Below are 288,358 nucleotides of genomic sequence, written 5' to 3'. Positions count from 1 at the left end.
GGGGGTAAAACAGAGATTTGTGTTGGAGGCAAGAATCATGATCTGACCAGCTAAACCACAGGAATGGCTGGCGGGGACAGAGACTTGCCAACCAGGTTGTACATGCAGGTGACACCCATATAGCCACTTCTCTTTCTTAGGAATATAGGTGTTTCACTTTTTTAGGAGAGCAGAAAAAGGCACAGTGATCCCCCCAGGATCCCTCCATTGATGCAAGTACCCGTGCAGGCATATAATATGAAAAAAGAGCAGCTCTGAAGAGGAATTTCCAGATGAGAGTTGCTAGACATTAGATCCCTTACTGAGGAACCACTACAAAATGCAGTTATTTAATCTACATTTGCCCTCCTACTCCCACAGAAAACAAGCCCCACACTCCTTTCTCAGGGCAGGACCACTTCCTGACAGAAGTTTAACTCCTTTTTATAAACCTCCACAGATCTCATTTAACTGCTCATTCCAATATTTCTCTACACTCAGAGCAGATTAGACCTTTTCTAATGTCCAATCTGAATATCCTGGGAACAATTTAAGGCTAGTCTTTTTGTCTGATTATTCACAAAAAGAAAATAGATTTTTGGACAGTTTTAAATGAGACAGATTCTTTTATTCTTTGCAGGATTCTTTGCCATATTTGGGATAGACATCCCCTTTGACATGGCTTGCCAGGCCAATGATGATAGAAGCACAATCAAAAGGACTTGGCATTACTGGTGGACCGAAAATTGGATATGAGCTGACAATGTGCACTTGGAACCCAGAAAGTCAATCATATTCTGGGCTGCATAAAAGGAAACATGGCCATCATGCTGAGGGAGGTGATTCTTTACTCAGTCCTTGTTAAAGCCTACTTAGAGTACTGCATACGGCTTTATAGCGAGCAGCACAAAAAAAAGACATGGACCTGTTAGAGTGGGTCCAAAGTAGGGCCACAAAGATGATCAAAGGGCTGGAGCACCTATGAAGAAAGGCTGAGAGAGCTGGGGTTGTTCAGCTGGGAGAATTTTCCAGAGATACATTATTTCTTTCAATATATGAAATGTCAATAATTAAAGGGGGCTAATAAGAAAGATGGAGAAAGACATTCTTTTGTAACAAAAGAGTAACAGTTCTAAACTGAAAGAGGTTAGATTTAGATTGGATATAAGGAAAAAAATGATGGTGAGACAGTGGTACAGGTTGCCCATAGAAGTGGATGCCCCACCAATGGTTCAAAGTCAAGTTGGATGGGGTGCTCAGCAACCTGACCTAGTGAAAGACATCTGTGTCCATGGGATCTTTAAAGATCCCTTCCATCCCATACCATATTATGATTCTATGAAAACAATTTATATGTAGCTATTTTGGAGAAAAGGAGAAAGAAAGAGAAAGCTATACTAAGAATACATCAGGAAGACTGTGTTGTATCTAAATAGACAATCTTCTGTTCTTTATTCACATTGAATGCTCATCCTCTAGATATTTCAAGAGCAGAGACAATTTACCAAGTCCAACAGAGGGACTGTGTACAAAACTGCAAAGACTTGTTTGTGGTAAGGCAAAAAATGTGGTAAACTTTATGTTAATACAAGCCAATCAGCTGTGACATAAATGTCCAGCTTCATTGGGCAATTGGTGATCAGACTGCTGAGAATATAGAGATGGAAGAAACACAGCCACCAAAATAGCTCCAGAGGAAGCAGTGACCTTCAGGAACCGAAAATGCCCAACTTTATGTGTAGCAGTAAATGTTACCACATTAGCACCTGCATTTGGGAGTTAGCACTTGGTCAGATAAACCTGGTGAAATGTAAGATCATGCTTTGTGGCAGCAAAGGTGGCAGACGCTGACTTTCTAATTGACTAGTGAATAAACTATGGATTGCTGATTCAATCAAAATTCAAGCTGGCTGACCCACAGGCTTGGGAAATTCATCACAACCAGCCAATACTTCACAGAGGCTTCAAAGACAAGGAAATGGGTGTTTTGAGTCAATGAACTCCGTCTTGTTTTAGAAGCTGGTTGTTTCCATCACAGAAAACCCTTTCTGGGAAGGGCAGAGGGAGAGAGAGAGAGAGAGAACCAATGTCCCAAAAATGTGATGCAGAAGTGAGATGCAGCTGCCTAAGCAACGCATAGAAGATGAATTAGCATCTGATAAATTCCATTGATAAATTCTTCAGGCATATCATTAAAGATAAGAGAGTTTTTACATATCATTAATGGTGGTCAAAATTTCAAATCAGGGGCTGGCTTCATCAAAGGTATAACAGGTAGATAGATTTCCATATAATGAATGCATTTCTATTCATTAAATTCTGCAAGCAGAGAAATAATGAGTAGTGGAAGTGCTCATTATCAGATACTGATATTTATAGAAAACCACCACATTGTGGGAAAATAATATAGCCCAAATCAATATTTATGAAGGACTATTTTCCTATAAATAGAGCAAAAAACTTTGCTTTTTTATCATGAGTTCTTTGTTTAATTATCCAGTTTTGCATTTTAATCAACAAAAATGCACTGTTTGTTAACAACCAAGTAACAAAAGTGCGCTACTCATTATTCCCTTGAGGAATGCACTCCCTTGCTGGATAAATGCAGTTCCCAGTACAGCACATATACATTCTGTCTTGTATTTACTCTTTACTTTTGTGTTCATAAAAACGCTTTTTATTTCTTAAAAAAAAAAAAAAAAGTAGTGACATTAATAAATGGAGCCTAGATAAAAAATAATTTCAGGCAGAAAAAAAAAAAAAAAGGCTTTAACCAGATCAGCCTTGAATATTTTACAATTCTTTTCCTGGAAAAAAAAAAAAAAAAGTGTTTGAAAGTGACCTTTAGGCGGCTAACATCATCCAAAGTGAAAAAAAGATTATTCAATTAATACTGTACATAGTACAAAAATGTTGGGCCATGTCATGGGATTTAAAACCTTATATTCAATACACACAGATTTAACATTCATGCAAGTAAATCCTGTGGGTGCAGAGTAAAACACAAACCATAGTATTTAATGAGATTCCCTATCTGAAAAATGTGGTTATGGCTAAACCCCCTCTCCTTTACAAGAAATCTAATATTTGATTTAGGTTAATGATGTCTCTTCTCAAATTAATCTTGTGTCTTTAATTATTCAAATCTTCAGCATTACTGATACCATTCTAATTATTCCCATTGCTCAGTGGTATTAGCAAAAATTATGCTTAAATTTAAAATCACTTTAATGGGGGCTATATTATTCTCACGTTCATTTGACTATTTAAGATTTCACCTCTGAGACAAAAAAGTTGACTGCAGCCAACATCTCTTTTATTAAAATCATCATCTTTGCATTTTTACCAGAAACTTAATAAGAAGCAAAGTAGACCACTCTTATTAGATTCTGCCCCCACCTTTCAACTAGAAAATCCCACCCTTCATATTATCTCCTCATTTATGCTTTTTAACGTTTTATGATACTAATATTCTTTTATGATCTGTTAGGTTTATCACTGGCAAGATTTTATGTACCTTTTCTGATGAATCGCCATTGAGAAATGAAGACTGTTGTTTACTTCAGGTAAATAAAATAGCATGTAGGACTGCAATATTGGATGATATTTGTTTCCACTGTTATTTGAAGTCAGAATATACTGTGCAAATATAGATTCTAAATGCAGTAGAAGGAGCCTTAGAAAAAGAAGAGAGGAACATATTTTAGAAAAGCTCCTATTGCTTTATATTTAATGTATTCATTTTTACCATATGAAGAGTGCTCAGATTTTAATGCATGGAAACTCCTTTCAGCATGTTTTATTTTATTTAGCATTTTCTTCTCATTTAGATTAGTGTACTGTTTTCAAAAGTCAGAAATATCCTTCTGAAAAGTCAGAAATTCCTTTTCCTTTATATTTTGGAAGTTACAGCTAAGAACTCCCAGTACTCAGTCATCCAAAACTTGCTTCTAATCACAGTCAGGCTGAAGACGTTCCTATGCAGAAGAAATCAGTCATCTCTGTGGTACTGTTATGGCACTCCAGTATAGACATCTATACCCCTAGGACATATTTGCTCAGATGAGGACAGACTAGCCTGTTTATAGGTGAAATATGAGTATTTAGTAGTATATTTACTAGTATAATACTACTTCGTACATGTATAATGCACAGTATAATGTATATGTATAATACATGTATACATGTAATATATATTATACTTGTATATAATACATGTGCAATGTACTAGTATAATACTACTTTGTACATGTGAATTATTCTTAGGAAATACTAGAAATACTAGTACAATCAAAAACAAAGCAGCTTCTCCGTGAGAGGTGAGAGGGGAGGACTCCATACTCTTGACCAGTACAGAGCCTATGGCTTTCAGTCTCTGTGACAGACTCAAAAGCCAAGCAGGTTTACTGTGGCTAGCCTGGGCTTGCCAACACAGGTGATAGAGCTTACACACTGACGGTCTTTATGAAGACATGATATACTGTTATGGATTGTTTTAAATATGAGTGTGCATGCCTGACACTACAGGAAAACAGATACCATCATGTTGGGTAGATGTGAGTTAATGTCTATTCACAACCTGCAAAGAAAGCAGTGGGAAAAGATTATGTCTCTGGGTTGGCCATTACCCAGACAGAGACTCCTCCTGACTTTCTTTCTTTCCCATTTCCTCAGTGACAGCTCCTTTGACAACATCCACTCTTCAGTCTTAACTCACATTTTGAGACAGGTCAATGAACCCATTTCAGTCCCTCTAATCATGTGCCCTGTTAGTGTCAAGCTGAAGGAAGATGAACAGAAGGAACATGGAGTTTTCCTTCCCCTGGGTTGAATCCCTAGAGAGGAGCCCTAGTGGGAGTATCTGTTGGCATCATTATGATTTAATTTTCAGTAATTGCATCATTATGTGCATTTCCACAGAATCTGGTGTTCTGCAAATGAATTAGAAACACAACAGGGTTCAACAAAAGGAGCAATACTCTCCTATACTTGCCTCATCATAGACTCTTTCTTAAATAGATCAAATCAAGATAATAACTTTCTGGGGGAGCACTGCCTAGAATAATCAGATTTCTCAGGGGAAGATAGTGATAATTATCAAGGCTGGACCTCTATCTGACCTTCACAAATACCAGTTCTGTAGCTGAAATCTAGTGGAATCAGTATAATTCAGGAGGTTTCTCTCCCACATCAATTCATTTAAAAAAAATATTTCATTTGGCCGGAGCTTTGCTGGAAGTCTGCTTTGGTTTGTAGTATTTGCTTGTTTGTTTTGATGATAAAACATACCTTGCTGACAAGAAAAAGATGCCAGGTCTGAATTCATTTATTAACTGCATATTAAACATTGTCTGGTATTTGAGAGCTTAGAAAACATGCAGTACTGCTGCAAATGAAGAGTAGTGTACAGAGCCCACTTGGGGCTGTCAAAAAATATCATCAGTACAGACAAAATAGCAGTACTGCCATAATGTTAGTAATATAATCTGACAGTTGGTCCCAAAGTGCTCGGAAGAACACAGAAGATCAGAACCCGTTCCTGGATAGTCACCTAGGTATAGGCTACAACCTATATTGATCCCTGGATCTCTTACAACATGGTCACACCTGCTCTGACACACATTTAAAACTACCTTTCATACACTTCTTAAATGTGGATTATTGATTTCATAGACTATAAAAACAACCCTCCCTGTCTTGTCAATGCATATATATAGGCTCTTTAGAGAATTATTGATCCTTTAAACTCTAATAGATCTTGCATGCTTATGAACTCTTTCAAATGTACACTATTGACCTATATGTCTGTACTTTGTACATGTGAATTATTCTTAGGAAACCTTTAAAACATAAATTATCAACAACTAAGTACATCACAGTAAAACCTCGGGAGATCTCAGCCTCTTCTGTCAGAACAGCTGCCTTTAATGCACACCTACAGACTCTCATTTAGGTGTCATGTTTCAATTTTTCAGTAGAAATCTCAAGTACAGGTCATCTTCTGATATGTTCCTAAAACATTTTTCTCAGTGTTTTAACACGGTGTCACGTAAAAGTGTTTGGTGGAGTTCAGCATGCCAGAAGTAACTCAGACATGATCACAGGGAATCATACACTGCCAGATTTTACTTTCCATGCTAGTAACTGATTTAGCTCACAGATCCCCCTCCCCCAAATAGTCTAAACCAGGTCTTATATCAGTAGGAAATCATATGAAAATTATCTACAATCATGGACTAAGAGTTTATTCAAACCTACAGTCATGTTCCTCTAAGAAGGAATCCCTGCTTAGCAGGGATTATTCCTTTAGAGTCCCAGGTGGACTGGGCTGTATAAACTGCCTAGGTTGTTTATCCCCACAGCTGGGCCAGCATAAGCAAAAACTCCAGAAGTATATGTTTTGGTGCAGGTTAAAAAAGAAGAGTTTTCTAAAAAGAAATCAAGAAAATCACTGTTATTTTACAGACTAGAAACATTATGTCTTTTTGCCTCTGGTGCTTTCCAGACTTTTTTGGTCCAAATTTTCTTCAAGTGAATATTACTGGAGTCAGCCAATTTCAGCAGCAGCTCACAAAGCAGTTCTTTACAAATTATTTCTTACGTATCCAAATTCAATGGCAGGTTCAAAAAGATTCAGTAGTTCACACAAAGCCACGAGCATTAGTTTCCATTTGAATTCCCTTGTCAATATGGAATATCAGTGAAGGGAAAAAAAAAAAAAAACTTTACTGAAATTGGCACGTTTTGAAAAAATGTCAATCCTGACAACACTTTGTTTAAGGAAAAAACAAAGCAAAACCTTTTAATAATATCTACATTAGTTAAATTAAATGTTTCATTTCATTTTTTCAAAATCATTTTGGGGCAATTAAATGGCTTTTACGTTAAATAAATAAATAAATAAATAAATAAATAGAGATGCTGTAGGAACTACTTCTGAATGAAATTTTCAATTTTTCTGAAATTTGTTGTGTCAAGCTTAAAAAAATGCAATCTTATTTCATGGGAAAATTCAAATTTGTTTTGTTCTGCTTTTGGACATTTTTCCTCTCTACAATGTAACACAAATGTTAGCTCTTGCTCACATCAGTTTTAGAACAGAGCAAATTTTGTTACCAATGTTCAGAATGCCTTTCATCCAATGAAGCAGAAGGGGTATAGCAGAAAGGGTTAGTCTCTATTTTTGCCTCTCAGCCCCACATCCACAAATGGGTGTAATGACCAAGAATAAGGCCTTCTCCATCCAGCTTCATGAATGGGAAGAATTAGTCACATCAGAACAGGGTCCATGAAGTCAGCAGGCTGAACAGGGAGTGCATTTTGTGAACTACCTATCTGAGAGAACATGTCCTTTACTCAGCCATGCCGGCAGAAAATTCCCTGGACATGTACACCCTGTCCTGAACTCCCACTTGAGATTGTAAGACAACACTCTTTCTTTCAAAACTTTAATATTGTGAAAAGCACAGGGCAGAAGGAAGCAAAGATCTCTTTGCATTAAGCTGTTGTCAGTGCCCACGCTCAGAACATGACAGCCCTGCAGCCGGTTGTTGCCCTCCCTTTTTGCCTGAAGAATTTCAAAATCTCTGAGGAAAATGTCTTAAACACCGTGTCAGCACCACACCAGTCCTTCCTAAGGGAAGGTTCTGCTCACTTGCAATTTCCCTAGGAGCTCTTCACCTTTCGTTGCCCTCAGAGATTCAGTGAGTAAGCTGTGGTAAGCTGTCTCCTTTGGGAAGACTTACACCTTTACTCTAATGCTTTTATTTACTGATTATTTGCTGTAAACTGAGTAAAAAACAAAAAATAAAAAATAAAAATTCCCCCTGGATTAGGGACTGAGTACAGATCTCCCCAGTTCCACATGACATTCCTATCACTTAGCATGCTTCAGGAGCTTCACATTCTGGTGCAGTGAGCTTCTAGATAACCCAATTCCCTGCAAGTGGACAGACAGACTAAAGTGGTCATTTGATCAGTCAGTCATCCTAATCTGCTGGTTAGCGCACATGCTGGAGAAGGTTACATCCCTTTAGAAGGAGGAAGAATTGCCCCATTTCTCCCAGAACCTCTTTGATGTTAGGGAACCCATTTAATATTTTATAAACCACAGTAGATCTGCATGTATGTGTGTGTATATATATACATATATATATATACACATACTTACATACAACACATGTATGTATGTACATATATATATATATGTATATATAAAGGTCTTGTTTTAAAGGAAAGAAGTAGCTGCATTTCCTGTAGGTTTGAATCTATGAAGTGCATCTAGAAAACAAAAGCAAGTTGAGTCCTCCGTATGGCACACACAGGAGATCTTGATGTCATGCCACATACAGGTAAAAGTGCCAGACTCAAAAAATAAAACATATAAGCATCCTCATAGTAAAGCTACATTCAAGCAGAAAACTTAGGATTTCTGTTTTAGAGATATCTAAATCGTACCCATATCATACTAAAATTGTTCATATATTTTGGTGTGTCTTTGCTCTCGGAGAAAAAGTCCGCATAAGAGACAAGTGACATAAATGTCTGTATTCACTCCTTTCACTGAGAATTCAAGCCAGAGCTTAATTGTATTCTCTCTTTTGAGACTGGTAGATCCTGCTGCATTTACAAATAATTTAGCAGTTCTTCCTTCCTGTCTAAGGACTTTTAGATATGTTTCATTGAAAACAAATCTTATCCTTTTTATCCCTTATTAAATCTGGGAAAGCTGAGGCATTCTAGATCTTCCCAGCAAATATAACCCATTTTGGTCATATGCCAAAATGGTATTATTTAAGAATTTGTTATGGCATCTTAGATATGCACAACATTTTACAGAGAGTAAAGAAATAGCATCTGCTCCAAACAGTGTGAAATCCCGGAATGTCCCTTCCTCAGTGTGCTCTATCCAGCTGTCCTGTCATGTGTGCTCCCACGTGAATAAACCTTATAGGGATCAAAACTCAAATCATCCTCAAGGATGAACAGAAAAGTAACTGCACAAAATAAAGATACCTTGAGCTGAGAAGCTCTTTTTTCTTTTTTTTTTTTTATTTTTAAGATTTTCCAGTGTGGGAATGAATTTCCTCCTGTGCACTTTAGGCAGGGAAAAGGACAGACACCTGGAATCCTCCCCAATCCAGAGAACCAAATGAAGGAACTTGCACTGAAAACTTTCCCCAGGAATCGTCCAACTTCCCATCTCCCATGCAATTGGCAGCGCAGCTGAGATATGCTCCAGAGGTCCTTTCCCACTGCAGTACCCAAAGCTTAGGAACATGTGAATGAATTACTACCTGTTCCTGTTTTCTGTGCCAGGCAGCAAATGGCCAGCAAGGCATCATACACTTCCTGCAGGGCCTGCAGAAGCTGCCACAGTAAATTTCTGTGCAAGATGGTGTTTCAAAAGCGATAGAGAGATGAATGACAGTCTGTGTTAAAGCTTTTCATTTGTAGCCTAAAATATCAAACCTTTTGTGGAGGGATATTGTTATTCCCACATACAGAAAAAAATATATGGGAGAGAGATGTCCCGGGGAAACAGAACCAAGGGGTATAGTTCATGCGCAGTCACTGGCCATGCAGCTACACCTTCAGTAGAATGACAGGTCCATGCCAGTATCGGCACTGAGGGTCCTGTGTACAAGTCTATTCCAGTATACCAGGGCCTTAGAGAGTCCTGGGGGGAAAGGAGCTGTGGTTTTTCTAGACTTCCTCACAGCAAACGGTATCCTGAAAGTGATGGGAAAGAGCATGAAGCAAAGGGGAAAAAAGCTGAAGGTGAAGAGAGCTTGTAGGAGACTCCTGCAGCATGTTCACAAAGCTCTGGGCAGACAGTTACATGCCTTTGTACATGGACTCCCCAGTCACTACTATAGCTGACTTACATTTCTGCTCAAATGCCTCTGAACTCTTACCTCTTTCCCTGTTATTTTTCAGCAGACAGCAGCGTACTGTAAATCCCTAATTGTATATGTAAGTATTAACAATCTCTCTGTAGGGCATTTCCCAGGGATTAATGACCAGATGGGAGGAATCTGATGGCCAGAGGTGCAGCCAGAGGCTATTAAACATGCTCAATCCTTTAACCACTTGCATGCTGCTGAGCTTGCGGTGTTCACTGGGTAGGACGCATTATTGGATGCCTCCCTCTGTACCAGACAAATCACTCTGAGTCAACAAAGAGCTGCGGCTGGTACTTTAAAGAAATGTTTCTGCGTCTCCCACAGCAGCACTGAAGCTGCGACAGAGCACAATAAAGACCCTCTGAATATGCCCTGTGACACACTCATTATTGTTGGTATAAAATTAAAATGCTGGGTCAGGGAATAAGTACAGTAGGCAACAGTTACAATGCAGTAAATAGGGAATAACACCATTAAAGACAACACCATCTTGCTGCTCTGAGATCAAAATCACTTGTTGTCAATTTGCTTGTTTGATACTCTATTTTTGCAGTTCATAGTATATGTGTGCCTAGCTGCCACAGTCATGGGTGCTGCTGTTCTGGGATTTTTGCACAGAATAAAAGCACAGTCCTTGCCCCAGAGAGTTTACAGTGCAGTTTTAACAATCCTTTGCTTGAACATCTCTAAATAATTAATTCAGTGTAATCTACATTAGCCATTTCAGTTTACCTGAATTATCTTACAGCACTCTACCTAGCTGATAATCATTATCTTTCAGAGTAAAATACAACCAGCAGTAAGTTTGCTTCATGGAGCTTTGAATAGTTTGAATGCTAAAGAGCTTATTAAAGAACGAATTTCCAACAGAAAATTATATTCCTCACTATCGCTCATCTTAGGGAAAAAAAATGATGAAATGGCAAAGTATAAAAAAGGGGAGATTTATTTTCCTAATGTCTGAGTTTAGGAAAAAAAAAAAAAAAAAAGAAAGATATAATTAAACTTTTAATATTTCTACTGTAATATTTAGATCTGAAGCTAGAACCAAAGACAACAAGCTAGATTCTGATCCCAGCTGACATAATTTTAAATCCTCATCATCTCCACTGAACTTAGTGTAATCACTGTGGATTTGCACAGGTGGTAATTGGGCCATAATCTGGTCCCTATATACATCGGTTTCCTACATGACATTTCAGAAAAGTTAGGAAAGCCTTTTCACAGATAGATTAAAGACCCCAGGGGTACCTCTATTTCACAAGTCAAATCCCAAATTGTTACAGAGCTGAGAACTTGTATGACATAAATTCAGCCTTGGAACAAATATCTGTAGCTATGGTATGAAACGTTGTAAATGGCAGGGAGGTTAAGGGTGGATAGTGTTGTCATTGCAGACAAGGAGAAGGGAAACTATGGTCTTTGCTATGGAATGATTTTAATCATTCTTTCAAAAGGACAGTGCTTTAAACCCATTAATTCATTAGCTTTTTCAAATTCCATTGAATTTTAACATCTTAATGTCACAGACATTCTTGCAAACAATGAATATTAGTCAGAAGTGGTTTTGTTATATTTGAGGCTCAGTTGAATTATTATCAATTTTAGGGTCAGCTCTGCCATAACAACTTAATTTTATGTTCATACAGCCAGAGGTAAAGTTCCTACTGAGTGCAGTGGTGCACCCATGGATCTTTGTTCCTTTGATTTCAGATAGCAATCAAACTCATAACTGTGAGGGGTTCCTTGTGTCTGTAGGGTTTTTAGTCATATAAAGAGTTTCAGCTCAGGCCTGTGACTGTCGAAATGCATGAAAAGGTCAGAGGGGAAGAAAAGATGTTTTCATTCCATCATGATCTACTTGTGCAGGGACCTGTCAGTTCCTTGTTTCTACATCCACACACTGGACCATGTCCACTGGGCCATGATGTAGATAAGCCCATCTCTCCCCTCATCACCTGCCTCAAGCGAATGCTGCTCTCTCTCCTGAAGATGTTGAAAGCGCTGCCATTCAGCATACTTCTTAGGATGCTCTGTTACATCAGGTGCCTTTGCAGTCAGGCAGACAGACTATGCTGTGTCCTCAATACAAGCGATTCCTGGTCTGTCACAATAAATGCATCTATTTTCTCAGCGTGAGGACCATGAATGTCCCTATAACCTATTTTTTTTCAGGGCTTTTTATACCTTTGAGGACATGTAATAATGTCAGTGAATTATTTAATTTATTTCAAGAGGATCAATTTTATATGTTTAAAGCTGAATTATATTTTGGGTAAGCAGCTGCTACTAAGAGGTCAACACTTTAACTTTCTGACCTGGTGTTTAAATACTGAAGAAGCTGTTAGAGATTTGTAGTCCCAGTCTCTCCTAGAGATTTTATGCTATAGTATGTCAAACAGTTACTGTTAAAGCTTACAAAATTGCAGTTACTGCAATGGAACTTAATGAGTTAGTAGACTGGAAAATGGAGGGCAACAATCTAACCCAAAAAAGAATGAAATATATTGTATAGTTTCATTTTAGTAGTTTGTTTTTTGTTTGGTTGTTGTTGTTGTTGTTTTGTTGTTTTTTTTCTAATTTTCCTAATGAACCTACGCCAGCTGTCTGAATACTACAGAGGCTCAAAGAAAATTGTAATTTCACAACTATATACTGACCTGATACTGTGTTTTAAGTCTAGTCAGTGTGGGAAATGCTAATTGAAATCACCATAAATTAATTGCTCTGTTTTCAGGCTGTACAGAGAAAAATTAGTATTGGGTATAACAGAATGCAGAACAACTCACGAAAAAAGGTGCAGGTATGCTTACTAAGTGACCCTTATCTTTCTCTTTTATCAAGAGAATTATTCATTAGCCAAGAAAATTTGCATTTATAAATCAGTGCTCATGGCTGTATTGTGCTTCAGCAGCTGTCTTAGATATAAACCCTGATCCCACACATACTTACACATATGCTTAATTTTATTCATGGAAATGGTCCCAAGTAACTTTAATGGGGCCACTGCAGGAATATGCGTTTTTGTAAGAGTACACAATAATGTATCAGAGCTTGCCAGATTGGGCCCATATTTGTACTTGGTGATTTTGATTTACTAAAGCAGAGAAGACAGATTCAACCTATTTCACCTTACCTAGAAAAGACCCTATCTCCTCCCTCTCCCCTCAAAAGGATACCTAAATGAGGAAATCTGATGGTGTTTCCATTGTTATCCTCCACATAAAACATAACAAACTTAAACTCTGCTGAAGGCACTCATGAAGAGTATTTTTGTGGATATGCTGACCCACCATGCAAACTTCAGGGTCTGTGCTTGCCATCTGTAACCTCTGCCCACCTTGCCCAATGCCTTCCTGGAAGAAAGATGTGGCTGTTTCACTCTTGCAACATGTGCCTGGATTCTGCCTGGAATCTGCCCTGCAGTCTTGGAGATCTGCCCTGTGATTTCCTCCAACAAAAGACAGTAGAAATACAAGGTGAATTCACACACAGAAGTAAGCTACTTGCATAAATTAACTTGATTCATCATAATAAGTGTGACAGAGAACTGCTAAAATTGGCCTCCTCAAAAGAGCAATTAAAGATTTATTCAGTGCGCAAACACACTTATTAAAGTATTATGTAAAATATCCACATTTTACTGATTATCATGATAGATTACAATACAAAGTTTAGGCTAAAATACCCACCACAGACAAAAAGACTGGATTAGTCAATCATATTGTCAGACTTGTATAGATTGATCTCCTGCAATGGTTTTATATTGAAATGTAAAGCTAAATTTCCATTTCAAATCTTTAATTTTCCTAAGTACAACAATTAGCTGTGAAATACGGAGTACAATCATACCTGTCACTTTTCCTTTGCCGTGTCTTTTTTACAGGAAAAAAAAAAAGTTATCCGTTCATCAAGTCAGGAGAAATGTGTAACCTTTAATGAAAAATATTAAGTAGGTTAAAATAAGTTTTAATCAGATGAGAACTGAAGCATGATACTAGAGGTCAAAGGGATATTTTGAATAAATAAATGTTTGAATACATTTTAATAACAGAGAGGAAGATGAAGGAAGAAATGAAATAAGCGAGAAAAAGAAGAAGTAATAAAGATACTTCTAGCCATGACTTCACCATCATGTAGTACCACTGTCTCCTACCCAGGGTGAATGGGTAGGATGACCCTGGTCATTTTTTTTGTTGGCTTCCCTTTCTGGGATGGAAGGTTTTACAGGTAAGGAGAATGTTGGAGGAGCCTGGGGTTGTTACTCATTCACTGTTGCTCTCACAAACTATCCCCATAACATGGGGTGTGTGTCAGTACTGCAGGAATATATATCACCATATATATATCAGGGCTGGGCATTTGAAGAATATGTTTATATGTTAGGTCATCCTCAGCTGCTTCTGCTGTTCGGGATGCATGGGAGAAAGCACATCCAGGGGAGCAGCTCTTACTCCTTGGGGCAGCTGTAGAGTCACAGCACCCTCCTGGGGCTCTCCATGCAGGATGAGGCCTCAAACACTACATATGGAAAGAACAAAGTAAAAACAAAAACAAAAACCCAACAAAAAAACACAAACAAAAACCCCTCAGGCTTAATTATGTGATCTCAATGCAAAAGTAGTCAAGATCTCATTAGTCTGTGCAGAAATATTTATATATTTATGTTCATCTGCGTAACATCCAGAGAGTCTTGGATCTTGGAGTAAATGGTGTTTTCTTAGCTTGTAGCAAACTAATGTATTGTGGTATTTCCTCTCAAGTGCTAACAGTTAACACCCGGTATTTTTTTTCCTTTGGCTAGCACTTCTGAATCTGTGAAATAAATGAAACACGAGCCATGAATACAGTCAATAAAACAAAAATGTGTGCTATTTGTGGTTGTATTTAGCACTCTGATCACTTATTAGGATTTAACACAACTTATTAGGATTTAACACAACTGATCTCAGGTTGCTTTCCTTACGAGAGTAGCTTCTACACCACAGCCTGCAAGCAGTTTTCTGATAACACTCCTTCCTTAAGACAAACTGTACAAATGGAGCAGAGAAAGTACATCAAATCTATTATTTTAGACTAAACTGTTTCTCCTTTGGTATATATATATATTCCTTAGTGTTTCTTTTACAATCACTACTTTCAGGAAAAATAGAGTTATCAAATTTGAGTTCTGTTTGCTTATTTGTTTTTTAACCTATCTCTAATAGATCATCATTCTCTTCCTGGACAGAAAAAAAGATGGAGAGGTTAGGAGGTACAATTCTGCAGCTTGCAGGTGTGAGTCATCCTAGTTTTAAAGCAGTGTGAATTATATGAGAGGTAAACACATAAAAAGATAAGACAAGGCTTTTTTTCCTTTTTTCAGAAAAAGTTACATCCATGTATGTACCAAATAAAGCAGTAGATTTACAGAAAAGAACACGCTGGATGCAAGTTTCTTCTGAGAACTGTGCCGGAGAAAATTGCCACAAAGGTTTCTGGAGCTGATTTTAGACTTTTGTTTGTTAATGCTGCTTTTATTTCATTTCCTGCTAATTAAAAAAATGTATTATATATTGGATTTGTACTAGCAGCACATGAAAACATAATAAAAAGTAACTGAATCTCATCAAGGAAATAAATGAAAACTTCTACTCTGGATCATATCATAACTTCAAAATTTGCTTTGTATAGATCAGGGAAAGTGTTGTAGGCTTGGATTTTGGAATGGTTGTAGTGTGTTTTTGTTTGTTTTTTTTTTAATCAGAACAGTTAATTTTGCATTTAAATGGAAACTGCTTTGAACTACAAAACTTTTCACTGTAAGCTGAATCACCTTTTGAACAGCATTTCATACACCTCTTATTCTGAGAAGTTATTTGAGAGGTTTGTATTCTGGCATTGCACCTAAAGCCAGCCATCAACAGATGCAGTGCAAAAACACAATGGAGTCATGAGAAAATGCAAGATCTGAGTCTGTTTGCCTGCTTGATTTGCTGCCAGATGAATTTACTCTATGTACACGCTAACCTGGCTTATTACAAGTCAGGTCTACCCCAAAAGCAGAATGCCTGCATTAGGAGCATGCCCTCCTCAAACTAATGTGCTCTGTCATGGATCTATGGCCTCAGCAGAAAATGACAGCCAGGTCTGTTGGCATCTGGTGGTAGATGTAGATGAATGATGTTACTAAAATTCAGTAATCTATTAGAAAAGTGAAATGGGAATAATTCATAGTGCTGTTCAATCTTCATACCTTAATCTGTTTGGTATTTTAGCTTTAAAAAATGCCTATTGAAGGAAAAGATTAGGGAAACAGTGAATCATTTCACTGGTACGGTCTTTGAAAAGAGAAGTATCATTGGCTGTGCCTTAATAAAGCAAGAGTGAAATAATTTTCAATCTTTCCAAAGCTATTAAGAATACATGTTGGTACTTATTTTTATTACTTAGATTTAACACTGTAGTAGCACCTTAAAGCGCATTAAAGGTCAGAATCCCAAAGTGCTCTGCATTGTAGCAAACAAGCTGTAGGAGAGAGCACTTTTCTCGAGTGGCAGTCTAGGTAGTCTGGATCAAATAAATAAAAAAAAAAAGTATAAGAGGAAAACAGCAATTGAAGTGACCAAGCTCAGAAAAGCAGAAAAGTTAGGATGCTTATGGCAGAACCAAGCATCTTTCAGGTCTCCAGACCCTGAATGTTGTACCTTTTTAAAATTCTTCAAATACTATTTGATATATTCTTTATAGCCTTTTGGCTTTGCCTTGAGCTTTATAGAAAAAGCCCTGAAAGTAACAGGGTTAAAGTTGCCAGAGCCCTATACGCATGGCTCCATCAGCTCCTACTGTTTCCATGGACACACTAGCTAACCCCTTGACTTTTTCTTGATGCTGTCCTATTAGAAAGTTATTTTGGAGGAAACTGGAACAGGAGTGGGAGTGGAGAGTTGGTGCTAGAGAAGCATGGGTTCTGTGAAATCCAGTGAAGACTACTGATTCATATGGGGTATTTATGCCTCCAAGAAATAGGTAGGATTTCTTTTATCTGTTCTAAATATTTTCCTCATTTACCTTTCATCTTTATTTTATTCTGCCAAAGTATTTGATATGAGCGTTTGAGCTCTCAATCAGCTATGCAAAATGAGAGATTATCTTGTCATCTCATTTTTCATCTCTTTTGATTCTGTAAATTGCAAAGGCAAAAGAAGTAGTACCTGAAGTAAGCTCCTGGCAGTGTCTGCAGCCTTTTATCGTCCATGTTCACAGCTATACCCAGTCTCTGATTTCTTCACTGTCATCATTTACAGCATCAAAGGGACAGTTATCTCTCTTTTGCTGTTAAAAAAATTAAAGCAAGTTCATTAAATTATATATACATGTACTTGACAGGTTGTTTTAGATGTCTTGCTTTAATACTCAGTGGAAAGTAGCTTGCTTTGGTACAATTAGTGCCTAACATGTTCCAAAAAATAAAAAGGATGTGTTTTTATAAAGTTATTTTTTGCATCTCAGTCTGAAATGTTATCTTGTTCCCCAAATGGGGAAAATGTGAGTTCTTTTCATTACATTGCAAAATAAATAAAATCTCACTAATACCTATTCCATTTCTATACAGCAAGAGATGCTTTATGAGACTTTCAATCAATAGCCTTCCAGAACTCACAGCTCATTACTCTACTTTGAAGAGCCTTTGGGAGCAAAGGGAAAGTGGAAGTACTTGAAGGGTTTCCATGGTCAAAAATAAATGGGTGTGCATCTGCTGAAAACAAAACAATGCTAGAAGCTCTTGCTGAGCTTTTAGTAAAGCACGCTAAAGCAAAAAATCTCACTCAGACAAACCAAACTGCAGCCCTGCTTGCCTAAGGTCTCATGTGAATATGGACTTTGAAATGAAAACACAACTCAGGATGTAAATGTCAAATATGATTTTTACAAAAGTAGATTGAACCACCACCATAGATCTGGTCATCTGAACTCAGGTACTCTGACTGTATATCATTTTAAAGGGGTTTCTTTTTATTAAATGACATATATATTTTATTCTGGCTAATATAAGCATCCATATCTGATTTAAACTTTTTCTGAAAAGGAATAATTTTCTATTAAATATTATAACAGGAATATTTCGGGTCCTATTGCCTCACTCCTGTAAAGAAATAATTCATGTCCAGTTCTTGTAGTGGCATCATAAAACTCTAACATTTTGCCATCTAGTTTCAAATTTAAAATGACACCTCAAAATGATTCATCTCTCAGATGAAAAGTTCCTTTTCTTCAAGAAGAAAAATACACGCATAGAGGTCAGCCCCTAAAATAATTGTATTTGCACATTAAGATCAAAGACTGAGATTTTAGGTATATTTATAGGGCAAGAATACCACAACAATGACAGCTGGATTATTTTATGTATCCTAATTATTTTTTGTCACAGAATCTTTGTTCCTTCATTCACTTTCAGCTACCTACCTCTTGCTTGTAGTGTTTGCTGCTCATGGCAGCATGAGAAAACCATCTTAGGGATCCAGCTTGACCAAGGCCAGGTTTGGCAGCTTTCAGGAAGAGAAAATAAATGGACAGAGGTTAGGAACTGAATACATATCTAAGAATCAGGATAACTCAGAAATCTGAGGTCACTGTGATTTTTATACACCTCATCCAGGAGCAAAAGGAAAAAGTGCGGTAGAAAGGCTAAACCCAATGCATGGGAGAAAAGCTCTAGGAATAAATGACAGGGAACTTTTTATGTCATAAATACAGATTGCAGGAGCTGAAGTATTGCAGGTGATATTAACTATTTTTTTGACAACCAATTTTCTAAGTAATTGAAAATCTACATTCTGATTTACCCTATTTTCAGAAATGCTGTACTGAGTCTGAAAGATGGTAAAGATACTAAGCTAAAAGACTTAATTCTGAAAAGGTCTTAGGCCAGTTTGTTGAGACATTTACTCAAAAGTCTAGAAAAAGTGTGAATCTGATGATGTTGAATGATGAGATAAGGAAGTCCTGAACAGCTTCTATGGGCTGCACTCTTTCCCGAAGACACCTTCTGTCTGCTGACAATTTTACCAAAACAAGGAATGATGAGAACATGAAAACTTCATTTCACCTGTCAAAACAAGCAGTGCTTTATGTGCTGCACAATGTCTATTTAAACAGTGAATAACAGTGCTTAGTACTCCAGCAGCACATCAATGCCTGCCTGTATTTAAACAGAAAAAAAAAACAAACACAGAAAGTACAGAGAAAATCTGCAGTCTTGCACCACAGGTGAACCCATATCCAATATCAGCCATTTCACATTATACCTCTGAATAGTTCAATGCATTGAATGGTGTACAAAGAACTGGGAGACCATGTCCTCATTAAGCAGTGAAGACCAGCAGATGACACCTGACCTGTATGCTACCATTCAAGCCACTTTATACGGACGTGCTATTAGCAGAAATCATCCCTCTACTCTTTGGACTCCTTCAGAATATTGTATATTTTCTCTCTGCCCTGTCTTCTCCTCAGCTGTGTCTCCATAGGTGGAGCAGGCTAGTTGCTGTTCTCCATGAATAATTCAGGATAGAAAACTGTTTTTTATATCACTTTGTGAGCAGCAATGAGTTGTTGCAAGCAATTTTGTCATCAGCCAGGGGAGCAGGGAGACAGGAGAGGTATTGATGAAGGTGTCACCTGACTGTGTATATTGGTACTCAGAGACTTATACTAAATATCTGACATGCCGGGATAGCTCCGTAAGTGCTGGAAGGTGCACCTTCTCCTCAGCCTTACCTTCAATTCAACACAAACTTAAAGCAATGAATTCCCCCTCTGTTTAGGGGTACAGACTGAGGATCCACAGCAGTGAGCACCCCAGAGCCATCACCTTGCAAGCACCCAGTGGTAAGGAAGCTCACATACTAGCTTTCTTGGGAATCTCACCTATTGAGAAAGGAAAGTCTAGATGCTGAAATGAGAGAGATTGAGTCAACAAAGAGGCACAAAGTCACATTACGTCAGCCATAGATTTAGCACCCTCCTTCCTCACAAACACAATATTGCACCTAAATAGCTCTCTGGTTAAAATAACAGTGGTTTAATGGGATAGCATTTACAGGAAACTGAAATCTCCCTTAATAGGCTGGTTATATGTGCTCTAGGGACCTTGGATAATTAGAATTTCCTAAGAAAGCAAGGCAGCAGGATAACTGTGTGACTCTTAGTGGAACATTGGCCAAGAAGAATTGACCTTGACTATTTTCCAATACTCTTTCAGTTAGAGCTAGAAACAATTTCTCAGTGAACTTTGGAAGTGAAACCGAGTCTATTTGTTTTGACAATGAATATTTGTCAAAGCATTTTAGCACAGGTTTACAGCTGTATTTCATCTCTTACATATGTTTTTCCCTTCATCTCAAACACAGAACTAAAAATACGAATGGAGACATGTTAAGAGCTTTTGTCTTTTAGTAAATCAGGCTGTTTATACTCCTTATATTTTACTATTGGAACTCGTTAACAGCAAGACTATTGTCATTTAACAGTGTTGTTTTCAAATAACAATGAAAACAGATCTTACAAAAAGATTTTTTTTTCTGCTGCTCCAATGCCTACAACTGCATAGTTTTTGCACACAATCAATATTGACCAGTTAAGCAAGATTTATTGCATGATAAATTAACATCCTTATTACAGTAACTGTATTTTGCCTATTTCCAAAATGCCTGAATTAATTCATGTCTTTGGGAAACAACATTTTTTAAATTTACTGTACCTGTTGATTACAAATCAATAAACATTTCAGTAATGTATATGATTGGTGATTCTGACTGATATCATTTTAACCACTATGATAAATATGAAATACAGTCACCATAAGAATAATGAAAATGTAATGAAAGGAAGGCAGACTTGCAATAAAGGAATGATTGTAAATGCCAGAAGAGTATTCCTATTAGATGTCAAAAATAGTGTCATATAAAAGAGACAAAGTTAAATTCATTAGCATTACTGTAATTTCAATTCAGAAAATGAAATGAGTTTGCTAACAGCAGCTACTGCTGGAGGGGAGAAGACGGTTAATTAATTTAACCTAGCTAACACTGATCTCATAAGTTCACCTGGGATCCAGTCTTGTTCCCACTGAAGCCAGTGACAGCAAAAGCAAGCTTTGATGAGGTTCCTGATATCAGAGTGATGTTTGCTCAGTTCTAAGAAAGCAAATTATCAAAGTCATAAGAAATTTTGTCTGTCTCCAAACCCTGTGTTTTGCTTATAGCTAGCCATAGTATAGGAATTATTCACATTACTGCTTTGTTAATTACTACTATGTAAAAAACATTTTCATCAAAACTATATTGTTGTTGTAAATTGGATTTTTGACTAATTAAATTTCCTCAAATACCAGTGTTTCCATGGAAATGCATTACTTTTAACAATAACAACAACTAAAAATTCTAAAAGCAGCAAAGCTCTCTCAGACATCCCTGCATGTCCCACTTCTCCACCAGCCACAGTTTTCATAAGGCACAATGCAGTTTACCAGTAAGAGACAGTGCTGCCCATCCTGAGAGAACAATGAGAAAACTGGGCACTTAAGCCACTGCAACCCATGCTTGCTGGAGACCGTGTGGTGGGTCTCACAGACAAAACAAAATCAGTTTTTCAGTACTGTTCCAGTAGTTCTCAGAGAAGAAAAACAATTCTATAATTCTAGCTGCAGTATTCCAGTCCCTTTTAGTAGGGTATTTACCTAATTCCACAGTGCTGGGAAAGATTTTCAGCCATTGATCTGGGATACATGCTATCTCAGGGACTCAGCAAGAAATCCCTCAGAGTTTGATGAAGAACATTATTCGAAATGGTTACTATTAATCTTCTTTTGGAAGACTGTCCACAAAGTCATTGCTCTGAATGTTAGAATACTTAGACTACTTTCATTTTCAACTTGCCTCTATTTAAGATCATTCATTCCTGTTTTTAAACAACTCTTTCCCTTCCTTCCTGTTTGCCTCAATCCGGAAGTAGAAAGAGTTCATGGGTTTGGGTGGGTTTTATGTTTTTGTTTTTGCTTATTGGATTAAGCAGACGAAGATCTTTTAGTCTCCTCTGCAAAGGTTTCTACATTCTTTCACCATTCTCATTCCAGTAGTTCTTCTCTGCATTTGTTCCAGTCTGAATGTATGTATTTCTTTGTACACATTTCCCAAGTGGGACAATGCCCAAACTGCTATCTGTTATGAACTCAAATTTACCTCGAGATCAGCTATTTCCTTTTGCTTCTTCCTGTCCAAACTTTATTTCCAATTCACAAGCTCTCTGCTTACTGCACAAGTCATCTCCACCTTAGCAAATAAATAAATAAATAAATTTTAGCATGTCTTGGTATCATTTCATTTCTATTAAACTGTATCTCAGAGTCATTAAGCTTTTGTTATGTGAGATCTCTCTCCTCTGTATGAAAGACATTTCTGAACTTCACACCATCAACAAATTTCATCAGCACTCTGACACTTCTGGTGGCAAGGGCATTTCTAAAATATTTAAACTTAATTTGACAAAGAACATTTGAATTTCTCCACTGGTAATCTCTTACAAATCTGACAGTTTTTTTTCTGTCAATGCAACTTGTTCTCATCTTCTTTTAGCCAGTTCATTTAATGCATTACAGTTCTCCTAGTAACCCCCATCTTAACCCTCTTAACTTATAATTTCCTATGTGTCGCTATGTCAAATGCTTTTCTGAAGTCCAAGAAAAAAGATGCGATCTACTGCATGTTATGTGTCAAAAACTAGCTTTCATCAAAGAAATTTCTCAAGAAAATCTGGCACATACTTTCTTTGGTAAACATCAATTACTTTTTTTTACCATTTACTACAGTGTATACAATTCATACCATTTCTTCCCTTTTCCTGAACATGACTGCCTACATTTTTTATTCCCTAGTCACATATTCTATCTGCCCTTACTGAAGAGGTTTGCTAAATATATTTGATAGCAAATCTGTGAGTTGATACATTTTTATTTTTAAAAAATATATTGACTATTTTTTTACAAATAGAGCTATTTTTTCTTCTTTTACTGTTGAGTGCTTGGGTAAGAATAGACTAACTCCATTAATACCCGTACAGTCAAAGTTTTTCCTTATCCAATGGCTCAACCTTTCTTTACTATTTTATTACGTCCTAGCAAAAGAGTGGTTGTTAAAGGACTGTGCTAGACTAATTTAAAAAAATCAGATCATATTAACTTTTTCTGCCTTGGGATCTAGAAAAGAAGTTTAGAATTGTGGCTGAGGCTTGAGACTACTTTAGATAAAATTGAGTGACTTACAAATTCAAGTGGGGAAAAAAGTGAAAAGCCACTGTCATTTTTCAGAAGGCCTGCCACTTTGAGATTGCAGTGCCTGAAAATATTCCCTGCTTAGTGGCATGCCCTTAACCTTGGAGATGACTTCTCTTTACCTCCTTTCACAGAATATCTGGTTTAGAATAAGACAAGCAAATGTTTTGAGTAGTAACTTAATGCTGGTGTTTGGTGATTTCTATCATATGAAATCATTTTGAGTCCTGACAGATCTGAAAGGTCCCAGGTGCCCTGAACAGCTCTCATCTTCTTTGCTCCCTCAGAGACTTATTCTTATTTAGTGCTCCCACCTGTGTTGAGCACCTGAACTCAAGTCTGGCCTCTATATTTGTTGGAGTAGGACTAACAGCAGTAAAGCTGTTCTATAAATGTTGACGATTTTAGCTGGATAACCATGCGTACTTCAGCTGGGAAATACTGATTCTTAGCTTTCTGGAAAGCAAAATTGAAAACTGCACTACATGCAGCTCTGCAATTGAAAAGCTGAAAGGCTTTTTTATTGAATATATTTTGCCTGAGATGTGCATGGCTTTTCTTGTCTCAAATACTCTCCTTTTGCAGATCAGTCTGTAGATCCAAACACATGATGGCTTTTTTACTTTGTGGTAACTTTTTTTATCATCCACATGAAAGTTCATAATTCTGAACAGAGAACAGAAGATGATCTTTGAAGGGAACATCTCTTCAAAGAAACAGATTGAATATCTGCTTGGGGAACACTTTCAAAATTCTCCATTCGGAAATTCTATAGTAATATTCTGAACAATTCTAACAGAAATCACTAATTCTGATTCTTTTCAGAGTCATTTGCTTTGGGATCCAGTAGATCTTTGTATGGTATTAGTATAGTATATATTAGTATACTAGTTCCTGTTTCTACAGCATTACATGACAGCTGGGAATTGAGTGCACCCTCAGTAAATTTGCAGACAACACCAAGTTCGGGTGCAGTGTTGATCTGCCAGAGGGTAGGAAGGCCCTGCAGAGGGACCTGGACAGGATGGATCAATGGGCAGAAGCAAATGGGATGATGTTCAACATGGCTAAATGCCGGGTCCTGCACTTTGGCCACAACAACCCCATGCAACACTACAGGCTGGGGGCAGAGTGGCTTGAAATCTGTGCAGAGGAAAAGGATCTGGCGGTGTTGGTCAACACTTACCTGAACATAAGCCAGCAGTGTGCCTAGGTGGCCAAGAAGGCCAACAGCATCCTGATTTTATTAGGAATAGTGTAGCCAGCAGGATCACAGAGGTGATTGTCCTCCTGTACTCAGCTCTGGCAGTCACCCCTCAAGTACTGTGTTCAGTTTTGGGCCCCTCACTACAAGAAAAACATCGAGGCCCTGGAGCGTGTCTAGAGAAGGGCTATGAAGCTGGTGAAGGGTCTGGAACACAAGCCCTATGAGGAGCAGCTGAGGGAACTGAGTTTGTTTAGTCTGGAGAAGAGGAGGCTCAGGGGAGACCTTATTGCTCTCTACAACTTCCTGAAAGGAAGGTGTGGGGAGCTGAGGGTCAGCCTTTTCTCACAGATAACTAGTTATAAGACTAGAGGGAATGGCCTCAAGTTGCACCAGGGGAGGTTCAGTTGGAAATCTGGAGAAATTTCTTCTCAGAAAGAGCAGTCAGACATTGGAACCGGTTGCCCAGGGAAGTGGTGGAGTCACTGTCCCTGGGGGTGTTCAAGGAAAGGTTGGATGTGGTACTTAGGGAAATGGTTTAGTGGATGATATTGGTGGTAGGAGGATGGTTGGACCAGATGATCTTCGAGTTCTTTTCCAACCTTAATGATTCTATGATTTAATGACACAATACTCTACAAGTAGTTTCTTGCTAACAACTGTTTTCTTGATTTCCCCAGCATAAACTTTTTTCCTCTTACGTCATAGGACATTTTTCTAATGGATATATAATTTTTCTAGGGCCTCCTGAAAAATAAAATAAATTCTTTCATACTTTATAAGTTCTGTTTTCTATATTATGTTTGCAGTCTAGCTCCTTCACTTTATTTCATTTTATTTATTCACAATAAGTGAAAAGGGTTGTAACAAACCCTCAAATAAAAGGGTTTGTTACATTCCTTTAGAATTTGAATAGCGTGTGAATTCAGATAATTTCATTTTTGACTGTTGAAGTAAGAAAATCAATAAAATGTTTATCAAGTGTATGCTAAGAGGGGACAAAGAGAAATTACAAGGGAATGCCCTTGTCATTTCTCCTCTGCTTTTACCTCAGAAATAGTGACTGAGCAATCTGCATGTGCAAAGTTCTGCTCTCAGCCAGATGTATGAAATTCCCTTTGAAATTAATGAGAGTTCCTCATGCATATATTAGACCAGGATTCTGGCCACAGAGTTTGAAAATGAAAATGACATATTTATTTATCTAATCCAGGTTTTCTTCAGACAAATTTAAGGAATTAATATTTTGCCATTGTTACAGACTTGAATTGCTGTCCAGCAGTGTGTTTATACTTTTCAAAGATATATAAATAGTCACAACTATTCTACTGTGGACAGCAACTTATATTACAGAAAAAAAAAATAAAAAAAAATAAAAAAAATTTAAAAACCTTTATTTCTATAAAATTTCACTGCATATATTGTACGTAGTTATAATAAGGAAAGTATCTAAGTTTAAGAGGAAAAAGTCATCACCTCAACTAAGTAAATTTGATGATAAAAACTTACGTTTAAACCAGGGTTACAACAATGAATTTCACACCAATTTCACAGAAGTGTGTAAACTCAATATTGAACCTGTTATATAGCTTATTCAGGATAAGGTCCTAGACATCTGCGTTATCAGATGCTGAGCTGAATAGACATTGTGTATACAAGAAGAGGTAAGAAATTTTGGACCAAACGTTTGTGTGATTGAAGAAATGTATTTTTTTTAATCCTCAAACTTTATTTTTCATAAAATATTTTTAAAGATGAGATCTAAAGTACTGGATAGGCCTAGTGATTAGCAATACTGTTCAAAGGTCATATTCTCTACTGTGTACTGATGCTGGTGAAATTTCACCAACCCAAAATCCACTGTTGATTCCTGAACACCATTCCTAAGCATTCTTTCAAAGTTCATAATGACTAAACACAGCACTTCAGAGTTAGATCAGCATCTTCTTTATCTCCACATCAGCTATCTAATGCTTACAGTAAAACGATCCATTCCAAGCCAAGTAGAAATGTGGTGATTTGTACATGCTCCTAGCAGAAAGGCGTTCATTCTACATTCCACAGAAACGCATTAATTAGCATTCCTATAGAGTGTCGCAACACAGAAATAAAGGGATAATATATATAAAAGTGAGAAAAAGATTTATCAGTACTTTGAACCTCTTTGCACAAATGACTGCCAAAAAGTAAAGACAATGGTCCTGTAGCATACCAGAAGGGATACGCAGTATATTAGTCCTACATTTTTTTCTGATCTTGAGGGGAAGTATTTGGCATTTCTAAAAGTTAATTAATTCATTACAGAAAGGAAGTTTTGAATCAAAATTTTAAGCAAGTCTACAACCAATCTTAGAAATTTGAATATACTAAAAGAGGAAAGAAGGTTATTCTGAAATCACATCAAAGAAAAATAGGTCAGTACTATTTCAAAAACCCTGAGGTCACATTGATTTTAGATAGCTCCACTTTGGTCATACTTGAAAAGGGCAAATAAATATTTAAGGAAAAATATTTCAGATGTACTCTACAGAGTGCTGCTACTTGATTCAAATGAGGAAAATAAAATCAAGAAGGCAGCCACCCTCACTGGCATGTTCAGAGGGAGAGATGAATCACAACGAACACCCTGAAGATCAATGACTCTTAGCTGTGTCAGAATGATGTTCAGGAAAGCTCTTTGGGTTCCTGAGCTTCCATCTTTTTCACTTTGAGATCATAGATTGCCAGTTCAAATGCTTTTATCGATCAAGCTATCAGGTAAGAAGACAAGTCCCCAGTTATTTAGTACTTCACAAGTCAAAAACACTGTAATCAAGAAAATGTATAGCTTTAAACATTGAGATTATCACAAAATAAGCTAAGGCCAAGGATGTTCTATTTTCAGTGTTACTGAAAAATATATATATAAACCAAATATATATATATAAACCAAATGGAAGTGGAAAGAATATGATGTACAGATCCAGTTCAATAAGCCAGTGATGACACTGATTTCACAATTTCTGCATGGCATTCCTCATGAATTACTACTAATTCTCTTCAAACCTTGCCTTACCTTTGCATCATATGGAGTCTAAAAGAACTATTGGAAGATTTTGCCATAAATCTTAAAGAATGACAAAAAACTGCACACTAGCTGGGAAATAAGTGTGTGACCATGGTAGAAACTACCAACTGTCTGCAAGTTGCAGAAGGTATATGCTAGAGTATTTTACTGAACAATATCTCAATACACAGACTCACTTGCAATATAGATTCTGATAAAGAGTGGACATTAAACAAAATATCAAAATTAGGCATATGCAAAACAGCACCCCAAAAAAAAATAGTTTTTATTTGTTTGTTTGTTTTATAAATTCACTCATCCGTATTATTGACCACATCCTAGGGAAGGCAGACCAGAAGACCTAGGTAAGACCCAGGCAGACCTAGGGAAGTCATTCCAGAAGCCATATGCAACAACAATACTCAGATAGAAGAATATATATGCATATATGTATGTATATAAAAGTTTACATTTCATTTACCAGCTCACCGTGTGCACATTACAAGAGTGCAGCTCTCATGTATGTAAAAGGTCAACAGGAACTGTACAAAGTTAAATTAAAAAGCTCACAAATGAATTCTGCATGAGGCTGTTTCATAAACACAGTGATAACTACATATTCTGGCAGGGTTTCTGTTCTTATCAAGATTTCGAATGGGTTAACTTTGCATTAAAACCTTGCAGTTGTTCTCACCTTTCCACCAGGGAGCTAATCAGCCTGGTTCTTCAAAACATGCTAAAAATATTCCATAAATTTGTCCTCTTTGTGATCCTTAGCAGTGGACACAATAACACATGTAGAGTGTTCCACCAGAAGCCCTATATGTATTTTTACGAATATCTCACAAATGACTGTGCTAATCCCATGATAAGAAGCGGCACATCCTCAGTCAGTTTTGTATATCATTACTGGACTTTTTAAAAGCAAAATGACCATAACTAAAGACAAGCTACAAGGTCCAGCTACTACACGGTGAAGAAAAACCTGGCAAACACGAAATACTGAAATGCTCTTTTTCACAACAACAACAACAACTAGAAAAAAATGTGCAAAATTATTCTGTAACATTGTATGACATCCACATTTTTGTGCAAGACTCTCAGGTCATCTGGGTATCAGCTTCCAAAATACACATTTTTCTTCTTTCTTTGGGAAGGAAAGAAGACACATGAAGTGTGCCTCTGACTTATGTACATTTTGCTTGTTTTTTTAGTTTTATTAAATGACAAGAGTAGATAAAGAAGGGAAATATTGTCATGTGAAATTTTTAGTTTAGTCAGAAATTAAAATTTTCAAAAAGCAAAGCAATCTCCCAAAATGCTAACTCACAAACAAATTTCTGTATTGGAAAGCTTGCAGCTGACTTTATTTCAGCAGGGTTTATACATTCCAGAGTCAAACATTTTCTAAACATTCTGGGGAAAAAGAATTAATGTTATTATTATTAATTTATTATTGCCAGGGAAAAGTAGCTCGTTGTGCTACATGACCATAGGAAGCATGTAGTTTTGTATCTGTTTTTTTTATGACCTCAAACATTCAAAAATTATTTTGCATTTTCCTAGTTTGATTGTTGTTTATTTGTTTTCCTTTGGCAGCAAAATTACAGGAAACACTTTCAAAAATCATGTACGGAACAGACTTGATATTTTGAAAAACACTTTATTATTGCTGTTGATGATCAAAAGACTTTCAAATATGAAAAAAGTTATATACAAAAATATATGAGGATGAGGAAATGAGAAAATAGGAAGGGCGAAGTTCGAGAAAAAATAGAAAATAATGCAGTAAAAGTGTTGAAAGAAAATATGATTTAGCAGTTGTTTGTGATTACCTTTGCCTATTTACATTAAATTGTAAATTCACTATTTTCCTACTACTATAAGCCAGACAGGATCTATTGATTAGGAATATTAATTATGCATTTACAAACCTTTAGTCACAGATAGTTTGTATATTTCTATTGTACAGCTCTTTGCGATAGATTTTCTATATTAAATAGTCTATTGGTCATGAACCAAATAAAAACTAAAAAATCAATGTCTTCCCTATGTATTCATTCTGCCTTGTAATTGTTATTCACAAGCTAATGATTATTCTCTTACAGTCCCCAAAAATATAATGGAAAACATTAGATGTTTCATAATTTGAATGCACCGCTCCTCTCCACTGTGTTCTTCTCTAGTGCAGAATTTAGCAGTCTGAGCTGATGATTCAGGTTGTTTGCCACTATATTTTTTCATGGTCTTCAGTCACAAAAACTTTTTAATGTTTTATTTTCCTGTTTAAACAAATACTTTTTCCAGCTTGTACCTGAATTTCACCAAACTTTTGCTGCTGCACCTAATTTTAAGGACAAGCTTCGATTATGTGTTTTCAAGAAAATATTACAACATAGGCTAATGTATTCCAACAGTGAATAATGAGTAGCTAATGTAAGTTTTAAAAAAGAATTATGTCAAAAAATGTGTTTTCGCTATCATCTAAAGATCACACCATCTTCCCTTCCTCTGTTACATAGCAGACTGTAGCCAACAGCAAAACCTGAAAATACAATCTTTAGACAAAGAGATTCTACTGTCGGTTTCATCTCTTTAAGACAAAAAATATATATATATTCTAATGAGTACTAAAGGTTTCTTTCATTTATTTCAGTTTCAAATAATCAAATGTATTTGTGACTGAAAATAATTTAATCTATATTTGTATTGAGAAGGGAAAAGATTCTGATTCTTAAATGAACTTTTATTTTATATATATGTATTCCTATATTCCAAGCATCTAAAACTTTTGAAGACTGGGGAAAGCAAGAAATTGTCCCCAGAATCACAGACGTGAGCATCTGTAACTACAGAGAATGCTTCTTTCTTCTTCTTCTTAAGGACACTACCTCTAAAGGAAATTTTAACTGAATCTTTGTATACCTCCTTTTGGGATGCTGCTGCCCACATATCTTTGCCCACATCTCTGAGACCATTTTCTTGGGAATAAACTCAGGTTTCCGTGCCTACAGAGAGCTTCAAGAGCATAATTTGTATCACAGTGAAAAAGCCTGTGTAAGCCAGCATGTAGCAGAACTGATGTCATCATGTTTACTTACGGGCTCAAAAAGCAGTGGTATGCTATAGGGAGTGTTTTCAGCCTGTCAGAAACCACACTGGATTCATCTCACAGTCTAGCACTGAGCATTCATCTCTACTGATATTTCTTAAATGTATCTGTTAATCTACTAACAGTACAACTCCTTTTTATTTAGAAAATGACAGTTAAGGGACTACATTTGGATGTATGCTTTATACCATACCACTGTAGTTAGAGCATCTACTGAAACTGAGAGGGACCTGGGCTAATTTCTTTCCATCATCTGATGGGAGAAAAATCTATTTCTCCAAAAGATTAAATTTTCATTGGAATACCAGCTATTCTGGGGGAGATGCCATTGATCCATTTTGCATGGTGAATATAAAGATTTATTCAGTCAAAGATGCACACAAAAAGCAAGCTCTCACTCACTCTGCTCATGGACCCTGGCAGCAGGTTTGCACCTTCTTCCAGGTGTGCTCCTCCACCACCTCTGGACTAAGCTCCCCCAGATTCATTCTGGGTTGGAACCACGCCACCATGGGACCAACTCTGTCTGTAACCAACTCACACGCCCTGGTACAATGCCACAGCTCAGGATTTCTTTGCCACTTGATACAGTAAAGGAAACATATTACTACTAGCAATACTAAAACTAGCAACTATTTCTTTCCACTTTTCTTGTATTTTATATCTATGAGTTTACATAAAATCTTATCAATAATTAATATCAGAGACAAAATAACAGAAGTAACATTAATAAATATTTATATTCCATACCTTTGAACAATTTCAGATATAGTTATTATTCTAATAAAGCTATGAAGTTCTTTAAAACTCTGCTAAAAGCAACGAAAAAGAGTACTGTATAAGAACTTCAGATTAAGGTCATGCTTTTCAGCTCAACCAAAGCATTTTAAAAATGTCACCCATAACTATAATGTATTTCAGTGGTTCCACCATAAGAGACATCTCAGATTGGACAAAGTAGCTTTGAAAATGTACTGTAACTTAGCATTACCACTTAGAATAAGGATCTGAAAGAAAGCGTTATCTACATCTATAGCTGCAGGATAGAAAATTGATGAAAATTTTGCAAATTAAAGTTGAATGACAACCACAATCTCTACATGGTGGTTAAGACCCCCTTGAGCAAGTTTTGGAGTAGGATCAAATGTTAGCAGAAATCTAGAGGCACTAGTTTGGTAGGTGGATTGAATTTAAAACCTGTAAAAGACAGTGAAAATACAGAGGCAATGGGACCCTTGGTGAACTCAATGCTGCCAGGGATAGATCTTTAACTAGAGATCTGAGGGTAACTCTGATATATACTTGAGAAGTTGAATCAGATCTCTACTATGATCAGACCAGTTTCTTTCAGACTTTCTTCCCCCAAGGACAGCACCATATAGAGTACACTATCTCCCTTCACATGTGCTGAAGCCATGGGCTTAAACTAGGCTCTATAAAAAGATTTAGAACCAAGGCCTGTGAACCCTTCTCTATGAAACTTATACATGTAAAAAATGATGTGGGAATTCTATTTTTACATGATTGCAAAGATTATCTAACAGATGATCACAGGCTCTTTCCTCCTCATGTATTTTCATACACCAGGAAAATTATTATACCTCCCATCATTACTATTGCTCCTGAAGCCTCAGCATATTGCAATTTAGAGATGGGTAGCCTATAATTCCTTGCACTCACCTCTGAAAAATTTGGAGCTTCTGAAGCATCAGGAAAATATTCCTGATCAATTCTGATGCAGTTTTCAAATCTGAGGGAAGCATTTCTCCTACTGAACCTCCAAGTCTGCAGAGGAGCTTCCTCAGGAGCAAAGATCACCACCCTTTCTCACTTGTCAATTCTGGTAAGACCAGAACATAAGAGAAGAAAATAAGGAAGTCTTCTGAAGATTATCGTTAACTGTCATATAAAAATAGAAGTTGTTGAGGCTAATAAGTTCCAAAAATCATTTGTTGATCTGGAGGTGTTTGAGCATGCATGAAAACTTTGACATTTGTAACTTGAAATTTTTCAGAGCAGTATCGCTCAAGAAATACTAAATGGGTGTATGTATAATTTAAGTTAGAACTTCAAAGCTTTTATATCAGCAGAAATCACTTCAGAACAGGAGTATTTATGAGACATTTGAATTATTCCTGCTGTGCAAATCATCACTCTATATGTCTGTGGTAGCTTGGCATGATCCTCATCTTCAAATTGAAACAGGGACTGTGTATACTATATTCATTTACTGGACATCAAAATAGCAGCTCTAGAAACCACATCGGTACAGATAATTCATGGTTGACTAATTAGAGATATGGTTAATAAGATTCTCTGCAAAACAGAGCTGTAAACATCCTTTGTATGGATAGAGAATATGATCTGTTTTTCAATGGTGGCAGACAAAGTAAGAAGAAGAGTTGCAAGTTAACAGCAATTCAAATGAAAAGGTCAAAATAGGCGGATTTTCTGCTCTCTGCCTCAAAAAGGAGAAACTAGAGCTGAGAAAACAGTGTAGAAAATACAGCTCTTTATTTAAACTTGTTTCAAGTTAGTTCACACTGAACATTTTGCAGAAGACAAAATCTCTCCTGTCAAAAAATCCTAAAAAAGAACAAAAATTAGAGTGTTATGAGAGTCAGGTAATGAAGGGAAATGGTCAAAGGAAACCCATTTTCACTCCTATGACCACCGGAATGCAGATATTCAGTAACCAATAATTACCTGGAAATAACTGATGGGTAGAAAATGTGTTCTGAGTATCCAACACGCTGGATAAGTCAAGGAAAAAAAAACTTTTTTTTTTTTTTTACTATCCAAAGCTGTATAGACTGCTTAGTCCAATGAAATAAATGTCTTTTTGTCTTGCACTTACAGAATATGAGCCTTAATTACAAATAGCGTTGCAAACTGCAGCTTATACAACAGCTAGCAAAAAGCCCTGATTTTTATATAAACACAGAATATGTTTTTTGGTTTTTGTTTTCTAGCCTTCACTGTATGACAGCAACATTTGAACTGTTACCAATTCATTTGCTTTAGCAAGAATATAAAGAATCTTCATCTTCTGCTGCACCATGGGACAGAACCATTCCCAGTCACCACTTCTGTAGGACCACGAGGGAAAGATGTACCTTTACCTAGCGGTTTTATAAAATTATAGGATACATGGAGAGAGCAACATGTTCCCTTGTTCCTTTCCACACCATTTGTATGGAGAAGACCATCACAGAGGAAATATTAGCAACCAGTAGAGGTGTTTGGAAAGACTCTTTCCACACTGCAGAAATTTTCGTGATTTTAATATTTTTTCTGTTTCACATCACAATTACAATAACCATAGCTAAAAACCTGCTTTCACGTATGAGTCTGTTATCATCAGTCCAGGCAAAAGGGAGTTGCCTAACATGGAAGTCTCAGTCACGGAACAAAAATCTTTCCTAGCAAATGTGTCAGTAAAAGCAGTCCATGCTCCCAGGAGTTTAGGTTTCTATGGGCAGTATATTTAATTCTCAGCCAGCTCTAGTGGACCAATAGTCATTCTGTGCCAGTACAATAACTTGCTGGAGATTATTAAAGCACTGAGCCAGTACTTTATACAGTTGTGTTTGAAAACATAAAAAAAAAAAAAAAAAAAAAAAAAGTTTTTTGCCAGTATAGTTTATTTTATAGGAAGAAATGATATAAATTATAGCACACTTCCCTTTCCTGGCACAAGCTGTCTACACAAAAAGCATTTGCCACAAGAACTAAAGCACCTTAACTACATCAACAAACCTGCTGTAATATATAAAATTCCTGAGACAGGCACAATCACTCTAAGAGCTGCTTCAGGTGCAAAAGTGGACTTCATGTCCTTGACCCTAAATATATTCCTAACTTAATTGCAATCCAGCCTTTATAAAGCATTATAATATGTGGTACCATCACAATAGGCAAAATATGCTGAAAATAAAGCAATCATTGTTATAGAAAAAAAAAAAAGGGGGGGGGGAATATAAAGGCAAGAACAGGTGAATAAAGTGAGCAATCCAGAAGAAATGCTTCAAGAAATGCTTCATTCCTGTTGAAGTTACTGTCAATACTTGTTATTGCATTGCTGGCCTTTGCACAAGATTTGGCCTCTGGGCTCTTTTAGTGGAAAAGTGGATGGAAGAGAATGAAAAAAAAAATCCTAGAAAAGGCAACTGAGAATGTAACTTAGAAGACAATATCACAAGATTTTCCCCTTTTCTTTACCCCTTTAAGTTTAACAATTTAGTGTGCCTTCAGATTATAAGGAATTAGATTTTTCTCTTCTTTTCCTTTGTTTCTTTTCATAAACAAATACTGCAAGGTCTAAAGGAGATGAATAATAGAAACATAGAGACTCAGGTATATTCATAACCAAATAGCTTGTCTTGAGTTCATTGGAAAATGTGATATGAGTGTCATGCAGATCGTTAAGAAGTCTCTGGTATATGACCAGATATATTTTTCATGTTTCCATGGAAATGTTTTCAAACACTGAAAGAAAACAGAGGTATTCATTGCTGCCTATTGAATCTTCTGTATTTAAAAAGCTATCAGCCAGTGAGTGGAAACAAAACCAACCAGACTGAGTTGACTAATCGTGAACCATGATTAATGAGTAGTTAAAATGAACTGTGGCACTCCTGTGAAAGCAACCTGTGTCACTTTTGAGTGGTTAAGAATTATGGCCCATAAGAAGATGCTTTGTTCTCAAAATCCTGAGGCTGTTGAGGGTCAGGGTGTTTCTGAAGTGTAAGACAAAGCAGTCAGTTTTAGTTCAGAATGTTCCTTGGCTGAATATATGTAAACAATTAGAGCCAGATCTAATCTGCTTCAATCAAGACTTGTTTACTGAAACACATTTTCATAAGGCTCTGCAGAAGGACTAGAACCGTTTAAGTCTTCAAAACATCCCTTGTTGACCATTTATGTCCACAAATGCCTATGCTGAAATTTGTGATTCAAATTCCATTCTAATTTTGTTCAGTCTTGAAATGCTTTTAGAAAAGATCTAAGGCACTATGGCCTCCTGTCAGCTCCTACATTGTAACTTTTACTGGCTACCCATTCTCAGAAGTGTTAGACTATCTTGGATATGATAAATATAGGGTCAAAACAGCAGCAATCCTTTTTTCTCATCCAAACTGATATGCTAGTCACATGCTTCACAGAAATTCTTTTAAAATGGAAATAGCTTTCTTTTGTGAGATAAACCATCATTTTTTACTGTGTTGTACCATAAAGTGTATGCAAGTGAGACTTTCAAGGTTTTAACTAGAACCAGCAGCTTCTTAAGTAGGAAATTATTTTTGTTTAAAAATTCTCTCTTTTTCTACTTTGAGAGAGAGTCAGAGCTTCCCTACAAGCAAGTTAAAAATGCTTCTCTTTACAACACAGAGTCTCTACACTCTAATTTGCTGTATTTCAAAGGCTTTACAGAGATGCCCACCAGCTTACACTGATACTTTTGCACACTGAAGAGACAATTAATGTTTTACAGCAGGAAGAGTCTAAGAACTTCCATTATTCAAGGCTAAAACAAACATACACACAGACAAAAAAAGAAAAAAATCCTTAGAGTTCTTGAGGTATATGAGTCTAGAGAGGACAATGTCTCTTCTGTTTTTTTCTTTTTGACATATAAGAAAATAGAAAATGTGATTGCAAAGGAGATTAAATAATTAATCTAATCTGAAAACTAAATTGGTAAATAGGTATGGGCCAAACAGGTCTTTTTCTTGAAAAATATTGCCTTCTAGCTTATGAAAGAAAAATTCTGAAACTCTTTTGTCTATTATTCTGTAAAAATAAGAGACGACGGAGTCATGTAGCAGCTGGGAGGCATTAGAACATTATGGTCACATAATAAGCTTGCAACATGCTGCTCCACCTTTAAAGCTCAGACATGCCATCTTTTCTTGTCATCTTTTGGAAAAAGGAGCGTGTGTGAATAATAGTCAAGACCTAGGAAAGAACAACCATATGAAGCTGGATCAACCAACCACCTGTATTAGAATCTGTGTCACCAAAAAAAGCACAAAGGGGCAATGAAGCATCCATTTGCCATGCAAACACAATCACATAATTTTTCTACAGAGGTTTTCTGCCTGCCAGGGGCCCACATTTGTGAAATAACAAAGAGTCTACCAAGCTTGGTAAAGCCAGAGGACTACCACCCATTCTTACTCTTTCATGTTGGGTGAAATGAGTGTGCAACAAGGGGACTCCAAAATATCAAAAGGGACTTTATGCCCCATAGAAAGATTTTGAAGGGTTCAGGAGCACAGTTAGTGATCTCCTCTATCCTCCCAGTTGGAGAAGGGACCCAAGAAGAAGGAGACGAATGGATCAGATGAATGATCGGTTGTGTGGCTGGTGCCACGCTCAGGGTTTGGGGTTCTATGATCTCGGACACACCTTCGAGAGACACCAGACATGCTGACACTGGATGGGGTGCACCTGACCTGGTGAGGCAAGAGCCTTCTGGGCAGCAAGCTGGCTGGGCTTATTAGTAGAGCTTTAAACTACATTCATCAGGGGAAGGGGTTGTACCACTGAGTGACAGTATAGAACCTGTGAACACTGACACTAGGAAGCAACAGGGAAATACCTGTGAATTGTCCTAAAAGAATTATGGAGGGCTTCTCCAAAAAGGTGATGGGGCCGATAGTCCAGCTGAAGTGCCTCTGCACCGATGCATGCAGCATGGGAAACAAGCAGGAGGAGTTGGTAACCGCGGTGCAATTAGAAAACTACAACCTGATTGCTATCACAGAAACGTGGTGGGGAGAGTCACACAACTGGAACACTGCAACCGAGGGCTACAAGCTTTTCAGAAGAGAGAGGCAGGAAGGGGGTGGGGGGCGGGGGGGAGGTGTTGCCATCTATGTTAAGGAATGGACAGTTTGGAAGGAGCTGCCACTGAGAAACAGCTACAGACACGTGGAGAACTTGTGGGTAAAAACTGAGGACCAGACCAGTAAAGAACAGCTTGTAGTTGGGGCCTACTACAGGCTGCCTGATCAAGGGGTGTCGGCAGCCAAGATCCTCCTGCTTCAAGTACAAGAAGCATCACACTCACAGGCTCTCATCCTGATGGGGGACTTCAACAACCTGGGTGTCTGCTGGGAATGCAACAAAGGGGGCTGTAAGCAATCCAGGAGACTCTTGGAGCATGTCAAGGATAAGTTCCTGGTCCAGATCTTAGACAAACCAACCACAGGAGAATCATTACTGGACCTGACGCTCACCAGTGCAGATGACCTCATTAAATAGGTAAAGACTGGGGGCAGTATGGGCTGCAGTGACCACACCCTGGCTGAGCTTGTGATCTTGAGGAATTTTTGCTAAGAGCAAAGTCAGGACTCTGAACTTCCAAAAAACAAACTTCTGTTGGTTTTACCCAGCTGGGCAGCTCAACTCCACCACAACCACTCTCTCACTTCCCCTCCTCAAAGGAAAAGGGGAAGAAAGGGTCTCAAGGGTTGACATAAGGACAGGGAGATCACTCATTAGTTATCACAGGCAAACCAGACTCAGCATAGGGAAATTAATTTAATTTAATTAATTAATTAATTAATATTTAATTTAATTTAATTAATTTAATTTAATTTATCACCTATTACTAACAAGCTACAGCAATAAGAACAAAAACAAACTAAAAACGCCTTCCTCCCCATCCACCTTCTTTTACCTCCTCCCCCTGAGCAGCACAGGGGAACAGGGGAAAGGGGTCTGTGGTCAGTCTATGGCGTTTGTCTCCGCTGCTCCTTCAAGATCACTCTCTGCCCCTGCTCCCCGTGGGGTCCCTCCCACGGGATGCCGTCCTTCCTGAACTGAGCCTGCGGGGGCTGCCCACAGGCAGCAGCTCTTAAGAACTGCTCCCACACGGCTCCGTACCACGGGGTCCATCCCCCAGGAGCAAACTGCTCCAGCACGGGTCCCCCACGGGCGGCAGCTCCCCCCAGACCCCTGCTCCTGCGTGGGCTCCTCTCCACGGGCTGCAGCTCCGGCCCGGGGCCTGCTCCTGCGGGGGCTCTCCATGGGCCGCAGCCTCCTCCAGGCCACATCCACCTGCTCCACCGGGGGCTCCTCCACGGGCTGCAGCGTGGAGATCTGCTCCGTGTGGGACCCATGGGCTGCAGGGGGACAGCCTGCTCCACCAGGGGCCTCTCCACAGGCCACAGGGGAACTGCTGCTGCGTGCCTGCAGCACCTCCTGCCCTCCTGCTGCACTCACCAGGGGGTCTGTGGGGCTGGTTCTCACTCCTCACTCTCCCAGCTCCTGTTTCACAGCTTTTTTTTTTTTTCCCCTCACTGAAACCTGCGCTCACAGAGGTACAAACAACATCACTTATTGGCTTGGCTCTGGCCAGCAGCAGGGCCCTCTGGAGCCAGCTGAAACTGGCCCTTATCTAACATGGGGCAGCTGCTGGACTCTTCTCACAAAGGCTAGCCCTGCAGCCCCTTGGTACCAAAATCTTGTCACATAAACCCAATACAACTTCCAGCTGTTTAAAGAATTAGTAGATGAGATCCCCTGAGACTCTGTCATTAGGGACAGAGGAACTGATCAGAGCTGGCAACTCTTTAAAGACACTTTTCTTAGAGCATAAGAACTCTCCATCCCCCTGTGTAAGAAATCAGGCAGGGAAGGCAGGAAACTGATGTGGCTGAGAAAGAACCTGCTGTTAAAGCTGAGTTGCAAGAAGGATATACACAGGCAGTGGAAGAAGGGACAGGTGGCCTGGGAAGAATACAGGGATACTGTCCAGATGTGCAGGGATGGAATCAGGAATGCCAAGGCAGAGATGGAACTGAGCTTGGCAAGGGATGCAAAGAATAACAAGAAGGGATTCTGTAGGTACATTGGCCAGAAAAGAAAGGCCAAGGAGAGTGATAAACGAGAAGAGAGAACTAGTAACAAGAAACATGGAGAAGACTGAGGTACCCAACAATATCTTTGTCTCAGCCTTCACTGCCACTCAGGCTTCACTTGTCTTTCATTTCCCTGAACCTGAAGATGAGGGCTGGGGGAGCAAAGTCCCTCCCACTGTTAGCAAAGAGCAAGTTTGAGACCAACTGATGAAACTGAACAGATACAAGTCTATGGGGCTCAATGTCATGCATCCCAGGGTCCTGAGGAACTGTCTGATGTAGTTGCCAAGCCACTCTATCATATTTGAAAAGTCATGGCAGTCAGGCAAAGTCCTCAGTGACTGAAAAAAAAAAAAAAAATTGCTCCCATTCTTAAAAAAAAAAAAAAGACCCAGGGAACTACAGACTGGTGAGCCTCAACTCTGCGCCTGGGAAGATCATGGAACAGATCCTCCTGGAAACAATATGTACATGCAAGACAAGGAGGTTGTCTGAGACAGCCAGCACAGCTTCATCAAGGCCAAATCATGCCTGACCAATCTGGTGGCCTTCTATGATGAAGACTGACTGATGGCATCTACCTAGGATTCTGTAAGTTCTTTGACACAGTTCCAAACTTCTTTATCTCTAAATTGGAGAGAGATGGATTTGAAGAGTGGACTACTTGGTGGATAAGGAATTGCCTGGCTGCATCCAGATAGTTGTGCTCAGTGGCTCTATGTCCAGGTAGAGGCTGGTGACAAGTGGTGTCCCTCAAAGATCTCTCTTGGGATCAGTGTTGTTTAATATCTTATAAACGATATAGACGATGGGATTGAGTACACCCTCAGCAAGTTTGCAGACAACACCAAGCTGAGTGGTGCATTTGATACCACAGAAGGGAGGGATGCCATACAAAGGGACCTGGACAAGCTCAGGAAATGGGCCCACCATGAGGTTCAACAAGTCCAATTGCAAGGTGCTGCACCTGAGTTGGGGCAATCCCAAACATGAGTACAGGCTGGGAGAGGAACTCATTGAGAGCAGTCCTGCAGAGAGGGACTTGAGGGTTTTGGGGGATGAAAAGATTGACATGAGCAAGCAATGCGTGCTTGCAGCCCAGAAGGCCAACTGCATCGTGGGCTGCACCAACAGAGTAGTGGCCAGCAGGTTGAGGGAGGGGATTGTCCCCCTCTACTCTGCCCTTGTGAGGCACCACTTGGAGTAATGCAACAGGTCTGGGGCCCCCAGCATAAGAAGGATGTTGATCTTTTAAAGCAGATCCAGAAGAGGGCCACAAAGATGATTAGAGGGCTGGAGCAACTCTCCTATGAAGAAAGACTGAGAGAGCTGCGGATGTTGAGCCTTGAGAAGGCTCCAAGGAGACCTCCTTGTGGCTTCTCAGTACTTAAAGGGAGCTTATAAAAACGATGGAGAGACAGTGATAGGACAAGGGGGAATGGCTTTAAACTAAAAGAGAGATTTAGATTAGATGTTAGGAAGAAATCTTCACTCAGCGGGTGGTGAGGCGCTGGAAGAGGTTGCCCAGAGAAGCTGTGGATGCTCCATCCCTGGAAGTGTTCAAGGCCAGGTTAGATGGGGCCCTGGCTAACCTGATCTAGTGGGTGGCATCCCTGCCCGTGGCAGTGGGGTTGGAACTAGCTGATCTTTAAGGGTCCCTTCCAACCCAAGCCATTCTATGTTTATATGATTCTATTATTCATTTAATGTAATAAGAGGACTGGGTTGTTATTTTATAACGAGGGGAGCAGAAAAGTTACTTTATTTTTCTAAATGCAGTTTTTTTAATTGTCTGCTAAATTATTACGCTTTGTTCATTTTAAACACTTTACAATGCAGCACATGAGATGTCAGGTACTTGAAACCTCCAGTGTCTGCTGAAACCAGCAATTGTAACTTATTCATCAGAGCTCTGGCTATGCTAGAAGCTTGAAAAAGTCTACTAAAATAGACAGATTTCTTTTTTATTTTTTTAAACATACTTTATCCATGGTCAAATTTGAACATACACCTACAAAGCAAGGGGTGACTAGTAATAAAACAGTGCATACATGTGTGGTAAGAGTTTTATGTAAAGGATACTAAAATATGTGGAAAACGTTTAGAAAAGAACTATAGAGTTGATCTCAGGTCTGGAATAAAAATACCTCACACTGACAGATTTAGAGCATACAATTTGTTGAGTCTGACAAAAGAAACAGGAGCTGGAACTTGATTATAGCATGGAACTGCCTTGACAGGAAGAAAATAAGTACCAACCACCTTTACAATCCATAGGAACAGCACACCAAGAAACAACTGTGGGGGCTGGAGGTAAACAAATTAACATTTTAAAATTCAGCATGTATTTTTCATTTGGCTTTCAAAGAGGGAACTGTGTTGTGTCTGTTTTGTCCATCTGTCCATCTAGACCTGCTCATTCTTGAGCCTTTTGATAAATCACCACCATGTTTGCCACAGAAGTAGATTTATTATCTCAGAAAGGCTGTCTCAGAAATAACTAAATCTCCACAAGTTGCCAGAAAATAAGCAACCAGAGGAGAAAGACTGCATAGATTCTCCCCAGCAAGGGAAAGACACATTCAGCTCCCATAAGGCAGCAGAGAATCCATACTGGAAAATCTGTTATCCATGCTTTAACTATAAGAAAAGTTTCCATTCCATCTTACATGCTGCTAGATACTGGAGAATCTGACTGCAAGACATAAAGCCACGGGAATACAAGATGTTACTTCTACTACTCACAAAACTAAGGGCTAAAATGAAGGTGATTAAACTCTGGAATAACATAAGAATGGAAGAAAATCTCCACCTTAATATATTGCTATTTCCAATAAGATCAGGTCACATCAGTCTTTGTATGTCATAAGAGAGTTTTTCTCCTGGACAGTCTCACATCTACACAGAACAGAGTATCAAAGGGTAGAGGAACAAAACAAAGAAGCATCAGAATTGCAGAATCATTATGTAATCAAAAAAGGTGTGAGCTTTTTTTCTTGGAAGGTGGCCAGGAAAATGGGACAATGGGCTATTTCCCATCTCAGTGAGAAAGAACACAGCCTGAAAGCTACAACTGCTGTGTTGGTCATGCACACCTCAAGATTTTGGTTAAGGTAGAGTTCAAGTACTACCCTCACCATTTTTCTTGTATGCAGTATATACATGCTCGGTGTGACCCACCCAGAAACAGGCAGCCTCTGAACAGCAAAAGTGTGGCAAAAAAAAAAAAAAAGATTTGTTGTACTCATTTGAATGTGCTCGTGGTTTAACTAGAGGTGGAGTCATAAGGGAACAAAAACCTACTTCATGTAACCAATAGGTCAACCAGAAGAGCACTCACCTGGAAGGTGAAGGAAATATTTTCAAAGCTCTGTTGCTCCTGGTTTAGATTAAGGGTCTACACCTGGCTTTTTGTATCTCAACCAACTGTCTTAGCCAGTAGGCTTTAAAGGCAGGTCCACCTTTTTCCTCTCCTTTCTTAGTCCAAAGCATTATTGAACTATTTCATGCAATGACAATAGAGTTATCCAAGAAAATTGCACTTATGCAAGGTCTAATCCAGCTCTAAGGATGCTTGCTAAATAAGGCCTTGCTCATGACAAGTCAGAGAATGTCTGATTTCAGGATTTTACCATGACTTGCAGATGTGGGTTTGACTGTGTGACCATGAGCAAACCACTATCAGAGATGGTACTTCACATTCCAGGTTAACCAACAGTGAGACAATTATTTTCAGTAGTACAGTGGTGTCTAAATTTTGGACATGAGCCAGGAGGACCACAGAGGCTGAGAAAGTTATGAGTCATGAGGCTTCTCCTTACTTTACACATCTCAGGTCGCTCTCCATTTGCATCACCTAAAATTTCACATCGAATTTGTTCTCCACTGGAATACTACCATTGTTTCTAACACATGGCTTTCCAGGAGGGATTCTTCTTATCTGTGCAGATGCTCTGCATTAACAGTTGTGAGATATTTAAAATAGTATTCAACTACACATCACATATGAATGAGCCAAATTTACTATATAACCTAACTTACCCTGGGGACACACTTAATACTCATCATTATCTGCCTATAACATCTCATCTATATATTTTATCAACTCTGATCATAAACACATTTCAAGATCATTGAAGATAATAACGAACAACAACCAGCCTCATCTAAATCCCATCAACACCCCTCGAAAACCCTTCAGTAAATGATTGCTTCTGACAGTTGTTTTTGGGGGATTTGCTAGTTAGTGAATTCTTAATCTATTTAATGTGCTTGAGTGACAATGCACAGTGACAATATTTAATCAAAATATCATACAATACTAAGTTAAAGGCCTTATGAAATTCTAGTAAACTGAGCTATTATTTACCTCTATCAAACAAAATTGCATTTTCTCACAGAGTGAACTCATCATCATCATATTCCTAGACCTTTCAGGGGTTTGCTTTACACATATATAATGCTTTACACATTATAACAATGATGAATTGTTAAAAAATATTTTCAGCTTGAATATTTTCAAGGTGAATTGATCTGAAATACGTTACTTGGCTACTAGTCTTCATTCCAAACCTCAACTGATGGTAAAGCAAAAGAAATTTCATACCTGCTAACCTGTGAAACCAATGTTTTCTTTACAGCCCACTTTGTTTATCAATGTGGTTCACTTACAGTTTAACAGGTCTCACTCACTGACTAATACCTAGGAACTATAATTATGGGAGAACTATATAATAATGGAGTAAAAACAAACAAACAAAAACAAAAAACACCTCTGCCGCTATGAAAAAAAACATCTGGGCATTTTAAAGCCTAAAGTGTTTTCTGTTTTGAAGTAGAGACTATTTAACATCAATCTCTGGTCATTTCCTTTTGCCTGCTAATATTTTAACAAGCTTTTCTTACAAATCAGTAAGCTACCAGATACTATGCCTAAGTTTTCAGTCCATACTGAAATGTTTAAAGTTAAGAGAACAAACAAAATATCAATTTGATATATCAGGTGGACTTGAAAGAGAGCATGGTAGAAGAAGCAAAGAAGAAAGAGGAAGGTTATAAATATGAATTCTTGAGTTTTGCTAGTCCAGGGCACTAGTGGTGCCTCAAGCAAAACTTGTTCCATCCAATGGCAGAGATGCCTGAACACGTTATAGGGTATAGTGTTAACTAGATCATCTCTAAAGGGTTTTATTTTAACAACATATGGTGGAGATCACTATTAAAAATTGAAAGCAACACAAAGAAGAAAACATGAAAATGAAAAGTCATGGTTAGCTTTTTTTTTTTTTTTAAAGAGTGCAATTTTTTTTCCAGAAGTTTGCTGAAATTAACCAGCTTGGTCCACTACAGCAAATTTTTCAAAAGCATCAACTGGCATTAAAATGTCAGCACTGCCTCTTCTCTGTTCCGAAAGGTGTCTAACAAACAGTTTGCCAGTATTTCCACAGCCGCTAACAACAGCCCAAAGATTCTTGGTGAAGCTTTAATGTTTTCACTGAAAAGAGATTAGAAACCATTGTGCATCACACAGCAGAGGCTGATTGGAAACTTCCGATGAGCGTTAGTAAAGGTTAGATCTGGTCCAACTTGCCATTGTGGTGTAATCTAACTCCTATCTCAAAGTTCTGTCACAGCCCTTTATATGAATGACAGCAACAATCTATTTCTACACAGATCTGTGGCAAGATTACAACCAAAAGACCAGAGCATGTGGGGCTTTCTTCTTCCTCTGACTGGGAGGCAGCAGTTTGCTTCACAGACTATTGATTTCTCTGCAACAGTAGTTCCATTAATACCTGTCTCTTGTTAAAAGGTTGCACCCTCCCCAGCCAAGAATAAAATCAAACACTAAAGGAAATAACACTGAAGATCTGTCTATATGAATATGGGCAGTAAATGGTGAAAAGTACATTCAAAGATTCATTTAATATTTCTCATTTCACTCCTCTCCAATAGTGGGTTCACAATTATTTACAACAGTCCTAAGCAATACACACAAATACTCACAGAAAAAGCTTTAGTTACAAAAATGTTCAAAGAAAGGAGAGTGCTGGTAAATGACAATGTGCATCAGGCCTTCCTGCTTTCTGGTGCATAAACATAGGATGGAGTTACAGAAAACAAGACAGAAAGACAAAGAAAATACTTGTATAGGGAAAATGAGATGTTGTGAGTTTTGTTCTCTGAATGTAAATAAATTCTCTAATCTCACTTTCATGATTCTTTATTGCCCTTGTAAATTATCTTCAGTGATATAAATGAGGTAACACCAGACTTGTGCCAGAAGTAAGGTAGCTTTGACGTTGAATTGGAAGCCAGTGGAGAATTTCTCTTTGTATGTTTACATAGGAACATTTTCTCAGGAAGCGTTCACAAATTGGTCTTGAAAGCTATTTGTGGATTTGCGAATCACTCAGTGAGGAAACAGAAATGTCTCACTGCTGTTTTCTATTCTTAGAGCATGGCAATATTGCAAAAGCTCAAACATTATTGACAAAAGCTACTAAATGCCAATACTCCCATGAATGCACATCTCCCTCTTTCACACAGAAATTGTGAGCTATTTCTGTGGCTGCTCTTGTCTCCAGGGTTCCTCAAAAAGCAGAGCCAGAGTACATAGGAAAAGGACAGACCTGGAGTCACACAAAAATGCTACTATCTAGTTCTGATACAAATTTTCCAGTGATATGACTTGTGCTGTGTATTCCAGATATGACGAAAAGCAAAGACCTTGGAAATTTTGATCCTGTAAGTGGCCTGAACATGGCTGGAGACCAGGCTGGTGCTGAGCAGCATCTCTACCTTTGCATCTCAGTGATGAACCTGGAAATATGCCACATTTCTTGGCCACAGAAGAATCCCACAAATAGTGACTCCTCTTCCTATGAGTTAGTATGAATAGCAATAAAGAAAACTCAGCACTGACTATGTGAAAATGCCATAATGTGACAGTAAGAGACTTTTGCACTCTTTACAGGCAATGGCAGAAGGTGTAAGGCAAAGAAGACTCGAGGCCATTAAATTTAGTGTGGTCCATTTAGGCAAGACTTCTGCCCACTTGAACCTCCTTATGAGGCTAGATTTGTGGCAGATTTCATTTCTCTACTTCAGTCCAATATTGTCCATTATCACCACTGACATAAGTGTTAACATAATTTTGTAAATTTTTCAAATAACATCTTTGTCAATACTTGCTGGCTTAAAAGTTTTCAAAAAAAGAGATGAGTTTTTTCAAACTTATTTTCCCTTTCCTCTTCTCCCTCTACATGAAAACATTCTCAGACATTTTCCTTTTAGTAAATTTTCAATTAACCTGTGAAGTAGCATTAGAATGCTTTATGGAAAAGTCTTGCTTGGTTAGTTATATTGTGGCTAAATGTCTCTCCTATGTGATTAAAAAATAAATATTCAGCCATCTTATTCCTAAGATATGCAACTATATTATTAATAGTTCTTGTTTGGTACCTGACCTTATTAAAAAAATAGTTGATTTTCTTACTCCAAATGAGTATAAATAATTCAAGATGTGTTTTTCTAAGCAGGTTGTTACCTATAAAGATGTAGCTTTTAAGACAGCCTTTAGTATAAAATATATATAACTACTACATATATTATTAACAGGCACACAAAATTGTTAGCACAGTACCTTATTATGAGAAAAAACAAATGAGGATTCTGGTACAGACTTCTGTATCAAAAGAGATGTGTGAAAACAGACTGTTCTTTTCTTAAATATATCTACTTTCCCTTCATGGGAATTTAAAAAGAAAAAAATCAATGTAAGAGCTTCATGATGTTTTGTCTCATTATTGTAAGTTCAGAGATAGCAGAGCTTGTCTCACTGAAAGGGAAAATAAAAGCATGTCTCACTGGGAGGGAAAATAAACATATTTGCCATCGAGAGGACAATCTGCTATTTCATTCCTTTGCTGCAGTTCATATTATGATGGTCACAATGTCGGGATTAATTAGACCAGAGGGTGGTGTAAATGCCAAAAGAAAAAGTTGCCGTACATCTGTTCTAATTTATCTCATGGATGTTCCTTCACTGAGTAAGTGAAGAATGTGGCTTGGACCATCTGTGACCCAGATAGAGAGAGCAGGATGTCATGTTGCCTTGCGGGTGCCAGGACAGGAGTTGTGACAAGAAGGTCAAAGGATGGACTGAAGAGTGCTGGGGAATTTCCATTTGTTGTGTGCTAACCTCTGATTGGAGAGAGGTAGGAGAGACTCTCAGGTGGCTTCTGTGACCTTGAAAGGGAAATTAAAGGCTGGATCCACTCTAGGATAATCTAGTGTTAGCAAAGGAATAGACGTAGCAGATAATTGCCCATATATAAATGCAGAGGTAGTGACAGGAATAAAAACAGTCAGAAAACTAGTGGGAAGAAGAAAAAAGTCTCCTCTAAAACCAGTTTCAAATAGGACTTAAGATAATCTGTAGGAAAGAAATAAAACTGGCAGAAATTTACTCTTTTTTTTTTTAAGATTCAATACAAGTTTTACATTGACCTTTACTTTCAATATAAGTTTTTTATAAAATAATATGGAGGTGCCTTTCAACAAGATATAACGAACAACGAGCAAAAGCTGTGTGTGTTCAATCAGTTCAATAAATTCAAAAGAAAAGAGCAGCCAAGATGTGCCAGCAGAAATGCCACGTGCAGTTTTCAAATATTGGGTCATACAGAATATGAGGAATGTTAGTTAAGAAAACCATAAAATCATAGTCAACCTGAATGCATTTTTCACAAGCAGCTGCCTGACAAGTACCAAAATTCAGTTAAACTGGGTCAGCAAGAATCTGTGTATTTATCTGGTCAACACAACAGATGTTTGGAAAGCAATGAGTTTTAAAAAAAATGGAAAAAAAACATTATTTGAAAGCTGAGAACGTTCTCTGTAAACAGCCAACTGGAGATGAGTTTATAATAAGAAATAATGGTCATTAGAAAGTCAGTGCAATTTTGTTTTGCATAAGCTAAGGGATCACGTACTGGGGTTTTAGCTTTCCTCCACGTGCTAGGAAAGAATTTAGAGAGGTGTAATTAACAATCATGCTTCTACAGGGATTAGCTGAAGAGAAAAAAATGGTACAAGGAGTGAAATTAGCTAGCAGTGCTGTAACACCAATAGGAGAAAGCACAGTATGCAGTTTTGTTGAGAGAGAAAGAGAGAAAGAGAGAGAGGGAGAGAGATAGAGAGAGAAAGAGAAAGGAAAGAAAGGAAGAAAGGAAGAAACGAAGAAAGGAAGAAGGGAAGAAAGGAAGTCGGCAGTCAGCAGTCCTGGCTATCAGGGGAGGTCCCAGTCGACTGGTGGCTAGCAAACGTGATGCACATCTACAAGAAGGGCCGGAGGATAGACCCGGGGAACTATAGGCCTGTTAGTTTGACCTTAGTGCCAGGGAAGCTCATGGAGCAGATTATCTTGAGTGTCATCACGCAGCACTTACAGGGCAACCAGGCGATCAGGCCCAGTCAGCATGGGTTTATGAAGGGCAGGTCCTGCTTGACGAACCTGATCTCCTTCTATGACAAAATGACATGCTTAGTGGATGAGGGAAAGGCTGTGGATGTGGTCTACCTTGACTTCAGTAAGGCTTTTGATACCGTTTCCCACAACATTCTCCTCAAGAAACTGGCTGCTCGTGGCTTGGACTGGCGTACACTTCATTGGGTTAAAAACTGGCTGGATAGCCGGGCCCAAAGAGTTGTGGTGAATGGAGTCAAATCCAGTTGGAGGCCGGTCACTAGTGGCGTCCCCCAGGGCTCAGTACTGGGGCCGGTCCTCTAATATCTTTATCGATGATCTGGATGAGGGGATGGAGTGCACCCTCAGTAAGTTTGCAGATGACACCAAGTTAGGTGCGTGTGTCAATCTGCTCGAGGGTAGGAAGGCTCTGCAGGAGGATCTGGATAGGCTGGACCGATGGGCTGAGGCCAACTGCATGAAGTTCAACAAGGCCAAGTGCCGGGTCCTGCACCTGGGGCGCAACAACCCCAAGCAGAGCTACAGGCTGGGAGGTGAGTGGTTGGAAAGCTGCCTGGCAGAGAAGGACCTTGGAGTATTGGTTGATAGTCGGCTGAATATGAGCCAGCCGTGTGCTCAGGTGGCCAAGAAGGCCAGCAGCATCCTGGCTTGTATAAGAAACAGTGTGGCCAGCAGGTCTAGGGAAGTGATTGTCCCCCTGTACTCGGCTCTGGTGAGGCCGCACCTCGAGTACTGTGTTCAGTTTTGGGCCCCTCGCTACAAGAAGGACATCGAGGTGCTCAAGAGAGTCCAGAGAAGGGCGATGAAGCTGGTGAAGGGTCTGGAGAAGACTGTTCAGCCTGGAGAAGAGGAGGCTCAGGGGCAACCTTATCGCTCTCTATAGGTACCTTAAAGGAGGCTGTAGCGAGGTAGGGGTTGGTCTATTCTCCCACGTGCCTGTTGACAGGACGAGGGGGAATGGGCTAAAGTTGCATCAGGGGAGGTTTAGTTTGGATATTAGGAAGAACTTCTTTACTGAAAGGGTTGTTAGGCATTGGAATGGGCTGCCCAGGGAAGTGGTTAAGTCACCATCCCTGGAGGTCTTTAAGAGGTGTTTAGATGTTGAACTTAGTGATATGGTTTAGTGGAGGACTTGTTAGTGTTAGGTCAGAGGTTGGACTAGGTGATCTTGGAGGTCTCTTCCAACCTAGACAATTCTGTGATCCTGTGATTCTGTGAAAAAGGAAGGAAGGAAGGAAGGAAGGAAGGAAGGAAGGAAGGAAGGAAGGAAGGAAGGAAGGAAGGAAGGAAGGAAGGAAGGAAGAAGAGAAAGAAGAAAGAAGAAGGAAAGAAAGAAATAAAGAAAGAAAGAAAGAAAGAAAGAAAGAAAGAAAGAAAGAAAGAAAGAAAGAAAGAAAGAAAGAAAGAAAGAAAGAAAGAAAAAGAAAAAAAAAAGAAAGAAAGAAAAGTTTTAATAAGGCATCCACATGAATAGGTATAACTATGAAGGAAAAAGATTCAAAAACCTCAAGGATATGAATAAGGGTGGGAAAGAGGAGAAATTATATGAAGCAGCAGGAAATTTCAGGATGAGTGTTGTGAGACAGTGTCCTGCAAATGGAGCCTATGAAAGTGAAGAACAGCCTCTTCAGGAGCTGCTGAACCATATGTCTATAAAAAGCTCCCAAGAAAGCATTAAAAAGACAGTCAGATGGAGTTAACAAGCTTTCATTACAGGTAGCTAAGCTAAATAATAAATGCCTAGAGGTCATTTCCACAACTAGTTTTCTACAGAACTACACTTAAATTAATTAATGAAAAGTTTGAACTTTCATTCAAAAGTGCATTGAAACAGGTTTAAAATTGTTCCAGGAAGGTTTTGCTTAACTATTAATTTGCTTTACTAGTACTATTCTGAGCAAAAGGATTACCAAAAGATCCTACTCAAAGAAAGAATTGGGAATAACCTCTGGGATCTTTCCACAGGCTCAGAGGTACAAAATAATCCTGACTTTATTTTTCATGAAGCTTCCCCATTCACTCAAACACCAGCAGTTCTGAATTACTGTGTTATTGTTTTCTTCCTAATGTCTGCTATGCATCAGTGGTTATAATGGAGAAAGATTGATAGAAAGCTGAGATTTAGTAGCAACTTAGCAATTAAATTGAGCAACTAGTCTTTGTTCTACTGTTCCCTGGTGGATGCAATCCTGTTCATTAATCTACTTGTTGATTATAGCCCTTCCATGATATTGATCTGTGTTTCACAATCCTGTGGTTGCAAGAACATGCAGTTTCCACGGGCAGCTACAGCACTGCACACACTCTGAATTAATGCCGAAATATTTAAAGCCAAAAAAATAAAAAATAAAACCACAACCTCTAGTTGTCTGTAAACTGATTTGAGCTAATATACTTTTACCATGGCAATGTTTTATTTTTCCCTCCAGTCACTGTTAATACAAACACAAATTTAGACAAAAGAAAAACACCTTAAAAGTTGTTTGTCTCAGTGAATCTCACAAATTATATTCTGTAATTGCTGAATCAAGGTTAGGTCTTTACCACAACTTCTTCCCCTGGTTTCGGTACATTTGTGTAGACAGGTACAAGAAAACCTAATATTTGTCATTTATTCTCCAAGACATAATAAATGTATTTCTTCTCCTTGACTCCTCAGTCCATATCCTGAATCTGCTTTATCATTATTTGGATTTGTACTAATTTAACAAGTGTTTGGTTTATTATTTGTTTATTTAAAGAACGCATGCTCATATGGAATAGTCCATCTGTGGATTCATCCATGCTTGAATTGGGTAATTATCCTGCCGGCTGCCTTCTCTGTGCATTCATACCACCAGATCCAAGATCGGAGGGAGAAGCTCCAGGCTGGAAGAGGCCTTCACATCCCACCTGGAAGAGTCATGTAGGGCAACAGTCTAAAGGAGAGACATTATATATGTATACATATCACCACACAAAGAGACAGAAGAGGTGTTATAGGAGATATGCAGGAAAGGGGAAGACAAACCTTAACACCAAGGCTGCCTGGAAAAAGTATGTAACATAAGAGCAGAAGAAAAGCAGGCCTGGTGGAATGTGTGCACCTCAGGAGCCCAGCCCCGTGCCTTTGAGGGAAGGACCACTGTGTCAGCGACTTTCCTCCAGGGAGGCAGAGAAAACACTCCTGAACTATTTTTCTTCCACGTATCTCTTGTGATGAAAAGGGTGTCACTGGAAAGAAGAAAGAAATGTTGCTGAAAGGAGAACAGAAGGAAGAAAAATGACTGGATAGAAGAAAGGGACTAATGGGGAAAAAAAAGAGAAATGTGAAATGAATAGAAGCAGCAAAGTACAAAAAGTAAAAGGAGGGAAAGTAATATTAACCAGAAGATGGAAAGATTTTCTGCAATATCTATCTTGAAGAATAAAGACAAAAATGGATGCATGAAACTACAAGGTCAGTTTGATTATCAGTAGGAAGGCTGTCTATAATAAGATACTAGCCCAACGACGATGAGACACTGATGCATTCATATGCTGAGGATTTTTCTTTTTAAACATTTTTTTCCTCTCCTGCATCTAGAAGAACCTGAGAACTCACCTTTTTTTTTTTTTTACTTTTTTTTTTTCCAAATCACCAATGATACTGGTACAAAGAATAAACACAAAGTTACAGTCCAGGTGGGTTCTTAGTTTTACTGGTTTGGTGCAGGATGAGATACTCACCTGAGCCTCTTTTAAACTATTTCAGACTACTTATAAAGATTACTCAGTATCTTCTTCTGGTGCTATTCCATTTAATATGGATTTAAATTATTTAAAATATTCACTGGGTCAAGAACTATGTGAAAGCTCTGTCTCGCTTGCAATGAAGCTAATAACCAAGGTGGTTTACGACCATCTTAATCACTGTTTAGCTCAACACTTCATCAGGGATTACAAATCAGGCTTGATTAAAGTGAATCCATATGTTGGCCACTGGAGTTCATAGCCTGACATCTTAATACAAACCCACCTTTACCAGGGGGGTTACATGAATATGCTGGACTGTGAAATGAAGCATAAGTACGTATTTGCTTTGCATTCTTTCTTGCCAGCAGCCTTTGGCAGTGAGACAGAGCAGGCAACCAAGGGCAACATCATCTTAAACTGGAGCTGGATCCATCAGAAGTCTTCTGTCTGAGCATTAGTTCTTGATGCAGTGGTAACAGTATCCACCTGAGAAGTGACAAGGCCAATTCACATCAATTCCAGTTAAGCAGAACAGGTATTTACCCCTTGTATTGCTTAGAGAAATTTCTTACGTCTTACAGTATCCAGTTCTGTTTTTTTCACCAGCAGTTTCTGTGGATCATTGAAAATGTTCCCAAAAACAGTTTGTCAAAACAGATCAAAATCCATGGTGTGTTTACACTTTACTGAAGCAGTATGGCTTGTTTTCTGCTTTCTGCCCAGTTCCTAAAGCATACAGACACCTTGAGCAGAACAACAGACAGCTCTAAATGAGCCAGACACTTTCTCTGATAATATTTTTGCTATCAAATGTCTGGCTGTACTTATTTTTCACTCCCTGACTGCTTGATTCATTGCCAGTGGTTCTCTGCCTGTGGAAGCATCCACCCAAGTGGATGGTTAACAGCAGGATAGCTTTAAACATTGGCCAGATTTCACATTGCTCATCCAGCAGGAACTGCCTGGAAAATGCATGTTGCCGGCACATCTCCTGGACAGCTGGGTGCAGAGAGGTCCATGGCTGAGACCATCATGGCCCCCAGGCCCTGCGTGGGCTCCATGGCACCAGGAGCTGCTGGGGCTCCCACCCTCTACTAATCAGCTTCTTAAACTGTGGTGGTTTCACACTGATAGACAGCTCAGCTCCACCACGATGCTCTCTCACTCCCCCTCCTCAAATAAACAGGGGGAGAAAATATAATGAAAAACAGCTCATGGTTTGAGATAAGGACAGGAAGATCACTCACCAGTTACTGTCACAGGCAAAACAGACTCATCATAGGAAGATTAATATAATTTATTACCCATTGCTAGCAGACTAGAGCAGTGAGAACTCAAAGCAAACTAAAAACACTGCCGCTCTGCCATGGTTTCCATGGGCTGTAGGGGAACTTCTACTCCATGCCTGGAGCATCTCCTGCCCTCCTTCTGCATTGACCCGGGTGTCTTCAGGGCTGCTTCTCTCTCATTTTCTCACTCTTCTCTCCCAGTTGCTGTTGTGCAGCAGGTGTTTTCCTTTCCTTAACTGTGCTCTCCCAGAGGCCCAACCAGCGTTGCTCACTGGCTCAGCTCTGGCCAGCGGTGGGTCCCTTTGGAGCTGTCTGGAGCTGGCTCTGATCTGACAAGGGGCAGCTGCTGGGCTCTTCTCACAGAGGCCACCCCTGCAGCCCTCCACCACCAAAACCTTGCCATGTAAGCCCCACATACCTAGTTTTACTTCTCTTTCACTAATGTGTTTGCCTCTTTTTCTAGATATGGACATTTCCATGCCTGTTTTATTTCACATCTTCACCACATTTTCCTCTGAGGTCATTTCTTCCTGACGTTTTATTTTCAGGCATTCTGATTTGCTGGCCTAATATTTGTTAGATGATTCTCCACTTCTTTTTTTGATTTTTTGCTGTTGTCTCTCTCATATGGCCCTGCTCATTTTGTCTGTTACTGCCTTTGCCATTAGCCTGACTCTGGGCTGCTGCTCTCAGCCTCTAGAGCAACACTTTCTCCTGGCTTTGATCCTAAATTACCTCTTTTATGTGAGGCTTATTCAAAAGGCCTTTGGAATTCTGATTTCCTGAGCTTGGTATCACCAGGTCCAGGGCAGTTCTTGAGAAAACGAAAGCCACCTGAATTTCATTAAAGCCACAAGGCTTGGGCAAGCTTGCTGCAAGTTGCCTGTTCCTGCACAGATCAGCCATGCATTGCCATCCCTGCTTCCCCAGGATGGCACAAGACACCCTGCAGTATCGGGGCAGTTGGCAGAGTCTGGGCCTCTGTGAGGATGAGCCTGTGATGTTTTACCTTGGCCCTTTCCTTGCTCATAACAGATGTATCATCCACCCTTTTACATTTAGTCTTAGCTGTGCTCTGTGCTTCATATGTGCTCATGAAGTCTGTGCTGAGGCACTGTATCCTGCCTTTTATTTATGTTTAAATCCTTTGCAAAAAGTCTAGCCAGCCTTACACCCAGAAGGTTGATTCACCATCTGTTTAAAGTGGAAAACATCAGGGTAAATAAAATTTGGGTAAGGAGGTTCAGCGTAAACAAGCCAGATCTTTCCAAAATATTGGAGGTGACAACACATCTTAATCATCCAGTTCTCAGCGTATTGAGTGCAGCCATTTGCTTTGAAAGTTTTGTCAGTCCTTAATTTTGTACCCTTTCTTTTCTTTCATCATAGGCTACAGCAAATGAGAGACATGGCTGAGAGACAGGAGGACTCAGGGTGGAGAGTTAACAAGTTGAGGGCAGGGGCTTTACATAAAAGCTAGCGTTACATATTTTTCCACATCAAAACACAGAGAATGGGCACTGAAATGACCTAAATATCTTTTTACAAATAGGTGCCTTAGGGCTAGTGGATTTTAATCTCAGATGCACAATGCACATGGTTGTCTATCTCAGAAAATCTGATGCTCATAATGTTTGCAGATCTAAGGGGCTAAAATTTATGCATTTTTCTGGGGTAAAAAAGTGCCTAGAGTTTTGAAATTAGACTGTAATTTGCAGGCTAAAGAAAACAAATCCTTCTTTACCCAGAATTGCCTTTCGCTTGTTTACATTTTACGGGATGTTTCAGCCCCAGAATTTAGAGGATTAAGTTCCTCCCTTAATTATTGCAGGTGACCAGGAATTTATCTTCCAGTCTCTAACATATTGAGAATTATGCAATTTACTTGAGAATTTTAGAAAAGAAATCAATATGTTCCCATGATAAACATACTGTCTATTCTTCCTCACATTAGGGAAGCCAGTCAGGGGAAGTTAATTGCCTGGACCCGCCAGTGCAGAGAATAGCATTAATAAATGGGGTGTACTGACTTGTATAAAGGACAGATGTGAGTTTTCTGCTCCACTGTACGATGAATTAATTCTCTCTCTTTTCCACTTTTTCTCAATTTATATATTGTGGTGACCACTGAAGAGCTGTGTTTACAGCCACTTTGTCAAAGTGTTCCCAGAGCCAAATGCTAACCACATCTTGCGCTGCATGGCTGTATCTTTATTCTTCAGCCATCATCCCAAATCAAATCAACCTGGGAAAATACTTGAGTCTTGGGTGTGAGTGAAGTCTTATTTGAAGATGGCAATGGGTGAGCTTAAGGATCAAAGATATTTGCCAGTTGACACGCGCCTCATCTCACCTGTAACTTCTCTCCCTCTCTCTTCCTTCTGTGTGACTTCTTGTCTCTGGGGACTACAGTTCCAGAACTCTGTTACAGCCCTCACTGCAAATATTTCAGTTGGAAAGGTAAAAACCATAAAACAGTCAAAATGGGTTTGGCAAGACTGATGATGCTTCAGGCAAGACCAGCTTCTGGCAAAGTCTGCATAACCATCATCTGTGTGCTCGGACAGAGCCCTGCAGCACTCCCAGCTTTCTGCTTGGCTGAGGAAGGATGAGATGGTACACGTGGCTCTCTGACTCCCCTGGATCCTGCCCACCAGAGCTTGTGAGCTTGCTGATGTGGTTGAAAGATTAGGGCAACCGAGCTAGTCCAGGGGGAAGGAAGCAGCTGGCATCCCTAGCAGATTTGCAAGGCTACTGTGGCAAGAAGAACAAACTGACAACAGTACCGGCAGGGATAGCTCCTGCTTCCTAAACCACTCCAGATAGCTCTCATCCTTGTAGACACACTGCAGGCCAAGAAAGATGCATGTTACTGTGAATAGGAAAGGTGTTAACTGGCAGCATGCTTGTTATTCATGTGGTTATTGTACTGTAGCTATGAGCACACTGCACTTTGACCCCCAAGATTACCCCAAAGTAGACTCTTTTGTGCCCAAAGCCAGTTATTATCAGTTTTGTTATCATTTTAGTGTTTATATTTATTTTAGGGCTTTTTTATCATTTTAAGAGGGATGACTATGAAATATTGCCCTTTCCCTGCTTGTATCACTAATCTGTGCTTCACAGCTTCCATGGGGAAGTACCCAGAGACTACTTAAAAGTATGTAGTTTCATTAAAATATACTTTTGTCAGCAAAAGGCTTTTTCTAAAATTATAGAGACCTCATTTCAGTCTGATGTGCAGAGGATTTGTGCAGGTTTGGGAGTTAAATAAACATAAATCACATATCATCAGAGTGAAATATATATATATATATATATATGAAAATATACTCCATAGTATTTTTAAGTCACCTTTTTAAACATCTCCTTTCAAAGTTTCTGTTTGCTGGGGACAAGGTGCACCATTCAGCTAATAATTCACAATGATTTATTCATTCTGTTGCTCCAGCCTGCAGCTCCTCACACACATGCCATGGTGAGTCTGTGTGATCCTGCGGTACTTCTGCAGGCTAGATAAGCTGTACAGAATGTGGATTGAGGCATTGACACTACAGTGTCTTACAAGTCCATTCAGAATCTAAAGTGAAGTCCAGCAAAATCAGTAAGACTCTTGAGTATGATTTTAATAGGGTGGATCAGGCAATATGTACGAATACACTTCAGAAACCGCATTTGCAAAGAAATTGCAGAAGACATCCCTAATAGTCTTTTGAGCACAGGGAGTGAAAATATTGAAAAGGTATCGGGTATATGTTTGGCCTCACATTTTCTTGTTTGTTTGTTTTTCAAAAGAGAGAGAGAAAGAGAGAGAGATTTGGAGTGCTTTGTCTTGCACGCAAATGATAGGCCAGAAATAAAGACAGTGTACAAATTTATTTTTAGAATGAAAGTTTTAGCAAAGAACGTAACCCTATCTATTGATATACTGGGCAACTGAAACAGAATACTATAGCAAACATAACATTTTCAATAGGTGTTAAAGTTTGGGTCAAAAACTTATGGAAACCTTCTAAAATTGACATTGGACTTTCCCATCAGGTCTACCTTTTCTAATGCAACATGCATTATTTCATTAAAATTAAACACATAGCCCACCTTTTGCTGCCTCATCTCTTCCTCTTCACTGCCACCACCATATCGATATTGGAATTTCCTGGTGTAAGAGGTCTTAAACTCACACCTCCCAAGAGTATCGAATTAAACTGCTGCAGTCACAATTCCTCATTCTACAAGGAAATCATGATCATATCTCAACAAGCATTCATCTTATCCTCTCATTAACACATAAATACGTAATCACACTAATTAAATTACAAACACTGGCTAATCTGTAGTGCTTCCTTCCCCTTTTGCATGTCCTTTGAGAAAGCTACTATCTCATTCCATATATTCTTAAATCGAGTGTTATTTTCTTTTCCATTTACAATGAGATTGATTTCATCTTTTGCGTAAACATTTTATGTCCAGTATTTTCTCTCTTTGGAAGTTATATTAATTCTCAACTCTAGCTGATTAGCCCTTACACACTGTAGAGTACCTTCTTGACACAAACATGCACACACTTACACACAAGGAGAGGAACAAAAGCTTTGCTACATATTGGTAGAAAAGGAGTAAATATTGACATTACAGCAAATCCTAAAGCCTTCACTGAGGACTGACAAGCTGTTGTAACTTGCACTGTACAGAAACGAAAATGTAAATTCATCACACAGAAAAGAAACAATAGTTATCTTCCATCCCTAGACAATATGTGTACTATAGCTGGGCAAATGCCTTAGTGGGTTCTTTCATGTTCAATGGTGCAATTACATCCCATATTCTCAGAATGCAAACAATTATGGAGCATATAATCCACAGTACTGTGCATAGACCATGCTTATAAATATATATATATATATACATGTGAGACTAAACAGCATATCTTGACAAAACCCACAGGATATTGTCTGTAGCATGACACTCTTTTCTAAATTAAGTAGATGGAGTCTTTAAAAAGTAATTTTGCATAACACTACTATAATGGAAAACACCCTGCCTTCTTGCCATGCTGTCCTTCTGAAAAACAAAGCAAAAGCTGACCCCATTTATTTTATTCTGATGATATGTAGCCTGTCATTACATTTGTAACACTCTGTTTTATTTCTGAACTATCCATTTTGATTGCTACCATAATTATCAGCCTTTTATGCAATTTTTTTGCCCTGCAAAAAATCTCAGGGCTGTTCTGCACAGCTTTTGCAGTGGATGAGCCTGTGCTGCCAGACAGTGTAGCTCCCTGTTTCATTCCCAGGCCCTGCTCCCCTGATCTTATACAAACTGCACCTAATTGCCCTGGGTCACTCATCAGCTCTCTTTTGAAGTGAAGCAACGCATGGACAGAAGCCAAGCTGGTATACAGCCCACATTGCACAAGCACGACCAGTCAGCTTCAGATACCCTCAAACACTAGTCCAAAAGGCTTTGCACACCTCAAATTCCTTTGGGCTTCTCCTGTTGTGCCTTAGGGCATACAGCACATACCAACAGCACCGTGACAGAAAAGAAAAAGGAGAACAGCCTGGTAGGCTATAACAGAGGCCTCGCATTATTCCAGGTGCTTTCTTTGAACTGAAGAAAATATGCAAAGAAAGCAAGCAATTATTTCCTAGGGCCATCAGCGTGTTACACAGAGCCGAAAGAAGACACAAACCCAGAGCAAGAGCGCAGGGTGACTAACCTTGAGCAACGTGAATGAATACAAAAGCATGTTACGATTTGGTCTGGGAACCAGACATCCCTGGAGCAGATGCCTTTTAGCAATGTGGACATAGACTAGAGGTGGAATATGTCTGTACCAAATCATCCAAGACATGAACGTCACCTGAGTTATCTCCCACACAAGCATCTTAAAACAACTATAGAGAGGTTGTATGCTGAAAAGAAAACAAAAAAAGAGAGAGAGAGAGAGAAAGAAAAAAAAATGGTGGAGATTTTCTGCAAAGCCCTTAGATACCAGCAATTTCAGAAACTGAGCCACTGCCCTAAGAAATGTCACATGTGGAAAACAAAATGGCAGCCATGAAAATGTCACTTCAGACCTTGACACCGTGTATTTATTCCTGAATCCTTCACTGAGGCAACCACAGTTGCTCTGGAGGGACCTCATCTCCTCTACTCCCTCGTCCAGGTAAGTACCAGTCACTGGAGATTTTTCATGGTGGTGAGCAAGACCATCTTCTGGCCTAGAGACGAGACATTGAAGCAGCAAACCTAGAATGAATTCTGCAGTGGAACCTGTTGTAGCTACCATACCTCGTGAAAAGACACCATTTAGATCTGGAGTCACTAGCTGAGTCACTGGTGGGGAGGAAGAAGTGGGATATTATCTCGGGCTCTGTGTGCTGTGTTGCCAGCAGCATGGGGCTCTCCTGACTGGTAACCATCAAGCACATGCTAGGAGCTATAATAGTGCAGGTAAATGAGCACATAAATACATGAATATGTGCAGAGTAGTACACAGTTCTCCCTATAGTTGCTAACTCGTTTCCATCACATAATCAGGACTGATTACAAAGACTAGAAAGAGACAGCTTTACAAGAGCTGATCACCAATAATGTCTCACAGCAAGATAGTCTTGTGTGTGGTATGAGTTCAGCAGCAGGCCATTTGCAAAGCTGGATCCCATCCTGGCAGGAGCTGTGTGAGCATCAAAATGAGCTGAAGTCCCTAACCACAGTAAAACAGCTATCTAACAAGGGGAGGCAGAGAAATGGTAGGGGTAAGAAGCAAAGATTTAGACTTAGTGTATTTGAAATAGACAGTATATTAGTGGACAGTATAAAGTGGACAGAAGCTGAGTGTCTCACCCTGATTCAGTGTCCTACCCCATGTTTAGATGCAATTTTCAATACATTCATACCTTAAGTGAGTGAATTTATTCCATTAAGATTAGCGGCTCACAGATGTGCCTTGTGTTATTGAAGAAAGTAAGGTTGCCATGGTAAGTGCACACACTTTTTCTGTGCAGTAAACAAATAAAATCCAGGTAATTTTTTGTGTATTACTATTTCTTGAAGATTCAGGACCAGCAACATTCTTATTTCTAAATATGTGAAAACAAAGATGAACGTTATACACGTTAATATTTGAAACGACTGAGGATTAAAATTATTGATGTTTTCTATGTCTCATTTCAAGCACTTAACTGAGAGAAAATGGGGAAATTGGGCTTAAGGTTTAATTTGAAATCTCTGAGTTTTGAGTAATTAAATTAGCTTCAGGTAAATAAACAGTATTGCACTATTTTATCATAAATGTGATTTTCCTGCCCTCTATACTGTTTTCATATTAATTTAATACCACTGATTTCAAAAGAGTTTCTATATACAAGCTGAGGTATAGATACAGAAAACATGAAATCTTATTTTTACATCAAACAATAATTATAGAAGACTTATTATGATGCACTAAAGGTAGGTTTGATAATATCCTCTACTCTTTAGCTATTACGACTGATAGCATTCTCCCCTCAAGCACCTGTATGCATCTGTGTCCACCTAGACTTTTTGCATGGATAGTACATGCAATCTGTTGCATGACCACATGACCTATTTTAGATATCCACATTAAAGTGGGATGAGCAATACCATGTTTCTCTTCATTAACTATGAAAGACTGGATGGCTTACTCAAATATATTCCTATTATTGTCCCTATTTGAAAATTATTAAACTCTAAGCACTCCAAGCAACTCCATTATGCACAGTCATAAAAAATAAATAAATAAATAAATAAAAGAAAGAAATTAGGACTACAAAGTTTGATATTAAAGTTCTTTTTTCAGATAGCATTAAAATAATATCAGTTTTATGGTTTTCACGTGATTATCAGTTTTAGTTTTTTTGTGTGTAATTACCCTGCATACATTTAGGTGCTCATATTCAAAATATTTAATAAGTTTTAATAAGTATGAATAAGATCAAAGAAACAATGGTTTTGCACTCTAAAATGATATTTTTTTTTGGTGCCTTTAGGGTTTTACATTTTTGAAGTAATGTATGTGCAACAATATATATGTATATGTAACATATGACAATACATGTCTAACCAGCCTATGATGAGAACCTTGAAAGTATACTTGTGCATCACAAGTAAAAAGATCAGGAGTTAAAGAGAATCTCCCACCTCCCCCGAATTTGTTCCACTTTGATTCACATCACGGATCAACACTGGAAAGCTTGCATTGGATTCCTCCTGGAGGAAACTTATCCTGAAGACGTGCTCTAGCAACTAACCAACATTTAGTCCATTGAAGCAGATTTGATCTAGGACAAAATAAAATCTCTGGTGTTAGTCCATTGAAGCAGATTTTCTCTAGGACAAAACAAAATCCTTGGTGTTGGGTCCTGTTTCTCTTTACAGAGCTACTCCTAATGCACACACTAGTTGCTAATGTCATCTTAGCTGGTTACCCACTGTGTCACACTTGAACATGACACACTTCATGGGATATAATTCTGAACAATATCAACCTTCTCCTTTGAATATGTGCATGAATTGAACAAATCCTTGGTGATTCCTGACAGTATTACAGTTTTGTTTTACTAACAATCCTTTCATGAGCAAAGATGCCAGGGTTCAAGCTGCACTTTCCTTGGGCTCAAGTGCTTTGTGCCACATATACACCAAAGTAACTCATTTCATTATGTAAAAGGAATGAAAAATAATTGCAGTGAATTCATGCTTCTATCTGAATTTCTGAAACACTCGGCTTTCCCTCCCTCCATTATGCTGTAAATAAGGGGATATACTCCCAATTCCATCTCATTGTCTGCGCATGTACTCTCTCTGCTAGGACTCAAAATATGGCACACTGCAGCACAACTTATGTCACTCCTTAAAGTAACTGATACCTAAAATCTAATTCTGTCATTTTACACCCTTCTCTCCCCAGTAGTGTGTATTGTTGATGCAAATTGAAAATTGATTATACTTTGACAATATGTAGATACATTTATCTTCCACATGCCTTCCTTTGACACTCCAGGCTGTAATTTATTTCATTTGCTTTCTTCTGCTCCATGTGATGAAGAATGTGAAATATGATTCCTGAGTTTCAGGATAGTAGCTTTTTCTGTTATTGACAAGCTTGACAAAGGCTGTGTTTTTACTTTTAGCTTAATTAGACTATTAAAATGATTCATGTGTAGTATTTCAATCAGTCGTTATTTAGCCTCGCTGTTTTCTTCAATTGATTAAATCTCTAGTAATCAAAAAAGTTGTATTTTAGGCCTACTGCTTACTTGGCTACACTTCATTGTTGGGACTGATCATTTAATAAATATCGATTGAGCAAGCTGCTCAGAATTCTCTGTCTAATGCATAAAAATGTATGGAGATGATGGTAGCTTTGTGAAAGTCTGCCTGAAGAGAATAAATAGAAATTTACAGTTAACCTTATGGGAAAGGAATTAGGACAATGCCTACCAAGAACTTTTGAAAATGTTGATTGTTTTGTCTGTCAAAATTCAAGCTGAGAACAATCCCTTAAAAACTGTTCTCGTAAAGTCTGTTATATGGTTGAAGAAAGAAAGGAGAATACAGGATCCTGTGGAAGGAATTCTGCAGGATGTACACTTGGAGAGCCTGCAAAGTATAATAAAAATGTGTCCATAGGCTCTGTGAAATCAACTCATTTAATTATACTAATAATAGGAAGTAAGAGTATAATGCTGAAGTGCTGCAAGGCTCAAGATTTGTTTTCATAAAAGTCCTTCTCTAGGGAAGAAGAATATAATTAAAACCTCAGTTTTTACCGAAAGTATGGAAATCAGAAGAAAAATGGGGGTTTGAAGGAAAGTCATTAGTCTTGATCAAAGTTTTTTGATAGAAAATGATAGTCTTCCTTTGCTGAATGTTTTCCTACCTATAATATAAGAAAAATGTCTATATTAACTTCTATTTTATCATTTTTCTTTAGAAGACAATTGTGTGTGTTGCTCATGATAACGTATTCTAAAATATTATTCTTGCAGGTAGATAACATTATACTGGTGAGTATGTTTCTGTCTGGTAATGCCAGTCACTGGGATCATCTTAATGACTGCAGTCACAGTACCATCATTATCTGAAGATGCAATAAATCATCTGTTATGACTGCACCTACTGTCCTTTGGAAAGTTTGAACTTGACCCCATAACCTTCCCCAGGTTTTGGCTCAGGCTATAGATATCCAGTGAGTTCAGTTATCTTCTAGAAGGTAAACGTGGACCATGGCTTTTCTTCATTTCACAAAAAGTATAGATGTCCTTGAAGATTAGACCCAAGGAGAACATAACTTTGAATTTGTCTGAAGCAAAAGTGGCATTCATTGAAATGATGACATTTGCACGTCCTAAGAAGAGTAGCTTCTAAGCACAAGTTTTCTCTGAAGACTCCAGAACAAGAAGAATTCAATTAGGAACTTGAAAAAGATCATAGAATGAAGGTAGACTATGATAGACTAGGAACATGAGCAAAAGACAGTAAACATCACATGAGAGCTGCCTGTGAGCTGTGTCTAAACATTTTCAATTCAGAAACAGCATGCAGAAAAGTATCATCTTATTTGTCCTGTTATAAAAGCTACATAGTTAGCTTAAAGCTATCTATAATAACACTTGTGTAGCTCCAGTGTAGGCATACACTTTGATAGGAAGCCAGAAAGATTTCTTAAATGAAGGAATTATCATAATTTTGATAGTGCTTTGAAGTGTTTCTGTGATCAAGCACTGCTGCTCTTCCCATGAGATCACTAGCAGCTGAAATTATTGCTGCTTTGTCAAGACCCTCTGGCCTGAAGTAGAGCACCAGAAGTCCAGAAGAGGTGCTCTGCTCTTGGATTTCTTTGCCTCCATCTTTCTCAAGGGAAAACATGTGCAAGGACTTGGTAGGAATCTTCCCAAATTACACTGGTCTCTCTCTCTCAGGCTGTTGTAGGGGTCAACTAACTCCTAGGAATCAACAGTGCCAGGAACTGCCGATGAACAGTAACAGATAAATGTGTCAAAACAAAATACACAGATAAAAAATAATCAGATAAGTTGAACCAGAAGAAAAAGTTAACTAGTATTTCCACTGTGGAAGTAGACCTCAGCCACCTTTTACATTGAGATATTTGGCAAACTCTATCTATGGCTGTCAAGCTTTGATGTTGGGAAGCCAGGGCACAGCTGGAAGCAGAACCAGCCCACCTCACCACAGTGTCTTGTGTCAAAGAAAGACATTGTCTTGGCTGTCTGCATGGCCAGCCAAGGGCTCAGCAGCCACTGGCCTGGCCTGAAGGTGGCCTGAAGGTGGGAACTGCTGGAAGGAGAGAGGTGGCAGAGGCCTCAGGGTTGGCCACCTCTACTGGCCCCAGCAGCCACTTGGTAGTTGTCCTCTGCCATTCCAAGGGTGCTGGGCACAGGCCTGCAGTCTAAAACCTTCTCTGTCAGCCCTCTGGGGGCAAGAATCACAGTGTCAGTGCTTGTTCCCTGCTTTGACTCTTCTGGAGACAGACGTTGCTTAGGGTCCTCTCTAAAGATGGTGAAAACACCTCACATTAGATGGCATCTGGGAATCTTAATTAAACAGCACCCAAGGCAGCACAGGTACACTTAGATCTTGTGTGTTCCTTTTTAGATAGAGTCACGTTATCTAAGGCCAGTGCCTCTACCAAATACCTAGTGTGTGAATTCATTTCATTTTCTCTAGTAATTTCCATTGCCCATTTTCAGCAAATATATTGCTCTCAGTGCAAACTCTGATTAGAGTGCTATAGAACACAGATCTTTTATGACAATGTTTTGGAACTTTGTTTCTAAATAATGAATTATTATAAAAATAAGAATGGAGAACATAATTGCAAACACAGTGAGGATCTTGATGAATTCAGTCACCACATACCTGGCAGCCCAAACTCCATCAAGAGTAAGAAATCTCCAGGGTAGCAGCTATTCACCTATCCATCAATTTTCACATCTTCTTTTAGCTTTCAAGTTAGAAACAGCAGAATTAGCATCCTCTGATAAAGACATTATGACGGTGATGGATGGAGTTCCAGAAACATATGCTGGGGATATGACTGATGTCAGAGATTTACATAAATTAAGTGAAGAGGTTGTATTCAGTCTGGTGGAGCCAGTGTCTTGATCTCCATCACCAAAGGAATCTTGCTAAGCTATGCAGTCATTTATCAGATGATATGGTAATTAAAATAGTGTCAGCAAGGCATCCTGGTGGTTGCTGCTGAGTATACAGTTCATAAATTTTTGCAGAGGTACTGTTGTTTAAGCTAGGATTGTTTGGATGATGGCTGTACAAAGCTGATAGGCAGAAATATGTCTTCTATTCAACCTACTGATAGAGTTGGAGAAAATCCCTTAGATTTCAGGAACAAAAACCCTTCTTTAATTTTTAAACAGAACAACCTACAGCTAAGTTCAGATTGCTGCTTAACTTAGTTGTGTTAATCAATCAGTGGGACTGGGAGAACAGTAGCTTGGATCTAAGAAGGAGGAATCATCAGAAATCATCAGAAATCCATTTGCATTTGAACACTGCAGCCTTGAAGCTGTCAAGCTGGTTGCAGTGGGGAGGTAGGAAGGTGGCTGCTTTGGGCCAGGCAGTGAGCTGGACTATCGAGACCCCAGTACTGCACTGTGCTGGCAGGTATGCCCAGGGTTCCTTGAAAGTCTGGGATTCCCATGAGATGCTCTAAAGATGAGTATTGAAACTGCTACGTTCCTTTTGGAGACTAATTTGCATTAAAATAGTTTGGGCCATTAGTATGAGAGTCAATATTAGTGATAGCTGGATAAAAATGTGTAAGAGACAACCTTGCCTGTACACAAGGAAATTTATTTACAAATACGATCAGGAAACAAACATTAAAAATGGCAAGTAGCAAGTCACAATCTTCCTGCCTGTTATGGTATACAAAACCAAGCCAACTTCATATTCACAAAACAACTTCCACCAAAGGCTCTCTGAACTTTTCTCACCCTTTCAAAACTTAGACTTCTTGATATCCCTTGGGGGGAAAGTGTTATTATGCAAAAGCTAAATGACTTGCATTCTGCTAAGGATAAATGATTTGCCTACAGACACAGAGCAAATCAGTGGCTTTGATTTATAGCTCTGATCTGGTCTGACTGTAGGGGAAGACTTTTCTGGATTTTCATGGAGCCCCACTGGAGAAAGAGCAGGGCCAGAATCCATCAGTCTGAGCCTCAGTACTTGGTCTAGGAGAAAGCATTCACCCTTTTTATTGCCCAAGGTACTGTTTTCAGAGTAATGTCTGCAATGTCTTTGCATTATGTATTTGACAGAAGAAAATAGAATATAATAAGAATACTATAATGTGATAATGTATGTTTATATGCATTGCCACTCTTCTTAAAATTGTGTTTGAGCAATCTAGCTCTAATAATTCTTGTTTCTATAGAACTCTTCACTAGCTAATTTTGTAAGTGTGTCTGATCAGGCTCATTTAATTCATCATTTTCGTTTGACTCATTAATCTCTGCCTCTACTTTGAAAGATAATCTGCATTTAATGGCTATGTTATGTAATATGCAGCAAGCCAGGAATATCTTGCACACTTTCAGAGGGCAATATTGTAATGTGTCACTAGATTTATCTACGCATCAAAATCTCATTTTTAAGATGCCCAAAGTACTTTCAATTACCAATGGGGTGAACTTCTAAGCACTGCTATAATTTGTTTTTGGGAGAGTCTGAGGATTAGAAATCAGAGTCATGTACGAGTTTTCAAGGTGCAGCCACAATCACACACACACACACACACACACACACAAAAGCTAAAGATGTGAATAAATTAAATTGCATGTTTTATATTTTCTTATCAGTAACTACCCACCCCAAAGCCATCGCTTCTGACAACCACTGTACTAAGATTTGTCATGGACTGGTGTGCGATTCCAGGCCCTGGCACAGAGGTGGTGCCAGGGGTCTTGCAGGTCCCAGGAAGGTTCACAAGGTCCTCGCAATCCCAGTGTCAGCAGGTAAGTATGATCCATTTCCAGTGGCAGATGCCAATCTGCACATCTTTTAGCTTGTGAGTGAAGGTGCTCAGTGTTCTTCAAACATCTTTTAAAGACACAAATTGACAGCAGATGGAGAAATTTAAAGATGTGGCAGTGCAGTAAACCTGCCACACTGATGATTTTGAATCCTTCTTCATAATACGTTTTCCAGTCTGGAGAGTCAGTGAAAATACTGAGGGAGCACTTGCAGACTTTGATGCTCACATGGCTCTGGTGCTCCTTTTCTTAACTTCATCCCATTACTCTTACTGGGTGTTTCACCCTGTCCTTTGTAGGGAATCTGGGATAGCTATGCTGTGGTGCCTCTTCATTCCCCTTCCTATTGTCTCTAAAGACACATATTACTGTAGCTGATGTAAATAAAAATATGAAGCACAAAATGATCCAGATAACTCAAGATGACATTGCAAATTCTCTTCTAATGGTATTAGGTCTCTTATATTCACATATAATCATAGAAACTTCCTATGTTTTACTGAGTTTATGTTACTCATAAACTTAGTCTATGAGATCATGTCTTAGTCACTAGTGTTTCATTTAAGATTATTTCAACCATATACCTATTCAGAGTACATGTATATACATGTATATACATGTATATACATGAACACTTTATATTTTCATAATCTTTTTGACCAAGATTTCATCTTATTAGCAAACTGAGACACCTAAATAAAGCAATCAGCTTCCGTTTCCCTAAATCCTGTTTTGTTTCTCATCTTGAATTCTTTCTTAAATTCTTAAATTTCTTAAATTCTTTCTGAGAATGAAAAACTGAATATATTACTCCAATTGCAGTGAAACTAAAACTGGTAGACATTTTTTATTATTCATTATTCAGTGACATTATACATTAGAGTGTGATCCCAAAATGACACTAGCTCAATTTGCTACTATAACTCATTGGAAGCTTGTACCTGCTTTGCTCTGCTAACTCCTGGACTATTTTGCATTGGTGTTATTCAGGTTTCTCCATTCCACTGAGTAACTGAGTTTGTGAATGTTTTTTTTCCATGAGAACAACCCTGCATTTAGAGGTGAACCTTATTTTATCTTCTGGCCATTATTCAATTATCTAAGCCCTTGTAATTTTTTCTCCATTCTTACTGTTAGCAAGTCTATCACACGGTAAATTTTATTAATAGGTAATTTTTTCTTCCTTTCTGAGAAATCATTAATGAAGATATTAAAACTTCATCAAACCCAGGCATTCACCAGGTATCTCACCCAAGTCTTACAGATTGTCACTTCTCATTATCTTTTGTTAACATGGACTGAAGTTTGTTCCCTAGCCAATTTGAATTAATTTTGAAAGCTGCAGTAAAATGCTTTATTAAAATCCAAATAAATGATAACTACTGCTCTGAATTCATCCAAAAATTTTGCAAGTTATCAAAATCGATCAATCACATTTGTCTTGCAAGATCAGTACGTTGTAAATTCACAGTACTAACTGCTGTTTCTTTCATTATCCTCCAGAAGTTTAAAAAAGCCTTTTTCCACAACACTTCTTCTTTAGCATTCTAAAGATTAAAGTTAGACTTATCAGATGGCAATACTTTGGCTGCCTAAATGTGCTTAATCATTGCGTCTGGCCACCTTCAATTTTCTGAAGCCCAGTACTAGGTAATAATTGTTTTTATCTATTTCTCAATTTCTATTCGTCATTTGCATACTATGTACCTAATAGTGGCTTGAAAGGTGTGTGGAGGCTGTGAAGTCTAAAGCTACTTCTTGCCTGATCAAAGGAAATATTTCATTTTTCTACATAATTTCCAGATTATTGATGCTGCAGTGCATTTTTCCACTTCCATATTTCTCTCTCAGTATCTTTCTTCACTAAATGCTGAGTTCTCTGGTGCTCTTTTTCTGTCCCAGTTTCCCAGTTAAAAGTACTGTGCTAACCCAGTTACTTTCCAATGCCTTTATTCAAGGTCATAAGGTTTTATTTTATTTTCTGCAACCTACTTTTTTTTCTGTTTTTACAATGTATGACATTACAAAACAAAAAGACCTGGACAACATAAAGGTTTTTCTATATCAGACAAGAAGACCTCCCATCAGATTTCCTCATTGGTTAGATAGTTACTGTTTTAAAAGCATGTTGTGATCAGCTCCCTGAGTTTGGCTTCAATGGCTAATTTCATTTGCAATAAACAAAGTAACCTTTTCCCCAAAGTTCATAACTCTTTTTGGGTCATGCCTTAGAATTTCCTACATACTTTAGCCTAGTCTTAAATTAATTCATTATATTATTTTTTTTCATCCACCTTACTGAATTAGTTGCATATTTTATGTGTTTACTCCATATTGACTAAGGGAACTTCGATAACAAGGTATAGTCATCTATCTAGAAGACATCTAAAGTCAGCAAATCTGACACACATTGCTAGAAACAGACTCTTTGGAAGTAGCGTGTATTTCACTGGTTTGTCTCAACTGTCCAGATCTCTCTAGCTCTGCTAAAATAGGACTGGATAGTATATTAATTGACTCATTACTACCAGAACACTTGGAAGTCCCAGTCCTACTGTGCCTTCAGATCAGTGAACACAATTCTTTTGTCACTGACTTCAGTACAAATTAGAAGTTGCTAGCACAATGTGGAGAAAGTGGGTACACGTACTTGTTAAGAAGACAAACTCTATCTTGTCCAGCTGAAAGTGAGCCCACTCCATTTATTCATGTCTATTCACTTGTCTATACATGCCTGCACTTACCCTGCTGAAGTTCATAGAGTTAGTTATCAATCTCTTTGTTTTAGAAAATCTCATTGTTTACTTTAGTTTTTCAAACGTAGCACAATTAGCATTTTGTACCTTTATGCTCTGTCAAGTTTGTATCTGGTCAGCAGAAGCTGCAGGTATAATGTATGTAGGAAGGAAGTAAAGGACTTCTGTCCTTTTATAGCCTAAACAAATCACTTAGACACTTAAAATGTGTAGCAGCATTTTATAACCTATTACAAAGTACAATTGCTGAACACAACTGAAATACTTCTAAAATTGTAACTGCAATTGCACACCTATGTTTAAAACTATGACCTTCATTTTTCCATTTATTATATGTGTAATTTTGAGTAATTAGCTTTCATAGACATTCCATGCGGCTGTATCAGTTAAATATTTGCCCATTTTAATTGTGTCATATATTGTGCACACAAAAATAGTAAAATGCTTATCCCATATATGCCTTTGAAATTTTAGTATTGGGCAAGGTCACAGAAGAATGAATTATGTGAAGACAGAAGAAGAGACAGTTTTTATGAACCATGATCCTGATATTTTTTCTTTATTTTATTTTATTTTTTTATTGAGCTTGCTGTTCTTCCCAGGCTGAACTCTGAGTTACTGAAAAAAACCCTCAGTGATAAGGAGATTTAAACAGAACAAAAAAATTCCTGAGTCAACCATTTATCTGCTACTGAATTCTGTGAACTAATCTTAGCTCAAGCAAGAGCTCCCTTAAGTACTTCATATATTTTAATATGGTACAAACACTCTGCATACATGGTACAGCTTGTGGCTTATGCTGTTTTAAAACTAAAGGGAAAAGTCTGCAATTGCATAGTGCACCTGAAGAAATCCTCACCAGGCTCCCAGTCTACCAGCCTAGACCAGTCACAATAAGGCACTAATGAAGTCTTCAACTTTTACTGCTTCTTAAACCCGCCAAATTTAGTGACAACCATCACCTGATATTTATGTCTTAATTTAGACATAACTTGTCTTACTGTTGTTGATAACTACAGGAATAATTTTAAAATGTCTTTGTTTCACTGAGCATTGGCCCATTTTTAGCATAAATACTTGAGCTCTCTCCTGTCACACTGGTTCCACTGGAGTTAATTGCAACTGTTTGGCATTAAATGGGAGCTGTTGATGCAAAATTACCCTCTGTACCTATTTTTTTTTTCTTTCGGTCCTTTAAGTCAACATTTAGCCCAAAGCTCCTTCTCCATAAGGTTTTTGCAGAGCCACAGTCCCAGTTCTTGCTTGTGTCTTGGCTTGCTGTTCATTTCCTCCAGGTTCTTTGGTTGGAGTTTTCCTCTGCTTGTCCTTTACAGCTGCACAAATCTTCAGAAAACAATCAAGAAAGACACATTCCTTCCCTCTCTGCTTTCCAAGCTGACATGTTCTCCTTTGGAGTTACATATCTGCCTTTGGGTTACTTACATGCCTGAGTTAACCTACTTTGATAACAGTATGACATCAACCATCCAAAACCTAGTAGGCACTTTGAAAGGGACAGAACTGCTCTGATTTCTGCTTGTCCACATGGAAATACAGGCTGATTTTGTGCGAAGACTTCTGTTATGACACAATTACGCTAACCTCCACAGAAACGTATTTCAAATGTGTCAATCTGCTAAGCAACTGAGTGGGATGGAAACAAATGGTTTCCATCCTTGATTGTAGAGTGGAAACAATATACAAAAATGCCATTTTGGGTATTAACTATAAATAGTTAATGGATCCAAAAGTACATCCCTGAAAATGATACCATTTATTGAAATCATATTTATGAGCTATTTCATCTTTTTAAGGGACTGTTTCACATTTGTGCTTGTGCTTATTGCAACCTTTTGACAGTTGTATTGTTGAAAAGTTCAAGGTACATCTCATAATTGCACCAGGAACATGCATTTATCACTGGCAACAGTTCTGTGCCACATGAAATGAATTACTGTAATAGACATGTCAGGTAATAGCATCTCATTATCCTCGCCCTCTTCCTCCTCTTTCTTTTTTTTAACCTTCTGCAATGAGCAGGTCAAAAATGATGGTAAGTATAACAGACAAAAGTGATTCCGAGTAAGTTCAAGAAGCAAAAAGATGTTTGCTAAAGGTAATGCCACAGCAGTACAGTGAGTAATTAACATCACGTTAAATACACTGAAAAAATAAAGTACTAATTCTGCTGTAGATGTCCTTGAAGTTAAGTAGACTGAGACATTTTGGTGGATCAGGGGCAGGGTGGTTAGCACCATGCCAGACCAGGGCCGCTTAGATTTCCCTGCACTGCTTTCTTTCTTGCAGCCCTCTGATTACTGCCTAGTCAAGGTGATACAAAGGCCAAAACCACACAGAATACACACAGACTCTACTTGCTGTTCCTATAGTTGCTGTGGTCTGAGAAGAGGAGCATCAGGACTGTGATGGAAAAAGGAGGTGAAGCATGGGAAGCATGCCTGAGGATTAAGTCTCACTGTGGCCCTGCTGATGCAGTTCTTTCAGCCTTGCCAGATTAGCCCCAGTTCTAACGTCTTAACTGGGTTCAAATTACCACAGACACACAGTACAGAACAGGCTAGATTCAGTACAGTGGGGTTTCTGTTATTTGACATCAGCCCAAGATGCAAGCAACAATCACTAGTCGGAATTTCAGTAGCGTGCCTCCTTTCAACCATTCAGCAATTTCTGTTTGCTTTAATTAGATTGTGGCTTCAGTGTATGTGGCTGCTAAATCAAAGACTAAGCTTCAACATAATGAGGCTTTAATTTCCCGAGCACATCCTCATTATTTCACATCATACCAACCTTACCTTCATTACACTTTTTTGACAATTATCTTTGTTCTCAGTTTCCCATCCTATCCATAATACAGCCTCAGCCATCAAAATAGGTCATTCTCAGTACCGTTTCTCTAAAATGTGGTTTATGTCTTTGATTCTCAGAAAAGCCAGGATTATCACCAGCTAACAGAATGGTTTCTCTCCTCTCCCAGAGCCTTGGTCCCGCTCAGTTCCTGCATATAGTAGTCAAAGTATCTCTAGTAGCAGTGGGACTCCACATGATGGCTTCTACCCAGACTGTGCAGCTTAAAAGAAGCTAGATAATCTTTGCTAAGTATAGGATGAAATAGGGAATTAGTCAGGAAAAAATGATTTTCCATTATTAGGATAGGTCTGAATAACCAAATACTCCTAAGTCAATTTATAAACCAAAGGCTCTAACTTCTCTCCCTCTAGCTCAGCTGCTGAGCTTTCAAAGCAAATGGGTGCCTTTAAAGTTCTGCTCTTATTGAAGACACTGAGCTGAGAGCAAATAAACAGCTCTTCATCCGGTCTTGTATGAAAATGTTCAACTTGAAAGTAGCTCAGCCACTGACTGAAGTGCTGGTGATTGCAGTGCCACACTGGGGAAGAAACAAGCATGTTCTTTTTGATGCTTGATTAGGAGAGGTGCTGCCACTGGGATTTCAGAAGGAAGTGCTATTTTTCCCTCCTCACATCCTGCCTCCTCTCCCAGGGATGCTTCCAAATTGGTTGTGCAGTCTGTTTCAGCTGCTTCAACTCTCCCAGGGAGAGTCGAAGAAAAGGGAAGGACAAGGCGCCTTTTCAGGGCAGTACATCCTAGCATTTCACTGTTCGTCCTACGCACCAGGATCCCCTCTTAATGTGAAACTTCTGTACTGGCTCCCAAGCCACCTCTTTGGGCCTCCCAGATTTCTGTGTCAGAACTGAACTCAGGAAAAAATGGTATGAGGGATATGTCTCCATATTCCAAAGATAAATGTCACAATTCTAGCCCCAGCGTAAGGCTGTGAAGTGCTCAATGGGTAGGATACTACAAACAAACTCAGTTAGGGTCCAGCTCTGCTTACCTGTGCTCAAAGCATCAATGTTGCCTGTTGTGCTTTTCAAAATAAGGACCTTAACAATTCTTTTCTGCTTTTCAGCAGACTAAGATGTGCAGTATAGAAGAAAACATCTTTATTGTTGAAGAAAAAAAAAAACTGACTTTGAAAGGTATATTTTGAAAAATACATGGTTGGCTTTTACTCTCAGTGATGTCAATGTCAAAGCTCCAATTGACTTCAGTGGGAACATGATTGTATCCAATGGGTAAATAATTGCACATATTTCACATCTCATTGTTACTGAAAACTGTTCTTCAAAAAAGGAAAATAATAGTCTGAATTCAAGGACTCTATTAAAAAGTCATTTGAACTGCATTCCAGTTGAAATCACTTTTACAAACAAAAAGATCGTTTTGCTTATTCAAAATTTGCATAATTAGAAAAGCACAAAAGACAGGCATTGCTCTCTATTCCAGTCTCAGTCCTGTTAGTCCTGGAGTGCTTAAGAATATTTCCAAGCCCAAATTTTGTATTTTCTCAGGATATCTGTTTTCTACTAGTCTCAGCATTTTAATGTTTTGAAAAATTCCTCTTGTCAAAAAAATACATTTTCTTGCTTGTTTTTCTTTGTAAAACCTCAGTGTATCTATTCAGCATTATTAAACTGTTATCTCAACTGAAATGGGAACATAATCAAAAGGCTGGGTATTATTTATCTTAGCTGTGTCTCCACGTCAGAAAATTAAGACAGTGATGAATTACACATTACTGTACAAAATTTTATTATCAGAGACAAAATTCAAATTTGTTCTGCTTAAAATACAGAAGATAAAGTTTTTCATTAAAAAAAAAATAAAAAAAATCCATGTAGTCAGTTCTTAAGAGTGGAATAAAAATTTTATGTTGAACATATACTGGTCCCATATTTATGGAGTCATTTTCAAAGGCATATCATAGAAAAACACTTTTCTGCTAAACTGTAACAAATTTGTTTATTTTATTTGGTTAATGATTTAATTTGCTGATTCATGTTGTATATTCATTAATTAACTTTGTAAGAATAATTCTGCTCTTATTCCCAAATCCTAGGATTCTTCAAACAATAAATGAAAAACCTTGTTAAATTTGGTATTTTTATATATACTGAGAATCAATTAATATCTCCCCTTTATATGCAAAATATATGCTTTCCATAAAAAAAAAAAAAAGGAAAAAGAAAAAGAAAAGAGAGAAGAGCAGTTGGCTCAATATAAACAATGCTGTGATTTGAGATTCATCAAAAACACATCACCATATTCTGCACTTGAAACTGGTGACTAAATCACTTTCCAGAAAGACTGTTAGACTGTTTCAGCCAGATCCATGATTTGATACGTAATTTGAAGTATGTGATTAATCCCACAGAAGTCAGGGAGACTGCCTACATACATGGCTGAGTTGTGATCAACTTCTTTTCCGAGTTGAAACTTTTAAGTAAGAGTTGTAAGCAAAAGGCTAAGCAACAAAAACTTTGTCAAAGCAAATGGTCCAGAATTAGAAGCTACATATACATGTATATATGGTACAAAGAGAAAAAAGTGTGACATAATGCAATGATCTATGTTTCTTATAAATGAAAATGGCATTCTGATCTTGCAAACACTTGTTTGTGTGAAGCCATCAGTGAATTGTTTCTAAAATGAGCCAGCTCCACCTCTAGTTTGACAAACTGAATTTCAGAAGAGCACAGATTTGTGAAGTGATGGAAAAATATGTTCTTCTAATTACAGTATTCAGAATTAATCCATGGTTGAGACAGAATTAATAGAGGGAATCATCCATTACAACCAGCATTAATAACTGCTGGTCTTTCTCTTTCTTCTTAAGGTGTCAAAAGATCTTACATGTAGAGTCTCTTGGGGAAATAATGCAATTTATTATCAAGACTTTATTTTCAGTATTATGATCCATTTATGTCATTGCTGTGTATGTAGTGGAATAGATCATTATTTTTCTGGGAAATGGTTTATGTGTATGTTATCTTCAGCAGAAATAGAACAATTGAACACCTTTCAGTACAACATCAGACAGGAGCTGCAATCTCTGATTTTATAAAGCTGTATATCTCATCCATGCTAAAGCCTATTGTCCCTCAAACATAAAAACAACATAGCAAAATTACATTTACACATATAATAAAGCTGTCTTTGTACAGGGTAGTTATACAGTAATTACAATGATGTTTCCATTAGAAACTGCTCAGAATATTTTTCCACAGAGTGTCTAAGTCCAAGGAACTCCAACGCTGCTGAAATCTCGTGTTTGCAGGAAAAAGAGAGGGTAGTAGCCACTCTTTGCAGTACAGTATTTTGCAGTTCTCCAAACTTATTATAAAGCTTTATCACGTTGGAACCAATCACAAAGCATTATTCTAATAAAAAAGCAAAAGGAAAACAAAACAAGAAAAAAAACTATTTGTCATCAAATATGTGCTACTGAAACATACATATGAATATGCATACCAGTCTGTACACTAGGCCAGCAGGCACCTCAGGGGAATGCTTTGAAAGCAATGGGTTAGATCCTCAGCTACACTTCACATCAGTCACTTCAAGGGATCTACCTCACCCTGCACCATCTGAGGATCTGTGGCCACATGCATGCCATCAGTTTGGCTACAGCTTACTTTGAAATTACAGAGAAGAACAAATTAGGTAGATTGAAATGTATTGTACACAACGGAGACTGCGTCTTGGCTCTTGGCCTCGTCCATTGCACCAGTGACGTCCTTACTGGGCAAATCCAAGCAATGCTGTGCAGGAAATGCTGGGGAACTCTTGTTGAAGCCTCCTTGCTCACGACTGTCTTCTGCACCCCAGTCCCCTCTACTGTTACAGTGCTGCTCATCTGTATGTTCTCTACCAGCAATGCTTTGACATCCCTAGGACACAGCGTACATAAAATAAGCAAAGCATTCAGAAATACTTTTGTAACTTCACACTTCAGTCGTTACAAATCAGCAAAGTATGAATGCTGTTTTCTGAGAAAGGACACTACGTCTGATCCCACAACACTTGCACATCGGGGTGGTTCTCCTTAAACACCTCATCTCACTGAAACTAGCCCACACGGAAGGGTTTTATACATCTGACCTCAACTGTGTTACAATGTAGGGTGTTCTGAGGTCAAGCTGCCCTCCAGTGCCAGACACGAGATGGAGTTAAGTTCGACCAATTTCTTTGAAATACACTCGGCTTAAAAATTGTGCTCTAACTAGAGCATGTGGTCTTACTTTGGTCAAAAATTCTTACACACAGCAGTCTCTTCCTTCCCTTCCTTCACATCGAAAACTAAATTCCTCGTGTCAGCGTGGACTGTTTGCTCAAGTCAGAGTGGTTTTACTGGATTTCAGTATTGGTTTGAAGCTTGGCAGGAGGTTTCACATTCATGTCAGAAACAAGGTGGCTATTTTTTTTTTTCCAGATTTGTATGCAAAAAGAGAAGTGCACAGACACTAGTGCCATGCAGGTTTGCACAGGTATCTACATTTTTTTGATGGTATTAGTACAGTAACTACTATTACTGCTATTATTACCACACTAATTTGTAGTGACATCCTTCCAAATCCTTTGTTAGAAAAAGGCCTGAGAAACTCATAGCACATTCTCAACATTAACAAAAATATCATAAAGATTGTCAGTGTTCTTATGCCTACTTGAAAACTGAATAAATTTTTTGACTGTTTGAAATGACTTCTGAACAACTGACGCTACAATATTCTAGACCTTTACAAAGATTTTGGTCAACATTTTCCTGTTAGGATGATCACAGTGCAGGGATTTAGATTTTTCTGTGCAGTGCAGGCTCACTAGCTGGACCTGTTGCCAAGCTTGCTCAAGGCAATGATGCCAGTCTCTCAAAATCATCCACAACCCATAGCAAACAAAGGGACCTTCTGTCCCTCGTCCCTAACTGAGAGAAACTTGAATGGGGCCTCTCTGCACTTCAGGGGTTCCCAGCTGCCTTCCTGACCCAGGTGGGCTGCTGGTAGCAGTGGATGACACAGCCAGCAGATTTCGGACTACTCCACCTACTTCTGGGGAACAGCCTGTATTCAGGCTGTATTCAGCCTGTATTCAGCCTGTATTTAGGCTGCACAGCAGCGGGACAGTCATTTTACTCCTTTGTGCTCATACTGACACCATGGCGATAAACCCAGCTTTAGGACAGGCAGCCTGATATTCTGCATACTCCCAACAGAAGTGGAGGTAGTTGATTACATACATAAACTGTTTTCAAAGCCACATTGCTTTTCATCAAAAAGAAAGCTCCATGTTTGACTCAAAATCTATTTTCACTGACTGCAGTATTGGCTATGATCATGTGCAAAACCAAAACCTCACAGATACTTAAACAAAGGCACCCTCATCTGCAAATTTTTGTTTCATTGTATTCTATCCACATAATCAGACTTACTGACATTTTATGGGAAAATGATCTCTACAGAGGATTTTTCACATATAAACACACATATATACGTACAATATTTTCTTTCTTTTATTCTTTACTATTAAGGTTTTAGTTGTATGGTTCAGGATCCTTGCTGTGAAAGCTCCTTTCTGCATCATTGGAGATAGTTCCTTTGACATACTAAAGCTCAGTGAAATATGCAAAACAGCCCAAAAGCTACACAAAATTCATCTGCAGTGTCCATCATAGTATTGGAATTCTTGCTATATTCACTGAAAAGATCATCAAAGGTCACAAATATGTATGTACTTAATGACATCTGAAGTTTTTTCATCTAAATCAGTCAAAATTAATGTTCAAGTACACCCCATAATAGCAGAAGTGACATTTCATTTCAGAAGCAAGCTTCCATATTGTTCTGCTCTAGTCTCAATTAGTAGCTACTATCATTTTAATAGCTGTCAGCGGTGGATATACGAATAATTCTACCAAGCACTTCTACAAAGTAATAGGCTGAGAATTTTTGTAGTGGACAATGTTATAAAAATACAATAGGTCGCCATATTGTTATGCCAGCATAAAATTGTGCCTATTCATATGTCTCCCTATATGATTTAGTAAGCCATAAAAATTAATAACTGCAAAGGATCCTGAGTCACACAAAGGCTAATCAGACACAGGGCCCATGAAATCTCTATAAAATGACTCCCAGACTTGGGTAAGGGCCACATCCACACTGGCTCCACATTTTGCCGCATCTCCTCTCACTAAATAAAAAGAATAAATTTAAATACTGGATTTGAAAATGATGAGAAGTTTGGGGTATTTGGCTTCCTAATCACAATCCAAATTATAAAAATGGGGCCAATCTTTAGATAAGAACAAAGGAAGAAAAGGACCAGTAAAGGAGAAAGAAAAATCAATAAGATTAATAGATTTTTCTAAGCAGACAGTATTAGAGTTTTCCGTGAGGTATCAACCATTCTTTCACACATAGTTGTGTGGAAGTTCTTATAAAAAAGTTTCTAAAGACATATGATTAAATGCAAGGGGATAGAGTATTTTAGAAAACAGCTGTAGTTTTGTTGGATTTAGTCCATTTAAATTTAATCCCAATTCAGTACGAAACAGCAAAATACAAAATATAAAAATAAAAATAATAAGGAATTATAATGGAAAGGCTAACTCAACCTTAATTATAGCAGTAATACCAACATTACTATAATACAACAATTATAAGCAATACATTAGTAGGTATGTAGATACATGTAGGGCTTGATATTTGTGGTAGACCAGTTGCTCAAGGCCACTAAATTATTAATTTACATCGAACATCAGCTAAATGTGCAAGAAACTTCAATTTTAATGAGCAACAGTGGAAATTTCTGTGCACTGTGCAGAATACACAGGCTGAATTAAATTTCTGACTTTGGAACACATTGTTAGTCTGCCCTTTATCAGTGGAAAGACCAGAAACTTCTATGTGCAGCCTGGAGGTATGTGGTTTAATCTGTGGTGATGAAAAACAAAAGTCATCAAAGACAATCTTGAATAGAATATGAAATGGACAGACCATTATGCACACTTCTTTTCTCTGAAATCCCCAAAGCAATTTATGTTTGAGGGCTTGGCTTTCGTCGCACTCTTTGGATATTGTAATTTTGGGCTTCATTACAGGGTAGAGGCTATATTAAAGAGGCTCCATTTGGCTTTCTTTTTTAATATAACAAATATGCATATGATTTCATTCAGTAGAAATTAAAAATGTTACACTATATACTGGCGTTGAGGTTGAGTTTGGTCAACCACATAAAATAATACTTTGCAGTCTTAAATGCCTTTCATCAGAGGATATTCAAGTGCTTTGCTAACATTAGTCAAGCCTCACAACACCCCTGTGAGGTAGGTAAAACACATAGGAGAAGGAGGATTTCATTCAGCATGGACATGATAACATCTCTGGGCATTAGGTTCACTAGCACTGCAACACATCACAGAGCTTTAGGGCTTACTATAAGGCAAAGAGTTAACTGTGCAAGAGCACAGGATTCCCTCTTCTTTTAGTTAAATATGGTCGAGCTAACATACCAAACTGCAAAGCAAATGACCACATATGCATTTCATCCACAAACAGCATCCTCTGTGCAGTAAAAGACACAAAATAAGAGGCTCAAGATGGGTGCTTTAGCCCATGATAACGGCAGGGCAGCTTAGTTATGGGATGTTTCTACCAGTTCTTGAGGATCAGAGTGCCAAGGGAATGACAGCCCAGAAAGCAATACTGTCTCCACACGACTCTGATAATGCCTGAAGATGCCAGGTTTGGGTTCTTTCTGCACTAACATTACAATTCAAAAACAACTACTGGGCATAAGCTACTGCTATTGTAAAGCATTTTGGTAATTTCCATGCCCTGTGAAGGATACAACCAGATATAATGCCTGTTCTCTAATTAGGCTGGCCACATGTTCCCAGTTTACAAGCAATGATGTGGTCAGATGGTTGTGATGGGCTGGGCTGGGGTAAAGAAACACTGTTGTACATCTACAATCACACTCTGAAGCTGCTGCAACCTGCCTCCTGTAAACTCTCTATAGCTTTGTTGCGTTTTTTTTTTTTCTTCCCTTCATGGTGCAGACATAGGAGAGTACTTGACCCTAAGATGCATCAGTTTTATCCTTTTCACGTAGCACCAATGGTGCAGATGGTCTTTGTACAACTAACATTTTCACTACATAACATCTCACAGATTAATGACTGAGAAAAAAAAAAGAAACAACCGTATGATTAAGAAAAGCATCACTCATCTAGAGCAGTCTATATGAAATAAAAGGAAAGAGAAAAACAATGTTCACAGTATTAGCCAGTACAAATAAATCCACACACAAATCTTTCTACATATTTCACTTTCCTAAGTTGGTATAAAAGGTATATCCCATAATTGCAAAATATTGCCCACATGGAGAATCTGATTTCTCTATTATAATAAAACACTACTGCGGCTGGTCTACCAGATTCAAGACAGCTCTTGATTAATTTTGTCTTTGAATGCAAGACATTCTCCCCTTTTGCTAATTTCCATTTGAATCCTTCCTTTGTTTATAATATTTGTGCATTATCAGCTGCATAAGTCATTACTGCACAGGTTGGGTGACCAATCATGAATACCACTGCCTTGTAAAATTGCTCAGAAGAGGTGGTTCATGGATTCTATAAAATCAATGCAAAGTTCTCCTCATAAACACTGCATACGTTCACAGCTAAATATACATGGTTTCACTTATCAGCAGTGAATAAATTTATATAATTATAGTGCATCAATGATGTCCTCTCTTATTCTCATTTTCTCTCTCTCCTCCCACAAAATGCTAATTTTAATATAGGAATATGGGGACTGCAGCTACATACATGACAACTGGCAACTCAAAAAATGAGCTGGCACCCTTGTAATCATTAAAAGACAATTTCAGTTGTGGGCTAATTGGCAGCTAATGGGAAAGACAACTTTATATCTCATACTGCCCAAAGTTGGAAGCCTTCTGCATTTCCCTTTTCTTCCTTTCCTTTTGTTCATTGCAACACTGATTGTCATAGATAGTCTTTGTGCTTTGTATAATGCCCATTGTTGATGTAACTGGAATTCACATACAAAATGTGGCTGTTATACATAAGCATGCTAGAATACAGGCAGGGACAATACAAGCATGCACAAAATAGTCTTTGAAGATTTTTTTGTTTGTTAGTTTTTCTTCACCATTTACATGCACCACTTAATATAATGTTTGGTTGTGTACACTGAGGACTGGATTTCACAAGCATTCATGACCTTCTCTTCTGAAGAGCTTCTTGACAATTTCACAAGAACCCAGTGTAAAAACAAAACAAAACAAAAACCAACAAACAAAACACAATTAAGAAAAAGAAAAAGAAAACTTCTCCCTGGAATCTGATCTTGTCTTCATGATTTTAATGTTGAACATTTCTAAACTTCTTTTCCTTTTGCAGAGCTTCATGTTAAAAGTTCAGTTGGAAAGACAGATTAGTGTGTCAAGGATTTTCTTAGCCACTGGAATAGTTCTTCCTTATAAAGCCTTTGCCACCGTACGTTGGCTTCCACTGTTTCCACAGCACGGGAGAAAGAGGCAGCAGCTCCCTCTTCATAACTCTTTATAAAGTTCTTTAGCTGGAAATACAATTTAACAGGTTAAATTTGCAAGAACTACAGAAAGTAAATATTTTCAGTTCATGTAAACAAGTCAGGCATTTAGAACAAACCCCCACAATCACCACTTCAGTAAATGTACTATCATGTAGAAGGATTTAAAAGGAAATGTAATAAGACAGCAGACTGTCAATTATATGCGATGCTATTGCTTCAAATTGCACTGGAAGATATTGACTCGTCAGTGCTGGATCACATTAATATCATTTCCTCCACCTCTCTCATAGCCCAGCTACTGCACTGCGCAGACAGATGGGCTGCTCTGAACTTTTTTTCCTACCTAAGAAACTAAACTGGGAGCACTCTAAGTGCTTCTCATTCAGGTTTACGTGCAAATGTCAGTAGAATGCAGCCCTGATGCCCTTTGGTTCAATCAAACTTCATACTAAATTTATTTACTTTTGATTTGCAGAACCCTTTTTATGATATAATACAAGCTGGTTGTTTAGAAAAGGAAGGGATGGTTACAGTGGAAAGAGGACGGCAACAAAGCAAGTGGGCACTCATATTTGAATCTTTTTTTGATCTTTGAATGCCTGTAACAGATTCTTTCCCTTATGAGAAAACTTTGATCTTTTTTTCAGCAAATTGAAAAGGCCTCTTCTCATGTATACTCAAATTATAGCACTAGCCCCTGGATTATTATAGCTGATGGCACTGGTGTGCTTTGAATTATTGTTCTTTTTAAGTGAGAGCTGCAAGGCTGATCTGCACAGTAGGTTGCTGGTTATATTGACTTGTATAAAATTAGGTAGTTTTAGCTGCAGTTATTCATGATTAGTAAATTTTTGTTTCCTGGTGATACCAGAATCACCTTGTGTGTTTAAATCTAACTTCCAACTGCTTCCCTTTGTGTAGGGGCTCAAAACTGAAAAAGCTGGTCCTGCAGATATCTCATTCCCGTCCCAGCTACAAGGATGGGAGGATCCTGGGAACTATCAAAATCAGACCTTGCCTGATCTCTGTAGTTTTTATAACATTTCTTTTTACGTGTCCAGTTTCTTTTCAGGGAAGTATAAACAGGCAGCCTGCCAATGCTGCCATGGAGGTAGAAACTGAGAGTATGGAAGGCTTCCTTTAGAAGGTCAGATACTCAAGTGTGAGCCAGTACCACCTGGGTAGCCTTGAGGAGACAGCTGTGGCTCTTCCCAAAGTACCAGAGGCCACTTGACTTGAGTGCAGACAAATGGTTGGGCAAAATATCACAGCAGAATCAGAGTTCAATTAATGGTGATTATGCTGCGTATGAATCATTTGATCCATTTGGGGTAACATTGAGCGGAGCATAAACAGAATGTAAGGCAACTGCACAAATACCTTAGTCAGGGCAGGTGTTAAGTTAAAATGAGAGATCATGGCAATCTAAATAAGGAGTAATTAGCATTTAGAACAAATTATTGTGATGTTACTTGGTCAGAATATCAGAGTTTACAGCTTTTCTCACATTGAAATACAGTAGGCAATAGAAAAACAGAGAAGGCTCTTGTAGCTTCTCCTACTTTCACCACTTAGGTTTTTCTTAGGGCTGCTGTCTGCAGCATCAGCTAACCTGGACAGAAAGATCTCTTTCAGCTTCTCAACCAAAAGTGAAGAGAAAAAAATAAAAACAAAAAACAAACAAACAAACAAACAAAAAAACCAGTCCTACTTATCCAGCCAAGCCTTTGCTCCAGAGTTATTTCTAGTTTTTCTTTCAACATCAGAACACTTAAAAGTGAGATCCCAATCTCCTAGGTAAAGTATACTATATTTTAGAGATGTAAAACCCTGTTTCAAGTTAAATGGGGCCTGCCACATCTTAGTGGAAGAAAAAGAAAGAATTACTGTAGCAAGATCCTGCCAGATGAATGGAAGAAATACAAAATTTTAGAGTACCAAGAGCTACCTATACTACCCACCTCCTGGCACCTCCCCCTACACATTGGGGTGCCTTTGCAGTCTGCTCCTCATCCTCATGCTGTCTGACTCCAGCTGAGCATCCAGGGTTCCTACACAAACACTGCTGTCCCAGTCCTTCAGTGCTGCCCTTGACTGAGTGTAAAGGAACCCAAAGTCACTCCTTGTCCCTCCAGGCCTGCTTTCATTCAGCAGACAAATTTTTTCAGCTTCTCTGACCTTAGCAGCTGCTGACACCTAATTGCTCCTGTCCTGCTCCATCCTTACAACAAAAACAGCCTCACATACTGAAAGTCACTTAAAATTACCTCTCTTAGTTCTTCTTCTGTATTAAGGAATTCTGTGACCCCACTGATAAGCTTCGAATTCATAAATAATGCTTCTCCATACCTGTAAGGACAAAAAGAAGATTCAGAGAGTTAGTGCAAGAACCAGGCCAGCTGAAAATGAAAAAGTAGTCTTTTGTAAGCAAGGGAAGATGTGGGACAATTCTGGAGGTCCAAGAGTATAGCATTGGAATCAGACATTGGCATTCCAGTGTTCCATGCCGAAAACCTGGACTGAGACCTCCTTCTAAGCTGAGCTCTTTGTAGTTAACTTTTAGTCAGACACTACTAAGCAGAATGGGCTTAATTGCAGTCACAGATGAGATTTCCAAAGGAGGAGAGGACCAAACTGGAAGAACATCCCATGTTTAACAAAACAGCTTGGCACATCATGACACCAAGAAGCTCAAATACAGGCACCATAGAAGGAGAGAAACAGCAACTAAGGAGAAATATTCTGAGGAGCTGTACCATTACCACACACTTTTGGAATTGCTGCAGCTTTCCCTGCATTTTCCATTCATCCACCTTATCTACATTACAAATAGCCTCTGGATAAGTGAACTGAGTCAAATCCTCTTGTTCCAGTACCTGATAATTAAAATAATGCTGATATAAAATAACAGTGCTAAAATAATTCCCAGAGCCATGATGTAACATGCTCAAAGAACCAACCTGTCAATGAAAATTCAAAAGCTTGAGCAAAGAATATTTAAAAGCCAATTTGTTGTTACTGGGTACGATATTCAATGGCAATCAGCGATGACGTTCTGCAGGTAGTTTGAAACTGGCCATTCAAACACTACTCTTCCACCTTCTTGTCCACAGGTTTTTTTTTGAACCTCCCAGACAAAGCAGCTATGTTGCTGATAAGATAAGATAAGAACCAGACTACACCTGAAGTTTTGCATCACATGTTGGAATAGCTTGTGGTGGTGTTTTTTTTCAATGTTTCTAGTATGGAGAATGCAATTCCACTGGAAACCGAAAGCAGGTCTTCAAGTTAGCCATCAGCGTAGCAAGAGGCACTTTACAAATAGTTATCCTTATCTGCACATACATCCAAAGCAATACCTAGCTAATCTGAACCGGACTGTTTTAAAGAATTCAGCTCTCTTGTCAGACATGCATAAGTAATGTTAATAGACTTCACTACAATTAAGTTTATCCGGGGGAACAATTCAGTTCATACCCTGCTTTTACAAACTGATAGAGAGGAGGAATTCAAAATTCAAAGTGAAATGAACTAGTACAGACACAGCTTTCTGTTCTGCTTCTATTAGCCCTAAATTAATTACCCTTAAATACCTAAGTACTGTAAGCCAGACAGTCATCCAAAAGGGAGAGAGAAAGAGAAAGGGAGAGGGACAGGCATAGAGAGAGGATTAGAGAGGGGCAAAGAAATGAGAAATTATGTTTTTTGAGAAGTTTCTGTTTTAAAGAAGGTGTGTGCTGTGTTGCTTGCTACCTTGAGCTTGTATGAAGGGAAATATTGCTATAGGGACCAAAAATCCTACTCCCTGACCACTAATACCCATGAATTATTCATGGCTATTTCAGCAAGTACATGTCTTTTTCCAAAAACTTCAGTCACACTGACATATAGAGCCATCCAGAGGCAAACGCCTCCTATGGGAAGTATGGATTTCATGGTCCTTTAAGCACGTTTAGGCTTTCTAACAAAGCCCTTTATTATTACATTCTCAGCTTAGCCTCATAATTGACTGCTTGGAAAATTGGAAGCTGCTCTTGATGGGGTCTTTTGACAAGGTTACCAATCCACTTTACAGAAGCAACCTCATGAAAACCATTGCAAGGTTTTTATTTTTCTTGCAGTCTGCATTGTAGCCACAGTGTGAACAAGTAGCAAAATTCCTTCCATTGAAAACTATGCCTTCGTGAAGACCTACACTGATTACTGACCATTATGCATATTTGGTAAAAAGTCAGCCACTAATAGCAATTTTGAAACAGTCTCTGCTGGCAAAACGTCTAGTAAAGATACCTCCTAAAATAGTATTTTGCACGTGAAACATAAAAATTAATATAAATATGTGAGAAAGCGTTTTGTCTTGCAAATATCAGTCTTCCTACACTTCATAGAAAAGACAAAGGCTCTCCAGAAGCAGAACCTTAAACGCTTCCTGGAAACATTGTAGAGTCATGGGCTGTCCTGTACCTGTGGGGAAGTGATCCTCCAATGCCTTACACTTGTACAAGCTTTGTACTTGTGTGAACTGAACTTGGAAGGCAGCATATTCCATTTACTTTGGACAGATGCAAATGACTTCCCACGTATTGACAAATTCCCCCCCAAATGACAAATGATTCAGCACTTGAGAATGGAGGAATTCATACAGGCAGCTGTTAGAGTAAATTTTCACACACAGACACACATGTGCACACACGATCAAAATAATTTAGAGGCCCAAGTATTGCACACTCAGCTAACAGTTCAAGCAGAGAACTTTCAATTTTCTTTTTCAGACTTTTTTAAAACCTGGCAGCCTTACTCCCACTAACTTCTTACAAAAGACTTATAAGGCACCTCGGTTTCTATGTAACCTTTGTAAATGGGATATAAGCTTTTTTTAAAGACTTCCAACATTATTGATATCTTCTGGGTAATGCGTATACAAGTATAATGTAAAAATATAAAGGGATAATAATATTTTGTTGTCATTCTAACTGTTTGATATGCAGTGTTTTAAAGTTAGAGGAAATAGTGTTATAGCATAATTCAATCGCCCTCAGCTATTTCATATTACTATCTGATACGACAACATCTTTTATAATAAATTCAATGGAAAATACCATAGAGATATCATCTTATTAAATTAATGTTTATTACAAAGTATTACAGTTTTAAATAAAGTTAAATGATGAATTATAATGCCAGAAAAATGTCTTGGGACAGAGTATACTTGAACTATAATTCAGCAGTAAAGCTTGCATTTTAATAAAGTACCAGTGTGTCAAGCTTAAATTAGAAGCCTAATTCTGCATTTAATCATGTATTTCACTGAATATTTTAAGGGACAAAGTGTTAGACCAATTCTACCCTCTGCAATTCTCTCTTAAAAGGTTTTAATCTGTAATTACAAAATTAAATTATTTTCAATAGACATCACACATGCTTGTATGAAGTATTTCGTTCCACTGCATTGAATTCTTTGGCAATTGACAGAAACTCCACTGGAGGTCCCTTTCAGAAAAAAAGCACAAGGTGTATGTCAACTACTACAGTCCTTTTGATGACTCTGACTAGTGTTTGGAGATCAAACTGAATGCATGTAATACAAAGTCCATGTTGGGCAGTAGACTTTGCTATTTTCTCATTTAAGAAAAAAAAAGAATACAATGACAGGTTTTTCGATGAGGCTTTGCTGATTGCTGTGAAGTCAGATAACACGGCGATGCATACCAAATGAGATAAATAAAATTCTACTTTTAAGTGCAGTTAAGCTATCTAAAATTAAAACACGTACACGAAAAAAAAAATGCATCTGGCATAATTTTCTAAACATCGTCCATTTGCCTACACTGGTTAACTGTGACCATGTTTAAAATCACAGGTGTTAGCTAGGTTGGTAGATGAACATATTTGCTGAGGCAGGACACTTCTGCATATGCAATTTCTGCACATGTGTTTGCAGCAATATGAATTTTGACAATTTATGCCTAAATGCCTGTATAAACTTCTGGAGGAACACAAAAAATTAGCTCCTATCCTGTGCATAACAAACTGCACTGGGCAGCACTTGGCTGCCATCTACTTTCTGTATAACAGTCCAGAAGAAAAGGGGATGACATGATATTAGCATCAGAAATCCTTTTGAAAGCAGAAATATTTCAAGGTTTGTTTGGTTTTGTTTGTTTGTTATTGTTTTTCCGCAGTTGAATAAATGTGCTTGAAAAAAAATATAATATATATACATGTATATATATATATTTTTTTTGTCTACCACACTTAAAATCAGCAAAATTCCTTTGGGAACTACTGCTTTTTTATCTACATAAAGGTAGAACTGCAGCACTTGACATGCATCTAGAATTCATTATCATAAGCATAGATACAATACAGTAACAGGTATATATATACAGATGATCTCTAAGAGATAAATGTTTCCATGAATGCATGATAATATATGAATACATGTATTTGTGACTCCTATGTATACATTTCATATTTAGAGACATATTTCTATTTACAAATAAAAAGAGAGTGGGTTAGATTCAGGAACTTACATGAATAAATACATATACAATACTTACATGAATTACATCAAAACAAGAAAACAAACATAAATTTAATTTTTTTATCTTTACCTGGCATTTAATATTTTCCATTTTTCTCTGAAAAACTTCCAAGCAAGATCTCTTCCATGTGGATTTCGAGCTACGTGGATTATCACATCAATTGCATCCTGATCCAGGACAACTTCTGAGTTGAGAGACAAATTCAAAAGCCTAATAGGAATAACAAGGAAAAAAAAATCCTATTTAGATCTGCCAACGCATATTCTGACAACAGCACGTCTAAAAACTCTCAGAATAAACAAAGAAAAACCAACCAAACAAACAAACAAAAAAACTGCCAGTTTGTTTAAGTCTCCAGGTTTCTTGGTTTATTTCTATAATTCCAAAGATCAGACATATTTATGAATCAGAATAAACTTCAGTTTTGGTACTGAATGCTGGTACTTTAGAAGATAGCATAGCTGGAGGGATGGAAAAGGATTTCAGCAAAAGCTGAGTGGAACCTTCCATGTAAATTTTTATGAAATCAATAAGATCAGACTGGTCAATACATTTATATAAAGGGTATGCCAACAAAACATAACAATTATTATAAGATTTCAAACACCTCTTATGAATTTAGAACAATTCGGAAGCGAAATGACATAATATGTTTTAATTTTCATGTGTAATAATGCAAAAACATGAGACAGTTTACATAGATAGATGCCTGTGCTTTAAAAGCCAAGTTTTTTTCATTTAGACCGAAGCTCAAGTGATGATCCATAAATATTGAAATGATTATCAGTAATGGTCAGATACAGATACATAATATTTTGTACCTATTGAGCAAATTTCTGTCATCACTGCAAGTTAAGGCTTCTAATAATATTTTTTTCTCAGACACTGCTATGGTAGAATGAAATTTCATCCAAATGAATTCCCATACATCTTCATCCATCAGTGAAACTCCTGTACAGTAGACAATGTCTCTCACATTAAGTGGGATTCTAAAAAAGAAATCAGTAATAGCACTGTGTTAAATAAGTAGCTTCTTGACACTGGAAACTAAGGAAAAACATCACTACTCTTAGGAGACTCCAAAATTAAAGTGCAACAGTAATCACTTTTTGGAAAACTACATTTACATCTCTTTACTTCCACCAAAATCTTCCCAGACATCCTGATGGATTTTCTAATAGGCAACACATGCTTGACATTCCTTTCATAACCATTCTTTTGTCAAAAGAATATAAATCATGGTTGTCCAGTTCATCAACATGTAATGTACCACATAACCTGCAGGACAGGTAACATAAGCTCTACAAATTAGCTCGGGATCTCATCAGCCTGCTGCTTGGCTCTGCGCCAAAACTCCTCTTCCTGTCCTTAGTACTGAGGTTTCAAAGTGGGAGCTGATCAGCCAGAAACTCCTACTTGCTTGTGTCATAAAGTGCTTCATACTCATACAGAAACATACAAGGAGAAAATTCTACTTAAAAACGGTGTTTTCAGAAGCAAAGAAAACACAGAAATCTGTTCATTTGTTCTTCTTATCAATAGCAATACAAAAACAGCTATACTATAGGATGGTTGCGAACTGATGAGCTACTCAAGTATTATAAATGCAGGCTACAGTTAAATGAAACTGCTTCTTGAAGACAAATTCAGACCTAGTACGGGATGTGCATTTGTACTGTTTTCTTCTAAAAAGATCTCAGCTGGGCTTTCAAATTCCTACCTTGCTTATGTTTCCTATACAAGCATAGAAGCTGAAGCATTTGCCAGTTACAGGATATTCCTACATGTAAAGCTAGACCTTTCTCAAAGAAATATGCTTCTGATTTGAAGGAAAATATCCTCTCTTTTTTCTGGTAAAAACTGTAGCAAAATACCCTTATCTGGTTACCAATAGCTGGCTTGAATCACCTCTGGAACTTCATACACAAAATCTCTTTAGAGAATCTAGAAGTACAGAAAGCTGCTGTCAGTGTCTGGGCAGTAATACAGTGGGACAAAGAATGAAATTTCTATGGTAAAATTTGATATCAAATCTTATGCAGCACAGAAAGAAAATATTTCATTACTATTTTAAGACTTTCACCAATGTCTTACACCAGAGACCAGACCACACCACTCAAGAATCAAAGTTCTTTTACTCCCCATCTATTTGCCCTCTAGAAAAAAATAAAATAAAAAATCTTTCCACTGAAACTTTCTATTGCCAGGCCCTATTTAGTGGTGTTTGTTTTTTTTTAAAGAAGTTTCAGCTGATCATTTTGGCTATATTTGAACCCCTGGAAAATAAAACCAGCATTGTTTTTTAACATTTCAAAATTTTGATTGCTCCTCAGTGCTTCAGAAGGAAGGAGGTAAAGCAGGAAACTCTATATTGATGACTGTGAAGGGATAAAAATTGTTGTTGCCTCTAAGGGGTTAACCAGTCCCAACAACCATGATGTTTCTTGAGGAAAAGAATATAAAGAATATGTACTTAAATCAAAGCAAACAGGAAAGAAGTGCACCCCTCCTCCTCCTGGCTGAAGACCTTTGCTATTCTTTTTCTAATAGTAACATAAGGTTACTACTAAAAAAAAGTAGTTACTACTAAAAAAAAAAAAAAAAAAAAAGTAAAGCCTAAGTTTGAGGCTTTATTCATGTTCTTGGCCATCAGTGTGGTCATCAGCTCTGAGGGCACATCTACAGGTCCAGATGCAGGTAGTCACATAAATTCTGCTTATGGTGAGCTGACACAGAACAAGATTGTGTGTCTTCCTGGAAAATTTTTAGCATGGACCCATGCTAATAAAGCCACACAGGGCTGACTCGACTAGTGCTGAATGCTATTTTGCATTTGATGCAGACGAATCCAGACACTTACTAAGGAGCAAACTCTCCAAAGAAAAACTGAAGGGGTAGGCAAGAGAAATGTAATCCATTATAAAATTACTAGGAATATGAAACTTTTAATTGTGTTTAGCACACATCAGGAATATTGCCTTCTAAAACAAAACTGGAGGTACAATGGCTCACCTCTGCCATGAACTGCAACTAACTAACCACGGTGGATTACTGCTATGGTGCAGATCCTGACATAGTCCAAGATCTTATTGTTTCCTCCCACCACCCAATCACTGTGTGGTAACAACTCCATCCCCAGCTGTCTCACAAAATCAGCATTATTATGGTTATGACCACATATGGTAAGTAATTCCTACGTGTCACCAAGACTTAGCTGGGACCTCCAAAAATGCAAGTTCCATAGTTCTTTTAAGAACGCTCCTTTCTATCTTCTTTTTTTATTTATTTATTTTTTTTGTCGGTCAAGTTCTGATGACCTAAAAAGCTTGCACTGGAAGAAGTTAGTAACTCTTCTCAAATTTATCCAGGACCAGTCAGCCTTGGCTTATATTGAATCTAAGCAATTGCTTCTGTGGTTCCTATAGAACTGCTACACCAAGACCAAGGAAACCAGACAATTCTGAAAGTTGGCAAGAACCATTAAAAGAGTATGTTTAGCCATACATATCTAGTGAAGAAGACAAGTTATCACTTTCATAAGCCTTTCAATACTACTGAGTTTTGATTCCCCCAAACTGAGTTATCATTAGTAAAATGTGAGTTTGGTTATCATTTACAGAATTATCCATGTGAGTTAGGTACTGAATTTCTATTTCACACCAATGGAATTCATATTTCTAACTTGAAAGTCAATCAGTAAGCCCATGTTGGAATATTTTAAGCTTTAATGAGTCTCAAGAGTTTATTTTTCCCGTTTCATGTCTCTTTCAAAAAGCAAATGCAAAAGAAACTGCATATACTAGAGTCTATTATAGAAAATTGACTACTTATTTTAACACAAGAAATCAAGAAATACTAAAATTAATACAGTAGGTATTTAGGTGTTGCCACTGTGTTGGCTTATATTACTAGAGATGAGACTTAAAGTTTTCTTAAAAACTGCAACTCCGTCAAAGCCTTGGGTCAGCAGCTACAGTAACATAAATACACAGCCATGTACACATACATTGAATAGAACTCAAAAGTGATATTATTTACGATTGTGTTGTGATTTTCAGATTCACTGGGTTATTTGTAAAGCACAACTTCCTTGCCAGTTAATGTCTCTCTTTATTTTTTTTTTCTTTTAATTTGGGATTTAATACACTGACAGGTGTCAAAAGAACAAATGCTAACTGAACTGGAGTAGGGGATGCTTCCTGACCATAGAACCAAACTGGCTGCCCCAAATCTGTCTTAACACATGTTATCTGAACATGAAGAACTGAACCCAGTCAAGTTTTATTTCAATGACAGAAAGCACTCTATATCTTGACACAAAAACACCAAATCATTTTTTAGAAGCACATGTAGTTCTTGCTGAGCTTTGACAGCAGAAATGCTGTCTTTGGTTTACTGCAAGAGATGCAACTTGGCCAACTGACTCTCTAAGGAACTATAAGGCACCTGGAAAAAGCACTTCTTTTTAGGTTGATTTTGCCATTAATTCAGGTAAGAAGGAACTGTATGCTGGAAGGACTGTCACTCTGTGTTTGGGTCCAGTCAGAAGCAGAGGTAACTCACAGTGGATGCTAAGCCCCAGAAAGGTCGGCATTCCTCACTTGTGAGGTTTACATTTTTGAAAGTTACATCAAAACATATCAACTCCATAGGCTTTCCCAGCTACTCTCTTTTATATCCTAAGTAGTGATTTTAGACCCACAGGATCATTTCAATGCTCTGAGAAGGAAGAAGGACTTAACAATAAGTGATGGCACTGATCCCATGTCCACAGCCTGGATGTCACCATGTTTAAGAAAACTCTACTGCAATCAAATTTGCGTGTCATACTCACAGTGCTCCAGTTGCTTCAGGGAAGGTTTGAGGTCTCTGTATAAGTTGTCATTAAGATAGTGTGATAAAAAATCAACTCCCACAAACAAATACTAATGTTAAAAGCTGTAGCTTTAGAAATGATGAAACTTACAGCTATGAAAAGCTACAAATTACTCCTGTGAGAGGCCTGTAATCAGAACCATAGACAGGGGGTTCCCTTCCATGGAAATGAAAATTGTTTATGAAAATGTGAATATCCCAACAGTAATTTCTCTTTAACTATTGCCTCAACAGAGACCCTTCAATTGAATTTTCTCCATTTGTACAGATTTTTGCTCTCTCTCCTCTCCAATCATTAGGTGCCAGTATTTCATTGTTATCTAAACATGTAAAATCTTACCAGTCTATAGAATTTTTAAATTTTATGGATTAAAGAAAAATGGTTTTCCAAAACTGCAGTTCCATGGCACTGGATTAACACATAGAACATTAGCCCCCTGTATTAACTGAATCAAGTGGATAAAATTAACCATTGTTTCAGTGCTGCTTAAGTAGTAACACTGCAGAACGCATCCCCTTCTTATATTAAACCTCATCTGGGCCTTCAAGGCTTCTCTCATTTTTAAAGAGCTAATATGATTGATGGATACTTCAGAAGAATAAAGATAAAGATTAACTTTTGAAAGCATCACTTTAAATGGCTTTTATTTGAATACTGATCCAATTTATTTAACTTTATTTTTCTTGCTTAAGAGATATGATGGTGAGAATGAAATATGTGGCTAGCAGAGCTCATGTTTAAAAATTAAATACTTTGGGAAAAAAGTTAAAAATTAAACAGAAAAAAAATTAATTAAAATCGTGCTGTGCCTTTACAGGGATTTTTTTCAAGAGCGAATAATAAAGCTCTACAATGAGCTAAGAATAATCTTCTAAGTTATAATTAATTGGTACATACTTGCTCCTATTTAAGTATGTTCTAACAATTGGAGATACATTTATAAAATTGAACCATAATTATTTATCTTCTGGGCAAACTCTGTTCTAATTTTTAAAAATTTAATTGCACACAGTTTAGACTTCTTTGATTAAGTGACAAAATTTAATACCATTTAGGGTAATATTTGACAAAGAAAATTAATCAGAAACATTATTCTTTATTTTTGCAACTACTTGACATTTAACTCAGGTCTATTTTTCTTGATGACTATATTTATAGTCTTGTTTAATAGGTTACAATGCTAAGATAAGAAATAATTAAATATTGGTAGTTTGTTTGCAGATATATAATACAGATTCCGTTACAAGTAACACTACGACAAAAACTGTATTTTCTGAGAGGGCAATCCCAAAGATTGTACTTTTACTCACTGTTACAAACTCCAGGAGCCATGCTGCCTGCTCCACTGTGGGCATGTCCTCTACCATAGCACATATCTAACTTGAAGAGCAAGGGCAGAATTACCCCTTGAAAACTGAAGTACAGATGGACTTGATATTTAGCTGTGTATCACACATTAGCTGTGTGTCACACAGGGGATATTAACTGAGGATTCCAATTTGTTTAGGACAGGTTGCCCAGAGAGTCTGTGGAGTCTTCTTCCTTGGAGACACTCAACAGTTGCCTGGACATGGTCCTGGGCAACCTGCCCTTGGAGGCCCTGCTTAAGCAGATGGCCTCCAGAGGTCCTGCCAACCTGAACCATTCTCAATTCTGCGATTCTGTTACGTGGCAAAGCTATGCATAGACACCAGTTCTCCACATTCCTAGTTCTGTGCTTCTGAGCTTCAGACTCACATGAGTCTGACTGAGGCAGGCAGAGACTGTATCATTCCTAAAGTGATGGTTACTGCTACTGGTCCTTTCCCTTCCTACAGAAGATACCCCACAGCTAACACACTACTTACATATTCCAGATATGCCTGAGTTATGCACTCTTTTGTAAGTAATCTCTGAGTAGATAGGTCTTTTTTTTTTTTTTTTCCTTTTCTGGACATTTATTTGCAAGAAAAAAAAACGGTCCTTTCTGTTCAACTGTTTTGCAGAGTTGTGGAGAGGTCATTCCTGAACAGAAAAATTGGAAAACAATCTATCTGACTTCTAAAGATTGCAAATTAGTTACCGCTAATCCAGAATTGCTATGTATAGCAATTTTTCTGTGATTGAACACAGAAGTCAGAAGATAAAAATGCTACCTGAACCATCTGCCCTAAAAAGCCCGGTTTTGTCTTTCACAAGACAAAATCCTCCCTCTTTTCAGACATACTCCCCAGATGGTCTTTCAAAGCACTAACTCCTTGATTAACTTGTGCATTCAACGCTACTTTCTTCCTCCTTAAACAGTTTTATTGACTGGAGTGCAAGATTCTACTCAAATGTTGTAACAAGCTATTAATTAGTTAAATCACTTCAGCAACATTGGCTGACATTGGCTGGCAAAACTCCAAAAAATTTTCAAAATGCATGAACAGCTATGCCTGAATTTTTCAGTAATTAAAACTTCTAGGGGTTGAGAACACAGAAGAAGGGATACGTTTTATTGTTTTACATTTATTAGACATTCATGTGTGAAAAAAATAAAAAAAATTTTTTCAGGTATGCTGCTAAAAATATCCAAAAATAACTCATGGGCATCAAACCTGTGAAAAAGAAGCTAGTCCCTCTTCCAAGCAACTAACAGAAATAATTAATTTGTTGGCCACATTCCCACAAATCCTTATGTAAGTGGTGAAACTTAGGTACACTTCCAAGTTGTTGCATGACTGTAGCACTAATGTACACATGGGAAACAAAGCAACGAAATCGCGTATCTCAAATCATTAGAGAGAGAAATAAGAGAGGAGGAAAAGGAAACAGAAAATGCTTTGTTTGGAAAAACAATTGATTTTCTATCACTTAAGCCCAACTTCAAGGAAACTGATCTCAATTAATGACTTGTAATTTGTGTTATTTACCACTCCCTCAGATCTATGGATAGTTTCATTTATAGGAATGTTACAGCCGCTCCAGCAGTGCAATTTGTTTTTTCCTGGTGGCATTCCATTGAGTAGTTAAAGGTCCATCCAAGTAAGCAGACTGCCAATTTAGGCAGCTGGATTAACGTGAATCCATTGTCCCTTGCAGAGTAAATAGAAATTCTGCACAGCAAGTATGGGGATTTAGCATTCTCAAATTAGGCTTGTTGGTTACTTCTGTCTTTGTTCAAATTATCTGAGGGAAGCCATTTTACTTCATTACTTGCACCTTTCTTAAAACTGATAAAGAATTAACTAGGGTTCCTAACAGCCAAAGCAGTGTTTAATATAAGTCTTTGAACTGGCAGATGGGAATCACTGGAAAAGCCCATATTCACATAATTACAGTTAAAAAGATTAAATAAAATAATTGAGTCCTAGGATGCAATCATCCAAGACTATGATTTACTTTTTAGTAAAAAAAAAAATAGTTTATCTGTAGTGCAAAAAGACACACAGATGTGTTCTGACTTGAAATTCACAGAACAGGAAAATTCATGGCATATTCTCCTTCCATATCTCTGACTCCAACTTAGCACTTCAGAAGTCCTCAGAACAAACCAGATGACTAGAGACCAGAACAGATTTGAAATATCTGGATTTACATTCAGGATTTTCTGGCTGTCTCTCCTTCTCCTCATTCATGAAAACAGAAGAATTTAACCTTTAGTTGACCCATGGGATACCAAATAGATGCTGACTTCAGTCTAATTCAACGTAGCAGTTTGCATTCCACTGCAAACATCATCTATTCATCTAAGTATTGCTTTCATTGAGAAAAAAAAAAGGGGGAGGGGGGAGGGGAAGTACACTCAGAAGTGCAAAAGAAAAGAAAAAAAAGTATTAAAAAAGAAGCTAAGTATTGAACATTAGCTCTGCTTATGAAATAATACAGTAAGCATAGCTCTCTTGATTAAGGATTAGCAGATAGTTATCAACTGTATAGGAGACATCAGAATGCAACCTTTGATTTATGCAAGGTTGGTGGAGTAAGATATTGGAACCTCCCATTGATGATATCTGCAAGGCAGTATTCTAAGTAAACATAACTGATCATAATCAAAGTGCTTGTGACAGAAGAATAATAGTAAAAATAATTTTAAAAAAAGCATTTAACCTAAAATTGCCCTGAGGTGACATGAAGTCCATATCAATCAAGTGCATTTACTAGAAGTTTTCTAGGAGTATTTAGGGATTGAGATGCAATTAATTAATCAAGATAATTTGTTTCTATTTAAAAGACAGCAACCAATAAACAGCAATGGTTACATTTATAAAGAAAAAAATATGAGCAAACCAAAGTGGTTCTGAATAGCAAGGGGCCTTCCAATGGCTTCAGTACTGTCTTAGAGAAACACCACTATGTAATTCAATCTGAAGCATTACTATCATCTCCCACTGCTCATTGCTCCCCATTAGCAAAAGAATAGCATCACCACAGCACTACGAACAGAACAAGAATACAAGGATGCCTTTATCTGCTGAAGGCAAAATCAGCCATCTCGGTTCAAAGCACCTTTCTCACATGTTCATGTATTCACGCTAACCTGTCTAACGTTGCCTCAAGCGAGCATACATCCACAGTCCGTTTTGCCAGCAGAAATGTGTTTGTGGCAACCTGTAGCTGATGGATGGTAACAGCAGCTGGAAGAAAATCATGCCTGCAACCCACAGAGAGGTTTGCAAAAACATGCTTGTGTCTGTGGATATGTTATGCTTTGAGCCATCATGCTGAGTATTAGCATGTTAACCATTGTTATGATACCACCTGCCAGGAGTTTACAGATTGCAGCTCTCCTTCCCGAACCTCAGAAATATGCATTTACTCTGTCTAGCCAAGGCAGAAAGTCTGAAAATGCTAATCCTCTTAGAAATGTGTTTTTCTTTCAGAATAGATATGCAGTGAAGGTTAAAGGGGTTAACAAGGATGAGTCTCAAGCTCAGGCAGGCATTGTATGGTAATTTTGTTAATTTTTTAGGCTGAACCACAATACTGTTATACCTAAGGAGTGTGAATAATTTATTTCTTCACACATGAAAGAGCTTCACAGGGATGAGCCCTGTTAAATGAAGGTAGAAGCAAACATCTCAATTTTCAGCCAACAGTAGCTTTTCTTGTATAGCATTCTGCTGTTGACTGAATTCCAGTAACCTTACATTCTCAAACTACAAGTGAAATTTCACTGTGCTTGTATGTTTTCTGCTAGGCTTGTATTCTTCTAAACATGCACATGGAAGCTTCAAGAGTTTTCATTGCTTCAGTACAGGAATGGCATATATCTCAAGTTAGCAGAGAAAAAAAAATTGCCTTCATATCAAGTCAGAAAACAATGCAGACTTTCAAGCAAATTGTTTCAGAGCCACCAGCCATTTTAAAAGAGCAAAATGATTTAAATTCGGTGACTAAAAAGAATTAGCCAATACTTTGATTATGATCTCAGATTTTCAGCTAAAATCTTTCAGCTAAAATCTTTTCATCTAATCTTTTTTAACAACTGTAAGGATTAAAATATCATATCGGTTCCTACACTGATGCAAACAGACATCTTGTCCTCTTAGAGCTACTTAGGTGATGTTATGTGTTCAGTTTGCTCCTTGTAGAGACAATTTTTTTTAGAGTTTCATTCCTTGTCTAATCATCATGTTTATCCTGCGTGTATTTAGCAATACCACCTAAAACCCTTTATGTAATAAGTAATCCTGATATTTCAGGTGCTCAAGCCTCCGTCTCTCAGATGAATGCTCTCATCTTTAGGCTGAAGAGCAGAATTATTTCTCTTGCTATTGAGATAAATCTCAGTGGCAGAACTTCAACTAGGGGAGGGCAGTATGTTGCAGCATCTTAAGCCAGTCCTAGACACCTCAGAGAGAGGTGATGAGAGTGGTCTGCATGTGGCAGGCATGAGGCTGAAGTATTACACTGAGGCTCTACAGCAGTCTCAGTTACAACCTAATCACAGAATAACTGCTTAAAAGGGGGTCAAGGAGCATCTCCTGTTTGAAAAACGAGGGAGCAGACCTTTTCCTGCTTTAGTGACATTTTTGAAGGCATATTTTGTAAGGATCCCTAACTCTATGATAGCAATTTACATATTAGTGCTGGACCCTAAGAGGGCTCACTCCCTCTCCACAGTGCCATGTTAAGAGGCTCTTTACTCCGCATGCTGGCTGCCTCCAAGCTCATTTAGAGGCTCCCATATTTCCTTGTAGGAAGTGTAACTCCAAGCATCTGATTCTGCCCAGCGAGCCAGGCATCTGAAAACGAGGCATTGCAACACCTAACTCTCTAGAAATTCAAGCCTTCATGTCTCTCAGTCAACTTCCACTTAATGGAGGCTAATGTTGCAGATCATTTTTTCCTTACTAATTCCTTAAGAAAATCTGAAATGCTACAGTTGGAAATCTAATGGCTTTTTTCCAAGTAGTGCTGGAAACACAAAGAGGACCTCTGGCTTTGTGCTATAAATGACCACTATTTTACTTCATGAACAGTGGTAAATTATTTGCACAGTAAAGAACATGTAATTACAAAGTACAAACCATAACTGATTATTATGATTATTTCAATACCCTACAGTGAAGAGTAGATGGTAATTAATTTCTGGACCTACCAGACTAAATATAATTACTAGGAACCACTGCAACTGTAGACATATGCTGGTAAAACAGAGTTAGACATTACTTTATTTGTTTATTACCTAACCCTCTATTCATAATTAAATGCTGCAAGTGAAATAGAGAACAATTTCAAAAGAACTTCTAAAAAGCTACAGATCAAAAATATGTCAAAAGGTATGGATTTTAGCATTTCTACAGCATTATTAACTAGGTATGCTCAAAGTTTGACTGCAGTAACTGCCAGAGAGTCAACGACCTTTACAAGATTTACAGCCTGTGCATTTATGTGGTATTAACTTAACACTACCCTAATTTTGTATTGATTAGGATCTTGGGACACAAGCCTAATTCTCTAGTCTCATTTATTGGGGTCTACTGCTTTGTAGAATTTGTGATCCCTCCAACATGCACTGGTTGTGAATTATTTCATTTTATGAAACACCTTATTTCCCAGAATAAGTTTTTTGGGGAGGAAATGGGTGGAAAGGTTGCAAATTAGACTTTACTTTTGTTTTCTTAACCAAACTCAAGTTATGCCTGTATAAAAAAGTATCATGACATTAAAAATACCCCCAGCTTCCCTTTTACACAAAACCTCTCCAACATTTCTTGCTGGAGACAGTACTACTTAATTCCCAGGAGGAACATAAGGACAGCCGTTCACAAACGCTGCAAATCTCAGAGATTTCAAGAAGAAACAGAACCAGACAGGTAGAGACACTCTTTCCTTGAAGATCTCCACAATCTCTGGAACTCTAACTTCATGCTTGGCAGCTCTTCTGTCAGTATTCTTTTTCTGTTTCAGAAGGGCATCTACAAGAACTTTTAGGGTAGTGTTCAGCAGATACAACTTTACTTGATAAAGTTCCCACTCCTTATCAATAGGATAGGCAGGGATACAAGTATTTTCTGTACCTGTCTGTTTTTCTCACCAGGCACTGCCAGAGGGGAAAAATAAGCGAACAAGTTTACCCTTCTTTGTGAGGAAACAAGCTCTGAGGGATTCCTGCATATTCTGAGGTGGCTGTTTGCAGTGAATTCCCAAGAAGCTGTTAGGGCCATCAAACTGAGTAAAATATTTTAGTGATCCAAAAGAAGACAAAATGGCACCTTTGGATGTGCTCTCTGCATGTATCTGGTTATCTGTTTGCCCTTTGTACTTCAGCTAGCTATTGTCTCTGAAGTACTAAAGGAGATAAAGGCATGACTCAAACATCATGTAATTCAATCCTTATTGTGTAATCATCATCATTTGCTTGGTGGAGAAGCAGGAATAACAGACCCCAATTTTTCAGGTCAATTTAAAGTGAGCAAAGGTGATATGTGGTACCTCAGTTGCAGCAGGAATCTGACGTGAGAGAGCACTGACAGATCCCTACAAATGTTTTCACTGTAAAATATAGGCTGATTTTATGTCTGCTAAGCTGCTGCTACTACTAGCCTTTGCAATGTCTTTTGAATATAACTAGATATGAAATGAGTCTACTCGTTTGTTAGTTATATTCAGTATGTGAAACTGGTGTGAGAATAGCAACTGGTAAATTCTTGGGTGGGGAACAGAACAAATCCTATAATCTAAATAAATAAATAAAAACATGTTTCTGTCTTCTTTGCAAGTAGTACCCCTCTTTATCAGCTGACTGTCAATCCATATTCTGTAATTACATTATTTGTTGCAGCTGTTTTTCAAAACTGTGCTGTTTCTTTGGAGAAATGTACTGCTTTAACTTAGTAGCTATTCTCTTCCTCTGCCCTGCTGTGATGCTTTTATCATAATACTCGTCATATGCTGGCAGCCACAATCTTGTGCTCCCAAGAATGGCCCCACAGAAAAGCTAAGATGAATCTTCAGATGGCTCCTTAAATTTATTCCTTTCCTCTCTTGCTATTGTTAGTAAAGCAATAAGCTTTTTTTTTTTTTTTTTTTTTTCCCTTATGCCTCCTTCTTCAATCTTGTTGGAAGGGATGTAGATACAGGGTAGGAGAAAGCTTTGCAGGGTGACAGCTTTTTAACACTGAATAATCTACTGCTGTGCATGCTAATAGGTGGTGCTAGGCTTGATTAACTAATTTTGCAAATGAATATCTAAGCAAATTACTTTTTCAGATTGTTCCCAATAATTCTTTCTCTGTAATTTCCTCTTTGAATAGTTTTATGCTGATTGTTGCTGCTGACTATTAGAACTCATGTACATGTACACTGGAAAATCCTAACCCCCACACACCGTGTTTAAAGGTATATAGTCATATTTTCAAAATTTTTTCAGAAGTTTCAAAGTCATATAGGAATGCAATTTCCAGCCACGTTCAGTTCATGGGTGGTTTTTAAAAAAATACTCAGGTACTTATGTAACTGGGTATAGCTGTAAAGGATTTTCAAAGATTATGAAGACAGACAGACAGACATATTTTAATTGGAAATAAACATCTGATTGGCCAAGATGTCTTTGATAAATCCTGCATGTCTATGTCTATAGAGATGTGATTCTTTAGCAGAGCTAATATGAGACTGGGACTGAAAAAGAACAGAATTTTCCTCTTCTCTTTTCCTCTGTTACATGAAAGTCAAATATTTTCCTTAAATCAAAATATCATGTGATGTTTTTACACAAATACTACCACACCCATATTGATACTATATTAATACCATATTAATACTACCACATCATGAAAAAATCCATAATTCTTTCTCAAGAAGTCATGGTCTTAACCTGTAGGCTGTACTTATCTCACTGCCTATTGATTACTACACCAATACCTTTATCTTCAATACTTTAACATTTCCTAGTTGCTTGCATTTAAAAGATAAATTTCATACACTGTCGATGGCCTGTGTTCCCTTGCCACATCTGAGTAACCCCGTATCAGGACAGCCTAACTTTAAAATTTGCTGTCAGACCAGTACATTACTGCTAATGCTTGACACATCTGCATTTTCACCCCCCTCTGTGAAACCTTACATGAGCATTTCCATGTATTCCTGAACCACACTTAACTTCCAAGTCTTCACTTGTAAGACCTACATAATATTTCCCTAAAATATACTGTTCCATCTCCTTTCTTGCTCCTCAGTCATTCTTCCTGTAATCTCTCTCACTTTTTCTATCACTTAGCACCTTCTGCTCTCTGGCCCAGATGCAGGTTAGGTATTTGTCTGCTGATGCTATGTACTTTCATCTTTCTTCCTTTAAACTCCTCCTTAAAACCCATCTTCTTGCCCTCTAGCATATCATTATTCAACAGCAAGTTATCAGGAGTGAGCAGAGGCTACGTTGTTGTCCCCTCCACCCATTCATACATTCAAAGTCAAATCCTTCATTCTGAAGCCCCACAGCCATTTTTAAATAACAGGTGGTGACATCTTTCCCCTATACCACGCTGTGGAGTTGGGCACTGCGGGGGGTCACAAAAAGATGAGGATGCCAGCTATATTGCCTCTGAGTAGGAGAAAGGGGAAATGCACTTTTCTGTTCTACTTACCTGTTTCTATTGCTAGAAATCCAATCAGAGATCAACGTTGCAGCCTGCTGGTGACAATGTTTGTTACCGAAGCTGCATGCCAACATGATGACTTCCCGACGCAACTCTCTGCCCAAATTAAAAGAAAAAAAAAAAAAGAAAAAGAAATATATATAATATATATATATGAAAAAATAAGACCCCATTAATAAATATGTTAGAATGTTTACAAAAATGCATTTCTTGTAACAATGGCAGAAGCTGATATTTGGGTAACATATCAAAGATAATCCAGCTATGCAAATCTCAGTGTCCACTACATGCCTACAGCTGCTGCAACAGCTAAAGAAAAACCATGGACCAAACCCAGCCTTTATTTACACTTATTCAGTCTTCCAGACCTCTGCGGTCAAGAGTCCAATTTCTTAAATATCCAGTGAAGACTAATATTAATTTAAGGCATAGCAAATCATGTACTTTAAACTCAGGAAGACATAATTCATCTCATAGTATCTTGCTGCTCTCCCTCTAACCCGAAAAGGAAAACCAGAAGGAAGAGAGAGCTAGGAAAGTAAGACATGCTAAAGATCACACTAGATTTTAGGAAAGTGCATTATTACAACCATATCTTGCATAGGAAGGAAGGAAGGAAAGACAAATATAACAGTACTCATGTTGGTAGGATGCTTGAACAAGAGATTTGTTTAAATTATTCGTTGGCCATCCAAGCTTGAGATACATTGATGCAACTTGTCTTAAAATATACTCCTGAGGGAGAAAAGAATATTCAGTGTTAACATTTATTTTTGATTTTTGGTTCAAACTTAAAATACTATTGCCTCTTGAGGTTTTGCCTCTCTTTTTTATCCCTAAATGATGTCTCACTTACAAAGATTCTGATTTGCAATTAGCAAACTAACATGTCCACATATAATCTCTGTTCATTGCTACATTCAGACGTAATTTGCAGAACAGCTACTTGATCAGATGCCTCATATTAGCTCATTTATTTTTATAAAACCTTGCAATTTAAAAAGAGTTTCTAATATGCTATTTTGAACTTACAGTACGTGGTTGGAAAGTTGCAAGACTGTCAACAGCTCAATGGCTAATCTCGACTACATCGTGCATGTTCATTTTTAAAAGAAAATTGTTTTAATAGCCATAACCAGGGCAAAAATGTTATATAGATACAGTCAATTGAGTTCAGAGTACTGAACAATGTGGCTGCAAATGAGCTTTGTACATTTAATAACACTATATTTTAAGTTCAGGTTCTTGGTGTGCTTAAATAAAAAAGCCAGCACAAGATGTATTTTAGCTTACTTTTACTTTTTACACGGGGGACATATTTCCATATCCTGGCCAGTTGTGAAGAAAACAACTGTCATTGTATTCAGCATAATGTTCTGCCAGTGGAATTCACCAATTTGAAAAAGAGAACTGAAATATAAAGAACTGCATAGAATAGCATCTATTTTATTATTATGGATGCATGGGTATGTATATATGATGTTAGGACAAAAGGAGATTCATACTGCAGCTTTCTCTAGTAGATATGTTATTCTGTGACTAAAAAGACTTTTTATTTCCTCTGTTATCACCCCTGCTTTCAAAGCTCTCATCAGGAGCGATAAAACACAACCCAGCTGTGAATTTTACTGTTTTTATTTATTAAGATTGTCTTTTCCTTACACAGACATGTTTAAAAGTGAAATAGCAATGGCAGTCTGGTAAGAATTTTTCTGTGCAGTTAACAGACTAAAACCACAAATTATTTCAACATCATTTATACATATATACATACACCCAGTCACCTCTAGCTTCCTGCTTTCTGAGCGTGTGTGTCTGGACACACACACACACAAACAAACACATGTTCAAGAACAAAAAAAGCACATCTAAACATTTCTGGCTTTAGAGAGTTCCTTCTTTTGAATGTCTTTACCAAATTACACAGAATTACTGTATGCTGGCCATTCAAAATATGTAGAATACATAAGCTACACTGTGAGTTAAAACAAAAGCAAATGAACAAACAAACAAACAAACAGAGTTTATAATTGTCACTGACTGCAGTCAAATCCTGTGTACTTCATTACTTCATTATGCTTCGGCATAGCTAGATTTTTTTTTCCAGGTAAAATGTTAAAATGTTTGTCTGTCTATCTTAATTACCTACTTCTAGTTGCTACCACTGTCCCTTTGGACCCAATTATGAATGAGCTTCTGATTCAATGGTGATCTAATCCTTGTTAATTAAGGTGACTGCATTGAATTCACCATGGCTCTTTGGATGAAATAATGACTACAAATCTTTACTTCAGTTACATGCATCCTGTTAAGTTGCGCCTGCATTTGGTGTCCTTGCTGAGCTTGGGCATCAATCTAAATATAGCTGCGTGGCTCCTCAAAAGAGATAATCTGTAAATAGATTACTTTGGCTCTTTTAAGTGAAATACTTTATTGAAATACTTTATTTGTTATAATATTTTATAGAAGGAATAATTACCTTTCCTTCCAGTACTCACATAGGTCTCAAAAAACAGTTATCACTGTTCAAATGCAAATGAACCAAAGCTTGACAATTGCTGTTTAAATAAAGAACAATTAGGAAGAAAGACAGTAACACTAGGTCACTTGCAGTATCTAACTGGGGAATAGTCCAACTGTTGGCAATAAAAGGGGGTAAGCAAAGGGAAGGAGAGAGAGAAAGAAGGGGACATGGAGAGAGAGAGGGTAAGGGAGTGGGAGAGGTAGAGGGAGAGAGACTGTATATCTCTTACATTGAAGATGTTGTAGCTTTCTGTGCGGTCCAGTAATTTATCTAGAGGATAAAGAGCTCGGCTGGCAGCATGCCAAGGCAGAAAATCCTTCTCCTCTGAAAGGTATCTGATAATCTCCAAAGGAATATTCTGAGGCAAATAACCAGCTCTGCACAATAAACGAAGTTAGTATTAAATTGATTTTGCAGGAGATACATGATAAGGCAAAAATGACTTCCTTTTTTTTTTTTTCAAATGAAATTAAAAGGCAGAAAAACATGATAAACTCATCACACCATAATGACATAAGAGTCAATCTTATAAAAAACAGCAACACAGTCTCTCGTGTGAGCATACCTACTGGATGAAAGAAGGCATGAACACACATGAAAGAAAACTAGACAAAGTATCCCTAATTTATATAGATTCTAGTAGCAATAAAATATATGAATAATGAAGTAACTGACTGTATATTGAAAAAAAATGAAGGTGTTGTTTTGCTAATATATAAGATAGAAAGCAATCTGCATAAAATCAACGACCTGAGGTATATTGTTTCAGAGAACATTTCAATTGGCCACAGGCAACTGGGAAGATCTAATAGTGAAAAAGCATCTTTTAGCTTCAGAGTTTTCTTCCCTTCTCCTTTCTCTCTCCTTCATAGCTGCCTTGTCTTCTAGCCATTTTGGAATAATTTACTTTATTAAACTGAAATAGTATCCAATGATATTATTTTGGTTAAGAATGTTTCAGCACTTTCCATATAAACTATGTTTTTCTAAATGTTTATTTATCAATCTGCTAGAATTTTGTCCTATTCTTTTACTGGAAGAAAAGACCTCTCCCTGCAAGGAAAAAGAGTTCAGCAGGGTTTCAAGAAGGTTTTTAAAATGAATAGCTTTACAAGTAAAGTGCAATACAGACACAAGCATTTGGAAGCTGCTTTTTAGAACCAAGTACTGGAAACATCAAGTTTTAGGATTTGCACTCATTTTCTTTTTCAAAACAGCATTTTTTCTTAACTATACAGATTGCAGAAACAAAGTGTAACCCTGTAGGTGTGAACTTGCCAGAAACACACAGATCTATTCTTCTCCTGATACATGTGTTTAAATCCCACAGGAGTTTTCTACCTGCCTAGACAGAAGATAATGATTTTGTTTCATTAAACACTTAAAATCAGGACGTTGGATTCCACCAGCTTCAAATTAACATAGGCTACAATATGAAATATCTTCACAGACTATTGTTGTCCCTGTTGGTTGCCAATGGTCCCCTTAATTTCTATCACTGCCTAGGGAAAAAGATGCATACTTTGAATGTTTAGTACAGCAAAGAAAGAAAATTACAGATTATTATAGAAATGAACCAATACATACGTGTTTAGATAAATCCTGACCTCAGCTGTAACAGCATAAAAAGAACTACCAAGCTAAAATCTTTGAAATAGACTGCTCTTTTTGGTATGGTTCAAATCCACAGTTTCCTTACAAATTGCACCACATCCATGCAAGTCATTGTGATTCTTACTCTCTCAGGATTATGTCCTTTTCCCTTTGAATTCTTGGGAAAGATGCGAGTTCATGTATCAGTTTTCAAAATGATCTATCCCCTGTCCTCGTGATGACCCACTCTCTGGTATGCTTCATGTCATCTTTGTCCTCATTTTGTCAGCAAGGCTGTTCTCAGCTCCAGTTACAGCACAGACTCAAGCAGGAAAAACAAGATCACTTGGGGAGTTCACCGAGTCACTCAGGAACTGAACAGATGTGAAATAAGAATGGAGCTCTCAGAGTGGGTAGTGGACAGAGTTCAAAGCATGTGAAGTCAGAGAAAGTGAGAGGAATTATTTCATTTTTATAGGCCTTTGTTATTTCTGAAGCAGCAGAATATCACCAAGGTGAGTCCTAGGTCTTATTACTTTGTATAACTATAGTCAATGGAGCCAGAAGCAAGCTGGATCGACTGCAGATTGAAATACCTTGGGAAGAATGTTCGCAAATAGGTCAACTAGCTTAAAGTTGCATATACGTAACTATGGGTTTTGTTATTATAGCTACTGATAATTTGATTACCATGACAAAGTGTGGAGCGAGGAACAAGAGGAACGGCCCTAGGAAACATGCTGCTTAAGGAATAAACAGATGAATGTTTATTGTATCTGTGCTAATGGACATTTAGGATCATGTTTAAATTAAGTGTCTCTATACTAAGCACATAAGAGGAATCATCACTGCAAAACAACCAGATTTATTTTTGTTTTAAGTTAACTTCTTCATAAAGAAATATCAGAAATGAACTCAAAGAGATCTTTTACTTATCCATGAGCTTTTGGCCTTCCTAATCTCTTTTATAATTGTGATTCTTTGTGATGCTACTCATCCTGTTCACAATGGAAACTGCTGCTCTCATCACCTCACTGTTTCTAACTTCCAAATTTATCAGATTATGGCAAAGACTGTGTTATTCCTGTTTCCTCACAAAATTCCTTCTCTTTCTGCATTTGACTCCTAAAGAACACTTATGCATAATATCATTGAAATCCACTCCTCAGATCAACAGAATCAATCCTGAGGGTTGGGTCAGGGATGAAAGGAAGTCCTTGTAGTAGATTACAATGAAAAGAAAAGTAACAGCAGCAACTTTCCCAACAAGGGGAAGAAGATAATTTCACTGTCATATAATTGTCTGCTATTACTTACTCAAAGGTATGCAGAAAATAACCTAAGTTAAGCTTTGTACATACTCTACACATGCAGCTTGGTTTATCAGTCTTTTCCAACAATGACACTGGAAGGTCAGTTACAGAAATCCTTTTTTCCTTGTGTCTTTTTGGCTATCAATCATATTGCTATCTTTAAAGTCCAGCAAAAAATACCATCAGATATTGTCTGCCAAAGTCCAAATGTGACAGAGCACAGGCTAAGAGATGAGGTTCTTCTCCTGCCTAGCCATCTCAGAGGAAAACTGAAATATTGTCTGTCACTCAGGGAATAACTGATTATAGGCTATACCAAAACCACGTAACAAACATAAATACTACAGAAACATTGTGATGACAAATCTTATGACTGGTCTGAGACAATCATATTGTTTCTCCCAGTGTGTATCAAGCAGCCATCTGAGAATCTTAGCAAGAACGTATCTGCAACCAAAACTCTGCACAGGAATCTGGGATAGCCATGGCAAGTATGCAGCATATAAAATGCTCGGGCCAACCGCTGTTGATTCATAAACAGTGGCTGAATGCAAAGCAATGTTCAGGTTAAGCATTTCTCAAGCGCAGGTTAAAGACTTTACAAAACTTCACATACAGCACCCAGAATGAAAAGGTTGAAAGCAACCTTAAGAACTTGCTTAGTCCCTTCCCTAACCAAGGTAGATTCATATCAATGCCATTTCTGACAGAAATTTGTCTGACTTCATTTTTGTAGGCATCTAGGAATGAATATCATAGGAGCACTATAATTTCAGTGCTCCTCTTCCCAGAGGCATGGTAATAATATTCTAATTCTGGTCCTTCTCCCAGTACATATTCATGGAAGAGTACTAGCAGATCCATGTACATATCCTAAAATTAAATGTTATTTATGCAGCTTCATTATAAAACATAAAAAGCTGGGGCCTTTATTCTAGGTTAGAGTTTTTTTTATTGGCATCACTGGTCACATAGAAATGAGCCAATGCTTAGAAAAGAGTCTCTACAAGCCATCTCTTAGCCAGCCTCCTTCATACTGAGCTATTTAAAAGGACATGCCTACAAAAGCAAAATTTAATCAGAATAATTACATTTAAGAACCATGGCTGTTTTATCACTTTCAATACAATTGTCCTTATCCTTCTGTTTACCATTATGTCAATCTCTCTGTAGCCACTGTTAACACATGAGAACTTTAGCATCAATCAGAAACATGGCAAAACATAAGGTTTGTTTTATCATCTGCGTTCCTGGATTTCAGTCACCTGCTGAACTAAACGGGAGAAAAAGAACACGGGCAAGAAAAGAGATTTGTTTTAGTTATTAGACAAATTATCTCTAGACAAACATTCTGGCCCAGCAGGTTTTTCATGTCTAAAGAGGCTGCTGACAAAGTGTGGTGAAAAGGTTATTCCCCATTTTTATGATAAGGGCAGAGGCAGATAAAGACCTCTCAAAAGTAATATATATATATAAAGTGGAGTAGGACATTATATAATATCATAAGCACCAACCCTTTAACAAGCTAGTATTCTGCTTACACCGAAGAAGCTGCTACAGTTGCCATTGCTATAAAGAGGCAATGAATAGAAAGTACTGAACGTGGCAATGAAATATCCCTCACAAAGAATTCCCACTAAAAATCCCATACCAAGCAAAAATAATCTTTAAATTACATGAGCTGTTAATGAGTCAGATAAAAGCTAGAGATCTAGATTATATTATGAAACATCAGTGTGTATTCAGCTGCATTCTGACCTTGATTTGTTCTTTACACTGAGCCACTGAACTTATGGACAGATCCCAGCACATTCATTTTCCCCTTAGGGACAAAGTACCAAATGGTAGTGTAATTGTCAAGGGAAAATTATTACTCTGTTCTGAATTATTTCCATCATAAATCCAGCACAAGTCAAACAGACTCTGCCACAAAAATGACAGGGTTGCCGTACAGTGATGAGAGTCCCATATACAAGTGCACCATAAATCCCTTAGTCCCACCACCCAACAAAGTCATTATAAGTCATGTGTTTAAATCAAAATTAGAAAATCCACGCTGGCAGCAAACGGATAGACATTGTTGAAACAATGGAAATGAGATGATTTACTTGCCACTGATTTAAAACTTACCCTGCATCATCTGTTTCCTATGAAATGTGTAAAGCATGACTAGCTTTCTGTTTGGATAATTTCAAAGGGGAAAAAAACAGCTCTTCAGAACATAGATATGCAATTCAGATTAACATGAGTTCTGTTTCTGTGCATGCATAATATATGAATAATTAATGATATACTCATTAACCCACAAAGTTAATGAGCTTATCCCACAGTTTAAAATAAATTGGATTCTTATTCATTGACTCATTCTTTTACCTTAATGGTTAAGTGTCTGAATTAGACTAAGTCACTGAGAAACTTAACTGTGTTTGGCTTTTTCTAACCCTACTCATTTCTTCTGGAAGTACTGAGGACTGGGGCCCCTGTTGATGTATTCAGGATATATTTTCCCACATTGCTTTAACAGCAATGCTGTGGCAGAACCGATACGTTGAACCCAGACACAGAAAACAAGCTTTCAGCAAGGCAACTCATGCAACAGGGAAGTAAACTCCTGTAGTCATGTATGTCACCTTCCACTTAGAATCATAGAATCATTAAGGTTGAAAAAGACCTTCAAGATCATCTGGTCCTACCGTCCCCCTACCACCAATGTCACCCACTAAACCACGTCCCTAAGCACCAGGTCCAACCTTTCCTTGAACACTCCCAGGGATGGTGGTGCCACCACTTCCCTGGGCAACCTGTTCCAATGCCTGACTGCTCTTTCTGAGAAGAAACGTCTCACTTCTACAAGCCTAGAAATTGAAAGATTAAAAACTTAAGATGCCTGCCATGCATATTCAGGAAAGAAAGCTGGAAAAATAATGCTTTCTCATAGAAGGCTAATGAGCAATCTGTAACGAAGTCTCAGGGAACTTGAGTGTAAAAGCCTGGTCTACCTCATCTTCCACTCTCAAAGTTGGGCTGACTTAGGTCCAGACAAAGACTCTGCTTTTCTAAGACATCCAGTGTGACTTAATGGAGGCACTATTATTTGTAACAGCTGTAGACTTCCACATAACTATTACAGGAATGCACATCTGCATTTTGATAAGTATAACAGGACCATTTGGCTAACAAGCCCATTTTAAGTGCTAAATTTAATCAGCATTCAACCTCTCCAACATCAAAGGATTCAGAGAGTATGACAGTTTTAAGTGAAGCATGCTTATTATTATGTTTTCTTACATGCAAAATATCTGAGGACTCTTCAAGTGACATTTAGCTCCACACAAGAGCATTTTAAGCATCCTTCATAGAACAGTTCGAATTCATTGCAATTATCAGAGTAATCACATGGTTTAAATTATCTTGCATAGATTTAGAGTTGCCAAATAAGCAAAGGCTAATGTTAATTTTAATTAATCACCTCTGTTAAAAAAGAGGAAAAAAAAAAAACCCCAACACCCAAACCTTTAAAAACTGGTAAAAATACAACAAAAATTTTCCTTAAACTGGGTTTAGTATCTCTCCTTTCCTCTTCTTTCCAATATGGGGTGAAAAAAAAAAAAAAAAGGAATTAAAACAGAGGAAGAGTGCAAGATGAAAAGGAATGATATTACTGTTTAAAATTAAGTTGGGTAATGTCATGTTTTTCATCATTGCCAAACTGATTTTGGAGAAGTGAGCCACTCAAATTAACTGGTGCAATCTGAATGTATTTCAGGGGCTAGTAGAGGTCAATTTCACATAACTCAGTTATTAAAATTATTATTTATTTTCTTTCGTGATGATTTTTTGGGAGGGGCAGAATGAAACAGCCCTTCTACTCCTTAAGTTTTCAATGAGCAATGAGGTCCATAAGAATATGTTTGAGCAAAGTCAGAATTGAGTTTATTATTAAGCACTATACTTGTTCATATCTCCCTCCCTCCTTTCCTTTCCTTTCCTTTCCTTTCCTTTCCTTTCCTTTCCTTTCCTTTCCTTTCCTTTCCTTTCCTTTCCTTTCCTTTCCTTTCCTTTCCTTTCCTTTCCTTTCCTTTCCTTTCCTTTCCTTTCCTTTCCTTTTCCTTTTCCTTTTCCTTTTCCTTTTCCTTTTCCTTTCCTAAAAAAGCCCAAAAAACAACAACAACAAACCCAAACCAACCCTCTCCTTATTCTTTAACTCCCAGGTGTGGAGTATTGACATTCAGGCAAAAACACCTGACCATTCAGCTACTCGTGGCAACATCACTTCTCTAACTACTAGCTGATCTTATTTCTCGACATCAAAAGCCAAATTCTGGTAGCAAAGATCAATAACCCCATTTGAACCACTGACAGTACAGGTGCCAAAAAACAGCAGGGGGATTATCACCATTTACACTGAAGCAATTGCTGGGCAGTGGGACTCACAACTCTGGTTATCCTGTAATTAAACCTCTAATTTTTATGCTTCCATATAATATCCAAAATTATTACAGATAAATATGAGGATTTTTTTCTTGAAGTTGCTGGTGCAAATATGTGCATATTAAAATTAAACCATGGAGCTGAAGTGATGTTCATTGTAGTTTTCCTTCTCCAGAGGTTAAGATTTCATTTATTGTAGCATTTGAAGTCTTCCAACATATCTAGGATAATTGGTTCCATGTTACAATTGATTGTGTTACTTGAAGTCCTGTGTTTTGTAATGTCAGGAAAAGTCAAGGTATTCAAGGCCCCATTTAAAATGCTGGGTCTAGATAATAAGTAGCAACAAGAGTGAGAGTTCTCATCTGGCCTAATTGCTGTACTTCAAAATGTTTCCAAATTTCAGCAGCCATATCCAGGGTTGTTGACCTTGTTTGACTTGGCTTATTCATAAACCCAACATTCATATAGTGTCCATTTAAATGAATAAACTGTGCAGTTTAACCCCAACCCTCATTATTACTCCTCGTAGCATTTGCTGATAATTCAACATATACAAAAAACAGATATGCTAAGCAGCTGCCTTAATTAGTGCCTCTGAGTACTAGTTAATGGAGTGAGTATTAGATCGATAGTTTATATCATGCTTGATTAATAGTGGTATAGATTTACTATTTTAATAAATGAGGCCTCATCAAAATTATTTCAGCAGATGCCACAGAAACTCTTTTTCACTGTCACAAATTGTGGTGGTGGTTCGACGCACAAGCAATTGATTTAGATACTGCTTCCTACAAGAGTTGTTGTATTTTCTTTGACATAAATACTCTCTCAATGGGCCATAGCAGCTGCGCCTTTTTTAAAGGAAATAGAAGCCACAAATATTTTAAGGTAGCCATCATTCATTCCATATGCTGTATGTCGGTCCATATGTTCTGTGACATAGCACAGCCTTGATATCTGCTTTACATGGAGATACACGTTTCAGCTTATGTTTGCATATGTTCATAAAAGAAGAATTAAAGTGACTCTTGACAGTAAGCATGCGAAAAATCAATTCTTGCTATTGGAGTTATGTATCATTTGTGCATCTGATTCTGTTGTGTAGTTAAGAGCAGTGAAGCAAATTGTACAAGACATTTCAGGGATGCACTGGTGCTGAGAGAACATTCTGGACATTAAAAAGTCTACTAAGTGCAGGGGAAGAAATCTGAAGCAAAAGCAGGGAAAGAATCTGAATTTATGTATCAAAAGGTAGGTTGACACTGCCTTTCCCCTTACCCTCAGACTTTGGCTTTCTAGAGTCAGCAGAACTCAGAATTTGGAAAGAAGCAAGTCAAGAACTGATTAGAGGAAGGAAAACAATTACTATAACTCATCACATACCTGCACCAGGCTCCTGATTTTGGCCTGCTGAATGAAATTCTGAGAGAGAGGAACTTTCATGAAAGCCTTCTGAAGAAGGAAGCTGCTTAGTTCATAGATAATTCTGAAGGTATGCTTTTGTCATTGCTTATTTCTGACGTAGCTCTCTGTATTTGTGAAGTTAAAGGGACAGGTTTTGCTGTCCTTAAAAAATCTTAATCTGTAGACTACAGCATCTTCTCTCCCCTAATCTGTGATAGGAAACAGACAGCACTGCAAAATGGCCAGGCTGTTTCCTTTGCTGCCCGTAAGAACCGTCTTCCCTCAGGTCTACTAATCCTCCCACCCACTTCCTCAAAGACCGAGTCACTGTCAGTCACACCATGTATTGGTGTGACTGTCATAGAGATACTGAGCTATGTTTTCCACTGCATTCCAGACTTTCTCTCCTATTCTCTGGTTTCCAAAGCAGGCTCACAGAACTGAATGCCACGAAGAAGCAACAAAGACTTATGTGGACACAGAAGCATCCCTGGAGCAGAAGAACATATATTTAAGAACACCACTTCACTTCAGCTGCCAGACATGATTGCAGAGCTGCTTTCCACCTTCTATCAACAGTCCTGGTCAATCAGAGACGTCCCAGATGACTGGAAACTTGCTAGTGTGACACCCATTGATAAGAAAGGTCGTAAGGAGAATCCAGGGCACCTACAGGCCTGTCAGCCTGACCTTGGTGCCAGGGAAGGTTATAGAACAGATATTAGGAAAATTTTCTTCTCAGAAAGGGTATTTAGGCATTGGAACGGGTTGCCCAGGAAAGTGGTGGAGTCACCATCCCCGGGGTGTCTAAGGAAAGGGTAGATGTGGTACTTAGGGACATGGTCATGGTAGCCGATATTCCAATATTAGTGGTAGGTGGACAGTTGGACTAGGTGATCTTGAAGATCTTTTCCAACCTTAATGATTCTATGATTTCTCATGAATCCAGTTAAGAAATACGGCGGTGAAATATGCAAAATCTACTGTCAGATTTTATCTTTGGCCTTTGTTAATGTGTATCCAATGGGTTTCGTCTTGGCATGTTCCACACCGTCATTAGGCCCATGACTCAAAAGGGAACTGTCATGAAAATCTGAGCATCCAAAGAACTCCACCTCTTCAATGGTAGAACAGAAGGCAAGATAATGATCAACAGCAAGGAAGAATGTCTGCATCAAAATCTTGTTTCTGAGAAACTGGCATGCAGACCAAGCAGCTATCACCTTAACACAGTAAGTGCCTATGGCAGAGGCAAAAACAAGGGGTATTAGATATACGTTAGTGTTCAAGAGACATAACAGATGGATTCTTCCAGAACAGGAACGAGCAATAACTGTTTTAGATGAGAGTAAAATAAGTATCCACAATCACATCTAATCATCTGATTCAATACTGATTAACACTGAATACAAACCAGGCGTATTTCTTTGACGTAATATTGGATTAATTTAACCTGTTTAATGAGTGGTGATGAATATGAAGATTTAGAGCCCAGTAAGGAAGAACTAGGGGTGACACAAGACTGCTAACCAGAAGAGGGTAATTTATCTTATCCCATGTTATGTGGCTTTGAGAGGTTGGGAGTGCATTTGTCTCCATTATCTGTCAGTGCCATGCAAGGAGACAAGCTCAGATCTACAGGTCTACCTTTGGGACACCTAAAATAAAGTGTGAAGCATTCCACCTCACATATTCACTAACACCCTGCCCCAAGGAATGAGAAAGACGGGAGAAGCTGACAACATTATTCACACTCTCGAGAAACTGTAGGATCTTTCTTATTTCCTGTGACACTATTTATTGGAGCTCTCTGAACTACCTTTATTAAAGCTTAGAAGAGATACACAGTTCCATTCATCTTCTCTTTATCAGTCTACCATCAATACATCCCATTTACTACAATCAACTTTATTTCAAATTGTTCTGAAATCCTTTACAAAACATTCTAAATAGATAAAGGATCTTCAAGAAGGGAAGAGAGAGCACCAAGGTTCTGTTCTTGTTCAAGAATTTTGGGAATGTATTTCCATAAGCTATGTTACTGCCAAGGCTACAGCACTCTGGATCCGCAGGGTGTATGCACGTACTAGAGCTGAGAACAGAATTATGTTTAAAAATCTGAAAAACAAACAAGCTTGTGAGAATTCAAACACAGTGGGCAAACTGCAGCTTTCTTTTATTGTTATTATTCTGCTCAACCCTGCTTGATTAATTTTATGGAACCAAAATGCACCAAGAAAGAAGAAGGAATATATTTACATATAAAATGGTCAAAAGTTTAGGAAATTATAGAGCTTAATGTATTCCTTGGAGGTAACGATTCATTTATGTTTATTTTTGAGAAATCATTATGCTGGACAATAAAAGGATAGCAAACATTTTGGAAGAATAAAATCTCCAAAATAAATTATATTCTTTCAGCTTTCTCCAGATCTCAATGTTATAAAATTTTACTAAAAATAAGATCTGTACTTGTTTCAGAAACAAAATCAATTAACATTAATATATAGGAATATCATATCAAGACTTACCATATTAGGACATTGGAAGAATTGAGTCAAACCTTTCTGCTGTGGAATGGACATTATCTGTATCAAGTTGAACAACACACTAGGGAGTACTTCAGAAATCTCTATGAAGGATGGGGCATTTTGAAGAAATACAGTCTATTTAATACAGCAACAAGAACTGCTTATGTTGGAAATTGTTTTTAAAAGGACAAGTGTGGATTTAAGTCATTTATGCATTATTTTATTACTGAAAATAATATGTAGGGGTTAAAATAAAAGTATGTATTCCACAGTTCTCTCCCTCAACACGTACGTTTATAGTGGTAGAAAAGATGATAACCCATCAGTACCACTAGGGACCACATCAGAGGACACAACTACGCTTTAAAACAGCCAGTCTTCTCTGAAGTCAGTCTAAACTACCAATTACTACCTCTGTGACTGGTCAATAAGGTTACTCACCTTTTCTCATGTAGCAGTCAGAGACAATTGCCTGTTTTTAATCTCCCCACCATGTAACATTATACTGGGAGGGAGAAACGCATTCTGTGCCTTGGATATGAGATAGAATCAGCGCTACATCCACAAGGCTAGTAACATGCAAAGCGTAGTACTGCTCTGACAAAAAGCGAAGCGATTTTCTGAACTGTGCTTTGCAGCCAAGAGGGGAAAGCTAGGCTGCCTTTAGGCTAATGGTGGCCTTTTGAACATGGACTTTTTGAGGAAACTGAAAGGTTCTGTGTCATTTTGATAGCCCTCAGAGCTTGTTTTTGGGATGCTGCTGTGCATCTGTCACAGCAGAGCTGCTGTGCTGTACTGCAGCATCAGCGTGCGACTCCACGGCTTGTCCCCACAAGAGCTTTCACATGCACTTTCATACACCCAGAAGTTCAGGTGCTCTGCTCCCAAGGTCTGCCCCAAAACACTCCTCTTCTAACAGACTCTCAATGCTTCTCTAGTACTGCTCATGGTAAAGGAGCAGAGAAAGAAGTAGGTCTACTCCTGGTCTGTCTTTGCCTGGGAGAGAGGAAATGAAAAGAAAAAAAATGCCAAACACTTCTTAGAAAGGTACCATACAGCTAGCCAGCCAATTAGAGTATCTTAAACATAACTATACTTAAGTATAGTTACTTTTTTATTATTATTATTTCTATAGAAAGATGATAGATGAAGTAAAAAAAAAAAAAAGATAACAGTATACCCTATCTACCACTTTTAGTCAAGTCCACATATCTTATTGCTATTCTTTGAATACTAACTATAAATCTATTTGCAAATATGCTTTTCTGCTTCTCTAGATCTCTCCTTCAACCAAATCTGTCACACACAGACCTGCTTGTAAGGCATATATTCAAGACAGTACTACTAACCAGAGTCAGAAGTTTAAAAGAAGCAGGAACCTATCTGTGCATCCCCTTTAGAAGAATATTTCTGCTTATGTAGTATCTACATATACGAATGGGTTCACAGCGTAAATATTTAGCTCAACTACTTTTTTCCATGGTGTATGAGTAACAAATGCAGTAGCCATCCACTGCAGTTCACCATTAATAGAAGAAAGTCAAGTTTTTACAACATGAAATTTTGCAAAAAAACTCAGTGTTCCGGCATAGTTACCTGTGAAAAAGCAGCAGGATCCAATATCCATAAAACTGCTTTGGAAACTATGTTTGAAAACATGTTTCTTATTCTAATGTCTGGGTGTTTTTTAGGTAGAAAAATTTGGCCAGACTATGCAGGTTGGGCCTTTAATCAAGACCTTGCCTTTATGCTTTATGAGGAATACATCCTAGAGCAGTGGCTCAGTACTGACTCAGAAGAAAAACACCTACCTACAGGAATCAGCTTAAGAAACAGCTTTTTTCAATGCCTAGATTTTCTCTAAAGTCAAGCCACATATGACTGCATTCAGTTCATGGAGAAAGAAGAAAGCCACATACTGATTTTGCATAACTGCAAATTATTTCAGTTTTATTAGACATAAAGCATCTCTGAGGTGCCAAAAAAAAAAAAAAAAAAAGGAACAGACTGTTACCCGACTGAATATGTATTAGTTCTTCCAATAGTCTAGGTATTTCAGAATATTCTGCAGTATTCTACTAGCCAAGAAGTACATGGGTCACGGTCCACTGAAATGATAACCTATTTATAACTCTGTAACATTGCCAATGGGAAGAGGATACAAGGCAAGAGTGAAAGGCAGTGCAAAAAGCAAAAGGGGGCTCTTCCTCTCCCTGTCATACCTCCTTCTCTACTACATCTCTGGGCTATTAAGTAAGGGCTAATTACTAGTTTATGTCATATATTCAGGCTAGCACAGGCAGCAGGAACAGAGTGGTAGGGCACAAAACTGTTTTTTACTGCAGTGAAGCTGGAAAATCACTGAGCCATAATTTCTGCGTGACATTGTGCCTGAATCTCAAAAAATCTCTGGTGACCATTTCTAGTGAAATGTACCTCAGTACTGCCAATTCTTGCAAGCCCCTGCTCAAATATGCCTATAAATACGTTAGCAAACGGAAAAGCCAGTAACATCAGGAATTCTTTTCACACAGCCTTTGACATTATAGTGTTTTACTGATGCAGTGTTCCCAGGGACCTCAACAATCTCAAAATTTGAAAAGTTCCACTACTTTCTTTTCATTCTTCACTTTGACTACCAACATATTGGATGTATTGACTTCAAAACAGGAATGATTTCATTGTCTCAATTCATAAAGAAGGCATTACCTAACCAGCACTATACATGTTAATTACATAACTCTGGTCATAATAAAACACAAAAAGCTGTATAAATTCCAGAAATGGTCAACAGAACTCTGACTTTACATTCTGTGTGAAAAACGTCATGTGGAAAAAGAGTCTGTTCCAGCAGACTACAAGAAAAGAAGGATATTGGAAAAATGATATAACAGCATAAGTCAGGGCAAAAAAAAATCCTGAAGCTTGAAGGTGCCTTCCATCACAAATAAAATACAGCACAAGGCATGCTTAGAAAAAAAAAACGGGGGGGGGGGGGGGGGGGGGGGGGAGGGGTTGGGCTGGAAGGGGAGGAGGAGAGAATGGGTGCTTTAGGGAGAAACAGAAGGAAAAAAAACATTCCTTGTTCATTAAAGAAAGTGGAAAAAGATTATTTACCTCCAAAGTGTTAAATTGAACTTGCTGCAAAATTGATCAGACCTCTCTAGACTCGGAAATACCCTATGGCAATTATTGATCAAGAGTGTGCTACAGACCGTGTTTATGCACCATACAAAAAAAGGCGAGGGAGGAGAACTAAAGTGTGTTTAAAACATATTTAACTTCAAAATGCACTCAGCTGCTGAGCTAATGATTGTATGAGTTGTTGCAATAATGTATTTGAAGATAAATTATCTTCAGGCAAACATACCTGGCTAGATTGAATGCATCATCGATCAAGCCTGCTCGATTACTGACAGAGATAACCTATGAGGAGCAACCAGAAAAATGGAATCATTTAGGGTGATGAAATAGTGAACGTTCACATATAAAAGCTGATTTTAGGGCTGAGAAGAGGAACTTACCTCATGGTTCCTTGTTAGTTGATTAATTAGCAGCCTCCAATTCCTAACATCATAATTAACTCTAAAGTAGCCAGTCTGGTTGATGTTCCCCAGCAACCAACTTGCCTCTTCCAAAGCAGGAATTCTGTGGTGTTCTGGAAACAAAGAACAGCATAGGAATGGGACTTGGTTTTGAATTTAAAAATTCTAAAAACATATTTGTTAAATTCTTTCTGCAGAAAGGTAGTAAAATTGATTCAAAGACTAACAAAAGCAGTGGGGTTAATTAATATTTTTCTTTATCTGTTTTATGTAGAAACACCAGCTGAGGCTTCTACTGAGACCTTTTATCCACAAAGAACTCCAAGGGTCTTTTTGCAGCTAATAGCATTTATCCAAGTGCCCGTTTAAGTCTGGTACCCTGACGCTGGCCCTGCTACAGCAGCTTTATCAAAGTACAATTCTATTATTCAACGGATTTGCTACAGAAAGAAAACTGAACCTGTGATTCAAAATAAATAAATAAATAAAAAATCTTAAGTGTTTCTGCATGTAGTCAATAAAGCTTCTGTTACTGGATTTTAAATTAAAGTATTTCCAGTTATAGAGTTACAAGCTACTAACCACTGCTCTCCTCTAGAACTATACCTATTAACCTTGTATCAACTAACTCATTTTTCCTCTTTCCCCTCTTTTTACGTAAGCACTTAGGGGCTGAAAGTATGAATTTATTCCAGTATTTGTACAAGCTAGAAGTCAGCCAGTCCATCACTATTCACAGAAGTAGGGATTCCAACAACAAAAACACCTGGAACACACAGCACATGCTTTTTTCACTATGGGAAGAATCATCATAGAATGAAGCATCAGGCTTATATGTTTCCTGAATAATCCTTCAATTTAGCAAATTATTCTGACATAACTGATTATGAGAGAGAACTCTAAAAATTCAGCAATGTTTTTTCTACTATAGTAAAACCAGTGTTTATGCTCTTGACATATTTATGCTCCTCATGTATTTTAAAAATAAAAAAGAAATATGCCATATTTGTTTTAAATGTAATTCCAACAGGAAATTGTTTGGTATGCTTGAATTCTTTGAAAGTAACAAATGGAAAAAAACAAGTTAACAATATGGTCTTAACAATTCACATACACCATCTAGTTCCTAGACTTACTAGAGAAATGGATTTGTTTACAGCCTTTCTTGTAAAAAAGTAATTTCTGAGGAAATAATAGATGACTAGAACTATAGATAAAAGTTATGCTTCTCCCTTGACTAAATATCTCTAGCAAACACAGAAATAACTGCAGTCTTAAGGTGCAAAGAATACGAAAAGCAGTGAGATACAATCCTAAAAACACCTAATTATGTGTTTATCTTTAAAGTCATAGAGCTGCTTTATGCACATGAATTCAGATAAAAAGCTGAAGGATTAAAAAAGAAAGTCGTCTTCTCACCTAGGTAGCTCTGACATTAAAATCTCTTAAAAGTTCCCTTCTTAGAAATATTAAGCCTAAAATAACTCAGTTGTTGGCTATTTGATTAAATTTTTACCGTTCTTTTAGGGTTTGTCTAATTGACTTGCACCGACTCAGACTAATTATGTAAATGATTGATAAAAAAACATACAGACCACTGTATTAGTTATCTTTGATTAAGTACTGACATGTCCTTTATATGCAGAAATAGGACTGTGGAAAAAAGAAAAAAAAGAAAAAAAAAAAAAAAAAAAAAAAAGAGAAAAAAGAGAAAAAAGAGAAAAGAAAGAGAAGAGAAGAGAAGAGAAGAGAAGAGAAGAGAAGAGAAGAGAAGAGAAGAGAAGAGAAGAGAAGAGAAGAGAAGAGAAGAGAAGAGAAGAGAAGAGAAGAGAAGAGAAGAGAAGAGAAAGAGAAGAGAGAAGAGAAGAGAAGAGAAGAGAAGAGAAGAGAAGAGAAGAGAAGAGAAGAGAAAAGAGAAAAGAGAAAAGAAAAGAAAAGAAAAGAAAAGAAAAGAAAAGAAAAGAAAAGAAAAGAAAAGAAAAGAAAAGAAAAGAAAAGAAAAGAAAAGAAAAGAAAAGAAAAGAAAAGAAAAGAAAAGAAAAGAAAAGAAAAGAAAAGAAAAGAAAAGAAAAGAAAAGAAAAGAAAAGAAAAGAAAAGAAAAGAAAAGAAAAGAAAAGAAAAGAAAAGAAAAGAAAAGAAAAGAAAAGAAAAGAAAAGAAAAGAAAAGAAAAGAAAAGAAAAGAAAAGAAAAGAAGAAAAGAAAAGAAAAAACAGAACTAAGTCCTACAACTCTGCCTGATTCCCAGCCTTGAAAAAGGTAAGCAAAGTGTTAGGTGGAGAGACATAGGTAGTTAAAAGTGAAAGGTACAAGGCGATCAAACTGTATGAGGACCTGGATGAGGACCTGGACCAGCTCATTAAGGAGATATGCCAGGCTGTGGCTAATCTCAGCCTTCCAGAAGTACAAGGACACCTACATCCAAACAGATGTCTCTCCAGCTCAGAATTTAGTCTGTAGCCCTGCAGAATCCTGATTTCCAGCATTCCCACAACTTGATTTGGAACATAATTTTAACACCGAACGTCCTTCCTTCCACGGAGGTTTGTTAAACGGTGGGCTGCCTCTCAGTCCTAAGCAACTTCTGTTAGACTGTTCTACTGAGGTTGTTTCTCTGTTTAAATAGTTTTTTCACTGGCCCTGAAAGCTGAATCACCAGTTGCTCATGTCCAGCCTACACAGAGAAGAATCAAATCTGATTCCTGTGTACATTCAATTATCTTATTCAAAGAAAAACGTGTTTTTCAGACATACTGTAAAAAATCGTAACAACTTACACCATAGTGCTAAAAGCACTTTCTTAGAAGGGCTTGAGTTCAAATACCTGCTGTAAAACAGGGAGAGGAGAAAGAATTTGCATCTAGATCTACTCTATCCTATTTAATTTACTCAGCGTGGTGCTGTGAATACAGCCTGTCACTGCTAAATCTCAGCTATACTCTGAATCAATCTCTTGGATTTCTTAAAAGCAACAGAAAAAATATCCACTTCTGTAACTAGGAGAGGCTGTGGAGGGAAACAACAACTTTTAGAATTTCCCTGGGTCTTCAGGAGTTTTGTGGGGTCAGGAAGAGACTGCTTGTACACAGCAGAACCTGCTGTGTTAATGTAGCACTGCTTTCTGCTTATGTTATTTCTTCTGCAAACTAGCTCTTAAATGCCACCATAGCTGAACGTAGCTACTTATATCAGATTAATCGTTGCACCTCTACAACAACTAAAAACCTACCAAATGGGCTATGAGCACACATTAAAAAATATCTGGGGAAAAAAAAAATACATTAAATAGAAATTTTCAAGACCAGATCTAATAAAAGAAACAAGTACACATAACTTTTTCTCGTTTGACTATTTGTATTTTTTTGATCTCTGCAGTGAGGAAATTACTTATGTTTTAATACAGTACTGGATGATACTTGCCAGTCAAATATGAAAACTTTAAAATAGCCTATCTTATAAATAACAGCTGTGGAACTCCTCCACTACATACTGCTTTAAGAGAGAACAGTATCATTTCAAAGCCTGATGGCACTATGGCTGTTTTGGTCAGTTTAAATCCAACCATGACCCCATGCTATTATTTTTCGATAAGACCATTCATGTGTTGACCTTCTCCTGAAATAGAGGACAGGAATCATTCATGCCTTTCCAGCTCATATAAGCAGGTGGTTATTTTAAGGGACTGTTAGATGCATGTGCTCCACGTAGTTCTCTATAATTTACTGGAATTTTATGTTTGAATCTGTCGATCCTCATGCCTTCTTATAAAAGAAATTATTTCTCTTGGTGATTATAGCTCTGAAAATTTCTATACACCTGTGCAATTTCTCTACTTATCACAAACACATTTATTAGTTTCCCATTTAAAGTATTATAGTTAGGGAAAAGGTAGTCATTCAGTGTCAAACCCTATATTAAACCATTCACGACTTTCTAAACAACAATAAAGATTTCATTTGGGAAGAAATCTACCTTTGATGGTTCTGATTCACCTTTTAAAATTCACTCTAAAATATATACACAGTTGCATTTGAGATTAAAGGGTGTTTTTTTTTAAATCTTCTTCCATCAAAAAGGGTTTTTCCATGGTCATGTTTTGCTTGGATACCTCAGAAATTAACACTGTTCTGAAACTCCCAGTTTTGCCACATAAATATAGAAAACATTTAGGAGGAAATGGTTAATTTTTACAACACTTGTTTTGAAATAAAAAAAAAAAAAAACAGTCAGGGTCTGGTTCTCATTTTCTCTGCTCTAGAAGTGTGAGACAATCCTCCAGCTGGTGCTAACTGCAAGTGGCTTGAAGTTTGAGCTCTCACAGCTCTCCTGCAACTTCCACTCCATCAAAACCTGCAGGAATGATGGAAGCTTGCTCCTCCACACAGCAACATGACCACCTTGCAAGGCAGGTCTGGGTGAAGGGCAACCCTCTGCAAGAAACTATTCCAGTGCTGACAAAAGCGTGGGCTACAGACAGTTCTACTACCACTTCAAGTGTTCAGACTCACAGTTGTTATTTTCGTTTAACTTTTCATTTTACGCAACCCCTAGCACACTGGGAAATTGGTTTATGCTGGTGGAATCACTGTTGGTAGAACTGACTCCATTTTCCTGTAAAAAGAACTGCATGAGACGAACACAATTTCATGCCAAGAGCAGCAAGAGAAAATTTCCTGACCAAGAAAATGTTCCATGAGGAATTTCATCACAGTCATATTATTTTGTGAAAAGATACTGGTTTTAGCTAAATACTGCAAAACTTTTTCCAATATCTTCTCATACAGGGAGAAGGCAAACCAGAAGGAAAAACTATTTCCATCTCATGTGCCCAGTTGCCTTAGCTCCATGTTGAAAAAATGTTTTGGTATTGTGAACACTACAGTAAATTTATCATATCAGCAAATATGATCATGTTCTGATACACTTAGTCTTTCCTCAGAGTATCCTTCCATTCCTTAGCATTCCTATATGGTGGAACAGCTAACATCTAAGGTGACATTACACAAGTGTAAATAGCATTTTCCTGTTAGGATTTTTGCTCAGCTGCTGGGATAAAAGGAGTAATTTTGCCTCACCCTACCAAAATTGTGCCAAGATTGTAGATCTTGTATCCCTGCTCCTGATCATGGCTGGCTGAAGTTATAAAACAGGACCTATTAATTTCTTTTACCTCACGTCACTTCCCTTCCTCCCATTTTTGAAAGAAAAAACAAGGGAGTGTGGAAATAATGCAAGTCAAGTTCAGCAGCTGTCCAACTCTCAGCATAAAATGATTAAACAAATAAACAAATAAAGTATTATTTTTACACTACTCTATTACCCTATGGACAGTCATCAAACCCCATCTTGGAAGCAGCGTGTCTTCTTTGTAGCACCATGGAGGAAAACCAGACTAAGGGGCTTACAGCTAAAACAGAGATTATCTAATTGGAGGTGGCATGATACAGTAAATTGAGTTTTGCTAATTGGAAGGCAATTGCCCTGCTGAACTTTATTTTCCCCATCTCCTGGCAATCCTGTGCAGATACTAAGAGGAGTCTAAATGATCCACTTTACCAGAGGCGGAGAGTTCCATCAGAGGCGTACTTCTCCGGGACAAAACAAATCAGTCAAGGTAGAGGAGGTGAGGATGGAAGTGGCAGTAAGGCAGACTGTAAAACTGCTTCAGTCAGTTTAGCAGCATCTTCTGGATCATATTTCCTACCTGGAGCCTGAGTGCCAGCACACTCATGACCAGGGAACAGCAAATATGCTTTTTTCCACAGCTTTGCTCACCTATTTGAAACAGATAGCAGCTAAACCTCTTCACTTGAGGTTAAGGCCACTGTCTATGCTTCTCCTGGATCTGTAGAAATGTGATGGGTAGGACTGTGCTTCCATACTTAGTACTCTTAGACAACAGCAGTCACCAACTTCTCTGCAGAAGCCTTGCAGAGCAGCTGTCTTGTAGGGGTGGACTAAGATCAAAGCAGATCCTTGACTATTTACCTGCTATTGGTTTGAGGCTGATCCAAAACACTGGGGACATTGTGTTCATTCATCATTACAGAGACCATAAAAGAGGCCACTTATCTAGAAGAAACAGAAACCAGCCCTGGATCTATGACAGAGCAGAAGTTCGTCACACTAATAATTTCCACAATGCCTAAGCTAAGTGACTTGAGCCTTCACTGTTCAGGTATCTTTTCATTTCTCTTACAATTCTGAATCTTGAAGAAAGTCAGATAAATTTGATTTGAGTATCTGCATTCAATTTCTCTCACTTGAAGAGCAATGTAATTGATTCCAATTTTCCAAACATCCTCAGGTATAGTTTGTTTCATCTCCAGCTTACAGAGCTGTTCTCTGACTACTCCCTGAGACAACACTGAAGCATGTGTCCTTGTCACAACAGGAACTCTTCATGATTCTTCCTGCCCACACAAATCAGTCCTGGAAACTGCCCTTTCCAGTCTCAGAGTCCCTTTCAGATCTCCTGGAAACTAACATACAAGCTGCAGAAATCTCTAGAACTATCACAGAAACATCTACAGCAGCCCCAGTACATAACAGCATACACAATGAATCAGATATTAAGCAAATCTAGGGCTTTTCTTACCGATTTTTGTATGCTGAGGAATTATCCAAATGAGTTAGACAACAATAAACAGAAGCAAGAGAGCATCCTTGATGTACTCATAAGTTTACAGTCTCATTTTAACGAGACATAGCAAGTGAGTGATTGAGAAAGTAATGAGGAAGAACAAAGATAATGACAATAGATCACAGTGGCATTGATTCTCTACACAGGAAACTCATGATTCAGAAAGGTTCCTCTTTAATTTCTACATAACAGTAACCCCAAAATCATTGCTCACACTGGCCATCATTAATTCGCTGATTTTTGAAGGCATTCCAATAGGTGTAGCAGATCTTAAAAGAGTGGGTAGTGGTTTTATGGTGTTGTTCCTCCACAATGCTCTGCAAGTAAAAGGCAATGAGGAAGCAACTGTGCAGATAATAGTGATATACTGAACTTTCAAGGCAGGAGTGAAGGGAAGGAGGCACACATGTACAACCTAATGAGATGAGATGAGTTGAGATCAACTCTCTCTGAAGTCAATGGGAATCTTTCTGTTAACTTCAATGAGAGTTCAATCAAGCCCTAAAGGACAAGAGTGGAGCAGGTCATTAAGGCAGACTGTGAAAGCTCAAAGAGGTTTTCAAGTATTCCTGAGGTGTTAATATTAAAAAGTATGGCCAATGCAATATCACTTCTGCAAAGTGAGACAGCATCTTAGTGTGCTCTGACTAGGGTATGTTTCCCAGGTATGAAAAGCACCCTGGTGCCAGGCACATTTTTAGACCATCACAACATGGGAGCAGCATAAAACATCCTACATTCCGATGGGCTGCAAGTGATCAGGATGAAGGAACAGGTACCTTCAAGTACTAGAAAGTTCATTTACTCAGATTTCCACTGATCTTATACCAATCATTTCTGCTTCTGCTGTTTGCTAAGCTCTATCAAACTATTACCTTTTGGTGACTTACAAAAGAGAAAAAAAATGGAAAAACACAGACACAGACAGGTTTGACTCATTCCTCTCTCCAGTTAAATTTCTGTCAGGGGGGAATCTCTACACCCCTTAAATTTTACAAGAAGGGGTCACTTCTGCCGCTACAGCCCATGTGTCAAGGGGATGCATGGCACCTTCTTTTCCCATCCTTATATTCATTTTATTTAAGTCTCCACATTTTTTTCCTCATCCACTTCAATTCCAGTCCAAAACTGTCAGTTGATGTTGCATGAACTGCTAAGGAAATAGGGAAATTTCATGAAATTTCTATGTTGAGATTCCTTTTTTAAAAAAAACACTGGTATCCAGCCCTAGCTGTTCTCAGGACAATAGCTCTTATGATCATGTAAGAATTGAGAAGGGAGAGAATAAGTGGTAAGCAGAATAATAAAATTTCAAAGTCCAGTATCTGCTTATCTAATAGGGATAACTAATACTTTGACAGATCAATAAGAAAACTTTTAAATGGCAGTAAACATTTCTTAGCCCTGGTTTAGATTGTGGATTGGAATTACAAAATGCCAGAATTATAAATAATTTGCATTTACTAAGTCATACTCATCAGATGCTTTGCTACAAAAATATTACATTTAACTTTTATAAATCAATAAATTGAATTACATTCATCAGTAATTTGATATACGTTGCTAAATACAAAACACTTAGCACTTAGGTACACATTTCTATGTAAAAGCTTTTCATTATACTGTAATGTCTGTGATAATTATAAATCTTCTTGCTTGCTGCTTATCCTTCATTCCTCCTCCCTCCCTTCCCGACCCTTCCTTTTGTAATTCATTTCAAGTAGCTAACACTGGGTGCAGAGCAACTAAACAATTATCTAGGATCAATTCCAAAGAAACAGTTGAGGAAAACACAAGTATGCTTTATAAGATTCCACTGGGAGGAAAGTTTATTTTTACCTGATTTGTTAGACACCCATATAATTGCCTCTGATGAGATGTGGCTCGTATTTCCTACTGCAATTGTTAATGGAATCTGCCACAAGTAGCTGCAAGACAAAGGAGGGGGAATCTAAGAACAAAAATACTGAACTGATTCTTCTCACAGCAATCAGGGATCATGTCAAAGAAATCAAAACACAATTTCAGTAGCAGCATAAAGATGTGGATTCTAACAAGTTATTTCGATTTTGAAATGCATTTGCTATTAGCAGTAAAACAAAGAAAAAGTAATTAATCTAAAAAAAAAAGATATTTTACATTTTTCACACACTATCGTCATATGAGGACTTTTTGCAAGGTTTTCCTAATTTAACAAAATACTTCACAGAAGAGGAAATAATGATTTCCCACAGAAAGAGCATTCAGTATGTTTACTTAGAAAGAGAGAACCTCCAGGTAAAACATGCTTTGATTTATAGGGACTCCAAAGTTTAAAAATAACACACACTTTTAGCAACTTCTTAAAAAGCTATGACAGGCTTTCATAGCTGCTGTTTTATAAAACCAAAGTGAATGGGATGGATTCTCCACTTTTTTGAAACATTTTTTATCATTGATATGTTTTGCAAACTGGACAAAATGTGCTACATGTGGATTTGGAGATAAGCTAGTATAATCAGACCACAACTTTCTTCTAGAGTATCACAAATTGTTTCTCATTTGGAATAAATGTTATAATTTTCCTAAGATTTTTACAACATTTTTATCTCAGCAAACAGAAATCGACTGTATGAAGTCAATCTCTTAGAGCAGATGGAAAGGAGGAACTCTTGCGTGCCTTCATCATTATCTCTACTCCTCAACTCCCCAGAATACCATTTCACTAGCTGGTGAAAGAATAAACACCTCCCTCACAGGCCTGCCATCTCATTCTGCACACCTAGGGGAAGCACCCCGTTATGGTACAGGTGGTCCCTTTGGGGAGCACATGTGCTTTAAGCAAGGCAGCATGGCAAGAGAATGGTCCCAGCTCAAATATCACTGTACATAATCACTTAGATACCAAATAAGTATATCATTTTAGACTGACGTAATCAAAATGGCACAAGGATGAGTGGGGGCAAGTTCTTGACATCTACATCAGCTTCTCCCTTGCCAGTACGCAGCATTGCAGAACTAGCCTATGATACCCAAAAAAATTAAGTTTGCTCACTTCTGCTTATTCAGAAGCCTGCTCCAGTGAACTGTGAACACTACCAAATGTGCCATAACCAGAGCCAGCGTATGTTGGCTTGCAAGGGTTGTGCCTGGGAGCACATCTGTTGTTCGGCACTGGAAATCACACGCATCATGCAACACGCACCCCAGAACGCTCTCTGTGCGGATTCAGAAACAGTAAACTACTACAGCAATTTCTGTTCTCTCACAGATTTCATCAATAAGACAAGGATTATTTGCTTCTATTATTTCAAAGTCCAAATCCAACAAATACTTCCACACATGGGCAATTCTGCACGCTCAATGTACATGCCCTGAGAGCAGCCCTGCTCTGGGAGGTTTGGCTGCCAAGGCTCAGGGTCAGTGTGGCATCCCAGCCTGGCCTCATCACTGTGGACTTGCCTGGGGATCTGGACTCTGGGCTGAGCCTGGCTGCCACCCCTGGGCCTTTGCTGCTGCCATGCAGGGGTCCTGGCAAAGAGCCCTTCACAAACAGCCACCCCTTGCTGCACCCTGATACCTGACTCCTCAAGCACAGGCTTTTGCAGCACACAAAACTGGACTGTACATGTTGAGAAACAGTTTTCCACGCAGCAGTGATTCAGCAGAGAGGGGGAGATATTTGGAAAACTGCACAGCTGAAAGAGCTATGAGTGACATTGGAAAGAAAACATGGCATTTATTGCCATATGGGAGAAGAAAAAAGTCCCATGTGACTTTGGATTGTCTGAATACTGACTGGTATCATGACACACTAGGAAAATTAATAGATACACTGATGCACCAAAGACACATTTCAGATAAGCACATGCTCTGGCAGACACTTTTTGGATAATTAAGCTGCAGCATCTGAAGATGCTACTGCCTTCCCATTCCTTGTGCTGGAGGTTACCACCTTCCATAGCACCACCAGCAGAAGAGGATGTCCACTGATGTATTTGCTTCTCCAGTTCTCATTCTGGGGTCCTCACATAAAGTTAGCTTCATTGTTACCCCAACTAATATTCTGGACTGTGAGCTACACTAATGAGGTGAAAACGCATATTCTGCTCTGCTACTCCTGTTACAGTGGCAATAACTTCAGGGTTCAACAAGTGAGGGCTGTCAGGAGATGCTGCAAATTGAGGCACCAGAGAATATTCACTACTCTCTTAAGTAGCTTATACTTTACTAGACACCTACCAGTATAAGAAGAGTCTGTTCAAAAATACTTCTAGGCAATATACTATCTTTAAAAGCACACTCAATTCTAAACAGTCAGCTCTCCAAAATGAAAAAGATAGATGATGATTGAGAAAAATGTGGCAAAATTAAGCACAAAGTTAGTACATATTTGAAAGGAACTTTGGTTTATGAAAAAATTGGAAGAACTGTATTGGCATGGTATTTTTATGACTCTTGAGATCGACGCCTACTGAAAAATTTATACTACAAAATAAAAGATACTGAGTTGCCTACATTGCTGATTTAAACATATATAAACATATACAGATACATGTGTATGATCATATACATGGACACTCATCATTTTGAGAAGGAACTTCATAAAAAGATGGATTTTATACACTGCAATCTCTGTATGGAAAAGAATATTGTATTACCTCATATTAATATGTCACTTCCAATTAAGGTAACTCCCATGGAAATAAGATCCTTCTCTGAAAAGTGATTTTGCTACAGAACAGGAGTCACACAAACTACACATCCTCAGAAAACATGTATGATTTGGTTAGGAAGATTAGTGTTAGTAGATTTAACTTTCATAACATTTGAGACCTGCTAATGTTCCTGGCATTCTCCAGAACCTCCACATTTCATCTTGGTTATTGCTTTACCAGATGAAACACAGGTTTCCTTTCAAAGAACATCTCCAAAAATCAATTTTTCCTACTTTTAATGTTGTGCTCTGCATGTTTACCTGTTTTCACCTTCCAATCACTTTCATTCTCAGTGAAACTTCTACTGCTGTTACAGAAGAAGCCATTGCTTTTTTATTTATGTGACAGAGACGTATCTGGCTCACCTGCCAAGCCCTTTTGTTAGGATGACTTCTATACACCATCTTTGAATGATCTTCATGGACTATGTTCTCCAGATATGACTAGGAAGAAGCAAACCTTTTTGCAGATTTCTATTTGCACTTTTCTACTTTAAAGATGAAAGAGAGAAGAGGCCCACTTGCCTTTTCTCCTCCTGTTTCGTCTGGAACTAGTAAACATCTTTTGATTATTCTTTTACATTCTGGAAGTACCACCAGGGTGCTCTCTGTATATGTCTGACCAGGGGAAAAAAGAACACTGTTCCATCTGGCTATCTGCTGCCTGATCTGACAAACCAATTCCAGTGAAGAGATTCTTAGTCTTGAGTCAGTGGGACTGGAAGAAACCATGTGGTCCCCCTATACTCAAAAGTATGTCTGCAAGAATTGAATGCCTGTTAAGGCAGCACACTCAGCCCCTGGGTGTAGTGTAAATAAGAAACTGCGTCCAATCTGCCTGAGATGCTGCAGAGCCTCGGAGGCATCAGCACATTATGTCCCTCTGGATACAAACTCGACCACCTTAACAGGGAACCCATGGCAGACCACCTAAATTCTGAGAAGTTCAGGACTATTTCAGGAAATTAAGGATCCACCTCTGAGGATGAGGAGAGGGACATTTAAAATTAGAATAGATACGGTAAATACAAACTGTGTTGTACATAATACTGTTCTGTTATAGACAAAGAGTTGTAGGAGAGGAGGATGCTGTTGAAAGGTAGTATAAAGGTTGATGTAGGATAACATCCACAATTAAACAGAATGTATTACTGCCTTTTGTATGTTTGGTAGCATCACACCAATGTATAATACCAAAATGTGCTAGTATTTCCATTCAGCGAACAGAATAATTCAGAGTGACTTGTTTGATATAGTAATCCAATCTTGCAGCTGCCAAGGTGCGTGTAATATCAGAAGCTAGCTAATTATGCTCTGCTCAGATTACATAGATTTTTTTTTTGTCTTAAGCCTTACATTATGACTACATAGGCAGTATTGAGGTACTTTATCTCACTCGGAAAATGATCATATTTGTGACCGTCTGTGATGAACAGTTATGTTGTAGAAACTTTGGATTTTCAGTCAAACAATTCATTTCCTTCTTTGTAAAGAGCTATGAAAAGTCGAAAAAGGAGAGTTTTTTTCTGCTGACGAAACAAAGATCTCAGATCATTAAAGAAGAAAAGGCAAGGTTCCTGGAGTTCCATATTTTGTACACCTCTTCAACTACTTATTCACATTAATGAACATTTTTGCTGGGATGTAAGCCCATACATTTTCAAGATTAATCTTCCTAGTAACTTGCTTCCACCCACTGCCTGTAGTGAATGCATTTTTGCAGTGACATTTCCCCTGACTTCCCTGGACTCAAAGCTAAACAAGGAAGTTCAGCTGTTCCTAGTAATGACAAGAACTCAAAGAACAATGAAGAACAATGCTCAAAGAACAATGAAGAAATCTGCTCAATATTCAGAATATACAAGTAATATGATTGCTTCATGTAAAGTGACAGAACTTTGTATGTGGCTAAAATACTACAGTAGAATTTAACCAACCTGCTTTTTGAATGGAAGAGGAAGTGAACAACCACATCCCTCTCTCCTCGGGCTTTTACAGACCTCTATTGTATTTCCCTAAAGCCTCTTTTTCTGGGTTAAAGACTCAGTCTATCCTGCTGTTCTATATATAGCACCTATACTTAGTCCTTTTTGTTGACCGCCTCTTTATTTTTTCTGTCTATTATACTCTTTTCCAGTTTAGAAAGCCAGACCTGCCCTCAGTGTTTTGAAGGCACGTCTACAACGGATTGTATCAGTGTGGTGTAATACTTGTCTCTTTTATGCTACTTATACACTTATTTCCTAGTAATTACTACAGTTTTATTTACTTGCTTGACGGTGCCTACCACAACTTCCAGATTTCCTTCCTGAGAGAGAATAGTTTCTTCAGAACCCATCATTAAGCATCTAAGTTAGGACTGTTTTCCCCATGTGCATCATCTGTACATTTACCAACATTAAGCTTGATCTGTCATTTTATCATCGTCAGCCAGCATTGAGGGATATTTCTTTAATCTTAATCTTTAATCTTAAGGGACCCATAAGGATCGTCAAGTCCAACTCCTGTCACCGCACAGGTGTGCTCAAAATTTTAGACCATGTGACTAAGTGCACAGTCCAAACTCTTCTTCAATTCAGACAGGCTTGGTGCAGTGACTACTTCACTGAGGAGCCTGTTCCAGTGTGCGACCACCCTCTCGGTGAAGAACCTCTTCCTGATGTCCAGCCTAAACTTCCCCTGCGTCAGCTTAACACTGTTCCCATGGGTCCTATCACTGGTGATTCTGGAAAATGGGTCACCTGCCTCTCCACTCCCCCTCGTGAGGAAGTTGTAGACTCCAACACCAAAAGCTGAACACCAAAAGCTCTATGTACCTTCCAATGCTTTACTAGGCTGAGAAACAGAATTTTGAGTTGTCCAAATTATCTTAGGTTGGTAAAGCAGAAATAATGTATCTCCCACCAGCTGGCACTTATGAAATCTCAGCCATCACTTTGCTGTGACTTAGTTTCTCTGGACTAAATTCAGTTGTGGCATCAGATGAACTTCTGAGGGGTACTTGAGACATTTTCCAGGGGCTGTGAGATATGGCACAGCACGTATGGATGGCCCTGCCCGTGTAGTGGCAGCAGAACATCAAACAAAATATCTCAGGGCACCTCCAACGGCATCAGTTACCTGCACACATAACTGAACTGGCCTCTCCATCTGCTCAGTGTTGATAACTACACCTTTCATAAGTAAATAGGAGTTTTCCAAAAGAAATTTTTACATTTTTAACTGAAAACAGCAAAATTTTTGAAACTAAGCATTTCAAGAGAAATAGAACTTCAGCATAGTTTTAGACACTGCTGAAACATGTTATAATTACTATTTTAAATAAAAGCTTCCAGTTTGCTGATTCAAAATGAATCTTGGCTTGAAATACAAGTTAATTAAAGGGGCAAGTTAAATTGAAACTGAAATGTAAGATACTGAAATGACAGAATTGAAATGAATTCTCTAAACCATTTTTTCCCCAATTTTTGCTTCATTTTTTGTCCTGATCAGCACAGGGAAATGTTTTGATATGCTGAAAATTTCTGTGGGATGGGAATCCATTTTTTGCTCATCTGCACCACTTACTAATCTTTGTAAAGTATTTTGAGAACATAAAGATCTAAGGCTGAAGGATATGATTAAAGCTATTTGACACAGAGATAAAGCAAGGCATAAAAATAATTTAGGAGTAAAAAGGTTAAAAAGAAAATCCAAGAGTAACTGCCCTGTTAAGACTCCTCTCTCCTTGTTTTAACCACCAGATCTTAATATCCAAAATGCTTACCTTGTCACTTCAGTTAAAGAAAGAAGTGGTACATCCAGAGTGGCTGAAGCTGAGGAAAAGAGGAGCAAGGTCACCTTGGCATTAGTTTCCTGTTCTCAGCCCTCCAGAATGGAGAATGCTCAGGTTTCATGTACACAAAGACAAGATGCTTGGGTGAGCAGTGCTGAGTTGGTAACTTGTGATCTAACTAAAGGATAGTGTGAAGTTCGGACACTAAATGAGGACAGTAAAAAGAGAGTAGAAATCTCTCATTTCTTCTACTTGCCAAGACTATTGCTCTTCCTGCTAGCAATGCAAAAGAAGGCCTCAGTTTTCAGTGGACTTTGAATACTAAGAAAATGGATGGTTCAAAGATAAATTGTTTACAGAAAACCTGAAAGTGCATTCAACTAATCTATGAAATTACAAGCCTTGTTGCTGTGATACCTGGAGGCATTTATTCCTAGGGTGAGAGCGCAAGCAGTGGTAAGGTGGTAAGTGGGAAACAAGTGAAAGTTGTTCAACAGCATAACAGCTTTGAGCTTCTGTACATAGAAAGAAATTATACGTAAAGCAGAATTCAGCGGTGCCAGGGTAAAATTTTGTAAAACATACTTTCTAGACAGATAGTGTTGGGAAAGACAATTTAAAAGCATCATAGAGATTTTCCCAGGTTGTCATATAGTATAGTATCTCATTCAGTAAAGAGTATTTCAAGTTCCAGGGGAAGCTTGTGTGAATATCACAGGAAATCACATACTTTATTAAGTGTGATTCTACAGAGTGTTAGTTCTGTTTAATGGATAAGGAGCTGATGACAAAATCATGTTGTGAATATCATTCTCACAAGACTGAAAAAAAAAAAACAGAGATTTCATTAGATTTAATATGTGCCAGCAAAGTAATTTCAGGCTGTGCCCAGAGGCACAACACAACAGAAAAAAATTTATTCCCACTCACACAAGCATTACACCTCCTACACCGCAGCGGAGTGTCAAGGGATTCCAAGAACTCTGTCAGCACAGATGAAGGCAGATAGGAAGGGAAGATATCACTAACTTTGTAGGAAAGACAAATACAAGATGAGAAACACATAAAGGAGAACAACTTGAAGTAACTGGGAAAACTGAATACAGCTTGGAACATATCCACTGGTCATCTGGATACAGACAATGTTAATTCTTACGTTCAGAGCAAAAATGAGAAACTGGTGAAAAACACTGGTAAAAGTAGCTGATTAAGATGGATTCCCCTACAAGTGGAATGAAAAAGCAGACAGCAGCAGACTTTTTAATCAAATAAGATGTCACAATAAGCCGACTTGAATTCAGAAAAGACAGCACGTAGGTTTTATTAACTGGAGAGGTCCTGTCAGTGTCTGAGATGGATGGGACTTCCAGAATTCCAACAGATGGAAAAATTCCACCTGTCAGTGTGGAAATGAGAAGAGCGGGACGTGGTAAGTGTGCCACACCACACTAACTATGGGATGCTCATCAACGGTTTCTTGGACTTGAGCAAAATGAGGAAAACATGGTGCTAAGCTTGGGATGCTTTTCCAATTAGAAAAAGATTGCACGAAAATTACCGTGGAAGTGTTTACTCCAAGATTATCTTGTGCTACGCTAGGCAGAGGCATTTCCAGTCCCTTTACAAAAGCAAGGGATACTGGCTGCAAAGCAGAGGACTGCCTGACCTCTTGATGGATCTGAGTGGGCTCCTCCACCCTCTGAGCTCAGAAGAGTTACAGATCTCACTTTTTGGAGCGTACCGCAAGTTTTGAATTTTATTAGATGTGGAAATCATAGCTGCCTGAAAGATGACTAGAAATCAGTTTGTCAAATGGTTTTGTCTGTTAAAAAGAGAAATTCCCAAAGGACTGACTTATCTACTTTGCAAGAGATTTTCAAAGGTTCTGATTAGATGTCTGGCTGGATCCTCCTAGTATCTATTTCAGGGGGAAGGAAGACTTGGGCATTTGGAAGGTATCCAAAATTGTGGGCCTATTATCATTTTAAATAAATTATACATAACTACATACATGGAGGCAACTATGGATAATCTTTGTAAGTTGGAGAAATATTTAGAACTGCACGACAGGGTAAATGGGAAGTTTATATTCTAGTCTTGAAAGATGCTAGCACTTCTGAGAAGACTTACTTCTGATGGTAAACCTCTTTATTTGCAATTCTGCCACAATCCAGCTGCTAATTTTATATATTCTATTGTGTATGATTTCATTTAGAAATGCATGTTTAAAAAGGCAATCATACTAATACATTGTAAAATAAGGCTTGATTGTTGTTTCTAAGAGAAACTATTTCTAGGATAGATCATGGATTGTGTGTTTTTTTTTCTGCGTAAGTATCTAAATGCAAAAATATGGAAGGCAAAGGATTTTCAGTGCCAATACAGTATTGCTGGAAGCACAGGAGAGTATGTATTTTAATATAATAATTAACAATATAATTAATCTGTAGCCAGATTAGTGATTAAAACGTTTAACAGCAACGTATTAGAGATGCAGGTTTTGTGGTTTTCTTTTACTCTGCCATAGACCTGACTCTTCCTGGATGTTATAAGAATCCTTGGAATGATTTTCAGTTGTAAATAAGTACCAGAGCTGGAACAGGGAAAATAATTTACATTCTCGTGTTTTAAGCCAAATATAATTCCCTCACCAGTGCAATGAAACCACTAATTCCCAGACATAAGGAAAGGTTTCAGTGCCCTTAACAGCAGCACTCATGAAAGAGCCCATGTGTTTCCCTGCACTGTGGGATTGCCTTATGATGACAGCAGGCATATTCTGTTAGAAAACAGCTGTGTATCTTCAGCCAGCCCATATAAACCCCACAGTCCTTTGGTCTGATAGCTTTTTTAAGGGTAGAGTCAAGGTAATTTAAATGAGTTAATTTAAATTAAATTATCCAATTTGAAAAGAAAAAAAATGCACTGCCTGAAAATAATATAGTATTATCTGATTATAATTATCTGATTAGTGAATGAAGTTCTCTAATTTTATCTTAAAATTTCATACAAAAATAAATTACAATTGTGGTGGTTATAAATATTATGGGGCTCTTTAAAACTGACTCATTTCAGCGTCGGTGCTAGCAGAGTACCTTACTGAATTTAGAAAAATGTTGTGGGCAAAGAACAAGTACTACAAATTCTCTCTCAGTAAATGCTTTCTCCTCCCCACCTAACATTACCTTTTTACACTAGAACACAAAAGACTTTGTTTTTGGAAGTGACAAGTACTTTTGGGTGCTCAGTCAGAGATGGATAGAAAGAAGTTGGTTTTAAGCAGTGTTAAGTGTCTACTCCAACAGCTGCCTCTTTACCCTCCAATAAAGGCCCTTAATCTCTCTCTCCAGCATCCTGTGTTCTGTCTTGCACCAATTACAGAATTGCACACATGATGCTGATCGTGCAAACCCCTCTCTCTGAGCTGTACCTTACTCAAGTGCATATAGAGAGCAGATCTGAGATTAGTATGAGCATAATTACAAGTGGAAGGATGTTTAATGGGCTGAGGACTAGTACTCCCTATGATGTCTCTACTCAGCCACAGGAATATAAGTAGCATTTAAGCTATGTCTATGGTCCTTCAATATGCTTTTAGAAACTTACAGTCAACATTTTTTAGTGTATTCGAATGTTCAGTTTTGATTTTTCCCCAGAATACTTTGAATTTAACCAAGATTAAAATATAATTCCTAAGATAGTTTCTGCTTCTTCCGTAAGTTTCCCTATGAGCCTCCCACCAAAATATCTTCTCTATAAAACCTGAGATTCTGTTATTGACCCTGAGGGCTCAAATACAGAGATACATTGGTAGTGATGGATTATTTTTTTTTCCATAAGAATGCAAAAGGAAGAAGAAGTAAAAAAAGAAGCATATAAGTAATTTCATCCTCTGGTCTACAAAGGGGAATCTACATCACTGATTTTACGAAGCCAACAAAATATGACGTTTATCCACCTTCATCCCTCCTATTACTTTTCCATCTGCCAAATGCTGTCCGTGCTTTCCCCAATCTGCTCTCTACTTCACTAAAGCCCCATCTTCACCACCTTCATTTCCCTGGTTCTCTCCATTTCCTTCATCTCAATTTCCCTGACTCTCTTCATTTGTCTATGCAGCTCCACCATTTCAATGCTCCAGGCTCCTGCTCCTGCTCCTACCTGCATGCACCTTGCCACACTGCATTCCCTTTTCCTCCTCTCACATCATGGACAGCTCCCCACTGGCACTGCCACATTGATTCTGCACTTCACCTCCCCACCTTGCTCTGAATTAAAACACAGTGCTGCTGCACGCACACACAAGCTTCTTCTCTCACCATGAAACTGATCTAACTAATTAATGTGGGTTAATTAACTAGTTTGGGTACCTAGGAATTCCTGAGAGTTAGTAGAAGCAAATAAGATGAGGAAAGTGACATAGTCTGCAGTGATAATAAAATAAGCAGTGAAAAGCAGCAGCTTTTCACTGTCAGCCTAACTTCTGTCAGGATATGAGTGCTGCCACCGCACAGGAAGCAATGACACAATGCACCAATTTTATCTTCTTTAGCATCCTGGAAATTATAACACTGAAAGTTGCCCATATCCTGCACACCAGAGCAGCCTGGAAGTTTGCCTACTGAGAAGCGTTTCTCACAAACAGAGGCTGTGAAATGATTTTGGAAATAAAGTGTTAAATTAAATTGGCATTTCTGAGATCTTTGCCAGCAGCAAAATGTTGCTGAAGAGACATCAGCACAGAAATATGCAGGAACAAATTTTAAGAGCACTCTCTAGTCTGATTTAATAATAATGCTACAATCGGAAGAGCCTCCAAAAAGTAAAAGGGTGAGACAAAAGACTGAGCACTCTTCGGTGACTTCCACAGAAAAGAAAAACAAACAAAAAAAAAACATTTTGCAGTAGGAAGAGCATGAGGTACAAGTACTGGGCTAGCAACCACCACCTTCCGACAACCCCAGCTATAGCTGGCACCCAAGGCAGGCAGGGCTCCTCCATGTCCCTCAGAGAAGCAGTGCTTCTGTCTGCTAGTTTGGAGTCTTCCCTCTGTCAGACTGCTGGGGTTAAAGGCTGTCCCTAAACATATTGAAGGACAAGATCTACTGGTGTCATAGAGATGTCCCCTCAGGATGTATATTCCCAGCGTACACATAAGGAAAAGGAGCTCCTCATACTTTCTCACTCTTCTGCAAGAACAAGTATATTCATGTCTCTGCTTGGCCAGCAAAAAAACTGGTTAAATCAATGTCTGTCTGTGTTCATAGGCAGTTCTGTGCTTCACAAGGACTGTTGATTTTTTAATCTTATTCTTGAGAATTCCATTTCCTCTGGGTCTACTACATAAGTACCTTCCTCTCCTAGAGCCCCATTTCCTTCATCGTTATGGTACCTGATATAGAGACACTTGGGTCGGTCACGATGAACCAGGGTACCACTTCGAATCCCTGGGTAGACACATAAGTGGTATCTAGTAGAAATGCTGATACGAGCCTAATCTTTCAGGTATAGTGAAAATGAAAGGCACAACAAGAAAACACTTGAAGGACATGAGAAAATGGAAGATTAGAGAATATTTCCCAGAGATGGGGAGGTCTGTCTACCGTATGCAAAACATTTGGTAAATGAATTAGCCCTTTCTCCTCAGCTTATGGAACAACTTTATCCATTCTACTGCTCCTTTTTATTACATAATTAATACTACATTTACCACATTATTCCATGATTGCTGTAAGATCTTAAAGATACTTATCAGCACTGCCCTTGTGCTCCTAACATTTTGGCTTAGGTTTAGCAGCCCCCCAGCAGATAAGTGGAAAGAGTAATTTCTCCATTGCTGCTCAAGCAATAATGTCATGCCTATAGGTAAGAATACTCATGACAACTTCCAAACGCAGGAATGCTTTTACCATTCAAATAATTATCAGTAAAGGGACAAGCATAGCCCTTTTTCTGCAAAGCCTGCATAAATGAGCTTTGTGTAGGAAATTCAGAAGAGACTTGAAGGGAAATAAATTCTGCAGTTAATCATTCATCTTGGAGTGGAGTGACTGCTAAGCAGCTCTGCTGTCAGTTGTAAAGCCTTTCAGCTGTTGTTACTACATGCTACTACTACACTCATGAGTCCATGCAGCTCTAGTTTTGTTGGTCATGTCCCTGTCTTGCACCATTCCACCAAACTTTCCCTTGTCCAACCACATGGAAAAAGGCACCAAGGATTACCATGCTCCAGCACGTATGAATATCCTAGCCATATCCAGGTTTGTACCTTTCCCTTTTTTCTCTTTCCTCACAGCTAGCTCTGTTCAGTGCCTAGCAAGACATTTCCCTTTAGGATCTTATCACAAACAAGCAAAGATTTGCTACGGAAGTTATGTGCATGATAAGAACCCTATACAAGTTAATATTACCTCAGCAACATGAACTTAATTATTCTGATAATATTGGAAAAGTTATTTCTCCACTTTTGAAGAGACAGGCTCTGCATATTTTTAAAAGGCAAAACTTATATCCATAACCAGAAAGCTTTGGTCTGCTCTTCAATACAGCATATAAATGGTTTATGGATTTCATCAAAACTGATTAGTTCATTGTCTAGACCACAGATTATTTTTCATGAGATTTCTTGTCATATCTGCGAGCCATTCCTGTAATGATGGATGAGACTGGTGCCTTAAAATCATCATTTTCTCTGTCAGGAGGGAAACCCACTGAACCCTGTCAGATGGAATTTCACCTCATCCCCTCTAGCCTTATATGATGTAAGAGCATAATGCATTCTCAGAGAGGTGTACATGAGTGCGGGATTGAACCTACACATAACTAAAGGATTGCTACTCAGAAATAGAATATGAACTACAGAGTTGTTATAGCAGTTTAAACTTCTGCTTGGATAAGCTGAAATTGCTACTGAATCATTATACCAACCAAAGGCTTTGACATTTAAATCAAAGCCCAGTGATTTTGGCCCTTCTGAGGAACGGCATTCCAAAAATGGTGTCTGTCACTGTTAGCTTTATTCTCTCATAAATGAGAAGTATGGATCATGTAAAGGCATGAGCATCAAGAAAAATCCATGTGCAGTTTGCAAAGTGAAACAGTATGCCTTCTGTAATTCCAGGCCAAACCTTAGAGTTTGGAACACCATACAGTCAATTCTATGCACACAAATAAATCACAATAGATATGTTCACATGGACCTTGTAACATATTTTTCTGCAGTTATGGGTTGACAATGAGTCCAATAGTACATGAAGTGGGAAAATGTATATGTAATAATTCTCTTTTGCAGTAAAATTAAAGTCATTTATAGTAATAGACTAGGAATAAACCACTGTCAAACTTATCAACAGTTTTTACTTTAACCATTTGTCACTCAGAAAAATCTGCTTGCTGCTGATTTTCAAGAAAAAAATGAAATGTGCTACTTCACATTTCATTTTTAACAGTTAATTGCTTCACAATTATATAGCATACAGAAAAGCAAAGAGATTTTATAAAAGTAGAATGGTTCTGAAATTTATTTCCTCTTTATTTCCATTTCTTATGCAGATCCATCTGAAGTATCTACTGTAAACTGGCTTTCTAGAGGAAAGCAAAGTTAAATATCCCTGGAAAGGATCAGAACAGCAGCTTTAACTTCTTATGACTTCGAAGGTAACAGTACTGACATATATTGCTGTGCAATGCTAAACTACAGCCCCACCTCTGGATAACAGATGATTGCGTGGCAGATGCACACAGAGCCCTTCCCTGTTTCCCTGAGCCTTCCAGTGCATATTGTGGTGTCTATTTAGATGATAAACTACTGGAAAGGCCTGGACACGTACATTTGTTGTGTCAGCTCTACTATTTACAGTGTTTAAAACTATAACCATGATTAATCCAGAGATAAACTATCCTAAGAAAGCCAATGTCACTTGCCCTGCAAAAGCAGGGCCCCATATGTGGCATAAATGCAGTTTGCTCCCCGCTACTTGCAGTGCCTGCTACAGCTCCCCAGGGATCCATGCATCTGAAGGCCAAATTCATGGGTCACTCAGGGGAGATGAACACTGACTCTACTGGACTGTGAATTACACCATTGATACTTAACCCCTCCAAGCCTGCAGCCTGACATTATATACACCTCTGTGCCTCCCACAACACCTACATGTGTTATTCGGCCCCACTGAACCCCCATTTTCCTGACCAGAATGACCTGCTCCCTTGGCCAGAACGCTGCACTGAGCATCCATCAAAGTCTTGTTTCAATACCAGTTAGTGCCCCACTTTGTGTACTTGTAGAAAAATTGGCCCCTTTTATCATGTCACATAAACTCCATCTCTTGCAATGTTAAAAACTAAATGGAGTAATTTATCATGAATTATCAAATGGCATCCCATTAACTTGACTTTCCCTGTCTACTGTTTTCACAAGAATTGAAGCAACGGTGACTTTTACAATGAGAAAAAAGCAATAAGAAAACAAACAAACAAACAAAAAGAAAATATTGAAAAGAAAATATAGAAAAGAGAAAAAAGAAAAAAAGAAAAAAAGAAAAAAGAAAAAAGGTAAAAAGGAAAAAAAGAAAAAAGGAAAAGGAAAAAAAAACTGTTGATGACAAAAAGATTACATTCATTTTCAGCATGTCAATCTTGTTTTTCTACTTCATTTGATGGTAGGAAAGGACATTTAATGACACAAAGCCATTGTGCATATCAAGCTACATGTGCCTGTGGGCAGTGCACCAACAAATGGCATGCTCATTGTTGTAACACCCTAGACTGTAATTTATAACTAAGCCATAGGACTTTAATATAAATTGGTGGGTTACCTGTGAAAGGTGAATAGCATAGGCAAGTTTCACCTTTTCCTAAGAGTGTACAGGGCCTCTCTTTGGTATTTATGCTTACTTAACATGACTTTCAAATAACTTTAACTGGGCAGTAGCAAACTAGCTCCATCATCTAACTGGCTATAGTAAACTTCCCACCTGCAAAGCCTTCCTTAAGCAAGCAGCTTCCCCTCATTTGTGGTGAAAATGCCATGGAAGCACAGAGAAAAACAAAAGGGGGAAGAGAACAGGAAATACACTTCCCAGAGGAGAAACACTTATGTATTGTATTGTCTGCTTGGACAGTAAACTCTTGGCAGAGCCAATTCTGATATCTTTTTCTGTCCACTATATAGCACTAAATCTCACTTCCAATGTTTAGAACTTATCACTGTAATACAATTTGTAGGCAAAATTTCCTAAGAAAGCCAGCATACCTTGACCTATTGGTGCAGAACACTATCCTTCCACATATCCACAGATGGAGGGCAAATTTTTGCTTAGGCAGATAATGACAGGACAAGGGGGAATGGTTTTAAACTATAAGAGGGGAGATTTAGATTAGAGGTTAGGAGGAAATTCTTCACTTAGATGGTGGTAAGGCAGTGGAACAGGTTGCCCAGAGAAGCTGTGGATGCCCCATCCCTGGAGGTGTTCAGGACCAAGCTAGATGAGAGCCTGAGGAACCTGATCCAGTGGGTGGCATCCCTGCCTGTGGCAGGGGGTGGAACCAGGTGATCTTTAAGGTCCCTTCCAACCTGAGCCATTCTATGATTCTATGATCTCCAAGAACATTTGTAATTCTGTAATTCACATATGAAAATAAACTATTAAGAGCCTACTCACCCCTAATATTCCACTTTACAAAACACTTTCACACCCAGTGAATTATGAATTACAGTAGTTGTTATTGCAATAAATACTGAATACCTGACAAATCTATTTGAGAAAGTCTCCACAGTACTTATAAGTCTTAACATCTCTGTTTTAAGCAATCAAAAACCAGTAACCCCACTTTTACAGAGTAGTAAAATCCACTTGTATTTTATATGGGTATATACAGGTGCACAAAAGAAATTTTTAAGTGAATAAGGAAGAATCATTCTTACGCTGCACTAAACTGTGAGTCATGAACATTTCCAGCAGTCCACAGTCACTTGTTTTATACTCCATTCACAAAGGAACTTCCTTCAGCCCAGGATTTAAACATATGCTTAATACTATACCAGGTTGTTCCAATACAGCCAGGAAAACAACAATTTACTGTGTCATGTTTGAGTTCTGTAATATTCATCTTCTAAAAAACAATAACTAATTTATAAACGTTTCCTAATAAACTTAACTATATTTTTAGGCATTCCTCAGTAGGAATATTCTGTAAACTCCAGATGTGTCAATCCAAATCCAGTATTAAATTTCACCTTTTAATGATTTAAATCTATGCTACAAACATGAAGAAGTCAAGGTTAAGAGCATGCTTTCATTCCCACTAAGCAAGAGGTGTGAACACTGAAGCTTCTAAGGCTGAACTGTAATTCTCTAGAATCAGCTCTATACATTTGGCTTTATAATATGACATCAAAACTGCTTTAAACAACAGGACGAGGATTCCCCAGCATCAGTGAGGAATGTCAGCTTGTCTCTGGGACAAAGGAATTGTGTTGAGTCAGGTGCGAGTGGCAAGGAATCGATATAGGAAGTGGAAAAAGAACAGGGCCAGAGGTGTGTAAGTGCCTACTGATTTCAGTCAGTGGAACGGTCCCTATAGGACCATTTCAGCTAGCTTCAAAATGGAACTACTAGAACCCCCTGCCTCATACAGGGGTCCAGTTCAGGTCTTGACTGCTTCCCAAGTCAAGTGATTTATCTATCTGATACATAGTTACATCTGCCAACTTAAGGTATGAGCATGGAGAGGTCCACTCCAAATAATCACTTAAACTATCAGACCTTTCAGCCACATTGCAAGTTACTTCATGGAGTGTGCCAAAATCAAAAGAAATGAAGAGGAAACAGATGCATGACATAAGACTGCATAAAAGTCAGAGAGAGAGTTGTCACAGTGCAAATGGGCCCACGAAAGCTTTATCTAGTTCTATTACTCTAATGATTTTGTTCCTTTAACTAGCTTAATCTTTACTAAAATTCAAATGGAAGGGTCACCACATGCTACTGGTTCTGCAAGAGCAGAAGCCATAAAAATAACACATGAAGCACTTAACTTAAACAGCTACAGCCTCTTGAAAGATACTCATTGAGAAATGTAAGTACCTGTTGTCTCCAAAGTCAGGATCCTTGGTTTTAGCATCACTATCATAAACAAAACGCTCTTGGGAGATTACTATGACATTGTCCGTAGTTTCATTTCCCAAGATAGTGATAACAGGATAACCCATCTGCAGTGTCCACTGATCCATTACTTCTTGGATATTTACAGATTTTCCAACCCTTTTTAAAGCCTTCAAGAAAAAAAGAAAGGTTTTAGTATGTTGAAGCAATGCCACAATCCAACACGTAAAACTCTTTTTTTTCTTCTATCCCAGAAGAGTGTAACTTGTTTTAGAGTTTTCAATAACTATCAAGCATGTGCATACAACCATGTTTACACTCAGTATATACATACATACTACATAATTACACCAACATTCTCTGGGTATCTTAAAAACAAACATCAAACAATCTTGCCAGAGACACAAGCCACAATCATAGTCAGGTTTTCCAAATCATTCAAGCATTTTTGCTGTAAAGGAAGAAACAACCTGTTTTGCAGGGTCTTTACAAGAGTCACAGAAAAATTGTGTGGCTGTTTCCAAAAGGTGTTCTTGACCAGCAAATGTTTAAAAACAAAATAAATTGTCAACAGTGTTAGTTGATTTAGGGTACCTGCAGTAAGGCATGTTATGTTCAAAGGGCCTGATTTCTGAAAGTACAGAGCTTCTTTGCTCTGAAAATCAAATGTCTGGTAATTTGAAAATATTGTCCCTTGTGTCTAAAGTGAGACCATGTATATAGTGATATCCCCAGCTCCTTCAAAAACTGCGCGTCACAACGCTGTAGGATTAATGTGTCCGTATTTGACATAGTATGTCAATAAAAGGCTGGTTTACAGGTGGAATATCATCTGAAACAAAAAAGAATCTATGGCTTCATGGGAGATGAGACTGGATATGAGAATGACAGACATCATTTGCTATTCAGCAACAGAAATGTGTCTAGCTGCTGAACAGCCCTAGATCACAGATGAATGAACCTCTGATGAATACAAGCAGAACACAGCAAGAAGTCTTCAGAACTGAAGCTGCAATTGCAGTGCATTAGGAGCAAAGCAGCAGGCAACACATGTGCTTATAGGTGAGGGAAACAGAATTATTAGCCTTAACAATATATTTGAGTATACAGTATAGCCCTAGTGCTTATGGCCTAGAATGACGTCTCATTTTCATTCTATTAGCTGTGGGTTCTGCTGTTCTTTCAAGAGTGTGTTCATCCCTCTCTCTTCCCATTGCCAAGCCCTTCTGCAAAGGCTTTAACAGAGAAAGCTACCACGTGAGAAGCAAGAAGCAAGAAAAACTTTTGCAGTGACATTCAACTTCAAATTAAGACAGAGATTTAAGAGCCTAAATGAATATTGCACATCTCAACTCTCATGTCAGTACAGACATAAAGTTCAGTTCAGTTGCCCACTCATAAACAGCTAATGCTCTTTGATCTTGACCTACTACTCCAGAAGGGCACAGATTTTCCCACAAAACTTGGATCAAATCTACTGCCCCTAACTAGATATCTAAGACACCCTACAGCACCTAAATTGATACTAGCTGACATAATTGAACAAAACTGACATATTTGAACTACTATCAACAGTCAGTTCGGGCTCATCTTAAGGCAGCTGATGGTTGAGGCTCATCATCTAGTGGCTAGTCAATTGGATCACTCTCTGTACTCTGCTGACTATATTGACTAAATTTTGGGACTCCAGTTGTCCCTATCCAGTCAGTTGAAACGTCCTGCAATATTCAACACATCCTCACAGAGCTGGTAGAGCTACAGCAGACATGAATATCTCATGTTGTAGCTGGAAGCCTGGTACAACACCTTAAGGCAGATGTTATTATATGTCTATGAACACGTAACTGAATCCAGTCCAAATGAACCGGAGCTTATACATAGATACCTACTTATCTAGATAAACGCAGATGTCTTGACTTCCAGCTGAATCCCAGCTTTGGTGTCAATGATTACAACTAGATTGCCATGTTTACGTATGGCTTGAGTTGGTACTTGTGCCAAAATTCCCTTACTGTCCCCTATACTGGCTTATACTTTGTCTCTATTCTGGAGTGCCCAGACTAGCTCTGTAGGTAATGAATTCAGGCATCATTAGCTCACTCTTTTGAAAATTAAACTCTGCCCTTGCAGATTCCTGGACCTAGGTCTACAAACTCAAACTTTGTTGTATCAACAAAAGGCAGCATGGACACAGAAACTATTATTGTCTGCAAACGGTACAGTAATAGCTACCTGTTCAGACTAAACTTTAAAGATTTAATAGTTTTGTCCTTCACATGAATCATAACTCCACACAAAATCACAAACACACCTGATGTAGATGCCAAAGCAGGGCACTTCCGTGTGCCTTCTAGCTTATGGGCCTCAGCCTGCTGCCACTACAGTCAATCATAGCAAATTCCACAAAATAGTTTTTACTGCACATCAGTGACATAGCACAAACAAGGAAATATATTCTAACATAACAAAGAACTGAAATGGGGGGGGGGGAACATTTCAGTGTTGCTACTGTTTTCTTAAATGGAATTTCTTTGTATTAATGTTTAAATTTGCTCTGGGGTCTGAAGATCTCATTATGCCCTATTCAGTCCTAACCTTGCCAAGAAAATACTACAGTAAATTCTTGCTTCTCCCTCAGTGCAATAGATTAAAGCATTTTACCTTTGACAATGTGTTCCAGAGATCATTTCTGGCTGCATTGCCATACTTGTGAATGGTTAAATAGTCCTACAGAAATAAAAATACAAATACAAATCAATATTACTATACACAAGCCAAACAACTAGAGCTGTGAATCATTGCTAGTATAAGTTAAATCACATTAATGTTTGCATTTGTCAGAAATCTAGAAATATACAATATGTTCATCCTAAGGAAGAAAATAAACAGTTTCTTAAGCTAGTTTACAACGCAAAAATTATTGCTAAGAATTTTCACTTACAACATTCAACGTTCTTCTTTTTCTGTGTAAGTTAATCTATAAGCTAAATATTTTGCATATACTTTAAAAGTAATTGTCTAATCTCAGTATGGATTCCTAGGCAAAGAGGAGAAGCTTCTGAAACATAGTTCCACTTGCTATTTGAATGAGGACATTCTGTGTCTAGTGTGAATAATTTCATAGAAACACGGGATCACAGAATATCCTGAGTTGGAAGGGACCCAACAAGGATCATCGAGCCAGTGTGTGTGCAGCTGGCCTAGGGTGGTTATAGAAAAGTCTTTTATCTTATAAAAAGATCCCAAAGTTTGGAGATCTCTAGATCTTCATAACTGTAAATGCTTCATTACGTTTTCATACAATGCACTCAAACTCCTCATCTACTCTATATTGCAAGTAAAGAGACTCCTATCACTCTTAGGTGGTGGTTATTCTTTTTAATTAATTATTTGCAGATCATGGAATTATAGAATATCTTGAGTTGGAAGGGACACACAAAGATCAACAAATCCAACGCCTGGCTTCCACACAGGATCACCTGAAAATCAGACCATGTATCTGAGAGCATTGTTCAAACGCCTCCTGAACTCTGGTAGGCTCGGTGCTGTGATCACTTCCTTAGGGAGCCTGTCCCAGTGCCTGACCACCATTTCAGTAAAGAACCTTTCCCTAACACCCAGCCTGACCCCCCACCCTGTCCCAGCTCCATGCCGTTCCCTCGGGTCCTGTCGCTGTCCCCAGAGAGCAGAGCTCAGCGCCTGCCCCTCCGCTCCCCTCGTGAGGGAGCTGCAGGCCGCCATGAGGCCTCCCCTCGGCCTGCTCTGCTCTGGGCTGAGCAAACCAAGGGACCTCAGCTGCTCCTCATATTTCTTTCCTTCTAGATCCACCCTGATGATTGCTAGATTTATTACAACAGATTTAATTGAGCAATATCCTATCATCAAAACTACAAACTCTTATCTAGGGAAATCCTGATGCGTCAATGTCAAAATACCTACTACAGACAACTCAGGCTTTAACAGATTACCACAAAGGTTTTCCACCTTCACAGTGGAATGCTACAGCGGAAAAGAGGTGACTGGAACCAAACTCTGTTTTTGCACAGGTATACATGTGTATTTTCACAACATACATGACTGAAGGTCTGAGGGAGTTATAAACTGAATGCTTTCACTTCTTCAGACATAGTTTCTATGACTGAGAGTCCATTCTTCTCCCATGGTAACCAGAAATATAATAACTGATAAGCTACCATCATATTAAATTAATTTCTGAAATTATTAGGTTAAGCATATCACCAGGTTGGGTCTGCTCTGTTCAGGCCCAAAATGCTTCTCTTTTTCACAGTCATCTGGAGAAACAACACTTAGTTTCCCACCTTCCTGTGTCCCTAGACAACAGCTCATTCAAATACAGAAGTGAAATTCAGCAATGAGTGTTTGAATCACATATATTTCCAGCATTTTGATTGGAAGAATTAAGTGAAAAACCACACATCAGAGATTGTAAATCAATGGGTTACGCTGCATTTGAATTTCCACCATCTTCACTTTACACAATGGCAGGAGACAGACCCTAATTTACAGCACAATGATAAAACTGGGACGAATTTGCTGACTTTGTTATCTGTGCTTTGTGTGAAGTACGATACTTTGGGAATAATTAGTGTTTGGAAAGCAAATTTTCTGATATACAAATTGTAGCACCTGTGACAGATTTAGCTTTTGTCAGACAACTCATAGTACAACAGGCAGCAACTCCCATTTAATCACAGGCTGGGAAGGCTAAATGAGAACACTGACTCTCTAAACGCAGTACGAGTCTTAACAATGCCATGGGAATAACTTGGAAAAAAAAGACAACATAATACAGGCTGCACCTATAGCACACTGTGCTTCCATTTTGTCTAAAAATACAAAGTCATCTGAGGCAGAGTGAAATATTAAATAGCTTTCAAAGCTAAAGAAGTTGAATTGCAAATTAAAAAGCTAAAATAGGAATAAACAAAAGTAGGACGAGGTAAATAAATAACAACAAATATACATGTGCACTCTAAGTGGTGCTAGAAAACACTGCATGTTTTGGTTCTTCTGAGAGTTGTTTTCAGAATCATTACACAGCAAAATAAAATGGGTGGAACACTTGAGGATTTATGCTTTGCTCGCAATAATCCTGTTAACCAATCTACTATTAGACATAAAATTTTACGTTTACTTTTTGCATTCACAGAGACTACAAAGGGATGAAATGCTTCTGTCCTATTTTGCTTTTTAGCTACCAGTACACAGGTAGCTCAACACCAATGGTTAAAAATTCATTATCTTCCAATCTTACACGTTTTTAATATTAAGGAAAACAAAGATAATCATAATATTTACCATGAAATAAGAAAATACAAAGATAAACACAACATAAGAGTACAGTCCTTGTACCACAAAATTCGACTATACATTTTTTCATTGCTTCATTAAAGCTGTATTTAGACCATACACATTAACTCAAAACAGGAATTTTACCTAATGCATACTACAGAAAAAGCAGTCCTAAGTGACAGTATGCATCAAAACATGTTTCTGACAGTAAATCTACATTGCAATTCAAAATCTGAGTGCAGTTTTTACAGGCACAAAAGCATAAAGCTACTGAACCAAGTCCCATCAAAAGTCCTCATTTATCAGCATTTATCAGTTATTATTTCTCATTTATCAGTTATTGTTTTCAACAATAACCAGTAGCAGATACCTAGAAAGGGTACAAAACAGGGCAAGCACACAGCGATACTTCCCCAGTATGCTCTCCCAACATCCAGGACTTCATGCCCCAAGGAATCCTGAGCAAATTAATATCTTTGAATTTAGTAATCTTCCATGAATTTGGCCAGTCACTTTCTGAACCCATAAAAATGTTGAGCATTTGCAGTACTTCATAAAAAAGCATTTCACTCTTCAGTGATCTATTGTGTGAAGATGCCTTTGTTCCAACCATCTGTCAGTCAGTTTCATCTGCTGCTCCCTAGTTTTGGCTCTAGAAGAGACAGGGAACTACTGCTTCCTACTCTACTCTCTCCAAGCCATTCTTGCTTTACAGATCTCTATTATAAGTGCTGTCATACCAGACTTTGCTTTTAAACTGAGGACACCACCAGACCCAGACACTCCCCACTATGCTGCCAACTTACGTTTGTTACCACCATCCAAGCTAATGTCTTCAAAGCTAGCTAGGGTTGAACCTAGTTAGGGTTACCATGACCCACAGCCTTAAGTTTCATTTCCAAATTAGCCGCTCCTCTTGCAGTACCTTTCATGGATAGTCCTTCACCTTCAAAAAAGAAAAGGCTTACACATATCAGCATCAAGTACATTCCACAAAATATTAAAACAGGAGTCAAGAGATCTATCCATACCCTGGTTGTCTGTTATAAGGATGGAACAAGCAGGAATGGAATCAATTTTTCCTGCTGGAGACCCATATCTAAATCTTAAGTAGCTTGCAAAGGGAGAGAAGCTATATTCTCATTCACTGTAATTCTCCAGGACAGGAATATTTACTACCTCTTTGCCTTTATATTGAATAGAAAAGAACTAAAGCAAAAAGAAGAGAGATGCAATCCACAGAACATGAAAGGAAGATGACACTGAAAACACAGCTGCCTGAATCTAAGCTGTGCTCTGCACAGCTCCAAAGGAGGTAAAGTGACTTAAAGCAGCTTTCTCATAAACACATATGCCCAGAACCATCTGGCTGCGAGGCTTCTTCCCATCACAAAATTGCATGTCTATCACCTAGAAAAGCTGTTCCATCAACTGGAGTATTCTGGAGCATGGAGAGAAGCCTCAGCCACTTTCTCAACTTTCAGCTATAACCCTAGCATATGTGTCAGGAGAGAAACATCATGAAAACCTCTTTAACTACCAAAGATTCTAGAGGGCTCTTCTACAGCTCCCCCTTTCTTTCTCACTGTAATGCTATCTTTAAATGTTTTCTTTGTCATGGGGGAAGTAGAAAGTTCACTGGTCCTGGCACAGTGTCTCAACATGAAAATTAAACAACCACACACACAAAAAAAATAATCACAGGATACCTTCACCTCTATCAATAAAAAAAATGTAATTGGACAATGTGATTTTGTGACATGTGTTCTAGTAGTTTTTAATATCAAATTCCAAAAAGAAATTCAAAATCTGTCATTCCATGAAAACAGATTCTAATTATTGCACAACCAAAGATCTAGCAAAAATAAAATCCCAACAGATTTAGACTGTAATATAATGTTTTGTCAGATAGTAATCTTAATCCTCCCCAAAAAATAATTTCAAATTATTTTATTACTTGAATTTATTACTTGAATATTGAAGCAGATGGTTTGAACAGTAGTAGAAATGTGAAAAAAAAATGCTAAAGGATTTTGAAAGATGTTTTCAGTAATATTGTATTGATTAAGCTCGCAGTCCCCTTATTGTGTTAGACTTCTTTTAAGTAAAAAGAAGATTACTCTAAGGGAAGAAGTCTTTTATCCTTTTGCAGTCATAGTTCCCTCAGTACTGCGAGGGACTGAGCCTCTTGGCTTCAAGAAAATGAACTACCCTACCATCCAAACATGATAATGCTCACAAGTAATAAAAGGTAGTTACTGATAAATTCAAAGAAGTTACAAAAGTGTACAGGGGCAATAAGTCTTCAAACACATATCTTACTTTCAAGGGAGACTTCAGATCTGTAACTGGGAACTGAAACATCATTTCTAGGACCAAATTCCTTTCTCAGTTTATCAGTGTAAAGCTGATTGGTTCACTGAACCAATCAACTGTCCCCGACTTATATGAGTGGTGCTGAGATCTAAATCAGATTAACATTGAATAACTTACTCTTTCTCCTAAAGATAAATGGGAAATCCTGCTACATGAGATGAGTGAGGAAAAAGTAGCAACATATTTCGTAGCAACATTCTTCTGAATGCCCTTATTTCTCAAGGCTCACGAAACAGCAGTGTTGCCTCTACCTTCCTCTTTTGTCTTCTATTCCTACTCCTGGATCCATATTCTCTTCCCTTCAGCCTACAGTATGTTCTTGTTGAACATTTTTATACCTGATTTCTGTATCTGACCTAAGATTTAGAGCAAACAATAAAAACATTTCTTTCAGGTGGAAAACAGGCTCTAAGGTTCTGGCTATCGAATCCAGTGTGGGTCTTTTTTTGTTTGTTTGTTTTGTTTTGCTTTGTTCGAATTTCTGTACTTAGTTAAGTACATAGAGCATAGTGAAACTATGCACTGAGTATTATGAAAAAGATCAGACAGAAAGAAGTATGCTGGTGATTTTAGGAGACTGTTAAGAGAAAGATGATCAATCAAATAGAGGTCTCCATCAACAGACCTCAAATATTCGAGAGAAAAGTTTATTTTGAAATGCCTTTTAAAATGGAGATGTTCAGATGCTCTTTTCATACTAATGGTTGATTTTAACATTCCTAATCAATAAGCTATTTTTTACAGTGAATTAGTTAACCTACATTAAACCTTATAATAGAGAGGTTCAGAACTGAAGTTGACTAAACTCAGTGGCTTCGAGTCACACTAAAAACATCATGATGAAGTAACAGCTTCAGTTTTGAAAGTGTCTGCATGGGGCTATAAGGTTTAACTAATCCAATTACAATTCACACCTTCAGCTACTTCGAATGAACTTTCACTTGTCCTTGTATAAATGCAGATTAAACCTTACCTTATTTACGTGAAATTAAAAACAAAACTCTGAATTAGCATTTTACAAGACTTTGAACAATCAAAACACATTGCTGCTATTTTTTTTCCTTCTTATTTCTAATAATTCTGCACGTACTAGTGGAGCTACCTGTTGAATCTCGTCCAAACAGAGATTTCTTGACTAACATATTTTAAAATTACTAGTAATTCTAGCTCTCTTCGCTTTCTGAAAGTGGCGTTCCTGTAAGATGTCCTGGCCTGTCAGACAGGATTGCTTTTTACTTTTTTTTAACCATCTCCAACTCATTTTTGTCTTTTGTCTTTAAATAATGACACAAAATAATTATCTGCTCCTTATACAATCATACTTTCTCAATTGCTATTTTATCCAGTCTGTATTTTTGCTACTGGGTGCATTATGCAAGCAGAAATTCTTAACAGCAAGTAACAATTTACATATTCCCAATAATTTTATTGATCTACCTCTGGAGAACCATGTTTAAAATATCCAATGTATCAGCAACTTCTTAGCTAACTTCTAGATTCAAATGCATAAGTAGGTTAAAAAAAAAAAAAAAGTTAAATACAGCCTGAGAGGTATTCATTGTACTTTAGATGCATCGTGCAAATACTCATTTCAGCTGTGTTTTGCTTTCTTTTTGGGATAGCAACTCTGACATTGCAAAAAATCACAGAGATGGAAGTCTGTGGAATCACATCAACGTACAGCAGCTGAAATTTCAGCCCTTTATTTTCAAAAGGTACATTTAGATTTTTTTCACACACAAGAGTAAAACAATGCTTACAACCATCAGCAACTGGAAAACATCCACTGCCAACATGTCATATCTGTAATTAAATCATTATATGTGAACAGCAAGCTATAACTACTAATCAGGAAGAGTGATATTGGAACCATATACAGAAATAAATCTTAATTTTCTCTAGAGCCAATGATGCTGAATATGCCAGCATAATTATAGTATTTTACTTTTTCCTTCTTTTTTCTTTGTAATTCATAATACTCCTATCTGTTATAACAATAATCAGATCAGTAGAACTGACATTTCTGGTGTTTTATGGGTCAATGAGATTTTTAGCATTGATTTCAGTGGGAGAAGTATTAAGGCAATGTTGAGAGTATCTCACCCATAGTGTTGAAAGTGTAACATTCATTTAGAGGATAGACAGGACCCAGTCCATGTCCTAAACAGCTCTCTGTCCAGGCTGAGACATGAGAGAAATTGTTGAGAGAAAGAAGGAGGAAAGAGCCACCATTAAATCAGTGGGACTGCTTGCTTTGTTCTATCTGCTTCTTGTTGTTAAGGAAAGAGACCAGTACTGTAAATCAGAAGTAATCCAAACAAAATCAATATGGCCCTGTCATTTTCATTTCAATGTGAGAAAAGAAACTCCAACCAGTGTAAGACACACAATTTTGTAATTAATACTTCTTCTGCATTGCAACTCAGTGAATCCAAGGTGAATGGGGTATCTAAATAAAAGAGATCAAAAATTTATACTCAAGCAAATTTCCAGAGTCATACACATTACTTTAAAATATATCCTGCTTTGCTGAGAATCCTTTTTAAAAGATCAGAATTATTATATTGGGAGGTTCATTTGCCTTATTAAATTCAGCTTCACCCATTAGCTATTAACATAGAAAGGAAGGAGGTTCCATTTTTAAATACAGCAACAGCAATTTCAGTGTGGTGGCAAAACAATTTGCATTAGAAGACTAAAGAAAACTGTTGAAAGGATCAAAGAGTTATTGCCTACCAGAGTCTGATGGTGTCTGCTATGCAGTGAGACACCTACTAGTATATTAAGCTTGGCTTTAAGGAAAAAATGTATTTGATGTATTATTTTGTAGGGGTACTAAACTACTGAACTAAGAAAAAAACTTACAGAAATAAAGTACTCTTTGAAACTGAACTGCATATATTTGATTGAATTTGTACATTCGTTTTAGTTCTGCCTTGTTTGGTTGCATAATACATTTAAACCGAACCAGATATTGCTCAATAAATATATTTGCAATGAATACAAAAAATGATGGAATGTTTTCCAGAGATATTTGGACGGCACCTGCTAATTGTGACAGGTTGGCTGCTCATTCCTCTGCATTAACTTGAACTATGCCCGGGGACTGCTAACAATGCAAAAAAATCTGTGCTATATATTCTACAATATTCTTTTCTATAGAAACCCCAGAATAAGAGAGAAATCAATACTACTTACTGTGAAGAGGTCACCATAAATCACTTGAGAAAACTTATTATAAACATGATTTGCATGTCACTGTGTCTAGATCATAACAACCTGCAACATTTGTACAGTAACACTGAGTAACAGATGGCAAAGCAGTAATAGTGAAGTTTCGACTTTGCCTTTAAGTTACATGTTGTTTAAATCAATCTAGCAAACATGGTGCAAACGACCATCATACAGTACAGTGACTAAAGCTGCATTTAACTTTTCAAAATGTAGACCCCATAAAAAATCATTATCATTTACATCTGCATACATGCTACTATATCTACCTAATTCTATTTGCTTTTTTAATTTTGAAAAACAGAGCATTATCCAATCCACTTGATATTCCTCATTGTTTAAGTAGCGTGCACTATAGCAAGTAAACTAAACTGATATATCTTATAATAATATAGTCAAAACATATCTGTGTGTAGGTGGAAATCTGTCCCAGGTCAAGCCTGAGGGGTCCTCAGCCAGAAAGACAGACAACACGAAGACACGTGATGATGTAGCCTTCTGCTCAGGATGCTGTTGAGGACACTGCTTAATATGCTTTGCTGGGAAGAAAACAGCAAGATCCTCCTCCATTGAGCTAAACAGAAGTAGATTTATTTAATTTCTTATGTGTAGTAAGTATTAACTCGGGGTTCAATCCTGCAATCTTAGTGCTGGAAATATTCCCACTGATTTCTAAAGAGCTAATGGGAATTTTGATTGCACAAAGAATCACATATAAACGTGTACTTCCAGCACTGTGTAAATTCCATTGTGCTGGTTTATAGCAACAGAGATGAGGTTGCTAGTAAGCTTGTACCAGGAAAACAGTACAATTTTATTCCAAAAGAGAGCATTTTCTTAAATAGCCACTCAGCCTGCTGATACTATCTGAGAATTCATAACTGTAATTCTTTCTTTTAATAATTCCTATCATAAAAATGGAGAAAATAACCATAACTGAATTTTACATGCAACAGAATAAGAGAATAAAGCTCACTGAAAGCATGCCAAATGAATATGTATGTATTACGTGTAATATGGTTGACAGTAACATTGCTGTAAAGGGTGATCATGTTCCGAGAAAACAAACTTAACAACTTAAGCTGTGTTTATATTAATTGTTTTTCTTTTTGGAAGAAGTTTTAGCAATAGAGAAATAAAGCAACATTTTATTCTAGCTGCAAAATAGCACGACATTCTCTTAATGAACATGACGCTGACTGTAACCTTGCTCTGACAGTCGGCACTGGGAACATCACCTACTACTGAGGTTTAGCAGCACCTGCCATTACAACTTTTTATAGCTTTCTTTCTTGTGACTTCCAGTTTGGCCAAAATGTAACTGCTTGAGCTGAAATCTTATCTTGAAAATGTTTGTCCCATTCTCCAAGATTTCTGTGAACACCAAAACAAAAGTATAAAAAAATCATTTCTTTTACTTTTTCTTGGCACTTCTCTATGAAAAGCTCTACTGTCACCATGCATTGGAGCAGAGGTCTAAAGCCAAGAAGGAAAGTGATCTTGTTTCAGGAATGTGTTTTTTCTTAAGATCATCTTTAGATGATCTAGCAGCTAGATAGTCTCACTCTCATTCTATGTTGACAGCTCACAGTTGATTAAGCTTAGGATGAGGTTAGAGTCCTTAAACAAAAAGTGAAGAGGCTGTCTTTCCCATCTTTCAGCAGTCTTGTGGGCAGAAGGCACTCCAACAGCCTGGGAAGAAATACGTCTGACCCAAATGCACAGGGGACAAAAAGCAGAGCAGAGAGCAGGGAAATAAGTTAATATAATCAAATTGGAATATTGTAATTATGCAACATTTTAGGAAGACGTTTTTCTCTGCATAGCACCTAGATTATACTGGACAAAAAAAAAAAAAAAAAAAGCAATCGTGAACAGTTGCTGTTATAATGTTATAATTGTCAGTGCATTAGATAAAGCCCTATGCCCTTAGTTAGGAGTCTGTGCAGTGACTGAAACCGATAAACTGATAAACCGATATGAAGTCTGTTTTGAACATCTCAATTTGTTTATAATGCTACTTTGAAAGAACATCTTCTCAAGATTCAAAATACATGACCAAATTTCATGGAAACTTTGGTCTTGATTACACTGGTCCAATTTCACCCCAAATGTGCAGGCACTCTCACTGATTTATTTACTGCAGCATTAACTGTATGATTGGCATTTTCTGGAGGCCCACATGGCTGTCCCTAGAGGCTGAGCTGTAGCTATGCTGAGTGCTCACAGCTGAAGATGAAGCCAGTGGAAACTGCTTTGAATGCTTAAATTGCTCTGATCCATAAGTGCTAAGACACACGGGAGGGAAAAGTGCTGTGTACTGGGCATCTGATTTGACATGCTCCACACTTGTGTAACTTCTAACTTAAATTTCTGTGGGCCTAGATCTCCTTTTTTAAAATGAGGCTAGCACCACCACCTCCCTTCCTACGAAGCTGATGTGTTCGGTTCATTGGCTGTTGGTGATGCACTCTGAAACCATGCTGGCTGGCATTTAAGAAAATCATATGTAGCAGTTATGAACTGGGACTACTAAGTGAATGAAAAGTATAGAAAAAAAATGCATGGAAACACAATTCAATTAGCATGGTCTACTTTTGAGTTGAATCAGATAATGTCCTATGTAGAAAATACGGGGCATTTGCATAAATAAAGGCCCTAGTTAAGGTGTATACAAGAAGAGGAATAACTAAGTTTAAACGCAGCATTTCTCAGTAGCCATACATTTAACTATGTATCTTCAATCACATTTTTGCTCTAAACAGAAGCATTTTGCTGTACACGTGGTAAACTCCAAATTGTCTTGGACCTAGAGGAAAGACTTCCATTTTCTGTAGTGATATATGGGTCTGGCCCTTACTATGCTGCACACCTTCACGCTTTCAAAGGAAAAACAAGCAAACAAACAAACAAAAATATTGTGACACTGCATCTCACAGAAGATTCTTATGTAACCTTTTACTGACCATTTAAGTCATGGTGACAAAAGCTACAGAAAATGCCCATAGCACTGAATTCATTTAAAAAATTTAAACCTAAAATCCGGAGTGATATAGAGTAGAAGCACAAGAAATGCTGAGGGGCCAGAAAAGGCAAAAGATGTTATCAATCTCATATGACATGCAGTGTAGAAAACAGTGATGTCAGCTCCTTTGAGATTTTCTGTGACTTCCTATGTCCTGTTTTTAACATGCTCCAGCTGTCCTGTTGACAACTGTCAGTAAAAGTGAGAGAGTTTGAAAAATAAAGGGCAATTAACTTAAGGACAGGTCATAGCTAGTACACCCATGATGTTCGTCAAAGTCATATACTCTGTGCTTTTCTAAACCAGAGCAAATGGATGCTGAATTAGCTGAAAAGTACCTCACTCAACATCCACTAAATGCACCAGCCAGCAGAACTGCAACATCAGAATTTCACGATCGGTAAAGATGCTCCTGCCTTGTAGCAAAAGTTATATCCTCCCATTGAGCTGAGGAAAACCCCAGACGGTTCCATATAAGCTATTGTTCTCGAGAGAGCATCACAGCTGATTGCTTCACTAAACCTAACCCTAAAGTGCCTTTTTTTTTTAACAGAAAACTCCACTAATAAGACTTAATTATGTCTAATTTTAAACACCATACAGCTCACTGTAGTAGACTGGGAATAAAGACACAATAAAAAGGTAAGATAAAATGGGTACATTGAAACCTGTTTAATATACTACATAAAAATAGTAGGCCCTTGGATAGAAGCAGCAATCAGTATGGAAAACAGCCCATATGAGCTCTATTTTATGTCTAGAAGGTTTCTGATAGGGTTCCACATTGATGGCTGCAACAATTCAAACAGAACACAAGCATGCATAGAGGTGTCTAAAAAGCAGGAAATACTAAGCAGTGTGGATGAAGGAAACTCAGTCTAACTAGCTGGCTTTATGATAGTAAAAAGTGTCTGAAATTTGAGCCTTGATGTATTTAACAGCCTTCATGTCAGATTTCCCCAGATAGCTCTTCTGAAAGGTTGACCAATTTGTTTCAATACAGTAGCCACTCAACAGCACGAAAAAAAAAAAGGACAGTATATATCCAAAAAACTGTATGGAAATTTTTCTTCCAAAGGTACAATGTGAAGCCTAAAGTACAAAAGCAGTTAATTTATCACAGAAGCAGGGATTCCTGCAGTAACTAATTCAAAGTGCTGATGATGCACTAAATCAGGGTGAGTGATGAACACACACATAGCAGCAAGTGAAGTTCAAAAGGATACAGATCTATGTGATCAATGAGCTGCCACATGGCAAATGAAATGCAGTGTTGACAAACGTACAGTAATAGAGATGAGGCTCCAAAATAATCAAATCAAATATAAGAAAAATGTAAATTAACCAGTGCAGAAAGGTCTCATTACAGACTTGGTGGTGCCTCTTTATACACATCTAAGTATCAGACCTTCAAATCACTGGGCTCTTTCTCTATATTTAAATGGGGGAAGAGGGGGGGCGGAGAGAACACTGATAACTTGAAGAGATGCATTACATTAAGGCAGTAAAACTTTCCTAGAAATGTGTCCAGTGACACCAGTCATGAAAGCAACAATTCATTTCAGGCACATAGATTATGAACAACAGCCTACAGATGAAAATTTCACACAAATCTAATATTAGATTGCATATAGCTGCCCTGAGTGATGACTGAACAATAATGTCAACTTTGGTGTCTTCTGCTGACCAAGCCTCTTCATATTCCAAGTGATATCCTAGCTGATTAATGGCCTTTTGACTGAAAAGCAACAACCCTCTAAGAAGAGTCCTGAGAATAGTATTCAGTTACATGCACCCCTTCAGTTTCCATGGAGCACAGCAAACGTGGTATATCAAGAAAGACGTCAGGACTTTTAAAAAGAAAGAAATCTCCCAGTATAAGAAGGAAAGGGTCATTTGTTTTTTTCTACAAACACAACAGTTGTGACTTTTGTGTGTCCAACTGTTACCAGCTATGGCTATTATTGATGTTATTCAATTACTCATTACAGTCAATATAAGTGTTTTCTCTTTTGTTTTTGTCTATGGCCTGCTACGTGAAAACCGAGAAAGTTCTGTCTTTGTTTCTAAACCTTGTGTTTGAAAATGTCACATGATTCAAGACACCCTCTGTCTTTGGAAGGCTTCCAGAAAATCATACCTTCACTAAGTATGGCTGCACTTTTACAAGGGAAATTCCACACTATATATTCACTGTATATTTACAAGGACAGGAACAGGCCAGTTATTCTCAATAGGTATGAATCTCTCTAAACCCATGTATTCTATAAAACTGAGTGTTACTGCTACATTTTTACTTCCTCGCAGACTCCTCAATAAAACCATTTGCTGAATTGTGGGCATCGTGGGCTCCCTTATACATTTGCTTCAGCTCATAATCATTGTCAAAAATATCCATCAAAGAGCCCTGCTTCCCTTCATCGACTTTTTCCTTCTCCTTTTTAACACAATTGATTGTTTTCTTTGACATGTAAGGGATTTTTCTCCCCCAGGCTATCTTGACTTGTTCTTCAGAAAGTCCACCTGCCAGGTGATAGCATGTAATTAGACCAAGACAATATAAGTGGCAAGGAACAAAAAAGGTAGATACCCCATTAGCTTCTTCCTATAAACTTTATCCTTTCCTCTCCTTAGTTCAAAGGCTTGTTAGCACATTTTTTGTAGCTTCTCTTATATAAAACTCTAACTCTGCAGCTCTTAATTAGATGATGAATCATACTTTGACTTCAATGAAACCACAAACACTCAACACAAATGCAAATAAAGGGTTACTCATTTTGGTTTATGGTGGTGTACTAAGACTACAGGAATACTCTTTCTTATCATCTGTGAAACACTAAGGATGCAACTAACACACTAAAAAGAACTGAAATAATGATAATTAACACTGATATGTTCTAATGTACTGGAGGCTAATGACAAATAAAGCAAACCAGATAAACCAGAGGTCCTTCAGAACTCAGTTACTCAGTAAGCCATTAGAATGACCCAAGAGAAATGAACCATCAAGTTTGTTTTTAGAGTGTTTGTTACTTGAAAAGATTTGAAAATAGTAGTAATAAAGCCTTGCTTTTGCAGCTTGAGATCTGCCATTTAGTTGAACACCGGAATTCCATAATAAAAGTGGATTCAAGAGAACATAATGCTAAATCCCAAGTAATAGTGCTGGGGCTAAAGAGCTAAAAAGCCTAAACAAATGCACAGTAGAAAGGGTAAATAAGTCATCCATTCCCCTTATCTTTACCAAAGCTAGCATTCCAACTCTACAGTACAGGGACACTATTTTGTTATCTATAAACTACAAAGAATTAATGAATTAGAGGCATTTCCAATTGTGCAACTTGTAGTTTATGAACAAGCTCATGAACATTATCTTTCATTTTGTCCAACTCAGAGATATACACACGGAAAATCTCCATCTGAACTTCAATTTTATTTTATTCTTTATAAAAAGAGGTAGAATAGCATCTTCCAACTAATGCCAAGTTTTTAACTACTTAGATTTTTTTTAGATATTTACAGATAGATTTTTCACTGAAGTAGATAACAGAATAATTTCTATTAGAGCAGAACCAGTGAAAAGCAGTAACAATAGGAAATCACTCAAGCCAACACACAAAGCCCCATTACAACTTTAAGGTAAATATGATTATTTAGTCTGATCTAAACTTTTTTATTTTTCCAAAATTTATTTCAGGACAACTTTCACATTGTTATTTCTCAGGCAAATGTAGAAGAAAATAGAAAAAGCAGGTTTGAGATGTATGTATTAACACCTTCCCTTTCTGAAATTCTGAGTGAAATGCCTTTGTGGGAAAGCTGAATTTCTTTATGAATGTATCTGTGCAAGCAACAGTTTTTGGTTGGAATATGGAGTGTGCTGGATAGAAGTCTTATTGGCTTAAATGAGATGAGGATTTCACCCTTAACATAAACAAGATTTTATGAAGGAAACTTTTGAGTTCAAGATTTCTTATCTGGGTGAGATTAAGTAACTTATCTGAACTGATGTTATAACTAAGGAAATGAGCCAAATGGGCCCAATAAATAAGCTATCCACAAAACATGAATGCCCTGTAAAACCTCCAAAAAGCCAGCATGTTTTCTTTCATAGCCTACCACATGGAACACACCTCTCTATGACATAACCAATACATTCATGTAATTTTTGTTTTATATTTTGACTTCTAATTCATTTTGGTTAGAGGTAGAATTATTGTGTTAAAAAAAATGACCTGATCCCAGACGTAGTTTATTTAAATTTCAAAATGAAAAGCTTACTAAGAACAGATAAGATTGATTGCTCTTTCCATCTTAGCATAATTGTATTTCAGGTGAACATCAATTTACTTTAAAGGACACTTCTAAGTAGCAGGCTGCATCATACATAATTCATCAATCACAGCTGCCTGTAACATGATTTACTCAAGCAGAATTCAATGGAATAGAGGGAGTCGCATTGTTTTTTATGCTGTGGCCTGTTTGTTTTTAAATAGTTTACGAAACACTCATTTGCACTGTATTATTGCTGAAAAGAGTTCATCCTTGGTTCATCAGCAGGTTGAATTTCTTCATACAGAAATGTTACCTCTTCAGATTTCTTTTAAAAGGTAAAATGAGTCTTGAAAACATCATTAAGGCAAAGAGCACTAAATGTTTATGAAAGTTAAAAATAGAGCTCAAAGATTTTTATATGGGGTAGGAGAAGGCAAAAGTATTTACCTGAAAAGCATTACTAGTTTTTAGTGCTATGTATTTTCTATCTGCTTTGACGTCATTTGTTATTGCTTTCTTACCAGCATGCACATGTAATTGAAGAGAAGTAGCTCCTTCCTCAGATAGCCCTTCACACGGTTGGCTCATGGATAAAATGGCCTACACTTGACAATATGCACAAACAGGACACAAAACTGTGCATCAGATAAAGTGAAATCGCTAAATACAGCAAGAAATAGATGTGACACTTTCATTTACGGGGGCACCGCCTTGTCTGCTATACTGCTCACCGTTTTCTACCAAATTCGGCTTCAGGGACATGTTGGTGCCTCAGACAGTCCTGAAGTAAAGAACCATTTTCACAAACAGATGCAAAGAGAGCTTTAAAAGAAAAAAAGAGAGCAAGAGAAGTTGCTAGAAATACACACTTGCACAAAGACAGAAATTTCTTTACTTACTTGTAAACCCATTTGAAACACAGAGTGACCCATAAAATTAGCCAACATTCGAATTAAAGCTGCACCCTGTGGGAAATGATACAGGAAAAAAGAAGTCACTGGTTTTGCATATCAATATTATACAATCACAATTTGAAGTATGCAATTCCATTCAACAATATCATCTTAGAAACTTGTGATTGCAATAATTTCTAATTGTGCTGGATTGAAAAAAAGAGAAAGAAGATGCAAACATTTACAAGGAAAAGTGAGTTGGTTGCCCCAACCCTTCTGTGCAATCAGCAGTACTGCAGTTTTTAGTGAGGGCAAAAAACAATGTCCATGACAAATTCTACCACAGTGATTATTCATCATATTTTTATTTTAATTATACTACTGGAAATAAGGATTTACTGATAGTAATTCCTTTATAAAAGCCTTCAAGACCTGGTGATCTAGAAGTGGATCATTTTCATAAGAATTTTTTAAAATGTCAATATCCATACTTGACTTTATTAATAGTCAGCTTATTTCTCACAAGATCATGCAAAGAGGTTAAGTATTTGTATAATATATTTCTTGTACATATACCAGTTCTTATCCCTTGCCCCTTCAGGCAAAGGAGTAAGATCTAAAAAAATTCTTTTGTTTCACAAGTGATTCCAATTGTCAGTACTTATACTAAGAACCAGACATACACTTGCCAGACTACCTTTCTTTAAGGCTTCCCTTGTGTTTTCCCACTCCTTCTCAGTACAACCACAACTGCTGTGCATTTTCCCCTTGCACAACTGCTCTATTTCAAGCAGAAATACCTTCACAAATCTGATGATTTGGCTATAATATTCCACTTTGCAGTCCAATTTCAGGAAAATCAGCATCCCAATCCCGTAACGACTAAACATGTTATACTTAATACTGATCACTGTATGAGAAGGAGGACAGTTTGGATTTCAAAATGGTGAATCAAAGGCCATAAGAAAAAATGATGTTGGAGCATGATGTTAGATGTAGGTTCAGGAATTAGGTTAATGCTCAGTTAGAAAAAATAAATTAAAAAAAAATCACAGATTCAGAAATTCCCAGGTACTAAAGCCAAAAGGATTGTTATAATAAAGTAATATTACTTCCTGCATTAACAGAAGAAAACAGTAATTTAGGTAAAAACCCTATTGCTTCTCTTCATACAACAACATCTATTTTAGAAAGATTCAAGAAAAGGAAAATGTTTCACAGTGTAACATAGCTTGTCAAAACTAGTATTTACTCTAGCTCTAGCATTTAAAATGTGAACCTTTTTTTCTAATTTGAGTTTCTCTAGTTTCAGCTTTCAAAACCAGAGTTTATGTCTTTTCCTGTTAAAGTTCAAATTAGTTTTGGAATTCAACAGTTGTCCAATTTTTAGACTGTTTAACACATGTTCTACTGATTTTTTGTGCAGTGCCTATTTTTGAAGTAATGAAGGAAGCATCTGTAGTAATCAACATTTTAAACAACAATATGAATCAAAAAGATTAATAACTTCTTAGTAAATCATAAGAAAGCAAGTTTTTCACATAGGCAGCAACAAATAATATATAGTTAATAAAGTAACTGAAGAAAAAAAAATGAGTTCAGGAGATGTTTGTAATTGCTTATAAGAAATGAACAGCAGATAAACCAAAAAAAAAAAAAAAAGGTGTTTGCATTATTAGTACTATGCTGTGTTTTTATGGTGGTACTTAATCTTACCAGGAGACCAATCATATCAGGAACACACGGCACTATAAAAAATAATCCCTATCCACACAGATTATTATCAGAACAGACAAGACTATAGGTCAGGAAGCATTATTACCCTCATTTTACCAGAGGAAAAGAGTGAGTAAAGTTCTCAGAGATGTTTAAGCAGATAAATAGCAGATAAATCTGTTTAAGCAGGTAAACAGCAGACAAAAAAAAATTCAATAAAATTATAATTCCTATTTATTTGGTAACTAACTTGGAAAGCGCAACCCAAAACATCTGTAACAGAACCAAAACAACATAAAAATATAAAAGAGATCAGTCCAAATCCTTAACAACAGACATTCTTCCACTCATCACACGTCCTTTTTCCTGCTCACTTCTCAGTATTCCAGGGTCCCCTTCTTCATTTCTCAGGGTTTAAATTTCACATAGTAACAACAGACACATATTCATATAGGTACCTTAGCTCTACTGATTTCCGTGAGAAGTAAGTAAACAAATGCCTTCATATGATCTTGCCCACAGAGTCTTTTTCTATCTAGAGACCAAGAACTGTCAGACAGACATAAAATAATTATAAAATTGCTCTCACAGCTCTCATTTGGCCACATCGTGGATGGAACTATGGCTGGCCTTTACACAGCAAACAAAATAAAAAAGCAAATAAAGACTGAACAGGAGATCCAAGGCACAAAGGCAGAACTACTCTCTCTGGATCCATTTGTTTTCACAGATACTTTAGAATTACTTTCTAATTACCTTCAGGAAATCCAGAAGTCCATTTACAACATCCAGAACAACAATGTGCCTGACCCAATTCTGCTATCTTCCCCACACAGTTTGCCTATCTGGATGACTTATTTGCTGAAGAATAGTACAGGAAATGAGAGAGAGGGAAAACAGAAAACCACACAGTGTCAAGGGGTAAAAAAAATGTCTTGAGGAGAAGGGAGGAGAAACAGAGGAGCATTTGGTGGGAAGGGAAATGAGATTGGAGGAAGGAATGGGAGAAAGACACTTATTTCACCATTTTTGCACTTCAAAGGCAGGCAAAACAGAATAGTGACACATTCCTAAGAAGACACTGAAGCAATCAATACATTCCCAGGCCTAGGAAGGAAAGGAGAAGACAACTATGCTGATAGTCTGGAGATGAAGAGAAACAGGTTTGCAGAGGGTGGGATTGAAAAGTCTGAGTAACTGTCATAAGGAAGGGGGACTTACTAAAAGATGGGCTTGGAGGACGATCCTAACTAGAGGGATGTGGCAACGGAACAGTATGTTCAGCTACGAAAGCAATGGAATAAATACTTTCAGGATTATCTGAATGGCCCCAAATGCTACCATTTTCATTGTATATCCACATAGCAAGCAGTGAACTATAGGTCCCAGAGAACCTGTGTTTCCAACCCTCTGAAAGCTTCTCTGACCTAGACCTAAACCTACATATAAATCCTAAATCACAACAAATCTGTCCTGCTGCAGAGGATGCTCTTTCGAACCTATCAGCATCATTCCTTGAACACCCTGACATGCAACCGATCTGCTCCCCACTTCATTCTCAGGGCCACTTCTACTCCGCCAACATTTGTCCAACCAAGGAATGATGTATGGAGTCTTGAGAAGTGAACCTGGCTCTCTTACAGGGCACAACAGCCATTTATTGATGATTTAAGTGCTTTCCTCCAGGCAGTGGATGAATCAGTACCCTGTCAAGAGGTAAAAAGCATTGGTTTAACAGATCTAGTGAAAAGCAATTCCTTCCTATTCACAAAAAATATCTGCATTCCTGACGATACCGAATCTGGCTCATCTTAAAACAGGGAAAAGCTATGTACCCCATTTAAATAAAAGTTTACTCAGGCAAATATACTAGATACTCAATCAATGACTAATGGCACTACCTAGTTCTGGTGAAGCACTTTTCAATAGCAAATCGCAAAGTGCTTTGTGGGACATTGGTATCAATACCCTTCCCATTACAGAAAGGGAAACTGAGGCACACCATAGTGAAATCATTTACTGAAGATCACCTAGCACCTTCATCATGCAAACTGACACAGGTGGAGGTTCCTCAGCCTCTGCAATGTGACACTACTGCTGGAAAGGAAGGTAGAACATCAGCTACTCCATGGAAATAATTGCATATGCAGACCTTGTCTACAAAGTCCTCCTGGGGAAAAGTATGCTCATTGACAATTAGCCAATAATGGCTGAAATGCTGTAAATTTATTCTCTTTCTTTCCCTGAAGAGACATGTTTGCACACCCACACCATGGTAAAGACCATCCATAATAAAATGAGGAGCAAAATTTCTTTATATGGGAGATGAACTTGTCTAGAAAATGCAGACTCACAGTTAAGTCATCCCGTCTAATTCTCTCGTGTCAACGTAAAATAATATGATTTCAACCTTGATCTCATATTAAATTAAGCTAATTTTTAAAGACTCACTCCTGTGTTTTGTGATCCTGTGGCATTACCACAGGTCACAATTACTCTAGGTTAATTTAATTCTCTTTTTAAATGATCCAATTTTACTATATCTGAATTCTTAAACTAATTGTTTCACTTGCAATTTGCATTCCGTAATCATTTCTTATACAAAAGAAAGTGCCAAATGGAATTTTCTCCAGTAGGAAAAAAAAAATTTGCCATAAGTTTTAACCCACAAAAATATCACTATTACCGTACTACAGGGTACAGCCACACAGCATGGGATGCATCTGACTAAATGCAGATATCTACAACACCTCTGTTTACAATTAGTTTAGTGGTCTAGACTTTCTTTACATTCAATGGACAGAATCTGTCAATTCTGGATGCACTTCATCTCCAAACAGATCAGATGACTTGTACCTTAAAAGCACCATCCAAAATGAGCATTGGGTCACTAGCCCATATGCATCTATCTGCACTACAGACACCTAAAGTGAGGTGAGATGAATTCAACCGCCTTGTCCAAAAAGGCCATACAGAGATTGATTCCCCACTCTGCTACAAGAGTTCTATACATTCCATATATATATAGAATTTCTGAAATATTAAAATATATAACTGTTGTGGCACCACCCTTTCTTATATGTATATATGGCATATAAGGCATATAGGTAAATATAGGCATATAATAAATCATATCTCATTTTTAACTTTCATATAAGAAAACCTGCAAAGGCAGGTATTCAAGAGAGGACCCTGAAGAGAGGGCAGCGTGCTTGCTAGCTGAAGGTGGATATTCTGTACCAAACAGACAGCAGAGAAAACACTTAAAATTATGCACTAGTGAAGCCATTGCAGAGAATCTGATAATGTGAAAATCAGAAAACCAGAATACAAGATTATGCAGAAGGTAGAAGGCAAGGACAAGGGGCCATGTGTGAAGAGATACAGTTGAGTTGCAAACTCATTCAGCATTATTCTTTTAAGAAGCAAAAATTATGTCAGTATTCTAAAAACTGCTCATGAGTGAAAAATGTCACCAACAGAACAGAAATTGTGAACTACAGCTGACTCTCATAAGGGTGAAATAATCTATCATTTTGTAAATGAGCTGGAGTGGAGGAAGATAAAGAGACCATAAAAGACTGACTTAAAGAAAGCAGAGCTCTTCCATCCTCCTACCCTCCTTCCCACCAAATCTTGTCTTTTTTTTCTTTCCCTAGAACATCATCTTTTTTCTTTCTGCTTTTGTATGTTTTGTTGTTTTTGTTCTAAGGGTAGGATTGAGATTCATGTGACAGAATGCAGATGCCTACATGGTAACTTTCTGATGCTTACTCAAGTTTTATACAGCTGAGCCAGCTGCTTAGACTCCCTTTAAAGGCAATGGAGAGAGATGTGAGCACTTCAGCTCATCCTGATTCATCTCATCTGAAAACATGCATCTAAAATAGCACAGATAAATTTCACCCTAAAAGTTCCTGTTTACCTTCACTGATGATACAGGGAGGTTAGACAACTAGTTAACTGCAGGAGTCTATGCAGCAAACATCCCAAGTTCGATAACATAAATCTCTTTAAAGATATTTTATTCTGCAAGTCATGGAGCAACCCTGGAAAACGTAAAAGTATAAACAATGCAGAAACACTTTCCTGAGTTTACAACATCTGAGACAGCATCTTGAAGGCTTGCTTATTAATTTATTTCAAGTAACACCAAGTATCAGTAATAACAATTACATAGATCTCAATATATGCCTTCTTCACTGAATGTCCTCCTTGCCATCCTTGTTTAGGAATAAAAGTTGATTGTTTTGATTTAGTTCAGAACAATATCTTTTGTGACATAAAATCTAAAATCAGGAAGTATCCTGTTATGGGAACCACCACCACGGTACACAAGGTGTTAAGTGTGGAGTGAGGTACTGAGGAGCGGACAACTGGACTACCAACCAAAATTACATAACTGAATTTCTGGGGGAAAAAAATCAATTTCCTAAAAAGCCTCCACTCCCCTCTTTTGCTGTCACTTCTCTCATTTCTAAAAGAACATTGAGACACAGGAGACTTAGTCTTCTATTGTGCAGTAGTGAGTTCAAAATCAGTCTTAATATGTAATAGTACCACTTGTCTTTCATATAAAATACAATTTTCATGAAATTGTAGGAGGCCTAAAGCTAGTTTCCCTTATGCTTGTATCCCTGCAATTCAAGATTAGGGTCACTTCCCCTCTAGCTAAGGGAAACGTGAGCTACTCCATCCTCTACTTCAATTAAAACTTGATTTTACTCATATCATTGGTAGAGCTATTATTAACAATAGGAATTTCTTATAATCACTTTCATCTTAATTGATTTTAACAAATCAGACCACATACAGGTACTCAGAAATGTACGATTCTTTCCTAAAGAGCTCTTAAGATTAGAATCAATATATGAAGTTTGATGAATACTAATATATACCTGACATATACCAGTATTCTTTTTTTCTGTATATAACTCAATATATAAACATTCCCTTCCTTAAACTATTTACTCTGTGCTATGGTACAACTGAACATAACTGAAAAATTTTTGAGAACAAGGATTTGAAGGAATGGTGTGGACAGCCCTTTTGAAGCATTTAGAAGAAAATGTTCTGTGGGCAAGCAGACAGGTGGGATACAAGAAGGCCACAAGCTGTACTTGTTTGGGATCATTTGCTCATTTCCAATCTATAAAAAGACCTTTCCCACACTCTGTGGCAACACTAGTTGCTCTGCAGCTTTCCATAGGAGAGTCAAAAGCTTTTGGCAAAGTGTCTTGTTAAAGACTTTTTGAAAATCCGGTGTCTCCTGACTTCCTGCACAAACTCCAGCTGGACAGTGAGACAGAATCTCCCTTTGTAGAAGCTATGTTCAGCAAGACTGACACAATTATCCATGTGCTCAGGTACTTACCCTTTACATACAATACAGTCCCCACCTTGCTGGAGTAGGAAGCTGGACTCATCAGTCTGTAGTTCCTAGGACATCTTCTAGAGACCATTCTCTCTCTACATTGCCACCAGCAATTCTCTGGCACAGGGGCTGTCTGCAAGGACAGCCTACACCCTATTGCCCGGAGTTCTGCACTCCACACCTGCTTACTTACAGAACATGCTGGTGGGTGCCACCCAGATCTGCAGACTTCCTAACAACCTACTCAGCTATTTTGGTTAGTGTCTCCCATATACCTACCTCAAATTGATCATTCCTGCAACCTGTTACAAAGAATAAACTGAGCATGGGAATCAGCCCGTTCTTCAGCAAGAAAGTCCAATACAAACAATTAATTATGCTTCTCTGCTATACCCTTAAAAATCTGATAAAATCGTACAAGTTGGCCATCATGCCCCTCACCCAGTAACCCTGAGCCATGCCTGCTGTGCATTCAAGTCAGGCATGAAACACCTTAAAAATCGGTTAAGATCACACAAACTGTGTGATCAAGACAACATTTCCGAATTCTGACTAATACATTTTGAATAATGATTGAAATGTATCTCTTCATGAAACACGCTGAAGAAAGAGATTTTTTAGAACTCCAAAATTAATAAAAGCAGCATTTTTTTCTTAAAAAAAAAAAAAAAAAAAAAAAAGTTGAACATATTTTTATGGTGCTCTGTCAAATAGAAGCCTAAGGGTATCTACAGTCAAAAGGGTTCTTAAGTAAATGAGTATAATTTCATTTCAGCTTTTCAGTTCAAAGTTCCTGAACTCATACACTAGTCTTAATTTCTCAAAATATTAGATAATTCTGTGATTCAAAGTTCATTTCAAATATTAGAAGAGCATGTTACAAAGCACTCATATAAAGAATGCACATTTGCACATTATTTTTGTAATCTGAACAGTAGCCAACATGCAATATCCAAGTCACGTTTTCCAAAACAATCATTCTTTGTTGGTACTAACCAACCACAGCTGGATGCCCTATGAAATTTAGCTCATTGGGAAAAACACAGCATGAATTAAAGTGAAAGAACAATGTACATCAGACATGTAGCAAAAATGTGATTTTAAAAAAGAACATAAAATTAGGAAACAAAATCTGTCAAATCTTGCAGAAAATCTGACACAAAAAAATATGTTTTGATTAAGTCACATCTACAGAATTTGTTCCATACAGAACAGTGTGCATGTGTGTAAATGACTTTTTAAAAACATTTTCAACTGAGTTGTTGCATTACACTACAAGCAGTGCACTGAATTAACTGAATCGCCATTCCCAGCACCTTAAAGAAGAGGACTGAGAGATAGGGGAAGCCTGGTGTCATGTCTGTTGAGCAACTGTTACTACCTTAAGCAAATAACTAACATCCCTTCAGTTTTCCTGTGAGAACAAGGGACAACTAGGTAACTACTTTCAAATCCAGGTGTTACATTTAAATTGGGCTTTCTTAAGCAAACATATTCACCATACACACTTACTTTTTCCCCAAGAGAAGTCCAGCCATGCCTCATCTCCCACTCAGATCATAATGAAATGTATTTACCTTCCTATTTTAGTAATCTGAACCATATTTCATGGTCTACAGCCTCACTCTGATAGTCTTGGTATGAGTGCCCTGCTCATGCTTGCAGTTATAGTATTGTATTGTGGAAAGTGGAAGGCTCCTGAAATACCCTGCTAAAGATCTTCCATCTTCAGATGTTTCTACCCAAAGTACCTAAACTCTCAAAACTACAGAAGTACTCACTGAGAAATTATTCTCAGGGAATTAATTAGACGGTATCATCAGTCACCAGCACCAAGCCCCTCTTTCATTTCACAAAATTGAGCACTGTAATGCACCAGTGTGGCTATTTTTCTGTATTCTGCAACAGCACCTCAAAATACTACAAGAAAAATGAAGCTTAATACACATGAATTTCATGAGTGCAAATACTTCTGTATTCAATTAGGATAACAGAATGTATTTGCTTAAATGAGTAAACACATGCCTACAACTTCTTCCCTGAGGCAAAAATGTAAAACGTTCAAATGAATTCCTAGAGGCTTTCCCCTTGGAAAACACATGTAAAAGCTAAGAGAAGTAAGGAAAAAGATCGATATGTGCAGACTATGCATAGTAGTACACAGTGTTGCGATATAAGCCTCATCCTGAAGTTCTTAGCCCAGGCCATCATTTAGTGACACACTTAAGTACCTTAACGTATAAGCAATCTGACTTAAATGCCACAGCTTACACACAGAATTAAACAAGTAACTATGTAATTGGCTGAATTTGGCTCTGACTGATTTCCCTGAATTCAGTAATAAATTCTTAGAGAAGGACTTCATTCATTAAAAGGAGCTAAAAACTATCCCTACATTATTTTTATGGTACAGACTAGGAAGAAAGAAAAAAAAAAAAAGTCCTTATATTTGTCTTCTTCGCTTTTTAAAATAATGCTTAATTTCCAATTGATATTTGTTTATCAAGCAATGCACACCCACAAGTTAACATGTTGATATTCAGCAATAAAAGCAGGACATATTTTAATAAACAAATTAATCTTACTCTATTTTTAAAGCTTTACTTACAGTCTGGTTGAACTAATATTTTAAAAATCAGCAAATATACCTATAAACTTGTAGCTTACTGTGCTAAATCATCAAAGATGCAGAAGAGCATCTTATGTTGTTTTTATAGATTGTAAGGCCATTTATCTGATGCCAAAACATCACTGAAAAAGCAACATTATACTCAAGGAGAGGTTTTCACTGGGAAATCATAATCATTTTCTATTCCGACAAACACAGCTGTTCTAGGGCTGGATAATACCAAAATGGTCAGATGGCAAGATGAGCTTTGGTGAAATATTAGTCTTAGACATAAATTCTCTTGCAAATTTAAGGAACGTAACACAATGAACAAAATTCAGGAGTAAATGACCATAACTAATCATGTTCTTCAGGTGGATGTCATCCTATCATTTTCCTTCAATAATAAAATGTATCAGTCACCTAGACAAAATATTACTGAGACTCCATTTACAACCATAGTTCCATTTAGCCTGGCCACCAAAATCTCTGTTGTATGTTCTGACACCACTGACAAGGACAAAAGCACCACATACTTTTTCATTAACTGCCTGTATGAAGAAGCCTTCAAGGATGTACAAACACAAAAGGTTGATGACATTATTTACATAGACGGGCCATCATCAGAAGCCAAGTAAGTAGTGAGTAAACCAGTGTATCTTAAGAATCTCGTCTAATAATAAAACTGGCTCCACAACTCCTTGTTTCCCATTAGAAGTAACAGGTGAAAATTTGCTCTTCTATGATGAAACACTTACTGAAGTGTTTCCACGGTCACAGTTGATTCATTTTAAAGAAAAAACGCATTACCATTTTGCCAACAAGCTCCACCGAGAATCCAAAAGCAAATTAAGTAAAATAAAACTCAAAATTTGTGATGATTCTCCTTTGATTACTACCTAGGGGATCAGTATAATCTGACAGATATCTATTAATCCAGTCAATGTGTTCTCTAGTGATACTGTATAGCACTATTTTTTTAACTAGAATATTATGCTGTAATAGAATAGATTTTAAAACTCTGTGACTCTACACAATTTATCTTTACCAACCACACATTTAATCTCATCAGTTTGAAATCATCTGACCAGTTTTTTTCTATGAAACATGATGATTAATTTTCCTTTTTTTTTTAGTTTACTAAATAACACCTAAGAATCTCAACCCATTTGTCTAAAACTGATTTGCAACTAACTACAATTAGATATGCCATTCTACCTGCCCTCCTTTAATAACTTTTTTTAAGCTTCAGAAGTTGTCCAGTACTTAAATATTTCTTAAAAACATCAAGAACAAAACAGTGGCACTGGCGTTGTTCCAGATAATTCCCTTCTGAATAGGGGTCCTGCAGGCCTGCAAAAGCTACAGCAGACTAGTGAGAATTTATCGATCATATTTTCTATGTCAACTATTTTCCTTTTATGCTATTTCAGTTATCTACAGTTTATTTTCTATTTCCAGTTCTTACAGTTTGCAACAAGTTACTTGAACATTTGTAACTGCTGCTCTTGCTTTCACCAATCTGAACTAGGATGGGTGTCAGCAAAAGTTATCCTTCATCCTTACTATGGAATCACTGTTTTTTGGATGCCTTCAAGGAAAAAAAAAAAAAAAAAAGAGAGAGAGAAACTACATCTGAAGTCTTAAGAAGGCACAGCAGTCGGCTTTCTGTTTTAGCCTTTGCTGAAAATTACCATTACAAAGTAGAGCTGGAGAGACAGAAAACGTAAGAGCACTTCAGGATCTCCAGTGCATAGGTGGGTGTCTTGCTGCAAGCCCGCCTTTATCACTTTAAGGCATGGAAACATCTGAGACACAGACGCATCGTCCTGCTCCCTGTTGGGGACAGAAGTATAATAAAAGATGGCAGGGCACAGTGTCTGGAGTCATCACTGCCATTTCTGCTTTGTTCGCTTGCTCCAGGCCTTGGGAGCTCCCATTTGCCATTGCCTTTGAGGGGGAACAGGCAGACAAAGGTCCTGTACTGCAACAGGCTGTGGCTTCCCGATTGCTCTGCCTTGTGTCGGCCTGACTGAGCAGTCTAATGAGCTCTTATTTAAAATGTAGTGTTTTTATTAACATTTGTTTTCCATTTTTTTTATATCTTCTCCAACTCATGTATAGTTTTCTCTAGCATGGGGAAACGAACACTCCTAAAGCATTGTAGGTATCTTGCTGTTTATACACCTCACACAGTGGTTTCTGTTTCCTCTTCAGAAAACACTAAGCCAGTATACACTAAACAATACAATAGGCTAATGACTGTTTTGAGTCAGGAAGGTGCTCAAATGCCTTATTTAAGACAAGTATTTCAAGTATCTTGAAGCACCTGGCTGGTTTTACACACTAGCACCACATGGGCTGGAGTGGGATGGCCTGCATATTCGAGTGTACTTGAGGCACTCCAGCGACTGCTCTGAACTTGAACCCGAAGGTTTCACCAACTTCCAGTTTCAATGGTTCTCATATTGGAGGCTGTGGAGACCTACAACCTTTATATCTAAACAGAAAGAAATTATTTTCATTACAAGATATTTCCTCTGATACAATGCATTATGTTCAAATGGCTTTTGAAAGCACCCTCTGCAATCTGGGCACTGACCTTCTGCACTAGCAAGTCATGGAATAGAAACTACCATCAAATGCTTGCAAAGAGCTTCATGGCATTCACAGGTGACATCACAGCTAAATTAGTCAGGAAGAACAAGAAGCTCTCCCTTTACACTGTGTTAAGGGAACAGGTTGCAAAGCCACCTGGTTTCATAAGAATTTAAACTAGCTGGATATCTTCTCTTGTTCCTGATTTAGTTATGTGAATAATTAAAAATAAAACCTGGTTTACTATATTTTGCTATTTGTTAGTGTTTATCTAGTATTTTTTTCAGTGTTAATGAGCTGCTATCACTTGCATGAGGTCACTTCACAAATGCACCTCAATTCCGTTTTGTAAGGCAAAGAAAGATTGCCACAATTACGTTACACTCATGAACTGAGTGGATTTCACTCCAACACTAATCTTGGTTTTACTGGCCAGAATAGATGGGGTTTGATTTGTTATTTCAGTGCTAGTATCTTTCCCAGTTCCTGAGGAACAGAAGTAAAAAAGAACAAAGATCTTAGAGAGCCTTTACGCTGACTGCAGTTGGCCTTCCTATTCTTCCAAATTCTTGCAGAACATGTTACTCTGAATTTTCAAAAAGGACTATACTCAAAGGGTGAGCAAGCCACTGGTTTCAGTTTTGTAAATTTTCCTTTGCCAGAACTGTTTCTTGCAACACACAGGGAAGGTAACCACTTTTCTTTGTGCAAATTTTTAGTTGCACAGATTTCATAACACCAAACATTGCCTTTGAGGGAAGGTCAAGGGGTGCCCCCCTCTCTTCCTTTATTATTATTAGAAATATAGTAATCCTTCCATCATTCAGATGCAGAAAGCAACAAAAAACTTTTTTAAAGTTGTGGCACCAGGTTAAGATGGAAAAGGAAATTATACAGACAAAGGTGTAAGAAATAATGAATTGTTTGTGTTACAAAGCCTGGGCCAGTAACTATCTCACTACAGAGTCTCATATTGCTTACAGGGAGGAAAAAAAAAAAGGAATATTCTTCTCTATTCCAGCCACACTCTTCCTTGCTTTGATTATTGTTTGTCACTTGCCAAGACATATTCTGCTGGGGGTACTTTGATAGTTACACTCCATCATACTGGTCTTGCCTGCTCCAATTGCTACCAGATCTGCAACCAGCACACTTCAAAGCATTCAGTAGCCTGATGGAAACAACTTCAGATATTATCTGACTCTCCGTACTGTCCTTGGTGCCCTTTCATCCCTTCTCTTATCTGGCTGAGACTGCTCATCCAGGGTATGACTTCTTTAGTTCTGTGTGGGATATCTCTCTCTCACACTGTTCTGGGTCTGGCTGCTCCCTCTGTGATGCAGCTGTCTTGTTTCTGTTTCATTACAGCTGGCTGTTCCTTGCTGATTGTTGCTCCTCATGTTATCCTTGTTGCACTTTCTCCTCATCTGTTGATGCAGCACTCCAGGGCTATGATTTCTGCTGTCAATTATTTCTGGTAAGGAAAGGCTGTCACACTTTTTGCTTTGATTTAACAATTCTCAGATCCACTCTTGTGTTCAACAGGCTGTATTTCCTGCTGCACTTGGGATATAACGACTTTTCCCATCATGGGAGGACACTATCTTATTTCCAGCTGCACTATGAAGATGTATCCACTCTCTGATGTGAGTTGAGAGCCTTGTATCATCTACCAATACTGTTTGCTTATTAATGAACTATCATGTTTTCTTGTTTTTCTCTACATATTTGTGGTCCTAGTGGAGGATGATGACATGATCCTCTCTGAGGAATGACTAGTATGATGCTTTTGAAAGAGCCAAGCACTACCATCAACAGCTTCAGTGGAAATGCTGTGAGCTGCAGTGCTCTAGTGCCTGTTTCACTCTGCTTATGAGATTACCTGAATACCATTCTTCAGGGGTTTATGTCGTGAGACTTCTTACATGCAATCACTGAGGACAAGAAAGTGGAAATGAAAAATGTGTTCAGCTACAAGGCATTTAAATAGCACAGTCTCAATGGTTATCTCCAAAATGTATAGAAAGAGTAAGAGGCAAATCTTTAAGGTGACAGCTGAGTGTCTAGCAGACATGGGCATATTAATGGTGTCTAGCTGATTTATGCCATACTGATGACAGTAAAGACAATGAAATGACAATGACATTCCATGACTGTCATTTCAATGAAGAAAAATTAGATGGGAGAAAGTTTCATCATTTCAATTTCACACAGAAAACAGTAAAGAGGGAAAAGAGATTGCATCGACAGTCTAAGGTCCCAGGAAGCATAAGGTGGACATTAAAAAAATAATAAAATAAAAGAGAATTAAAAAAAAAAATCCATACCAAAATGCATGTTTTGCTGGAATGTATAAAATGGTTATTTTAATAAAGACAGTAGAAAAGGCCTCACTGATGGTCCTGACCCAAAGTTTGCTAGAGTCAAGAGAAAAAAAAAATAATAATATTTTTCAGCAATTTAAAAAATAAGTCAGCAAACAACCAAAAAGCCATCCCTGAAACACATGCAATAATAGAAATCAGGGTTCATTGTGTAAGGAGGGCTTTGAGGCACCTGAATATATTTGAGCAAACAGCTAAACAGGTACAACTTGGATTTTATTGACATACGGTTCATCACAGTATTTATATTGGCAGACATTAGAGAGCTAGAAGGATAGGCAAAGGTTCTAGCTATCTCATAAAAGAGTTAATTTCATCAACAAGCAAGCTGATTTTAAGTGCAAGCTATGCATGCTTGCATACAAGATTACGTAGGAAACAAGAATGCAAGATCTACAAAATGCTAAATTTGTTCCAATTTATCCTCTGAAGGAACAGTGTCAGGTGCTGGGAAGAAAGTACAGAAACTGTGAAAAGAGCAGCTATGAAGCCAGTGGTAAAGTTTATTCCTGTTAGATACTGTTTATATCTAAAACAATAGAATGAATGGTTAGTTAGAAAAGCAGACAGCAAAACAAAGACTTTATGGGTGAAAGGGTCTGTGTTTTAATTTCTTCACCTAAGAAAGTGCCTAAGTAAATTCTTCCATTGCCATTCCTCAAGTTGTTTTGCTAGATCAAATAACTGGGTTCAAAATTTACATGGTCAGGCCCTGATAAGAACACATTCAGTGTCACTTAAGGTTCTGGGAGAGCTGGCCATCAGAGAAGCTGAGTGGGGAAGCTGCCATGTCCACTGGCCATGGCTATTGTAACAGTAAAAATGAACCTTTAAAAAGACAGACAGATACAATACACAGATTGCACTCCAATCCACGGAGAAAACTGAGTGATGCTATCAGCCTGGATAAGTTAGCTAACAGTATATAGACATGTCCTAGTGTCCTATTTGTCATTTTAATGTAAATGAAAATTCCTTGATGTTTGTAAAATGTTCATATGATGAAACGATAAGTGCTAAGTATTACAGTTTACTGTGTGATATTACTACTATCATATTAACTAGAAAAAAATAATTAGCTTGAAATATTAACATACTGATGTGAGATAAGCCTCTGAACCTACCGAGGTTCAGCTATCACCATCGAACATGACTGAAATATGTAAACAATGAGAATACTTCAGTATGCTAAAAGTTGCTGGTTACTATAGATTAATTGACCAAGATTCATATTTTCAACGCCAGCTGAGACATTTTTGCAAATGTTACTTGGGATCTTGAGCAACTCTAGCATTTTAGAATATTTTCCTAGCTATTTCATGTTTGAATATTACATCCTACACGTATTACATGCACATACACACATCTGTCATCTGCCCACTCTTAAAGGAATAAGAACCTTTAGTGGAAGATGATAACTTGTTGAGTGGGAATAGCTGGTGACTGTAAGAAAGGATATACCTCTTTTTTAGCCCAGAACGAGTGCTGGATAAACTGGAGGCTCAGCAGGCAAGTCAGTGCTATGCTGCTGCTGTCTTGTTACAGCCTGATATTAGGCAGCTAATGATGCAGAAGAAAAATACTATCTGGTCCAAAGGTGATAGTCAAAAGACTCTTACTGTCTGGAGTAGACAGTACCAATATAGCCTTCCTAGTGGAAAGCTGCAGGCAACATCTCTGCATCACACATCAAGAACACCTTCTCATGAAATTACAGCACAATATTGGACACCATACTATGCAGAGAATCATCATGTGGTATGATGGAAACCACCAGTTTTTGGGTCAGAGGCTAGCAGCAAGCCCAGTCATATGATGGAGAAGGTGGAATTGTGCATCTCTCCCACTCCTTCATAGAAGTTATTCAGTCCCAAAGTTGGCTGAATCATTCCTACCACTGAAATACATGTTGAAACACTGAAATACATTGCCTGAATTAATACATATTCCTTCATCATCCCACAAGTCAGTTCTGCTCTCACTCTTCTGCAATGAGCAGAGTTTTCACTACCTTTTAGAAAAAATTCTCATGCATAGAAAAAAAAATAAAAAGGAAAAAAACATTACGTGTAACTTCAGTATTTAAGAATTTTTCAAGAGTTTCAAGAGGACAAAGACTACATATCCTTTTTGCTTTTTAAAGCATCTAACACAATTCAAACACTGCCACAAAATAAATAGTAATTAAAAGAACACACAAATCGTCTTGCTGCATTCTGACAGCCTCCCAACTTTATTTATAACATTTAATAACACCGGATTTGTTGAAGGTGATTGGATAAAATCACTGTAGTATATTCCAAACATATTCCACACAAATTAAAGTTTCCCACCTCTTAACAACTGTCTATGTATCTTTACAAGAGTATGTGTTTTACAGATGGAACGCAATCTTCTAATAGCTACTGACATATCTATTTATACAGATAGATAGGTTTAATTAGTCCCACCTTTTTATATGCAATCCAGTCAAACACCCTGTCAATGTCTGTGGCTTGCTGCACCTCCTGGGATACTGGATGTGAACTGGTCAAACCATCCAGCAACATCACTTCATGTAGGACATCTGTCAGAAATCTCTGCTTTTCCTGAAATACAGCATAAGCAGTAATATCACAGACACACATACATTTAAAACAATATAGATGCACAGTTATCAGAGGCAGCCTCTATATGACAGACGATTGAAATTAGACCTTCTGGTTTGAATGTAAGCCACCATCACGTCCTAAAATCTTGAACAGGTATATGGAACAGACAGGAACTATGTCTAGCGTCTAGGGATCCTACTGACTTGAGACCATTTGCTGAAAGCAAACTGAATGAAATTAAATTAAAGACTATTCAATGAATCAAAATGTATCTGTAGGTGCAGACTGCAATCCTCATTACCATGACAATTCACTCCCAGTTACCAGGGGTTAGGGAGAGAGGAGAAAGTGGCATAGTCTTCAATCACTAAAATATATGTAGGCTACAGCTCAGCACTCATAGAGCTCATTGCATACATAGGCACAATCACTTTTGACAGAGCTGAATAAATACAATTATTACTGCTTTATTGTGTAGACCCTAAGGCATATTAAGGTTTAAGTCACTTGGCTATTAGTGCCAAGTTCACATAGCAGGTCAGCATGGGACAGTACAATGAATAGAGCCCGCAGCACTGTCATAGCAAATGTCTGCACCATCTTTCGTAATTCCTGTAAAGAAATTGTTCCTCCTCAAGAGCTTGTGTGCTCTACGAACTTTATCTCCTTCATTTCATAACCTCCATCTGAAGAAAACCATTCCTGTGTCTCTTTACAAGTGAGACCACAGCTGCATGTAGAAGTCAAATGACATAGTCAAAGTCACAGCTCCATCAAAGGCAGGGGCAAACCCAAACAACATCCAACGTACTAATTCATTTCTATACCCTCTATAAATATGGATTGCAGAGGTATGTCAAAACCGCTGCATATTTACTCTGGCAGCAGCATTAATTAAATGTGCATGTATACTCTATGAACTGTGCTGCATTCACTTTTAGAGTACAAGTAGATGTGACTTTTTCAGTTGAGAAATGACATGCTTGAAAAAGTCCTCATATTGCATTCATATATATGTCTCCACTCCAAAACACTGTGTCGGGAAAGAAGAGCTTCACTTCCTTGTTTTTTGAAGTCACAAATAAATGTAAAGACTGAATTAAAAATTATGGAAAGTTTAAATAAGCATTTTTCCCCTGAAATGGCATATCTCGAACTTTATCTAAAGTACAGCATTTCCTGAATTACTGAATTACTAGTGCCATAGTATAAAGAAATTCTAGGGAATGCTGCATGTTTGTCAAAAAGTACTTTGATGTCCACAGATAAAATAGCCACAAAATTACATAATAAATTATATGTTTAATTTCTTGGGTGGCAAGGTTTTGGTATCAATGTGTTAATTTACATTTTATTTATAAGACAGCTGAAGAGCTGTTCCAATGCTGATCCATCTGGAAATAAACCTTTATGTTAGAATTCATTAGAGCACAAGAAATGTACCTTTAGCTGATTGCATATTCAGGCAATTAAAAGCACGGGATGCAGGGAAGCCAATTACCCAACACACACTTAGTGTTCTCAGCTGGCTGCATGAGGTAAGGTTTGTGAAGGGAAAAAGTAATGTCTTGTTCATATTATTGTTCATTTCCAAACTTTCTCAGGCGAATGCAGTTAGTAACTGCCCTTTTTTACACGAAAACAACAAATGTAGGGAAACAAGTATTATAACAGTCCCAGTGAGAGGAAAACTACTGAGGTAGAAAGGATTATAGATGATTTGGTTACATCTCACTCACGTTCTCTATTAGTCAGGAGCAGAACACCAATTTCTACAGAAGTATGGTAAGTAACGCATACAGGTATGAACACACACAGGTATAGACCTATCTCCACACTCACATCTGGATATCACAATTAATAAACAATTGTGGGAGTGGATTTATTTTTCAGAATTAACTCATCAAAAGGACATTTAACAATCACACAAGAATACTTCAAATACAGAACACAGAATCAAGAAAATAAGCATGTATTTGTTTTTGTTTTGTTTGCTTTGGTTTTGTTTTCCTTAGGTTATCCCTTGAAGGGCAGAAAAGGAGCATTTTAGATTCATGACAGCTCACTCAAGTTACCATAGCTGGAAAGTCTTCCTTAAAATTTATGGCAGACCATAGCACTGGGATAAAACAGAAATAGCTAGTATGCCATCAGATATGTTCACCTGCATTTTAGTGAGAATTAAGAAGGCTTTTGACCTATAAAGCTAAGTTTTTTGAGCTAAAAGGATTTCCAAATCATTCTCACCTTTTCCCTTCAGTACACAGCCTCTGAGATAGATTTGAAAAGGAGACTCAAATATACGCAGAACTCCAGGGAGACACAGAGAGAGAAAGAGAAACGAGTTTCCTGGTTGACAGCGGACATGCAGCTTGAAGAGACAACATAAAACTGAACAGCAGAAAGAAACTAAAACTACCTTAATTATTTTGTTGAAGAAACACCACTTCACCTATCAAAGTCATACCGGCACATTAAGAGGAAAAGGCCAACATATGTGACCAAACTACTTATACTGATAGAAGAGGGGCTTTCCCTAGTTATGTTACCCTATGCAGTATGCTGGAATTGATCTATTTTAACGTGATATCTACAGGACTACGGAAACACGTAGCATAGAAATTGTAGATAAAATCAATCTTGGAATGCATTTAATGAGGTCAGCAAGCTGGCAACTTGGTAGGTGACAAGTTTGCAGCTAAACATGAAACAATTACAAAATGTTGTTTAAGATCACTCTCCTCCGAGGAGTTCAGCTGCAAGAGAGAAGCCAAAGACTGTGATTTGCCTGTAAAGAAACAAGGGCTTCAGATGAGTCTTTGGGGATTTGGCTGGAAAGTGTCAGTAGCTGTGTATAAGTGCAAGACAGTGCTCAGAGCAAGAATTGGTATGGCAACAGCAGACGCCTGCTCTGAAATAAAACTGAAATAAGGACAGAAGTGCTTCTCAAGCCTGAGTCTTTCTTTAAAGGCAAGCAGGAAGTTACTCTGTTCCTTATTTTCCTACTATCCACTTGGCATCTTGTCTCTTCATCTCCTCTCCTTAGAGCCTTCCTGGAACTGTAAATAGTCAAAGTCTAGAAGACCAGGTCCTCTTGTGTTGAGAAACACACAAGAAAGAAAGAAAAAAAAAAAGGAAAAAAAAATGTCAATTACTTCTTGTTGCTTTCCCTCTTACTCTTGAGCATGCTCCCAGGTGCAGAGACTGAAGTGTTGTTATATCAGATGAGCATGCCTTTTGAAGATTTACGTGTTCGGATTATTGCCATAACATCAGTGGTCACCAGATTCAAGTACTTGTCTCTTCGTAGGAATGACTTATACTTGTGAGTGATAGGGCCTTTTCTGTTTGGTACACTTAGAGTGGCTTATCTCTCTCATCCTCAGTAAATCTTTAAACATTATGAACATTCAAATTTCACTGCTGTGGGTAAAAGCAGCACAAATGCTATTGATAACGGGGTCAGAAACTTTCCGCCTATAGCAATTCTTCTATATAATGGAAATATGTGAAGATTTTTAAATGTGGATCTGTAGTTTAAATCATTCCATAGCAATAAGAATCGGGAATGGGAAACTGGCAATCCATAAAAGAGCTTTCTTGTTCTAATTTCTTTTTATCTTGTTCTACAGAGGAAGCTTTATGGAAAGGATGTGGTCACTTTTTGTGTATTATTCTCCAACAGGATGACCACCATTCAAGTAACCTACCTCTAAATGGAAAGAAAAAAATTGTGAAATAACATTTTTTGGCAGAAAAGGCTACCTTCAAGAGCCATTAAAATTTATTGTGCATAACAGGATAATGATGATGTAATGGAAAGAGGTTGCTGCTGGTGATTTTACATTATGTCTCAATACGATATTGTAAGAGTACAAGTTAGCATGACAATAATGTAATACTCGTTAATCACATTAAAATAATTTCTAAAAATTAATATGAAATAGCAGAGAATATAATTAAAATGAAAAAAAAAATGGAAAACATCCAACTGTGGAACAAAAGGAAAAGCACAATGAAAGCCAAAACTGATAATTAGTACGCAGAAGAGATCAAAGGCCTCAGTATTAAAGGCACCGCCTTTGTTCTGGGACTGCCATTCAAACGGTTTATGGACTGAGATATCTACATGAATAAAGCTTAATATTGGTGAACAAATCTGCAAATGATTTTCCTGACAAACTTGCTGGAAATATCTTCTCCAAACTATTCAGATTTACTAGCCATCACGAATACAAAGGAGATGAGTGATCTCTCATGCCTGACAAAATCAGCATTTGGGTTCAGTACTTGGTTTTATAGGGAAAATGCATATATAGGGAAAAAGAAATAGGGGCAGATTTTGAAAGCAAAGAATTCTAGCATACACAATGCCAGGAGGCTGCAGTTCTAATGCAGTACGTTTCAGGGTGAAGTTTAAGAAACTGCAAAGGAATATAGTCTATTAGGAAACCAAAGGTTCAATAAAATACCTTAAGGCCAGAAAAGTTCCACTAGGGGCCAAAACCAAGTTCTTTCTGTCTATATGTGTATAAACACTGTATAAGTATGTGTATATTGCAGGATTTCTCCTGATTACTGGTAAATGAACACAGCCTTTCTCTCTCTGTCTTCACAACTGTAATTGTTTGTGAATAGCCTGAGCAGCTTACAGACTGAGCTTTTTAATTTATATCTCTGCAGGTGTGCTTCAATTATGTATGTAGTCTGTTGAAGGAGGCCTGCAACACATTCTACACTTATCAACTATGAATATGTCACCATTACTTATCTATCTTCATAACCCTTTTCTACATTTTCTCATCAAAGTTCCTGTAAAATTTCTGTCCCTGTGTTTGAGAAATTTTCACACTGGGTAACTTTTTTTTTGTTGTTGTTATAAAGCAATACAGATGTTCTAGGAGCTCACAGTTAAGGAAGAACGAGTTTTGAATATCAGGAAAGAGAATTTGAAATGTATTTTTTTTATGAAATGTCAAACCAGATATTCATGACCTTCAGGTAATGTATGCATAGTATTTGCATTGCCAAGCAGATGTGTAGTTATTTGGAGCTTTTGTGCAGTTTCGCCAACTACTTCAACTGCTGTTTTCTCTCACCACTCTGTTTTTCAGGTATAACTTTAATTTGCTTGTATACCAGACTCATTGTGCCAAATGTAGGTCTACAGAAATGGAGGACACAGTATACAACAGGAAGCATTACAGAAGGAAAGATGCCCTATCCCCCAAAAATGCTTCAGAGAAGGCTGGTTTTACTCCTTTACTCTAAGATCCTGTTTTGTTATCTTGTTGCCTTCACAGAAATGAGTCGTTAAGCAAATGGATGCACACAGATCCATCGTCCCTTCACACATCTATTCCCAGAGCATTTTAAAACATTAGGCAACAAGGTACGAAGTTCCTCCTGGACAAACTGAAGGAATCTGTAGAGGAAAATCTTCTCACTTTAAGAAATAGTAAAAAATATCTAAATAAAAAGTTGCTTTCATATGTGACTGGAATACTGAGGCAACTTCCAGACACAACTGGCAAAGGTCACCATCAATGAGAATATTTTTCAGGTACTCTAACATTTGCATGCCTAAACCATACCATCCTGAAAGTGATGAGGGTCAGTGATCTAAGCACTGAAGGGACCAAACATGTTTTGCAGGTACACCAAAACTTACTTATCAGTTTGTGCTCCAAGTAACTGCATATTGCAAACAACTTTAAAAGAAGGGCAGTAAATTCAAGACAACAGAACATTTGAAAAGTGATCTCTCAATAAGGATACCCCCAAATATATGGCTACTTGCGTTGCCACTGAACTGCCCACATTAACTATATTTCCTGATGAAGTGCACATCCCTGTTTCAACAGGGTTGCCCTTCAGTGAGTCCTGGCCTTGATCTTCCTCCTGTATGGGAGGCAGAAGTTGTCAAAAAGATTCTTTCTCATTTTTACTGATGACAAAGTGGTTATTAATTCAAAATTATATGAAATTCAGCAAGTTCACTGAAGTTTCTTTCAGGAACTAAAGCTTCATCTAAACCCTGAACTCAGGAGATTTGAACTCACATGACCCAAAAGCTCTCATAATAATGTAATTTCGGCTGCTTTCTCAAGATGAGCAGATAATGACATGAAGAAAGAAGAGACACTGACATTCTCCAAACCTGTACTCAATCTCTTGAATAAATGTTTCATCTAAATGTTGATATTCATTTATGTCTGATCTCTAAATGTTAAGAGTTTAACTATTTAAAGCTAAGAATTCAATATAGTAATGCATCTTGCCAGGGCATAAAAAGAGAAACTGTATTAAGAAAGATAATTTGGAGATGGAAATATATTTTATTATTTATAAGTAAAATTTAGCATAAGGATTTCAAAACTGATGAACTTAAAAAGGACTAGTAATGAGCAACCAGGTCTTCCAGCTTACAGGTCTTCCAGCTTACCTTTACATACCTCTTCTTTCTTGCCAAAGTTAATTATACATGAGATTCTAGTTAATTTTACATTGAAAGCTTCCCCCATAGTTGAGTTAAAACAGAAAATCATACAAGAATTGACTTCAGTGAGCATTTACTAGGGGAAAAAAACACTCCATGTGGTATTAATTAAAGGTTTACTTCTTACAGGCACTAGGAGCCTTTAACAAAAAAAAAAAAAAAAGAGAGAGAGAGAGAGAGAGGAGAGAGAGAGATGAAAGTAGTTTTAAAAAAGGAGTCTGAATCTCTCTCAATGCTGAGCCAGCATGATATTTATGTTGGGTTAGAAGGATCAAGCAGGCTACAGCTCAGGTCTGAAATGCCAAAATAATAATGAAATAAATCAAAAATGCCCATGTCTTAAGTCTACTTCAAAACCTATAAAGATTTTCTGGGTTTTCTGTAAGTCAAATGATGCCTAAAAAATTTTGTGGAAGGAGACAAACACTTTAGGAGGGAACGTTAATCAAACTAAATTAAAGATAAGCATGTGTTTAATGGCAGTATTCACTTTGATTCTTTCAATCCTGTCAATGAGAAAGATAGGTAATTAAGATCATTTATAAAGGATTTGGGCAGAGCGTTGCGTGATGTTCAAAGTACTTACTGTAATGAAGTTTAGTTAAATTGTTTTCTATTAACTTTCTAGGCACAGGTAATTTCTTGCAGCACATATTTTTAAAACAGAAATGTTGATAAGCAACAGCACTATTTTCAGCTGCCCACAGTAATGGCAGCATCATCTAGAGTGTGGAACATGTTAGTGTGAAGGAAACGTGATTCACTCTAAGATAGGTGAAGGATGTCCTTCCAGGTAAACAAAAAGTTTTACTCCAAATAAATAATCACAGTTGTTTAATACTAAGAAAATTTCTGGCAAATATGACGATCCTTGTATGTAAAAGTAGTAAGCACACATCAAAGTGGGAGATCTTATTCCAGAACTTCAATTCATAGAGAAGGCAGTGGAGTCAAAGTAACCACAAGTGTACTACACCTTGACTCATCCAATAAAGTTGTCACCAAAGCCAACATTTATATAATAAAGAAAATGGAGAAGACAGCTAGGTTCTGTGAAATGCTTTCTCAGCATCAAGCAGGGTACTGACTGCTAAAGAATTTGACACTCGTTTGATGGATGAAAGGGAAAATTACATGTCAGTAATTCCTGCTGTCATACTCCTCAATACCTACCCCAATACCAGAGACGTTCAAGGGCAAACATGATGGTTCCTTCTACCAGAAAATAAGGAGGCAAAAGAACAATCAATAAATTCATGGAATCAATAAATTCAAGGAAGGAATTCCTTCCTTTAGAGAGCCACATACGAAGGAGTTCAGGATAATGTCAGAAACAGCCAGAGAGGATGATAGAATATTTAGGCGCAATCGGGTCTCTGAAAGGAGAAAGGTAGATGAGAAGACAGGGTGGATGAGAAAAGACAGGGCTATGAAGAGAAAATAAGCAGTACGTAGTTTTCCACTTTAGTTTTCTCTTTTCTCTGATCCTAAAACAAGCAGCAGAACCTTCTATGGAGGTGACATTACCTTGTTGTATCATTCATAAGATCTAACACCTCAAGAACTCACATCCAGCTGCTGTTCATTTTTGATGGCATGGAGAGACAACCAAAAAGTTGCATGGTATGCCTCTAACAAAGAAATCTCATCTCTTTCTAAGTCATGAAACAGCAACAGCCAAGGTATTCACAAACAAATAACCATTTTGAATACACAAGATTAAGCAATATTCTCTGATCTCTGGGGAGAACAGTTTGCAGTGCCAGATTTCTTTTTAAAATAGTCTTGACAACAACAAAAACAAACAAAAAAAAAACCCACAAACCACAATGGTTTAAACTTCAAAGACCTTGAAGAATGAGATTTTGGAATAAGATTTTGAAACAGTCCAGAGTAAGAATTTCAAAAACATTTAATTTGGGGGATAGGCAATGCAAAAGGCTGAAATGGGAAGCATGGTGAATTCATTACTACTGCAAATGTCTCATGACCATGCAGTAGGGGACATAATTCTTAAAAATCAAAGTCAGCTTCACCTTCAGGAAGTAAAAGGTAATATGCAGGGACTTACTTTTTAGCTGAGGGAAGGGAGACTTTCTAACTTTGATCTGAATTAACTTAATTTAAAAAAGGACACTAAGACCAGTGGTGGGACCATCAAGGGTCTCAGCACAGAAAGCTAACCTTCCTGTTTTGAAATCAGCAAAACTTTTCCCACTTCCTCAGGGGAATTCTCATATACCTTACAGTAACTGCAACAGAAGCCTCTGTCAGAATGATTCTGTTCATTCTTCATACCGTTCACCCAACATTTCAACAGGAGGATCCAGGGCATAAGGATGGAGAGAGTTTATTGAGGACTGGACTTCCCTTCTCATTAAGATCATGTAGCCTGATGAAGTATGTAAATGCCTTGTGGACAACACAAGAAATTCTAAACCTCCTGGGAGGTTGAGTGAAGTGTAACAGCTCATGCTCCATGGCAGTTTGGGCAATCTTACTACCTATCCATCTTTCCTGGGGTGTGGAGCTTATAAAACATTTGAGGAAAAACTGATAATCAAGAACTTTAGAAAAGGATAAAGTGTTTACGCAAGCTAAAGAACCTAGAGAAAAGATACCAAGACTGTGGATGCCAAATAAGATGCACCCTGAAAAAAAAAAGAAAAAAAAAAAAAAAAGGAGTTTTAATGGTAAAAGCTTATGTGCCTGTGGCCTATAAGCACTGAGCAAGTTAGGTAGGAAGTTGGAGAGAGATCAGTTTGATTCAGATATATCCATATTGCCCAAGTTGCATTTCTAAACAAAAGTTCTTTTTTCAGGAATTGACTTTCAGTCTTTAGCGTCTACACTTGTCCAAAAGAAAATGTGACAAATATTCTTTAAGAAACTGAAAAGAAAGTGAATTTGATATTTTAATCCATGGGCTTCTTGAGGAAAATTTCAGGGGTAAAATTTCAAGACTACAAGATAAAGAACTTAACAGTTTAACTTTCCTCATTCTTCAGAAAGAAAGAGGATTTGGCATATTACTCTTGTTTTTCCTGATGCAAAAAGCTCTGTGATCGTACATCACAGCATCTTTTATTTTTATTTCACAGGTATGAATAACTGCCAACAAAACACATACAGAATGCTGGAATATTGTTCTGTTAAAACATCATTATAGAAAATAAGTTTTGTAGTTTTTGTTTTTGTAACTGATTCATGAAGCTTGTACTGTATCCTTTTTTTAAAATAACTAAGTTGTTTGCAACAGCTTTTCTTCTTATAAAGGCTCACTTTTTATTTGTTCAACTTTATAAATGTCAGTATGATCTAAACAGCAAATGCACTTTATACCAATAACAAAAATATGCAGCAAGCCAAATTCCAGTAACAGTAGGTTTTGCTTCCTCTTCTTACAATCTCTGTAGTAAGGTTAAAACATTGACTTCTACTGTAGTCTGCAAAAAAATACATCATGTTTAAATGATTAACTCATCAAGTGTTCCATCTTGTCACTATTTTTCTTATTATTTAAATATGTCAGTATGGTTATTTTGATTGCAAAGGCCAAAGTTTATGTCTACCTTCTTTTTGATTTAGGGAAAAAATTGACAGGTGAGTATTTCTCCAGGCACAGCAATATTAACATAGCCAATTCTAATTTATGCAGCACATGTGTCTAATTTCTGAGTTCAAACTATTCGTTTTGCCTGTATTCTGCTAAGACTTAAGGATTTCACATGATGGGTGTGTCATTTGCATAACAGTGAATGTTATATTCATTCCACAGAAATCTCAAGCAAATATTCTACATTCCAAATGACTTCTAAAACAAAGTTATTCTGCATTTGTTAAGCTGGTTATGTGAAGAACAAATGACAGATGATCTGAAGATAAAATTCAGTGTATAAACGTTGTCATCTATGACATTTCACTATGCTAAAATCATACAGGCCTGCCTTATTTCATTGCATTTATAATTAGAATGATTACATTTTAATTCAGGATGTGTTTTTCATAAAGATGAAGAGAATGGGTTTTAATACAGCCAAAGCCAGGTGAAGCCAATATGTTTACCTATACAAGACAAATGTCAGTTCAAATAAAGATTTATTTTTCTATTTCATAATGCAATTATAAACCTAAATTGACATCTAGAAGAAGAAAAAATACTACAATGGATTCAACCTTCACAGAAGAATAGTAAGCAAAATAACCTGTATACAACAATAAGAGTAAACTTAGGAAGAGAACAGAATACTGTAAATATATATATATATATATATGTTCGATTTCATAGTATGTTTTAGCCTAACATCTCTTTCTCATTTTTGTTGTGTTCATGGACTAAATTCAATATTCTGTCCATTTTCAAAAATGGTCCATGTTAAATCATAACTGCTTTAATCCAAAATGTTTTTCAGCAGAGAGACAGTAGTTATTTTAACACTGGCTTGTGATAGACATAACCTTATTTCTTTTGTAATAAATTGCAGATTACACTTTTGGAATGCTGTCAAATTATTTCACACCTTGTGATTTTGCTTTATTGGACATCTGATACTTTCATGCATCATTTGGTATTTTTCAGCAGTCCCCGTCTATAACAGAAGCAGGAGTATAACAGGAGAGAAACCTTTCTGTGGAGTTTCAAAATTAATGAAATAAAAAAAACATACCATGTTCCATCCTGGGTAGAGGTAGTCTGTCCCGACAAATTCAAAATAGTGAGCAAAACCCTCTTTCAACCACACATCCTCCCACCAAACTGGAGTCACAAGGTCACCAAACCACTGCAAAGAAAGTTCAGTTAAAAAAACCTTTAGAAAATCATGTTTGCACATATTTTATTTATACAGAGCAGATTCTTCACGAGTTTTAATTTATACCACCCATTGAAACTCACCAAATCTTTTTTCATATAATAATGAACTAAGCCTTTTTACAGAATGCACATAAGTTACTTAAGTAAAATATTAGAAAAGAGCTAGCAGGGGAAAAGAAGCATTGCAGAGAGTATTCACAGCATTAATTTAGTTTTCTAAAGTATTCTCATCTCAGTTTAAGGAACATAGACAATGGAGAGAAAAATGCTTCTACCTCAGGTAAGCTGATTCATCACCTGGAAACTTCACTATTTATACTGCAAACCTTTAAAACCTGGGAACACAACCTCCCTATCCCAGACCTAAATTTTAGCATTTCTTCCTCTACAAGGCCTGCCTACCTGCTAAGATTTACAATATTACTGATGTTCAATGGCCAGTTTCCTAAGAAAGGCTGTTTTATGCAATCATGCCATCTCTCTCAGCTGCCTCAAAGCAGGCACTTGATGCCACCTAAAAGTGCTCCAGGTTATGTGAGGTGCCCACAACAGACCTAGGAAATTTCATACAGGGTTTACTGCCCTGCAGCTTGCATGTGCAGGCTTTCTTAATAGCAACCAGAGATGCAGGGTACCTAAAATAGTAACCAAAAGAATCATACCCAAGCTGACTGCCAGTCACATTCCCCCTCGTAACTCTTGAACTTCCTGACTGACTTCAACTCAATTTAGAGAAAAGGACAGAGATCTCCAAGATAACTAAACTCCTACAAAACTACATGAAGATCAGCAGCTGAAAAGAGAAGGACCTAAAATGAGGGCAAGGCAAGAACCTAGCCATTAGATACTCCGCTCAGTAGCAGTTAACAGGGCAAACAGCTGGGGTGTAGCCATAAACCCGTCACAGCAGAGGACATGAGGTAAAAACCCTTATAGGGATTTTAGACAGAGTTGGGATCATCACTGGAATGAGGACAAAAGTTCACGGGTAATCAGGCTTCCCCAACTCCACTGCTCACGGACCACCCTGTCCAAATGACTGGAATGGCCCTGGGCAACCTGGACTATCTTAACATGAGTGGTAAGAGTAGAAACACATTATTATGAAAACTTATTTCATAGTCTCTGTAGAATCTTTTTTTTTTATTTCCCAGAAACCAAACATTGTTTCAGAAAAAAAAATCTCTACTTTTTTTTTTAATGTAAATAAAGAGAGATTAATTCACAATCAAGAGATAATTTTGAGCTCTCATGGAGTTGTAAACTCTGAAAAATAAACAGAAAGGGATCAGCAAATAAGTATTCCAGGGGGAGAGAGACATGTCAGAGCACAGGCGCTGCTGTTGACACTAATGAGAGTGGAGAATGAAGAACCATGGAGTTGGCCAAGTAAGCAGGTTCCTTTTATGATGATTGGCATATTCAAAGGCTTTGTCTGGGATCTCAATGAAAGGTCTTGCTTCTGTGCACATCTTTGTTGAGGGAGAATAGCGCCCAGGGAGGATCAATGACACAACTAAGATCCTTTGTGAAAACAGGAGCTCCAGAGAACAGACTACAGAAACTGAGATTATCAGATTGCCACACAATGTTCAGTAAATAGGATTTGAAGGAAAAATGAAGCGAAACACGAAAATGAATGTCTGTGACAAGCAATTGAAGAATTTAGGGAGAGAAGATGGGGTTGACAAAAGTCGTATTCACATGGCAAGTGAAACTAAACTTAATGGACACTAGAACATAATCTAGATGAAGGCTATCAAATTAACCCTCTACAGGACCAAAAGAGATAGAGCCTGATTCTAAGACCATTTACTCGAAAAGATAAAGAACTACTGGAAATGCATTCATATACATATAATGCACTTCCCACAAATTGAAAAGCTAGAGTAACATACTACCAGAGTAATACGAAAGTGCTATTTATACTAGAATAGGTTGGCTAAATAATTTCTAATGATAAACAGGCTAAACACCATATCACAGTGTTTATTTCTTGAATTACAAGAGGACTGCTGAACAAATATGAAACCAGTAACAGTCAGGGTATGCTTGCAGGTATTCAGAGAGAGATTTAAAAAATAAAAGTTACAAAGTTCACAATACACATTCTTGTAACTCAAAATAATTAATATAATTATTTTTAAAAAATAAAACAGTGAATTATGTTAGATTAAAATACATCTGATTTAAGCAGGAACATAGCTGTTCCTGCTTCTTAGCTGAGAAGTGGAAAATATTAATTTTGTTGTATTCACAATTTATGATGCCACAACAGAGGATTTCTTATATTCCTCTATGAGTTGACTATATTTATTTAGTAATGACACAATTAAAAGTTTTCATTTAACCATCCATCTAAAAGAAAAAAATATTTTACAGGTATTAAAACAGCATATGATATCAATGTGAAAATGTAGGGAATTTTTCTAAATAGTCCTGAATACTATTGTATTTCAGAGTTGGAGCAGAACCGGAGACTGCAATTAATGAAGCCAAATTTTCAACCAGAAATGCTCTATTATCTTCCTAGGTGTTACACGTCTGAAAGGAAAACACGAAATTAAGTCTTTCATTTAAGTAATTGCTTATTTATTTATTTGTGTATTTGAAGAGGGACGCTATTTGCCCTGAGTGAAGATTATTATTTTTTTTCATTTTGGAAAGAAAAATGAATTTAAATGTATTGATTAAATAAATTGCTCGTTTCCCTCAGATAATGTGTTCATCCTGACACACAGAAAGCTCTTATCCTCATTACAGACACACAGAAAAGGTATTCCTTCCTATATTCTTTCTTTACAGATTATTAAAAAAAATGTGGTTTAGGAATTTTTACCTTTCCCTCTGCATTCATGTGTGTTTAACGTAGATTTTGTGCTCAGGTGGGAGAACTAACAAAAACATCATTCAAATGACTCTTTCTTCAAAGGCTGTAGGTGGAGCTGATCTGTGATATGCAAATAAAATGGATTGCTACTTTAACAGAATTATTTTAATAAATTATGGTAATTATTTGGAGCTATTAACTTATGATGCTATAAATACGTGTGTATCGACTAATATCTCATTTGTGTTCTGGGGCTTGGACGGAAAGCTTTTATGCTGAAACACTCTTTTTGCCAATTATTAATTTTTAATTAAATATATGAAATTGTCTAAAAGAACACTCAAGCTGTAATATCAAGCATTAATAACCTAAAAATTACTAAACTAAAACTATCTGTGTAACTTTAATAGATCCTTCCTAGAACATGTTCCTAAAATAACAATCTAGTCAAGCATTACAAAGTCACCTGTGAAGAAATCAGGCATAAAATTCTGTCTTATGTGCTTTGTACCTGTATTTTGACAACAACAGAATTTCTCTGTTCTTCTGTGATGCTGTCTTCTCTGTTTGAACACTGCAGTCCACCACTAAAAGCACTCAAGCACTGATGCCCAACAGGTTTGAGAATACCGATTTTACAGTCACATCTAAAACTAACAATCCCAATTCTTAACATTCATCCAATTCTTCTAATCTTGGGTACACCACTGGTAAAACATTTGCTGTGTTACCCTAAGCAACAAGGGTCTCATATAGGAGAGTTAGGTACTACACTCAGATATGTGCTGTATGTCTCCAAGTTATGGGTTTAAAATCAGGGGGCACTCTGTGATGAAACAGGCAATGATACAGTTTTTTTAAAAGGGAAAAAATGTATTTTAGTGGAGTTCCCGTTGCTCTTGAATTTAAAAATAAATAAATAAAAAGTAAAGCTGGGAATGAGGAATGTACTTTTCACTATGCCAGTAGTGATTTTGCTTAATCTCTGTCATTCAACATGTAAAAATGAATGAAGGGAAGGCATATTCCTGTGCCACCCCAAATTAGCAGACTGTGCTATGCACAGCAAACAAGGATAAAAATGAAGTGAATGATTAAGCAGCAGAGGCAAGACATCCTGAACCTAACGTGGCCTCAGATCAATACACTTTCAGCTAAACTAATATCATTTATAGCTCCTTCTCTATGTCAGCCAGACTTAAAGTTTCCTTGAGAGGCTTATGAGTATGGTAAGATAAAAGCAGAAAACTGGCTAAATAAAGACAATACTGAGTTGGCAGTGTTGATGTTTTATGGCATGTGTTTTGGGAGGGTTTCTCCCCTTAAACTTTATTTGCATATGAATAATCCATATTCTCTGTGACTCAATTCTGCATCTAAAGAGTAGAAACAATATTTCTTCCACTTGAGTATTTTCTATCATGTCTGTTTATCCAGTATGGTACTAAAACAGAAACAGCAGCAACGTGCAAATACTACTAATTACATGAACAGCACTGGAATTAATATGAACAGGGACACCATGTAAAACTTCTCATTTGCACTTCTAAGATCACTTAAGAGCACAGAGCTACCCTAAAATAAACTCCAAAATGGTTTTCATCCACTTCAATATCCTCTGATATTTCCAGAACAATGTAAAAAAGGCTCAGTGAGAATCCGTTTCAATGAGAATCAGATAAACTTGGCAAGTTACTGATGTGATAACTGTCCACATCTAAAGTATAAATCACTTTGGAAAGAGAAGAAATTATTAAAGCAGTGCAAAGAATAATTGGAAGTAATTGAATGACTTCAGAAAAACTACAACTTAAGCTGAAAGCAAGGAAAAAGTTATTGACCACCAAATATAATCAGCCATAGAAAAGGTTCTGAGAGAAGTGTCAGAAACCCTGCAATCAGGAACGCTGAACCCAGCACTAGAAAAACACACTACATGGAAGAAGGTAATTCTACCAGGAGCTGGGACTTGATGACCTAATATGTGTTTTCCACACCTGATTCCCAAGGCACTGTGATTTTTCTGGCTGAATGGTGCACTACTCTATTGTACTGCACAATAAAGAGCATATAACAAAATAAGATGTTCGCAGTGTGAACAAACCAGCAATAACTATCAATAAAAATGTCATGTTTTAGTTGAGGACTTAATATTCATCTACAGATTTAATGTGAAACATGAATATGAACCAAACATTATTATTTCCAGGTTCATCTACCAGAACTCCATTACAAAGGCTCCCTTTTATATGGTACTTTTCATTTGCAGCAAGTGTTAAGAATTTGCATTGCCTTTTAAAGAATACTGTGTAAAGTCACAGATGTAAGCCATGCTGATTACACAGTAGGATTTCATTCGTTTTAACCTGAAGGCTATGATTATGCCTGTTATGAGTGCAAAAAAGGGTTTCCTGGCCCTCTAGCAAATTTCTTCAATAAAATTTGCCTTCAACTCAATATTACTAGACACTTATAATGCATTTAGTTGGAGATAAGAAGATGGAAGAATTGTAAATTATAATAATATGAGTTTATTACGAAGTTTTCTTATTGATACAAAGATTTCTGTACATATGAAGACTCAATTATCCGTGAGTGAACAGAGGGTTAATAACAAATGTTAAAAAAAATAAAGAAGAAGAAAGTATGTGTATATGTGATGGAAGACGGGTAAGATGAGTAAGACTAACAAATTGATTTCAGCCAAAACATTTTTTGACATGAACATGAAACTCGGCGTGAATCTGCTGTAGTTCTGCAATAAATCATTTTCTACAGTTATCAATGTGTATAGTCTACACAGCGCACTCTGAAGCACAGAATATAGTGGTACAGAAGATAGGCAAGTTGTTCATTGCTACTAATTTTCTTTTTCATCCCCATTCTGACTCCTCCTACTTTCTTCATTCTAGTGAGGTATCTTACAGGTCCCAGTATTATTTAGACTACAATCACAGCAAAAGTTGCAGCTGCCTGTGCAAATGAATTTTCAGCTTGGAAAAGTAAAGCATGGTTTCTGATATTAATACCAAATATCTGAACACCTATAATACCTGATGACATAGCTCATGTACAATGACCATGGTGACATCCAGCAGGTATGATATAGAAGAAATGCTTGGATCTAGCAGTATCCTTTGTTCCACGAAAACACTCAGTCCCCAGTTCTCCATAGCAGCATATGGATGTTTAGGCACAGCTAACAGATCTGGAAATAGAGAAAATATATGTTAACAGCTACTGTGCTGAAGAGCTATTGTAGGTAAGGCCATAAACTATAATTAGAAAACATTTTAAATAACATATATGTAAAAACAGAACTGTTAATTTCAGCTAACAGTATTATTTATGAAACATTAATAAAATTGTTATTTTTGTTCTTACTATCTGTTCAAACATATGTAATGATTACTACATTACTGCTGTAACACAGTATTTAGTATTTCTAATTGAAGTTCTCCAGACAGAATCTGGCTTATTTTAAAATACCTGGGTATTTTGAGTTTGACACTACTTCTTATGTTTACTCTACCATAATCAATGCAGTAACACAGACTTTTACCAAAAGTATTGTTTATCTTTTCATTAGAGTGACTCCTTTATGAACATCATACAAGTCAAACCGTATGTAAGGATAACATCAAGGGGAACACTGAAGAAATGCTGTTTCATAACAGTCAGAAAGATGGCAAACTGTTCAGAACCACCAGTTCTTGCAAAACAAGGAATCTTTCAGTATGCAATATTGCTAGCACACATCCTCTGAGGATGGGACTGCCGACGACCACCTCTCAGGCTCTACAGGCTGGAACCATGGTGATACATGCAAACTTGGAAGTATTACTTCAGCCTAACATTCAAAAAGTGATAAAATATTACTTTTTAGAAGTTGGGAAGCAGATGGGAGGTCCTTCACCTTATTAAAAAATAAAAAATAAAAGAGTGGTGGGGAATTGCTCTCAGTGCCAAGAGGTTCAAACAAGACAATATTCCAATGCCTAGCCACATGCTAGAAAAATCTTACTGAAAAAGGCTAAGAAGGAATTCAAATTGACCATCAGCCTGGAGATAAATCTGAACTTACAGTAAATACACACATAAGGAATAAACAAATATGCAGTGCTACTCCACGGCAAAATACCTGAAAGAGACTAGAAACAGCTTGTATGTCTGTAAGAAGCCCAGAGCAACCCATGTACAAATCAGCCAGAATTCTGGAAGCTATAATGTCACATCAGCATGGTGCTCCTTTCAGTTGAACTAATTAGCCTGGCCTCTTAATTAATTAGCCTGGATGTTGCACTCCTTTCATTTGGCTACACTGCTTCAAAGCTAGTTCATTCATAATTAACACAAGTAGATCTAGGTGGTGCTTCACTGTGCGGGATGAATGGTCGCTGGGTTGACTTCTCCACCTGAAGAAGAAAAATTCTGACCTGTTTATAAGCAGCAATTCTATTACAGCAGACACATCTCCTAACTGTCTGTTTGGGCTTGCTGATACATGTGGTAGAATTGGCTTGGAGAACAACCTGACAGCAGGAGCTCTCCTTCAGGATTCACAGGAAGTTGCCACTGAAATATCAGGAATAGATGCAGAACATGGCTATATTCCAGCACTCCCAAAAAGGGCCTGTTGCAAGAAGCAAAAAAAAAAGATAAAAAAAAAATCACAGCCCTCAAGTGGAGGCACAGAGAGATTTTAGCAGCTACTTCTAAATACAAGCAAACTGAAAATATCCCAACTGCAAACAGATACATACTACAAAGGGTAAAGAATAAATATGTTATATAAAGGCAGACATTAGAACAAGAGCCTAATTAAAGAAAGCAAAGCAAAAATTCAAAGCATGGTGCTCAAGATTAGACATGCCAGCAAATTCAAAATTACATGCTTTCCTTTTCTTCTTCAGTTCAAGCTTGAAACATACTAATTTTTTAGAATAACTGCAGTTTGTTGTAACTAACATGAAAAAATTCTGTCTGCTATACAAGGAAGGGATAAGGATAAAAAGAAGAGGACACAAAAGACACTGGATGAAATCACTGAAGTTAATGGTAAATTCTTCATTAATGTTAAACAGTGATCTCTCCCATTCTTACCTCTGGAGAAAAAAAAAAAAAAAGCCATAAGTTTTCCTAGAGTGATTAAACTTTCATTTAAAAAGCATCTTTAGAAGAATACAGAGAGTGACTAATCCACACCAACTAAGTTTTCAGCAATTCCCTCAAATCAGCAAACTGACACTGAAATAAAACTACCATGAAAGAAAAACTATTTCCTACTTTCACTGATCCTTTCATTTCCTTTTTCTCTTTTGCCTTTATTTTTAGTTTTTTGGTCTTTCTTGCCACTCGTAATAGACACATTTTGTTAGTGTCAGCCAGTAATAAACTGGAATAACTTTAACACCAGGAAACTAGGGTGAGCTCTCATACTACTCAGGAATGGAGTTTGCCTCCACCTAAACACCTTTATAGGCTAATTACAGACTGTCTTTCAGTATTTGTTTCATTGGTATTGGTCTGCTGGTTTAGATGGATGCTTTATAGCACTGACATATCTATAAAACCTTCCAATCTGATGGATGGCTAGCTGCCTTCCAGGTAGACAACAGCAGAGAAATATTCTAAATCACTTTCTTCCAGCACAGACCCGTTGATTTGCAAGCCTTGAAATTCCTCTCATGCATCAGCTAATGCACTATAATGCCAAAGAGGAGACTTTCTTAATCTCCAGAAACTGACAGATTGGACTCTGAACATTCTTGTTATTACAAAATGAGAAATCCTTTCCTTCTCATTGTTCATGTCTAAACTCAGAATCTCCAGTCTTAGTGTTAATTTAGAAACAAAATTCTTCAGTGGTTGATCTTGATTGCTCCCCAGATTTCTACCACTTTTAAACAAAATCCCAAACACACCTGGCTTTGTGATAAAAGACACAAGAACCTATAGTGTTATCTGGGGAGTCAAAATGTTCGATTTCAGAGGAATGATGTTTGATGTTCAAGCCTCAGCAAAAGAATTTTTATTTCTCTCTGTTTATTATACCATTAGAGAGCTGAGGAAGGTATCTGATGCTCCGGCAGGTTAAAGCCATTAAGGTTTTAGAGTAATTTTTGAGGACCAAGGTGCAAAAGGAGGGGGTGATAATGCATGTTTTGATAGAAATATCATTCACAACATTGTACTGCTCAAAAGCATTCTGCATTAGCTGCAAAAATGTGAACTACTGAATGTATAACAGCTTGTGTGCTTGCTGCATCCAATTACTCTGCACACTATTTAATTAAATTCTTTGTAAAGCACTTGTGAATGTTTGATTATGTAGATATTGCTGGGGAAATAGAAGTGCTTGTTATTGCTTGCAGAGAATAATATCCTCATATATCATAAAACCGTTACTTGAGATTTCCTGATACAGCAGTGCAGAGAGTTCCTATGTACCACTGGAATAATAGAGGGTTTCCACCTCTTGGCCTTCACAGAGACTAAATTCATGACTATGAAGTAAAAACTATACAGCTAAAATAAAATCACCAGAAAAGCCATCAAAACAAAAAGGTGTTGGAACTTGAAACTAATATACAATACTGATAAAATTATTCAAATATATTTGGATGTTTCTGAAATCTGTTCCTCTGCGAATCTCATTTTTCAACATTTCAGGTTTAAAAAAAACTGTACATAGCTCAACAGCTTCTTTTACTTCCAAACATTTAATTAAGGAATCATAACTATGTGAGCTTACATCAAAATATAATTGCCTGACATTATTAGCGAGTATCATCATAGTGCAAAACAGAAATTAGCAATTCAACACCTAAATTGGTAACAAAGAGAATTCAAATTCACTTTCAGTCTGTTCATCTATTAATTTAGAATCTGTGTCATTTGAAAAAAATTACATGTTTTTTCTCTTTTCCCACTTGGTTATAGTATTTTCCAGAAACCCTCAAAAAATTCCCAAACTACGCAACTGGGAACACCATTCTTGCTTTAAATGAGAGCGGGATTAGAACTGAATGGGATTAAATGCAAAAGATCAAATTATTTCGTTTAGAGTACATTGAATTTGGGGTTCCTTCCCCCACTTTCTTTACCATCTTACTCATTTACAAACATGAAAGCTCCTTTTCCACCACTATCATTCCACTACGTTTAACCACCTCCATTTTAACAGTTTGAAGTCTGATGGGGATACTGGCATAATAGACACACTTCCTTACTATACATACAAATATGAGGATGTGTATAAACACAGACAGACAGACATCCACATGCATGAACACATTTACTAATAGATGTACTGTAATTTTGTTTTAGCTGCTGGTTGAAATATAACTAAGGGATAGATTCTGCAGGACATACAACAGCATTAAATTTCTCATACTCAAGGCAGAAGGTAAAAAAGCACCTACTGGGAAAAAAAAAAAGTAACTACGTTTGAAAAAAGTTGGCAAATTTTCTCTGTTATCATATATGATCAGTATCCCAAATAAATCTAAGAGCTCTGAAACACTGCAAATTTAAATGAGAATATACAGCAAGAAACAACAATTTTCTGACAAGCATCTTTACACATATATTTCCCTTAATAAAATCAGGAGGCACACAAAGATAAACTGTTCACTCTGAACTCCAAGTTTTTCCCTTCTAATCCCTGTATTTATTACCAAAAAATGACACTAAAAATAATTTGAATTTACCTACGTGCATCTCAAACATTACTTTCATGCCTTTCTTCAAGATTTCAGATGTAGATTTCTTGATACTAGGTATTTCAATTTTTTGGCTCAATTTTCAATTTTTTTCTCAATTAAGAGAAAGTATATCTAATATCAGTGTATTTTAATCTTGACAAATGAAAACCTGAAGTATGGTTTGACCCTTTCTTAATACTGTGTAATGCAATCAATAGATCTATTAAATCTCCCTAAAGGTCTTGTGCAACGTCCTAAATGAATGCTGTTGTACAAAAATAAGAACTATTTACTAAAAGGGTTTATATTTCTGCCATTTAGATTCTTTAATCAAAGCCATTTCTTTTATTAATAGTAAGTAGAATATGCTTTTATGAAACAGAATACTACTCAATGATTTATGTAGACAAAAATGTTTTTGTGACATTTATGGCACAACAAGTGGCAGCCTGACTTAAAAACCATTACACCAAACAGTAGATATTAAAAGGAAATATTCACATTGGTTACTCAGAAAGAACTCATGATAATAGCCCTTATAAGAAATATTGAAATTAGTTGCTGAAAAGCTTTATTTTCTGCAGTTTTCTTGGCATATGACTGAGAGGGTCATGCTGGAATAATCAAGTTTTCCTTATATATACTTTCACCCCTTCTTTAAAAGGACTTTGAGGGGGAAAAAAAAAAAAAAAAAAAAAAAAAAGCCATCCTAGGGCTAGATGAAATCTCCCTGAAGCCAACGGGAAGGTCTCCAGCTGACTTCAACTGCAGAACAAAACACAACTAATGGATTTGAATGTGTAGTTTCAGACACTTTTAGGAGGCTGATTTCATACTAAGTACATGTTTCCTGCAAACTAAACCACTTTCACTGTCTTTATATGGGCACTTAGGAACTAGGCACCCTAAATTAGCTGTCTTTTTAACTATTATTTTTATTTAAACTACCACTCAGTAGTATTCTTATACCTTCTCTTACTATATGTGAAATATTCAAACACACCGAAGTCACAAACCACCTGATGACACTCACACGGGAACACTTCGACTAACATTTCTCTTTACCTAAATGCTTTTTCTGGCACCCATCAGTTTTTATCTCTGGGGCTACAACACTGATGGCCTTCTACAAATCTGACACTTACCAGCCCACATGGATGTCAGCCTGCAGAGTTAATTCAAAGGTCTAAAACTGTTTGCCATTATTTCAGTCAAATCAAATGGCTTGTTGCAGACCCTAAGGAGAAATCACTGACACACAGCAGTTTATTGCTGGTTTTTTTATTGCTTCTTATTGCTGTACAAAGTATTACTTAACATTAACTGACATAAACAATGGATGGATTTTCCAGAGTGGTTGATATGAATAGCAGATGTTTAATGCAATGTGAATACTGAAGGTTCCAAGAGGGAAAAAATACGTGGGAGAGAAGGAAAGAATAGGCAGCAATATAAAAAGAAAAACTGTGTTATTTTTTCAAGCAATGGAGCCTTGACACTGGGTAATGGCTAGTTTACAGTTTAAGAAAATAAAATAGAAACACGTTGATTTTATTTGACATGCATATTATTAAATTGCTTTCAATTTTCATAACCCCAATTTATAGATCATTGCTTTGTTATTTCAAGGTGTATCAAATGGTTCAATGTTGAAATGAAAAATGAATGCAATGGCCCATTGAGACTGAATTATGTATCATCTTGGTTGTATCGATCTCTACATGAATAGTGCCTTTCTCTTAAATAATACCTAGACAGATCATTATGAATTGCTGCACAAAAACAAACAAGGACAAAAAATCTTTCACAAAGTTTCTAGTAAGGAAAAACACAATGGTGTCTTATATAACCTTTTTTTTTTCCCCGGCCCTCGGTCAGATATGGGTATTCTAAACTCTTCTCAGACATCCACTGGAGAAGAGTTACGCAGAACAAACTGAGACATGGGCTGAAATAAACTGTTTTCTGTTTCTCTAAGTCACAATGCTAGTACAATATATATACCACATATGAACAGACAAAATACATTCCTATTCTCAACACCAAAATATTTGGAGAGAGGAAAAAAATGAGAAATATTTCTGTTGCCTTCATATATACCATTTCTAACGTAAACACTAAAAGCATTGACATGATGGAAAATTGCCAACAGCCATTTTCCTAACACCACAGTTAATAGAGCATGAGGACTCTATAGCTGAAAACAACACACTGCTGATTACTGAACACTTCCAGAATGAATACTGCTGCAAAGAAAATGATCAAGTGCCGTAGCTGTATTCCTGTCACTGCAAAACCAAGGTGCAAGCACACTGAAAACTCCAGAAATCCATACTACTTAAGAATTATAACAAAGAGGTAAAATAAATCTTTTCATCTGCCTTAAACGACATAAAACTGATTTGCATCACAGTAATAAAGACATGAATGTTTTCACTAGTAACACACTGTATATCCAGTTTATTTCTCATGTTTGCTTTAAAGTGAGATGATATTCACAGGCAATAGGCACATTTTAATAGAAAAAGTAGAAATAGGAATTTGGGGAAGACATGCAGGTGTCTTGCATTACCATTTTCTCAAAAATATGTATCACAATATTCCACTTGGAGAGAAAATTACAGTATAGCTGGCCATACGCACTGCATCTGAAGGCAATGTTTTTGTGGATAATGTGTATCATTTCTCCTCTTATCTCCTCCAGAGGAAGATGAAGAAATAAGAATGGACTGTCCTGGAACAAAAACTCACTACTTATCAAGGATAGCTCCTGAGATACTGATTTTGGTCTTGCTGCGTATCCTAAGCTCTAAAATAAAATTTGTCTTACATTCTTACACAAATTCTTTAGATAATATTTCATCAGGATAAATTCTCACTATCTTAATAAAAATATTTGCTGTCCTCTTGCTGATTTGTTAGTATAAGAGTTAAAGACATTGCTAGAATACATTTCTTATAAAATCCAGCATGTATGAGCATGCATCTGTTTACCCTAAGTCTTGTGGCACAATTCACATTCACTGTTATAAATGGCTCAAAGGAACAACGTGATGAACTCATAGGACCCAAATGTGAAAGTCAAAGCTGAATTTCTTGGTACATTTAGATATCCTGGATATATTTAACTAAGTAAATTTACTCACTCATTTTGTTCCAAATCAGCATGGATGCAGGCTGCCAGCAATGTGCTGTGTGCACTGTTACCCATGGCACGTGCAAAATCACAATAAGAAGCAGGAGTGCAACATCGTGACAGAAAAAGAACAACCTTTTCTACATAGTTTGCCTGGTTTTCCCACAGCCCTTGCAGTGCTAGGACCTGAACCTCAAGGAAACATAGCTTCCCTGATGGAGGAAGGCAAAGAAATTAGCAGGGTGGAAAAGTAGAGTAGCTGAAACCTCCATCAGGGCTGAAAATCTAAGTGCTGAAAACAATGGGAAGAGATTTAAATAGCACTTCAGTCTGCACCTGGAAGCGATAGGTACTAGTGAAGAGAAAGACAACAGTAAAAAGTAGCCTTATTTCTGACAGTTGTGGTTTCAGATACACTTGATGTGTTTAACAGTTTCAATTAACTCAAAGAATAGAACCGAAACACAAAAATTTATTACAAAAAAAATGGAAGGATACTGCGATCCATACAAAAATGAAACTACAGAAGTTTTTAATCTGAAGTTACAAAAGAAAGCACACTGTAGAGAAGCTGGTGACTGATACAAACTGAACTGTACTAATGAAGTGTGGCAAGGAGCTAATAACAGTTGAGAACAGAAGAGGTTGTGACAGATTCTGGGACAAGGACTTCACAGACAAACTACCGGGAGACTCAGAAATAAGGAAAAGCAGAGCCTGCCATCAACAGGAGCCATCCAGCCCAGAATAAAGTATATAGAGATTAGACAGATCTCTGACACAGTGAATAAGATTGATAATCCAATATCCCACCAGAAGAGAAACCAGAGACAGAAAATCATACAGAGCTCAGAGAGAACGTCAGAGCTGCACACACAGTGACAGACAGTCCAGACAAGTGAGACTAGTGATCGGTGCAGGGGAAGAAATATTGGAAAGGTGATGGATTAAATCACTTCATCGATGGAGTGAGTATGTGCTGTTGACAAAGGGGATGATGATAGCAACACCAACTCCTAAGAGCATTTCCTGGGTACCTTTATGATACACAAATTCCCTATGGTATGGAATTGCTATACTTCTGCATGAAATATGCCTTGTAAATTTCCTCAAATCACACTTAAGTCAAATTAAGGTCAAAAGCAGGTAACATTTTTTGATAATTTTCAAAACAGACAACACTGTAATGAATGCTTATGAAAGTTGCCACCAAATAAAAGATGAAATTTATGCTTAATGCATTTATGGTAATCTATACTCAGTTGGCACCAACAAGCAGACAATTGTGGTTCCGATCCTTGTGCATACCTTATGTTTCATGTTTTCCCTAACACTGAAAAATTATTCAGAAGCCCTGGTCTGAAAATTCAGCTGCAGGAGATGAACTTCTCACAGAGCCCTTCCAGGTGCTCTCCTCCTATCACTCTGAGATCTTCACATTCCTGCATCTTCCTTGGTTAAACCACAACAGGCTTTCAGCCAATCTCACCTTTGAAAAGTTTCTGGGATCTAAACAGACTTAATCTTTCATTCTAACTCCTTCTATTTCCCCCATTTCCAAGACACAGTCTGTCCATTCTCCTTAAACGTACTTGTTCCTCAGATATGCAAATATCTGTTTGATAGACTAGAAATTATCTTCCATTCTAAACTGGCTGGTAAGCAGCTTCTTACTTCAACAACTTCAATGAGGGGATAAAAACATTTCCCCCTCCCTTTGGGAATTCATTTGCATTTTTCAGTGTATAATGCAAATTCCACTGGAGCTTACATTCCATATCAATCTCTATCTACATTATTCAAAGATCTAAATAGAATAAAATATATGCAGCTCATTACTTACTACTAAGAGTCCCCATATACAAACAGTTATGAAGCACTTTGGGACAGCAGTGGGTTTGCAGCGACTGATCCCCACTGCAGCCTCATTGCCCTTGAAATCAGAGAGAAATCAGGAAGAAAACTGCAGGATCTAACAAGTAAGACAACATAAAATATGGTTTCTTTCCTTGCTTCTATGTAAGCAAGAACCCGTGTAAAAAATGGAACTTTTCTTACTGCCTATAAGGAGAGATACTTTGAAAGACCATTGATGTCAAATATTTCTATTAGATGAATATGCAAAATTCTGGCAGATGCCATTTGAAAAGGTTATTCATTTATCTTGTAATGACTTAGACAGGGTATCAAATTTTACCGATTAACACTTCAAATGGCTTTACGTGGAAATGGGAATTAAATTTAAAATGCAGGAGAGCAGCATTCTTACCAAGAGTTTAATAAAACAATGTTAAGCATGATATAGGCATGAAAAACAAAATAATCCTGTGTTCACTTAAAATGCACCAATTTATTAGCTAAAGTACTATCAGAAACATTAGTGACATCTCAAACTTCCACCATAATGATTGCTAAAAAAGGATCACAGCACTATTAAATCTGTTACGGAAGCAAAAAGCATGTTTGAATGAGGCTGCAAGTGGAGCAGGGTCTCCCTTCTTCACTTATCTATAGACTCTTTCTTCCCAGCAACTGCATTTCCCAGGGCTGAGCCCTCACCAACAGGAACTCCACTCCAAGCTAAAGACTTCAGCACAAGTTGGTAGCACAGTTTGTGACCATGGTCCTCTTCTTTTGACCTCTCTCTTCTAGCACAACCCTTTTGCCTAACATTCCCTTGTGGGGAACTGATTCCAGATGCACGAACACAATATTGCTCAGCTCTTGACAGGGAAACAGACTTGGAGGGAGGTCAAGCCAGGCACAACTATAAGGAGCCAGATATAAGACCACTATAAAAAATAAAGCAATATTTAGCTTTGACATCTAATAATCTGTAATGCAGAACTACCTATACTTGGAGTTATAATACAGCCATTCGGTTGATGTATCACCCATTGCTGCTATTTACAGGGTACAAATTAAACACATTTCTGCAGTCAGTATGTCCTTCTTGATTTCTGAACTAATAAATCTCACCCTCTCATATTTAGTTCTTCAATATAAATTGAAACAGGAGAGTCAGCTTTCCATTTTTTTCGGCTCCAAGTTAAACAAGTCATTGAACTAAACTAAACACAAATAAAACTTTATTTTTTTCCAGCACCACAAGAAGATATAACTACTTACCCAAAACTGATAGAGCACTTCTACAATCTCTATTTTACGGGTTTTAGAAAATTGCCTTTCCAAGTTTAGTCATCTGATATTCTTTAAAAGTTCAACTACAACAGTAAGCTGTTAATACAGTATAATAATTAATATTACTTCTAATTTAAGTTAGCATGAAAGAACGCAGGTCAGTCAGGCCTCCAAAAATCCACTACAACTTACAATCAGAATTCAAATTTCAAGAAAGAGTACTTTATGTTTGAAATCTGATTTTAACTCTGAAAACTTTATATTACAGCATTTTGTTCACTTTAATTGTATTTTTGCTATAAAACATCTTTCTGTTACTGTGCATGTTTTAGTCAGAATGCTGCTTTGGACAGTCAACAAGGACCTTCTGTAAGGTCCAAAAGAAATTATTTTTTTCTATACTCAACAATTATAAGAACTGCAGACAAAGAAACTATTGCTACTTCAGTATTTTGTGTTTCCCAAATTTCAAAGTGATAAACAAAGAGCTTGAGAAGGTAGCTTGGAACACCAGAAAAGCACTAGCATGAGCTACAAAAGACTGGATTGCTTTTGAAGAAACAAAGATTCAGTGGTGATGGAAATGAAAGATACCATGCCAGAGCACAAAGAAATGCAGCAGGAAAATGTGCAGAAGGCTTGAGAGACCTGGGTGAAACAGATGAGAAACAGATGGGCAAAATGAGAAACCAGACAATGGAATGACAAAATCTGGCTGGGACATCTGATCAGTAAGGACTTGGAAGGTGAGGAAATTTTCCAAAGGGACTACAAATACAAGCAGGAGATGAAGAGGGGGCAAGTGAATGCATAAAGAGAATAGAGGCTTACGTTTAAATACATGATTTAATTGCACTTCAAAACACCTTGTTAGGACACATTTGCATTTCCTCAGACTCATTCCAATAAGGTTTTCCATATCTTCAATGCATAGAACAAGAGGAAACCTAAAACCTGTGAAAAATCACATCTTTTCCACTGCTCAAGCACAAAGAGTTGAAGGAGCTGAAGGTTTATGAGGTATTGAAATAACTTGCTTCAGCAACTGCTTGATTATTAATAAGAGATGCCAACACTTTAGACATTCCTGCATTCTGCCTTTCTTAAGAGCTTTATGTAGCCACAACAGCTGCAGGGCAGTTTTCAGGAACTCTGGGAATCAGTAACACCTTGGAATGACAGTATTACTGCAGGAACGGCTTTACATGGTGAAGTTGTATTTGAGAGCAAATTACCTGTATAGAAAAGGTAGTGACAAAGAAAATGCAATGACCACATATGCATCAAAGATGTTGAAGGAAAAACTGACAAATAAGACTGACTAGCAAAAGAAGCCATAAAAAAATAAATGTGAGTAAAATGAAGGTAAAGCAGACAGAAACTCAGTGAGACCATCAACAATTACCAAATAACAAAAGCTGAGAACCCTCCTGATCAGTCCTTTTATTAGCAACAAGAAAGACACTAAAATAGGTGTGGCATGTTATTCTCCTAAGGGAGCATTGCTTGTCAAAATACAATCTTGTCTACGTCTGATGTCATACCACTGAGTTACAAATTCTTGGAGAAAAATGTCCACTCTCAACTGTAGTAGCCCACTAAATACATAAACTTTTCCAATTATATAGAAATCACAATGGTTTCTCTGAGTAGAATTTCATTCCCTGCATCATAGATTTAAACATTAAAGTTATATTAAAGAAGCATAACAAAATTAGGTTCACAAACCTCATCTAAACTTGATAACCTATGAATAATTTACATTAAAATAATATAACTTCATTTTAACGTGTTTCCTTTATGAAGATGTTTTCCTTTCAGAATCATAATTTTTCCATACCATCTTGCTTCATTATTATTTACAGAAAAAACAGTTTCTGATCATTCCACTTAAAAGACAAAGAATTCAATTAAAGATTTTGCTGCATCAGTAATGTTTGACTATCAGTAATGAAGACTATGAAAGAGCATAGAGGCCTTTCTTTTCAGAAAATATAAGAATGACTTGCACAACAAAAGTATTGCAAAATCTATTAGGGAAGAGAGAGAATAACTTGCTACATCTTCAACAAAATGACAGTAAGCAGGTCATTGCCCTTTTACAGTGTGACCCCAAGTCTTTCCACAAGAGTCACAAAGGCAAGTGTTCAAACAGCAGTAATCTCTGGGAGGCCACATACATTCTCATGCAGCCATTATATTATATTATATTAACACATGGAGACAATTTATCAAAAAAATATTCTGACCATGGTATCGCTATTAGTGCTAAGGCTCTTCTGAAACTACAAATTCCATCTGTCAGCACAACTGCAGCCCATTTTGACATCAGATATACAGAAGAAGAATTAAAATAGAATTAAAAACATAATAACAGAAAGCCACCATAGATATATAAAAATAAAGTTTAAGAACTTAAATAGAAGAGTCTTTCTCCCTGTCTTGCTTGAATTTACTAGTGTATTGGCACTAGTACCAAAGGAAGGAAGTACATAGGTAGGAAGAACATGGTAAACTATAGGGGAGAAGCCAATGTTATCTCACAGTTATTCAAAAACTGGGAATCTCAAAGATGTAAAGAAAACAAGAGGAAGGAGAACTGGGAGGACGGATATAGGAGAAAGACTCACTCACATACTATCATATGATTCCCTCATCATATCTTCCAGTTTTAGTCCTACTGTTTCACAAATGCCTTAACACATGGGACTTGTGCCAAACATTCCTCAGAAAAGCGCAGAGATTAAGGCAAGAAGTAGCTGGATAACTCAATACCTAAAAGCCACAATGAGTCTTGCAGAAAACACAAATTCACTCCATACTAACTAAGGAAAAGAGTGAACATAACATAGCCAAGAAACTGTTGGTTTGAGATTTGGTGGGTTTTGAGATTTATTTTTTTTTACTGGAGGAAATATTAACTACAGTAATTTATCTTGAATTAAAATGAAGACCAGGCACAAAAGAACAACTGGTCTGGGATGAGGATTTTATAACCCTTGAATCACGTGCTTTCTAGTCCCTTTTCAATGCTGGAACAGTGTATAACAGTGTTGGTTCAAATGTAATTCAGATTTAATAGAACTAAGGACTTGCTTAAAGCAAATGATTAAGTATGTGGAAGATCAAAGCCTAGCACTTCACTAGGAACGCAAATGAGAGAAACAAAGGAGGATAAAGAAAAACAAAGGGCAATTGGGGGATTCTGTCTTGGTGCAAGCATTACAAATTCCCTGTTTTAAATGAAACAATGATATTGGTGGAGGAGCTATCTCCTTATCTTAGTTTTACTTGATGAAAGGCATCTTATAGTATCTCTATAGGAAGACAATTTAGTTTGGTTTGTTTTTTATGGTATTATTTATACACTTCCAAAGGAGATATTTTACTCTTAAAGCCAATTTTGTTCTCTCTCATTTAGCAAACATTGATTTTTTTTGCCTCCGTCTGCATTTCAGATAGAGCTAAAACAAGCAGGGTTGGTTTTGTTTAATACTTTCAAAGGTGCTGAACCTCCTCTGGCTATCTGGCATAAAAATCCACAACTGAGACTAGTTCTTTATGGATATTCCTTTTTTTTTTTCTTTAATTCTTCAATGCTTCAATACCTGTTTAAAAGAAGTGCAATGCATTCTTCTTCAAAGATGACAGATAAGGCACTGCACTTTGCATTACCGTACACGATCTCTGTACAATCTTTGCTGTCTGCTCTGCCAGGGAGTTTGGCTTGATTTCAGCTCACAGGTATTATTACAGTGATGACCAAAGATAGTCATCCACAGAGACAAGTACTAGGGGCTTCAAGAAAACCAGCTATCCTGCCAGCACAAAAAAAAAAAAAAAAAAGAGAGAAACATATTTATCAAAAGGCACTTTTGTCTCTTTTCATAGCCATATACTATACAATGAATTGCTATTTCTTTTACAAGTGAATATTCAATGTTGCGGTGACAACACAAATTTCAGTGAATGGAATAATATGTTTGACAGTGTTGAACAAAAAGTTGTAACTTGCCCTTTCACAAACTTCTGCACTTGAAGTAGCCAGTGAAAAACTTTGGAAGCATCAGAAAAAAGATTAGCAGTCCCTACCATCAATTTAACATCTTAAAGAGCACATTCATTCCTTTGGTATTTAATGTCCAGATACTCACCTTTTTCCATATATATTCTCTCATAAATTCAAATGAATTATTTTGCATAGAAAATGTATAGATTAGCTTCATTTGAAAACAAATGTTAAAACAATTAATTAGTTGCATGCATTGAGTTGCATTGGTGACAGAGCACTGGACCAGGCTGCCCAGGAAGGTTGTGGAGTCTCCTTCTCTGGAGATATTCAAGACCCGTCTGGACACCTACCTGGACAACCTGCTCTAGGGAACCTGCTTTGGCAGGGGGGTTGGACCTGATGATCTCTTAAGGTCCCTTCCAACCCCTACAATTCTGTGATTGCATAATCTACAGAAATACAATGATTTATAGAAATACATTCTAGCAATTAGTGAAGAAACACAAGGAACTCATGGTAACAAAAGTTCTCACATTTAGCCACTTAGGCCATACAACAGAAGTCCCTCTGACAGTGGCAAAGGCTGTTCCTAGAGATTCCATCTATTGAAGTGTTTTTTTGCAGAGTCAAAGAAATGTCTTGACTTGTATCCAGAGGCAATCTGATCAGAATAGCACTGCTGAAATCGGTTAATGGAACATGTCTCCAGGCACCTAGATCTCTGCAATGATTTCTTCACTTTGCCTGCAAAAAATCCAAGCTTTTCCAGATGTTTTAGCCTCACTATAATTCTCATTGTGAATTCCAGCATCTCTCTTCCAGCTCATTTGTTAACTCCTCCCATTTTCTAGCATTTTAATGATGCTTCCCTCTTGATCAAAACCTTTTATTCCCTGTTTGCCCATATCAGACTGCTGGCTTTCACATCCTCAGGTATATTTCCACTATTTCAATTTACTGTTTGGGTGCTGACAGAGACTGAAGAGAAAAATTAAGAGAAAAATGAACCTTCTATCCTTCCACAAGATAGAAAAGTAATGGCATCATCAGTCCTCAGTGGGCTTTCTCCCACCAGGTTGGACTCAGATCACTTTCCTTTGCTGCCCTGAATCTTTGCCACCTCTGATGACAGCTTCTGTTGTTGAGGGCAAGATCTACTTATTAAGTCTTAGCACATGTAAAGGATTATTTTGTAACAAAAATGTACGTCACTGTCCCTGTGAACATAACACCACTTATGATATAGGATGCATGTGCTCACGATTGATGAAAGAATATTTCTTCCTGAAGAGTTTCTTGGAGCAAGTTTCAACTGAGGCTCAGAGTAAGGAGCAGGATGGTCACTTATCCTTAAATTCAGCCACACATATGCAAATGGCCTAGAAAACAAGTCTAAGGAGGAGCAGCTGAGGGAACTGGGGTTATTTAGCCTAGAAAAAAGAAGGCTCAGGGGAGGCCTTATCGTGCTGTACAATTACCTTAAAGGAGGCTATAGCAAGGCAGGGATCGGGCTCTTCTCCCAAGCACCAAGTGATAAGATGAGGGGAAATGGCCTCAAGTTGTGCCAGGGGAGGTTTAGGTTGGATATTAGGAGAAATTTCTTTACTGAAAGGGTTGTTCAGTATTGGAATAGGCTGCCCAGGGAAGTGGTGGAGTCACCACCCCTGGAGGTCTTCAAGAAAGGTGTAGATGTAGAACTTAGTAGCATGGTTTAGTGGTGGACTTCAGTACTAGGTTAAAGGTTGGACTAGATGATGTTAGAGGTCTTTTCCAACCCAAATGATTCTATGATGCAATGTAATCATACACCTGAAATAATCTCCCATGTAAAAGCTTTATCAACCTTTCTTCCACAGCAACAGCAATTGCATCTTTTTGCTGCCCTGCTAACACAGCATGGTTGCTGTTCTGTTGGTGTCTGACACTGTCATGCCAGGAACTTTTGCCTAGGCCACAGTGGCACAGATCAATACTATTTTTTCTTATTTAGTCTATAGGATGAACTACAACCAACTTACCAGGCTCATACGGAAAACTTCAATACATTTCCAGATACAATGAAGATTTAGATTTCTTGGTCTTCTTGGTCTTCCCTGCTTTCTTTGAAACTTTTGAGACTTTTGCAATTTGCACTGAAGGTTTAAAGTACATTGCAAGCAGTTTAGAGGAATTTTGTGGTTTCTTCTGGATTAAACAACTATTAAGTGTTTATCTGTAATTGAAGTTGACTAGATTCATTCATTAACTTGGTCTTTTTCAAGTAGGTCTGTAATTTTCCAGCCCTCACTCTTCTTCCAGCACAGGATATCAGAAAGCTACAGATACATATATATGATCAGATTTGAGACTGAAGGCTACACACTGACATCAACATAAAACTTTAATTACCTGCCACTTCCTGGATTTCATACTCTGTTAAGGTCTACTTGTTTTTTCAGTGGGCTACTGGATTTGCAGGCATTTGTGGGTTATTTTGGTTGAAGCAGGATCACTAATCTATCTTCTTCCTTGCACCATAACCAGACTAAAAGAATAACCCAGTCGCAATGCACTTTTTCCTGACTCTTTACATCAAAGTTCTGCATAGATACATGAACAAAGCTCATTGCTGGTGAAGTAGAAGGGACTAAGCCAGGGTGCTCAGGAAAGGCACCAAATTAGCACATACTTGACAAAGCAGTATTTGCCTGCACAGTTCCAGGCTACATCTATCTTCTCTTGGCAGTGAAGCCACTTGATGCAGAGCTGTTTCTGCCAACCCACATAGGAAATGTGTTGGAGGTGATTGAATGGCTCACCCAAATACGCTGAACTGGCAGGCATTGCCTTCTCTTTGTAATTTTGCATCAATAAATCAACAGTTAAAAGGCATATAATATGAGGTGACTTGAAGTAGTTGTCATTAATTATGTTCTATCTTTTGCTTAGTAACCACCACAACAGTCTTCAATAAAACTAATCCTAATTATGGTTTGACAAGTTTCTCAAATTATGCTTGTGATTTATTTCAGCATGACAGTTTTGGAAACTACAAGAGCTGTTCATTTCTTTTTTATTTCACAAGTATGTCAAGCAGAGGTACATTCAGAGATAAACAAATACATAAAAAGTGCCATTTGAACTTCCAGCAACCAGCAAAGACAGTGTTAGAAGAGAAGACACTACCAATACCATAAAAATTAAATCTGGAGTAACTACAATCTCAGTTTCATAAACTAAGTAGGAACATGGCAACTTCCTTCTGATCTTATATTGGAGCAAATTAATCAAAAATTCTGTTCTGTACTTCACTAGTGACTATTAAAAAGAAAAGTATTTTATCTATTTTAAACCAATCTTCTACCACTTTCAATGACCATCACTAGTAGTAATGTACCTGACTTGATGATCTTCTGCATGCAACTTCATTTACTATTTTCCCTTTAGTAAACTATGTGAAGAGCCCCCATAATAATATAGTTCATACTCTCAAGGTTGAAACAGTTTTGGATAAAAATAAGGGATACTAGGAAGAAGGGAAAGAAAGAGTTAATTTTTAAATTCCATCCCTCAGAATAATTTCAAATCATTTCAATGTTGCAAAATATACTTTCCCTTGTTGATAGCCTCCTTTTCTCCTGAAAACAGGGGAATTCAAAAGGATGCTACTGTTTTCATCCATTTTACAGAAACACTCAGGGGGAAATGTTAGAACAGAAGAAAAAAAAAAAGAAAAAAGTTCTGTCTTCATTGCTGAAAGGTCCAGTCAAACTTGGAGCTATGTTTATGCAACATAGCTTCATAAATGCTTAATAGTCAGCATATCAACTAGCTTTCTAAACTCCTGTAAACAGGAAAGGAAACTTCATTCCCAAAGTCATTCTCCTGCAAAACGGTAATAAGAATTAAATAAAACCTTTAGATTCGTGTGTTACAAGAATTTCGTAGTCATACTTCAAATTTATGAGTATGTAGCTGATGAAGTAAGTGTCACATCTCTCATATTCTCTGGTCACCCATACCACTCACGGGAAAGGCAGAATCCTTGAATTGGCACAAACCTGGCTACTGTTCTACTCTCAGCTTTGGTAGAAAAAAGCTTAATAATTAAAAACAAACAAATAAAAGATAAAATAGTCTCTCTTCAGTTTGAAGTATACACATGCTTTTCTATACATTTTTGCTGTTAGCCTGACATTAGTTCTAGTGTGGCATATATTGGAAAAAAAATATATAGGATTTTAACCCATAACTTTAACCCTAAGTCTGATTCCTGAGAGGTACCAGCCTCAGAGAAAACTGATGCTCTTAATGCCTTAAAAGGATATTGCAAGAAACTTGCAGGATCAGGCTTCTTTTCTCAGCAACCTACTCACACCAGTGCAAGAGGCCTTGCTCTGTTTGCATTGATCCACTGCTGCTGCCTGACTTGGGGTATCATAGATAATGCCAATTATACAGGTCTCAGGCTCCCACGGCATTTGTGGAGAAACCGTTGCTTGATCTCACTCCCAGCACAGGCAGGCTGGCACACCTCGTGATCCAGAGAGAAGCAACAGATGGGAAGGAGGGGAGAAGAAACAGAATCAAAGCTGCTCCATGCTGCTTGCTCAGGGGCTGCCAAAACAGGCACTACAAGTAGCCATAGGGAACTGAGCATAGTTTAAGTCCTACTTTCTCAGCAGGTGCAAAGCATGGTGATAGCATTTTAAAACACCCCTATAGGAAACCCTCCGTTTTTCCCTCCCTCCCTTCCTTTTTTTTTCCTTTCTTTCTTTTTAAAGAGTTTAATTCCCTAACATACAAAATTGCCAGTGGCTTTCAACTTACAGCAACAACCTGGAGGTAACACGAGTACTTTGTCAACAAAGCTAGTCAGTAAGCCAAAGAAAAGATTTCCACTAACACTTGTGTTTGGTGTGGGTTTGTTTTTTTTTTCCTGCATTGTTGGTGGTAGTTTTGGGTTTTGTTGTTGTTTTAAGTAGTTGTTTTCCCTGCAAAGCATGCCTAGAAAATGTAACCTGATACAATTAGGTCTCTAAGGTCTAAAAGAAATTAGAGTTCCACATCTGCTCCAGCACTGCAGATCTCTCGTCTTGCTCTGTCCCCACCCTCCTACGTGTACACATTCTGCTTCGCATGTATCTCAAAAAAAAAATGAGAGACTCACTCTGTGCTCCAGTGTCCAGACATTCCCTTACCACATGCACATTGCCAGCCAGCCACATGGCAAAAACCTTCCTTCATTGTCACAGATCAGTGGTAGACGCTTCTCCCAAATCAATGAATCAAAAAGTATCCAATGAAATTTAAAGGGAGAAGCAGCTTTTTCAATGTCCTTCAATATGGAAGGTGAATACTTTACTGATAGGGTACTCCGGTATCCCATTTTTAGGAAGTTACAAGCAATAGGGAGCATCCCAATGTTAGCTAGTTATCTTTAAAGCAAAATGAAAATATTCATTTTCTAAATCCAAGCACTAGTTTGCACAGTTAAAAGAAGAAAAAAAAAAAGGTATGACGACAACTTAAAGAATCAGGCTCACATCTGCTTTATGTTTATATGTTAGATGGCTAGTAAGCCATCTGTCTGAGGACTGTCGTTTCCGTAAGCATCTTGTGTCCTAGGGTAGCCTTCATCCTTCACCAGAAAAGAGCCCAGTAACTAAATCTATTCAGTTCCCCATAACCCAAATCTAACATGGGAATCATTCGCATTCTAGTCCCTTTGCCAGAAACTGTCTTACTTGCATACTTCAGGCCAGGTGGGAAGAAACCTAGAATTTTCTCATCTCTCTTTGCCATGTCCTGCTTTGGAAGTGCTAACATGTGAGCTGACACTCAAAGTGTGTTAGCTGCCTGGACTGACCGTGAGTGAACCCTCAACAAGTTATATTCTACTAGGCATAAGACTACTTCCACTTGAACATGAACCATTTCATACTCATATCCTGACACTGATGGAAACATGTTCATCTCTTTTTTTTTTTTTTAAGGGGATATACAGAACACATTTGTGGCAATACTGTCTTTTTACTGAGACCATCTATGGTGGTAACAAGTCTCTTCTGGATGAGAATGAATCCTAGAATGGTTTGGGTTGGAAGGGACCTTAAAGATCAGCTAGTTCCAGTGTCCCTGCTGGGGAACGGGATGCCACCCCCTAGATCAGGTTGGCCAGGGCCCCATCTAAAAGATGGGGCATCCACAGCTTCTCTGGGCAACCTGTTCCACTGCCTCACCACCCTCTGAGTGAAGAATTTCCTCCTAACATCTAATCTAAATCTCCTCTTTTAGTTTAAAGTCATTCCCCCTGGTTCTGACATTGTTTGCCCATGCAAAAAGTTGCTCTCCATCTTTTTTGTGAGCCCCCTTTAAGTATTGAAAAGCTGCAATGAGGTCACCCCAGAGCCTTCTCTTCTCCAGGCTGAACATCCCCAACTCTCTCAGACTTTCTTCATAGCAGAGGTGCTCCAGCCCTCTGATCAGCTTCATGGCCCTCTCCTGGACCCTTTCTAACAGCCCCACATCCTTCTTGTCCTGGGGACACCAGAATTGGATGCAGTACTCCAAGTGGGGCCTCACAAGGGCAGAGCAGAGGGAGACAATCACCTCCCTCGCCCTGCTGGCCACTCCTCTGTTGATGCAGCCCAGGACACAGTCAGCCTTCTGGGCTGCAGGCACGCACTGCCAGCTCATGACGAGCTTTTCATCCCCCAGGACCCTCAAGTCCTTCCCTGCAGGGCTGCTCTCAATGATTTCTTCTCCCAGCCTTTACTCATGTCTGGGAGTGCCCTCACCCAGCTGCGGCACCCTGCACTTGGACTTGTTGAACCTCATTAGGTTCACATGGGCCCACTTCTCAAGCTTGTCCAGGTCACTTTGAGTTTTGGACAAACTGATCCTACTCCTGTCTGGAAGGACACAGTAATACCCTAAAAGATGCCTTAAGCTGACTTTGCACCTAGAACTGGAAATTGCAATTCATCATCACCTTGAATATTGCTTTACCCAAATGCTTCAGTGAGTAGCACCACTGGCAATGAACAGTTGTTAAAAAAGGAAAAAAAATCAAAAGCTTTTCCCATTTTTTCATTTGCCAGTCTCTCTCTCCCTTCTGCCCTTCCATCCCTGTCAATCAGTAGCTGTACTATGTGCTGAAGCGAGAGGGTTTACATCTCTTACAAAGTCCCAGATAATCGACTGTAAATGAATGCTTTTATTCATCCGACTCTTCCTTTTCACAATGCCTGCAAGGTTCTGGCCTTGATGAGAAGGGGAAGCACCAGGTTTTATAAATGAATCTGCCTACCCAGCCACAGCACGATTTTTCTAAGACCCAGCTCTAGGAAAGAGCTGCCTGTAACACTGTAGTAACGCTGGCCATGGCCCCTTTCAATACACAAAGGAGAAAGAAACTGAGTGGATTTGGAAAAGATGTGGAACTAACAGTTTGAAAAGGAGAAAGTATTTAGTACCTAGAGAATATACGCTTTCATCATTATTCTAGTATCCCACAAAATAGAAAAACATCACTGATGCAGTTACTATTACTTCTGGACCTGAGTTGTGACATCTAATTTAAAGTGCCCAAAGTAGGAAATCTGGATTTTGTCTTTAATGTTTCTTAAGTAGCCAGTGGTCCTAGGAGGAAATAGGTTACAATGTCATATCTATATTGTCAGACCTTCCCTTGATTAACAGGAGCCCTTTTTTGCTGACTTTTTTCTCCTTTCTGCTCCAGGCTTAAGGTATGACACTAAGTCAAAAGGACTCTCAATTTATTCAAACCAATAAATTACCACATAAGGTCTACGTTCAGTCTTTCCTATTTACACACTTTCCTTCCTGCTTACAAACCAGTGATGGTTATTGAGTCCAAATACTAAACAGAAATTTGTTTGCAGATAGTTCACCCATTCCTTTACCAAGTCAGGATATGCTTTCTGTGGTAGGGAAAAAAAAAAAAACACTGTATATACATTATTCTATATAGCGTGCCTTAAAATAAGTGTTTTAACTTTCTTCCAAAAAGTAATGTAAAATGAAACATTCCAGACCATAATGAACTTGGAGAAACTAGACATAAAGAATCCTATCAGTCACTGCAACTAGAATTCAGACCGCATGAGATTCACTTCTGTCAAACAATTCTAAATCCATAATATTTCTCTGTTGGGATTATCAGAAGCAGAAGACTTTAGAAGAGATATTTAAGGTGGAGCTTGACAAGTTGCTGAAATGCATCAAACACAAAAATAGGTCTAGGCTTAATGACCCAGAAGGTCCCTTTCCAGACTGTATCCCTACCTGTTATACACAGTCTATCAGCCTGGCCTTAACGACCCCTACATTGTCTCTCCTATTCAAGGTGGTCTCCCAGCAACTCAGTTTCTACTGCTTTGAAAATAAGCCTAGTTATTTAAACCAGGTGTACAAGTTGTCTCTCTGGGGCTGCTGCCCAAAAGCATTTTAGAAGAAATCTCAATATTGAAAAAAAAAATAATAATAATTAGTACTCACATACAAAGCTATTTGTGTTTGCTTCTGCTTTTTTCCTTGGTCACTTATATAACAGATGCCAATATCACATGTATGCCAAGAAGAGTCAGTTGAAATCATCTGTAGCCCGTTGGGAAATCTGGTACTAAAAGGCCTTTTTTTTTTTGTTTAATACACAGTGCAAAAAATAACAGCTTTAATTCTCAAGATTTTGATCCATAAATCAACCAGCATATATAAACCACTTTTCCACATGGAAAGCAGACAAATATGACAAAAAAAATGTTTCCACCACTTGACATTTCCCACAATTAACGTGGGGAACAAACACTGTCCCCCATCCTTGGTAGACATAGTCTGGGATGCTTACACAAGCACTGTAGAAGAGAGATATTAAAAGGAGAAATAACCTCTACTTTTGTCTTTTTCATTTCCTTTATTTAATGTCTTCTGACAGTATACTGCACTGAAAGGAGCATGAACACATTCTTTGGTGTTCAGAGGGAAGTGATAGATGGGAAGAAGTACAGGCTCAGCATTTCCCCTGATAACATAACCTTTGACCAAAGAATCTACTGCTAGAAATGCCGATTAACTGAGTGGGATGATAATTTAGCAACAAAAGCAGCAATATAGGTATGGCTTTGGCTTTGCCTCCTGTAGTTCAAGAAGGCTCCTGCTTGTTTGGCTGACAATAGCTGCACAGCAGCACCCTATCAGTAAACAGTCCATCCTGCAAAAAGATCTCTAAGTGTGTACTCTTCATTCTGTAGTCCATGCAGAAGTCCCTAAGCTGCTTCCCCAGTCCAGAAGGGAATTCACATTTGCTGCTACCATCTGCAAAATTAAAGCTGAAGCCAGATTTGCAGTAAACTGGGATGTGGTGAAATCTGGAGAGGCTTTTTGCCATTATGCCACATGGTCTCCCCACATCCCACAATTTAGCCTCTATCAATACCAACAGAAGCACAGTATTAGCGTCTCTCTCAGCAGCTTCTCCTCAGGCACCTCATTTTTGCAACGCCCAGCAGCCCACCTAGAACACAAAGGCACAGCAGACCTACTTCACATGGGCAACACGACCAGGTTAGGAGGCCTGTCTACCAGAAGCCCAGTAGGTAGATCTACTCACAAAGCAGGATGTATTTTCAGGTATTGCACAGGGACTCTGTGATCTTTAGAATACTTTTCCTGTGTCTAAACAGGAAGAAACAATCGATAATTACACATAAAGAGGCAGCTTCTTTCCAGGGATTTTTGTACTGTTCCCCTGCCATAAAGAGTGTTTCTAGCCATAGAAGAAAGGAGTAAAGGTAATGCAACATTCTTTGGTCCAGAGCCCAGCATTAAGAGAAGGATTAGGGCTTGTGAAGAAATTCTGAATTTGAAAAATTGCTTAATGGAAGCAGAGTGTAGCTTTTTTCACACTGAACTGTTGCAATAAATTGGCTTGTTTCTTCTGCCAGCTTAAAGCTTTGAATCGATGTCCGTGGACACCATTTCAGGTTTTTCCCATTGACTCCATTGGGCATGAAATCACATTTCAAACAGCCTGTATAGCAAAAGCTCTAATTATCTGGCTGTACCTGAAGATTATCCCTTGGGTTTTTCTCTGTGATTGTTTCCTTCAGATGCTTTTATTCTACCCTAGAAATCATTTAACAGAATAACACAAATTCTCCACAACACTATAGAAAAGACAATTTGCTTTCTCAGCCAGTAAAAAGTCAATGGCAAATGATTCTCTCTTTTTACATAGATTACTTGGCATGTAGTAACTTTTGATGTACAGGGGAATATAGCAGTTCTCCAAGGGACTACAGCCATATCTTTCTCAACAACCTTTCTCACTGCTATCTTGTCAACACCAGCTTGAAGAAAGATCTTGCAAACAGAGAGAAAAATCATGGGGAATAACATTTCTCAGTTGGTAACAACTTTGTAACAACAATAACAATCTGCCCTTTTCCTTCCCCAGCTACTTTAACATCATCCCAGACACACTTGAAAGTGGAAACTCATTTCAGGCTTATTTGCAAAGGAAAACAGAATTTTCAACTACTTAAATTTTTTTCAGAGAAATAGCAAGAGTGCATAGAAAAAAAAAAAGAATCAAAGCTAATAAAATATCTTTTTTTTTGGCAGAAAGCAAAACAAAAATTCACTGGAAAAAGCTGACTCACAGAAAAGGGGCTGTCAAAGAACCACAAAATGTTTATAAATGTGGTTTAGAGAAAAGCTGACTTCAGTCCATTTCTTTTGCATTTTGAATAACAGATTCCAGACACTTCTTCACAAGATACTGCCCCACGTTAATATGCAAATTATGGGGGAGGTTAATTATTTGCTGTAAAGTAATTTTTCTTCATGTATCTTTTAAAAAGTGAATGTCTAACTGTAAATTTTAGAAAATCCAAGTGTCCAACGGAATATTTCCAAGCAGCTTATTTTAGCTTGTGTCATTTCAACATGCTGATTTACAGCAATATCCAATGAACAGTTTTAATGGCCCATGTAAGGGCAAAGAAGGATCAAGCAGTAATGGGTTGAACAGCTTCTTAAGCCAGATTCAATCCTGAAGACAATACATGTTGCAATCACACCCTGAAATAAACTCTGAAAGGACACAACAGGGAAGATTTCCTTGTCTCAGAAGGAGACCGTGGATTCAAAAGCTCAGCTGAGGAGTCCTCAGTCTGGAAATTAAAATGATTTTTAACTAACCTTCATCCACATAACAGGAACTTAAGATCTGGTCCTTTAACCAGCAATTTCAAGGAAATGCAAGTGATGGTGGAAAGGTTTACTGGTCTGTTACTATTACAGCTAATATATGTTTTTTTAGGATTGGAAAATCCTGACAGCTAGAGTGCTGAACGGAGCCATGATACATAGAATAGGTCTCAACACAGTCAAAGCCCCCCCCAAAAGTAAACATATCCATTTCTTGCATGTAAATAAATGTTACATATATCTCAACTTTCTCTTATTTATATATTATTATATGAATTTTATGTATTTCTTCTGTAAGCACTTTGATACTGATATCTGTTAGCTACCAAACTTTCTGTACATTTAGTATCACTGCAGATAGAAATTATCTGTTGGCGTCTACCAGATGCATGTAGCAGCACACTGAAGCTCTTAAACTTGTTAGGTTTAAGTTAGTAATACTAATCATGTACTTGAATTCAGTCAAATACGTGACTTGTCGAAATAGCTCCTAAATTGAAATCTCCATTTGCAAATCATTCATGTAAATGTATAGGGTGGCACAACTCCTTTTCATTTATTATGTTCTTACTGACAAATGTAGCTATTTTCTATGTCCATTGAGGGTATGCCAGTTAACTAGCCTAAAAAGAAAACACTGGATACATTTTAGAACTGCCTTTCTTCCAAAAAAAAAAAAAAAAGGTTTACTGCTAACTGAAAAGCTAGAATTAACAGTGTTATTTTTAACTATAAAATACGAGAATATTTTTTTCAATTGCTATTCAACGGCAATGCTTTTAACACATTTAGATATCATTCTACACTATAACCCATTCCAGAAAATCACTTTAACATTGTTAATCTTGTTATAAATCAAATTTGCAAGCTGTACGAACTTATAAAACTTACAACTTCATAGCCATCGCACTTCATAATGCTAAATATTTCTGGTCACAAACATATTCTCCCAGCCTTACCCATAACCATATGAAAATATATATGGGATGTAATTTATCCTGGCATTTTTAGTACTACATAACACTTTCATTTCATAATCTGCACTACATATATTCAATAGACAATATAGAAGAAAAAAAATCTGTGCACCCAACAATACAATTTCGCTGATGAAAAAACAAAAGCACAAATTAAATTATATGAAAACCATAAAATTTGGGTTGGGAAACAGTGAGTGATGACAGATTTTACGGCAATTCAGTGTCAACTTAATCACTTTACTTACTATTTTGAAACCACTTTGGATTAGTGGGGTTTTAGAAATTGAAGATATATATATGCACAAATGCAATTTACAGTATGGTGGAAATTGACCAAATGTAAGCATCCATATTCATTCCTCTCAAAATGTACAACCATTTTAAGGCACGATGTGTTTAATTTCTTTCATTTTTATTTCATCCAATAGCAACAGAAGAATAGAGCCAATAAGGAACAGAATAACACCCACTGAAATAAAAGACCATTTTGCCAAAAGGACAGCCTCCATGCAAATTCTGATCTACCTACTCCTGTTCGATTTATAATAGCTGATTGGATTGCAACCTAGCTGAGGCAACCCACAACACATAAATGTGCCATCAGTAGCCATGACATATTAATCAATGGTGATGAGTGCAAAAAAAGTCTAAAATACTCTGATATGGCTCTGCTCAGTTTTAATGCACAGTAATGGACCATTTAAGCACAAACCCATGTTCAGTGATCATGCCCTACATCCTACCTGTACATTTAGCAATGCAGTTGCTCAGAACTTTACTTCACTAAGCCCTGTCTACATACATATTGAATGTCAATGCTCCACAACCTCTTCTTCTAAAATTGCACAGCATTTTGGCTTTGGATAGCAAATAAAATAGAAAGAAATTAACTTTTGTTAATTACATCAAGGTGCAAAAGAAGCATAAAAGAAGTGAATAAATTCTGACCAAACTGAATAGAGACTCTTAACTGAAAACATTCTAAATCAGATTTATGATAATCCCAAAGCTTAAATGGGACATCACCTTTTTAAGATCAAGCAGACAGAACATTATCTTCATGTCAGAAATCATCTTTTCCAAGTTTTGGTGCAATCCTATTTAAAACATAAATCAGATATGCATACTGAGGACCAAGGACAACCAGCTGGTAGTCCACAAGCAAAGTCAGGTGTTTCATATTGATTCTCAGATCTGCAGCTCATCCCAGTTCCTGGCAGCTCTCCAGCTGTGTGCTGAATTTCTAATCTAACAGCACCTGGGATTCCCAATCTCACTGCTGATCACCATGCATAAAAACATGAAGGGAAGATGTCAAGTAAAAATTGCTGTCATGGAAAAGAGCTGCGCATTCAGGTTTAAAGACAAACAGCTGGGTTCAACCTTAGAACAGCTCCAGTGGACACGAAAAATAACACTGAGAGCAGAAAAGGTAAACAAAAGGTTATTTATATGCTGTTTAGTTTTTCAACTATATCGTCTTCATGGTCTTGTTGGCAGGGATGCAGAACTTAACACGGTAACATAGAGAAGCTAGAATTATCCACTAAGTCAACCGCTCAGTCTGCCTCGCAAACTAAACAGTCAAGGTCAGATCCAAGTAAATCCATAATCCCCAATGTCAAAAGTTGGGACTCAAGGTGAAATAAATAAAGGAAGATTAAAAAAAAAATCCCTTTTCCTCTCTATTTTAACTACAAAAGAAAAATTCTTTATAAAGAATAAAAATATGCTGCTAAAATCAATCAAGAATTTTATTACATTTTGAGTATATATAAATTGTAAATCTCAAGTAAATCTCAAATAATAGTTTTAAACAATCAGGTACAGGATCCAGCTTCAGCTGCCTATTAAGAGTTTGAAAACCATAGCACACCATAGAAAAGTATCACATACAAATGAGAAAAACACTTGTCCTCAGAGCCGGTCACCATCCTGAAATGGCACTCCCAAAAAGATGAGAGAAGGAAGAAAGAGGCAATTAGCTCTATAATTATGTCATTCAGCAACCAATCTATACAGTCAGCCCTCCCCAGGAAAGCAGGGGAAAAAATCAAAATATTGTATTTTTAATTAAAATTCTGTGATCAGTATAAAGAAAAATGTAAGACAAGGGTCTAATATTTGTTCATCATAAAACCCAATTTGTGTACCTGCCATTTAATTTTCACTGCCCCTGCTGGAGTTGGGGGGGGGAGGGGGGGAGGGGTGCAGGGGTGGTAGAGAAGGAGTGAGAGAGAAAGAAGGGAAAAAAAAAGGAAGGGAAAATAAAAATAATAATAATAATAATAAAAAAAGAATGAAAGAATATTTAGTGGTATAACTTTGTAAAATAGATTATACCAAAAATACAACCAAATCAAACTGAAAGAAACATGGCATATTCTTCATCTGAGAATGCATCCATTATAACTGATTTGTGAGAGGATGAAGGGGTTGCCCTTCCTTTCTTGGGGAACTCGCATGTTTAGGAACAGTCAGAAGACAAGAAGGAAATGCATCTTAAACGAATGCACAATGCAACATCTCCATTACTGCAGGAGATACAAAAGCTACTGGCCAATTAGAAACTTGAAGAAACACCACCAACAAATCAAACTCACTGCCCTTCTGTGGCACAGCATGCTTAATTTAAGGAAGAACACAAGAGTACTAGGACAGACAATAGACTTTCCTGAAGAGACCACATTTTCAATATATTGTGGGTGTTTATCTAAATCCTGTTCTATAAAAGTCTGTATCAGAGATGAGGTTTTAGCAACCTGAAGACAAAAAAAAAATCACTATTCCATATAAGTGATGATAGATGGATAAAAGACACCTAAAAAGCTTTTAAATATATGTACACGAGTAGTTCTGTATTTTAATCTCATGAACCAATACAGACTTTATCAGGAATTTTCCATCTTCACACAAAGAAAGAGCAACACTGCACTGCCTGGACTTGTTCATAATCCTCAGGTCAAAATGCCTTGACCCTGGATGTGCAGCAAAGGCAAATTCCTAGCTAGAAGTGTTAAAATGAGTTTCAGTGAAAGTCTTACAGATCAAAGAATATGCTGTCACAAGACCGCCTCTACATGGAATTACCTTCCAAAATATAGAATAGCTTGGTTGTCAAGTCAAAAGTTTTGATATGGAGAGAGACATTTATATTATCTCCAGTGCTATTATCTCCCTGTGGGAGCCCTCTTCCTAAACATGATTATTGAAGTGAAATAATTTTACAGCTTCTGCATCTGTCAACTTTTACTTATAGACTACTTGAACAATGGAAACAGGCTGCTGGTGGTACAGTATCAGACAGTTCTTTCTCTCTAGGTGAGTTGATTCTGCCACCTTCACTCTGTTAACAGGTAGCAACCAGGGAGATTCTGATAATGAGGTCCAATGATTTTTGTAACACTGATAAACACACATATTCTTTACGTATGAATCTTACGAGTTACTTTGAAATTACACTTAACTTATTCTTAGTGCTGCACCATCTGTGACTGTAATCTTCCTGGGTTATAGTTTCACGAACACTGTCAGCAAAGCCATCTTAAGAAGTTCTGATTTCACCCAGAGCCCAGCCACCAGTCCCCATATTCACATTAAAGTTTGCTGCTGTTCAGCAGTACAGTTAAAACTGTGGGACCAGCCTGAAAAACAGATCTCTGCAAAAACTGGAAAGAGTTAGTCAAAAATAACCTCCCAAAATACAAGGGAACAAGATAACTTTATACCAGTGAGGTTGATGTTTTATGAAATGGAATGTAAGATACGGAATGCTTTCCTCATCTTTCTTGAGTCTGATGAGAAAGTACTGAAATGAGGATCTGTAAGTGGAGGGGGCAGCTAGAAAAAAAGTCATGAGACTTGCAAAGTAAGAGAAGACTGCAGCCCACAGCAACAGGACCCACCTTCCTGCCAGGATCCTCAGATAATGGCCTGAAAGACAGCACACTCAATATTGCCCCAGTTCTTTAATTAGGCACCAAACCAATCTCATCTCATGATTGGAAGTCAGAGTCCCTGCTCCCAGGCTCCCTGTTATGTGGTGCACCCACATTTCGGGTGTGTGACCAGACTTTGCCCCCTCACTTTTTATTTTGATTACATGACAGCAAAGTATTGGGAACTACGAGCTGGGAGAGCCTCCCGAAATGTCGGTGGCACCTGCTGATTAGACTTTTATCTAGAAATCAGTATTTATATAACCTTAATTAGCAGGATTAGTCACATGTACATACAAATACAAGATAATGAGTATATATGTTTGCATATGTCCATCTACATGTACATAAGCATAGTTGGAAAGACAGTTTAATGTTAAAGTAGACCTCAAAAAAATGAATGTACAGTTTTGAGGTGCTAGAACTACTTGTAGGAAGACTTGCTCTTATTTTTTAAAATTGCATTATATTCACTTGCGCTGTTTTATTTCTCCACTTAATGAATGCAACTTAAATAACCCTTCAGTTAGGTACTTGGATTTGGCCATTATATATTCCCTAGTCACAAATAGTGAATTCACAAAAGTTGCCACATAGGTGAGGTATTTTAATTACAAAGAGATTTCTTTTTTCTTTTCCTTTATCTTTTTTTCCCTTCTTTTTTCCTTTTTAAGAAATAGACTGGTGAAGATAAAATACAGTGAATTCTTCTGGGATTGGACTTTTCATCCAGCTGTCCCCAAATGCAACATAAGCATTAGAGAAAGCTGTCTGTTCGTTGTTACTCTGAATGATTTATAGCAATTCCTGCATATCCTTCTGTGTCATCTGACAACATTTTCATCTTTGGAAGGTTTTATTAAGAGCTACATTATATCATTCTGTTATCAATAGTAGCTGGTACGATTTGGAACCTTTTAATCACCTGGAAACTGTTCCTAGTTTCTACAGCAATACCTGGAGAGATACCATGCAGCATAAAACTGCATTTCTAGTGTATCTGGTTGTTACTGAGTAACAGCCATGCTTCTTCACTAAACTCAGTTATCTGCAATTACCTTAAGACAGAACCAAAACTTAAACCCTTTCAAGAATATGGAGAAGAAATGCCTAGGAAAACATCCTAAATTAACAGTGAAAAGCCATACAATGTCTTTTTCTATGTGTCTAAGTTACAGTTCTGGCAATCTCATGAAGCTTTATGTATTTCCACACCTGAGAATTAGCACCCTATGAAGAAAAACACTCAGACTAATTTTAAAGTAGGAACTACTGGAGTCACATTTATTTCCTTCACATGAAACTAAATAATCAATACTTAATTATGAAAGGATGCAAATTCCAACTGCCTTCTGTTTCTTTTCTTTCAATACATACTCAAATCTTACTCAACAAGTGAGCACTTTATACAGGTCTGATCAAGACATCTGACTGCCTTCACCTCTCAGCACTCTGGCTTTCTGTTGCGTCTCTAAACAGTACAACTGAGCCGCTGTACTCCTCCATTTCTGAGATGCATTATGTGTAAACAGACAGCAGTGATTATAACATGCTTAGGTACTATGACAGCTATGGAAATATCTCACATAATTTCATATGAGAAACTCAACCACTGACTTCTGTTACTGTTTTTGGAGTCACGTCGTAAATCTGGCCACATGCAATTAATGTTCTGTCAATGTACCTGTGCTTTTACATCATGACTCTCCAAGGAAACCTGTCTGTAGCTAATATCATAATGTTGGTGGTGACAGACCAAACCACCTGCTGAATAAAATACACATAGGAGCTCTCCTGCCATGATCAGCTCCAGCTAACAAGTTGCCTATCACTCCTGCACTGAGGGAACAGTGACAAAGCCACAGACTCAGGCGCTATTCTGAGATGGTTTCTGAAACTATATCTATACCACCAAAGAGACAGCAGTAGTAGCTGCAGACATTTATGATAGGGGTTTCTAGAATACATTTTTAAGTTTTTCTCCTTCATGTGTCTTTGTGTAACTTTCCCCTTACCTCTGCCTCCCACCTGCTCTGGGATCCAACCATCCATTACTGTAGAATAGGACAACTACGCACAGCCATGCCAAAGTTGAACAAGTCATGAGAAAAAGTGACTAGATCTCTCCAGTCTAAAACATTTTCCGAGTTTAATTTCGGTGAGGAGTAGCATATGACAAGGAACATATTTTTGAGTTGAACAGTGGGAGTTGGTTTAGCTTAATACACTTTCTGAAGTGTGCTATCACTATGACAAATATATATCTTCATGAGGACAGCTTTGCTAGAAAGTGTTGCTGATAAGAATCGGAGAGAGAGGGAAGGAAAACGCAGCCTTTACAGAACTGATCCTGAATCTGGAAATGTTATGTTTTAAATACACAAGCAGATGGCATTTAAATAAGTTAGATGCAAAGAAAGGAAAAATTTATATACAGCAGGGAAGAACAGGGAAAGCAAGTTTAACGTATCTGCCAGAGATTTCTGCAGCATTTTTAAGCGATTCTTTTAATGTATATATACCATTTTAACATGTTTGCCAGTATGCATAAAATAAAAGTATCTACAGTGACAATTCACTTGTTTTAATGAAAGTTGTTCAGCCATCTTAATATTTTCATCTTTACGCTGAAAATCATTGGCTTCTTAATGCAAAAATGAAGTTGCTTCAGGCAAGGTACTGCAAACGTAGCATAATTGATTGTGTTAGGATATCTTTTCAGTTACAATATCCTTAGCAAAAGCAATAAAAGGTGAGCACATACATCCCTTTGAATTTCAGTAGCTTACAGAAACTACCTAGTACAGGTGGAAGGTTTACAACTAAGCCAACAGAAACTAGGCAGCAGCAATAGGTTTATTCAGCTCTGTAGTTATACAATTCTTCACATCTTTTGTACAGACAGCAGTCTCTGGCCTATTTAAGTCCCACTTTAATGTGTTATAATCTTTTCCAAGACACTGTCATAATCTCCTGAAAGAAACTTCTCATACTCTTTGATGATATATGAAAATATCTGCTTTACGTCTGTATCTATGAGGGTTTTTTATGGCACAGAAGAAAGATGTGAAAGCTCATTTTATACATCTGCATACAGACTTTTAACTATTTCTAATATTCAGGACAGTATCAGTAAGTGGCTACATTTTGTAACTCACTGTACCAGTAATGCATAACTCTTGTTTCAGATTTATTAGGAAATGAAAATATTAATTGTATAGATTTTTTTGGCATACTTTCCTCATCTATTCTCTTTTCAGCACAAAGGATCCTCAGTGAAGAAGAATAACTGTTCTACCAAGAACAATCAAGGAATTTTCCTGACCTTGCTGTTACACTAAGCACAAATGAGGTAAAAATTGTTAAATATAAATGCAAATTTCAAGCTAAAATAAGAAAATAAACAAAAGCAAACAAGTCAGTTTAAGTGAGTCAGTGAACAAAGTGTTTTCTCATTAGTTCTACCTAGTGAAACTTCTGTTTCTCAAAGTAATATATTTGGTGCGTTCAAACCAGCATCTAAAGGAAAACAAATTTTGTCATGGGAGCACATCTGGACAGCATAGTGAACTATCCCAAAGAAGCACAATCCTTCTAACACTGAAAACCTGGAGAGCTACCAGAAATGCTTCTCCAGTGTGGCACACATACACAAACAAACAAACAGAAAAAAGAAACCCCACACCACCACAGAACCACTTGTTTACTACTTTCACTTATTATGTTGATTAAAATATAATAATAATTAAAATTACAGATTCTTACAAGCCCTAATCAGCATGAATATGACGGCAGTGTTTTCAAAATTGCTGCAAAACCAGTTGTTATCTCTGAGAAAGGAATAGAGTACAATTATTGCTAAAATCTCTTTTTGGTCTTATCTTTCAGTCTTTCTCCATGGAAGTTGTCATTCCAGCCACTCAGACACACTGAATATGCAGTAGAACTTACAGAGCTCCTCTAAAACTACAGCAAAGCACTCTAAAACACACAGCTAACTACTCTTCAAACGTCAGATGAACCTAGGAGAAGGAAGGCAGGGAGCTAGGCAAACCATAACAAGTTCTAAGTGCTGGGAGTGAGAGGAAAAGCCAAGAGTAAAGTCATTTAAGACTCTTTAGCCTGCTTTCACCAAGAAAATAGGCTAAATGGGTGTTGCTCTCTGAGTTTCAAGCTAAATAAAATTGTGAAACTAGGGTTCTGTAGAGGCTTTGTCATAACATTAACTCTTCCAGGCTTGTGGAGCCAGTGCAGCAATCTACAGGGTTCAGCAAGCATAACACTAGGCAGAGCTAAAGCAAATACAGAACACGTGTTTAGACAAGACTGGAAGAAAAAGTCCATTGCAACCATTTATAACTCATTTTAGACTCATTTGAACTTGTTTCTGAGTCCGGCTTGAAACTTGGTCTTCTTTACGTTTCAAATGAAATGCAAGAGGCCCAATAACCTTTGCCACAATGTTGAATGGAAAGACAATACCACTGAAATGCATTGCTGCTTCAGTAGGCACAACTACCCATTTCAATCAATTCACAACAAAAAGCCTTGGGAAAAAAAAAAAAAAGTCTTGCACTCAGACTGCAGATATTAAAAATGTCTGACTGAGCTATGTTGGTGTTGGATGTGGACCAGGATGAAGCAGCACCCTAACCTGCCATATTTTTTTTCACATTTTTTTCCCCTCAGCACAATGCCTTGGTATTATTGAGCTTCATTCCTGATGCAGGAAAAGCCTCTGCTTCACATACAGTGCAGGAAAACCCCAGCCTGTCAGAATTCAGTCTAGTATCCTTGCTTTTTCCCTGTATTTGTAACTGCTCATTTGTATGTAAACTGGAAGTTTCCTGAAACGAACTTGAAATTATCTTTATTTAAAAGTTGTCACATGATTATAAATATGAACCAGATACATTCAAAAATACAAAAAGTGAAGTAAGACCTAATGAAACTTTCATATTTACTCAAATAGTGTCACTAGAAACATGTTGTTGTTACTCTGTTAGTCGTGTTATACTATTATTGTGTTATGGGTACACAGCTATCTTGAAGGTGCTGTTTAAATACCGTTCACTGTGGAAGATTGCAGAGGTGAACTATATGATTAGGGCAACAACAGTCATTTCCCTTTTCCATCAACAGACAATATACTTGAACAGATTGTATAACACTTCTGTACCATGTTCCACATGTAGAGACTGTCAGGTTTCTACCTCTCAAACCTGCCTATTTCTGAGAAAAAAAAGCCACTATATTTTCCTACATTCTCCTCAGCGTTCTAGTTAACTGATTTAGACCAACCACACTACCTACTTCTATCCAAACTAAATATTCTAGCTATGATTTTTAAAAGGAAAATCCTAGTTTAGCACTTCCTACTGCAACCCAATCTTCCTACATACTGACCAAGGATTCACATATGTTAACCTTCACAAATGCCATCTAAATCTATCACATTCTCCTGTGATGTCATTTTCTATTTCTTCCAAACCCTTCTATAGTTGTTTTTTCTCCACACAGCTCTGATCTCACAGTGCCATGCCCTGCCCAGAAAGTAGCCCTCCCAATATCCTAATGACATACAGCCCCTATCCCATTGTAAAAACTAAGGTTCCCAGTGCCTCACTGTGGGCAGAGGCCTAAGCCGCTTTCCTACGTATGCTAATTTAAGACAAAGTTGCTGGTGAAAGTCTGATGAACTCTCTCAATTCTCAGATCTAACAGATTGTTAACAATCTTCAGAAGAAAAAAAAAAAAAGAAAAGAGAAGAAACAACAAATACAAAAAAAAACTGTGTTCAAAAGTCGGACATGGCCAAGAGGGTTCCTATTCCAATAATACTATTTTATAGCATAAATCACTACTACCCTTCAAAATGTGATATTCATAAGTAAACATTATTTCTGGTCAAGAACAGTATGGTTAAGCTAACAAACAGACAATCACTAGCAGCCCTGGAGAAGACAATCACAAATGACAGCTCTGCTGCAGCAGAGTGAAAAGAGCTATGATGAAAACTGCTTTAGCCATGGCTATCTGAAGCGTATTTTGGATTCATGGGTTTTTAGACATTTAACACTCTCTTACCAAGCGGAAGTTCACACATTTTCCTGGCGATTCCCATCATTTCCATAGAGCTTCTGTGTCTGTTAAAGACCTTATTACACTTCATAACTTCTACACAGAGATTCATCCCATCTTTCAGCCACCTAAAAGTCAGACATCAAATTTAAACTAGCCAGATTAGTTTCCGTTCTCCATGGTTAGCAGAGATACCTTCACTGGTACGTCTGCAGGGACGATTCATTTCTCCTAACTATTGATAAAATGCATCTTCTTTTCTGAAGGCATCTACATTTCTCATACGGTAAAGAAATTGGAGTAGACGCTGGTTTTTGATGGCTACTTCTACATTGGTGCCAACTGCTCAAATGACTTATTTATTAGAAACTTACGAAAAATACTCTTTAAATGCCCATGAAGGATGGAGCATGAGGCATTCTCATGCCTCGAAAAAAGCCCTGGCATTTCCATGAAATCTCCGACAATGCAACATTCTGTTGCAATCTCATAACAGCATCACCCTCTCTTATTATTTTTAATTAATCATTTAAAAGCCAACTGATGTCACAAGCTGATTTAGTTGAGTAGCCAATGGGGTTACTGTAAGATTTGGTCACCTTCTTTTTACTATGGGGTAACTGAACAGCATTACTGGCAGTAATGCTGCTAATCTGAGAATTTTCCTTGTTTGAGAGGTTTGGCTTCTATTCATGTTCTAATTAAGAGGGGAAGGCAATACCTACATAAAAAGAAAACATTTTCACTCCAAAGAGGATTATTTCCACCAGGGTCTATTCATCTTATTCTATATAAAGCTGCTTTATTTCCATACATAACTTGTCTTGACTCTCACAAACAATATCAGACTCAAGCTTGCATCATGCCAAATCACCAGAGAGAGCTCAGCTTCTCCTTAATAAATTCCAAACCAGTTACTATGCCCATTATGGTCCTTATTGTACTAATTACTAGAATAAATTGGCTTACCATTTAACATATTTTAGTGCAATACATTAAGACAAAGTCATATGTGAAGATTTTTTTCCTTTTCTTTCTTATCATTATACGATGGACTGATCTCCCACACAGTGTTAGCTTCAGCTTGGTAACTCACAGCATCTTTTCATATTTCAAAGCACTGTTTCAGTACATTTTGCTAAGGCTGGAGCACGATTTTTTTCCTCTACAGCCCTGACCAGTTGCTGTTTTGAAGTGCTCAGAGTCTAGAAATATTTAAAAAAAAAAAAGAAAAAAGAAAACCACAGCCTCAAAACAGAAGCTGCAAAGGTCAGGGTAAAAGTGACCGTTTATTCTACGTACAAATGCACTGTACCAACCAAAATGTGTGCAGAGCCACCAGATGTGTTTCATACAGCTGATCAACGAACATAGTAGGTTTCAGTTCTGCTTCCTAAATGTAGACATCCCATGGAGAGGAGCCCACACAGGAGCAGGGGGTCTGGGGGGAGCTGCTGCCCGTGGAGGACCCATGCTGGAACAGTTTGCTCCTGTGGAATGGACCCCGTGGTACGGAGCCGTGTGGGAGCAGTTCTTGAAGAGCTGCTGCCTGTGGGCAGCCCCCGCAGGCTCAGTTCGGGAAGGATGGCATCCCATGGGAGGGACCCCACGGGGAGCAGGGGCAGAGAGTGCCCAAGAAGGAGCAGCAGAGACGAAGAAGTGTTAGGGACTGACTGCAGCCCCCATTCCCCGTTCCCCTGCTCTGCTCAGGGGGAGGAGGTAAAAGAAGGTGGATAGGGAGAAGGTGTTTTTAGTGTTGTTTTTTTTTTAGTTTCTCACTGCTCAAGCTTGCTAGTAATATGTAATAAATTATATTAGTCTCCCTATGTTGAGTCTGTTTTGCCTGCAATGATTGTTGCATGATCTCCCTGTCCTTATCTCAACCCTTGAGCCATTTTCATCATATTTTCTCCCCCTTTTCCTTTGGGGAGGGGGAGTGAGAGAGTGGTTGTGGTGGAGCTCAGCTGCCCAGCTGAGTAAAACCACCAAACGTTCCTTTCCCTCCCTCCTACAGAGGTGTGATGGATTCTCTCTCAGTGGAAGAGACTGGACATCTTTCAAAAAGATTGTGTATCACTCAGATCAAAACTATAACCATGATGTCATAAGAATGCTATGGAACTCTACAAGCCCTTAGGATGCTGGAGGTCAGATCAGATCAGCATTTCTTCAATTCTTTGGTTGGCAACCTCTTAATCAAGAGGCAACCAAACAAACTGCTGACAATCATTTTCAAACGCTCTTAAGACAAGACCAGAAAAGTACTACATAGTGTTTTCATGTTATAGATGGAGAAACAAAAACGAGTTATCTTGGTTGGTTAGGGAACCAGGGAACAGAGCACATGTACATGAGTTTCCTTTAAAAATCAGAACAGTTCCCCTTTGAACCTTTTCTTTATATGGTTAAGCATTTTTTTTATATTGCAGGAAACGGTTTAAACTCTTGTATGACACTTTAAAAACTGAACCCTGTTCTTCAAAAATATTCAAAGAGCAACTGTTAATGGTCCAATCTTGTCTTCCATTGTGCAGCCCGTTCACTGAATCCCTCGGAAAATCACTTTCTGGGATTGCATTGAGAACTTTAAAGTGTTTCATGCTGCATAATGAAAACAAGAACTTATCATTTTTGCGTAAAGTAATTAATACCTTGAACACACCTGAAAAAAATAAAATGTGTCAGACGCAACCCCAAAGTTGCTGTGCAGCAATTCTATAAAGAGACTTTCTAAGGTCCAGAAAAATATATTATTTTTTAAGATATATTTTAACACTATAATGTTCACACACATTATAATATTCATATATTAAATATTGGTTCATCTCTACAGGCCTGAAGACAAAACAGCAAGGGGATTCACTTTCACCCAGCCTTTCTGTAACATATACATAATAGTGGATTCATCAGTCGTTCATCTTTCCACATTTCACAACACTTTCAAAGGGGAAAATAAAAAGCTTTCTGCAAAGCCTAAGGTTGTCCCCAACCCTACAAACCTTATTCACAGCTCTCCATCACTAAATTGCCTTAGATACTTCTCTTTCCCAGGTCTGCACATTGTGAAAATTTAATGTTACTACCCACACTTAAGTTGAGCTCAGGGGTAATAAAACTTTCTTCCTGTTACTTAGGCAGCTTCAGTGGGAGAGTCTGCCCACATAAGATTTGAACCATCCTCAGGAAGATCTCCCCTCTGCTGATGATGTAAGGAACACATCTAGGGCAACAAGCTAGCTAATTTAGACATCCTAGCTGAACGTTGGATGACTACAGTTGAATGATTCCTAGCACGTCTTTGAGTTAGGCACCATGCCTCTAACCCTTGAGAGTCCTATGTTTCTTTACACGTCTAACGCATAATTGCTATGCTAATTACATGGGTGTCTAAATACAGTACTCAGAATAAAAGAAAGTGAGTTTTAAAATGAGTTTTCAGAGAAGCAGCAAATGCATCCCACTAACATTGCAATCCTACAGTCCCATTACAGGGAAAAAAAAATATCTCAGAAATCCAAAAATCTTCACCTGGGTAACTTGTTTATGCAGTACATGCAACATTTTGTCAGTCCTTCATAACTGGACCTGTATAAAGTTTCTTAGTTCCAGTATATGAAATATTCTGTAAAAGAAATTCTGTAGCCTTTTAGTAGAAACGCTTTACTCTTTCTGGAAGACTATGAACATAGGGATAGCTCTGCCTATTCAGTCAAAAGGACTAGCCAGATCAGTATTCTCCTTTCCAGCAGCAGCCATAAGCAGATGCTAAAAAAAGAGAAAGACCAGGGAAGTATGTATAGCACTCTCTTGAGTATTTCCCAGCTTCTGTTTTCAGACCAGGGGATGTTCTCCAATGGAGCTCCTTTCCAAATACTTGTCTATGCCTCCATTTGGACCTCTGGATTGCATCTACAATCTCTTCTGATGAGTTTCACAAATCTACCACCTGCCACAGTAACTGCAGTTTTTAGTGTTCTCTGCACTTGTCTCCTGCCAGCCTCATTGTATGGCCCTTTATTCTTGGCTGGAAGAAACAGTCAGCCCCTCCACCCCATATCATTCACAGCTTAAAGAGTCACAACTGTCCAAGTGTGAAAAGCTCTTGCTTACCTAATCATTCCCCACAGGGAAACTATTCCAATCTCAAAGATCCTTGTAAGAAAAAGCTCTACACATTAAGAAAATGCTTTGTGTATTGCAAACCGGATTAAAATTAAATATGTAACACAAATACAGAAATGTATTTTATATTCACCAGCCATAGAAACACAATTAAAAACCCTACCGCATATCTTTTCAGAATTAAGCAAAGCCCAATGCCTTATCCACCTCTCATTTTAAGTAGTGTTTATAATGATATTATAGTCTTGGAGAAATCTGTTTTTTAAAGAACTGACTTATTTTTCAGAAATGAAATTCATATGAGAATTATTAGTTTAAAACCCTACACAAGCACCTTCCAGTTCAGAGTATGATGTGGAAAAAAAGAGCACATATCTACAAGCTAAGTAGAACTTTTAACTGTGGAAATTGGTTATTCAAATGAGAAAAATCCCCAATTCACATTCATTACCATAATTCACATCAATTGGCAAACAAATCTACTGTTCCAGTATATTCAGAAGTCAGCACAGGCCATTTAAGTCCAAAAAATGTTAGTCACTAGGTGGAAAAATGGTTCCCCCCCATTCTCCACAGTTCCCAATCATAATAAAGGCTGCTAAGAAGTCAGAGAAGCCCACAACAGGCGACAGCAACTACAAACATCTGACTGCAAATAAGTAAAGCAAAAAAGCCTGGCCAAAAGACAGTCAAGTAGACAAAACTGTCAGGACCAAGTGGTTCCTGTACAGCACCCTAGCTGACTTACTACAGTGTCAGATGATGAACAATACCAAGGGTCTGTGGAAAGGGATCTCAGTGATACGTGAACAAATGAACACAGGTCCTTTTGATATAGCAACACCTCTGAAGCCTAACTGTCCTCAACTATGCCCACTATACACAGAGTTCAAATGGACAACCCTGTACACAAAAGCCTTAATGAAGTACACAATGCTTTGCAATGAAGATAGAAGTGAACCAGCTGACACTCCCAAGGTTTTTTGCTTCAGAAAGCACAGGCATGTTTTCTGTATCAACACATTTTCACCATGCGCACTCCCTCACCTCCCAGACTATTGGCCCTAACCTTCCATTTCCCAGTAAAAAAATAAAATAAATCAGCACTCCTTCAGGTTAAAGGCACTAGCATATGCTTAAACTTGGTGATCTTAGTGTTCTGTTGAACCGGAAACAAAGGTACCTATGTCATATTCAAAGAAATTTTTCAAAAATACATCACAGAGAGCGTTGAAATTTTACTTATTATATTTACATTTAATAAATTTATTATCGTGTAACAATCTTTCCAAATATTTCCTGTAGTATCACTACAGGATAACTCAAGTTTTCAACCAGTGCTTCATATTAACACAATTTTGCTATAAACACTTGATGAAAAAATACATCTTTACTTGTGACTATTCCTCCTAATCTGGTGCAAGGACATCCAAACTAGAACATACTCACTTCCAATGAGATGTTTTAAAAAGATATGCCACAGCATAATAATAACCCATAAAGTATGTTGAGTTGAAAGGCCATATGTTGTAATTGTGAAAGATATTCTGAAACAGATACAGCCACTAGTGCCTGCTGTTACCTGGCATCCACAGTAAAATACCTGAAGTAACGATCGGAGTCCCACTGTTCTTTTTATTCAGAGGAAAGTTTTTGATTATTTTTGCCTTTTAAATTTTTGGCACCAGTAAGTCTGTAACTTCCAGTGTGAGTAACTTCCATACCTGAAGCCAGGTATGAAAGATACACAGGAAATCTGATGCACGTGCCATGTTTAATAAACCCATCTGCATATACCTCCAAGCGAACACGGCCTGTAACCCATCATTTAAAGAGAACAAGAAACAAATACCACAACATTCTAATAAAAAATTCATGCGACACCCTCATCTAGCAACATCAATTACTTTATCTATCTCCTACACCGTTAGTTGTAAGACTAATAATGCTACTCAGCAGGCAAGGGTTTTAATGAAATAGACCCTGAGTTCCTGGGAGGATCACCTGTGGTTCCAACTGTAACACTTCTGATCAAATACAAGCTTTCTTCCCGCTGCTGAGCAATAGACTTTTCTGGATCTTGATCAAACATGCCCCTAAGGAGGGAGGGTGTAATAATATGGTGTAAAATATTCAAGCATATAGGAGAACAAATGACTGTGGTGAAAGGGAGGAGGAGAGGAAACTATTTCAAAAATAATAGAAATTGACAGCTTCAACATTTAAGTCACTTGGGCAGCAAAACAAGTTCACAGCAGTTCTTTCAGTAAGCAACAATACAATTAAGCATATGTTAGCCATCATTAATAAACAACATGAACTAGCATAACAAATACTGCCTTATGCTGTTAGAGGCTCCCATTTCTACAAATATTTCCAATTCTGTTCCCCACCTAAGGCTAAGGCCTCAAGTTATAAATATTACAGACCAAATGTCTCCCAGTGACTTTCTAACGAAAGGGAGGACAAAATATATATATATTTAAAAAAAAAAAAGAAAGGATGAAGAAGAAACTAAACAGTAGTTACAGTTGCCACATTCTCTTCCTAGTGTTCCACTGCCTAACATACCCAAGTGCTGTATGCTTTCTGCTCCTTTTAGTGCAAGACAGGAGAGGGAACAAATTGGCTTCCCTTCCTCTCCAGGGAAAAGAGAAAAACTCCTTACTTATTGATCCTTCCAAATTAACCCAGACATTCCTTACCTTGAAACCTAGTAAATTCCAGTCTTAAATCTCCTTTAAAAAAGCTGACAGTGTCCCAAGCTCCAACTGAACTTCATGTTCTAGGGGAAATCTTACCTAATTTTGGCAGGGAATAGGGCACTTTAAAATAATCTTCATAAAATTCAATTAGTCTTCTTGTAATATTTAGAGCATAGTCCCCTGATCCTCTTCGGATTGCATCAGGCCTTGCATACAATCGTACCTGTTAAAAAACAAAGCGATAGACTGATCATTTCAGTGTCTACATATTAAAGTTCTGCTACCTGCAGAGGTGAACTACTCTAAGGTCGTTGTGAGGTGGCAGGGTTATTCACCTACAGCGAGATGTAGCTGTCATCAGCTTGTCAAAACATGCTGTGGCTGAAAAATGGAACTTAGACAATTAAGGTTAAAAAGTTGAGAAGTCACAATCTCCTGCTTGTTTGTGTTGCCGAATAAAAGAATTAATACTGTTTGCATCAAAATAAATATTCAAAGAAAACGCTTACATGTGTTTGCTAGAGATATGATGGTAGGGTGGATTAGTATAATGGTTCTCTGCCTACACTGAATGTAGGCAAGATGCAGTGGCTCAGTAGGAGGAAGTTCACGGTTTGTTAAAGGCACATTACATCGAACCCTGAAAGTATTAGTAGACTGTGAAGAAAAAAAACGATCGTTCTCCTTTCTTTTCTCTGGCAGTGACACAGTTACCCTCAACAAGCTACAAAACGCTGCAAAACAACCATTTATAAGCTCATTCTCATACACAAACAATTAACATTCCCCAAACCTCCATGACTGCTTCAGGCCTGTTTTCAGCAAGCAGTAAGTTAAAGCTGTTTATACAAGTCATGGGCTGCTGTGTTCGGTATAGAATTGCGCACACATCTGCCTGCATGGAGCATCAAGCTGACCAGCTCCTGTTCAGATGAAAAACGTAGCGCAAGGCACCACAAGGTTATTTGTTATTCCCTGTCCTATATAGAGATGACATACAGCTTATGACAACTGTTAACCAAGAAAGGCATAGAAAGGGGGGCCACTTTCCATACTCCCTCTTCACATGCAGCCTAATGGCCGCAGCCAGTGATGGATGAAGCGTGTGCTTTGTCACTGGTGGCTGTGGCAGAAGGTCTCTCCCTGCCGTTCATAATGACCTAATGCTTCCTGTGGTAGGATTTAATCCCACTCAGGGTTCCACGGAAAGCACCAGGGCAGAAAACAGAAAATATCAATGCAAACATGAAGTGGAAATTTCAGTTTGGAAAGGTTTCTACATGCCATGTTCTGAACCAAAAAAAAAAAAAAAATTATGGGATTTTCAGCTTCAGTGAGAGCATTACCAAATATTGCTTTACTGCTCATTTCCTGAACCAGTTCAGTTACCTAAGTGGAAACCAGATATCAAATATCAATGCACTGCACCTGTCAATTCTGTTTTAAACCACTATCTGTTTTTATGGTCATTCAGACACGTTGCTCTGCTTTGCTACTAACTGTGTCCATCTTTATATTTATACCTTTGTGTCATATTACAGATCCAGTACACAATCAGCCATACACAGTTATGATTGTAAGGCAAAATGGATAACACAGTGTAACCTAATGAGACATGTAATAAAGCAGACTTCTCATAATCACCACCTGAAAGCATATAAAACATTATCTAAACACCTCAAAGTCACTATATCCATTTATTGCTTCCTTCCAAAGTTAACAGTGGCATGTATATTAAACATTCCCTATCAGCTAAACTACGCATAATTTTTTAATAAAATAGGGATTAACTACAAACTTCCTAATTCAAACTTCTTGAAACCTTTAGTTTATGAAATGATGGTAAGAATCACAATTAAATTTGTGATGAACACTGTCGTGTATCATTAAACCTTTATACACAATTTTGCATAATTGCTTTACTGGCACAGTTGACTGTATCAGCATATTAGAAAAAGAAGAGTCAGCCAACCAGGTATGCAAAAAATCATTCAATTTGACAGTGGCCAAATGTGTCCATTATAAGGATTAGGACAACAGAAGAGAAGAAAATAAAAAAAGTACGTAAAAGAAAAATCAAGGCTCAACATGTGCCTTTTGGCAAATGCAGAAAAGGCATTTAAAGGTGTTTAAGATGGCACCCAGGTATCAAAGCTCAAAAACTGCAATGATACAAATTTTCATTTGATACCTGCCTAATGTTGAATATAGTTCTATTTTTTTTCCCATGAAGTGCATCTCTGCCTGCTTAGAACAGCTCCAGACCAACAAGGCTGTATTGCTTAACACTCCTAAGCTGGAACACAGCTCAGAAATTATCTGTGCTGTTGCCCAGGTCTTTTAAGCTTTGAGGCAAGAGGCATTCCCAAAGCATGCCAGCCACTTTCAGATGACAGGATGGCTCTACACAAAATGCAGCTGATGCTGACACTCTCTTCTACAACAAATCTTCTTTGGCTACTTCACATGATAGTTATTCATGTGCCCCAAGCTATGGAAGACTGAACTTTAGCTTCTCCCACTTTCTTAAGGAATTCAAAATTACATGTCCCAATAAAATAATATAAATACTTCTTTATAGGCTTTTCTGAACAAAAGTGGTTGTATACAGGTTTAGTCTTCACCTGTCATATCTAATGATTCCCACTGTTAAGAAAAGAAATCAAAATTCTGTCCAGAAAGGTTGTGAAGGGAAATAAAGGAGTAAATGGTAACTAGGTGGTGGTGGCACTCACACCAGAAGACAGCCTCCTGGGAGCTGGGTCTGTTTCTGCCTTCCACCCAACATCCACTGAACATAAAACGTATGAAGAAACCTTGGACTCACTCAAAGAAAATTCCCTCTGGGTGAGCAGAGGGCTGCTGCATGGGGCTACCTGTGGCTCTGATCACCCGGCTGGCTGTTTCAGGTGATGCTTTCAAAGGTGTCTCCCTCATTCACAATATGAGGAGCTTGGTCCAGATCTCAGTCTGAGGGCAGGTACATATAAGCTTGACATCAAAGCCCCTAATTTCTATATGCCAATGTTCCTTAATAGGTATAGGCTCATCTTGGCCATCACTGTTTTACCTCTAAGTCCATAAAATAGGGAATGTGTTATTTCCTTAGCTTATACAAACATGCTCAGCGTTAAGCAATAAAGACTGTAAAGTGTTCAGATACTGCTCTAACAAGGAGCTTCAGCAGATAAACCAGAATGAAGATTAAGACACAAGATCTGTGTTTAGCATACTTTTTTTTTTTCACTTGTTTACTGCTTTCATTTCAGAAGGCAGATAAGCTGCATTACTTTGTAACTAAATATGTTGGACTGAACAACAGTGCATAATTATTACATACTTTCCCACAGGCTGTTTGATCACTACACTGGAGAATTTGATTTTACATTAATTTAAATAAGAAAACAAACAGATAATTTTCTGCAGGGTCAGACCTAAATATAAATAAAAGTAGTACGTGTTCTGCTATGCAAGATAAAGAGGATTCTAGCTTATCTGCATAATTCATCACCTACTGCAATGGCACAAGTGTATATGGACCACTCACAAAGAAAGGGCTCACAGTATCGATATTCACTTTGAAATAACATTGTTTTCTGATTTCTTCAGCTCTCTTTTGTATTTGTGCTCCCTTAACCAGATGTCGCACACATTCTTACACATGTAAATCAGAATGCCGTATCAGACTTGATATGAAGGGAAAGTCTGGTGTATTTTACAACTTGAGCTTCACTCTGTGAGTAGAGAGAGAAAGGTGCCCTGGAAGGCTTGCAGACAAAGACACTTTCACAGTAAGGGTGGTCACCAAAACTAAACCAGCAAAGCTTCGTCTTGAAAGCTTCAAAGGCACCTGTTTATCTCCCTAATCTATAGTAGAAACTTAGACCCTCCGTTTAGAAGACTACTTCCAGCTATGACTTTGATAAAAGTTAGATGCCTACACTAAATGTACTCAGTTTTGGTTCATGATCTTGTCTTCCACCAAAATCAGTACAATTAGCTGTTTATTTGTAGCCATGTACCCACAATGAATGTCTACACAGCATTTCAAGATCAGTACTCATGGATCTCTGGGGCTTGGAGTTATGCAGGCGATGTTAGGAATAATTCTTTATGCCATTGATAACTACAAAACACATTTAGAATGCTGCAGCTGCAAAGTTAAGGACTTGGAAGTTTAAAAATGTTCATCATCAAGACAACCCACACAAACCATTTCCTCTTGCATACCTGCATTTGGGTGCAGTCCTTGATTACATAATCAAATGCTGTCTTTTATTGCATGACTTTTGCTTCTTTCAAAAATGGACAGTTATTTGATTTCCCTTTATTACCCTTTTTATACAGTAACCTGAGAGTATGCTACTGCCTTGCAAATATAAGTGAAGCTCTTTTCCACAGGCTTTGCAAGATTAGGTGATATTAATATTTTCATCTAAGAAAATGGAGAACAAAGGAAGACAAATTCTGGGTGCTTATTTTGACACTTCTCAGTGTCAAGTATAATTAATATCTTTATAGCACACATTGAAAACACTGTTCCCATTACATCTTACTGCAGCGGTGAACACTTTACACAGCTTTGAGTCTGGTCACAGGTGTCTTAGTTTGGGTATTAAGAAAATTAGTAACACACGATTAGTAACTAAATGAGACTGTGTCAGTTTATGTAATTCACTCAGCATCTCATAGCAGCTCTGGTGGCAGAGGAAGGGAGGGAGCTCGAAGATGGCACAGCCTCACAGCCACCTGACAGCCTGTACCAACCTCCTCCCAAATATTGCGATAGATGAGGCAGGGGCTGTTGAGACAACAGACATATTTGTTATTCAGTGGTGCTGTCCTGATGTCACATTGTTCCTCGTGTCTAAATGAGGCAAATATAGGAAAAATTTTGTGTGTGATCATTGTAGTAATGATATTTTCGTAATACCTATAAATATGTGGACAAACCAAAGTTCACATGGTGAAACAACTCTGTAAATTTTGAGGTGTGATTTTTTTTTTCCTTCTTTCCATCTCTATTTGCAATCATTAACAATCTTTCAACAGAATTTCTGACTTAAGAAAAAAAAAAAAAATCACCCCCTCGTAAATCTCTTGAATGGAACATACTTCCTATGACCAGACTGAAGAGCTAGATCTGCATCTTCAGCCCTACAGCCCAGACCTTCCCTTCAGCATTTATAATGCGCTGCTGTTCTTATACAGTGCAGCCATGGATGCAGGAGACACGACACACTTTGCCAGAAATCATTTTCACTTTTGTAAACAGCAGAGCAAGAAGTTAGAGTTCCCAAATGAAATTGCTGCACTGCGTATTTTCTCATTCCTTTCTAACATGAGCAAAACAGCATTATTTCCCCTTGTTTCCTTCCAAGAAACCCTGAGCTATTTTCAGCAGAACTTTAAATGATGGCAATACAACAACCACAATCAGATACCATCATGGAAAAATCATCCTTGAAGACTAATTAAGGAATATTAGTAACCTAATCCAGGTTCTTAGAATGACTTTGGCAGCATTATCAGCTAAATCATAAAATGTTCCTGAAACTTGTATGGTAAATTCCACGTACCTGTCATAAGTGATCAGTGGTCTCCTCTGTTTTCAGTCAAAAGTATTTGCTGTAAAAAACTGCACTTTCAAAATGATTTTGTATATATAGCAACAGCTTCTGTAGTATCTTTTAATATTTCAGCATTTGATACATAACATATGTCAAAGTAATTTAAAAATATCTGTAATGCCAGGTCACCAAAACAGATAAATGTGATTGCAAAATGAGAGCTGTTTCCCATAGCGAGGGACAGTTGTGATATATGCTAAGAAATAAGTAAGAGATTTAGAACAAATCACATCGAACCAAAGCTAGGTTATTAACTGCTGTGTATGAGAAAAATCCTCCTCTCTGATGCAGGTAAAAATTATTCATCAAAAAGAAAGTTAACGTTTAAAAAAGACTTGTTCTTGTCTTATCATTTCATAAAATTTCAAAAAAAAATGTGAATTAATAACCATATACAAGGTACAATGGGTGAATTCTGACAAATACAAACTGTAAATAGCGATGAATATCCTTACTTCTGGTGAATATGTGCACAAAAAAATGTTTCCAATGTACCAAGGACTAGTGATATCAGTTCATAATAAACTCAGGAAGGAGTTTAGAAGTAGAACTGTTCTATTTTGACATTTTAAAAATGCAACTGTTTTTTTGGTTTGTTTTGCATTAAAATTCAAGTATGTGAAGAAATAAAAGGATGAAAGGGATGAAGAATGGTAAGAAAAAAAAATACAGTCATTGTTTTCCATTCTGTGAAATATTTTGGGTCAAACGGAAGGCTTTCTTCAGTTCTGCTTTGCTTTGCAGGTAGGAGGAATATGGAATACATTCAACATTCTGGCTACAGAAAAAGTCAAAATCTATTATTGTTTATAGACATTTAATTGCAAAAGGGACTGTTGTCCAACCTCCTCCCTCTGTAGGAATTCACCAAAGATGAAGGAAGACTGGAAAGAACCTAGGTGTTTTCCCTCTGGCACTAGGGAAAGACACAAACAACCTGGTTAGAAGTTCCCCAAGCCTGCCCATTTGCTTCCCGGGGGAATTAAGAAAACTCATGACTCGGCAGAAACCAGGATGTTACAAGCAAAAGGCTTGCAGGCCTGAAGTGTGCCACACACTACAACCCACCTATTACTTTAGAATTAAATATCCACTTGTACATTTAAAGCCTACTCTTGAAGGCATTCATCTATATGTCACCTTTTTCAGCTTGTGCATTCCCTTTGAAAAACCTTCAGTCTTGCAGTGGAATTACCTTCTTAGGAGAGTGACACCTTGTTTGATATCTAGACATATTTTTATTCTTTTATTTATTGCAACACTGAGGAAATTGTGCCGTGAGGAAAATAGCTCTCTGCTGCTCGTAAGCAACCTGACAAAGAATTTAGACAGCGATGACCACTGCTTTATCTCTGCCACAACATCAGCTATAAATTTGCTGATCACGATAATGCCATATATTAGTTTACTCCAACAGATACCAGATTCAGTTTTCAAGATCTACACACCCTGAATTAATTCTGCGAGTCATATTTTCTTTAAAATTTTATCCACCTTTTCCATGACTTAAAACCACTCCAACTGCCACCACTGCCTTCACTGATGCCCTGGGGGAGTTACAGCTCACTGGAAGAGAAATACTGCTCCGAGGGAATAAAAGCACCTCTGTTAGCAAGGGAAGGCTTGTGAGAACAGATGGCTCACTGGGCTGTAATGACCTAACACGACACCTGTTGAACTCAAGGGAATGACTTTTAACTACAGGGGTTTTAAATCAGGTTTCCAGAGGAGACAAGGCATGACCAGCTCCAGCCCTGGGCTAGGGACACTTTCTCCAAGGCAACCTTCACCACCAGCAGCTGCCCTTTCTACAGTCTGTGTTTTCAGGTCACTTGAGAAGTCCCTGTTAGGCAATGCACGGGGAGGGGGCATACTTTAAATGCCAATTCTCTGGTCACAGCTACTGATCGTTCAGACCATGAGAAGCAGGCGCACTGGCTGGATCTTATATCACACATGCCAATATCTCTTTGCTGCTTGTAAGCATCCTGACATAGCATTTACTCAGAAGTGGCCACTGCTTTTTATCTCTGGCACAGCATCAGGTACAATAAGGCCAGCTTGGATGCTGACAAGGGCAGAAGAAGCATCTATAAGCCCATCCCCCAGTTTAAACCATCCGCTACCATGGATATTTCCACAGACGCGACTACAAAAAAAACTTTCTAAGGTAACCCCATGCAGAGCCTTTGCCTACAGCACTTTACATAGGGCTATGGGACTGCCAAAGACCTGAATGTACCTCTCTTTGTTTTAAGCTGGCACCATTGCAGCATTTTTCTAAGTGAATGTGGCTGATGTTCCAAGGATAGCATCTACTTACTTTGCTACTGTGTATGCCTTCTCTGATTTTTCTATCCTTTTGTACATTTTCCTAGATGTATTGAAGTTTGAACAGTCTGAGAGCAAATGAGGGTATGGAAATTGAGCAAAGGTCAGATGACAACCTTAAATCATTGTTTTCTCAGACAAATACGGATTAGGTAAAATGGTATCAACACAGGAACCCACTTCACAATTAAGGACAGTTTCCCTTCCCACCAACTTGAAGCAGAATTAAAAGTAACTCTGTCAGGTGTCTCAAGCAGCTCAAAGTACTTTCCTGTTACAAACAGATGTTTCTGCACATCAACTGGTGTCAGCAATACCACCCTGGGAATAACGTTCGTTCTTTAATCCCTTCCTCAAAGCCAGCAGACTACACATGAAGCACAGCTCCTTGGGAGGCCCCTACAAACTCGCTCCAGTCCTTTGTGTGGCTATACCCAGAGGCTCAGCCCAGCACTGCTACATCTGGGGTCTGACTCACAGTGATTTAATAATCTCAGTTCAGGAAGGAACTTATGCATACGTTAAATTTTAAGGATGTCTTTAACCTTAAACATGCACTTGGATGTTTCAGCAGGCCCTAACATTTCAACAGAGCAGCAGCTCACAAATTGTATAAAGGGGGGGAAATAGTCTTATGCTCTTTATTTGAAGATCTGCAATACTTCTGCAGCAAGTGAAAGCTGCAAAGCACACGCGGTTCCTCTGTACTTCAAAGACTTAATTACCTTATAAATTGAGATCACTTTTGTGTTTAATTTGCTCACCGACTGTACTTCAGGTATTGTTTTTATTATTGTTACAGAGATAAATGTTCACATTTACACATTTAATAGAGAAGACAGATGGATGCAGCAGTTTTGCCTGCCAACTCACTGGGTCACTTCTGCAATTCTGACATTGCATCTCAAGTGAGTTTTCAAATCTGATAAATTCAAAAGACTTACCATTTTGACATTATCTTCTCTACACAAGCAAACAAGCTCCAAGCCAAGTTCCGCTAAGAAACGGTATGAATTGTTTCACCTGAGTGCATAGCTCCGCATATTTTGTGTGTTCAAATACAATAAACATTACAACTGAGAAAGGATATACTGATGAGTGAAGGAAAGAATGAGAGATAGCTGGAGTGAAATATCAAATCTGCTGTAGTGAACATAGTTAAACTCTATAATGGGAAAAAATGACAAAAAAAAATGCTTCGTTTCAATTTCCTATTCATTATTCATCATGGACAATACCCAGAAGAGACTATACAGCAATGAAATGTGCTTACTGAATACCAAAGGGACAGCTCATCTTTGTAAGGAGAAGACTTTCCTCCAAACTCAGAGCAGTCACACACAGCACTGAGCCTTTTTTGGATATAGTTATAACCACAAATATTTTATTAGCTTTATGGCTTTTTGTTTTGTTTTCTTTTTGCCATGAGAGTTGAGTGACCTGATACTTTCTAAGGAAACGTTCTTTTGCTGGAGGTTGGAAACAACTTTTTTTTTTTTTTTAAATGTAAACAAACATCACCTTCACATCCTCATTAAAGACAGCTTTAACTGGTTTAATAAGCAGTTAAAATAACAGAAAGCCGCCATTAAAAGTAAAATTTATATGAAAGAAATAGTCACGGATGGACTTCTACCGGGAAAGAGCTTTCTCCAGAAATTAAATGCAAACACAGAGGTACCTGAATATTTTTGCAGGACAAGGGGAAAGAGGCTTTGAGCACAAATGAACCCGAAGGAGAAAGAAATCAAAGAAGCTTCTGGAGTCCATCTGACAGAGAGAAAATGAGGAAGATTAAACAAAGAAATTGTTAAATATTTTCAGAGTAAAAAGAGTTTTGTGCATCTTCTTTCCAAATAAACGTGACTGTATGGGAGAAGTATCTAGTTGCCTCATCAATTTCTCATCTGAACAGAACAAATCCAAGTGTTTGCTGACTGCTTAAGCCAAAAGTGCAACAATATATTCCCCCAGGAGACAAAACTGTCCTGCAGACATGCTACAATTTCTAACTTGAGAAGAGATCATAAAATACTTTGGAAAGTTAATGAGCTGCACTAGCATATAAATCCAACCAATGCTCAGCTGGCATAAAATAAAATACTATGTCACTGACCACAGCGCCATTAGACTAATTTAGAGCACTCAAAGATCTGTGTTGTATTGTTGAAATGGCTCGGGGACAGACAGTGAATGTGTTAACAACTAACGTGTAACAAATGTAATTACAGGTGCCATTGCAGAGCCAGTTATGCTAACTAAGGCTGCCACGATCCCACCACTACACAGTCATTCAACCTCAACTCTTCCCATACATCAGCACTAGGGCTCATTTCCTCACACAGTCAGCTTTCAACCAGGTGAGCAGACTAACTACACCAACCAAACAGGCAGTATCTAGGCAGCCCAGCTTCTCCACCTGGCCACCCTTGTCCAGTCAGTGCCAGAGCCAGCAAGAGAAAGCATTTGCAGAGGGAAGAGGGGTCCATGCCAGACTGGATGGAGATAAATTCGAGTCACTACAGAACTTCAAGTCAGGAGGAAAAAAATCACAGTAGCGGGGAATTCAGTGTCTAAACTGTTGAGATTCACAGTAGTTAAAGCTCCTTCCAGTTTTTTTGTAGAAGGTGAAAAATCAGCATATCTTTAAGAACAAAGCACAAAGACTTACATTATTTACCCATCACACATAAAAATTCTGTATCACAACACTGTGGCAAGATGATGGGAGAACAGCTTCATCTTCCAAGAAAAACCTTCTGCAATAGACATATCTCAAAGTTTTACACCAGTTTCCATGTTCTTTTGGTTTGACTGGGATGGTATTGGCATTTAAAAAAATTTCATTCATTGGCTATCTTATACTCGAAGCATTTGCTTCACACATCATTCATAAATAATATTTTATCTAACCTTGGATATATATATAAAAATTAAAAAAAAAAGAGTTATAGAAGACCACAAGTTTAAAGAAAGTGCTAACAAGTGACCTACAACATTTGACAAGCTAAGCGGCAAGACCAGATTCACCTGGCTACTGACTGCTCTGTTACAAGCACACAGATGTTACCTTAGAGCAATTCCATGTGAAATGACAATCTGCAACTGTTATAACTGCTGATTTATATTTTAGCACTGTCTAGAGGCCATCAACATGATAACAAGGCTCCACAGTGCTAAGCCAGTTACATAAATAGGAACAAGGGTTGACTGTTACCCTCAGAGCTTTCTGTCTAAAAAGAGACAGGCAAAACACACAGAAAATGTACTACTGTTATCTCCATTTTAAAAGTGAAGGATGGAGAATGATAGATTTTATATCAATAAGTAAATCTGAAAAAAGAAATGGACACAAAATTTGAATGTCTTCACTGCCCTCAACTGATGAATCATTTTTTCATCATAAAACATAAAATTACTGTTCTTAAAACACTTTTTTCTAGAAAATAGCACCTTTTCCATTAAAATAAATAAAAAATCCTATTTTAACACACAGCTTAAAAAAATAAAAAATAAAAAAAAAATAAATAAAAAAAAACAGACCTGAACTATATCCCAAGCTGTAGACTGGGATCCCTGAAACTCCTCAACTTTAGAAGACATTTTGAAAACTGAAGTTCCCTAGGTTCAGTCATGTCCAGGAGTAACCATCCCACACCCATAATAACATCTTTTAAGTGGCAACCATTCTGAAACTATTTAGCTTTAAGGGGAAAGGATATTTTCTTATTCATTTAAAATAAAATACTTTAAGAGTTTTCATTTAAATGGTCCCCTACAAAATAGCCACTAAGTATCACAATCCACTTGTCCAGAGCATACAAAAAAAAAAAAAAATTGGAGAATAGAGACAGGCTGTCCATGACAATACAAAGAAGATTATGGCAAAGGCATGTCAGTACTTTCATGCTTTCTATTAATTCAGCAAAACCACAATGTGAAGTCTGGCAGAGATAAATTCTGCCACACTCATGATATTTTTGCACTAAATTCTGATCAGTATTAAGAAAAATAATGATAATTTGTGATAAAGGGAACATGGCAAAGCATAGCACTAGGAAAACACATTTACTCAATGCATGCCTTATAATGGCAAAAAAGCAAAAGAAACACGGGAAAGTATCTCCTGAGCTTAAAACTTAATGGAAAAACTGTTTGCAAGGTAAACAGATTGCAAGCTAAACAGTATTGTAAGGTGCTGCACCCTTTAACCCTTTGAAACTTGTTGGCACTGAGGAAACTCAGTGCATCATCGACAAATCTTTGCACTATGCTGACATAAGCACATAATACTTTTTCAAAACCTGTACCTAACCCTTAAGAGTGAGAAAAAAGATGCACATGGGAGATTTTGTGCTCTGACTAGTATAAAATACCTAACAAAACAAAAAACAGGTTACATCAATAACAGCAGCAACCATTTTAACAATGAGAGTTCCTTCAGGCTAGAAACTTGTCAGAGCAGAGACACACCATTTGGCCAGTAAAAGCAAAATCCATAAACCATGAAATAAGGAAACAAGAAATCAGAATTTTTCATATGGATATACACTAAAATCCACTAAAAAAAATTATTAAAGGCTCTGTTGAATGTCAGAAATATTTCAAATGTGTTTAAAAACCCTCTAAATCCACTAAAAAAAAAAAAAAAAAAAAAAGCTAAACGTGCTAGAAGTATCCAAACACTTTTACACAACTAGCCTCTGACAAAACCATGGGCAGAACAAGAACTACTTCTTCCAGAGAATATAAATTGTTGGAGTTGGATACCTATCAATAACGTCTGCATCTCACAGCTAGAAGGATTCCAGCCCCCTTCTGGGCATACCAATCTCAGTGTAAAACACGGGAATTAGAAAAAAAAAAAAATTACAAAGCCAAATTACAACTATAAATAGAGTAAAGCAAAATAGAAGGGCTGAGTCAATTAGAACATTATTCCTATCTGATGACTCCCATCTGAGAAAGATCAAGGCCACAACCAGGGATCAAAGTGATTAACCACCTAGCCAGCAGCCAGTAGAGATGCAGACGAGAAGTGGCAGATCATACACACACAAAGAATCTGAACTGGCAAACAGAGGATTTTTGCTGCTTAAGAGAGAAGAAGCTGCAAAATCCAAATACTCTGACATATGCAAACTTAGACTAAGATGATAAAGAAGACTCAGGGGCATGTTGGTTATTATCTACAGAACACATAACAAAATATGAATTGTTTATATTAAAATGAAAATATTATAAAATACTTAACTGCAGAGTTATTAATTAATCTCTTCCAATTCCAATTAGGCCCTTCCAATATATGAAAAGATCAGGTGTTTATGATTTCAAAAAATCCTTTTTGCACATTTTGTCATTCAAATTACATGTCCCATCTTAAAATGTCCACTATTTAGGACATATTTCTTATTAGAAAGATGCTAGTTAACCAGTGTTGTCCTCTGCACACCTATGGAAAAAGCTGATTACCAATTTGCTAAGACTTTCTGATCAAAAGTGGCATAGCTCAAATGCCACATCTGATTTACATCTGGACAGCCAGCAAGTCAGCTAACCAGATAAGATATGGTTAGATCTGGATCACCGTCACCCAGGTTACCCAAAATAAAGCAATTTATTGAGTGCTGACCTATTTATTCCTACTGACTTGCTGGTTAGCGTTAGATTAATAAAGTTCCTTTATAACAGGATAATGTCTAAGAAAAAACAGGATTAGAAACCTTCCTTATAAAAAAAAACACCAAACATTGGAATGATTCCTTCCCCGCGAAGCTAACTAGCTCAAAATGCAACAACGGGGTTCAACAGATTATGGTAAGATTGAAAGAAGAGAAATATTTCTGAACTATACTTTCCAAACTTATTTGCTGCAAGCAAGGCAGTCACACTGCTGGCAAAACTGAACTTGTACTACAGCTTTAAGTCTTAAAGAGCCAATCAATCAGGCAAACATGAAGCCAGAATTCTGCAGCATTTTTGCCACAATCATTCCTTCAGCTCCTAGCACAATAAACAGACTGCAGAGATATATTCCTTTGCTGACAGTGGAGCAGATCGCCGCTGTTTGAACAGGTCTTCCTTCTCTTTTCTCAGCTGATGCAGAAAGCTATTCCCCTGCTTAGCTTCCAGCTGACATTCATGTCAGTGTAACAGCTTCATTAGCCTTTCTTTTTAACACTTTCTTTGAGCCTAAGATAACATTCCCTCTCATGAGAAATACCTTAACTGCACAGCGCCAGGCAAACCTTGAAAATCGCAGGCTTTATTTGCTCTCATCTTATCCGTACCCACAGAATAAACTATTTACAGCCGGAGGATTTGCACCTGCAGGTATCCATATTAACAAACATTAAAACAAGTTATTACAAGCAATATCAACAGCGTATGGGCAGAATGCAAGTGCATTTCCACACTTCAGCGGGTATTGACATGGACAAATGCAAAATCATTTGGAAGCTTTCATGGGATATAAGCACTGTAAAGGATAAAGTGGGGACTTTATCAGGAAGCTTTCTCTAGGTTCAGTGTATTTCACAACAGCCCTCCAGCACCTTTTTTCTAAGTTTTTGGTGCTTGACTGCTGTTGGCAAGGCAGTGGGTGAGAAGGACAAATGATCTGATCCCACACCACAGCCTCTGTACTTAAATTATCCGCAAAAAGTATCAGCGAGGAGTAGGAGTCTGCTCTTGAAAATCTGACTTCTGTAAGACACAATCTGCAACTAATGCCATGGGGATGGGAGAAGGTTATTAAAAAGGGAACGAGGACTGAAGGTGCTAGGCAGAGAAAGTATAAGCTAATACTCAGTTGAGGCCCTTCAGACCTGCCTATGAAGTGACGGAAACTGCTACCAGAAGCTTCTAAGAGAAACATCTGTATAAATATCACTGGCTAATAACTGCTGCTAGTTTTGCCTAAAGCTCTCAAGTATTTTAGAGGCACTAGCAACAAGCTATCTACTATGCTTTTCCCATGAGGGTCTTTCAAAGCCACTGTCTCCTATTAGACAGAACATAGGAGGAAAAAAAAAAAAAAAAAAACGATGAGGGAACATGAAACAAATCCCAGAGAGCAGCATTGCTGCTGGTTTCTGTGCTCACAGCGCTGATTGATTCCTTCTGAAAAGAAAGGCCGAAGTTGAAAGCCTTGCCTGGTTCAAGGACCAGTCAAGCCCATCGTTAGCACCCCAAAGGATTAAACTTTGGGGAGCAATACCGCAGCCGGCTCCCAGCTGATGCACTTTAGGGCCTCCCAAACGCCGCGCAGCCAGCAGCTGCTCCCAAGTGCCTCCGTGCATTACGCTTACAAATGCAAACAGGCCTTCAGACTTCTACAGCTGCATTTGATCTTTGCTCAGCTTGCTCATGAAAAAATAAGAAGGTTAGTAGGTCACAGATTGTGTTAAACAACTACTTGGGTACTTCGCTTCTGGTTTTCTTCCTAACAGAAAGAAAGCACCTCATTACTGGCAAGTAATAATAATAATAACAACCCACAAATCGCTATGGTGAGCTTGGTCGCAGAAACCTGTAAGCTTTTGGAGGAGAGGGAACACGGAGACAAGAGTGACCACCGCAGCAGCCCAGGTTGTCCTACAGAGCAGAGCAGGGCAGGGAGGAGCTGGTAGGTGGGCTGGCATCGCTGCACCATGCAGTCCTGCCTCGCACAGAGACACGTGTGCCACAGAGGCCGAGCCGCGCCTGAGCTAATAGGCCTCGACTCACAGCACAGTAAACAACCTGGGCCATGACGTTCTACTGACATTGCTGTCCCACTCTCGTTCCAGAGGCAGCTATATCAGCACCAATTAAGGGACAACCCTGCTGTACTTGAGCTGTACTCTGCTCAGGATTACTCATCTCCCCCTACAAGAACAGATGTGTTTCATTTTACACCAACGCAGGAATGGGGTTGCATATGAGCTGTACGGTAGCTTTAGTCAGCTCAAAAGCCATCGTTCTCCACATTTTTTTCCATCATTTTCTGCATCTGGACACCATACCACAGACCCTGAAGCATCAGGGTCCATTGGTCTTCTCCAACCCAAGTTTCACTGATGCACTCATATGCTCTGCCAAGCACACTCACGCAAGACCCTAAGAAGTGGCTCTGAATGATGATTTTACTTCAGCACTACTGCTGAGATTGCTAAGGGCTTTTCAGATTCTCGAGCAATAGGCATTCTGAAATTTCTAGTATAGCATCAAATGAAAAAATACCAGTTTAATAGCTGGCCTTTGAGTTTATAAAAAGTGAAGTAGCATCACATGCTAGAAAGAGCAGGTATTTTGGAACCAACTCCAACACCTAGGTCACTGAGGGCTCCATAATTATGGAAACAGATAAAGTTACTCTAAGTCACTCACATTAGAAAGCACAGAAATGATCTGCTATCCTTCATTCCCTTTTGGCCCTGCAGCTTAAAAAGAGGAGCCAAGAAAGCAAGTACAAGATGAAGGGACTGTCTACACTGAACACTGCAATGTTTAAATGCCTGATCTGTGATGTGTTTAATCCCATGATCCCATGATCACAACTGTACAGTCTAAATTTACAAGTGGTGTTTCTGCACCTCACCTTAGTGGGCACTTTACCTGCCCCTGCTGGTTTCTATACCAGTAGATCTCCTAGTTGTACATTGCACTGCATTCATATAGATGTATTCAAGGACTTAAAATCTAGAACAATATCAATATCAACTCAAGCACTTAAGTACAGGAAGGGATAGAAGAATATGACCCTGTGAACAATTCTGTCTTGTTTATAACTCTCCCATGATACAGTTAGTGGTATCCCGAGTTCAATCTGTGGTCACAGAAACAATGCTTCTGACAGGTTTGTACATTTTAATATAAACCGTAAAAAAAGAACTCTGGTTTAGAGGTTTCTTGTACACTTGGGATTCTGGGATTTGTTTACTAAAATGAAGAAAGTAGAAGGGAGCAACTCAGAAAATAAGCATATTTTCAGCTGTATGTGGGGATTGGAGGCCATTTGCAGTCATCTGTGGGCCATGATAAACAATATAGCACATTATACTGCTATAAAATGCTATCCAGAACACTGAATTTTAACTGGGAGGGAAGGGATTTTATTATTGCTATTATTATGATTATTATATTACTATATTGCAAATAGGTATTGTGGAGACACAGCATCAGTGATTATAGAGTCTGTGATTCCACAGTCAGCTATTCGAAAAGAAAATTCCAGCTTGCAAACAGTTTGCAGATGTTCAAGACTACATTCATTAAAAATATATTGTCAGATCCAATCTGGAACAAAATGCAAGTTTGCAAAACTCTTTCAAAGTTGTTGTGGATTCCTTTTTGTTTTGATTCCAGTGTAAGCATGTTCTAAAATGAATTATGCTTCCATTGTATATTTCCCACAAACAGTGTAGCACTGTGCCAATGCATAATAACTTGAACTATGAAAATTATTTGCAAATAACACAGGAAAGGTATTATTATTATTTCTTTTGATAAAATCAGATTAAGTCTTAAAATTATTTTTATACTATTTTCAATTACAAATGTAACTTGGTCATCTGAATACTACCCACTATAAGCTATAACCCTGTCTGGTAACTGGTTTCACCACCCTGGGGTTTACCTGTCTGCATTCCAAGGTCTATCTCTGATATTACCTAGCTGTGTAACTAATGAAGAGGTATGAGAAAGTCTGCAGGCAGATAAAAATATGAAACTTACAGACAGAGGTCAGCTTATCCAGGGATTCAAGAAGAAAACACCAACACACGATGGCATAAAACCATAGTAGGAGGGAAAATAAAAAGATAGTTTAGCTGGCCCCACTGGGAATCACCACCTCCCGTCATCAGTGTGATCAGAGCTGGTGGAAGATGGCAGCTCAGCACCATTGAGGGTCTGTCAAAAGGAGCAATGCAGGATAACTCTTTCCCTCCTGGCTGCTGCCTGCCTGGCCAGCAGAGACTCTTTAGGTGTCTTGTCAGCAGCCATGAGCATACTAACATTGAGCCTACTAGGTCATTAACTCCTAGGCATCTTTTGTGTGCATTATCAAACAATTCTTTTACACTTTTCAGGTGAGTATATCCCACTTGCAAAATACCCAGCTAACGATACCTGAACAAACCAAAGAGGGGCTGTAGCAGGCCTTACCTTTACAACAAAATTCCATTACCCACAAAGCCAGAAACTGAACAGACATTAAACACTGTCATACATTTTCTTACAACTTTACAGAATCAGGACCTCTATTTTCACTGCTATCAATGAATAACCAAGTCATTTATCTTTATATGAACTTAAGGATAAAATACAAAATACATATATTTTACTTAAAACCCTGTCTGGGGTTAGCCATAGTGGGCAACTGTGCATTGCCAAGCACTGATTTGATTTTCATTATACTGTACTGACGGCAAAGTCATTTATCTTTTTTCAGCTCCCAGTCTCCTTTTATCTCTCTTTCTTATGTTTCTGTATTTTTCCTCTATCCTGCAGTGTTGCTGAATGCTGATGAGCAGAAAATGGTACAAAACCACAGACAGTCTCTTTCAGATGAAAAGTTCAGGTATGGAAGGTCCAACTTTTTTTTCCATTTTGGAGTTCCCACAGAAGCTACATATTTAGCATTGTCCAAATATATAGGGATTGATTACATATTTCACTGGCTGTCCTCCTCTAGACTAGAAAGACTTCCAGACAATGACATGATGTATCTTTCATGGTTCTAATATTCTCTTTGCTAGGAAGAGGAGAAGGGAAAAAAAAAAAAAAAAAAAAACTTCATGTCTCTGCAGTGTTGGATGTCATAACAAAAAAAAAAATTAAAGTGACCAATACAAAAAGTTTTCCACCTATCAAAACCACAATTTTCCTTTCTTTTTGGCATTCAACTTGTTATATTTGTAGGTCACTAGCATCTCCTAAAATCATGAAAATAGAAAATATAAAGAAAAAAAATCTTACCAGTCTTCTAGTACTTAGGCTTTAAGTATCTCACTAGGAATGTGCAAACAACTGACTTTTTCAATTCACGAGCCAAACGTGCCATTCTTAATTTGTCAGTACTGACTTTAATTTGTCATAATGCTGTTTCCTACCAAAACAAGAGCAAAGTATTTCATGTCATGTCAGACAACACCTTCCGCTTAAAATAACGCAGAATGTTTCATTTCCTAGGATTTGTTCAAAAAATAAATGTAGCAGAATTATAGCCACAAAACTACAGCTTGTGGTTACAGTGATGGTTCACAAAGCAGAAACCTCAGATGTCTTTCAGGTCTTATAGGTCTCTGTGATATATATGTCTGCATACAAGATAGTGTCTGTGCCTCCACTATATGTCAACAGAGATCTGTTCAACAAAGGCAACAGAAGCCTAAAAGTGATTCAGAATATTCCAAGACAGATACACCTATGCCCAGGCAGCTGAATTGGACTAAAATACACTCAAAAAGTACTATAGATGGCAGTCATGACAACTGTCTTGCAATTTTTAATGTTACTACACTTGTCACAAAGCAGTGACCTGAACCCAAATTACCCATGTCTTCTAGTAACAAACTTTATATTCTCTTTTCGCCTGTCCAGACCTATGTAGTATTACACTGTCAAAATCTTTTTCAGCAAGACTTTCTGGTAAAGTTGTTTGAAAGTTTCCTGCCACAAAACAGAATATGCAACTGGCATTTTCTTGCTAGTCATGAACTCTTCTGCCGCATCATCAGAGATAAGCAATAAGGAATGCATCCAGAATTGACACGGACACATAATCAGAAAAGTGTGCAGTCTATACAGAATTATTCAGAATAGTCATAGGTACAAAATGCTGCAGGTGGATCTTATGATACTGAGTGGCTGGCTGATAAAATGGCAGATGAAATTCAACACTGGTAAGTGCAGAGAAATGCAAATGGACAAAAATAACCGTAACTATACATATACAGTAATGGGAGTCTAAATTAGCTATAACTCAGGGAAGAATTCTTGGAGTCACTCCCTGAAAATGTCAGCTCAGTGCTCAGCAGATATTCAGTAGGCAAACAGACTGTTACAATTGATTAAGAAAAGAATAAAAAACAAAACATCATTATGCCATAGTACAAACTCACATATATAAACCTTGAGCACTGCAGGCAGTTGTGGCACCACCCCTCTCTCTTGCTCAGAATATCAAAACAGACACTGTAGAACTTAAAAGGCAGAGAGAAGGGTGATAAGAATAAGAAGAGATGGGAAATGAATCCCATACAAGGACAGATTAAGTACTTTTGAGTTCTGAAAAAGGACAGCTAAACCATCTGTAAAATCAGGGCTGGTGCACAAGAAGTAAATGAAGAACAACCAGTCACTGATCCTCATGACAAAAGAGGCAGCCAATGAATATGTGGAATAAATGCACTTAAGACATTAGACATGTATGTAAAATACAGGTCATGTTGCCACCAACTGCTGTGGAGAGCAACGAGCAAGTTCCCAAAATGGATGATGTACATTCATAGAAGGCAGGTCCTTTGGCGGCTAGCAAACTAGTGGCCCTTGTATAATTCCAGGCCAAGGACCTCAATAGCTGGAGTTGAGGAGAAATACTCCATTGGTTGTCATCTCAAACCTGGTCTCCACACAGGACAGGACAAAATATCATCCTCTATGGCTGTTCTTACAATAGGAACGTTTTTGAAAAGACTGAAAACAATATTTCAGTGTAATCTAACACATGACTTATAGGCCAGCTCTGGCTCTGGGACCTTGCACAATACCTCTTCCTACTGAAGAATACAGGTTTTATTTTTCCAACTAATGTGACCAAGGCAACTAGGCTCCAGGAAATAATTGTAGTGGGTTCTTAATAAACAGGAAAGTGAGGTACAAATAAAGAAAATGGTAGAAACACCTCACTCCAATGGAAGGCTTCACTTGTAGTCAATACAGACCAAGCACCTGGCATTAACTTCTCCACTTGAATAATAATGAGAACAGCTTAAATTTGAAAGTGTGACACCTCAAGTCAGAGATTCCCCAAATAATTGCATAGGCAGTTTTATGTTGCAACTACCCCATGGTTATGATAGCATATTGCTAAAAAGGGCAGTTGTGCATTTCCACCTCTTCCCAAATTGGGTCCGTGGACTACCCAGTTATTGGGTAAGATGGTTCAGTCAAAAGGTTATTAAATTTTCTTGGTAGTTTCCCTTTGGATTAGTGCACTGAACAGGCTCACTGTTTAGCCACTGATCATTAGATCCAATACAAATGATATAGCAAAAGTGTGCAGGGGAGGTGAGGAGAAAACTCCATTCTGCAGCAGCTTTCAGCTACAATGCATTATATACAACATGACGGTGCAATCTAAAGTTCAGCAACATTACTTGAACTTGTTCTGCTTTATTGAAAACACAGGAGTCCTTGGACTTGAAAGACAATGAATTTGAACTGACTAGATGCTACAAGGCAGCCGCAGAAGAAGAAAGACAAAGACATGAAAATCTATGGTTAAGAATTAGGTGGTAGAGGGGAGCATGTGCAAGTTTAGCTGAAGTAGTTCAATAACTACAGAAAAACACTTCAACTTGTAGATGTTTACCATAACCGTTATAATAATTCAACTTTATGAAAACACCCCAGCAGCAATAAATCTCTGTATTTGAGAGGAAGCATTTTTCAGAGCAGATAGGTTCTGTACAGAAATCAGTTTTGTTCTTTTCTGGACTTTCTCAGGTAGGTATTGCAAGGTGTTATTGTACTGATGACTTCAATTAGGGAGTAGACTGAATAATTAAATACATGTAAATACTTCAAATGCTGCTAAAGCACACACATATATATAAAAGAGTACTCAGGATATTTCTTCTTACCCATCAACCCCTGAATAATAGAACTATGAAAACAGGCAACTCTACCAGCTGCACTATGATTCACCAATCCTTTTTATCCTCGCAGTACTTCATGGTAGTATAATCATTCCCAGTCATGTGTGACTCATCAAAGTATTTTGTTGTAAAGACAAGTGTTAATAATGTGCCCTATTGTAACCACACAAATTACAAATCTTAATTTCCATACCTAAATTATGCTTTCTCTGAACTTTTTCTGCTGCTCAAGCAGCTCTCCCATACAAGCTAGTTAGGTGTTTTGAAGTTGTTTCATAGTGATGAGTCCCAGGCTTTCTCAGAGTCAGCCTTCTTCATCCCCTTTCACTTTTTCAAGTGAATTTTCATTTATGCTTTCCACATCACAGTTTTGAAAAGGTTCATACTAGGTTCTTAACTCCAAGCTACCAACATATCTTCTCTGTATGCCTTAAAAGGTTTATCATGGCCAGAAGCTGATGCAACTTTTCTTGGCAGACAAATTACATAAAAATTCCTATGTCAACCCAGAATGACCAATCCTCTGTGGATCACCACAAACTACATGATAGAGAGACACAAGTTTCAAACTCTCTTTACTAAACCAAGTTATCACACACTCCCAGGGAAGTCATCTTTCTTTTATGTTGGGGCCTTTAGTATATTCTTTGCTATCCCTGACAGCAACAGGCACAATACTTTTGCGTAGAAAACTTAGAGACTACTGTATTTCATAATCCTCTGCATATTAAAACTCTTTAAAAAATGGTCATATAGGTCAAAGTGCAGATTTAATGTAATTTAATCTGAACTGCTCCTATTAACTGCCTACATTTCCAATTCAGCCCAGCTGGGCTTGGGTCAAGAATAAACGTTAAACAGCTACAGCTCCAAGAAAAATAAATGGGAGGGTGGGGAAGGAAGGCTTTTGATTGTGGTTGGTTGATTTTTTTTTGTTGTTTTTTTTGTTCAGTATTTTTAAAGTACATACTAAAAGCAAATACCACCCCATATTTCACAGGTGGGTAAAACAGCAAGTCACAATAAAGCATACCAAAGACCACAGCCCAGTGGAGAAACCTAACTGAATCTCAGAGAACTTGAGAAAAGTCTCAGGTTCCAGAAGAAGCCCCAGCTACACGCTTCTTCTAAAGAAACAAAGGGAATGGAGAAGAAATAATACATATTCCTTTTGTAGTAGGAACTAGTATAACAAGAGTTTTTAAATTCATGCACAAAGGCAAGCATACACTTTATATGCATCACATTCTCTCTGTGAAAGTAGATAGACAAATGTTTGCATGAACACAGTTTTCACACGATCTGAGCATGGGATCACAGGAAGACTCCCAATACGGGCAGAATGCTGCCAATAGCTTTGCTGGTGCTTATCTCAGAAAGGTATCCAGTAGAAGTCCTGTGGACTGAAATATATCAGATATATATATATAGAAATATATCAGAAATACATATACCTGTGATCCCTATGTTCTCTGGCTCTAGAACTGCATATTTAACACATTTTAAATATATGGAGATGCTAGGGAATAAAAGGCAAAGGTTAGTGAAGAGAGGAAAACCAAGTCTGGGCATCACTCACTTTCCATCACCCAAATCCAGTTATCAGAACTGCATTAAGATGAGGGAAATTATTCCTTTTGTCTTGGCAAAAGTCTTATTTACGTCTTCTCTGTCAACAGTGGTAGCCAAAAATTTAAGTATTTGTTTTATGAATGCATACACACTTATACATATCATCTTATATGAAGCAGTACATTATCGCTCTTTGACATTCCCACATACAAACGAGGCTTCTATGTGAATTACAGAGGTCAGACAAAAAACTATATTATATCAAATTTTCTCATCAGGTATAAATCAGTCTCCTTTTTCTTCTCCTGGTACTTAAAAGAAAACAATGAGCTTACTCCAAAACAACATTATCAATTTTTTAACATACACGAACACTTCAGTAAAGTAAAACCCACAGCGTGATCTACCGTTCAACCACGGACTGTGATCTAATTAGCCAGAGGACTGGAGAACTACAAGAAACGTATATGCAGTGCGTGAATGATTCAGTAAGTATACTTCTTTCTTTGAAATTATTCCATAGGAATTTGCTTCCTTTCTTCCTCCTCCACCCTTTATTCCCTTCTTTTATCTTTGCAAACCAAGGTACTGCTTGCTGTCCTGAGGATACAAACTCTAATTGAGGTTCCAAGCTGCCATGACTACCAAACTGCTTGCTGCTCTTGAGAAATGGGGGGTGGGAGGGGAGAAAGTGTGGGTACTCCCAGAGGTGCCCCCAATGAATGCTAATAACTACCTCCTGCTTCTTAGACCCTCCCTAGCTGTAGTCACTTCAAATAACATTATTAGCCTTCATGTTCTGTCCCAAACCGCCACACAGCTCCACTGCATGCTGTTAAACAAAACGTGTCGCTAAATATTTTTCGGGATAATCCACTGCGGGATAACTTTTTTAATACACATTAGGTCATTTACCCTTCAAAGAGAAACATAATCTGCTTTCAAATTATGCTGTTCCAAATAAGAAGATAACGGGCTCAGTTCTCATCTCTGGCTGCTCTTGCTATGTCTCAACAGCACAGAACAGACAGAAAGCTGCCAGGAAGGAGCAATCGAGGATTTCCTAAGGGTACCACTCCATGGAGCCAAGCCAAAGCAGCTGGTTCTCTGCCACCTGTCCCATTCCCGCTGTACAAGACGGGTGCCAGGGGAAGGGGCTGTGTGCTGTGCTCAAGCACTTCAGCAGCCACCGTGAGAGATATAATAGACTCAAGAATGAAACCACCACCTGCAAGACAGGTAAGAGTCCCCACAGCGATGCCCACTGTGGCAGAGTTCAGCCTGTGCAAAGGACCCCCTTTGTGAGCAGCAGGGAAGAACACGTAAACCACTGCAGCCAGCCTTCTCCAGCCCTGGAAAAGCATGTTCACGCTGTGAAGCTGTGCTATGCCGGCATCTGATAAAAACCTTCTGAGCATGTACCTGAAGTGTGAAAGCACCCAACTGGAAAAATCGAAAGTGTCGTTAACACTACGGACACCTTCATGTAAAACCAAATAAACTGACTGGATCCTCTACAAGTACAAACAGGCGTAACACCACAAACCAGAGAGCCTTTCCCACACTCCAGGCAGCAAAAAAAATACAGAGATAAAGCAAAAATAGGATGACCTTTGTGGAGGTTTTCCAACACTAAAAAATCAGGTAAAAGGCAAGCCTAGAAGGTGAATGTTACAGATACGTGACTGTCAAAAAATGAGGGTTTAGACCAGCAAGAGTTATGAATCTCTAAAATGAGAGGGCTATAAAAACTGGAAACAAATAGGCTAAAATTCTAGTTTCTGTACGAAAAATATGATTAAAACTTACCTAAACCTTGGAAGAGAGTCTTGTCTATAAATAAATAAAAGTACACATCACTCTCCTCCTTCACAAATACTGTATCTGTCACTCAGCTAGACGTCAACTAAGACACCTGCCTCGGTAATCCATTTTCACTCCACAGAGCAGTGACTATGGTGGGTATGCAGGATAAGGCTGGTTTGACTGACAGATGTTCAGGCTGGTGCAGGAATGCATGTACCTTTATGTTGTCCTGCAGTGAGATGCCTCCTACAGATTGTTCGGTACTTCATTTTTGCTTTTCTAGGAAGAGCATGACTCTTACAGTAACATGTTAATAGAGTTTTAGTACTTCGGTGGGTGTCAGAAAGCAGAATTCATGTTGATGCCAAGGACAGGGACCTCAATGAATAAGTTAATGAAGTCAAATATGACAGCAGAACATAAGAGGCATAAGAAAACATAAAAGAATGTAGCACAGAAAGCAGAGCACAGATAGAGTGTTCAGGCTTCACTATGAGTTACGTTGTCACAGGACATACTACTAAGCATATGCTCATTAGGACATGAAAAGAAAATGAAATAGTCTTTCCTCCTCTACCTCCTCGCTTCTCCTGCTTATAATGTTGGAAATGTAAGGAATTCCAGGGACTTTTAAGTCCTGTAAGCAAATGGCAGAGACGTACTTAGAGTCCAGTACTTAGAGTCCTGGACCTCTCTTTCTTGTCACTAGCCGGAAGAGACCTCAGATGCAGCAATGCTGTTGAAGGTACTGAATTACAGTCAAGCTCCTGGGCTGACGCTTGTCACAACAATCACATGTGCTGCTTCTCTCTCCACTCCCTGTTATTGCAAGCCTATGAATTAGCCATGAATTAAGAGACCAAATTGTGCTTTCTTTTTCCCCCTAGCAGTCTTCTTGCTATTATCTATGAAGTATATCACTACCACCAGATACTTAAGGTTGATCTTCCCAGCCAAAAACAAAACAGAACGGGATATTCCCAAACTCAAGCCTTTCAACTCAATAATATTATTTTCAGAGTGCAGCTGAGAATTTGTTAATAAAATAAATATCACATTTAAATACTGCATGTACTACAAGTGCTGACGAAGAGCATTTTTTAAAAGGAGTAAGCACGATACATGTGCAGTGTTTTCCTAGGGTATTCGACTTGCAAATTCAACCAGAAATCAATAACAATGGATTGCAAGTTTGCAATTTATGTTTTTAACGGATTCCCTGGCATATTCAGTTTAGCATGGATGCTGATCACATAGGTTTTTGTTTGTTTGTGGCATATTTTGTAGCTACAGTATTTAAAAATTAATAAACAAAAAGTCATTTTCAATATACAAGAAACAGAATGGGTAAACAAATATTGATGTGGTGAATCTAGAAAGGCTACAATTTCTTTGGATTACTAATGTACTAGGGCTTCCCACTTAACTAAACAATTCACAATAGTAAGCACTGAAGTGGGTAAAAAAGTATTTGTAGAACCGGCCTTTACTGCTGTTCTTATAGAGGAAATTTCATACAAGCAAAAAAAAAGCCCAAACAACTAATTTGTTCGTATGTGTGTGCTTTTCTAGCTCCGTATAACTGCATACTTCCCATCACATTCTTTGTGACATGCTTATTTTTTCTTTTTTAATAGTTTGATGAAAGCTCTTTGGGGAACACAAGAGCAGGACAATTGTGGCGATGACCAGAAATTAATGAGTATCATCATATCATTATCATAGCAGCCTTTGAGGACAATGTTAAAAGTCAGCATCGTACCAGGCTTCAGAAATAAGCCTGGTGCTTCCTGCATTAGCTGCTGCTATCTGTTTATCAGATACATGTGTGGCCTCCCAGTGGTGAGTGATGGGCTAACAAAAGTTACTTTTTACATATTAGGTAGGTTTAGAAAGCAGAGCTCAGCTTTGAAGCCGGGTAAAATTTAGGTTGCAGAGGAAGAAAACTTAATTTTAATTGAGGACTAATTCTACTTTTGATAGCTAAATCATTCTGCCGTAGCCAATTTGCTCACCCACAAAAAACTATCTGGTATGTAATTGCTTCAACGCTGATTAATAAATAATAACTGATTATGTTATGATGGAGAGACTATTTGCTGGCAGCTAATAACCAGCACCTGAAGAGAGGGCCTAAGGCAGAGCGTCAGGCCTTTAACCCAGGCAGTCATTAACTGACAGAAAATGATTGGTCTTGAGGTCATTATTGCTATTACCTACAAATATTAATATATTTTTCAAATATAGAATAATTTTCTAAAAGCTACAGGATGGACTGCACAATAAGCATGGATTATTTTAGAGAGAACTGATGTTTGCTGGGTGTGGTTTTTTTTTAGCAACTAACAAATGATGGAACCCACTAGAGAAAGTTATTCTGAACAGTTTTTCAACCTCTGTTTTTTTTGTTTGTTTGTTTGTTTGTTTTTTAACTATTAATGAAAGTCAAGTCTTCTGGGCTGATCGCCCAGACTTCAGGCAAACTGCACTGCACATGAAGAAATACCCAGCATCTCATGAATGGTTAGAATCATGACTCTTCTTCCTGTCTTAAGGACAAGTACAAAACCATGTTCACATGGCACTGAACCTAAAGTAACAAGAGCTGTGTGATGTTCACTGATCCTGACCTACCTCTGCTTATGCGACTTCATTCACAGGCCCTTTCCAGGCAACAAGAATTTTTCACATGTGCAGAAGCAAGTGACTACTCCTGCATTGGTGCCCTTTTTGAGAGCTATTTCAGTGATGCCAAGGCAAACTGAGGGAGTCTCCCAAACACAAGCTTAACAGAATTCACTGCAGAGACACTGATGCTGGCTCTCTGCAAACCAGTTAGCACTATGGAAGCAGTAATTATCTTATTTTCCTTTAGCCAGATTATTACAGCTCCACCTCACTGGACAGGATAAGACTTAGCTGTACCAAAGTACTGAATTAAGATCTTTACTAACCAGGAGCTTGCGATCTCTAATTATGTCTGGGATAAAACAATAACACAATAACAGCAGTGCAATAAAGCTTGGCCTTATTCCAGTTACCTCCTCTCATAGATCTTTCTTAGCCTCAAGGTCTTTCTCTGTATCATGACAAATTACTCAGCACTGATGACTGTACAGTAATGTTTAATAAAACTAAAATCAAGACCCACCCAGCCGTAGAGCTCTCCTTAAAATGTCATGTGCATCGATTCAGACACCAAGTGAAGGACTTACCCTGGGCAGCAGAACAAGCTCTGGTCAGGCCCACACACTGCCAGTCCTGCAACATATGCTACGACCAGTTTGGATAGGAGTGGGAGCAGCCAGAGTGAAACCGTGCAAAATTCTTCTTCCAACACTCCCCTCCAACAGCATCATCACCCAGTCTGCCAGCCAATTCTTAACTGCTAATCATTATCACCAGCTCCAGCACCACCTGCACGTGCTCTTCTAACCCTTTCACCCAGAACTCTTCCTGAATCCACTCCTTTCCACACATTTTTTCTTTCTAACAGATATTTGCCCTGACAAGAGCCATACGCTTTAAAGCTGCAAGTTGTCACTTCATTTCCATAGTTATCTCCACACCCCATTCACAGCAGAAGAATGATAGAAGACGAATCTCCCTGAAACATCTCTTTCCAGCAATGCATTCATCTCCACTGATACACTCTGTCCCTGAGCACTCACTCCTTCTACTAACTGAAAGAGAAAGAATTAGCAAGGAAAAAAAAGCAAAGAAGAAAAATAACCTATGAGACAGGTGCAGGAGATAGTGAGTTTTTATGTTCACCTGACTACAGAACAATAAGAAGCAGAGGGTTTGGAGAATAGAAGCACAGCTTAACATGAAGTAAAAATCAATCCAGATAGGGGAAAATGAAGCTACAACAGTAGGAAAAAGCCTGGTGGATGGAAAAGACAAATAAAGACAACAGTGAGGAGAAGAGACGCAGAAGTGATGTGCCAGACATTACAATGCAGTCAGCAATATCTTGCTTTTAAGAATTACTGACAAAGAACATACGTATGAAGTGCGATTAGGAAACACAACACACAAGTAAAAACAAACAAGCATGTGAAGGTAAGCAGAGTCTTCTAGATTATTTCGCTGTGCAAGATGACAATACACAGATCCCATGATTTTCGCCGACTACAGCTGGCACAGCTGCAGTGCGGTATAAAGCTATACAAAGATCTGCTAAGCCTGTTCGTAAGGATATCCCTGCTCCATCAATATACCGTTACCTCAGGAAGCACCCTGGTAGAACTACACTGCTCCCTAACCCACAACAGAAGAGGTATCTGCACCTCAGTCCCTTCTGCAGGAATCAAGCTGCACCCAGATAAAGGCAGTACCAGCAACGATCTGAATCATTCCTTGTAATCCCAGATGAATCTGAGCAACAAAGTATATAACTTTAATGCACATAAGAAGGCAACTCTGCTTTTAAATTACCTGCTCTGGAAGGGATTCTGATCAGACCTATATGGACTAAAGAGTTATGCTAATGATTCCCATACACTGCGCTGTGCTTGCATAAAGCACAACTTGTCTTAATTCCCCTTTCCAAGTTAATTTTAGTGTGTGAAATACATAACATCTCCATGTCTGCAAGAATTATATAGGATATATCAGTATTATTACTTTGATTGACTACCTATGTTTTCTAAAATTCAGATTCTATTTATAATATGGTATGTATTTGAATCTCATGCTTGGGTTAAGGTTAATTTTGAGGTCAATGTCATTCTTTGAGAAAAACTGAACAGTTAACGTGTAATCATTTTTGAAGAACAAACCTGCTTTTAATATCACTGTTTCTTTTATTCCTTGGAGAGTTTATCTACCCTTGACCACAGCAGTTTAGTAAGACTGGTCAGCTGAAAAAGAGATGAGATTTTAATCATTAGCATGCTTTCAAAATCTGAAAAGACATTTTCCCCAATGCTCCCCAAACATTTTGTGAACCAAAACCAAGCTCATGAAAGCAGAAGTATATGCAAGCTGAAATCTTTTAGGGGTCTACAGAGTAAGTATAATGTACATTGCGTTAATTGAAGAAAGGTTCCTCCATGCAAGAAACTGCCCATCGAAATGCTTCATCGTGGGGGTTAGGTTCTTTTTCTTGAACGTTCCTTTATTATTAGGAGATAACTTAATTTTTTCTTACATTTACGTTGACTTGCCGTGGATACTGGAGCAAGAAAGCAACTTCAGGGGAAACTCAGAAGTTTAGATTGCATGTCCCAGGAGTTCAGATAATTTCAAAAATTCACCTAGGTAATGTACACAAACTCCTGGGATTGCAATATAAAAGTCATGAAAAGATGGCTTACCTCAGCAGTTCATCTGAACAAACCCAGCTCTAAACTGTTTACCATAAGTTCATACTGTAAAAGATAATCTTTCAACAAATCTGAACAAGATGAACAGACCACTGACAAACCGAAAAATGGCAAAATATATTTAACCAGCAATTCATTGTAAACTATTTTGGTATTCCTGTGGCATTAATGTATCTCTGCGGAAGGGACACTACGAAAGAACAAGAGATACAACTCTAGACTTAGAGAATTTTATGGGATGAGAGACCATCTCAAACTATATAGGCTTTTGGCCTACAGGTCTTTGCCAAGATGATCTACTAATTTGTGCAACTGCTGGCAAAGTTCTGTACAGTTTAGTCTGGCTGGAGGAGTGAGTATACATATGTATGTCCTGCACGTGCTGAAGAAACAGACTCAAACATAACTGAGGCCCCAGTAGCCACAAATTCCTACCAAATTAATCCTTTACGTTCTCTTTGGATTCCTCTTAAATCTAAAGACTTGAGAACAGTTTTGCCAAATATCAGAACAGCAGAAAGTAACAGTTATTGTCTATATGACATGAGCATGCTTCTGTCTTCAGGATATCAAATATCCAAAAGCAGCAGAAGTCTACAGCATATGAGCTGCAAATAATGTTACAATGACATGAGATTCTCCTTAAGGCAAAAAGGAAATAGGCTGTATCTTTCAAATTGATAGTTCATCCCTCATCTTGCATGTATTTGCTTACACTGATGTTGGAAGTTGAACTGCTTGCAACTGGTTTTTAGATTGCTATAGGACATGTCAGGAGTGAAGTAACACAGGAGTATCATGCATGATGAGCTTGCAAGTGTTACCTTGTATTACAGAGCAAGGAACACAAGACCCAGCTACTACAGCGTACAGCAAAAACTTCCATCTTACAGGAGTTAAAGGAGAAACTCAAGCAATCACTGTTTGCTAAAGCAGAAGAATAACAGATCATTTTTAGCTTAAGACCAAATCCTTCAGCAGGAAGAGTACATTACCACGAAGATCATCAACTCCTACCTGGACAGAAGTCTGCTTAGGTACTGACTGATAAGGAGTAAGAAATGGCCTTAAATCCTAGCCTGTTCTACTTAGCTCAGTCTTCCAACTACTACAACAGCCAGAGGCAACCAGTTCCTCATCCCAAGAGCAATGCTTCTTGTTCAGATAATCAATCTGCAGGTAGCTGCACTAGGAATTAGGCATCAGCTCCACCATGCTCCATTCTTACTTCTTTGCACTGGCATTTGTGCAATCTTTTTTCTAAATTAACTCAATTCACTGAATATAATAATAATAATAATAATAATAATAATAATAATAATAATAATAATAATAAAGCTTTCTTTTTTCAGAATAATGATTGAAATCAGCAAATCAGCTCAACTAATGGTTCAGCTTGCCCCAGAGCTGCTACATGGAAAGGAACAGCAGGTCCCAGACAGAAGAGGCAGGTCTAGGAGCCTTTCCCCTTTGGTAATGGTGAGGTACAAGACCAGCTCACTCATCACAAGTGACCACTGGGACTGCAAGCATGGCTTCAGCAGTTCCAACATTCTTACACTTCTAGGGTAAATCATGTCAGAGAATCACTTCCTAAACATGCTTCTCCCTCACCTTCAATGGGACCAAAGGACAGTGTCAGTCTGTTGGCCATTATATGAAATGGCCCCCTGGTGTCCTACCTTTATTCCTCCATACCAATAAAAAGGTCTGGATCTACCCTCCCTCATCTTCAGCACAGCCCTGAATCTGTACTAGGTCTCAGGGAGTCACACAAAAAGCAGGGGCAAAGAACTGATTTGGCTGAAAACAATTCACACACTTCCATTATTTTTTTTCAGATCAGTTTTCAGCCATATTGTATGGCTGTGCAGAGGTGAGTGCTGGCACAAGAAGGCAAAGAAAATGTTTGGCTCAGAGAGGGTGGGATCAGCTCCTTCTACAGCAGCTGAATGCTTAGGATAGCTAAAAGTGATTATGGAGACATTTCATGTCTTGATCAACCACGGAAAGGAGGCCTGCAGCCCTTCCTTATGCCCCCAGGCTACAGCACAAATTTATAGAGCATTTGCAGAAGCACAAATTTAAAAATCCACTTTGCTCAGGCACAAAGCTAAAACTCCAGCCTAGCCCTCTGCTTCCAAAAGTAGCTCAAATTTGTTATTCACAGAAACTATGAAGGAAGGGTTTCTCTGTACATACACCTGTAAAATCAAGATGACAGCACTGTGGAATATTCTATTAAGCTGACAACATTTCTCATGTATATTTTGGCTTGTTATACAGTTCTGTGCTTGATATTTGTAAACAAAAACAAAACTGACATAAATAAAGGATTTTTCCTCTTTTTTTTTCATGGCATAATTCTTGGAACCTTGCCATACTTGGAAACAACAGCTCCAGAAAGTCAGTGCTTCCACCAAGCTGGAGCTCCACAGGAGGCAGATAGGATGTAAAGTCCTGCTCTAAAGCAATCTCTATGATATGAAGTACTTTATTGGCCTGTCGAGCTAGCACACAGCACACCAAGGGTCATGTCGGTACTAAAGGAAGAAGACTAGAAACCTTTCCAGTATTACTGTTTTCTTAGAATAAAGTCCGACAAATACTAGTATTGAAAAGGCTGTAGGAAAAACAAGAGAAAACTTCCTAAGAAAATCAAAGTGAAGTGAAAAGGCATACCTGAAGGCTTCATCAGGCAGACACACCTACTAAGCTAATAAGTTACAAAAAGTATTGAACAAACCAAAAATTTTAGATTTCAGGTTTTAGTCTGGAGAAGAGGAGGCTCAGGGGAGACCTTATTGATCTCTACAACTACCTGGAAGGACATTGTGGGGAGCTGGGGGTCGACTTCTTCTCGCAGATAACTAGCGATAGGACAAGAGGGAACGGCCTCCAGTTGTATCAGAGGAGGTTCAGGTTGGAAATTAGGAGACATTTCTTCTCAGAAAGAGCAGTCAGGCATTGGAACAGGTTGCCCAGGGAGGTGGCACCACCATCCCTGGGGGTGTTTAAGGAAAGGTTGGACCTGGTGCTTAGGGACGTGGTTTAGTGGGTGACATTGGTGGTAGGGGGATGGTTGGACCAGATGATCCTGGAGGTCTTTTCCAACCTTAATGATTCCATGAAAAACCTTTAGAAAAGGCCACAAGCAGTGCACACCATCATTAAATAAACTGGGAAATTTTAGGAATGCTAATCAAAAAAGTTTTTTAAGTATTTGATGTCATGATCCCTTACAAAAAGCAATGGTTTTCACAGTAAGAAAATGTGTATACAACATCAGAAATACTTACAACTACTCCACTCTTGGTGACAGTTTCCCGGTACGTAAAATTGCACACTGCCCAGGCTAGGTAATACGTGGACATGAGAGGGGTCTGTGAAAAGTGATCTGTAACCCATCCATCTTCTTCAAAAACAGAAGTTTCAACTGGCATGTTGGACAAAGATATATAAGTTGCTTGATGCCTGATGCTGATTTTGAAAGTGGCCTTGTAGATGGGCTCATCGAAGCAAGGAAAGGCTTTTCTGGCATGAGTAGGAGAAAACTGCGTAACACCAAGAAACCTGGAAAAGGGGCAAACAAAAAACAACACAGCTGTTATCGACTGTGACCAGCACTCTATTCACAGACATACTAAATACGACATTGCTTGACTATTGTGGTTTAACAACAAATGCAACAGTACAACCTATAGAGTGTCTGAACACTGCTTTATCGTTGTAGCCTTTCTTAGCATGAATTCTTACTACCTGTACTGTAACACAATCAATATAAAGTAACAGCCTACAAATTTGTAGGAAATTTGCAGGCAGCACCCTGATGAATAATGAATAATCCTTTGCCTCATATGAAACTTTGGGTTCTCACAGCAATTCTGTTCTATATGTGAAAAAGTTGGCCAATATTGGTCACACAATGCAGAACAAGTAAGCACAGTCCTCAGTTAAAGCCAGGATTTAGGAGCCTTCGGGGGGCTTGCTCTACCCCGAGACACTGACAGCACACTTTGCCTTTCTTTGGACATTACAACTTATGACCACGTCGCGTACTCAGGAGGGTCGTTGTTTTCCTCTGTTGATTGCTTCTTTACTGGCTGCATGCAGGTCTGTGACACGCTATGATACAGCACTAATGTTACTGTGCAAGTCCAGGAAAAACATTCTGGGACTTTTGCAAAATTACAAATACAAACAAATGATTTAAAAAGCACAAAGTAGTTTACCTTTTTTTCCACAAGTGCTTTTCTTTTGTAGTGTATTTTATAAAGAACAAATACACGTTGTCAGTTAATGGGTTAAATCATGAAAAGATCTCTGAAGAAGTCAAAGGCATTTATAATGCCATTGTATCGAATGGGAAAGCTTTAGTTTGACCAAAAGAAAAAATAAAATTATCTGCAACTATTTGCTTTGGAACTAAGCATATATTAATGCAGACATGGAAGAGGAACATTTGTGGGTAGAGATTTTCTCCAAATTTACACCATTCAGAGAAAATCCATGTGGGATGATCTCTTTGCAGAAACAAGGAGCTACACTTAAAAGGTAGAACAATGGGGTTCAATGGGAATATTTTCTGGAGGCACACAGGACAAGAAAATGACTACGATCTAACTGCGTAAGCGCAAGTATGTAGGCTTTTTGAGAGGTATTGAATCATGTCTCTGTTTTCAAGGTTCCATCAGCGAAAATAACCACGCAGTTTTAGATACCTGATAAACATTTGTCAGAATTTTAGAGGCTGATTTATCATCTGTTATTCCTCTGGAGGAAGAGGACAGGTGGATATGTTTGATGAAATGAAAATGGTGGGACCTATTATTAACTAGTCCATAAGCATTATTCTCCATTACGATACTCCCAAACACTGAGGGAGAAAAAAAAATAGGCAACTTTTAAGGAAAACAAAATATCTATTTTTTTTCCTAAAACTTCTTCGGTTTAATAAATATTTAGTAGCATTCTTTCATAAAAACAATGAAGAAATAAATTTCTTGAAATGTTACTTTTATCTCGCTATAGCGCATCTGTGCCTGATAGAACCACATCATTTCTTGGTGAAATGATCACCTCTTTCAGAGGACTTTTTTTTTTTTTTTTTTAACATGAAGTTTTTTTTACCACTGAAGGTTTTACCATTGGTCTTTTGTCTAAAACAAAAAGCCTTACTTGGTTAGTAATTACTGAAGGAATTCAGCATGTCGTATTCTTTTAACTAACCCACATTTTATAATGAGACAAATCATAATTCTTCATAAGGTTGCTAGATATATGGTAAAAAGTTGATGCCAGGTATTTCAGTGTTAATCCAAAAAAATTCCATTATTATCAGTGGATTTACACTAGTGCAACAAAGCCAAATCAGCCAATTAAATGAAGCAAAGCAACTTAATTTATATGCAAAGTATTTCAAGTGGACCTGATTCTGCATTCTAGGCACACTCTGAGCAGCTAGGAGTCAACAGTAGCTTCAAGTGAGCATGGAAAACTGTACCTGCCTGTTATTAATAAAGCAAGAATGATGAACTTTCCTCTGCAATTAACAATTTTAATGAGCTCAGACAAACATGTAAATGCATACTTTGGGACTACTGTATAAATACAGATACTCTCTAAAAAAGGAGTATTTTTCTTCCACTTTTTGGAGACTGCATCAGTAGTCTTGTTATGAGTTAGGCCATTGATATAATCTCCACACCAGAGTAATAAAACCTGGTAAACTCTGCAGCTTCTGTCTTCACACAGATAGATGCATATATCCAGATAGACGTAACTGGGCAAACATCGGGCAGTCAATATTTCATACTAAAAATACACCAGCTACCGATAACTGTGATATTTATAACATGCATTACTATCAAATATTGATTTGCTTGTTGTGCCATAAAGTAAAAGAAGCAGAAAGTTAAAAACTGCTTCGCAAAGACTAAACTGTCGTGCATGTCTAAAATAAAATAGTCTGTGTTTTTCTATTTCTCTCTGCTTTAGGAAGAAAACCGAGCAAAACTTCTATACCACAGTGCAAGCGAAGAGCAGGTTGAGTAATTCATCCACGTCTCTACATACTTCTCTGGGCACTGACATTTTTATCTCCAATTCCCCAAAATATTACCATAAAAAGTTGTACCTCTGGGAATGACAGCCTTGCAGCCTCTCTTCTCAGCATACCCACAGCAGTAATTTGCAGGTATTTTAATTCCACCTCATCTATTAAAGGAAGACATGTGTTTCCTCAACAACCTATCTATTTTGACATCTTAGTTGTTATAAGATGGAAGAATATGTCTGTTTGTTTTGTCTGAATGATGTAAGATTCTTTTTCTTTTTCATTTATGTCAAAGTTTGATGTTCATTTAAATTATGTGTGCATATTATTATGGTACTGTACAGTATCTCTGCATTAAATGTTTGTTGATTCAGTAATAGTAAATTCTGGCACATGATGCAAAATAAGTTTGTAGCTCATCACTTGCACTTCACTATTCAATTAAAGTATTAAAGATTTCAGTAAGAAAATAGATACTTTCATACTACTATAAACATCTTAGGCTAAATTATGAGTTTCACCTGTGAAGGGCACAGTAAATGAACTAACTTTACAAAAAAAAAGAAAAAAGGAATTATAAAGTGATAAAGTGAAGGCATTACTATGATTGTGAAGCCTCACAGTTAACCAGTTATTTAGTCCTCATGTACACAAAAAGTGGAAAACAATGTATGAGATCCTTTCACAGCAACCACTACTCCAACAATGTTGCTGTATTTTAGTCGAATATAAAGATGTCAAAAAGCTAAAGTTCTGCTGGAATATCAGGGTCCCTGAGGGCATGAGAGGAGTCTTTCTGTCTACCACAGCAGAAACTCTCCACGTTTAAGGGCTACAAATGGTTATATGCATTACATTAAAAATGGGTTATTAATCAAAATGCAAATTGTTACACTGCAAGAGCACACTCCGAACAAAGAAGTTTCGTGGTTTAGAATGTGTACTATTTATTTCATATCACAGAGAGTCATTAAGCCTGTGACAATTCAAAAGGAAAAACAGTATTTCTATTGAACACCTGAAACTGTAACCATGAACTGATTACAGTTTTATAAACAACATTTTACTGAAAGAAGTGTGAGCTGCTGTAAAGAAAAAGTGTCAGGGATCTCAAGATAACAATGCTACCTTACACAAGGTAAGGATCTTGCCCAATATGACTTTATTCGAGTGTATTAAAGCTGAAAATATTTATATTGAAAAGTTACACAAAAAGTTACTGAGAAGCACATTTTACCATTGCCTTCCACCCCTGTGCCTTAAACTGTCCTGATGAGTCTAAAAGTTAAAAAAAACTTTTTTTTTTTTTTTAATCATAACTGGAGCATCGACATGGAAGTACAGTGCAGTAACTTTGGGGAAATGTCACTGCAGCAGAGACTTGGCAGTTCGACTACTTGCACGTAAAGTTAAGATGCGCAGGAATGCTAACAGTTAGATAACTTACTGGGTTTGGAAAGTGAATTATACCCCCTGCTGTTACCAGTCTTGTTTTCTGATTTGCCTGTTTCCATACAGGTCCATTAAAACTTCTGATTACCAACTCACTAACTCCTCAGTGACAAAAGGCATTTTGTCTGTATCTTCTACAGCCGTACTTTTCCAATTTTTCATTTCATTTCACTGCAGTGACACATCACACAAATAACTCCAATGCCGTTCTCAATTCCAATATCAGAGTGTTTAAAACTGTCAACAATCACAGTGACAAAGGTATGTTTTAATCCAAGGGATGTAGATTTGAGCTGGGGAGCTTGCTTTTTCTGCCTGACTTACTTTTTTTTTTTGCCCTATTCTTCCAAGTGTAAACTCTTAACTTTGCAGGAAGTACAGAACTGGGAGAGAACCCGTCACTGCATGGATGTTTCAAGAAAGGGCAGATTATAAAAAGAAACTAAATCTAAAAGAACAAACGCTGACACGACGATCAAGAACCCATCCCATCCTTTGTTTGACAAAGTTTGACAGCAGTTAGAAAACTTTTTTTTTTCCTTTTAAATAAAGCCTCTCTGCCTGCCTGCCTGAACGGGGGCTCCCCTGTGACCTGCCCGCCGTGACAAGTGCCCAGGCGGTGACCCCGCTGCCTCAGCACCCTCGGGCACGGCTCAGGACCGGGCCCGGTGCCACCTGCACCAGGTAGCACCGCCCAGCTTTGCTCCGCCACTGCCTGCGAACCTACAGCGGCTCAGCTGCACCAAGCAGAGCAAATCGGTCCGTGGCACGCGAAATCCCACCCCACCGCCTTTTTTCTGTAAGTATTGAAGTAAAGAGCACTGAGAGGGGCGCTCAGCCCCCCACCATCCCCAGCAGCCGCCGGCTCCTAGCGCCGGCCCAAGTTCCTCACGCCCCCCCGGTCCCCCCTCACCTCCTCTCGCCGTGCAGGACGTAGGAGCTGCGGAAGAAGCCGAGCAGCTCGTTCTCGATGAGGGCGTTGTAGATGATCTTGAGGTTGTAACTCCGCTGCACCTCCAGGCTGCGGTTGAGGACGACGACGAGGACCTGGGTCTGGGGGTAGAGGAAGGAGCGGGCCACCCGCACGGCGCCGGCCAGCTTGTCCTCGGCCACGCGGACCGCCTCGATGTGCATGCGGTGGGCGTGCAGCACGATGTAGCGGCTGGCGTTGCGCACCTCCAGCTGCACGTTCACCTCCCCGCAGAAGGTGAAGTTCTCCATGAAGGCGCTCAGCATCAGGTTGTAGTGCAGCGGCCGCAGGTGCCGCGGCAGCCGCGGCCGGGCCCAGGGAGGCAGCAACCTCCGCCGCTGCCACTCCTCCTCCTCCTCTTCCTCCTCCTCCTCCTCCTCCTCCGCCGCCGCCGCCGTCGCCTCCCCGCCCCGCGCCTGCTCCTCGGGCTCGGGCCGGCCGTGGGGCTGCCCGGCTCGGGGCGGCGGGCGGGCCCCCCCGGGCAGGCTCCCGTTGCCGCCGACCCGCGGCGGGCCGTCGGCGGCGGCGCCGCACTCCTCGAAGCGGACGCTGAGCAGCACGGCCACCATGGTCACGGCCAGCAGCGCCAGGATGGAGACGGCGAAGCCCAGCACCAGGCGCTTGTGCACGGCGATGTGCCGCTCCGTCGTGCGGGGTCTCGGCCCCGCCGCCTCGGCCCAGGGGCCCGGCGGCAGCCCCCGGCTGCCGTTCCGCAGGGCGGCCTCCTCCTCGATCATCATGGGGGTGACGGGCGGCCGCTTCTCCCGCTTCTCCTCCAGGGCCATCACGGCAGCGCCGCCCCCGCCTCCCGCGGGGCCGCCGCCCCCCGAGGGGGCCCCGAAGGCATGGGAGGCTCCGAGGTGGGGGGGCCCCTCGGCCCGGGGCGGGGGGGGATCCTCGGCCCGGAGAGGGGGGCGCACCGCCTCTCGCTCACTCCCTCACCCCCTCCCCGAGGAGCCGCATCACCCTCGCCGCCGGCAGCCCCGCCGGGGAGCGACCCCCGGACGGGGCGGGGGGGGGGGGACGGGACGGGACGGGGTCGGCAGCGGGGGCACGGGGCGGCCGCGGGCTCTCGCCGCCGTCCGGCCGCCGGAGCCGCTCCTGCAACTTGTGCGGCTTCTGCGGGGCACTTCAGCACATGCCGGGGAGCGCACCCCGGCACCCAGGGGGAGGGCTCAGCCGCCCCGGCCCCCCCGCTAGCGCCGCCGCCGCCGCCCGCAGGGAGCTCTCCTCCCCCCGCGCCCCCCCGAGCCGCCGGGGCCGGGGTCGGGCTCCGCGCCGGGCCCCGGCAGCGCCAGAGCCATGCGAGCCCCGCGCCGCCGCGCAGGGCCCCCGGGAGGCGGGCAGGGGGCGAGGGTCGCCCCCGCGGGGCTCGCCCGGCACCGGACAGCGGCGCCGGGCCCGTCCCTGTCCCCGTCCCCGTCCTCCTCCTCCTCCTCCTCTTCCTCCTCCTCCTGGCGGGGCTGGCTCCGGAGAGTCACTCCTCGGCGCTCCGCTCTTATTTTGGCTTTTCTGTCTCCTGCAGGTACAGAGCGCTCTCCCGGCTGGCTCGGGCAGAGGCAGCTATATATAGGCACCGGGGAGAGGCGAGGGAAGGGAAGGGATGGGAAGGGGGGAGAGGCGGGCAAGCCCCGCCGCCCCTCGCCTTCAGCGGCTGCCGGCGGTGACGGCGGCGCCCCGGGGGAGCGGGCGGGGGCGGGAGGCGGGGGCGACACCGGGACGGGGGCGACACGGGGACCGGGGAGACACGGGGATGGGGGAGGCTTTTCTCCGCTCTGCCACCCGGGGAGGTCGCCGAGGCTGCGGGGGGAGCCCCGGAGGTGGGCGAGGGACGGTGGTCGGGGGACGGGACGGCCGGCTGCAGCCCCTCCGAGCCGTGGGGTTTCCCGGGGCTGTGCTCCCCGTGTGGATACAGAAGGTTGGCACTGTGTCAGATTCATACGGACTTAATAAAGAGCCGCCGACTACACATTTGGACGACAATAGTGCTGTCATGCTAACGCGGGGATGGAGCCGGAAAAAAAAAAAAATACTCCGCTCAAATCGATAGGATTAATATGCCGAGAAAAATCACTCCCTAAGTGCTGGCTGGGACTTGCAGCCATCCCCACGCCGTTACTCCGCGGCCCCAGGACGGGCTTCTCACCCCTGCTCGCCCTCCAGCCCGTGCTGAACCCCGCTTCTCGGCTGGAAGTATTTAAGGATGCGTTAAATGCTGCCTGGGGGAATGCACCGACACGTGGCTTAAGGAGTCCTAGGAGTGAACCCCAGTCTGGCGAAGTAACTTACTGAAAAGTGATTTACTGAATCTGAGCCCACTTCTTCCACCTGCTCCCCCACCCCCTAACTTGTGCATCTAGGGACTGCAAAAACGCAGAATTAATCTACACAGCGGGGATCTAGATCAATGTCTGAAAACATCCCCGTTCTCCTTATTTTGCTTGCATACTTCAAAAACTCTTTTTTTTTTTTTTTTTTGGAAGCTCTTTAGCGCCAATCTTGTAAACAGTTACATATGTGTTTATCCGCGGCACTCAGTCCTATGGAATATATGCCGTACATCAAGTTAAATGTGTACATAATGATTTGCAGAAGAAGGGCCTTAATTTCCATAGTGAAGAAAATAATAAAAAGTCCTACTTTTCTTTCATAAGTAAAGCAAATCTGCACAGTTTCCTGAAATGGGCTGTATTAGCCATTTTACTTCCCGAAGGAATGCCTGATCTCTGTTTTCCCCAAATATACTATGTCTTTTGGAAATGTTATCTGACTTTGCATGCTGTTGTGGAATATGAATGATCATTTACTGACACATAAACCAGTTTAAGTCAGGAATATATTTAGGGCTGCTTTCCCTGGAAGGATCTGAGCCTTTGTTTTTATCGTGCAGCACGCTCTAACAAAGGCTTATAATTTCAAGTAGTCGTGATCGTAAATGTTGTGATACACTTGCTAAGTAGTTTTGTACATCCTAGGAGGACCAAAATTGCTCCATAACTAGCATTCCCACATATTTACTGTGGTGTTATTTAGCTGCCCACCTGTTATAACAGGACAAAGAGTAGAAATGTTTCATTATCTGAAAATAGTCTTCATTATTTGTTGACTGAAGTTTGAAGCAGAAAGGTAGGAAACTATTGCTATGTGATTTGGAAAAAAAAAAAAAGAAAAAGAAAAAGAAAAAGGAAAAAGAAACAAACTGACACTGCAAAATAAGATCCAAAGCTACAGGTTTTAAAATGTCAGTTTCTATATGTTTCATTAAACCCTCTAAAAGCGGGCACAAAAGAAGTGCCCGAGTGCTTTTAAGATTTTGTATGCAGGCTGTCAGTATCAGGCGTGAGTAGAAAAGGCAGCGTTTCCCTCTATCGCTTTCTGCAATGGGTTTCAAGTTGTGTTTGTTCCCATCAGGGAGACATTCAGGCAAAGATGTGCTTCAAGAATAGAAGCAGACCGGAATGAAATGGAATAGTTTGAGTGTCATTTATAACTATTTTGTAATCATATTTTTAATTAAATACAATTGAAGGCTCACAAGGCTCACAGATTAAGGTTTTGT

At 38.1% G+C, this 288,358-nt stretch overlaps 1 protein-coding gene across 3 annotated transcripts; it reads right to left on the bottom strand.

Annotated features, from left to right (window-relative positions):
- Positions 1–75,262: 75,262 nt before the first annotated feature.
- Positions 75,263–286,322, bottom strand: TRHDE (thyrotropin releasing hormone degrading enzyme). 3 transcript variants are annotated; one of them, XM_013197875.3, is made up of 19 exons: positions 284,743–286,320; positions 279,622–279,895; positions 245,885–246,011; positions 201,807–201,961; positions 195,778–195,891; positions 184,471–184,608; positions 167,347–167,412; positions 150,889–150,954; positions 148,210–148,397; positions 130,491–130,579; positions 121,989–122,122; positions 121,835–121,890; positions 107,419–107,566; positions 105,303–105,400; positions 104,654–104,761; positions 90,547–90,714; positions 89,795–89,935; positions 85,448–85,529; positions 75,265–83,204 (listed from the first exon to the last, which is right to left on the bottom strand). In XM_013197875.3, the coding sequence occupies exons 1-19, from the start codon at positions 285,582–285,584 to the stop codon at positions 83,061–83,063; spliced, it is 3,138 nt and encodes a 1,045-aa protein (XP_013053329.3). In that variant the 5' UTR covers positions 285,585–286,320; the 3' UTR covers positions 75,265–83,060. The 3 variants fall into 3 exon arrangements, with proteins under 3 accessions (XP_066849198.1, XP_066849203.1, XP_013053329.3); XM_066993097.1 differs by lacking the exon at positions 184,471–184,608 and having other exon boundaries at positions 75,263–83,204; positions 284,743–286,322; XM_066993102.1 differs by lacking the exon at positions 90,547–90,714 and having other exon boundaries at positions 75,263–83,204; positions 284,743–286,321.
- Between the last annotated feature and the right edge of the window lie 2,036 nt (positions 286,323–288,358).

Source organism: Anser cygnoides, chromosome 1, assembly GCF_040182565.1.
Source record: "Anser cygnoides isolate HZ-2024a breed goose chromosome 1, Taihu_goose_T2T_genome, whole genome shotgun sequence".
NCBI classification, from domain to species: Eukaryota; Metazoa; Chordata; class Aves; order Anseriformes; family Anatidae; genus Anser; species Anser cygnoides.
Note: the sequence above shows the minus strand (reverse complement) of the source record. Positions and strands in the feature narration are given on the sequence as shown.

Bases quoted from the DNA above. Each gene is read 5' to 3' on its own strand.
- TRHDE (XM_013197875.3), bottom strand. From the start codon at position 285,584: ATGGCCCTGGAGGAGAAGCGGGAGAAGCGGCCGCCCGTCACCCCCATG. The intron at 279,896-284,742 runs GTGAGGGGGGAC...CCCCTTTTCCAG, and splicing joins GTCCTGCACGGCGAGAGGAG to GTTTCTTGGTGTTACGCAGT. The intron at 148,398-150,888 runs GTAAAATGCTTT...TTTTTCTTGAAG, and splicing joins TCTGGAACACATTGTCAAAG to GCTTTAAAAAGGGTTGGAAA.